The sequence below is a fragment of the Pan paniscus genome, chromosome 17 (assembly GCF_029289425.2).
Source record: "Pan paniscus chromosome 17, NHGRI_mPanPan1-v2.0_pri, whole genome shotgun sequence".
Classification (NCBI taxonomy): Eukaryota; Metazoa; Chordata; class Mammalia; order Primates; family Hominidae; genus Pan; species Pan paniscus.
In genome coordinates, this window is record NC_073266.2 from 53468957 (window position 1) to 53685078 (window position 216122).

Consider the following 216122-nt stretch of genomic DNA (forward strand, 5'->3'; position numbering starts at 1 on the left):
TGTCTCACCAGCCACCTAAAAAAAAAATACATGATTTTTTTTTTTTTTTTTTTGAAACGGAGTCTGGCTCTGTCGCCAGGCTGGAGTGTAATGGTGCAATCTTGGCTCACTGCAACCTCTACCCCCTGGGTTCCTGCAATTCTCCTGCCTCAGCCTCTCAAGTAGCTGGGATTACAGATGTGCACTGCCATGCCCAGCTAATGTTTGTATTTTTAGTAGAGATGGGGTTTCACCATGTTAGTCAGGCGGGTCTCAAACTCTTGACCTCAAGTGATCTGTCTACTTCAGCCTCTCAAAGTGCTGGGATTACAGGTGTGAGCCACCACGCCTGGCCTTCTACATGATCTTAGACCAGGAGATTTTAGGTTCTGGAGGAGATCAGATAACAACCTTAAAGGAAAGGACTTTAACAAGCACTTTTACCAGTTTAAACAACATAAATTCCAGAGTGTTCATATAATATTGATCTCGTGAGATGGAACATGTGCTATCTTAAAAAAAAATCATGCACTTACATCTCTACAGACTTCTCTGGAATATGTAATATTCCTAAAATGTTCCAGGAAATAAACAATCAAATTAGGAGATTATGTATTCTAGCTGACTCTAGCTGATACTCCCATGCATGTAAATACTGCCTCAGAGCCATTGTCATGTCAGATAAGTCAACAGCCCATCTTCCAACAAAAGGAATATGAAGTACTGACTTTAGTTGAACAAAAGATGATGTTCTCTTTACAATCTTCTAATCAATAGAATCTTGACAATGAGTCTGAATTTCACGGAATAACATATTCCTGCAGGTTGACTTGAGCTACGTCAAAAGGGAGTACTGAGAAAGTAAGAAGATAACTCTGGTTACTGACAGCTAGACTGCAATCTTGCCAATGAAACATAAACTGTTCTCACAGGATATAAACAATAATTAGGCAAGTCCATTCTATGACTGTTGTGGAGCAAGACAGAGCCAAGGCCACCCTGCAGCCATGAAAATTGCTAGTATCTCCTTCTGATAACTAACATGAATAATTACAGCTTCTTTGCCAGTGACATCTCTATCCCCATCTTAACCCTCTGATCTCCTACATAAAAATGATCAAAGATCTACCCAATCACCAAATTGCTCCTGCTCCTCACAGCACCCAATCCAGAACTGACTCTGCACCTCTAAAGTCTCTTTAGAATCACGCAACACAAGCTTAAATCTTTTTTTTTTGATCAGAATAAATTTATTGGACATTTTAAAAAAAATTTCAAAACCTAAAATAAAATAATATCCAAGTATAAATGCAATTTTCCTTTTAAAGTATATACGATGCAACAATTACATTTATGAACTAATTCTTAATACATAGGTATAAAAATGTGAATTTATTTGAAATGACCTCCAAGCTTAAATCTTAAAATAAGCCCTTCCCAATTCCTTCTTAATAACACACCCCATAGTTTCTGTGGTGTGTTCTCATTCTTGTTTGCTGCAGCAAACTAAATAAACTTTGTTTAACGTTATATGGTTCTTATGGTCTTTGGTTGGTGGGTTTGGTTTTTGTTTGTTTGGTTGGTATTTTTAAGATAGGGTCTTGCTATGTCACCCTGGCTAGAATGCAGTGGCACGATCATAGTTCACTGCAGCCTCGACCTCCTGGGCTCAAGCAATCCTCCCACCTCAGCCTCCAGAGTAGCTGGGACTACAGGCACATGCCAGTGCATCAAGCTAACTTTTAAATTTTTTGTAGAAACAGGGTCTCCCTGTGTTGCCCAGGATAGTCTCCAACTCTTGGGCTCAAGCAATCATCCAGCCTCAGCCTCCTGATGTGCTGGGGTTACAGGCGTGAGCTATGGCACCCAGCCCATGGGCTTTGATACATAACATACATCAAACTTTTAATAGTGACTAGCTCTATGGGTAAGAATACAAGCAGTTTCTTCTTCCCAATGTATATATTTCTTTTCTTTCTTTCTTTCTTTCTTTCTTTTTTTTTTTTTTTTGAAGCAGGTTCCTGTTCTGTCGCCTAGGCTGGAGAGCAGTGCCGCAATCACAGCTCACAGCAGCCTTGATCTCCTGGGCTCAAGGAATCCTCCCACTTCTCAGCCTCCCAAATATCTGGGAGCAGAGGTATGCACCACCATGCCCAGCTAATGTTTTGTATTTTTTATAGAGGTAGGGTTTCACCCTGTTGTCCAGGCTGGTCTGAAATTCGTAGGCTCAGGCAGTCAGTCCAACTCAGCTTCCCAAAGTGCTGGGATTACAGGTGTGAGCCACCACGCCTTACCTATACTTCAGTATGTTTTGAATTTTTTATTACAAGCATGTATTTGTTGTAGAATGAGAAAATAATAAATATATTTTGATTGGGGCAGAAGAAGGACCTCAACTGGCTCTGCTTTGCAAATGAGATAAAGACCATATTTTTAGTATGGCATACAAGGCTCATGTTAATCCAGTTCTACCATTTTCTGCAGCCCCATTGCCACAGCTCCCTCACTATGTTCTTGAATCTCCAGCAGGGCCAAACTTCTCTATTTCCCAAATCCATTCCTATTCCATTTTCCACTGCCTTCTATCCATTAAACAGGCAAGCATCATTCTTCCTGCAGCACTCTGACTTCACCCCACCATCAAAATAAAGAACTTTCTTGGCTGGCTCATGTGTATAATCCCAGCACTTTAGGGAGGCTGAGGCGAGTGGATCACTTAAGGCCAGGAGTTCAAGACCAGCCTGGCCAACGTGGCGAAACCCCATCTCTGTGAAAAATACAAAAATTTGCCAGGAGTGGTGGCGCATGCTTGTAATTCCAGTTACTCGGGAGGCTGAGGCAGGAGAATTGCTTGAACCCAGGAGACAGAAGTTGCAGTGAGCCAAGATCACACCACTGCACTCCAGCCTGGATGACAGAGCAAGACTCTGTCTCAAAAAATAAATAAAATAAAATTTGATTTGAACAAACGTGAATGTATAAACAAAACATGATATAATGCGCTGCTTAATGACATTTGGTCAATGACAGACACATAAGGTTATAACGAAGCTGAACACTTCCTATTGCTTGGTGATGTGTAACTGTTGTAACATTGTGCAATGCATTACTCATGTGTTATGATGCTGGTGTGAACAAACCTACTGTGCTGCCAGTTGTGTAAGTCTAGTGCATAGAATTATGTACAGTGCATAACACTTGATAGTAAACAACTTTGTTACCGGTTTGTATATTTACTATGGTTTTTATCTTTATTTTAAAGTGGACTTCTACTTCTGAAAAAGAGTTAACTGTGAAACAGCCTCAGGCAGGCTTTTCAGGATATGGAGTGAAACTAACCCAACAGCCATGGTGAGTGAGAGCAGGGCAGTCACACCCCATTTGATCCTGTAGAGGGAAACTCTCTGAGCTGAGACACTGTGGTAGGGAAAACTCCCACCAACCACTTGAAAGGGGCATCCAGCAGAGACTTCTGGTTTGGGCTTGGAAACTACCAGATTGGGACTCAACTGTTTTCAACTAATCAGGACTGAATGAGTTTGAGTTCCTCATTTGTGTATACGGACCTGATTGAGGACTGGAGCAGGACCTTTCCCTATTTAAGCCAGAACCCCTTTTTGTTCTCCAGAGCATGCTTTCTTTTTATATCAGAGGCTTCCTCTCCCTAATCTGCAGATTGCTCATTTTTAGAAAATAAAGCTCTCCTTTGTCTTTCCCCTGCAGACCTCATGGTCTTTTATAAAAAAGAAGGTGTTTCAGACGACATTGTTATAAGAGATGACAGCTTCATGCATATTACTGCCCCTGAAGATCTTCTAGTGGGATAAGATGTAGAGGTGGAAGACAGTGATATTGATAATCCTGCCCTTGTTTAGGCATAGGCTAATGTGTGTGTTTGTGTATTAGTTTTTTTTGTTTTTTGTTTATTTATTTATTTATTTTTTATTGATCATTCTTGGGTGTTTCTCACAGAGGGGGATTTGGCAGGGTCATAGGACAATAGTGGAGGGAAGGTCAGCAGATAAACAAGTGAACAAAGGTCTCTGGTTTTCCTAGGCAGAGGACCCTGCGGCCTTCCCCAGTGTTTGTGTCCCTGGGTACTTGAGATTAGGGAGTGGTGATGACTCTTAACGAGCATGCTGCCTTCAAACATCTGTTTAACAAAGCACATCTTGCACCGCCCTTAATCCATTTAACCCTGAGTGGACACAGCACATGTTTCAGAGAGCACAGGGTTGGGGGTAAGGTCACAGATCAACAGGATCCCAAGGCAGAAGAATTTTTCTTAGTACAGAACAAAATGAAAAGTTTCCCATGTCTACTTCTTTCTACACAGACACGGCAACCATCCGATTTCTCAATCTTTTCCCCACCTTTCCCCCCTTTCTATTCCACAAAACCGCCATCGTCATCATGGCCCATTCTCAATGAGCTGTTGGGTACACCTCCCAGACGGGGTGGTGGCGGCTGGGCAGAGGGGCTCCTCACTTCCCAGTAGGGGCGGCTGGGCAGAGGCACCCCTCACCTCCCGGATGGGGCGGCTGGCCGGGTGGGGGGCTGACCCCCCCACCTCCCTCCCGGACGGGGTGGCTGGCCGGGCGGGGGGCTGACCCCCCCACCTCCCTCCCGGACGGGGCGGCTGGCCGGGCGGGGGGCTGAACCCCCCACCTCCCTCCCGGACGGGGCGGCTGGCCAGGCAGAGGGGCTCCTCACTTCCCAGTAGGGGCGGCCGGGCAGAGGCGCCCCTCACCTCCTGGACGGGGCGGCTGGCCGGGTGGGGGGCTGACCCCCCACCTCCCTCCCGGACGGGGCGGCTGGCCTGGCGGGGGCTGACCCCCACCTCCCTCCTGGACGGGGTGGCTGCCGGGCGGAAACGCTCCTCACTTCCCAGATGGGGTGGTTGCCGGCCGGAGGGGCTCCTCACTTCTCAGACAGGGCGGCTGCCGGGCGGAGGGGCTCCTCACTTCTCAGATGGGGCGGTTGCCAGGTGGAGGGTCTCCTCCCTTCTCAGACGGGGCGGCCGGGCAGAGACACTCCTCACCTCCCAGATGGGGTCGCGGCTGGGCAGAGGCGCTCCTCACATCCCAGACAGGGCGGCGGGGCAGAGGCGCTCCCCACATCTCAGACGATGGGCGGCCGGGCAGAGACACTCCTCACTTCCTAGATGGGATGGCGGCCGGGAAGAGGCGCTCCTCACTTCCTAGATGGGATGGCGGCTGGGCAGAGACACTCCTCACTTTCCAGACTGGGCAGCCAGGCAGAGGGGCTCCTCATGTCCCAGACGATGGGCAGCCAGGCAGAGATGCTCCTCACTTCCCAGACGGGGTGGCAGCCAGGCAGAGGCTGCACTCTCGGCACTTTGGGAGGCCAAGGCAGGCGGCTGGGAGGTGGAGGTTGTAGCAAGCCGAGATCACGCCACTGCACTCCAGCCTGGGCACCATTGAGCACTTAGTGAACCAGACTCCGTCTGCAATCCCGGCACCTAGGGAGGCCGAGGCTGGCAGATCACTCGCGGTTAGGAGCTGGAGACCAGCCCGGCCAACACAGCGAAACCCTGTCTCCACCAAAAAAATGCGAAAACCAGTCAGGCATGGCGGCGCGCGCCTGCAATCGCAGGCACTCGGCAGGCTGAGGCAGGAGAATCAGGCAGGGAGGTTGCAGTGAGCCGAGATGGCAGCAGTACAGTCCAGCTTCGGCTCGGCATCAGAGGGAGACTGTGGAAAGAGAGGGAGAGGGAGACCGTGGGGAGAGGGAGAGGGAGACCGTGGGGAGAGGGAGAGGGAGACCGTGGGGAGAGGGAGAGGGAGAGGGAGAGTGTGTATTAGTTTTTAACAAAAAAGTTTAAAAAGTAATTTTTTGGCAAGAAGAAGTTTATAAGATTAGGATATAAAGAAAGAATTTGTGTACAGCTATACAATGTGTTTGTATTTTAAGCTAAGTGTTATTACAAAATAGAGATAAGAATTCAAGATGGCAGATTGGAGACAAGGCTGATGTACAGCTCCCACTTGGACAGACAGAACAGTGTGTGGAGACTTACACCATGGACTTTTGCTCTAGGAACCACCACAGGAATGTACCAGGAAAACCAAAAGAATTCACGGATCATTTGAAAGAAGTAGTAGGCTGCTGCAAATTCTGTGAGACAGGAGAAAAACTGTGAGTTCTCAAGGTGAGAAGGGGGAAAAGCTGCCTCTGAACACACATCCCCACTGGGGAACCCAAAAGTCCAGATTATGGGAGAAGGATTTACCCTTACTTAAACCTGAAACAGACTTAGTGTGAAATATGAAAGTAGTGACAAGAGCCTTGTAGACACTTCCATTCTCCAGCTTGAGCCCAGGGAAGCCATCCCTGACTATATCTCACAGAGGCCCTCGGGAAACGCAGCCAGTGGAATTTGGGAGGGGTCACAGGGTGAAAGTAGTTTCCAGCTAAACTTTATGATAACTTTGACTGGGCACAAACTCTCTTGAGCAGAATCCAGGGCAAATGGGAACTGCTGCAGAAAGGAGAGCAGGAGTCACAGCTGACAGTGAGGGCGGATGGGGAGGGGTATGGCTGAAAGCCATGCTTACTTTCTTAGCGGGTGAAACTTAAAGCTTGGGACTAGGTCTGAGTCCTGTGCACAGGCTGCCTGGAGATAAACTTGCACTGTTAGTTGGGTACGTTGAGAGTGAGAACAGCCTTGCCAACTGGATGGGAGCTGGGTGAGGTCTATTGCTACCAGCTTTCCCCCACTTCCCTGGTGATAGAGGCAGCCATAATCCCCTCTGGAACATAACCCCATTGGTCCAAGAACCGCCTTCCCCATCTCCCACAGTGGCTGCAGCAAATCCCACTCAAGGAGAGTCTGAGCTTAGACCCACCTAACCTTGCCCCCCCCCCACTTGATGGTATTTCTCTACCTGCCCTGGTAGCTGATCACAAAAGACAAACTCTTGGGAGTTTTATGACCCCACCCATCGCCTGAGAAACCTGAATACTTAACCTGGCCAATTTAGGACAAGCCTATATCCCCCTTCTACTATTGCAGCTGGTGGTCTCTTGAAAGCGCTACCTCCTGTCTAAAGGCCAACCAACTCAGGACGTTACAGCAACTCATGACGGAATGAACCTGCTCCAAGGAAGGAGAAAACAACAGCTAATTCCACTGCCTCCAACATCCTGGCAACCGGTGATCTTGAGTCTGTCCATGTGACAACTTCACTGCTAGCATAACCAGCTTTTGAGAAAGCCAACATACTAAACACATCTACAAGCAAGGACTCTCACAGAGTCTACTTCACTCCCCTATCACCTCCACCAGAGCAGGTGCAGGTATCTACAGCTGGGAGACCTGAAGACAGATGGCATCACAGGACTCTTCACAGGTATTCTCCAGCAACAGACCAGAGCCAGAGCCTGGTAGCTCCTCTGGGTGTCTAAACCAAGAAAAGCAATAACAATTACTTCCTGAAGTCTGGCTCACAGGAAGCCCCATCCCTAGAGGAAGGGGGGAACACCACATCAAGGGACCACCCTGTGGGACTAAAGAATCTGAAGAGCAGCCTTGAGTTCCAGATTTTTCCACTGAAATAGTCTACCCAAAATAGGAGGAATCAGAAAAATAATTCTGGTAGAACGACAAAACAAGGTTCTATAACACCCCCAAAAGACGACACTAGATCCCCAGCAATGGATCCAAACCAAGAAGAAATCTTTGAATTGCCAGGTAAAGAATTCAGAAAGTTGATTATTAAGCTACTCGAGGAGATACCAGAGAAAGGTGAAAACCAATTTAAGGAAATTTTAAAAAAATACAAGATATGGATGAAAAATGCTCCAGAGAAATAGACATTATTAAGAAAAAACAATTATAACTTCTGGAAATGAAAGACACACTTAGAGAAATACAAAATGCATTGAAAAATTTCAACAATAGAATTGAACAAGTAGAAGAAAGAACTTCAGAGCTCGAAGACAAGGTCTTTAAATTAACCCGATCAGACAGAGACAAAGAAAAAAGAATTTAAAAAAATAAACAAAACCTCCAAGAAATTTGGGATTATATTAAACAGCCAAACCTAAAAATAACTGATGTTCCTGAGAAAGAAGAGAAATCTACAAGTTTGGAAAACATATTGAGGGAATAATTGAGGAAAACTTCCCTGACCTCACAAGTGATTTGGATGTATAGACATCCAAATATAAGAAGCTCAAAGAACACCTGGGAAATTAATCACAAAAAGATCATCATGCAGGCACATAGTCATCAGGTTATCTAAAGTCAAGACAAAGGAAAGAATCTTAAGAGCTGTGAGGCAAACGTATCAGGTAACCTATAAAGGAAAACCTATGAGATTAACAGCAGATTTCTCAGCAGAAAACCTACAAGTCAGAAGGGATTGGGTCTTATCTTTAGCATTCTCAAACAAAATATCTGCCAGCCAAGAATTTTGTATCCAGCAAAACTAAGCTTTCTAAATGAAAGAGAGATAAAGTCTTTTTCAGAAAAACAAATGTAGAGAGAATTTGCCACCACCAAGCCAGCACTACAAGAAATGCTAAAATGAGTTCTAAACCTTGAAACAAAACCTTGCAAAATAGAACTGCCTCAAAGCATAAATCTCACAGGGTTTATAAAACAATAACAGATAATAATTTTAAAAAACCAAGGTATTCAGACAACGATTAGCCTGGTGGATAGAAGAGTAACTCACATCTCAATACTAATGTTGAATGTAAATGGCCGAAATGCTCCACTTAAAAGGTACAGAATGGCAGAATGGATAGAAATCCACCAACCAAGTATCTGCTATCTTCAAGAGACTCACCCAATGCATAAGAACTCACATAAACTTAAGGAAAAGGGGTGAAAAACGCTATTCCATGTAAAGGGAAACCAAAAGTGAGCAGGAATAGCTATTCTTAAATCCGACAAAACAGACTTTAAAGCAACCAATAGTTAGAAAAGATGAAGAGGGACATTATGTAATAACAAGATCAGTCCAACAGGAAAATATCACATCCTAAATATATATGCACCTAACACAGGAGCTCCCAAATTTATAAAAAAATTATTATTCAACCTAAGAAATGAGATCGATAGCAACACAGTAACAGTGGGAGACTTCAGTACTTCACTGAGAGCACTAGACAGGTCATCAAGACAGAAAGTCAACAAAGAAAAAATGGACTTAAATTATACCCTAAAACAAATGGACTTAACAGATATTTACACAACATTCTACCCAACAACTGCAGAATACACATTCTTTTCATTAGCACATGGAAAATTCTCCAAGATAGACCATTTGATAGGCCAAAAACCAAGTCTCAATACATTTATAAAAATCAGAATTATATCAAGTACCCTCTCAGACTACAGTGGAATAAAATTGGAAATTCACTGCAAAGGGAACCCTCAAAACTATGCAAATACAAGAAAATTAAATAATCTGCTCCTGAATGATCTTTGGGTCAAGAATGAAATCAAGATGGAAATCTTAAAATTCTTTGAACTGAACAATAATAGTGACACAACTTATCAAAACCTCCAAGACACAGCAAAAGTGGTGCTAAGAAGAAAGTTGATAACATTAAATGCCTACATCAAGAAGTCTGAAAGAACACAAATAGACGATCTAAGGTCACACCTCAAGGCACTAGAGAAACAAGAACAAACCAAACCCAAACCCAGCAGGAGAAAGGAAGTAACAAAGATCAGAGCAGAACAAAATACAGTTGAAAGAAACAAACAACTAAAGATAAATTAAACAAAAAGCTGATTCTTTGCAAAGATAAATAAACTTTATAGACCATTATCAAGATTAACCAAAAAAAGAAGAGACAAGATCCAAACAGGATCAATTAGTAATGAAACGCGAGATATTATTATACAACTGATACAGCAGAAATACAAAGGATCATTCAAGGCTACTGTGAACACTTTCATGCACACAAACTAGAAAATCTAGAGGAGATGGATAAATTCCTGGAAATATATAACCCTCCTAGATTAAATTAGGAAGAAATAAAAACTCTGAACTGACCAATAACAAGTAGCAAGATTGAAACAGTAATTTAAAAAATTGCCAACAACAAAAGAAGTCCAGGGCCAGATAGATTCACAGCTGAGTTCTATCAGGAATTCAAAGAAAAATTGGTACCAATTTTACTGAAACTATTCCAAAAGATAGAAAAAGAGGGAATCCTCCTTCAGTCATTCTGTGAAGCCAGTGTCACCGTAATACCCAAGGCAGGAAAGGACATAACAAAAAAAGAAAACTACAGACGAATATCCCTGATGAACATAGATGCAGAAATTGTCAAAAAATACTAGCTAACGGCCGGGCGCGGTGGCTTACCCCTGTAATCCCAGCACTTTGGGAGGCCGAGGCAGGCAGATCACAAGTTCAGGAGATTGAGACCATCCTGGCTAACATGGTGAAACCTCGTCTCTACTAAAAATACAAAAAGTTAGCCGGGCGTTGTGGCAGGCGCCTGTAGTCCCAGCTGTTCGGGAGGCTGAGGCAGGAGAATGGCGTGAACCCAGGAGGCGGAGCTTGCAGTGAGCCGAGATCGCACCACTGCACTCCAGCCTGGGTGACAGAGTGAGACTCTGTCTCAAAAAAAAAAAAAAAAAAATACTAGCTGACTGAATCCAACAGCATATTAAAAAGATAATACACCATGATCAGGTGGGTTTCATACCAGGGATGCAGGGATGGTTTAACATATGCAAGTCAATAAATGTGATACATCACATAAAGAGAATTAAAAAGAAAAATTATATGATCATCTCAATAGATGCAGGAAAAGCATTTGATAGAATCCAGCATCCCTTTATGATTAAAACCCTCAGCAAAATCGGCATAGAAGACACACACCTCAAGATAATAAAACCCATCTGTGACAAACTCACAGCCAACATTATACCAAGTGGGGAAAAGTTGAAACCATTCACCCTAAGCACTGAAGCCAGACAGGATACCCAATTTCACCACTTCTGTTCAACATAGTACTGGAAGTTCTATCTAAAGCAATCAGACAAGAGAAAGAAATAAAGGGCATCCAAATCAGTAAAGAGGAAATCAAACTGTCACTGTTTGCTGATGATGTGGTTGTATACCTAGAAAACCCTAAAGACTCATTCAAAAAGCTCCTAGATCTGATAAATGAATTCAGTAAAGTTTCAGGATACAAAATCAATATACACAAATCAGTAGCAATGCTGTACACCAGCAATAACCAAGCAGAGGACCAAATCAAGAACTCAACCCCTTGTGCAACAGCTTCAAAAAAAAAAAAAAAAGAAAGAAAGAAAGAATACTTAGGAATATATCTAACCAAGGAGGTGAAAAATCTCTACAAGGAAAACTACAAAACACTGCTGAAAGAAATCATAGATGACACAAACAAATTGAAACACATCTAATGCTCATGGATGGGTAGAATCAATATTGTGAAAATACCCATATTGCCAAAAGCAATCTACAAATTCAATGCAATTCCTATCAAAATACCATCATCATTCTTAACAGAACTAGAAAAAAATCATCCTAAAATTCATAGGGAACCAAAAAAGACCCCGCAAAGCCAAAGCAAGACTAAGCAAAAAGAACAAATCTACAGGCATCACATTACCTGTCTTCCAACTATACTACAAGGCTATAGTTACCAAAACAGCATGACACTAGTATAAAAATAGGCAAGTAGACCAATGAAACAGAATAGAGAACCCAGAAATAAAGCTAAATATTTACAGCCAACTAATCTTCAACAAAGCAAACCAAAATATAAAATGGGGAAAGGACACCTATTCAATAAATGGCGCTGGGATAATTGGGAAGCTACATGAGGAAGAACGAAGCTGGATCTTCGTCTCTCACCTTATACAAAAAAATCAACTCAAGATGGATCAAAAACTTCAATCTAAGACCTGAAATCATAAAAATTCTAGAAGATAACATCAGAAAAACTTATAGACATTTGCTTAGGCAAAGAGTTCATGACCAAGAATCCAAAAACAAATACAACAAAAACAAAGATAAATAGATGGTAATGGCAGATGCAGGCCATCTAGAGTGGCCACTGCTGTCACATGGGCTACAGAGGGGGGGCGCGGGTGGTAGCGGCAGGAGCAGCTGCAAAAGCAGCAACAGCAGCAGTGGGTCCCCTGTGCCCAGTGTTCCTGAGGCAGCCAACTGCACTGCCCCCACCCTTGCATGGCCAGGCAAGACCTATTCCAGGCCCAGAGGCTCTGCCACTCTGGACCCTGGCCCTGCGTCACTGCTCTCACCTACTGCCATTGCAGGGAAGGCCTGATGAGGTGGCAGAGCTGGGCCTGAGGCCAGCTAGAATCAGGGACCAGCAGGAGCTCCCTGGAGCCCGCCACGATAGGCTGCTATGATGGGGCTGGGTGGAGCCCCCCACTGTGGGGGAGCAGCACAGTTGGGCATGGAGGGTTGGGCAGAGAGGGGCCCAGCGAGGACCTGGAGCTGCCACCCCAGGCTGCATGGAGGCACAGCTGGGGATGCCTGCATGCTCCATGGTGCAAGCAGGAGGCCCACCCTCCCAGGAGCAGGACTCAAGCTCTCTGCACTCTGCACCCTAGATGCCATGGATGGTGGCAGGAGGGAGACAGGCTTCTGGGTGAAAAAGGGTGGATCCCTAGTGAGACCCCACCTTCAGGCCAGGGAGGGCTTGAAGGCTGGGGGCTGGGCTGTGAGTCCTGAGCACCGGAATGAAAACTTGTGGTGTCTTTTTTCTGGGCCCATCCATGGCCACCCATGGACCAATCAGCACACACTTCCTCCCCTCTGAGGCCCATAAAAGCCCCGGGGTCAGCCAGAGCTGGACAGATGACAAGACGACCAGCTGCAGAGAGGAGGTACCCTCTCTGCTGGGAGCTGAACACTTGTTGGGATGACCTGCCTGCAGAGAGGAGCTACCCTCTCTGCTAAAAGCTGAACATTTGACAGGACACCCTGGATGCAGAAAGGAGCTGCTCCCTGCGGGGCTCCTCTGAATTGTCCTATTGCTCATAAAGCTCCTTTTCATCTTGCTCACCCTTCACTTACCTGCATACCTCATTCTTCCTGGTTGCAGGACAACAACTTGGAACTTGCTGAATGGCAAGGGTAAAAAAGCTGTAACACAAACAGGACTGAAGCATGCCTCTTGCTCACCATGTTGTAGGCAAAGAGAAGGAGAGAAGAGCTGCAGCCCTTCGGGGAGCCCATACCTGGGAGCTCCCTGAGCCATGACTATGACTGCCTCTCTGGGGCTCTGTGGTTTCTGGCATCTCCAAGCTTCCGGGTATCACCACGTTCCCCACTGACAGCCATGGAAGCTGCTTGCAGTGAGCCTGGTCTGGCCACAGCCTCGCAGAGAACTGGTGCCCATGCCAGCATGTGGAGCCGCCTGCCCCGCTGTAGCAGCTGGCATGTCTGACTGTACACAGTGGCCAGACCCCATGCTTGCTCACATACCCCTCACTGTTCCATGCCTGACTCACCCTTAGCAGACATGGGATCCGGGCCTTTGGGAGGCATGTGATCCAGGCCAGCAGTGTGAGCTGAGCGCAGCCTACCAGGCTGAGTGGGCAAAATGAGCCTAGTGAGTTTGAGCAAAACTTGGGCAAAGGTGCCACCAGCCACAGAGGTTTCTAGCCAAAAAGCAACACTCCAATGATTCCATAACAATGGGACCTAATTAAACTAAAAAGCTTCTGCACAGCAAAAGAAATAATCAGCAGAAGGCTGGACACGGTGGCTCACTCCTGTAATCCCGGCACTTTGGGAGGCCAAGGTGGGTGGATCATTTGAGGTCAGGAGTTTGAGACCAGCCTGGCCAATATGATGAAGCCCCGTCTCTACTAAAACTCCAAAAATTAACAGGGTGTGATGGCTCATGCCTGTAGTCCCAGCTCCTTGGCAGGCTAAGGCATGAGAATCGCTTGACCCCAGGAGACTAAGGTTGCAGTGAGCTGAGATTGTGCCACCACTGCACTCCAGTCTGGGTGACAGAGTGAGACTGTCAAAAAAAAAAAAAAGAAGAAGAAGAAGAAAAGAAATAATCAGCAGAGTAAAAAGATAACTCACAGAGTGGGAGAGAATATTAGCAAACTATACATCCAATAAAGGACTGATATCCAGAATCTACAAGAAACTCAAACAAATCATCAAGAAAAAAAATAATAATCCCTTCAAAGAGTGGGCAAAGGACATGAACAGCCAAGTCTCAAAAGAAGATATGCAAATGGCCAACAAACATATAAAAAATGCTCAATATCACTAATTATCAGGGAAATGCAAATCAAAACCACAATGTGAAACCACCTTACTTCTGCAAGAATGACAATAATTTAAATATCCAAAAATAACAGATGGTGTCGTGGATGTGGTGAAAAGGGAACACTTTCACACTGCTTGTGGGAATGTAAACTAGTACAATCACTATGGAAAACTGTATGGAGATTCCTTGAAGAACTAAAAGTAGAACTGCTATTTGATCCAGCAATCCCACTACTGGGTACCTACCCAGAGAAAAAGAAGTCATTACGTGAAAAAGACACTTGCACAAGCATGTTTATAGCAGCACGATTTACAATTGTAAAAATATGGAATCAGCCTAAACGCCCACCAACTGAGTAGATAAAGAAAATGTGGCATTCTACTCAGCCATAAAAAGCAATGAAGTAACGGCATCTGCAGCAACCTGGATAAAGTTGGAGACCATTATTCTAAGGGAAGTAATTCAGGGTTGGAAAACCAAATATCATAGGTTTTCACTTGTAAGAGGGAGCTAAGCTATGAGGACACAAAAGCGTAAGAATGATATAATGGACTTTGGGGACTGTTGGGGGAAGGTCAGGAAGGGAGGGTGAAGGATGAAAGGCTACACATTGGGAGCTGGGCATGGTGGCTGCTTGGCACAGTGGCTAATGCCTGTAATCCCAGAACTTTGGGAGGCCAAGGCAGACAGATCACTTGAGGCCAGGAGTTCGAGACCAGCCTGGCCAACATGGTGAAACCTCATCTCTACTAAAAATACAAAAATTAGCCAGGCGTGGTGACAGGTGCCTGTAATCCCAGCTACTTGGGAGGCTGAGGCAGGAGAATCGCTTCAACCTGGGAGGCGGAGGTTGCAATAAGCCAAGATTATGCCACTGCACTCCAGCCTGGGTGACAAAGTGAGCCCTTGTCTCAAAAACAAAAACAAAAACAAAAAACCCGATGGCTACACATTGTGTACAGTGTACACTGCTTGGGTGATGGGTGCACCAAAATCTCAGAAATTACCACTAAAGAACTTTCCCATGCAACCAAACACCATCTGTTCCCCAAAAACTATTGAAAAAATTATTTAAAACACAAGAGTTAAAAAATAATTTAAACGTTTATGAAGTACAGTAAGCTAAGGTTAATATATTATTCAAGAAAAAAATCATTTTTACACATTTAATGCAGCCTAAGTGTATAGTATTTATAGTCTACAGTAATGTCCTAGGCCTTCACATTCACTCACTACTCACTTTCTGACTCACCCAGGGCAACTTCCAGTCCTGCAAGCTCCATTCGTGGTAAGTACCCTATACAGGTATACCATTTTTTAATCTTTCATACCATATTTTTACTGTACCTTCTCTACATTTAGAAAGATTTAGATACACAAATACCATGTGTTACAATTGTCTACAGTGTTCAGTACTATAACATACTATACAGATTTGTAGCCTAAAACAATAGGCTATATGATATAGCCTAGTTGTATCATCTAGATTTGTGTAAGTACACTGTATGATATTTGGACAAAGATAGAGTTGCCTAATGGTGCATTTCTTTTCTTTTTCTTTTTTATAGTTTCTTTTTTTTTTTTTCAGACAGAGTTTCACTCTGTTGCCCAGGCTGAAATGCAGTAGTGCAAATATTGGCTTATTACAACCTCTGCCTCCTAGGCTCAAGCGATCCTCCCATATCAGCCTCCCGAGTAGCTGGGGCTACAGGCAACACAACCACACCCAGCTAATTTTTGTATTTTTTGTAGAGACAGGGTTTCATCATGTTACCCAGGCTGGTCTCAAATTTCTTGGCTCAAGCCATCCTCCTGCCTCAGCCTCCTAATGTGCTGGAATTACAGACATCAGCCACCATGCCCGGCCTGGAACATTTCTTAAAAACATATTCTTGTTATTAAGCGACACATGACTGTGCATTCAATGGAAAATTATTCAGTCATTAAAAGAATGAAATTCTGGCCAAGCATGGTGGCTCATGCCTGTAATCCCAACCTTTGGGAGGACAAGTTGGGTGAATCACCTGAGAGGTCAGGAGTTTGAAACTGGCCCGGCCAACGTGGTGAAACACTGTCTCTAATAAAAATACAAAAATTAGCCAGGCATGCTGGCACGTGCCTGTAGTCCCAGCTACTCTGGAGGATGAGGCAGGAGGGAGAATTGCTTGAACCCAGGAGGCAGAGGTTGCAGTGAGCCGAGTTCATACCACTGCACTCCAGCCTGGGTGACAGAGTGAGACTCTGTCTCAAAAAAAAAAAAAAAAAAAAGAAAGAAAACACGGAAGGAATGGAATTCTGATACATGTGAAAAATTAGTGAACCTTGAAAACATTATCTAAGTGAAATAAGCCAGACACAAAAGGACAAATTTTGTGTGATTCCACTTACATGAGGTACCTCAAATAGGCAAATCCATAGAGGCAGAAGGTAGAGTAGAGCTTAAACAATGGTAGGGGGAAGAGCGGAGGAGGGAATAGAGAGTTATTGTTTAGTGGGTATAAAGTTTCTGTTTGAGATAATTAAAACATTCTGGAAGTAGATAGTGGTGATGGCTGCACAACACTGTGCATGTACTTAATGCCACTGAGTTGTATGCTTAAAAATGGTTTAACTGGTGGCAGAACATGGTGGCTCATGCCTGTAATCCCAGCACTTTGGGAGGCCAAGGCAGGCAGACCACTTGAGGTCAGGAGTTCAAGATCAGCCTGGCGAACATTTTAGTGAGACCCCTATCTCTACTAAAAATACAAAAATTAGCCAGGTGTGGTGGCATGTGCCTGTAGTCCCAGCTACTCGGGAGGCTGAGACAGAAGAATCACTTGAACCCCGGGAGGTGGAGCTTGCAGTGAGGCGAGATCACACCACTGCATTCCAGACTGGGCGACAGAGCAAGACTCCGTCTCAAAAAAACAAGCAAACAGAAAAAGGTTTAAATGATAAATTTTATGTTATGTATATTTTGCCACAATAAAAAAAAGAAAACTCAATTTGAAATTGTATTATGGAAATTTCTAAGCATATACCAAAGTTAAAAGTATAATGGACTTCCATGTATCCATCATTTGTTTCAACAATTATCAATTCCTGGGCAAATTCTGCTGTTTTACACACCACCCTCCCTACTGGATTATTTTGCAGCAATATCCAGGCATTTTATTCTCTGCAAATATTTGAGAATGTTTTTCCAAAATAAATTAAACATTTTTTTTTTTTTGAGACAGTGTCTCACTGTGTCGCCCAGGCTGGAGAACAGTACTGTGATCTCGGCTCACTGCAACCTCCGCCTCCCGGGTTCAAGCAATTCTCCTGCCTCAGCCACTGAAGTAGCTGGGATTACAGGCACGTGCCACCATGCCCGACTAATTTTTGTATTTTTAGTAGAGACAGGATTTCGACATGTTGGCGAGGCTGGTCTTGATCTTCCGGCCTCAAGTGATCCACCCGGCTTGACCTCCCAAAGTGCTGGAATTACAGGCTTGAACGATTGTGTCTGAACATAGTAAGCATTTCTTTACCAAGGATTTCCTGTTCCTCCTCAAAACCACCTCAGATATCACCTCCTCTGTAAGACCATTTGTTTCCCATTTCCCTTAGAAGCAGCATGACCCATTCCTCTCTATGAGTATTGACAACTTCTTACCTATCCCTCTGAACCATGGTTTCTCGATCTTGGCACTGCAAGTTGTTCCCCTTATCCTAAATGTGTGGGGCACAGTGGCTCAGCCTGTAATCCCAGCACTTTGGGAGGCTGAGGTAGGCTGATGACTCGAGACCAGGAGTTTGAGACCAGCCTGGCCAACATGGTAAAACCCTGCCTCTAAAAACAAACAAACAAACAAACAAAAATCCGCAAATGATTGGGACAAGAAGTATTAAAGATTTTGGATTTTTTGTGGATTTGGGAACATTTGCATATACATAATGAGATATCTTGGGGATGGGATCAAGTCTAAACACAAAATTCACTTATGTTTTATATATATGCTGAAGGTACTGTAATTTTATACAATATTTTAAATGATTTTGTGCATAAAACCAAGTTGAACCCTCAGAAAGCAAAGGTGTCATTATTTTAGTCACCCAAGTGGACAATTTGTGATTGCTTGTCATTACCATCATTCCTGGCTCTGAATTTATATGCTACCAACAAGCCATCATTTTCTTACACTTATTCACATGTAAGTGCTTAATAGTAAAACATGACATACACATCTGGCATGTGTGGAAAAGATGTATCAAAACTGAAGGGGCCTGGGAAAATCTTTTTTTCCCTTGGGGATGTTAAATAAACTGTGTGTTGTGCACCTGCATTTTGTCTGCAAACCATCATATAAAGTCAGGTATGGATTGTCCACTTGTGGCATCATGTCAGCAAAAATGTTTCCAATTTTGAAGCATTTTAGATTTTGGATTTTTGGATTAGGAATGCTTAACCTGGACTGATTTTGCCAGAGATCATTCTTTGATGTGGGAAGTGGTCCTGTGCATTAGAGGATGCTTCGCAGCAACCTGGCCTCTGTTAACTATTTGTAAGTAGCAAACTCCTCACTCCTTGTGACAAAAAAAATGTCTCCACACATCACCAAATGTCTTATATGGGCAAAATTGGCCCCAGTGGCAACTACTTCTTCAAAACTGCCCTGAAGAACTGCACTGCAGATATTTGCTTCTACATCTGTCTTCACTTCTCTTCTGTGAAATCCTAAAGGCCTGGACAACTTCTTCCTTATCTTAGGATAGCCAGTGACTGATTCTTGCTCAGATCTTCATAGGAAGCACCCTGAAAGGCCAAGGAAGCATTGGCAGATCTTCCTAGAACTTCAGGAAATCTGAGGCCATCACATCTAGCTCTAGCACTCCGTGCAGTGCCTTAATCACTTCTACAATGTCCCCTCCAGATTCTGTAAAGAATTCAAGTAATTGACACTTATCTCCCTGCAGGGGTGGGGGGCTCATTTTTAAAAAGTTTTTATGGTAAGCTGAAGCTTGCTGACTGTCTGACTTTACCCACTGTCTCAATCCTTTTTTTTTTTTTTTTTTTTTTTTGAGACATTCTTGCTCTGTCACCCAGGCTGGAGTGCCGTGGCACGATCTTGATTCACTGCAACCTTTGCCTCCTGGGTTCAAGTGATTTTCGTGCCTCAGCCTTCTGAGTAGCTGGAATTACAGGCATGCGCCACCACACCCGGCTAATTGTATTTTTAGTAGAGATGGGGTTTCACCATGTTGGCCAGGCTGGTCTAAAACTCTTGGCTTCAAGTGATCCGCCTGCTTTGGTCTCCTAAAGTGCTGGGATTACAGGCATGAGCCACCCATGCCTGGACCCATTGTTCCAGTTCTACTCTCTGAATTCTTATAAAATTAGCCTAACTTTACTTCCACATGATAGCCTTTTAGGTTTATGAAGACTACCATCATAATCATTCACTCAATCATTTAACAAATACATACTTGAAAAGGAGAAAAGCAACCACTGACATGGGCAGTTGGCCTGGCTCTATCACCTGGCCCTCTGTGGTGTTAGGAGCTCATCTGGCATCACAGACAGGTCATGGTATTCTTCTGATGAACATAAACAATTTCACAGAGCACCTACATCAGACAAGGGCACTCTATGATCTCGGTAAAGTGAGACAAAAACCAAACCAAACAAAAACAAGACCACTTCATAAATCTTATCCAAGAACAGGAAAAAATAAAGTCACTGTGTAAACCACAAAAATAGCCTCCTCTTCCTGCTAATATAACTGCTGCTTCTTTACCAATTATATCCTTAGCCTTGCTCTCTTCTTCCCCCTTCTAAAAAAAAAATTTATTAAGATACCCAATCAGATAATTATTCCTGCTTCCTGGCATCATTCAATTCAGAGCAAAACCTCACTTCCTTGAAACCTCTGCCAAATCACCTAACTTAAGCCCAAATGCTCCTTGCTAACATACCAAGCCATTCCATGGTTCCCCCTCTTGTACATTCTCTTTCATGACAACAAGCCAAAAACTCAACTTGTTCAATTACAGATATGTTCCTGGTGGTCTTTGGCTGGAAGGCATTGACATACTGAACACCTAATATAAGCCAGGCACTAGGGATAGGGCAATGAATAAAACAAACAAAAATCTGTGTCTCCGTCAGAGCTTCTGTGGAAGTGAAGAGTGAACCAGGTGAAAGCATAATATGGTGTGTTAGTTGTGCTATGTGCCATGCGGAAAAGTAATGTCGAGGAAGGAATATGGCTGTTGGGATTTTGGTTCACTAGGAAGAGGCTTACTGAGGTGCCACTCTGAGATCTGAGGGAGGGGACATGTGAGCCGTGCAGCTATTTCGGGGTGTTCAAAGAGCGAATGGCCAATACAAAGGCCCTAGGACAGGAGGGTGCCTGGGGTGGCTCAGGAGCAGCACGGAGAACTCCTGTGGCTGGAGTGGGTGATCAAAGAGGAGAGGAGTAGGAGACAGTAAGATGGGGCGTGAGGAGAGAACAATGATCAAATAGGGTCTTATAAACCACTGCCAGGATTTTGGCTTTTACTTTGCATAAGTGAGATGGGAAGTTGTTGCAAAGTGTTGAACAGAAAAATCACGTGGTTTCTTCTTCTTTCTTTCTTTTTTTCCTTTTCTTTCTTTCTGTTTTTTTTTTTTTTTTTTTTGACAGAGTCTTGCTCTGTCACCCAGGCTGGAGCGCAGTGGCATGATCTTGGCTCACTGCAGCCTCCGCCTCCCGGGTTCGAGTGACTCTCATGCCTCAGCCTCCTCAGTAGCTGGGATTACAAACACATGCCACTATGTCCACCTAATTTTTGTATTTTTAGTAGAGACAGGATTTTGTCACATTGGCCAGGCTGGTTTCAAACTCCTGACCTCAAGCGATCCTCCCACCTCAGCCTCCTAAAGTGCCGGGATTACAGGCGTGAGCCACTGTGCCCGGCCCAACATTTTTTTTTTTTTGTAAAATATCTTTCTAGCACACTACATTGTTTATCTATTTAACTTACTTCTTGCCCGCCTATTCTTTTTTTTATTTTTTTTGTAAAGACAGGGTTTTGCTATGTTGACCAGGCTGGTCTTGAACTCCTGGCCTCAAGCAATCCTCCTACCTCTGCCTCCCCAAAGTGCTGGGATTACAGGAGTGAGCTACTGACCCCAGCCTCTCTGCCTATTCTTACTAGAATAAACGTTCCATGAGAGCGAGGATTTGGGTCTATTTTTCTAATTAACAAACACTGCACAGAACAGTGTCTGGTTATAGTAGGGGCTCAGTAAGTACTTGTTGAATGAATAGTTTTTGGAACCATTGTGACTTTTGTCTCACATCCATGAGCATGCTCCTTTGGCAGTGTTTCTCTAAAATGATCAGGGGATGTTCCAGCCAAATTCTGGAATAGTAGGATGTTTCTCCTTTGTTCAAACCCTGGCATTTTATGGTGCAGCCCAGCAAGCCTAGCCTGTTTGGCAGGCATATCAGCCACTTCATGCCTCCCTATACAGAACCATGTACTTTTCCTGCGAAGAAGAAAATCTACAGTCAGTCAACCCCTCGTAGCTCAGGATATGTGCTGTATCTCTAACAGTGGAATCACACATCTCATAGGAAATGGAGAAAAAGGACATCAGACATCCGACTGCAAAATCTCTTTTAAGAAAGGATGTCCCCAATAAAAGAACAAAGAAAGGAAGGAAGGAAAGAAGGAAGGAAGGCAGGAAGGCCCAGCTTTGGCAACATAGCAAGGTCTCATCTCTACTAATATATACATAAATAAATAAAACAGGCATGGTGGCGTGCACCTGTAGTCCCAGCTACTCAGAAGGCTGATGTGGGAGGATTAATTGAGTCTAGGAGTTTGAGGTTGTAGTGAGCTATGATTGTGCCACCTGCACGCTAGCCTGGACAACAGAGTGAGACCTTGTTTAAAAAAAAGGAAAAGTAAAGATGCCAAACTTGAACTCCCAAATTTTCAACTTTGGAGACCGTAGACAGGAGTTTAAGTTTCTTCTGTGGCATCAACTAGCTCTAGGACTTTAACCAAACCAATTAACCTCTCCAAACTTCGTTTTAGTCATCTGCAATATGAAACTAATAAGGCCTATATAGTAAGGCTGTTTTGAGGATTGGGTAGAATTATGTAGAGGACTACAGTAGACCTTAGTAAATGCTATTTTTTCTTACTTCATAATCTCTTCCCATTTGCCAAATGTTTTCGGCTAAGATGAAGTGGGAGTAAAAATTAGCTGGGCGTGGTGGCGAGTGCCTGTAATCCCGGCTACTCAGGAGGCTGAGGCAGGAAAGTCACTTGAACCCGGGAGGCGGAGGTTGCAGTGAGCCGAGATCACGCCATTGCGCTCCAGCCTGGGCAACAAGAGCGAAACAGCGAAACTCCGTCTCAAAAATAAATAAATAAATAAATAAATAAATAAATAAATAAATAAATAAATAAAGGACAACTGTGATATCTATTCTTTTGTATCTGGCTTTTCCCACTTAGCATATGTTTTCAAGGTTCATCCATGTTGTAGATAATTTTTTGTCTACAACGTTTTTGGAGATAAATTTGTTTTGTCTACAATTTTTGTAGACAATTTTTAAATTGCATTTTCTTGTATGAGTGAGATTGAAATCCTGTAATATGTAAGCTTTTATATGATAAAAAGCCATTTGTGTCTTTCTCCATGACCACTTAATTCATGTTTGTAGTCCATTCCTCCTATCCAAGAATAGGAAATAACTTTACATTTACTCAAATATTTTGGCCCATCAGCAGCATTTGAATTTCTCTTCACATACTTCTTGCACAGTTATGTTAAATAAAACTAGTTCTTTAAATTTACACCAAAAAAATAGCTAGTAATTGAACACTAGTAGCATCATTTCTAAATTAGTCATCTTCTCAATTTGTAAAATTTGAAGTTGTGTTAAAATTCCACAAGGTGGCAGACTGGTTCTGCTAAGTTGGGCTTACTGCATGGGTTTAAATAACATTCTAAATGTGTTATATGCATTCAATCGAATAGTATTTAGCTTTAAAAAAGTGATATTCTGACACATGCTTCAACATAAATGAAAAAACTTTGATAAGATTATATTAAGTGAAATAAGCCAGTTACAAAAGGACACATATTGTATGTTCCACTTAAATGTGTAGTCAAAATCAGAGAGACAAAGTAGAATGGTGTTTGGCTGGGAAAAGAAGAAATGGGGAGTTATTGTTTAATGGATCCACAGTTTCACTTTCAGAAGACATAAAAATTCTGAATATGGATGGTGGTGACGACTGCACAACAATGTTAATGTACTTAATGCCACTAAATTGTACACTTAAGAATGATTAACAAGGTAAATTTTATGTTATTGTATATTTTACCACAATAAAAAAGATGGTAAAAAATAAGATTCAAGTAAAGAAATGTATAAAGAATACAAAAGTCTTCCACTGTACTGTGTATCCTTCCAAAATTTCTGTAAGTACACCCACACCCAGGTGTGGTGTGTACTCAATATTTTACACTGTATTGTTCAATCAAGAGAAATATCCACCTCATCCTTTTTTAGAAAAAACTTAGGAAAAGTTACTTTTTTCCTATGCAGTAGAATTCTGTGAGATTCAATACATATAGATTTGTGTAACCACCACCAAAATCAGGATACAGAATGATTCCATTACCATCTCTCAACCCCTGCCCCCCAAAAATCAAACTCCTATGCTAGTATTTTATAGTCACACCCTTCCCAAAATTAACCCTGGGCAACCACTGATCTTTTCTTCCTATCATATTATCTTTTGCAGAGTACCATATAAATGGAAACATGTAACATGTAACCTTTTGAGTCTGCCTTCTTTCACTTAGCAAAATCACCATGTATTCATGGAGGTTGTTGCCTGTGTCAATAGTTTATTCTCCCTACTGGGTAGTATTGCATTACACAGATATACCACAGCATTATTTATCCATTCAACTGTTGAAAGACACTTGGGTGGTTTCCAGTTTCTGGTGATTGTGAATAAAGCTGCTATACAAGTTTTTGTGCAAATGTTAAGTTTTAATTAGTCTAGGGCAAATACACAGGAGAGGGATTGTTGGGTCATAATGTACCCATAATGTAGTTGTATATTTACCTTTGTAAGAAATTACCAAATTGTTTTCCATAGAGGCTGTACCATTTTGCATACCCACTACCAATGTAGGAAAGTTTAGTTACTCCACATCCTTGCTGGATATTGATATTGTCAGAATTTTTAATTTTAGCCATTTTAGGAGGTGAATACTGACAGCTCATTATGGTGTTAATTTGCATTTCCTTAGTGATTTATGCTATTGAACTCTTTTCATGTGCCACCATGTGTTCTCTTTGGTGACATATCTACATATCTATTCAAGTTTTTCCCACATTTTAAAGAACTAGGTTGTTTGTTTTCTCACCGTTGTGTTATGAGAGTTGTTTTTATATTCTGAAAACAAGTTCTTGGTTGGATATGTGATTTACAAATATTTTTCTCCCAGTTCATAGTTTCTCTTTTCTATTCTGACAAAACAAAAATTTTCAATTTTTTTTTTTTTGGTGGAGGAGACAGGGTCTCACTCTGTTGCCCAAGCTGGAGCACAGTGGCACCAACATGGCTCACTGCAGCCTTGACCTCCTAGGCTCAAGGGATCCTCCTATCTCAGCCTCCTGAGTAGCTGGGCCCACAGGCACATGCCACCATGCTCAGCTAATTTTTTACTTTTTTATTATTTGGCAGAGATGGAGTCTCACCATGCTGCTCAATTGCTCAGGCTGGTCTTGTACTCCGGGGCACAAGCAATCCTCCTGCCTTGGCCTCCCGAAGTGCTGGGATTACAGGTGTGAGCTACTGCGCCTGTCCAAACATTTTCAATGTTGCTGAAACAAATTATCAACTTATTCTTTTATGGATTGTGCTTTTGGTTCAAGTTTGCCTAACCCCAGGTTAGGAAGATTTTTCTCCTATATTTTCTTCTAAAAGTATTATGGTTCTATATTCATATCTATGATCCATTTTGGATAAAGTTTTGTACAGGTATAAAGTTTGGATTTTCATTTTGTTTTTTTGCCCATAATGTTCAATTGTTTCAACACTATTTTTTGAAAAGACTGCTATTACACCATTGAATTGTCTTTTCACCTGTGTCAAAAATAAGTTGATTATATTTGTGTAAGTCTATTTCTAGGCTCTCTATCCTACTTCATTGATTTGTATATTTTCCCCTTGGTCAGAACAACCAAGTCATGATTATGGTAGTTTTATAGTAAGTCTGAAAGTCAGAGATTATGATTCTATCAACTTTATTGTTCTTCAGAATAGTTTTGGTTATTCTCATTCCTTTGCCTTTCTATATAAATTCAAGAATCAGCTTGTCTATACTTAAAAAGATCCTGCAATGATTTTGATTGAAATGAAAACATTTATTATGTTTTTTCCAATCTATGAATAGCATATCTCTCATTTAGCTTTTTTTTTTTTTTTCTTGAGACGGAGTCTTATTCTCTCACCCAGGCTTGAGTGCAGTGGCGCGATCTCGACTCACTGCAAGCTCTGCCTCCCGGGTTCATACCATTCTTCTGCCTCAGCCTCCCGAGTAGCTGGGACCACAGGTGCCTGCCACCACGCCTGGCTAATTTTTTGTATTTTTAGTAGAGACAGGGTTTCACCGTGTTAGCCAGGATGGTCTCGATCTCCTGACCTCATGATCCGCCCGCCTCGGCCTCCCAAAGTGCTGGGATTACAGGTGTGAGCCACCGCGCCTGGCCCCTTCTTCTTCTTTTTTTTTTTTAAAACACAGCATTTTGTAGTTTTTAGTATAAACACCCTTTACATGTTTTGTTAGAATCATACCTAAGTGTTGCAATTTGGAGGGAGCAATTTTAAATGGAATTTTATTTCTTAATTTAATTTCCAATTGTTCATTGTCAGTAAACAGAAATAAAATTGACTTTTGTGTGTTGATATTGTATCCTGTACAAAGCTCAATTCACTTATTAGTTCTAGAAGTGTAACCAAACTCAGGTCCAGCTGCTCACCACCTATCAAGCTAAAAACACAAGAAGCAATGCATGGTAAAAGAAAAGTAACCTTTATTTCAAATGCCATCAGTGAGGGAGATAGCTGAGCTCAAGTCACAAAGAGATCATCTCAAACTTTTGGGCTGACTGAGGGAGTTTCAAAAGAGAAACTTGCTGTGAGAATCATGTAGGAGTGTTGCAGGGTGCAGCTCTGCATGCCTTGTTCTGATGGCTATCTTGAATAATCATCTATTCAGAGGTCTTGTTGGTGTTATCTTGACTTCAGTCTGGTGGTGGTGAACTAATTGTTTATGGACTCCCCTAAAAAGGTGGATTTCCCAAGGGCTCCATGCCTGGTTTGTTTCAAGATTAGTCCCTGGAACTTTTAAATAAGCAGATGGTTAGATAAGTGTGTATGGTGCAAGGGAGTGTCTGGTAGAAAGGGGAGAGAAACAGAGTTTCAAAGTACATTTCAAGCCCATATTCTGAGTTTAGACAAAAAAGTTCAGAAATGCATTTTATAGCTAAGACACTCAGTTATAGAAGGGTCTATATGCATTTCTCTTACTTTATTTTACTAATGAACGTCCTTTTAAAAATTTACTTTAATTTTTACTTTTAGAGAGAGTCTTGTTCTGTTGCCTAGGCTGGAGTGCAGTGGTATGATCATGGCTTACTGCAACCTCAAACTCCTGGGTCCAAGCGCTCCTCCCACCTCAGCCTCCCAAATAGCTGGGACTACAGGCATATGCCATCATACCTGGCTCATTTTAAAATTTTGCATAGAGACAGAGTATTACTATGTTGCCCAGGCTGGTCTTGAACTCTTGGCTTCAAGCAATCCTCCTACCTTGGCCTCCCAAAGAGTTGGGATTACAGGCATGAGCCACCATGCCCAGCTGACATCCTTGTTTTATATCTGAGTTTAGATGAAAAGCATGTGTTTTTCACCAATAAGTATGATGTTAGCTATAGTTTACTGAGTTGTTTTTTCTTAATCATATATGGTTAACTCTTTTTTTAAGAGACAGGCTCTGTTGCCCAGGCTAGAGTGCAGTGGTGTGATCATAATTCACTACAGCCTTGAACTTCTGGGCTCAAGCAATCTTCCAACAAAAGCCTGCCTAGTAGCAGGTGCACACCACAATGTCTGGCTTATTTTTAAATTTCTTTGTAGAGAGGGAGTCTCACTATGTTGGCCAGGCTTGACTTGAACTCCTGGCCTCAAGTAATCCTCCTACTTTGGCCTCCCAAAGTGCTGGGATTGCAGATGTGATCCACCACACTCAGCCTATAACTGGTTAATTTTTTTTCTTTTTTTAAAATTAAGTTCCGGGGTACATGTGCAGGATGTGCAGGTTTGCTACATAGGTAAACATGCGTCATAGTGGTTTGCTGCACCTATCAACCCACTACCTAGGTATTAAGCCCAGTATGTATCAGCTCTTTTCTCTAATGATCTCCCACCCCTGCCCTCCCCAAGAAGTCCCCAGTAAATGTTGTTCCCCTCCCTGTGTCCGTGTATTTTCATTTTTCAGCTCTCACTTATAAGTGAGAACATGTGGTGTTTGGTTTTCTGTTCCTGCATTAGTTTGCTGAGGATAACGGCTTCCAGATTCATTCACGTGCCTGCAAAATACATGATCTCATTCCTTTTTATGGCTGCATAGTATTCTATGGTGTATATGTATCATATTTTCTTTATCCAGCCTATCATTGATGGGCATTTGGGTTGATTCCGTGTCTTTGCTATTGTGAGTAGTGCTTCAATGAACATACGTGTGCATGTATCTTTAAAATAGAATGATTTCTATTCCTCTGGGTATATACCCAGTAATGGAATTGCTGGATCAAATGGTATTTCTGGTTCTAAATCTCTGAGGAATCACCACACTGTCTTCCACAATGGTTGAACTAATTTACATTCCCACCAACAGTGTAAAAGTGTTCCTATTTCTCTGGAACCTCGCCACAAGGGAATCTCCTGATCCATGGATTGGAAAAAATTGTGGGAAAAGCATAGTACCCCTGGTTGGTGGCACAGTCCCTCACCACTTCCCTTGGCTAGGGGAGGGAGGTTTCCCTGGTCTGTGCACTTTCTGGGTGAAGTGACACCCCACCCTGCTTCTGCTCTCTTTCCATGGGTTGCGCCCACCATCCAGCGAGTCCCAGTGAGATGAACTGGGTACCTCAGTTGGAAATGCAGAAATCACCCACCTTCTGTGTTGGTCCAGCTTGGAGCTGCAGATGGGAGCTGCTTCTATCTGGCCATCTTGGTCCCTCCCTACCGTTAATTTTTATCAAACATTTTTTCTGTACTAATTGATAAAATCATGAGGTTTTTCTTGGTCTGTAGTTTTCTTGTACTGTCCTTGTGTTGTGGCCGTTGTAGTTCAGCAGGTGGAAGGGAATGGTGCCCAGCAGTTTTTTTTTTTCTCCCCCATTGCTCAGCGAGCAGGAAGGAGGGTTTCAGTGTTATAGGATTCCTTCAGTGCTACTTTGCCACCTGGAAATCTCTTTGGCTGCCGTGAACTCTGTCCAGGACCTCACTTGAGCCTGCTGGGCTCACTCTACAGGCTCGACCCAGCAGGCTCTGCTTGGCTTGCGCCCTGGCCTATATCCCACACAGGCTGTGGGATCCGCACTCAACCTGTGGCTGGACCAGGCATGCTGTGAATGGCTTCCACGTTAGGCACTGGCATCTAGATGAGGGGAACATGGTGGCACCTGAAAACTTGGAGACGTCAGTAACCACAGAGCCCCAAAGGGTGTTACAGCTCTTGCCTGGGGAGTCCCAAGTTCTGCCCCCAAGAAATGTTACAGCTCTCTCTCATTCCTGCTGCCCACAGCTTGACGAATGGGGTCTTGTTACAGCTTGTTCAGTCCTGCTGCTCGCAGCTTGGCAAGTTCCGGGTTCTTGTCCCGCGACCAAGAGGAATAAGGTACACGGATACCAGAGAGTGAGTAGGGCAGAGAAGAATTTTACTGAGCAACAGAAAGAAAGCTCTCAGCAGAGAGGAGGCCCAAGAGCAGGTAGTGAGGCTAAGTGGGGTTTTTATGGGCTCAGAATGGGGGAGTACATGCTGATTGGTCCATAGGTGGGCTGGAAAAAGCACCATTTGATCGGCTAAAATGTATCAAGAAAGTTCTCACTCCAGTCATGGACTCTATCCACAGCTGGCAGCTCGGTTTTCAGGCTTCAGGCTGTCTTTGGCTTGAAGGTAGGGTTTCACCAGGGACCTGTCCCTGTCTGCCTAGGAATTTGTCTGTCTCCTTTTTGCTATCACTTGTCTGGTTTTGATATCAGGGTAATGTCCTCATAAAATGGGTTAAGAAGTGTTTCCTTCTCTTCCATTTTCCAAAAGAGGTCATGTACTATTGCTATCATTTTTCTTTACATATTTGGTAGAATTCACCAATGAAACCATCTCAGCCTGGAATTTCTTCTTCAGAAGGTTTTAACTGTAAGTTCAACTTTTAATTTTTTTTCGACAGTCTTGCTCTGTCACTCAGGCTGGAGTGCAGTGGCATGATCTTAGCTAACTGCAACCTCCACCCCCCAGGTTTAAGTGATTGTCGTGCCTCAGCCCCCCAAGTTGAGTAGCTGGGACTACAGGTGTGCACCATCATGTCTAGCTAATTTTTATATTTTTAGTAGAGATGGGGTTTTGCCATGTTGGCCAGGCTGGTCTTGAACTTCTGGCCTCAAGTGATTCACCTGCCTTGGCCTCCCAAAGTGTATAAATTCAACTTCTTTAATAGTTACAGTGCTATTTAGGTTGCTTATTTGTCCTGGGTGAGTTTTGGTACTTTGTGGGTTTTGAGGAATTGGTCCATTTGATCTAAGTTTCCAAATGTATGCAAGTGTAATTTTTCAGTATTCCTTATCCTATTTTTTTAAAGTCTCATTAAGTTGCCCAGTTTGGTCTTCAATTCCTGGGCTCAAGAGATTTTCCCACCTCAGCCTCCCAGGTAGCTCTCCTTTTAGGACCCCCTCCTTTTAACTTATTTTCAAGCAGACAAAAATGAAAATGCAATATATCAAAATTTGTGGGATTGTAGGTAAAGCAGTGTCTAGAGGGAAATTTATAGTATTAAATGCTTGTATTAAAAAGTTTGCAAATCGATATTTTAAGCTTCCACTTTAATAAATTCGAAATTAAAACAAAAGTAAAACCAAAACAAATGGAAGAAAGGAAATAATGAAGATAATTGCAGAAATCAATGCAATTGAAAACAGATGAATGAGAAAATGAAACCAAAATCTTATTTGAAAAAAATCACTGAGAATGATAAACCTATAGTCAGAATGACGAGGGAAAAAAGAGAAAAGACAATTAGCAATAGTATGAATGATATCCCTACAGAAGCTACTGCTGGTAAGAAAATAGGCAAAGACTTGAATAACTCTATGGCTATAAATTTGGCAACTGAGGTAAAATGGAACAACTTCTTGAAGGACACAGGGTACTAAAACTCATTCAAGATCAAATATGTATCCTGAATGTTCCTATATCTATTAAAGAAATTGAATTCATGGATAAAAACTTTTAAATAAAACTCCATGCCCAGATTGTTTCAATGGTGAATTCTACAAAATCTCTTCCAGAACATAGAAGAGGAAAAAATACTTCTCTACTCATTTTATGTGATCAGGATTACTCTGATATAAAAAACAGACTTACATAAATATGGTGATATGGTTTGAATTTGTGTCCCTCCCAAATCTCATGTCAAATTGTAACCCCCAGTGTTGGAAGAGGGGCCTGGTGGGACTTCAATAGATATTTCTCCAAAGATATGTAAATGGCCAAAAAGCAAATGAAAAGATATTCAACATCACTAGAGAAATGCAAGTCAAAACCACAATGAGACACCACATCCATTAGGATGGTTATCATAAAAGAAAAAAAGAACCCTAAGAAACAGAAATAATATAAACATTGCTAGTGGGAATGTAAAATGGTACAACTATTGTGGAAAACTGTATGATGATACCTCAAAAAATTAAACATAGAATTACTATATGATCCAGCAGTTCCTCTTCTGAGTATATACCCAAAGGAATTGAAAGCACAGACTCAAACACTTATTTGTATACACATGTTTATAGCAGCATTATTCACAATAGCCCAAAGGTGGAAGCAACCTGAGTGTCCATCAGTGAATGAATAAACACGATGTGTTATACACTTACAATGTGTGGTGGTTAATTTTAGGTGTCAACTTGAGTAAAGAATACTCAGAAACCTGGTAATCCATTATTTTGGGGTGTGTCTGTGAGGGTGTTTCCAGAGGAGATCAGCATGTGAGTCTGAGTGGACTAGGTAGGGAAGATCTACCCTCAATGTGGGCGGGCACCGTGCGATCTGCTGGGGGCCCAGATAGAACAAAAACAGAGACAAGGTGAATATGTTGGTGTATCTGTGGGATCTGGGGTACACTCTTTCTCTTCTGTCCTTGTACAACAACTCCAGGCTTCCTGGCCTTTGGGCTTCAGGACTTACACTAGTGGCTTTCCGGGTTCTCAGGTCTTTGGTCTTGGTCTGAGAGTTACACTCTCGGCATCCCTGGGTCTGAAGCCTTCAGACATGGACTGAACCATGCTCCTGGCATTCCAGGGTCTCCAGCTTGCAGACGGCCTGTTGTGGGACTTCTCAGCCTCCATACTGTATGAGCCAATTTCCCTAATAATCCCATAATCCTCTCTTATCTGTCTATCTATCTATCTAGCTAGCTAGCTAGCTACCTACCTATCTTTCTATCTTATTGGTTCTGTGTCTCTGCAGAACTCTAATACACATTCCTTTTCAGCCTTAAAAGGAAATTAATTCTGACACATGCCATAACATGGATAGACCTTTAAGACATTATGCACAGAGAAATAAGGCAGGCAAAAAAGGAGAAATATGGCATGACCCTACTTACTTGACCTATCTGGAATGCTCCAGTACATAGAGGAGAAGAAAGTAAGCCAGTGGTTACTAGGGGTTGGGACCACTGTCTTGCTTTCTGTCAGGGAGGAATGCGGAATTATTATTTAATGGGTACAGAGTTTCAATTTGGGATGATGAAAAAGTTCTGGAGATGGATGGTAATGATTTCACAACAATGTGAATGTACTTAATGTCACTGACCTGTACACCTAAAAATTGCTAAAATGGTAAATTTTATGTGCATTTCACTGCAATTTTTAAAAAAGGAAAAAAAAATTGTAGTCATCAGTGACTCAGTGCTTATGATGATAGCTATGGAACTGCAGCAATTTGCTACCTCCTTAATTTTCATAGTATTTTATAGGTAAGCAGACAAGCTGAGAAAGTCAATCTCCATCCATGAGTTGTATTATAGTTTATCTTTCTGGTCTACCAGTAGTTCCTCCCTCTCTGCACATTATCCCTCCCCTGTGCTGCTCATTCTTAAACCCTTGACTTCACAGGCTGGGAGTATTCAGGAAAAACGCAAGTTTTTAATAGACTTTCTGAATCGTAAACATTTTTTTCTATTTGTGTATGCTGAAATGTTTTTCTTTAATCCTGAATATTTTATTAAATTTGTGATTTTTCTCTTTAATCTGTTAGCATGGTATATGATGATAATGGGTTTTCTGATTTTGAGCCATTCCTTGCATTCCTTGGGATCACCTTACCTAATCATATTATATACTGTTGAGCTTGATTTGCTATTTTATCTAGGATTCTTTTATCTATATTAATTTCTGCTTTTCCTATGAGGTTTTGTCCAGCTCTGAAATTTTGCCCACCTTACAACTACAAGTTAGCCTGTTACTGTTTCATGGATGCTGGAAGATGTGACACTCCTGGGTCACCGAGAAAGAACTTATGGCTCACAGCAATAAAGAAGTTTACATCAGTTCCCCTTGACCCCCGAATCCCACAAGAGCAAAGTGAAAAGTTCCAGACAGGGGCTGCACATGCAGTGAGTTTAGGTGGCATATAGCAGTTGAAGGACACTAGGCTTGGGGAATCTACCTCCTTTATATTATACAACACCTGCCCTTTGCCTCAGAATCTTTTTTTTTTTTTTTTTTTTTTTGAGATGTAGTCTTGCTCTGTCACCAGGCTGGAGTGCAATGGTGCCATCTCGGCTCACTGCAACTTCCAACTCCCCGGTTCAAGCGATTCTCCTGCCTCAGCCTCCCAAGTAGCTGGGATTACAGGCATGCACCATCATGCCTAGCTCATTTTTGTATTTTTAGTAGAGACGGGATTTCACCATGTTGGTCAGGATGGTATCGATCTCCTGACATCATGATCCATCCGCCTCGGCCTCCCAAAGTGCTGGGATTACAGGCGTGAGCCACCGTGCCTAGCCAGAACCTCATCCTTCAAGGTTGCTCACTGATAACTGGCCAAGGCAAAGAGTGGTCAGGGCCTTACATTCTTGACATATCCGGAAAGTGCAGGTACTCTCAGGGTCCAAGACAAATTGCCTTTCCTAACGTGGTTTTCATATCAAGGTTACACTAACCTCAATTAACATGAGCTTTCTCTTTTAAATCCCAGAAACTATTTGGATAAATGAGGGATTTATGTCTTGAAGTTTTGGTAAAACACTGTAAACTGGGCCTATGTTTGGGGCGGAGAAGGGGAGAATTTTGATGTAATAATTTTTTTTTTCTTGAGTGAACATTTTGTATTTTCCCAGAAAATTAATCCGTATCAAAAAGTTCTCAAATACATAGGCTGATTTTTTATAATTGCTTGAATCTACACTATTTATATCTCCTTTTTCATTGAAGATATTTCTATTTGTGACTTTTTTTGCCAGTCTGACAAGTTATGTTCCCTCCCAAAAATCAGCCTTTGGTCCACATTCTACAGCTTTTGCATTTTCCTCTCATCTCCATCCTCTGACACAGAGTGATGGGGACTATCTGAATCTTCCATATTCCCGTTAACAGGTTCCAGCTGGAGTGGGAACCATAGTTCCTATTTCATCCTGTTTTTGTGGGCTGGTCCAGCACACCTTCTACCTTCAGAATTTCTGTGAAAGAAGGGACAAGTCTCTGTGCTCACCACACTCCTAGAGGTGCATTTCCAGTTATTACAAGAACTTCCTCACCTTGCACTGATCTAGCAGTGGCACTATGGTAGTTCTGTGAGTTTCTGAAGCAGAGTAATCTATTCAACCAAAGGGGATGCTTAATTTCATCTGTGCAGGCACCCCCAACCAGGTAATTCTGATACCCATCCCCTTCGCTTGGTCTGAGAAACAGAAATGTTGGTGACGTGGTCCCTCAGTAAGCCCTAGATGAAGGGGGGATGGTATTGTCCACTTGTTACTGATTGTAGTGAATGCTTATAATTTTATGTGGCCTTGGCACTCATTGTGAATATAAGTTGGACTTTCCCATACAGAAGCAGAGCTCAGTCACCCTTGACACAGTTTCCAGTTCTATGTCTCCCAGTTCCTCAATGTGGTCCACCCAGATGGCTGCCTTATACAGCTGCTCACTGTCAACCACTTTGCTATGGCACAGCTAGATGCAGCTTGCCTGTCTGGCCTCGTTGACCCTCACATGGGCTGTGTGGATATGTCACAGTGACCACCTCTGAGTCACAGACTGGTCTCCTGGAACTGATGCCTGCTTGCTTTCAACCTAATTGAAACTCCTCAAGGGAAACTTGTTTGAATAATGCCCCGGACCCAATAAAGGCACTGGCCCATATGTCCCTCTCTTTCCCTGCCTGCATTCTCTGACCTCCATGTGTGTGGCCTCCAGATGTGCCATGTACTTCCCAGGACCTATAAATAAAAATACCTGGAGTCTCTCTCAAGCATTGAGTCTCATCACAAGCTCTCCATCGTAAAAATCTTGAATTAAAACACTGACTCTCTTGAGAGTGTAGAATATTAATAATGCTTCTTCTACAGCTTTAGACCCAGTTGTTAAAAAAAAAAAAAAAAAAGAGACACCCGAGAACAAACTGTGGACCAATATTTTTTGAAGTGCCCTTTGTGATAAACAATTTAAAAATTGAATAAGGCCACCCAATACAATATTATAAATGAATTGATTAGTATACTACAATCCAGATTATAATTTAAAAAATCAGATAGCTCAATTTTTTAGGAACAGAAAGTAGAATGGTGGTTACCAGGGGCTAAGGGAAAATGGGGAGTTGGCGTTGAGTGGGTATAGAGTTTCAGTGTTGCAGGATGAAGTTCTGGAGATTCATTGCACAACATGAATATACTTAAAACTACTGAACTCTACAGTTAAAAATGGTTCCAATGGTAAAAAAATTTTTTTAAAAAAAGAAAACCAGACGTCTGACATCAAGCTGATATAAGGAATTTATTGTGTAAAAAAGAAACATCTAGAGAATGCCACAGACAGGCCTAGTATGGCTACAGTACCGTATATAAAAGACAATTGCTCACAATGATAGCATTGAAGCACTGAGAGATATCAAAGTACTTTCTGAATCGAAGTCAAATGATACTTAGTGTGGTTTTAATATCCTCATATATATCGAAGTTTTACTACTCTGATAATTTTGTAAACCAGGTAACCAGAACATCCAATCATACAGCTTTTGGTGATACATAACTTGGCAATAACCTAGTCTGGTGATACATAAAACTACTCACTGTACTCATCTGGTATATACCCGCACGAACATTTTGAAATTCCAATTTCTTGGTCAAGTGATATATTGCTTGAATTCATTAAATATATTTAGATTTCTGTATTATACAAACAAAGTTAAATGTACAACTAAATTAGTATATGAAAAGTGCTCACTATGTTTTTATGGGAAATAATCCTGACAAAAATGTTTAATGAATGTACTCTATACTAATTCTGCCTTTTTATACTTAATTCTAAATTTCTCCCCTCTAATTTACAACAAATTTTGTGATTTTTATAAGAATCTATGCCTCCCCAATTCTCAGATTCTTCTCTTTTCTCCTTTATTTCTTTGCTTAAATTCAGTATAAGCTTTCTTGGTATTTTAGGCTTCATGCACATTCTTATTCCTAAACACCAGCAGTTCTTCAGAGACCTAAAATCCAGTATAGGAATAACTGTGTTAGTTCTTGAAAAAGCATTAAAGACATTTTTCCCTGAAACATACGGAACATGTCATGCCAAATCTCTTGTTTACATAATAAACTGGTAATACCGGTGAATTGCACATACAGATTTTATCTCCAAGATAGAATAACTTAAATATTAAAACGTACCTTTAATTGACATTGTAACAGACAGCAATATTCAATACAAAAATCACAAAACCCACTAACTTTAAATGCTGCATAGTACAGCATACAAACTCATCTCCCTATGACCTATTGAAACTATGACAACTTTTTAAGCTACTCTAGCATTTAAACCTTAACTAGAAATTTATACGAAACACGATTTTATGTTCAAATATGGAAATAAGTAACATAATTCCAAAACCCAAAAGCATCCCAGCATTCTGTAAAAAGAAATACCCCCAGCGGCTACATCCATGGTCACTAGCATCATTGTGCAGCATTTCAGGTACCTTAAAAAAAAAGTAAGGGAAAATGAGAGTGACATTTAAGTTTTTAGAACTACAGATTAGTTTTTAGAAAAATTTATAGGACAGTATACTAGCTTTATTTGTAGCTAGATATACTGTGAGTTAATTCCTTAAAACATGATTACATACATACTGACTCTAGCTAACAATGTCACACAGCATTTCCTAGCAGTTTAACAATGATTACTCATGATGTTCTGGGCAAGAAAAAGTTTGTATTGGTTCCAGTTTCCACTGGAAAATGAAAAGCGATATTGATTTTCCTACTTCAGTTACTGGCTGCATATCTGAACTGGATATAACATGTAGTTTGTCTTTAGTTCAGAGATAGAAAACCTTATACTATATAAGATACATATTGTCTTTGATTGCTTACAAAGTAAAAAATAAAAATAAAATAATAAATTACAATTTTAGCAGTAAGATTGGTTGGGATTGTTTCAAGGACATTAGTTACAAAAAGATATGACTCCTTTGTTGATTAATAAACTAAGCATTCTGAAGTATACAGCATGCCAACAATATGCATCTTGTCCTAGACTTCCTACAAATCTATAGAAAATTCACTGCCTGATTACTGAGATCATACCCTAAAATGATACATCAGGATGTAGATATTTTTGTGAATCCGGACACATATTAAGCAAGATAAAGGTGTGATCAACAATCCAAAAAAAAAAAAAACTCTAAAGAACCTATATTCTTATATGCCACAAATTTCTGAATATAGAATCACTTCTCATAATGACTGCATTTAAAATCTTTTTTTAAAAAAATGATTTTTTCTTTTGAGACAGAGTCTTGCTCTGTTGTCCAGGCTGGAGTGCAGTGGTACAATCTCAGCTCACTGCAACCTCCATCTCCTGGGTTCAAGTGATTCTCCTGCTTCAGCCTCCCAAGTAGCTGGGACTACAGGCGCATGCCACCACCCCTGGTTAATTTTTTTGTAGTTTTTAGTTGAGACAGGGTTTCACCGTGTTGGCCAGCCTGGTCTCGAACTCCTGACCTCACGTGATCTGCCTGGTTTGGTCTCCCAAAATATTGGACTAACAGGCATGAGCCACCGTGCCCAGCCAAAAAAAAAAAGATATTTTATTGAGCCTATAGTCCTAGCTACTCAGGAGGCTGAGATGGAAGGATCATTTGGGCTCAGGAATTTGAGACCAGCCTGGGCGACATAGCAAGATTCCACTTCCTGCTCCCCCAAAAAGAGAGAAAAAAAATGAGGCTTTACCGAATATTTTCTCTATTTTATTGTTGGTCAATAATGTAATAAGACTTCTTAAAAACTTACCATATCAACCAGAGCAACATACATGAATAAGCCAGCAGTAAGTGCAAATATCCACATAGAAACATTTTCAGCATAATGACCAATGAAAATTCCTGTTGCCATTCCAAGATACGCCAGCATGGCTGACAATGCATTATAAAGGACAGCCTGCTTAACGGTCATGCCAGCCTTTAGTAAAACAGCAAAGTCACCTTTAACAGAAAACGAAAAAGGAGGAAAAAGTCATTGAGAAATCATTTTTAAGACACATACCAAGATATTTCCCAGATTTAAGAAAATTTTCCAGTGTTTTTGAGAGGGGGAAAAGAAAACAAAATTAAGAATGACCTAGGGTTAAAGCAGTGTTAGTAAATCACCCTAACAGCTGTAGAAACTATTATTTTTCCTTTTTATTCTTCATCATTCAACTTGATGTACAAACTATTTTTTTTTTTTTTTTTTGAGACAGAATCTTGCTCTGTCACCCAGGCTGGAGTGCAGTGGCACCGATCTTGGCTCATTGCAACCTCTGCTTCCTGGGTTCAAGCCATTCCTGTGCCTCAGCCTCCTGGGTAGCTAGGACTACAAGTGCATGCCACTACACCTGGATAATTTTTTTACTTTTAGTAGAGACAGGGTTTCACCATGTTGACCAGGGTGGTTTCGAACTTCTGACCTCAGGTGATCCCCTTGCCCTGGCCTCCCGAAGTGCTGGGATTAAAGGCGTGAGCCACTGCACCTGGCCAGATATCTTATCCAAAAAAATTTTTTAAGGCTTACACTTTGTCAAAATGATAAATACTAAAAATTTAATATTGTGGTCTTGCAGTGTTTTCAAGGAGCTTGGAATTTGGCCACAAAGAAGGGAGGAATGGGTGGAGAACACACATGAGATGATCAGCAAATGATAATGGTAATGCATAAATAACAGCTGAAGAGTTCAATGCTACAATTATAAAAGGAGAAAAGAGACACATGAAGATGGAAATAAGAGAGGGGCTTCATGGGACTTGAATGTGGAACATAGATGCTGAAGATTATAAGGAATGGCTGAACATATAACAAGGAACAAAAGTGAAAATGGCATCAGCGGTATGTGTGTGAATATATCTCCAAAACAAGAAAAACAAGGACGTGAACTGGGATCCAGAACTAGGGAAGGTTTTAATGCCTAGTGACAAAGAAGAACAATATTGAAAACACAACTCATCCACTTCCCTTCAATTCCAATGAGATTCTCTTTCTCAACTTTTGTTAATGGAAGATGATTCCTTTGTATCCTGTAGTCTTATTCACCTTGTGTGTATGAAGATGATCCCTAATGTCATCAGTATGCTGGTTAGCAGACTTATGAGAAGGCATGAAATTGATGAAGAAGCTTGCTGAACTACCATTAGCAAAAGCCAGTAACACTAGAACATTTTACCCACTTGGCAAATACAATTTATGTGGTTCTCTTACCTAATTCATGAGGCAACTCATGACAGAACACAGCAACAGAAGTACTTAAACCACTTGATAAGCCTTCAGTAAAAGCAGCACCTGTGTAAAAATCAATCAGAAAAAGTTTGGCTACATTAATTTGTGTTTTTTAATCTTATCAGTATGCAAAATGAGGTAACAAGAAAATGGTATTTTGGCTGTGAATGAACAGAAGTTTCCCAAACCAACTCTGTATCTTCTTTGTAAGAAATCTTAGAGTACATTCCATGAGGTCTAAATTTCCCAAAGGAGCACATCGGGCATGAAAGAGAAGGGAAGGTTTTCTAGGCCTTAGAGTGAGCGGATAAAGTTATACAAATCTGAGGAGTAACTGCTACCATATAAAAGGCATATTCAAGAATATAAAATAAACTGTTTAAAAGGTTTAGGAAAAAACTCTCCTGTCAAGGGTATAAACATGTTTCACTTGCCTCAGAGGAATTTACTATGTAACTAGATGTTTACATTTATTCTTTCACTGTTTCAGTGAGAAAACTCTAAGACAAATAGCCGTCCCCTTTTAAAAAGCTGACATATTATACAATCAATCAATTATAAACCATGACTGTGAATATATATATTTTTTTTTTCAGAGACAGGGTTTCATTCTGTTGGCCAGGTTGGAGTAGAGTGGTGAGATCATAGCTCACTAGAACCTCAAATTCCCGGGCTCAAGCGTTCCATCTACCTCAGCCTACCAGGCAGCTGGGACTACATGTGTGTACCACCATACCTGGCTAATTTTTTTTTTTTATTTGTAGAAATAAGGTCTACTATGTTGTCTAGGCTGGTCTTGAACTCCTGGCCTTAAGCGATCCTCCTGCCTTGGCCACCCAAAGTGCTGGGATTACAGACATGAGCTACCGCACCCAGCCGACTGTGCAATTGGACATTCCTCCTTTGTCTGTTTCAGCTCTGCATAATATAGTACAAGAGGAAGAGCACTCAACTCCCAGAGAGCCAAGGCCAGGCCTAGCTATAACACAGCACAGCCTCCTTGGACAAGTGGCGTCACCTTGACAGGCCTCAGCTGCCTAATTGCATGGTTCCTTCCAGCACTAAATTATTAAAATTTGTAAGTATTCTGTTATCTCCCAAGTGTGGTATAACAATTTATTAGCAAAAGTTCTATAATTCTTCATAGGATAGAGATTGGTAACTGGACTTAGATGTATGAAGATTCCTTTAGCATAAAAGATGATGGAAAATATAATTTTACTTTTGTAAATATTATATTTTCGATAAGGGAACTTCAATGTATAGGGAGAAAAAAAAATCTCATACATGCACCATAAAAATTAAAGACTGATCTTAAGACCTTGCAATTTAAGAACAGCTTTTGACAGTTACAATTTAGGTAATGGGCTAGGTACAATTCCTAGCATTTAATCATACCTAACATTTATTGAGCACTTCATTGTCAAAGTAGTAAAAGAAAAAGTAACATTTTTATAATCTTGGAAGTCACTAATATCCTCATCTAAACTAATCTATTCTTTGTTAAAATTTGACTAGGTGTTTAATGTGACATTTTCAGAATCAATCAACAAGGAACAAATATGTAGATATATACCAATTGCTAGGCCATCGCTGAAATTGTGCAGGCCATCGCCCATTATCACCATCCAGGCCAGAGTGGCAACGCCGGCATCTTTCAGCTCCTCCCGAGAGTAGCGCTGGCTGTGACTGTGAGGATGGTGGTTTTGGTGGTGGTGATGATGGAGAATATGATGGTAGTCATGATGGTGGTGAATGAGATCGTCTGACTGGCCGAGTGTATCGTGGAAATGTGAATGGCATTTATTCTTGCACCCTCTGGGTACATATTCATTGTAGACTTCCTGTGGATGAGCATGAGCTATCATGACCTCTTCTTCTTCCAAGACTGCAGGCTGCTGAGAATCAAAGTGGGAGGGCTCTTGTGAGTCTGCTTGTAAATAGCCTTCAGTTCCTAGGAATAAACATAAAGGGCATGGGGACAGTTAGAAGGCTTTGTTAATGGACTTGGAGACATTTCAAACCTCATTGAAAAAGTCAATGAAAGATCTTAAAGCACGATAACTCCTTCACATCTGCAGAACTAAATATTAAAGTATTACTGATGAAAAACATCAATAGATTTTAATGAATTCCAGAAATGGAATGGTCTCAAATATTAAGAATGGATTTTAAATGTTAACCTTCAATAACTACCTCTCAGATGCTCCCTCAATTTCTTCTGCCTCCCTACCTTTTTAAAAATGACTTTTTTCCTCATCCTAAGAGAAGAACCTGCTTGTTTTAGAAAACATGTTATTTAAAATATTTATTTTAGAAAAATATCTTAGAGAAGTAATGAAAATTAGAAATTAAAAAACATGCATAATCCTGCCATCTGACTTCCTCTTTTTTGGAAGGCAAAATTCAAGGAAAAAACAGAGAATCCAAATTATTTCATCATCACCAAGAAGCATTTATTATCTATCTGTGCAAAGGAAAATAAATTGCCACAATAAGGTTATTTTTTTTCTCCTGTACATAGTTATCAATTTTCTTGGAACCATCCCTGACACTGCAGTCCATTTCTAGGGCAGGTATTTCCTCCCCATCATTACACATTTCACTGGAGTCCATTTAAAAAACTGAAGAGCGGGCTGGGCGTCGTGGCTCACGCCTGTAATCCCAGCACTTTGGGAGGCAGAGGTGGGCGGATCACAACGTCAGGAGATTGAGACCATTCTGGCTAACACGGTGAAACCCCGTCTCTACTAAAAATACAAAAAAAATAGCCAGGCATGGTGGCGGGTGCCTGTAGTCCCAGTTACTCGGGAGGCTGAGGCAGGAGAATGGCGTGAACCCGGGAGAAGGAGCTTGCAGTGAGCTGGGATCGCACCACTGTACTCCAGCCTGGGTGACAGAGTGAGACTCCATCTCAAAAAAAAAAAAAAAATTAAAAAAATTAAAAAAAAAAAAACCAACCATATATCAAAACAGTGTGGTCTAGGCACAGTGGCTCATGCCTGCTGTCGTTGGGTGCTGAGGGAAGGCCTCTAAAGGAGATAGCTGATTTGAGACCTGCACAACAAGAGGAGGAATGCATGTAATGGTCTCAGAGAACGGTATTCCGAGTACAAGGAATAGTGAGTGCATGGCCCAGAGACAAGCCTTATGTGCTCCCAGCGTGAAAAGAGGGCCAGTGGGGCTGGAGCACAGTGAACAATGCGGGAGAGTGGTGGGCTCAGCGGGACCTTGAACATCATGGCAAGGAGCTGGGTTGAAAATATGAATCTTAACTCAGTCTGTCCGACAAGATATGCCAAGCAAACAGCCAAGTTTCAGGAAAAACAGGAGAAACATGGTAGATACAACCTTAGGCAAGTGGTCAAAATTACCACCACCAATAAGTGACAAAGAATCATATCAGGTGGCACGACATGTGACAGAAAAGTACAAGTACCATTTTGCGGTATTCCTGCCAAAACTGATCAACCTAATTATGCAAAAATACTAAACAAACCCAAAAGTAGAGGCAACTAAATGCAATATTTGATCCTGAATTGTACTCTGGAACAATATTTTGGTGGGGGTTGGGGGAGTGTTGGGGTAAAAAGCACTATTAAGGCATTTGGAAGAATAACGTCTACAGAGAATGGCACTGTATCAGTATAAATTTCCTGATTTAATAATTAAACTCTGGTTATATGAGAGAATGTCCATTTTCCTAGGAAACATAGTATTTAGGAGTAAAGAAACATCATGTCTATAACTTACTCTCAAATGGTTTAGAAAAAAAGTGTGTGTAGCTGGCCCTTTGGTCACTAAAAAATTAAAGAAAAAGGTGTGTGTGTAGACAGAGCTAGAGAAAGACAGTGTGGTAAAATAACTGGGGAATATGAGTGAATGGGATACAGGAATTCTTTGTACGATTCTTAAACTTTTCTATGACTATGAATTTTCTTCAAAATAAAAAGTTACAGAAAAAATAAATGTAAATATACAAAAACAACGTACTCACTGGCAATATTTTAAAAAGTATGAGATACTGCAAAAACCAAAACCAAAAGGACATGGTCCCATTTCTTCCAGATAGTCAAGTTGCCTGCAAATCATACAGCAATGAACTCCCTCCAGCCCTAAAATTTATGCATAAGAACTTACGATCATCTGTATCTACTTTCTCCTCATTTGTTGAAAGTTGAGATTCATACTTGGACAACTGCTTCTTAATCTCCACATCATCATCATTTTCAGGTTTCTTCTGATTCTAAAATAGTGAGGGAAAACAATACTTTAAAACAGTAATTTGTTTGTATGTACAGCTTTCAATCAATAACCAGGTAAACAAAACACACAGAATGCCCCCACAGTCATCTACTCTAAGTATGGTCCCACACTAGCAGCACACTATCTCCTGGGATCTTGTCAGAAATGCATACTCCCGGCCAGGCGCAGCGGCTCACGCCTGTAATCGCAGCACTTTGGGAGGCCGAGGCAGGCAGATCATGAGGTCAGGAGTTCGAGACCAGCCTGGCCAATATGGTGAAACTCCATCTCTACTAAAAATACAAAAATTAGCCAGGTGTGGTGGCATGCGCCTGTATTCCCAGCTACTCGGGAAGCTGAGGCACAAGAATCGCTTGAACTCGGGAGGCGGAGGTTGCAGTGAGCCAAGATCGTGCCACTGCACTCCAGCCTGGGTGACAGAGGGAGACGCTGTCTCAAAAAACAACAAAAAAAATCCAGCTAGGGGCATTTCCTTCAGGCATCTAGTGATCTGGTAACCACCTGCCTGGCTTCCTCCATGCCTCTTCTGCACACTGAAACCCCAAACTTCCCATTCTTTTTATAACCTAAAACTACAGTTTTTTAGTTATTAAAACACTTTTCTTTAATAAAACACCATTAACATGATTTCTCTTTTAAAACAAGCCTCTATTAACCCTGAATTCATCACTGGGCTTTTTAACCATCCCAAATACCATACCAGAGATATTGTCCCTAAGTCCAAGCAGCCTTTATGTTGTGTAAAGGTCACTGTTTGAACAATGGTGTCTGTGTATCATCTACTTATACAGAACATTTAAAATAAAAGTTATCACATAAATAACAGATTTCTTATTTGCAGTACCTTTGAATATGATGATCACCACCATACCTAAGATTTCATTCAAGCTCTAATACCATATCAAGTGTATATACATTCTTAGATTTTAAGAACTTTTAAAGGCAAACACGGCCGGGCATGGTGGCGAACGCCTGTAATCCCAGCACTTTGGGAGGCCGAGGCGGGCGGATCACAAGGTCAGGAGATCGAGACCATCCTGGCTAACATGGTGAAACCCCGTCTCTACTAAAAATACAAAAAATTAGCCAGGCGTGTTGGTGGGTGCCTGTAGTCCCAGCTACCCAGGAGGCTGAGGCAGGAGAATGGCGTGAATCTGGGAGGCGGAGCTTGCAGTGAGCAGAGATCGCGCCACTGCACTCCAGCCGGGGCGACAGAGTGAGACTCCATCTCAAAAAAAAAAAAAAAAGAAAAGGCAAACACACACACAAATCTTTACACTTATCCTGAATATAATGCCTCAATCAGAGAAAGTACTTAAATATTTGTAAAAATAAATGAACTCAGGGTATCTTAAATCATTTATGCTGGTGCTTTATTTCTCATTGGGCAATTGTTCTAGAAAGTAGTTTAACCAATTCTTTCATTCCATAAGTATTAAGGGCCCACAATGTTCCCTATGCTAAATGCTGGGAGCAGAACATAAAATAAGCCCCACAGTCTCTGTTCTCATGGAGCTTACTATCCACAGGGAGAGGGTTTTACACAGGTAATGATTATATACTTCTTTGACTATAATTTTTGACACATTTTACAATAGAAAAGAACAGAGTGCTATTAAGAATGTATAATAACATGACCTCAATAATTTCCAGGTGGCCACTGAAAAAATATAACTTATACCAAGACCTAAAGATAGGTAGGAATTTGGTGGGGAAGGTTGGGGAGGCAGCATTCCAGGCAGGGAGTAGCACCAGGAAGGGGCCAGCACTGTTCTGGAACTCAAAGAAGTACAAGGTGGCCAGGGCCTACTAGGTCAGAGAGGGTGGCCAGAGATGAGGCTGAGGCAACTAAAGGAGATCAGACAATAGAACTCTGTTGAGAATAGTGGGCTTTGTCCAAAAACTAATGGAGCCACTGGAGGAAGGATTTTAAGTAGTGGTGTGCAACCTCATCATATTTTCATTTAAACAAATCACTGCCCGCTCTGTGAAATCTAGATTGGGAAAAGGAGGAAAACAAAATAACGTGGACAGGCTCCTATTAGGAGGCAGTAACTGTCACTCAGGTGGGAGATAACCATGGCCTGGACTAGAATGACAGCAAGAAAGATGGAGAGGAATGGAGAGACCATGGACATATTTATTAAAACTTGGTTGGATGTGGGGATGAGGGGGATATCAGAGATGATTCTCTAGTTTTCGGCATGAACAATAACCTTCACTAGCAGAAGGTTAACCTTAAGTAGCAGAAGGCCTATAACCTAAAAATATGATATACAGAATCTCCCAGGGATGCAGGATGGATCTCTTAAGAAAAATCCTAAGTAAAATGCCCTGTTACGAGCTTGAAGAACTCCCCATACTCACAATATAATGAGCAGTATTTTTCTTTTTGAGAGAATTAGATTAAAAATTATTAAGTAAGTAACTTTAATATCTGGATGCCTTTAACAAAAGATAAACTCAGCATATTCCAAAAAGGGAAGAGAACATGTAACATTTGCAAAACTCCTATGGGAAGTCTTCATCTAGAAATTATGCTTATTTGCTGTTTCATGCTCCTTAAACATTCAATATTTACTACCATCGATTATGTACCAGACACTATTCTACACGTTGGAGACAGAGCTGTAAACGAGACAGAGAGATCCTGGCTTTTAAGAGCTTACATTCTAGTAGATACTATTTTAAAGCAGAGTGCATCAAACTACTCTGACTATGACCCACATTAATATATGTAATGTAAAATAGTAATATATATAATATTATTGTTGCATTTAAAAATATTGGTTATGACATACAGATTGATTTTACAACTCACTAACAATCTAGAGTTATAACCTAGAGTTAAAAAAGAAAAAATTATTCTGTGTCAGATAACAGAGGGCCTATTTCTTGGAGTCCTAGGTTAAAGAGGGCTAAGTTAAAGAAAAGCTATCCTTAGCTGGGCATGGTGGCATGAGCCTGTAGTCTCAGTTACTTGGGAGGCTGAGGTGGGAGGATTGCTTAAATCCAGGAATTTGAAGCGCAATGAGCTATGATCATGCCACTGCACTCTAACCTGGGCAACAGAGGAAGATGCTGTCTCTGAAAAAAAGATCCTGTTTTCTTAAAAAAAGAAAAAAAAAAAAAGAAAAGCTGTATTTAGGTAAAATTTGGAAACGAAATTGAAATGAGAATGTTAAATAAATTATGACATTTTGACCCAGACGTACAGTTAAAAAAAGAAGAAAACAACCCATCCCCAAGTCTCCCAGAATGAAAACTGATCTTTTTCTTAAATGTAAGAAAAACTGCAGAAGACTTAAAGAAGTAGGAATAAACTAGTCCATATATGGCAGATAACCTAAAACTATGATATATGGGATCTCCCAGGGGTGCAAGATGGCTCTCTTAAGGAAAATTCTAAGTAAAAAATGCCTGAAGAGCTCCCAGTACTCACCATATAATGAGTAGCTTTTTTTTTTCTTTTTGAGATAATTAAATGAGATTAGAAACTATTCAATAACATTAAGAAACAGTCCAAGGGAAGCAATTGCGTCAATGGGAACACAGAAGATGACTTCCTTGATTAAGAATAAATAAGCTATTCTTATTTTACTTCTTCCCTCTATATTTAGGTCCACTAAAGAGAAGGTTCAAAATTTTTAATTTGAGATTTCGGTGAACGTAAAATCCCTAAGAGCAAATACTCCTAGTATGTAAACACTCCCCTGTTTACACATGCATTTGTTTCCCACAGTGAGCTCTATGCTCAGCAAGAATCAACTGTGTTAGTTTTGAAACCTCTTCACGCCAGTTATACTTATTACTGTAATTGCACAATTTAATTACACATTGCTCAAACTATGAAATGATGGTAAGGAGTTACTTCTTTTTTGGGGGGTAGAGACAGTGTCTTGCTATGTTGCCCAGGCTGCTCTCAAACTCCTGGCCTCAAGCAATCCTGCTGCTTCAGCCTCCCAAAGTGCTAGGATCATAGGCGTGAGCCACCGTGCCTGGTAGGGGATATTTAATTCTGTGAACACAAAAGCTGAATACTTGGAAGATTCAAAGGCAAGGTGCTAAAAAAAGATACCAAATTACGTAAGGCTACCACTGAATAAATTTTTTTTTTTAATTTCCAAAACCTAGATTCTACGTTCAGAATAGCTTTAAGTGTGTAATCTCTTGTTCAATTTTAGAGAAACCAAAATTGGAAATCATAGATGAAGCAGCATGGCTGATAAAGAAAAAAAGAAACGATACAGAATACGGAACTCCAACTTGAAGAAAATCCCGGTCAATATCAAGTGACCAGAATATGAGTGTACAGATGTATTAGGTTAGACTAAAATGTTGCGATATGAACACATCACTTTTCTTTTCTTTTTTTTTTTATTTTTTGAGACAGAGTCTCACTATTGCCCAGGCTGGAGTGCAGTGGTATAATCTCAGCTCACTGCAGCATCCGCCTCCCAGGTTCAAACAATTCTTGTGCCTCAGCCTCCCAAGTAGCTGAGATTACAGGCATGCGCCATCTCACCTGATTAATTTTTGTATTTGTAGTACAGATGGGGTTTCACCATGTTGGCCAGGCTGGTCTCGAACTCCTGGCCTTAAGTGATCTGCCTGCCTTGGCCTCCCAAAGTGCTGGGATTACAGGCATGAACCACCCCACCTGACCCACATCATTTTTAAGAGTCTCCTGACAGTCTTCTGAATGACTTGCCTGATCATATCAAATAAAAAGTGGCAAATTACCATAGGCGACTCAAAAGGGTTTTTTTTGGCCAGAAAGAAAGAGCCTATTGTTTGAGTTCATACCATTTCTGATCCAATTTGCAAAGGGCAAGTCTGTAAGTCACATACCCTTTAAAAGAAAACAGAACATTTAGCTACTGGGTGACTAATTGGAAATTAATGACATTAGTTAATCATAACTACTAATAAATATTGATAGTGTATCCATGTATACACGATGCTTCTGGTCTTCAAGGCCCTGCTGGTACCTTGTCTGGTCACTTATACAGATGTTCATCCTTGCTTTTCTTATCCTGTCATGAGTTTCAAAAGAATAGCAAAGATAGAAAACTTCAGAGCTATTAAGATATAGAAATGCTCCTCATAAATATCTCTGGGACCAAAAAGTACTTCAAGGGTACTGAACTCCCTCTCAAATGAAGCTCATACAACCTGGGCGTGCTATTCTAACAATCTAGTTAGAGTACTACTATAAATAAATATCTGAAGCATAGTAAGTACTCAGTATACTTTTTCTTACCTTTTTCTTCTTATCTTTAAATTGTTTGATCAATGTGAGGACATGTTCAACAAGAAACATGAAATACAGGCCTCCTAGAGCTGTTAGACCCTTCCACGTGGAATCAAAATAGGCACTTTCTTCTATGTTTTGAGAAGACAGATGACTGAAAAGTGGTCCTCTTTTCATTTCCATTGCTGGTTCTTCATGGCTATGACTATGGTGGTGACTTGCATGAGACTGAAGGCAAAATAATTTGTTATTTATAAATTCATCAGTTTCACACAACGAGTCAGAAAGTTGGCTAGGTAAGGTCAAAATTGAAATCATTCAGTTATGCAATTATTCAGATACTTCAGAGATGAGGTGAAGTTTAGGACATTAAAAATAAAATGACCAATGAGCAGCTAGCTATCTAGAACTTAATGCATGACATGTACTTCAGATACATTCCCAGTGACCCCCATAATACATAAATAGTGAGCATTTTCAATGCTTGACGAATTACCATGGCCACAAATAACAGGAATACTAGACTTAATGTGCACAGTTTCTACTGCTTATTTTCCCAACTGAAAAGCCCATACCAATGTCATCACACTAGCGTAAGAAGCCTAGTGTGTGTGTGTGTTGGGTCCTGGCATGTACCCGAGATCCAGGTGCACTGCCCTAGCAGCCTGTAGCTGAGTGGAGTAGTAACTACTGCTATTGCACATTAGGGAATCGGGTGTGGAACACACTAAGAGACTGGGGGATCACAGAGTACACCCCATACACACGCCACTTTCTATCAGTAGGTATTCCCGAATGTCTGCCATCTGGTGGTCCGAGAGCTTGTCAGAGCAACATAGTTTTCTTTAACTACTGAATGGAACATGAGATTTGTAGTGCTCTAGGTATGGTGTGATTTCCTTTTCCCACATACTTGAAAACCTTTAATGGGAATTTAAAGAATGAAACACACATATTTTTTAACTGAGCATCTATTCCAAATATCTGACGGAAAAGTAAATTCACTTTACCAAACTTGTTTTATGTGTCATGAAGTGTAAATCTTTAAATACATACATAAACATTCAACTCTGAAGAAAACCTCCAAGTTTCTTGGGTACATAAAGGGTCACATATTTTATTTCTTGGCAATTACACTAACAGATAAAGCAGATAACTTACATTGCTGCAGTCTATCACAGTACTAATAGCCAGGCAGAATTTGTCTCTTTTTATTAAGTGGGTTTCAAAAAGTTAAATTAGTCTGTGTTTTGTAAAAGGAAAGCAAAATTCACAAATGTATTAAGATCGAGCAGAAAAATACAGCTTTCACTTACCAAATATATTTTAAAATAAGCTTTTCTAAACCAAATTTCTAGCATTTTATACAAAAAATTCTAGTATAAACCAAAACATATTTTTTTCAATGTTGAATAATCAAACACTAACAGGACAAATTACTATACTTACATGTGGAAGAAGGTGTAAAAAAGCATCACCACTCAAAGTCCCAACGGCCAGTGCCACAAGGAAACTCAGGAGAAATTTGAAAAACACCCGATTCATGAGAGGCACTAAGATAACCCCCAGCAGAGACAGGAAACTGATGATGGAAATGGCTATAAAACCACCAACCCAGGCTGTCAAACAAAACAAAACAGAGCAAAGAAAAATTATACAACTAATAAACTTTACAAGAAAGACTTCTGGAGAGTAGCATAAAGCAACACGTAAAAGGAGAGAAGCTAAAAACACACAAATTCAATGCAAATAGGACCTACTGTGGCAATAGCACAATAACCAAGAAATCTGTTGTTGGCTCAAATGAACAACCTGACTGGTACTTAAGAACTCTCCAGGTAAGGAGCATAGCTCTAATGGGAAATTCTTCAGGTCGGGGTGAAAAAGGAAAAAAAAAATGGTTACCAAGGATGAACTGTAGCTCACTTAGGAACTGAGCTTTCAGACTTCCATAAGAGCTAAATGATAAAAGAATTTTTTTTTTTTTTTTTTTTTTTTTTAGAAAAAAGGAAAAGAAAGAAAAGAAGAGGAAGAAACCAGGAATTCAATAATGTCCTCAGAAAACAAAGCAGTGATTCCTTCCTCATTACTTTTGAGCAATGAGACCCTACGCTATAGCAGAGCCTATCCTAGCTTCACTTATCAATAAGAATGCATCAGTATTAGGTTTCTAAGCAGCATAAATGAACCCAAGACCTCTTCCCAAGCAGTGACATGATATAAAAATCCCAAATTTCAGGTGATCCTGACACCTTCTTGTAGGATGAACCCAGAGAAGTCATAATTGAAATTTTATTTTCTGGGTTTTTTTTTTTAAAGGGCAGGGCTAACACCCTTCCTTGCTTTCTTCACATTCAAGGCAAAGAACAACTAAGATGACATATTCAGAATTGTACTGGAAAACAAATAGGCTGATGCAAATCTAAGGAAAAGCACAATATAAATGAATCTACTGAAATTGTTTTTACACAAAAAAGGCAATTTTACCTATTTGTAATGAATAGGTCTTTGGAGGGATTTCAGCCTTCTTTTCACTTGTATGAATCAGACAAGATCTAGCATCAATTTGGTTGATGATGGCTGGACAGAGATAGTTGAACTCTGTTGCATTCAGCGGAATCTGGATGCCCATGCCATGAGATGTCAGTAGCTTTGATGCATTGAAACACTGAAAGAAACAAAGTGAAAATCACCAAAAGGCATCCCCATTAGAGTAGTCTGATGACACAATACCCTTTTTTACTAATGCTACTTCGTTTTCTCGAGTTAATGAAAATTAAAATCAACTTCTGTTTTGAGCACTTTGGAACTTGCCTCCAGCTACCTGGCGATACTATGTCACCACAGTGGTATCCCACCTCTTCTGTCTACCTCATCAGAGAAGCAGTACATCACGAGTCACCTAGGGAGAAAGCCTCAAGTGGAACAAGCATGAGGATAAATGGAGATTCACAAGCCTGTTAACTCACTGTATAAACGTATTAAGGAAATGAGCTTTAATTTCAAAATGGGGCTCATCAGAGATTGAGAAATATGTTGCTTCAGTACTAACGCTATCCTACTTGGCCTAAACAAGTCCAAGACATGCCTCTCTTCTAGTAATGACTCTACTTGCAAAAACTCAGTTCTGTCTACATACCTGGCAAAGTAATGCTCTGCAATGAGAGGATATTAAATTATGCAGATTATTCTTGTGGAGGGCAAGGCTGGTTAATAAAACAAACCTGTACCAGCAGGCAGATGTTTTCAACTATTTAATTAGATGACAAACTTAGTTTGAAGATACTCCTCTGTGCAATCTCTCCCCCAGCCAAAAAAGAAAAAAAAAAAAACCAACAAAAAAACCCCAAACTGGCTTTAGTACCAGTTTCTCATCTTCTGTAAAGACATTTTCAACTCCCACCACAATTCTCAGTTGGTACAACTCAGAGCAAACTTTATCACCAGGGCTGCTATGGCTATGGCCACTACTAGGATTAGTCCAGAATTAGTACAGTCACATGCTGGTTTGAATGAAGTACTAAAGTTTTGCTTATTAAACTGTATCAACTAATTCCTTGTTCCTTTTTTTTTTTTTTTTGACATAATTCCCTGTTCTTGACATCTCTCAGCCAAGGTGAATTACGTACAGTCTGGAAGTCTACTCTAGAAAAACCACATGAACTCAGAACCTCACTGCCCCAACTTTTCCCTTGTCCAGCATGACATTCATGGAAACTGCTCCAATTTCAATCACTCCTCAAGTCATGGTGGACCTTCTGTCAAGGAGGCAGCAGTGGTATTCTCAGTAGTTTTCAGCCCCCTCAGTCACACCTTTCCCTACAATATGGATTCTAACTCCTGCTTTCAACCCCTCATTTTCTATTTTTTATTAATAATGTTCACCTTTATAGACTTTCTCTAAAGATAGCCTTGATATCTTTCTCTACATATTTTATATTCTATATTAGAAAAAATTGTAGGAGGTAGCACTATGCTCACCAAAAGAACTGTTCCCTAAGTTCTGAATTGGGAATGTTTACAACATAGCAGGCATGCTTTGTGGCAAGTGCCTTGCTGAGAAGGTGGAAATTCCCTTTTCAATAACTTCAACATTTTACTTTTACTTTAAACTCCTCACAACTAGAGATAGAGTAGCAGAGACAGGACAGACACACAGGTATATTAAAATAATGAACAGCACTCATCTTACCTCCTGAGGATTTTCATTTGTGTTTCTGGAATACATAAAGCCTTTTCGGGGCTCACTCACAGATTCATTTGTTTTCCTACCAGCCAGCCGGCTCACCCGGCTCTTTTCTGTGACACTGGGTGGAGTGGAGCTGCTTACATCTTTGGGGAAGAGTTTTCCAGGTCTTGGAGTCTCTATTGTCTCTAGAAAGTGAGTTCCTTCAGAGACAGTGTTGTACACAGTTGAGGTCACTTCACTAGCACTAACACTGTCCTTGACATTCCTTCTACCACTGGCATGTTCTGGTCGGTGAGCTCCTTTCCCCTGGCTGTTTCTAGGATCTTTACCTGAATTATCTGAGTCATGGTCTGGGCAAAGAGCTTTTCGCTTATTTTTACCAGAAGCAGCATGATTACGGTGAGAGTGATGATCATGGTCAGAGTGATGCTCGTGGTCTGAATGATGCTCATGGTCTGAGTGATGCTCGTGGTCTGAGTGATGCTCGTGGTCCGAGTGATGGTCGTGGTCATGGTGTATATGGATTCTTTTAATCTTATCTATGCCTATATTTTGAAGTAATTTTCTGAACCCTTCAACTGACAAAGAATTATTTTCTCCATAGCGGTAGAAAAGCTGTTGTAGATGATATTGCCGTGTGGTAATTGCCAAGTCAACATTAATGCCAGATTCCCAATTTGGACTAATTTTCTCAGTGGTCTGGGGGAAAGCAGCTGCTTTTAGTTCATGAAGGGGATTTGTGACAGAGAGGGCAAAGGTCAGGATCAAGATTACAGATAACTTCCTCGCCATTGCGCCTTCCTAGAAAAGACAGGAAAAAAAAATTCTTGACTCACTTCTAAAACAAATTGAATTAAGAAACCTCATACTGAAAATTAATGTGTAATCAAATAATCAAAGTTGCCAGAGCATCATGTGGTGTGACCAGTGTGACGCTAGGTACTGTGAAGATGGAAAGAACTAGAGTCCTACGCTCTACCCTTGCATTCCTAAAACACATGAAACAACTGGAGAAGAGCTGAGTGCTAAGAGACTGCCATTAGCACTGTAAAAGCAATAGTAATTCAGAGACAAGGGAGATCCATGTGGCCACAGCCATCAACTTCTTACTGAAGTTGAGAATTTATTTGAACGATTATTTGAATCATTGAGGCCAATGATTCATAATTAAATCTAGGCTGGGTGTGGTGGCTCATGCCTATAATCCCAGCACTTTGGGAGGCTGAGGCAGGCAGATCACCTGAGGCCAGGAGTTTGTGACCAGCCTGGGCAACATTGTGAAACCCTGTCTCAAAAAAAAAAAAAAAGAACGAAATGAAATCTAGCTACCTTGATCATCACCATCATTTCATAAAATAACCTTCAAACACCAAAAAATAGAAATAATAATCTCAGAATTCACATATTAAAAAAATTTTAAACTAATACACTCTCCTTACATACAAGCCCATTTAAGACCCCTTTCCCCAATCACAATCCTCAAAGGTGCTCAATTTTGCCAGTGTATCCCTCAGGATATTTTCTATGCATACTCAAATACATGTATACTTAATTTTTTTTTTTAAGTTTTTTTTTTTTTTTTTCTAGAGACGAGGTCTCACTATGTTGTCCGGGTTGGTCTTGAACTCCTGGCCTCAAGAGATCCTCCACCTCCAATTCCCAAAGTGCTGGGATTACAGGCGTGACCACTACGCCCAGCCTCAAATAAGTGTATACTTTAAATACACATTGAATCTTTTTTCCGACTTGACAATGAATCAGACACATTATGTCCATACACAGAATTCTTAAAGTAAACTGAACTTCATGAAAAACTCACTGTAGCATCCTTGTGTTACTACAAACCAGTCAACATTTAATCACAGGCTGTTAATCATCCACAGCAGTGTTTGGAACCAAAGGCCTATGCCCCAAAGAGGAGGGAGCAATTGAAGTGGAGCTTGAAAAGCAGCATTCAGTTAAGCAGAGCCAGAATTCAGTTAATTCAGATCCAGCAGGATGTCCAGCACCAACGGTGGAGGTGATGGTGGTCAAACTCACATCTCCAGCAAAAGACGCAGAGGTCAAGTTTACAACTAAGCAAGAGCATGGGGCTATCCAGCTCTACCACAGTTAGCTGTTCTTTGCACAGGGCTCTCGCATTCATTACCTTATCTAAAATACCGGTAAAACCTATTTTGCAAGGTGAAGGAGGAAAACACATGAAGGAATGTATATTACAAGTACTCGTTAAACTCGTGTTGCACAAGTGCAGGGTATCATACAGGGAACAGTGGGAAATGGAGGTACGGCGTAGAACGAGGCTCCTGAAAGAGGAATCTTTGGGGCTTGAAGTTTCGGGAATTCTTTTACTAGGTAAAAGATAAACATTTAGAAATCATTCCCAGGAGAGAGGCGAGGAGCGGGGTGGGAGGGGACTAGCACAGGGGACAGCTCCGAGCCTTTCTCCAGGGAGGATGCTGAGCGCGGTCGTGGACCCGCTGAAGGATCTCCTTTCCTGCAAGTTGGTGTGTGCTGGAGGAAAAAGGAAAGCAGAAGGGAAGGGCCTTAGAGAAAAAGGCGAGTACAGAAAACGGAAAAGAGGGCACAAAGCTCTCTTCTAAAAGCTTTTTATTTCTAAACACGTCAGTCCCTTCTTCGAATACGGGATGAAAAGTACGGATCTTTTCCTCAAAAAATCCTCCGTTGCACCCCGAAGCCCATCTGAGCACCTTAAGAAGTCCGGTTGTCTAGGGCGAGTGGGCGCCTGCGGCGGGCTCCCCCCAGCATCCTCTTTCTGTAGCCCCCCTGCCCGGTCCGCAGGATCCGGTTCTCCGCAGAACCACCCCTCCCCCGCCACGCCTGTCTGGCCGGAGGAGCTCCCCTCCCAGCCGCCCTGCTCCCGGACCTGAAAGACTCACGTCTCCGCGGCCTCGTTGTCCCACGGCCCGGCCACGCGCGCAGGTTTGGTTCCACACGGGCGGTCCAGAGGGCTCGGAACGGGCCCACTGGTGTCTTCGAGAAATCTCTACCAGGCGCGAACACGCGGTGGTTTCATTGGGTTGGCTGCCCCTGGGTCCGGGGGAAGCGCCGCGCAGCCACCCGGCAGCCGCGCCCCTAGCCTTCGCGAAGCTGGAAGACAATCACTAATTACCGCCGCGCGCAGCGCCGCGGGCAACCACCGCCCCCTTCGCCCAGGACTGCAGGGCATGCGCAGTGCGACCCCGGAACCCGGCTCCGCAGACGGATCCGCTTTTCCGTGTGTTCGCCGACGCCGCGGGGGCGTGGCGCGGCCCTAGCGCACTGTAAGCAGTTGGGGGTCATTTCCTCGAGGCCTTACTCGCTAGCCAGCGCCCCCGGGGCCAGCCCTGGCTGCTGCTGGGAACCGGGTCGTAAGGGGCAGCGGGATGTTTCTGACGCTGCCCTGGCACATGAGCCCCGGGTCCTTCGGGAGGGTCCCGAGCCACTCGGGTCGGATTTCGCTCTTGGGACAAAGGCCTGGCTCGTTCGCGGAGCGGGGCCACGGTCCAAGAGCAGAGCTAGCAGAGCTAGCAGAGCGGCGGCCTTGCACAGGGGTTCCAGCCTGCGGTGGGAACGGAGAGTCTCAGGGGGGCGGGGCTGCCTCCGTCTGGCCCTCGGCTGCCTGCGAAACGTGGACCGGGTGATGCCTCAGGAGAAACCACCCTCGTAGTTCCGCTCCGAGGGCGGAAGTGCGCGTCTCTTGTCTGTGCGGCTGACCAGTTGGCGACATGGTGGCACCCGTGCTGGAGACTTCTCACGTGTTTTGCTGCCCAAACCGGGTGCGGGGAGTCCTGAACTGGAGCTCTGGGCCCAGAGGACTTCTGGCCTTTGGCACGTCCTGCTCCGTGGTGCTCTATGACCCCCTGGTAAGAGAGGTCGCTGGACGGCCGACCCTTGTGCTTTTCGGGTTGAACCTGTGGACGTGCTCCGGGCGCGCTGTTAGTTGCCGCCCCAGACCTAGGAGGCGAGTCGGGTCGGCTCAGGGGAGCGGGGTTTGGGCTCGGAGTCTCCAGTGGACCTGCCGGACTCGCTCCTCACCCCTCACCCTTTGCCGTCTCACGCGTGGCGTCATCCTAGGGTCATTGCTGCCCATGAGCTGCTAGTAACCTGTTAGTCCCACGCAGAAACCCGAATGATAAGCATCTTACCTGAAGCCTTCCTTGGGAACTGTAGTACCGTTAATCAATTTGGGTTTTAAAACAATTGAAATTTATATGTAGATTAAAACCATCATCCCACAGGTGCAATCTTATTTCAGTATTTCCTTCAGTTTTGGTTAATGAACTTTTGTTGTATTGAATTTCGAGGAAATGTTACCTGTGTTTTAGCTACGGGAATGGACATTTTAGAGAAAGTGTCAGTTTGGGGGAAAGGTCATAGGGGATGGGGATCCTAAGCACTGATTATAAGGCGGGACTTCCCTCGACTTCACCCAGTCAGTTGGTTATTTTCTTGGTGCTTTCCTTACCATATTTCTCAAGTGAATAGTTTTTGCATGCTCCCCGGAATTCATTATAACCCCATTCCCAATGGCTAATTTGGTCTATACAGTTAGTCTTGCATCTCAAAAGGAGGCTCAGTGTAAAAAGTAAAATGTTGAAAATTAAAATACAACGCAGGAGATGGCTATATGTATTTCTGTTCATACTGCTTTATTAATTTGATTAAAAATTTCATTATTGGCCAGGAGCGTGTCTCATGTCTGTAATCCCGGCACTTTGGGAGGCAGAGGTGGGAGCATCGCTTGAGTCCAGGAGTTGGAGACCAGTTTAGGCAACAGAGCGAGACCCCAGTCTCTACAAAAAGTTTAAAAAAAAAATAGCTGGTTGTGGTGGCGTGCGCCTGTAGTCCCAGCTACTCGGGAGGTAGAGGTGGGAGGATCGCTTGAGCTCAGGAGTTTGAGGCTGCAGTGGACGGGGGTCGCACCACTGGACTCCAGCCTGGGCAACAGAGCCAGACCCTATCTCAAAAAAACATTATTCTCACACCCTTTGGAGATTCAAATATATATATGAAATATTTGTAACCACATTACCCCATCTTGAGCTTGCTTGCTCCTTCCTGGTTTTTGTTTCTTGTTATTTGCATTCTTGAATGGCAAGAGAAAGTGCAAAAAACAAGGGTAAACTTTAAAGGGACCATGAGGCAAGGACCGACCGTAGAATGGGAGAGACCACAGCAGGCTCTCCATCATCTCCCACAGCGTCTCCTCATCCAGAGCCGTGAGCGCGGAGCCTTGCGGCATTGCGGCACCGTTCCGCCATGGCTGGGCACTGGGAGGACCCTAAGAGGGGCGGCCATAGGGGTGGAGTTGTCAGGGAAGCAGGAGCCCGGGAGAGCCAGGGTGACACCCTTTTAAAATCAACTCCGTCGTAAAATTAGCAAGGCACACTCTTTGCCAGTCAACCCACGGTCCTGAGATGTTTACGGCAGAGGAAGCAGCTTGGTAAAGTCTGCAAGGACAAACTTGCCCCTATATCACAGGACAAGATCTGCTTTTAAGATGATTATACTCATGCTTTGATGTACTTAACACACTGAAATGAAATTCTGATTCAGCTGTAGAATCCCATCTTTTTGCAGCAGTTGAATGGATTTGTTTCCATGTATTCCATCAGATTTTAAATGATAACCTGGTGGCTGAGCTAGTGAATTTTAGCATATTGACAAAGAAGTGTTGAGCCTAAAAAGTACTTTGTCCTGTTAAATATTTGCTGGTCGGGCTTTTTTTTTTTTTTTTTTTTTTGGAGTGTAGTGACAGTAACTGCTCAGTGCAACCTGCAACCTCCACCTCCCAAAATCAAGTGATTCTTGTGCCTCAGCCTCCCTTAGTAGCAGGGATTACAGGTGTGCACCCCCACACCTGGCCAATTTTTGTGTTTTTAGTAGAGACAGGTTTTACCACATTGGCCAGGCTGGTCTCGAACTCCTGGCCTCCTGAAGTGCTGGGATTAAAGGCATGAGCCACCACACCTGGCCTCGATTGGGCTTTTAAGTAAATATGGGAATAAAAGCATTTCAAATGCTAAAATAAAGTTTTGGGAATGATGCTCATTCAGCAAATCTTCCACGACCATCTGTGGGCTAGCCCTGGGCTGAGTGATGATGACACAAGGTAATGAGTGATAACACGTGGCCACCAAGGAATTCTCAGTCTAGTGGGAGAGACAGTGAAGTACAGTAAATTGTTTTCCAGCCTCAAATAACCTATATGTGAAATATATTAGTTTATGCACATTTGCCTCTTCCTTTTTCTTAGCCATGAGAATTCTAGTTGGCATATAAGCAGATACAAAGCCATTGCCGTTGACAACAGATAGAGAAAGGGGCTGTAAAGAGGAAGGTGCAGTAGTCACAGTTAAAATCTTTAATGGTGTGTGAAGTATGAGAGCTCCAAGTGTGGGGTGAGGTTGGTGAAAGCAGTCTGTTGAGGATCTGTGGAGAACCTGGCAATAGGCCCTGCAGGAATCTGATGTGTGAGGACCTTAGTAGTTGTGGCCTTGTGACATTGTGCCACTGGGTCTGAAAAACCCACCGTCTCATTGGCCATTGGCATGCAAAGTGAACTGTGCTTGTACCCATTAATCACAGATTCTTCTATTGGAGGGCTTTTTTTTTTTTTTCTTTTGGTCAGAGAAACCCTCAGATTGGTGCAAGCATAGTAGGCCTACTTCCACAAGGAAGCAGCTGCTTGTCTAGTTTGGTGTGTCAGGACAGGCTGCCTAGGTGAGAAGGATGTGGGCACTGTAGGAGAGTGAGCAGAAGCAGGTGGGTGGATGCAGACGCGAGAGCTCAGTGTAATGGGAGGACGGGATGCTGGGAATGTGGAGTCTCAAGAAAGGCAGGACTGATTTAGAGGAATGGATAACTTAAGCCATGGTTAAAAGTTTATAGATTGAAGAAGGCAAATCTGTTTGATGTAAACCTGATCTTTTTACTAGCATCGAAAACACTGAAATCTGTTTTTACTTATTTATTAATTTTTCTGTAGGATAAATTCCAGTTTACTAACTGTATTTTCTTCTCTAAAGAAAAGGGTTGTTGTTACCAACTTGAATGGTCACACCGCCCGAGTCAATTGCATACAGTGGATTTGTAAACAGGATGGCTGTAAGTATTAACCAGATTTTAAAGTTGATCTCAATTGCTTTCTGATAAAATAAGGTTAGCCATTTTTTTCTCATCACTTCTCTTAATTTAGCATTACCTTATATGATGTTATGCAATTGGAGAAACAAGAAAAATGGTATTCCCAGTGAAATATCTGAACTGTATTTTTACTTCGTAGCAGTTGAAGCTTGGATTATGCAGCAGTGCTTAGGATGAGGGTAGTGCAGCCCTAGACTTTGGCAGGATCCTGTCCCACCTCCCCAGTTGCCTATAACTTTTATTAAAAGAACTTGTAAGCAGGGCCTAGACTGAGGCTGTGTTTTAGAGACTTGGTTTCTTGGTCTGTTTCTGCCATAAACAAGCTATTGCTTTTTCTTTTTATTCTTTTTTCTTTTATTTACTTATTTAAATTTTTTTTTTTTTTTTTGCCAACTAGTTGGAGACTAGAATGTTTATTTTTTTAAGAGACAGGCTCTCTCACTTGTTGCCCAAGCTGGAATGCAGCGGCTCCATCAGAGTTCTCTGCAATAGCTGGGACAACAAGTGTGTGGCACCAAGCCTTTCTAGTTTTTTAGGGTTTGTTTTTGTTTTTTTTTTTTTTGAGACGGAGTCTCGCTTTGTCACCCAGGCTGGAGTGCAGTGGCACGATCTCGGCTCACTGCGAGCTCCGCCTCCCAGGTTCACACCATTCTCCTGCCTTGCTCTGTAGCCCAGGCTTGTCTCGTACTCCTAACCTCAAGCAGTCTTCCCTCTTTAGCCTCCCAAAGTGCTGGGATTACAGGATTAGCTACTGTACCCGGCCAGCTATTGCTTTTTTAGGCAAGACATTGCATCTCTATTGACCCTAGTTTGCACCTTAATAACATCTGAGAAGTAAGAGATTGGACTAGATCAAGGGTGTCTTAGAGGTTTGTAAGACCTATGAGATCAAATTATTTTCATAATGATATCAAGAAGTTATTCACAGTATTCATTCTCATTGTCATGAATGTACAGTGTTTTCCAGCAGCCACATGGTGTATGATACTGCAGCAGATTAAATACAGAAGCAGATATGAAAATCCAGCTATATTCTAATAAAATCATATGTTAAAGAGATTTGTAGGAATGTAAAATAGTTCCTCTCTTTCATTAAGTTTTTGTTTTGGAAACCGTTGGGGTTTTTCCCCATCAAAATGTTATATATGTTCACACATCATAGAACCCATTGTTATTTTTAAGTAAATGGTTAAACACATATTTTTCATGTTTCTCAGTTTTAATTTCTAATGTGGTTAATATTGGTACATATGGTTCATATAATCAAAAGCTTTTTGGGGTCCTCAAAAATTGTAAGACTGTAAAGGAATTCTAAGACCAAAAGTTATGAAAATTTCTGGACAAGATTATCTCCAGGTCTCTTCCATCTCTAAGATTCTGACTCCAGAATTTTCAGTTAAAATATTGGTTGCCTTTAGATGGTGCTCCCAAAATCCTATGATATTTCTTTAGTTATCTTAAATATATCTACTGTAGTTTTGATATGGGTTCTGAATTAGTTTTATTTTTCATTACACACTCATTTGAGGGCATTTTGAGCCAGGCACAAATGCAAAATTTTCTGAATTATTAAGACTTTGCTATGATTTTATAAATGATGTTTAAAAAAATTTTAATAAGCTACTTATTTGCTTCTGTAGGATTAGTCACATGTTAGGTCGATAAAAATCATTAAATGGTACAAGGGATGCCTGTTAGTATGGATAATAAAACATAATTGCAATTATATTAATTGCCACCAGATAACATCAAAGACTGACTTTCAGTATAGGAGTTTGTTATAAAATGTTAATTTAGGCTTGTATGTTTTATCTTCTGTTTAAAAGTGAGGTTACATAAAATGGATTGCTTGTGTATTACTGTAATCTATAACTATTATGATTGATTTCCTTTCATTGAACTGCCAGATAATGCAGATAGCCTTTCCAACCCTTTATCGGTGATATATAAAATTTTAATATCATTTTGTATTTTTAATATGTCTGAATTTTAACATTACTTTTATGTATAGACATTCTTAAAATCATATAGTTAAGTGGCTCAATTGCTGCGACACATGAAGTTGAAGCCCATGATCACAGTTGGCTGGCAGCAGAGTTAGGACATGAACTTGGGCCTTCTGAGTTCAAATCTAATGCTCTTTAGTCCAGCTGCTTCCCTGAAACAAATAAAAAGAAAATCCAAACCCAAATTAGGTTATTTGCCCCTTTTTTGGTACTACTTTTTCTTCTGTTATCACTGAGAAGTTGCAAGTATTTAAAAGATCTATTTTGAAGTGTGTCTCTAATTTCAACAATAAGTCATATTCTTGGTAGTAGCACCTGACTACAATGTTTCATATAATGTTCCTGCCAAGAGTGTTTAGCCTGCATCTAATCATGAGGAAACAATCAAACAGATTGAGGGACATTCTGCAGAACAACTGCTGGGTACTGTCATTGTCACAAAAATGAGGGGGACTAGAAAACTATTCTAGATTAAAGGAGACTAAAAAGATTTGATATCCAAATGTTCAGTGTATTTCCTTAGATTCTGAATCCCAAACAAAAAAAGTTTTAAAAGGCATTACTGAGAGAATTGGGACATTTTAATATGGACTGTATATTATATAATAATGCTTACCAATGTTAGAATTTTTTAATGTGATAGTTGTATTGAGGTAATATAGGAGAACGTTTTTGTCCTTAAGAGATATATGGTCTTTGAGGATCAGAGATCACAGTGTCTGCCACTTATTTTTAAGTAGTTTGCCTCCTAAAAAGTGTGTGTGTATGTATATAGAGGAAGAGTGAGATATTAAGCAAATATGGCAAAATGTTACCAGTTTGTGAATCTAGGTAGAGGGTACAGGGGTATTGTTTTTTGGTGTAGCTTGGAAATTTTTAAAAATTGCAGAAAAAATGAATAAAGATATTTACTGAGATATAATTTTTTTCAGCCCCTTCTACTGAATTAGTTTCTGGAGGATCTGATAATCAAGTGATTCACTGGGAAATAGAGGATAATCAGGTGAGTAGACATGTTTATAATCAAGAAATGACTTTTTTTGTTCGTTTGTTTTTTAAGAGATAGAGTTTCACTCTGTCACCCAGGCTGACGTGCAGTGGTGCGATTGTGGCTCACCTCAGCCTCCTAAGTAGCTGGGACTACAGGTGCCTGACACCATGCCTGGCTGATTTCTGTTTGTTTGTTTGTTTGTTTGTTTTTGTAGAGATGGGGTCTTACTTTATTGCCCAGGCTGGTCTCAGAAATGACTTTTATATATACTTTTATTTAAAATTTTTTTCTTCAACTATGTTGTTCTTTTATGAAGTTAATCTTGCTCATCAGCAACACAAATGCTGTATCTTTTATACTACACAGGCCCTGTACCCTTTGCTCTGATTTCTACTCCCATATTTGTATGCTGTTAACTGTCTCTGTGAATTTCCTGTCATTTTGGAATAATTTTCAAACTATTCTTACTTGGGCTGATCTGTTTTCAATGCTTTTGGCATACGAATATAGATTTACAAGACTCTTCTCAGTGCTACCCCACACTTCTGTCATGTTATGTTTTTAAAAATTCTCTGATTGAGCTATAACTGTGCTTAAAGATGTGAAATGAGTATTTTCAATAGATTTAGTTTTTTCAGGGGGTAATGACAGACTTGTTAAAAAAAAAAAAGGTTATAAATACAAAAAGTATAAAGAAGGAAAAACCTATGCAAAATCTGAGCAGAGTTAACTTTCTGGTGAATGTCATTCCCCGTCTCTAGTTATGTGTGTATAATTATGCATAATAGAGATTCTATTGTATCCAAGGATTTTTTAAACCTTTTTGAGGTGAGATCTGGCTGTGTTGCCCAGGCTGGGGTGCAGTGGCTGTTCATAGGTAAGATGATGCTGCACTATAGCCAAGGACTCCTGGACTCAGGTGATACTCCTACCTCAGCCTCCCAAGTAACTGGGACTGCTGGCACACACCACTGCACCTGGCTTAAGTGTTTTTTCCAAGAAGTCAAAGGCTAATGATTCTAAAGAAAGTTAGTGTACAGACCCTTATACATGAGTATCATGCGCATCTTCTTTAGTGGCAGAATTCTGTTTTAAGTATTATAATTGGAAAAACAACTGAGGAGACATTTAAGGAATACCACTGTTTCAGCAGACAGTTTATAGAAGTTACCTTTTAAAAGAAGTGGTGGAATGTCACACATTTGAAACTTAAAAAAAGATAAACCCAAAACGTCAGTAGAAGGGATGCCAGAGGGAATAATCTTGATGGCAAGCAGATAGATTTGATAAGCAAATGGGATTTCCCACTTCTCTTTGCTATTTTTCTGTTTTGCAGCCCTACTTGATTTAGGCAAGTATCATGAGTGGATGCTAAAAGTACTTAGTAAAAGTTTGATGAGGAATAGAATGTTTATTCAATCCCAAAGTATACTCATATTATCACCAAAAAAAAAAAAAAAAAAAATTAACATCACGGTGAAAAAACCTGGCAGACAATACTTCTACTAAATATGAAGTTTAGCTTCACTAAAACCTGGACAAACTGAAATGATGTGCCTCCTGATGGGATGTGCTTATGTAGTAATGCGGTCAAAATGTATATTCTGAATCTCTTCATAATGAAAATCACACTAATCCAAAAAGAGGAACATTCCACAAAGTTGACCTATATTCTTCAGAATACCTATTGTCTCCTCAGAGTAGATTCCTAGATATGAGATTGCTGTGTCACAGGGCATGCACATTTTGTGTGTTGTTAACATGGTCAGACAGACTTCTTGAAAAATTCTTTTCAACTTAGAGGACCTATTTCTGGCTCAGCCATTTTATTGGCACATTTATCCAATTAAATAAAGGTTAAAAAATCCTTTTTTTTCACAATGCTTCTGTCATTCTTTCTGATTCAGCTTTTAAAAGCAGTCCATCTTCAAGGCCATGAAGGACCTGTTTATGCGGTGCATGCTATTTACCAGAGGAGGACATCAGATCCTGCATTATGTACACTGATCGTTTCTGCAGCTGCAGATTCTGCTGTTCGACTCTGGTCTAAAAAGGGTCCAGAAGGTAGGTTTGGAGACATGATAATCCAGACAAACGAAATAATATTTAACAAATGAATGACGAGTAGAAGAGCATATATATAATTCTTTACAACTTCGGAGCAACTTTAAAAATACTATAATTCTAATCTAAATTTTTCTTTTGCACTTATTTAAAATTCTCTATACCAAGACTTTTTCATTTAAGTCATTTTGCTGTCTGTAACATCATTAAAATGTGGCCATTTAACTTCACATGGTCAGTGGGGGCTCAGGATTGACTTCTCTCATCTCCCTTCTGCTACCTGGGGCTGTGATGATGCTATCCAACCTGTCTAGTTGGATAAGCTCTGAGGTAGTTGTTCATTGTGTTTTTTATTATTTCTTAGTAATGTGCCTTCAGACTTTAAACTTTGGAAATGGATTTGCTTTGGCTCTCTGCTTGTCTTTTTTGCCAAATACTGATGGTGAGTATCCTGTTAAGTATATGTTAAAAGGGCAGTATATTTGCATACTGTCATATGATTAGAACCTAAAAGAAATGTATTGGGTCTTAATTTTGTATCTGAATGTTTCTATGAAACAAGATGTGAATAACATACTTTTCTTATAATATTCAAATGATCTGAGTATAGAACATAAAGTTAAGGGGGGCTTATTAGGATTTTGATAGCTATTGATAATTTAAATGACTTACTGTGTACCCAAGATTGATACTGTTATCAAATATACTGTGGATGTATATAGATCTAATTTGAGGAAAGAATCTAATTCTTTAGAAGGTGAAGGTCTGGGGTAAGTTGAAAAAGTGTTGAATGAAGATGGCATATGAGCATTTCTCTCAAAATGATAGCCCCTTCACATCCTGCATAATGTCATTTTGCCCAAGACCACTTAAAATCTGCAAACAGAAAAATTTCCCTTTTGCTGTGAAACCCATCTGTATTTATCTTTGAGTATCTTCTACAAAGATAATAGCCAGTGTGAGTGAGTCAGCCTCTTTGCCTCCACAGTTACCTGGAAGACTGGCCAGGTGGAAACAGGCAAGGCCTGGAAGCCACCAGCCTCTCTCACTCTCTGTAGCAGGAGCTGCGACTCTATGGTTTCATGTTATGCTTCCATTCTGTGCAAGGCTCTGTGGAAGGAGAAGCTGCACACATTCTGGCATCATAACAGAATTTCATTTCTTCCATCTGCATTCAGGCCAAGTGACTGGAGTTTTGTTTTTATTGTTTTTATTTTTCTTTTTTCTGTAGTTGATCTAACGTAAGAAAATCTTTGAAAAACACATTGGTGGCAAGGCATGTCCTTAGAAAAAGTCTCTTATCTAGCAGAGTCATCAGGGCTGCCCTTTGGTAATGCAAATTATTAATGATTTTTTATCTTATTAAAATAATTTTACAGTCACATCTTTCATAGCTTTTTAAAATTTTAAAATTTAAAATTTATTTATTTATTTTTTAGAGACAAAGTCTCATTCTGTCACTCAGGCTGGAGCGCAGTGGTGATCATAGCTCACTGCAGCCTCAAACTCCTGGGCTCAGGTGATTTTCCCACCTCAGCCAAGTGGCTAGGACTACAAGCATGCTCCACCACGCCCAGCTAATTGTTTTATTCTTGTAGAGACAAGGTCTGTTTATGTTGCCCAGGCTGGTCTTGGACTCCTGGCTTCAAGTGGTTCTCCTGTCTCAGCCTCCCAAAGTGCTGGGATCACAGATGTGAGCCACTGCGTCTGGATCCCCTTGCGTAGCTTTGTAAATTTTTTATTTTATTTTTTTGACACAGGGTCTCATTCTGTTGCCCAGGCTGGAGTGCAGTGGCACCATCACAGTTCACCTCAGCCTCCTGAGTAGCTGGGACTCCAAGCACATGCCACCATGCCTGGCTAATTGCCTTGTATAGCTTTTTAGCCACATGCTTAATTATATGCTCTTTTATTTATTTTTATTTTTATTTTGGGGGTTGGAGTCTCGCTCCGTCGCCCAGGCTGGAGTGCAGTGGTGCAATCTCAGCTCACTACAATCTCTGCCTCCTGGGTTTAAGTGATTTTCCTGCTTCAGCCTCCTGAGTAACTGGGATTACAGGTATATGCCACCACGCCCAGATAATTTTTGTATTTTTAGTAGAGACAGGGTTTTGTCATGTTGGCGAGGCTGGTCTCAAATTCCTGACCTCAGGTGATCTGCCCACCTCAGCCTCCCAAAGGATAACGCCCTAGGATTACAGGCATGAGCCACCACACCCAGCCTTTTATTTTGTTTTAAACAAAATAAAACATAAGGTTTTCAAACAAAACATAAAGTCCTCAAATTAACAAACATACCCTTAAATCTGTGTGCATTAGCCATGTTGGTAGGGCTCATAGTAGCTGTTCATTATTTAGTTGTCTTAACAACTTTTCATCTTGGTCTTTGGGCTGACATGGTGAAAATGCTCTCTAGTTGCTCTTGAGCTTATTTTTCACTTCTATCATAAATGTCATAGAATGGAGAGAAGGACTGGATTCTTATTTAATAGTCATTATATTTACCAAGTAACCACTGAATAGAACGTTTTAGAGTGTTCATTGTATTCCTGCAGACATTTATTGAGCATTTTCAATTATTCGTGTAGTGGTGTGGGAAATTGAAGTCAGGATTCTTTACTTAGAGCTTACAATCCAGTACAGTTGATAATCATAACGTGGTGGAATAGAGAACTCACAGTGAAGCCTGTTTTTTCTTCCCCCCAGTACCAATATTAGCATGTGGTGATGATGATTGCAGAATTCACATATTTGCTCAACAAAATGATCAGGTAATAATGTTTATATTAAGAGGCTGGAATTATATTCTGCTTAGTTATATCTCAATATAGACTATATCCAGATTATAGAATTTTAGGGAATGTTCTAATCTAAACCAAAATAATCCAATAGAATCTTTTTTTGACAGTCCTCTGTTAAGATGGTTGTCTACTCTGAACACCAAGTAACCGCTGCCTTGACCATCAGGCTCAGAGTTGTTAGGGGGAAACAGGTCATTAGGTGGGGGAGGAGAGATGGAAGATGCTGTGGTAGTTGTTTTTCTCTTAAAGATTTAAACGAGATATAACATACCTACAGTGAAGCATTCCTAGTAGTGTTTATTTGCCCTTCTGAGCTTTACTTAGATTTTGAGTGGTTAAACTAAAGGAGAGAAATTTAGAAAGGGGTTGGTTAACTCTAAACTCATTTATTTAATAGGATACTCATTTCTTTGCATTCTATAAGAAGGTTAAAAATGGTTGTGAAAGTCCAGCTATTCAACTTTTTTTTTTTTTTTTTTTTTGAGACAGAGTCTTGTTCTGTCTCCTAGGCTGGTGCAGTGGTGAGAACATGCGTCACTGTAGTCTTGACTTCCTGGGGTCAAGCAATCCTCCTGCCTCAGCCTCCTGTGTAGTTGAGACCACAGGCGTGTATCACCATGCCTGGCTACTTTTTAAATTTTTTGTAGACACAGGGTCTCACTTTATTGCCCAGGCTGGTCTCAGTCTCCTGGCCTCAAGTGATAGTCCCACCTCCTCAGCCTCGCAAGGTATTAGGATTATAGGTGTGAGCCACTGCCCAACCCACCTTTTTTTCTATATTATATCTATAGTATGTATCATTTTATATCTTAAACATTTAAAATATTTGAGATTACAAATATTATATTATCTACTCAGAGGTGCTCCAGTTAGTGATTTAGATATTACGTGATGGGTTTTTCATTCCCAAAGGAATGCTTTTTCTTGTCTAATCAAATAGTGTTCTCAGTAAAAGAGCAATGCAGTAGGACTGTCTGAGACCAAATGATGTCACTGGTATACATGAAGATGTTAAATTCTTACATCAAGCCCAATGATTTTTATCTTACTAGTTTCAGAAAGTGCTTTCTCTCTGTGGACATGAGGATTGGATTAGAGGAGTGGAATGGGCAGCCTTTGGTCAGTATGAAATTTTGCTAATGCACATACAATGGGAACAAATATGTGTTACTTCCAAGAAAGCAGCCTTTTTTGTTTTAATTTTTAAGTTTTCTTTGCATGTTATGTTTTTCTGTTGTCCCAGTTAGAAAGGAGGATGCTTATCTCTTCTGTTAGTTGGGTGGTAGATGATTAAATAAATAGGTATTTATCAGATGACATTAGCTGTCTTGTTCACATGCAGACCTTCTTGAAAAGTTCTTTGTAGAACTTAGTAGACTATATACTACATGTTGTAAACATGTATTAGCATTGTATGCATATTTGTCAATGTTATTAAAAATGAATATAGATCAAATGAATTGGAGGGTAAGGAAACAAAGTATTGTTTTTTTCTGGAAAATCTGGAAATATATATATTATAGACAAAAAAGTCTTATACATAAACTTCACAATATAATGTTTTAAAATTAATACAACTTATTTTTTAATTAGGTAGAGATCTTTTCCTAGCAAGCTGTTCACAAGATTGCCTGATAAGAATATGGAAGCTGTATATAAAGTCAACATCTTTAGAAACTCAGGATGACGATAACATAAGACTGAAAGAAAATACTTTTACCATAGAAAATGAAAGTGAGTAATAATGAAAATATCCAATATAACGATACTTAGGTCTCCTAGTTGGTTGATTTTTTTTTCACCACCCACCTATGTGAAGGATAGTTTTTCACAAGTGTCAGATTCCTACCTGAAATTTCTTTTTTCTTTCTTTTTTTTTTGAGACAGAGTTTTGCTTCTTCACCTCGGCTGGAGTGCAGTGGCGTGAGCTTGGCTCACTGCAACCTCCGTCTCCCAGGTTCAAGTGATTCTCCTGCCTCAGCCTTCCAAGTAGCTGGGATTACAGGCACGCACCACCACGCCTGGCTAATTTTTTTGTATTTTTAGTAGAAATGGGGTTTCACCATGTTAGCCAGGCTGGTCTCAAACTCCTGACCTCAGGTGATCTGCCCGCCTCGGCCTCCCAAAGTGCTGGGATTACAGGTGTGAGCCACCGTGCCTGGCCTTTTTTTTTTTTTTTTTTTTTTTTTTTGAGACTTCTTACCCAGGTTGGAGTGCAGTGGCATAATCACAGCTCACTGCAGCCTTGAACTCCTTGGCTCAAGTGGCTTAGCTTCCTGAGTAGCTAGGAGTACGCCATCACACCCAGCTAATTTTTAAAATTTTTTGTAAAGATAGGGTCTTGCTATGTTGTCCAGGCTGTTTTTCAACTACTGGCCTCAAATGATCCTTCCACCTTGGTATCCTAAAGTGTTGGGATTACAGGTGTGGGCCACCATGCTTGGCCTGATACTTTGTATTTTCCTATTTTTATGTGAGAATGAGTCATTTTTCATATGTGAAATATTTTTCTTCTAAACCATATTAGTAAGATTTTTAAAATTGCTGAGAATAATGTTTAGTGCTTCTCATTAAAGTAATTTGTAAAATATTACTAAATTTGCAGTTTTAGCATAGGAAGACCTAAAGGAATAATGTGAATTACTTACACATTTTATTGGCCTATGATAAAAGACAAGCTAAATCTCACCATTTGAGTAGTATATTTAATTCTGATTTTCCTATTGTCTAGCCTTAGAACAGTATCCCTGGATGGTAGATCCTGTTGGGATGTTGTATTTGAAAGAGATATTTTTGGATGTGACAGTTATAAAGGTAGTTCAGTGAACATTGTTCACCTAGGTGTATTCTGTTTTTTGTTACTATTCTTGGTGGTGAAGTCCATCAGAGTTGAGATTTTGGTAACAGTTTTATGGGGAGAACGAAAAAATGATATAACCAGCATATTAGGAGTAGCTATACCCAAATATGAATTTTTTTCTATTTTCATTATGTTATTTGAAAGGTCAAAATACTGATTTCATTATCTTTATTTCTGCATTTATCCTTTTAAAAAATGGGATTTGTATTTGTCCATTCTTACGCTTCTATAAAGAACTTCCCAAGACTGGGTAATTTGTAAGAGAAAGAGGTTTAGTTGACTCACAGTTCTGCAAAGCTGAGGAGGCCTCAGGAAACTTAAATTAATAGCAGAAGGGGAAGCAGACACCTTCTTCACAGGGCATCTCCCATCAGATCCTTCCCTTGACAGGTGGGACTTAGGGGAATTACAATTCAAGATGAGATTTAGGTGAGGACACAGAGCCAAACCATATCAGTATTTTAGGCTATTATATTCTTATAATGAGTGAGGATAATAAAGAGGCTGGCATGACTGTTTTTCCTTCCTCATTGTAGTTTAACAGTAGCTGTCTCAGAAAATTGTAAAAATATAAGATATTCCTTCATATTTATTTATGACCAGCTAGAACAGAATATAAGGAAAAATTTATAACTTTTTCTCCTATAATTTTGAACAGCAGTTGAGGTTAAAGAAATTTAGAATTCATGTTCTTTTTTTGAATCCCAACTATCATATTTTGTCCTAATTTTTTTTTTTTTTACATAATTGCCCAACTGTCTTGGTTATGGAAATATTCTTTTTAGAAGAGCTTTGAGGAAATAATACCTTCATTGCTTTTGTTATAGGTGTTAAAATAGCATTTGCTGTTACTCTGGAGACAGTGCTAGCCGGTCATGAAAACTGGGTAAATGCAGTTCACTGGCAACCTGTGTTTTACAAAGGTAGGAAGAAAACCATACACATATCCCTTACTCCAGTTAAATCTTATGGCACAGTAAGCTGACCAAATCAAGTGGAGAATTTTTTTACTGTGATTAGAAATCTCAAATACATGACATTTTCAAGTTGACAAAGTATAATACTACATTCCTGGTCTGCTGGACACTCAATTCCATTGAACATTGAACTCCTAAGTGGGAAAAGTGTTAATTCCTGCCATGATGCTGAAACTACCACACCCCCAGTAACTTTTTATCTTAAAAGTTTCCACTTGATTATTATGGGATTGAAGAAAAACTGACTTTCAAGCCAACTTCACTGGATCCTTTACCCTCAGTAATAACAAAGTTGGTACCACTGAAATACATTATTTATGAGAAAGTAAGACTGTTACTCCTTCTTTCTTTTGCCATTTATCTCCATTTATAGAGTGACAGTTCTGTGCATGTTCAGGCTGGTGCTGGGTGTATAGCTAGGTAAGGCATAGCCTCACATTCTTCCCTGGCCTCTTCCCCAAGGCAATAACAGTAATAATTAATTCTTAGGCAAACTACCATTCACCTCTTCCTTACATTATGCTATGTTTGCTGTAATTTAAAAAACAAAAAAAATTGGAATTATAGATATTACAGCTTGCCTTTTTAGCTTACCGTGTTTTGGAGCTGTATCCACATTGATTTGTGAAGCTCTAGTTATTTGTTTTTATTGCACGGTAGTAGTCTATTGTCTGAATATACCACAACCCATTTATCTCTTCTTCTAATGGTAGACATTTGTGGTGTTTGCAATTTTTTGCTATTACAAATAATGTGCAGTGAACATCCTTGCAGTACCCATGTTGTTTGTTGTTTTTTTCTGGTAATCTACAAACATGATGATTGTTGATCACCTAAAGGGATTAGGTTTTATTTTTTAGATGGTGTCCTACAGCAGCCAATGAGATTATTATCTGCTTCCATGGATAAAACCATGATTCTCTGGGCTCCAGATGAAGAGTCAGGAGTTTGGCTAGAACAGGTAAAAATGTTGGATATTTAAGGAACAGAAAATTAAGTTTTGAACTCTGTATTTAAATCCCAAGTGTATATTGATAGACCTGCAAATTTTCACTGTGTACATTAAAATAGTGGGAATTTAACAGTCTCTGGAATCAGCGATTTCTGTTGTGAGAAATATAGACTATTGATTAAGAATTGTTTTCTGTCTGTTATTGTACAGGTTCGAGTAGGTGAAGTAGGTGGGAATACTTTGGGATTTTATGATTGCCAGTTCAATGAAGATGGCTCCATGATCATTGCTCATGCTTTCCACGGAGCGTTGCACCTTTGGAAACAGAATACAGTTAACCCAGTAAGAAAAGAGTGTTTAAATAAAGCATTTCTAATCAAATAGAGTACATTCTAGGTAAATAGTATTTTGCTTATAACACTCTACAGAAACATAGTAGAGGCACTTGAAGTTCAAGTGACATAACTTTTTTCTGTAGACATTGTTAAGGTATTGAAATTTGCATGTAGGTAAATTTGCTACATAAGTGCACTGTATTCCTTTAAGCTATAGAATTTTTTAATGATAATTTTTCTGAAATGTGTAGCTTTCCTGTCTTCTTAAAAAGTTAACATAATTGGATATCTTGTTGGACTGCTAGATCCCTATTATTGAATGAATGTCAGTCATTTATTGTGACTGACGTTCAACACCTGGGCATGGTGGCTCGTCTCAGCAACTTGAAAGGCTGAGATGGAGGATTGCTTGAAGCTAGGAGTTTGAGAACAGCCTTGGTGAAAGAATAAGACCCTGTCTCCAAAAAAAAAAAGAGGTAGTCTTCTCCCTTTAGTCATGTAACTGTCTCTCTACAGCATTCCTTCTCTTACTTTGTAATCTGATTTGCTTCTAATCTGCTTCTAGCTTGGGAAAATTAGATAGCAAGAACGGAGTGGCCAAGAGCACAGGCCCTTGGAGCTAGACAGCCTGGGTTCACTTACTAGCTATGTGTCCTTGAGGACATTAGTTAATCCCTGTCTCAGGTTCCTCATTTGTAAAACATGGGTAGTTTTTTGGTTTTTTTTTTTTTTCTTTTAACAGGATCTCACTCTGTCATCCAGGTGTGATCATAGCTCACTGCAACCTCATTCTCCTGGGGTTAAGCCATCCTCACGCTTCAACTTCCTGAGTAGCTGGGACTACAGGTGCACATCACCACACCCAGCTAATATCTAAAATTTTTTTTATAGACACAGGGTCTTGCTTTGTTCAGCCCTGCCTAGTCCTGAACTCCTGGCTTCAAGTGATCCTCCCGCCTCAGTCTCCCAAAGTGCTGGGATTACAGGTGTGAGCCACTGCATTTGGCATGTGGATTGTTAATATTACCTACTGACAGTTTTGTTTGTTTGTTTGTTTGTTTTGAGACCGAGTTTTGCTCTTTTGGCCCAGGTTGGAGTGCAGTGGTGTGATCTCGGCTCACTGCAACCTCCACCTTCCGGGTTCAAGTGATTCTTCTGCCTCAGCCTCCTGAGTAGCTGGGATTACAGGTGCCTACCACCATGTCTGGCTAATTTTGTATTTTTAGTAGAGACGGGGTTTCACCATGTTGGCCAGCCTGGTTTCGAACTCCTGACCTCAGGTGATCCCCCCCCCCCCCCCACCCCGCCTCAGCCTCCCAAAGTGCTGGGATTACAGGCGTGAGCCACCGCACCTGGTCTACTGGCAGGGTTTTTATGAGGCTTAAATGAGTTAACATTTATATGATATGCAAAACAAGGCCTGGCACATACTGGATGCTATGTAAGTGTATTTTATTTTATTATTATTGTTGTGTTTTTTATTAACACTTACTGTTTTTTTATAAAGTATATTGCAAAGGAAACAGAAGCAGAGACGTGTAGGGTGAGGTATGGGAGAAGGGGTGCCAAGCTTCCATGCCCTCCCTGGCTGTGCCGCCCTCCAGGAACCTCCATGTGCTTAGCTATTCGGAAGCTCCGAAGCTCCCTGAACTGTGTCCTCTTTGGTTTTTATGGCAGCTTCATGATGTCAGCATTTTTTCCCCCAGGGTGGAACCCTCTCATGGTCGGGTTTTTTTTTTTTTTTTTTTGAGATGGAGTCTCACTCTGTCACCCAGGCTGGAGTGCAGTGGCGCTATCTCGGCTCACTGCAAGCTCCGCCTCCCGAGTTCACACCATTCTCCTGCCTCAGCCTCCTGAGTAGCTGGGACTACAGGTGCCTGCCACCACACCTGGCTAATTTTTTGTATTTTTAGTAGAGACGGGGCTTCATGGTTTTAGCACCTCGTGATCCGCCCACCTCGGCCTCCCAGAGTGCTGGGATTACAGGTGTGACCCACTGCGCCCAGCTGGTTGGGTTTAAGACACACAGTCAAACAGGTGGGGAAGATTAGAGGCCTGACCCTGAAGCCTGATATACCCAATTTTGTAGGTGAAGACTGTAACAAGGGCTATGGGAGTTTTGAGCCAGGAACTTTTGTCAGAGAAAACCAGTGTACTTAACACCTCAGGCCATGGATCCCTCAGGCCAGGGATCCTTTACATCAAAAAATATAGGCTGGGTGTGATGGCTCATGCTGGTAATCCCAGCACTTTGGGAGGCCAAGGCGGGAGGATTATTTGAGCCCAGGAGCTTGAGGCCAGCCTGGGCAACATAGGGAGACCCTGTCTATACCAATAATTTTAAAAATTAGCCATGGGCTTACAGCCCTGGGTATCGTTGCAGGCGCCTGTGGTCGCAGCTACTTGGGAGGCTGACGCAGGAGGATTGTGTGAGCCTGGGAAGTTGAGGCTGCAGTGAGCCATGGTTACGCCACTGCATTCCAGCCTGGGTGATAGACCAAGACCCTGTCTCAAAAAAAAAATGTGTATGCACACACAGTCAATAATTAGTCCAGTCCATCATACTGTATGAATGTCTCCCAGGCTGAGGCCACTCAGGTTTGCAGATTTCCTTCAATCTTGTCAGGTTTCAGAAGGAGTAGCCTCAGTCAATATTATATACAACTTCACTTTTTCAGGCATCTGGGATAATTAAGCTAAGAGACAATGTCATCTCTTGCTCTTGAGACTCTTATGAGTTGTTAATGTGATATTGAATTTTCCTCAATGACCCATTTATTCATTTCTTTACTCTCAGCTGCTATTTCTCCTTCTCTCCATTAATACCCAAAGCTTTTCATCTTTGAAAGGCACATTAGAATTGCCATTGTGTTGATCTAGATTGCTGGCAGTAATACAAGTCAAGCAAGTAGCTCCTCAGTCTACTACGTTCAGACAGGATAAGGTTAGGTAGGTGCAGAACTAGTGAGCTATTTTTACCACCAGGCAATGTAGCTGTTTTCACCATTAGCCCTAATTTTGCTAGATGGGGTGAAGGTACAACCGTACAACCTATTCCCGTCATGCCTTAGGAATTTTGATACAAGACTTAGAAACATAGTTGCAGGGTTTTTTGTTTTTTGTTTTTTGTTTTTTTTTGGCTTAGAAATCATCCCTGCTGTTCCAGTACTTGTTGTTGCAGGCCTGGTCCTGGACCACTGCATCAGGTAGAGGAGAAAAAATAAATTAAAAAAAAATTTTTTTTGAGGTGATTTGGGGAAGAAAGAAAAAAAATATAATCATTTTACCAGTGTATTCCTCCCTTGGTAAGAACCGCATAGTCATACCAGCATCCTCCCCAACCCCCTTCCCCATATCAACAAGAAAAACAAAAAATCTAGCAGGGACACTCAAGTTCCACTCATGTTGAGTGTGAGTACACACTCATGAAGGTGTGTAAGCCAGCCCTTCATGCTTTTATTTCCCCTTATTTTAGACAACCGATGTTTCAATCGTCCATTTCTACTTCTCTGTCAAACTGTGACTCTAAGGAGGAGATATCTCTGCCCATTGTTGGACATTATGAGCTGTACAGTGTATCTTTGGTCTGAAGAAATGATGGTCGGCCATCCAGATCTATTTAATATCTTCTGTTCTGGTTTTTTTATGGCATGTTGAGCATTTTCATCTTTCATTTGATAAGCAAAACCTACTACACAGTCAGTTTCAGTTCCTGTCAAGACCCATTTATAGCTCCCCAGGGCTACTAGCATCAGTCTTACTTGCCAGCCATGTTCAGGGCCTTCCCACCAGAGTCTGTGCCCTGTAGCCATCAGCAGTCTCTGTTGCTGACAAACAGAGCAGTTCTTTCTGGCATTATGTGCCTTGGAATTGCCATCTACTAACCAAGCAGCTCTTGAGAGCTGTTCATCTGACACCGCAGAATCCAGCAGTTTTTCACACAGTTCCAGTGTCAGTTCTAGGGGAAAAGAAACTCCTTGCTCAAGGGTATCTCCTCCTTCCATTCTCCAGGTAGTATAAAGCATTTCCGTTTTATTATGGAACTCTTCTGGACACTGCCATCCCCATTAGAATGTTTCTCTGACATCACTGGAGACAGTATGGGTGTTTCAGGTGTCATAGGGATAGCTTCAGCTAATGTTTCATAGCAAGACAGTAAATGCCGCTCAAGTGGAAATACTCTAGTCCAAACCCCAGTAGTTGTTGCTGGGAGCTACTCAGAGGCTTTAGCCATAAGCTCGAGGAGCTGTTTCACAGAGGGTGATGAAATGGAGAATTTATCCTTCCCAGCACTCTAGCTTCTACCCTGCATTGTGTGGTTCAGGCAATTCTGCTGGTTCCCATTTAGCATATCCAGTTAATATTGCTTGAAGGTCAGATTTACATACTTTCTGTTTTACAGTACCAGGTAGGGGAAACATTCCCCAATCAGACACAATGTTCAGCCCCATGATACAATCAGGTAAAAGAGATGCAACCACTTCATATGAAGTGTGTTCAAATATACCAACTTTCATAATCCTATTAACCCTTAGATTTTTATGTTCTGTTTTCAGGAACTTCACCCCCAGACCATTTTACCCTTTCTTGTACAAAAAGCTTTGGGTCCCTTGCTGCCAAGGGTTGAGCCAAAGGACTCCAGCCCTTTTGTCAGTAGTTTCCCCCCCTATTGCCCCAGGCCAGATCAGATTTTTCACTGTAGTCTCTGCCTTCCAGCTTTTTTTTTTTTTTTTCTCTTTTTTTGAGACAGTGTCTCACTCTGTTGCTCAGGCTGGGGTACAGTTGTGCAGTCATGGCTGACTGCAGTCTTGACCTCCTGGGCTCAATCGATCCTCCCACCTCCACCTCCCAAGTAGCTGAGACTACAGGCAGGCACCGCCATGCCCGGCTAATTTTTGTATTTTTTGTAGAGACGGGGTTTCACCATGTTGCCCAGGCTGGTCTCAGACACCTGGGCTCAAGCAGTCTAGCCACTTCTGCCTCCCAAAGTGCTGAGATTATAGGCGTGAGCCACCCTGACCTGCCCTGCCTTCCAGCTTTTACCATTTCTCCAAACTGGGAGAAGTGCAGTAAACTGGTTTGGCATCCTTTAATGTTGGGAGACCAGGAGGGACTCCCTTTGGTCCACCCAGCCTTTGATAGTGTTGTATTACTACTTTGTTTTAGGCCAGGCATGGCGGCTCACACCTGGAATCCTAACACTTAGGAAAGCTGAGGTGGATGGATGGATCTCTTGAGCCCAGGAGTTTGAGACAAGCCTGGGCAACATGGCAAAACCCCATCTCTACAAAAAAGACAAAAATTAGCCAGGCATGGTTAATTCTTTGGGCTGAAGAAATGATGGTTGGGCATCCAGATCCATTTAGTATCTTCTGTTCTGGTTTTTTTTTTTTTTTTTTTTTGAGGTGGAGTTTCGCTCTTGTTGCCCAGGCTGGAGTGCAATGGCGTGATCTTGGCTCACTGCACTCTCACCTCCCTGGTTCAATTGATTCTCCTGTCTCAGCCTCCTGAGTAGCTGGGATTACATGCACCCACCACCATGCCCGGCTAATTTTTTTTTTTTGTATTTTTAGGAGAGACGGAGTTTCACCATGTTGGCTAGGCTGGTCTCAAACTCCTGACCGCAAGTGACCCACCTTCCTCAGCCTCCCAAAGTGCTGGGATTACAGGCCTGAGCCACCATGCCCAGCCAGTTCTGGTTTTTTAATGGTTTTTTTTCAGCTACTCAGAGGCTGAGGTGGGAAGATCACTTGGGCCTGGGAGGGAGGGTGAGGCTGCAGTTAGCCGTGATTGCATCACTGCACTCTAACCTGGGTGACAGAGTGAGACCCTATCTCAAAAAAAAAAAAACAAAGATCTTTGTTTTAACACCATCAGTTTCCATTTTATTCTTTGTTTCTTAATAACCATCTAAAGATTTCCACCCTGCCTTTGAATCTCTCCCTTTTACCTTTCCTGTTTTCTTGTCAACCTAATGTTTTTATTAGCATCTGTAAGACTCATGAGAAGCTGAGACAGCAAGTTTAATAAGGCTTCTTGAACGGTTTATTGATTCTGCAGGAGTACCATCACATGGGGTGCCCATGTAGAAGGAACCCCCTTAACCATAGCATTTACTGTGATCTGGGTAACAGGCATATTCAGCAGGTGAATATCCCTGTCATCACATAGCCAGTCTCACAAGGCTTGCATACAAAGCATATTAGCTGCCCCATCTGGGGTGTTACACTTGGCATTTATAGATGATGTTAGGCAGTCCCCATTTTTGGGGGTAAACAGACCTTACAGTGGTATTTATCCAGTCCACCTGGCTGGCCGTTCCCTCAGGAATAATCTTCCATGTGTCTGGATTATATATCCCCATCCACGATTGTTCACTAGTGAGCTGTGGGTCCTGCGTCAACCCAAACATGCTCTTCCACTCTGTAGCATTTAAAACCAAAGATACTGCCCCTAAATTAATCACTTTCATAGTCCACTTTAGCAAAGGTTCCCCAGGAAACTGATGATACCAGTCTATAAGATGGAACAATTCCTTCACACTACACCCTTTGGTTTCAGTAGTTACTTGGTTTTGCCCTTCCCCCACATTGACTACCTTCTTGGTAACCACAGGACTTAGAAATATTTTCTGTTGTCCCTGCATAATTCTCTGCTTTGTGGGTGACTTTGAGGCTGGTGGCCTGAGCTCGCACTCACATTTTGAGCTGGGTCCAGCCTCAAGTCCTTATCCAGCACCCTCTTGTACTTTCATTTTAGCCATTATAGATAACAGTGACCAAGGGATTGAATTTTGGATTGAATATTTCACTTTTTTCTTTTTAGTTTGCATTTCCTTATGTATCCAATGAACCAACTCTTGGAGTTGGATCTATCCGTAAATTCCACTGGTAACTTTAACCTTTAGTAACTGATCTCAACACAGCTGCAGCTTCATACCATTGGTGAGCACATGCTCAAAGATTTCTCATTCCCCACCCTTTTATCCTTTTTCTTCCCAAACCACACGATTCTGTGAGTCAGGGCCTTTCCAGCAAATCCTGCTTCACTAACATTAAGTATGTAGGGAAAACTCTCTCTCTTACACCACAGCAATCATTAACTTCTGTGAGCAAATGTGTGGGGGTTTCTTCCCCGACACCAAGCAGCAGACACCAGCTGGGTGTTCTCTAATTCAGTTCCAACACTCTCTACCCAGAGATAGTGTCAGATCCCAGAGGTTGAGGGCTCAGTCCCCAAGACTGCCCCTACCCCAGCAGTCACAGTCCAGGCCTCAGGAACTTCTGACTGACCAGCTTCAAGTTAGGATTCCCTCGACCCCCTCTTTAGGTTCAGTTAATTTGGGGTGACTCACAGAACTCAGGGAAACACTTAACATTTATTGGTTTATGGTATTGAAAGTGACTTGTTTTTTATATAGACTTTTTTTTTTTTTATAGAGCAGTTAGGTTAACAGCAAAATTGATCTGAAGGTACAGAGTTTCCACGTCCCTCTACCCCCACACATCAACTTGTAGCCTCCCCCACTACATTGTTACAGTCAAGGACGATTTTTTAAAAGCCAAACACTGCCCTTCAGGACTGTTACTGTGGGAAACTGTTGTTAGTCCAAAAGTGCTGTCCATTGCTCAAAACTTTTTGTAAACTCCCATTAGTGCTAACTTTAGGATCAGTTTTTGTTCACAGAGGGAGTAACATTTTTTGTCACAGGCTTTTTTTTTTTTTTTTTGACCAGACATAATATAGTTTAGTCACAGACTTATCCATCAGACTAGGTTTTGAATGACCTATTAGCTATTTATACACATTTAATTTTCCTCTAAAGGTTAAGTTTTAGTCCCACTTGAGGTTGTTCAAAAAGGTGCTCTGTGGACCAGGCATATGACATTTTCTATATTTTGTTGTCATTATTTGTTTATATGGTTGTTGTTGCAGGCTTCTTAGTAGGTGAACCAACTAGGTTTGATTCAGTTGTCTGTCCTCTACATCTGTAACTCTTTTTACTTAATAAAGCCATCAGGTCCACATGCAGAACCCACTGACTCGTTTTACACAATATTTTTACATTTTATACAATTTTTATTTAGTTTAATAAATACATAGAACCTAGTGTATACTAGAATTGTCCTGTGTACTTTACAAAAGTAACTCATTTAATCCTCATAATAACCCTAGAAGGTAGGTGCTGTTATAACTGTTTTATTCTATAATTGAGACACAGAAAGGTTAAGTAGTATCTGGCTGCTCAATAAATGATGAATGGAGGGAAATTTCCCACAGTTACTGATTTAAAGGATACGACACATATTTGAATGCTTAAGCTCTTATATGATTGATTGGAAAATGGATCCTATTATTCTGTGATCCGATCTTGTATACTTAGCTTTTCACCTTGCCAGAGGGCTTTAGTCTTCTCTGTTATCAGACGTGAGTGCTTTACTTTGGTGGTAGTCTTTGAGTATTTTGATATGTGATATGAGCACTTCCATTGCAGAGAGAGTGGACTCCAGAGATTGTCATTTCAGGACACTTTGATGGTGTCCAAGACCTAGTCTGGGATCCAGAAGGAGAATTTATTATCACTGTTGGTACTGATCAGACAACTAGACTTTTTGCTCCATGGAAGAGAAAAGACCAATCACAGGTAAAATGTCTTATTTATTTATTTATTTTTTCTTGGGACAGAGTTTCACATCACCCAGGCTGAAGTGCAATGGCACGATCTCAGCTCACTGCAGCCTCCGCCACCCAGGTTCAAGCGATTCTCCTGTCTCAGCCTCCCGAGTAGCTGGGATTATAGGTGCCCACCACCACACCCATCTTCTTTTTGTATTTTTAGTAGAGATGGGGTTTCACCATGTTGGCCAGACTGGTCTCGAACTCCTGACCTCAGGTGATGCACCGCCCCCCCCCCCCCCGCCTCCCAAAGTGTGCTGGGTTATAGGCATGAGCCACTGCAGCCGGCCTCTTCTTGTTTTACTAATGTGTTTAAAAGAAAACATCCATGAACACAAGAAAAGTAGGGCAGCCACGCTAGCCATTAGGAAAATGCAAATTAGAACCATGATGAGATACCACCACACACCCTCTTGAATAGCTAAAGTAAAAAATATATTAACAAGTGCTAGTAAGGATGCAGAGCAACTGGAACTTTCATACATTGCTATTGGGGATGCAGAATGATACAGCCACTCTGGAAAACAGTTGGACATTTTATTTTTTGTTTTTTGTAGAGACAGGATCTTGCTATGTTGCTCAGGCTGGCCTTGAACTCCTGGCCTCAAGTGATCCTCCTGCCTCAGGCTCCCAAGTAACTAAGACTACAGGTGTGAGCCACCATGCCCAGCTAATTTTTAGATTTTTTGTAGAGACAGGGTCTTGCTCTGTTGCCTAGTTTCGTTATGTCTTGTAATTTTAGGTTTAATTCATTAGGAAGCATTATCAAGTGTACAATAAAAGCCTGAAGTCATATAGTATTAGATAATAGTAGTGAGGGCAGTTTTTGTTTAAGGAAATTTTCACTGTGTTAGGCACCTAGAATAAAATAAAATGTAAAAGATAGATCCTGTTTTCAAGGAGTTTACCATCTAGCTGTAGGGTAGGGCTATAGGTAGGGGGCAGTGGAACTAATGTTTCTGTAATTATTAGATAAGACCAGTTAATTGCTAAGTGTTGGCCCTGAGCTCAAACAGTTGTAAAACTTCACTACTGGTAAACTTTGAACTGCTATGTGGTAGAGAAAATCAGGATCCTCTGCTTCAGTTTCTGATAGAAATTCACGGAACTGACTGTGGGTCAGTCCGTAAGAGCTAGTAAAGTTTGCCACTAACACTACTGCTTGAGTAACACGTGGTAGATTCAAATAAATAGAGTTGAGAACATTGGGAACAGCATCTATAGTCAACTGAAAAACAAGTCAAATGATTTTGAGTGATTTTTCTGTGGCTCTTGGTAATTTTTACCAATACTGCCCAGTTGTGGTTTATTCATGGATGAATATTTGCCCCATGGTTATATTTCCATTGTATAGTAAATAATTTTCATCTAATAATTTGCTTATTGAAAATTCAGCTTTTGAATGATCATTTTTGTTTATCCCGTTTTACCCAGGTGACTTGGCATGAAATTGCAAGGCCTCAGATACATGGGTATGACCTGAAATGTTTGGCAATGATTAATCGGTTTCAGTTTGTATCTGGAGCAGATGAAAAAGTTCTTCGGGTTTTTTCTGCACCTCGGAATTTTGTGGAAAATTTTTGTGCCATTACAGGACAATCACTGAATCATGTGCTCTGTAATGTGAGTATTTCTCTAAATATTTTACCTAAATCTAGTCACTTCATTTTAAATTTAAAAAGATTTTTGCCTCAGGCTTTAAATGGAATATATGGGTAGAAAGAAAGTAATATTGTTTCTTAATGTAAGATGTGACAAAGTTTTTGTGCACTGTGGGGTGTAATGATTTAAATACTAAAACTAGAAATTTTGTGTAGCAAATGAGCTCAAAATACTACAAAGCTGCATTAGTGTTCAATTGAGACATGAATACGATGTTTTATCACTGTGTTAGGTACCTAGAATAGAACAAAATAAAAGATGGATACTATTTTCAAGGAGATTACCATCTAGCTGTATGGTAGGGGTAGAGGTAGGGGGCAATGGAACTAATGTATCTGCAGTTATTAGATGAGACCAGTTAATTGCTAAATCTTCTGGTACTAAAGTAAATTTCATAGAAGGAAGAGGTCATTGTATTGGAATAACGAGAACATGTTTAATGGGACTTGATTTGGGTTTTGTAAGGGTAACTTTCTTTTTTATGTTTATACGCCCTTCTAAGAAAGATTTGAGCTACTTATAAAAGTACATGGATTATAAAAATTATGAAGTAATTTTGAAAGAAGGAAAATTAAGTAGGAAGATAGGTTACACAGAAGTGCATATTATACAGTCCTTCACTTAGAGTTGAGTCACGAATTTGGTTCTGAGCTCAAAAAGGATAAGTACTCTTTTGATAGGCAAAAAGAAGGGGAGAGAGAGGGAGAGAGCAAAGGGAAGAGAGAGAGATCAAAGGGGAGGCCAGAGCTATTGTGGTACCTGTTGGACTGAAGACTGGATAGAAGTGGGGAGAATGGGGAAAGTCCATGGTGGAAGACTTGGGAGGCAGGCACAGTCTGACTGTGGGGTGCTGTTGGAGGCTCCTACACAAAGAGTGATGAAAAGCATTTTGGAAGAGAGTTATCTGGAAGCCAAGAGACTCTGAAAGCAGTGAAACTAGCACCAGTCTGAGTAAGACTGGAGAAGAAAATGGAATTCATTAGAAATGAAGTAGCCAACTAAATTTCCTGGAATGTATACTCAGCACCTCATGCTACAGGCTTTCTTGATTATGTGAAGAGGATTTAAGATTCTGTTATGCTTGTTTCTAATAATAATGGACAATAGGAACAAGATCAAAAGGGAAGCCTTAATTGTGGTTATTATGTAGAGCTAAGCGTATGGAGGTGGAGGGACAGCTAGTTTCAGGATCTCTTCAGTTCTAGGAATTGAAATGGGGTTTTAGGATTCCATGAGAGGCTTAGTCCCAGTTGTACACTTAGTTCTGTGTCCTAAGATACAGGGATCCTGTAGAGTAGCGAGCTGCTTGCTCTCGTTTGGGTTTTGCTCCCATACTAAGTGTTGGGATAGGTATGTAGGAATGCCTCTTACTGTTCTTTTCCATGTTAGTTTTTCTTGGTTTCTGAGATAAAGCATACTGTTTCTTGTGTCCCAGGTAGCCATTTTTGATGGTTTTAAATTCTTACTATTCATGTTTGTGTCTAGTTTCAGCTTCTGTGTTAAAGTCTAAGTTGTACAGAACACTCTTAGCAAATGAGCATGTGCCAGTTTTGATGGTTAGCATATATTTTCACATGTAATAATTTGATTGATATAAATTGCAAAATCTAAGCAGATATTGCCTTTTCAAATGACACTCATACGAAGTTTTAAAATAGTTAGTTAGGTATGTTTAATGAAAATACTATGACTAATGCTGTAACTGTTCCCTTCTGGGAAGCATCTGTGTTTATATGAGCATCATCAGGGGATGTGCCTGTGAGATTATCTTGGAAGTAGAGCTTTGGGCCTTCCATTTTCAGCTCACTGCATTTCCTGTCAGACCCTGAAACCCATTGAAATGTTATGGTTCGATGAGGTCCCTTTATGGATGAGAGGATGCCCGACTTTATGGATTGCATGGGAGTTGGAGGCCTGGTAGGGCTTGTCTGTTGGAGAGTGATTGCTTAGCATTGCATTGTTGGTTCAGGAAGTGAAAGTACGGGTAGACATCCACACAAGATGGTCTTTAAACTGTTTCTCAGCATTTATGAGCGTCACTTTTTTGTAGTGCCTGAAGTAACAGTAACTTTTAGTTTTAAAATTAGCAAATAAAACTTTAGCATTTAAAACTTAGATATTATATTTTCTATTCTAGCAAGATAGTGATCTTCCAGAAGGAGCCACTGTCCCTGCGTTGGGATTATCAAATAAAGCTGTCTTTCAGGGTAAGGCTTTTGTCTTCAAAATTATTAAACCCATAGTGGTACTTAAACCCCAGTCATACACTTGTGTAATGTCTACCTAATGTTTGTTACAGCTGATTTTTTTTTTTAAATCACAGTATATGTATCTATCTTTTCTATCACCTATTTTGTGATAAGTACTCTTTGTACACACTCAGACCACTGAAGTAGATGCAGTTTTCACAAAGCATGTTTTTTCCCTTTTTTTTTTTTTTTTTTTTTGTGACAGAGTCTTGCTCTGTCACCCAGGCTGGAGTGCAGTGGCACGATCTCAGCTCACTGCAACCTCCGCCTCCTGGCTTCAAGCAATTCTCCTGCCTCAGCCTCCCAAATAGCTGGGACTACAGGCACGTGCTACCATGCCCAGCTAATTTTTGTATTTTTAGTAGAGACAGGGTTTCACCATGTTGGCCAGACTGGTCTGGAACTCCTGACCTCAGGTGATCCACCTGCCTTGGCCTCCCAAACTGCTGTTATTACAGGTGTGAGCCACCATGCCCTGCCACAAAGTATGTGTTTTGGTATTAGAACTACAGATGAGAATGTGGGTAACCTGAAGAGTTGGTTGTGTAGTTTTAAAAGTTTGGAGACTGTTAGATCAAAGAAAATGGAAAGAACCTTTATGGAGTTGATTAATGCTGCCAGGAGCATGTTTGGAAAATACTGGAGTAATGGAAATACTCTTGCCTTTGGAATCACATGGACACAGCTGTAAATTGCACCACTTTGAATTACCACTGCTTTCTATGTGGTGGCCTTAATATTGAGACAAGTGAAGGAGATATAAAAATAGTGACTATATTCTTGATGTGTTTCTTCAAACTAGGAGATATAGCTTCTCAGCCTTCTGATGAAGAGGAGCTGTTAACTAGTACTGGTTTTGAGTATCAGCAGGTGGCCTTTCAGCCCTCCATACTTACTGGTAAGATGTGACAAAGACAATTTAATAAATTGCTAGAACACACAGTATGTTATCTATTGCTGCTGACCTAAATAAGTGCTATAGAATTCACTTTTACATAGAAAAAAATAGCTTCAATTTATTCTAGAGCCTCCCACTGAGGATCATCTTCTGCAGAATACTTTGTGGCCTGAAGTTCAAAAACTGTAAGTTAAACTGTATTTAGCTCTTTGGTCTGATTCTGTCATAACTTCTGACTTTTCCTCCCCACCCCACAATTTGATGTCTCCTTTTTCTTCCTTCTACCTACCTTTTTCCTCCTCTTCTATATGTCTCTTAGTGGCTCTTCATAAGGAATGAGAATTAAACCTTAATGTTTATTTTTATATTACTCTTTATTATGTTCATTAGTTTTGTTTATTCATCTTATTTTTAAAGTAGAGAAGCATAACAATATATATTTTTTCTTTATTAAAAAGACTTGGCTGGGTACAGTGGCTCACACCTGTAATCATAGCACTTTGGGAGGCCGTAGCAGGAGGATCACTTGAGGCCAGGAGTTTGAGACCAGCCTTGACAACATAGCGAGACCCCATCTCTACAAAAAATTTTAAAAAATTAGCCAGGCATGATGATGCATGCCTGTAGTCCCAAGCTACTTGAGAGACTGAGGCTGGAGGATTGCTTCTGCCCAGGAATTGGAGGCTGCAGTGAGCCATGATTGCACCACTGCACCCCAGCCTGGGTGACAGAGTGAGACCTTGCCTTGAAAAAAAAAAAAAAAAGACTTAAGTTTTGTTGTTAGTCATGGTCTTTTTGTCTTTGATGGTTCCTGATGAAGACTTTTCCATGGTTTATTGTTTAGATACTGGCTGGTTGAAAGTAGGAGGTGAAAACTTGTATGTTAATTGTTTGAATGAGTTATATTACTTATAGGAAGCTGACATTTTTCTCCCATCTCCCTGTCTTTCTCTCAAATGTTTGCCTAGACAAACATATAATGTTCCTTAAAAGAATTGTATATTAGCTAGAGAGGTTGATGTTATTCTTTTTACTTTCAAAAATTGTGTGGCATGAGAATAGATTCATTTGCTAATAGTACTTTTTTTCTTTTTAAATTTTAGATATGGGCATGGTTATGAAATATTTTGTGTTACTTGTAACAGTTCAAAGACTCTGCTTGCCTCAGCTTGTAAGGTAGGGAAGTTTACTTTTGATTCTGCTTGGTCACAGATTATTTGGGTCATCAGGCTCCTGCAAGTTTGGTAATGATTTAGGCAGAACTCTACGTGAAAGGCCACTAGAGCTTGGTTTTTTGAATCTTACTTTCTCAATTTCTCTTACCCGTCTGTCTCTTCAAAAGCTTATGGTTTCATTTTAAGTCTGTTTCAGCTGCACATTTTGAGCTTATCTGTGCCTCCCTGCTAAAAGTGATTTAATCAGGTATCTCAAAATGACACCTGCAATCCTGGCTACTCAGGAGGCTGAGACATGAGAATCACTTGAACCCCAGAGGTGGAAGTTGCAGTGAGTCAAGATCGCGCCACTGCACTCCAGCCTGGGTGACAGAGTGAGACTCTGTATATAAAACAACGATATCTCAAAATGACACCTAAAAATTTGATGAATTTTAAATAATTGGAGTCATAGAGACACAGGGAAATGAGAAGAGGAAACCTGGAGTGAAGTCCATCAGACTGTTTTTTGAGGACACTCTTGGCACTGACCTAAGGTAGATGACTTTTGCATTTACCTGGAAGGATGGTCTTGAATTCATCATTCAGTATTTATCCATATCCTGTGGAATGATATAGCAATTGTGGAGGATTATCCGAAGGGTCTGAAACCCACACATTCCTCTTAAATTTTCTGAAATTTATTTACTTGTTTTAAATATGATGATAAGAGCTGCCCACCTGCATGGGCTTGTGTCCCTGCTTTTACTGTGGATTTATGCCACTGATCTGCATTTTGGACATCATAAGAAATACTGCTGTGCCCTACACCCACCCCTACCCCACTTGTTTATTCTTTGAAATGGTACTGAGAGGACTTCCTTCTCTTATAGGAGCCTTTGGGAAAAATGGAGTTCAGTAGTTCAAATGTCTGGGCTTCTACTGAGCAGATAATTTGTTTCTAACTTAGGGCACTGTCAATCCTGTAATTGATTTTTTTTCCCCCTTTTTAAGTTGATTCACAACAATATGTGTATCCTCTAAACATTTTTTAACAGCTGTATTTAGGGTTATTAACATACTATAAATGGTATGTTTAATGTGAACAATTTGATAAGTTTTGACATGTTTATCCCTGTATAAATCATCACTGCAATCAAGATACTGTGTATATCCATCAACCCCCAACATTGTCTGTGCTCTTTGGCAATTCCTCTTTTCTACCTCTCCCTTTCCCCTCCTGCCTCCATCCCTAGGAAACCACTTGTCTGCTTTTTGTCATGATAGAGTAGTTTACATTTTCTAAAATTGTATATAAATAGGATCATGTAAGTATGTACTTTTTTGGTTTTGCTTCTTTCTTTCATCATAATTGTTTGAGATTTATCCATGTTTTTGCATGCATCAGTAGTTCATGCCTTCTTAATGCTGAGTAGTTTTACTTTGTACAGATGTACCACCATTTGTTGATCCATTCACTTATTAATGGACATTTGGGTTGTTTTCCAGTTTTGGGCTTTTACTCATGGTACAGTTATGAAAATTTATGTACAAATCTTTGCATGGATATATGCTTTCATTCTCTTGAGTACATATCTGTGAGTGGAATTGCTGGATGGTATGGTAGATATATATTTAAAATTTTAAGACAATTGACATGCTGTGTTCCGCAGTGGTTATACATTTTTGAAGCAGTGTATTAGATTTCCAGTTGCTGTGCACCCTCACCAGCACTTAGTATCAGTCTTTTTAACTTTAACCGTTCTAGTAAGTGTGTAGCAGCTCATTATGGCTGTGATTTATATTTCTCTAATGATATTAAGCATCTTTTCATGTGCTAATTTTTATCCATATGAAAATATGGTGAAACTATTCAAATCTTTTGCCCATTTATTTATTAGATTGTTTTCTTACTGAGTTTTGAAAAGTTTTTAAAGTTTTTTTTATAGATTTAGGGGTACAAGTGCAACTGTGTTACATGGATATATTGTGTCTTGTTGAACTCTGGATTTTAGCATACCCATCACCTGAATAGTATACCTTGTACCTTGAGTATTTCATTCCTCAACCCCTCCCACCTTTTTGATTCTCCAGTGTCTACTATTATTTCATGCCATATGTCCATGTATACCCATTGTTTAGCTCCTGCTTGTAAGCAAAGATGTCTGGTTTTTGGCTTTTTGCTTCTGAGTCATTTCCCACTTAGGAGAATGGCTTCTAATTCAATCCATTTTGCTGCAGAAGACATGATTTCATTGTTTTTTATGGCCGAGTAGTAGTTCATGGGGTGTGTGTGTGTGTGTGTGTGTATACACACCACATTTTAAAAATCCAATTATCCATTCATGGACACTGAACAGTTTTTTATATACCCTGGATACAACTTTATCACATGTGCTTATGTAGATATTTTTTCTCAGTGGCTTGTCATTCTCCTAACAGTGTCTTTCAACTAGCAGATGTTTTATGTTTTGGTGAAGTCCAGTTTATCAATTTTTTTTTTTTTAATTAGGCTGTGTCTTTCTTATATCTAGTGTTTGATTCAAGGTCACAAGGATTTTTCTGCTGTGTTTTGTTCTAGGAGTTTTATGGATTTTTAGCTTTTGCCTTTAGACCTATGATACTTTCAAATTAACTCTTGTATTTGTCATGGAGTGTAGATTAAAACTGATTTTCTTTTATTGTAGATACCAGTTTCAGCATCATTTTTTTAAAAGACTATCCCCTTCATCACTGTGCTTTGTCCCTTTGTCTAAAGTCGGTTGTTCATATATGTGGGTCTGTTCCATAGACTTTATTCAGTTCTATTGATCTTTTTTGATATGATGCCAGTACCATACTCTGTTAGTAACGATAGTGTTTTAATAATACATCTTGAAATTAGGAAGTATAGAGTTATTTTGCCTGTAGTAGATCCTTTATTTTGCATTTTAGAATCAGCTTAAGAGTTTCTGCAAAAATACCTGCAGGAATTTTAATGGAGATTGCATTGATTCTCTAGATCAATTTGGGGAGAATTTTAACAATATTGAGTATTTTGACATATGAATGCAATATGCCTGTCATTCATTCAGGTCTTTAATTTCTCTCAGGATTGATCTTTTTAAAAGTAAACCCTTTATTTTGGGATAATTTTCATTTTTTTCCCCCTTCATGTCACAGTTTTTCATTTTATTTTTCCCCTTCCATGTCACAGTTTTGATCATGGAATAATTTTTCAAGATCTGAGAGCTACAGTGAAAAGGAAAAAAAGAAAGAAAGAAAACATGATACTATAGTCCCTGATGATTCATTTTTTCTAATCCCAATCATCTGTAATTCTTCCCAGAGATAAGAAATGGTTGTAGTATGTTATCTCCTAGGAATTTTTTTTGGAATTCAAACAGATAAATAAAATATACTCATAGAAACAATGTGTTGTTTTTAAAATGTTTTCTCTTCAGTTTATTTTTACTTACTAGCTTCATTGTTTCATCTCTGTCCTATAGGCAGCTAAGAAAGAGCATGCAGCTATCATTCTTTGGAACACTACATCTTGGAAACAGGTGCAGAATTTAGTTTTCCACAGTTTGACAGTCACGCAGATGGCCTTCTCACCTAATGAGAAGTTCTTACTAGCTGTTTCCAGAGATCGAACCTGGTCATTGTGGAAAAAGCAGGATACAATCTCACCTGAGTTCGGTAAAACAGCTTCTGATTGGGAAAGTTATTAGTGAAACAGTTATGTCCATTTTATCTACATTAAGCAGCTTTAGTTAAGAGAAAGATAACAGAGTGAAGGGTAGAGCCTCATGTCTTTGAAGCCTTTCAAAGTTCTTGGATAACTGAGGAAGACTTGACCTTCCTTGTAAGATTTAAATGGAGATGATCTTTATTTGGGTTGACCTACTTGTGATTATGTAGTCAAGATGGCATGCGTTCAGATATCTCAGTTCAAGAAACATAAACATCTGTATGTAGGAAGTTAGGTTTTGCAAATCGTGATAGAATGCTACCACAAAACCTAATGGATAACTTATCCTAAGCTAGGATTTTATGGGACAGGAATAATGAAGATACAACTAAGAAAACTCATGGTTGAGTGGTTTCTTCTCTCTGAACTATTTTATTAATATAGTACTATTTTAAATTATGAAATGTAGAGGAAACCATTATCCTTAGCTTTTTCCTACCCTCTCCAGTCACCTCCTTCATTGAGAAGGGCATATTAGGCATCCGTCTGGATAACATGACCCCTGAGCAAGGTGTTAGCCCACCTACCCACATTCTACTCTGAACCTGGCATAAACTGAAAAAAAAAAAGAGGACTAAAAACCTTTGTGTAGTTGGGTCAGTGGCCTATTCCTGTTCCCCCAGATTCTTTTGGTGGATAAGTTCTAGAGAGTGTTTAAAGTATATTTGCATTGTTTAATCCTGTTTTTAATTTTTCCATTGATAAGGCTCGCATACAGTTTGGTTTTGTGATATTTCTGGTCTCTTTGTTTCTTGTGTTTTAGAGAACACCCAGGGACTTTAAAGTATACTCAGCAATATGTTTTAGAACAGACTGTTTTCTTTTGCATCACTAATCTTTTCCTAACATGCAGCATTTACTGTTTAAAAAGCTAAAGTCCACCAGGCACAGTGGCTCATGCGTGTGATCCCAGCACTTTGGGAGGCCGAGGTGGGCGGATCACCTGAGGTCAGGAGTTCAACACTAGCCTGGCCAACATGGTGAAACCCCATCTCTACTAAAAATACAAAAATTGGCCGGGCGTGGTGGTGCACGCCTGTAATCCCAGCTACTTAGGAGGCTGAGGCAGGAGAATCATTTCAACCCTGGAGGCAGAGGTTGCAGTGAGCCAAGATGATGCCATTGCACTCCAGCCTAGGCGACAGAGCAAGACTCCATCTCAACAAAATAAAAAATAAGTTAAAGTTGGACGGGTGCAGTGGCTCACACCTGTAATCCTACCACTTTGGGAGGCTGAGGCAGGTGGATCATTTGAAGTCAGAAGTTTGAGACCAGCCTGGCCAATATGGTGAAACCCCATCTCTACTAAAAAAAAAATGTAAAAATTAGCCAGGCATGGTGGTGCATGCCTGTAATCCCCGCTACTCAGGAGGCTGAGACAGGAGGATTGCATGAACCCAGGAGATAAAGGTTGCAGTGAGTGGAGATCCCACCACGGCACTCCAGCCAGGGCATTAGAGTGAGACTTCGTCCCCCTGCAAAAAAAAAAATTGTATTAATAATATATTTATTAATTTGTTATATATTTATGGATTATGGAGTAATAATAGATACGCTCTTATTCCCTCCTCATAAACAGTTATGTGGTTTTTGTTTTTTAGGGTTTTTTTTTTTTTTTTTTTTTTTGAGACGGAGTTTCCCTCTTGTTCCCCAGGCTGGAGTGCAGTGGTACGATCTCAGCTCACTGCAGCCTCCGCCTCCTGGGTTCAAGTGATTCTCCTGCCTCAGCCTCCTGAGTAGCTGGGATTAAAGGCACCTGCTACCACACCTGGCTAATTTTTTGTATTTTTAGTAGAGACGGGGTTTCATCATGTTGGGCAGGCTGGTCTTGAACTCCTGACCTCAGGTAATCCACCCGCCTCTGCCTCCCAAAAGTGCAGGGATTACAGGCGTGAGCCACCATGCCTGGCCAACAGTTAGGTGTGTTAGGTTTAGTCCATATAAGGGCTAGAAGTTGCCTTACACTTAAATCTTAAAAGGAAAATATTTTCTTAAGATTTCTTTTTTTAAACATTAAGTGGTGCATTAATCTTTTTTCTATAGCCTAATATGCAAATCTGCCTACTTTGAGTAAGGCTAAATAGCTTCAGGCTTCTTCTATAGGCGTGAGTTGAACTTCAGTTGAATGTTTGGAAGATGTTTGTCATCAGTCACTAGAGAGTGACCAGTCAGTACAAAAGCATTCCCTACTAGAAAAATAGCTATGTCCACAGCCTTCTGGTGAGGGGTTGGTTGCCTGGCTTCAGTCTATTTCAAAAGTCAGTGCATATAAATTGAATATTAAGTCATATGGTGTATATGGCACTTAAACATCACTTCCTAACAGGTAAAAACCCAGCTTTCTCTGCTTTGTGAATAGTGTATACATATTTCTTTCAGAGCCGGTTTTTAGTCTTTTTGCCTTCACCAACAAAATTACTTCTGTGCACAGTAGAATTATTTGGTCTTGTGATTGGAGTCCTGACAGCAAGTATTTCTTCACTGGGAGTCGAGACAAAAAGGTAATTATTTAAAAACTTAATATTTTTTCAAATGTAAAAATAATATTTTTATAGGTATGTTTGAATAAAAAATGCATAATCCTGCCTTTCTGTTACAGCTTTTAAAAATCAGCTATGTATTCCTTTCTGTTTTTCATATATGTACATATAAAAAAAGACTTTTCTTGTTAAATTCTATAAGTAAATTTCTCTGAAATGTCAAAAATATGAGGAGAAGACCTTTCAGACATATGACCTTCATCAAATGGTCCCAGTGGAAGAAGAGTAATAAATGAAATTAATCAAGACCAAGAAACCAGGAGGGCAGCGGGAGGTAGGGGAATAAGGGAAAAACTATTTTCTAGTTTTCTTACTTTTATGAATTTAACATTTTTCTATAATAAATGATTGTTACCTTTTCATTTGGTGCTAGAAGTGTGTGGAGTATGACTGACCCAAGCTTTAAAAAAAGTCAAAACAAAGTAGCTAGGAATTTTTTTTTTTTTTTGAGACAGGGTCTCGGGTGCAGTGGTACAGTCATGGCTCACTGCAGCCTGGACCTCCTGGGCCCAGGCAATTTTCCCACCTCAGCCTTGGCCTCCCAAGTAGGTGGGACTACAGGTGCTCACCACCACGCCCAGCCAATGTTTTTACTGTGTAGAGATGGGGTCTTGCCATGTTGCCAGGCTGGTCCCAAACTCCTGGGCGCAAGCAGTCCTCCCACTTTGGCCTCCCAAAGTGTTGGAATTACAGGCATGAGCCACCACACCCAGCCTCAGAGTATGTTCTCCAACATGACCTTCACCTTTGTTTTCTGGGAAATGTCCACCTCACCTCTGGTCTTTCCTTTGTTTTCATACTCTTTAAAATATCCTTTTGTTCCTACAGACTAGAGGTGGTGAAGCAGTTTAGTGTTGGCCATTCCTCTCCCTGCCTTCTTTAGTCACAGACAAGGTACAGATCACTGAAGTGGAGTGCTAGCACAGGCAGGGTGTCACTCAGGCTAACCACTTACATGTCAACCTCTATGGCAGACTTTATGTCTCAGACCCTCCCTTCTGTTCATTTGCCTGTTCTTTCTTTCTTGGCATTGGTGTGCCTGTGCTGTGCTCCATGCTGAGGAAGAAGGACTGCTTTTGTCCCCCACAGTCATACTGTATTAATCTGTTTTCATGCGGCTGTGAGGAACTGCCTGAGACTGGGTAATTTATAAAGGAAAGAGGTTTAATTGACTCACAGTTCCTCAGGGCTGGGGAGGCCTCAGGAAACTCAGTCATGGCAGAAGGTGAAGCAAACACATCCTTCTTCACGTGGTGGCAGGAGAAGTGCTGAGCAAAAGGGGGAAGCCTCTTATAAAACCATCAGATCTCGTGAGAACTCACTCACTATCATGAGAAGAGCATGGAGGTAACCGCCCCCATGATCCTATTACCTCCTACTGTGTCCCTCCCACAGCATACAGGGATTATGGGAACTACAATTCAAGATGAGATTTGGGTGGGGACACAGCCAAACCATATCACATGCCTATAGAACATGGTCCAGCTGCTACTTTCAGGGATAGGTCAGGGATCCAGCAGACAAAGCAGCATTCGCTGGACATTCTCTGAAATGTACTTCTGCTTGCTTGGACAAAGACTTCTGCTCAGTATCTTGCTTTGGTTCTGCATTTTGTTACTGTTGTCCACTTCACTTCTCTCTCCATTTCTTTTTTTTTTTTTTTTTTTTGAGATGGAGTTTCGCTCTTGTTGCCTAGGCTGGAGTGCAGTGGCGTGATCTTGGCTCACTGCAACCCCCGCCTCCCAGGTTCAGGCGATTCTCCTGCCTCAGCCTCCTGAGTAGCTGGGATTACAGGCACCCACCACCATGCCCGGCTAATTTTTTGTATTTTTAGTAGAAACGGGGTTTCACCATGTGGGCCAGGCTGGTTTTGAACTCCTGGCCTCAAGCAGTCCACCCATCTCGACCTCCCAAACTGCTAGGATTATAGGTGTGAGCCACCACGCCCAGCCCGCTCTCCATTTCTTTGTGACCATTCACACATCCTTGAGGCATGAGCTTCCACGGAAGCCTCATTTCATGAGGGGTATCATCTAGGTCAGGTTTTCCTCGTAGCTGAGTAGATTCCCTGAGCAATGGACAGTGTATAGGAAGAGCTAGAAAGCTGATAAGTTCTTTTTTTTTTTTTTGAGACGGATTTTCACTCTTGTTGCCCAGGCTGGAGTGCAGTGGCACGATCTCGGCTCACTGCAACCTCTGCCTGCTAGGTTCAAGCGATTCTCCTGCCTTAGCCTCCCTAGCAGCTGGGATTACAGGCACCCGCCACCACGCCCAGCTTATTTTTTATATTTTTAGTAGAGACGGGGTTTCACTATGTTGGCCAGGCTGGTCTTGAACTCCTGACCTCAGGTGATCCACCCACCTCGGCCTTCCAGAATGCTGGGATTACAGGCATGAGCCACCGCGCCAAGCCCGAAAGCTGATTAGTTCTTAAGCATTTTGTGGTAGCTTCTTGGGGAAGTGCATGAGCCTACTGATGGGACTCCACTGGATCAGAACCAATTTGTGAGTATAGAAGGCATGTTAGACACCTCTCTGTGGTCTCTGGGCAGGAACGCTTTGTCTTTGGACCAAGGTGAGCTCTCGGAGACGCATGTCTGCTGTACTGTGCCTTCTTTCTGATGCTTGAAATGTTCTCAAGTCCTGGCACACCATACACGAATGTAATGATGCATTTTTTAAAATACCAGAGCAAATACTTTATCTTTGCCGATGAAACTGTAGTACATGGCTAGAAACCTTGCAAAGAGAAGGCTTTACAGTGTGTGATCTGTCTGTATTAGGTGGTTGTCTGGGGTGAGTGCGACTCCACTGATGACTGTATTGAGCACAACATTGGCCCCTGCTCCTCAGTCCTGGACGTGGGTGGGGCTGTGACAGCTGTCAGCATCTGCCCAGTGCTCCACCCTTCTCAACGGTCAGTCTCTGTGTGGGGCTTAGTTTTAAGAGGACCACTTGGTTTCTTAATATGTAGCCCTCATGTCATTTCATTTGTGAATTCTCCTAGCTTCTGAGTTACTGTCTTTTTTTTTCTTTTTTTTTTTTTTTTGTTTTGAGATGGAGTCTCACTCTGTCGCCCAGGCTGGAATGCAGTGGCGTGATCTCTGCTCACTGCAACCTCTGCCTTCTGAGTTTAAGCGATTCTCCTGCCTCAGCCTCCCAAGTAGGTGGGATTACAGGCATGCGCCGTCACGCCTGGCTCCTTTTCTTATATTTTTAATAGAGATGGGGTTTCACCATGTTGGTCAGGCAGGTCTTAATCTCCTGACCTCAAGTGAGCCATCTGCCTCGGCCTCCCAAAGTGCTGGGATTACAGGCGTATGCCACCGTGCCTGGCCTGAGTTACTGTCTTTTGCAAAATGCTTATGTTTCTCATAATAATTTTTAAATTGATAGAACCTAATGATTCAGAATGTAAAATACAGGTTAGGAATGGAGCTCAAAGATTCTTACTTCACCAAATCTAGGACTATAATACTTTCTCTGTAACAAGCATCTTCAGTGGAACAAGGGTCCCTGCAGCCAGCTGGGGAAACACTGGCTCGTGGGCCTTGCCAGCAGAGGACACAGATAAATCTGTGTGCAGCCCCTGTAAAGAGGAGGCTCCTTGAGGACACAGCAGAGCAGTGCAGCATGTCCTGGGCTGATGCCTGCAGAGTCTTTTGTAAGGCAGGGCAGTTGGGACACTGTGAAGAACTACTTTAGAGCAATGACGGAGATAACAATTTCATGCTAAGTTAATCACTGTTGTCCCCCTCCCTTAAAAACAGATATGTGGTTGCAGTAGGATTGGAATGTGGAAAGATTTGCTTATATACCTGGAAAAAGACTGATCAAGTTCCAGAAATAAATGACTGGACCCACTGTGTAGAAACAAGTCAAAGGTATTTCTTTCCTATTTTTGTTTCCATCAGATTAACTAGAAATTGTGGGGTCTTTCATGGCAAATTTTATGCCACATTTTCATGGAGAGGGACATATATCTGTATTCGTCGTGTCTACCACTTTGTTTTGTGGTAATCTGAAATTGATACATGTGGTAATCTGAAATTGATATATTGCACTTGATTTTTAAAAGTTTGCTTGACCAAATTGCTTGCATGCATAATATTATTTTTATAAACAACCATTTGAGATGAAAGTGATTTCCATAATGGTGTGTTGTAGAATTTGACTACAGTAGATTCTTAATTTGATTCAAAATGTTTGTGATTTTTAAAAATATTCTGGATTGTACTTTGGTAGTCGTATCCTTATGATTGAGCCCTTTACCTCAAAAGATCCTATAGTGGAGCTTTCAGGCATAGCAAGGCTCATGCCCTGGGCCTCATGCATTTGCCACCTGAGCTGGCATAGAGCACCTGCTGTTTACAACCTCCTCCCCATCCCACCCACCTAGACAGTAGGGATCACTTTTAATCTACCCTTTTACAGGTTTTATTCTTTTTGTGTGTGTGTGAGACAGGGTCTCACTCTGTCACCTAGGCTAGAGTGCAGTGGCAAGATCCCAGCTCACTGCAACCTCCGCCTCCCAGGCTCAATCAGTCTTCCTACCTCAGCCTCCCAAATAGCTGGGACTACAGACACGCACCACCATGCCAGGCTAATTTTTTTTGTATTTTTAGTAGAGACGGGGTTTCATTGTGTTGGCCAGGCTGGTCTCCATATCCTGGGCTCAAGCAATCCTCCTGTCTTGGCCTCCCAAAGTGCTAGAGTTACAGGCATGGGCCACTGTGCCTGGCCCACATTTTATTCTTTAAAAATGCCTAAATGTGGCTGGGTGTGTTGGCTCATGGTCTCTACCAGTGAGACCCCTGGTCTCTACCAAAAATAAAAGAAATTAGCCAGGTGTGATGGTGGATGACTGTGGGTCCCAGCTACTTGGGAGGGTGAAGTGGGAGGATCACTTGAGCCCAGGAGGTTGAGGCTGCAGCAAGCCATAATCACACCATTGCACTCCAGCCTGGGTGAGTGAGAGCCTGTCCCCCCCAAAAAAGTATAAACGTTCAGAAAGCTACTAATATCATTCTGTGTTATATTTTCTTAGGCTTTTTCAACCTTCGTATATCTGTACTGTTGAAAATACAATTTCAAATAGCAATTTCAAATGACAATATGATGAGGGTGAGTGCTTAATGGAGAGAGATTTGTGAGCAATGTCTTAAGATATTTCATCCAGCAGATCTTGTCTCCATGTCAGTCAAGCATGTTAGTGCTCATTATAATTATATTTATTAAAATGAGATATTGCCATGCCCCCATGGCTTCTCTCCTGCCTCTCTGGGCTGGGTTTAGCAGTTGAACTAGTTTGTGCTGTTGGCTTGCTGAAGAGGGAAGAAGTCTGTTGAAATTCCATGCTTCAGGCATTTGAAATTTTCTCTCTTCCTGGGCACCCTTTCCTTCCACTTTGCCTGCCCACAGTGCTCCCTTCACCTCTAACCTGGTGTGAAGACCTCTTCAGTGGCCCCCATGTGGGACACTGGTGGGAAGCCCCTTAGAAAGTGCAGGAAGGGAACACGTATAGAATTTGAGTTTTTTGTCTGAAGGGGTTGTTTTTTTCTTTGGTCATTATGGTGACTTAGGATTTGCAAGATGGAACTAATGCGTGACTTAACATATATTATTTGGATTGCTAATATTTCAGTTACCAAGTTCCAAGTACCTTTCAAATGAAAGCTTTTGCTAGTAATAAGATTTACAAAGGTAATATAAGCAAACACTACCCTTTAGGTTGGTTTGCCAAACTCCCTATCTTCTTAAATATGACATGTTAATATTCTGGATTTAAAGGACATTACCAAAAAAAGAAACCCACTATCTCAAAGCTTACATAGCCAAACAAGTATGTTCCTCAAAGTAGCTCCCTTGGAAAGAATTATACCACATATGTTTATTTCCGTGATTTCACTACTTCAAATCATTCTTTTAATGAAATGAGATAACTCTAATCCATAATAGTTGAGATTCCAGTGATGTTGCTATCACTTAAAATGTTCTTGCAACTTCTCTGTAGGAAGTGTGTTCAGAACTAGCTTACTAGTGATGCAAGAAAACAAATTATAATGCCTTTTATAATACTACTTATTTCAATCATTTTCTCTTTTTAAAGCTTGCCATTCATATCTATTAAGCTTGCCATTTATATTTATTATAAAGCTTACTTCCGGGTGCTTTCAACAGTCAGATTCATCCTCAAAGGAATATGGGCTATCACTGAGAGTACTCAAATCATAGTCTGCATAATATGGAAGCATTTTCTCTAGAATAATTTCAGAAAACAGTTGAGGCACAGCAGTCAGAGTGACTATTTATAAGGTCACGCAGTCATCTTGTTGCATAGGTTCAGGAGGACTGATCTTTAAAATGGGTTTCGTGACTTCATTCTTCCCTTTTAATCATGAGAATGCATCTGGTGACAGGGACTGTCAGCAAATGAAAGTGTAATGTGTGTGCTCTGGTATTGTTTTCAGTGTTTATTGCCCTAAAACCTACTTCGGTTTTTCACTTTATTCCTTTTTGGTTTGGGAAGCTAATTTGCAGGTTAAATTTATAGAAGATGTTGCATTTTCATAGAGATTTGTTCCTAACATACGTTGGTAACATTCTGGGTCTGCCTTTTTAAAGGGCTGGGGAGGTAGGGGGTAGGGAGCATTAATACGATGGTCTTGCCCAAGGTCACGCAGTTAGAGGTCACACTGGAGACCAAGACTCTTTCATTGTGCAGTACATTAAATCTGTCATTGTCTTTCTTTACCCAGTAGTAAAAATGCAATTCCATCCACCTCACAGGGATGTCAAAATAATAAAATAATCTAGAATATATTGTAGAGTTAAAATTGTTATAAATTTAGTAATGTTATCTAAAAGACTAACTTGAATATCCATTTCATGAAATTCCATTGATCATTAAAACAACATTCATTTAAAAAATTTTTATTTTTTGTTCTTTTTTAAACAACATTTGCCAGAGATTCATTGTCTGTGTCTTGCTCATTTTGGTGATGTTATTGCCAGTGAGTAAGATTAAAATTTAGTCTTGCAGTTTTAAGTAAATGTAGTAAAATATTTTCCAGGTTAAAATAAAATGGCTAAAATGTTAGTGATGCGATTTAAAAACCTGTACATTTCAATTTTCAGGTTTTAACTTCCATTCATGTTTCCACCATTAATTGGAAAAACAATTTCATGATTTCTCTATCTTTGTTTTAGCCAAAGTCATACACTGGCTATCAGAAAATTATGCTGGAAGAATTGCAGTGGAAAAACTGAACAGAAGGAAGCAGAAGGTGCTGAGTGGTTACACTTTGCAAGCTGTGGTGAAGATCACACTGTGAAGATACACAGAGTCAATAAATGTGCACTGTAATGGACTTAATAACTACATGCTTGCAGTCACTGGTATCTTAAAATATTATCATGTAAACAGGTCATCTTTACCTTCATAGCTGAACTGAGTTTCTGGGTTTTTTTTTTTTTTTTGAGATGGAGTCTTGCTTTGTCACAACCTCCACCTCCCAGGTTCAAGCGATTCTCTTTTTTCAGCCTCCTGAGTAGCTGGGACTAGAGGCACACCACCATGCCCGGCTAATTTTTGTATTTTTAGTAGAGACTGGGTTTCACCGTTGGCCAGGCTGGTCTCAAACTCCTCGTCTCAGGTGATCTGCTTGCCTAGGCCTCCCAAAGTGCTGGGATTACAGGCGTGAGCCACTGTGCCCAGCCTGAGTTTCATTTTTTAAGTCACATAGCAGTAGTCCTTATTTCAGTGCTAGACCCTTTGAAATGCGATGAAAGCTATGGACCCTTCGCTTTGTTATATAACATACGCACACACACCCAGAACTTTGCACATATGTTCAGAGATTCCTAGACCTGCAGACCTGCCTCTGTGTGTCCCAATTTAAGAACCTCTGTTCTTTCTTCATGACTGGATTTGCCCAATTTTGTGTTATTTTGGGACTTCATTTGTCCCTCTTTGGGACATTTCCTTATTTATTGCCCTCTTCAGAGAGTAGATGTAGAAAATAAAGAGAGGAAACCTAGATTACTTAATTTTTATTTTAACATTTTCTATAGATAGCATACCACGCCAAGTGTGCTCTGTCTTGATCCCCTTCTTTCTAGCATCTGCCAGACATTGTAGAGTTTCGCAAGCAGTTGTAGGTTTGAGCTGCAGCCAGTCATTTCTTTTATTCTTTAAAAGTACATAGATTCGTCTTTTTAGGGCTTTACTGAAAGTAAAATATCCTGACATTTAAACTGACAGATGTAGGAGGTAAAAAATAGAGTTCTGAAACATTTGAATTTATGTGACAGCTGAAGTCACGAGATGAGGGATGTATGTCCCGCAGGGAGGATGCAGAAAGAAGAAAAGGGTACTGGAAACAGCATGTCAGTGGTGCCAGCTGAGGGCTGGAGGCAGCCAGGAGAGTTGGGAGCCTGGGTGCTGGGTGGAGAGAGGTTAACAGGGAAGACATGGGAAGTACTGTGAAGGCTGGTATCAGCAGGGGACTACTCCAGCCCTGTTGGAACATAGAGCCATTTGGCAGATTGACAATGCAGTGACAGCTGTATATAATAAATGTGTTGAAAGGAGGAAGGTGAGGATTTTCTTGGTGGGAGTTTATGCTGTTATTTAGCATATTTTGCTTCCAAAGGGGTTAAGATGTTTTACCTAAATGGAGGTTTCTAGGTCAGTGCTATACAATATTTCTAATCTGTGTTTTATAGTGTGAGCTACATATGTAATTTTAAAATTTTCAAGTAGCCACATAATAAAGGAAACAGGTGAAATTTAGTGACATATTTCCTTTAATACGGTATATCCAAAATATTATTATGTCAACCTATAATCAGTATAAAAACCTGTTACTGAAATATTTTATAGGGCCCATCTCAGTTCAGACTAGCCACATTTAAGTGCTTCATAGCCACATGTGGCTCATGGCCATCCATATTTGGACAATGTACTTTAGACTATTGCATCTGTATACTCTTGTGCCATCAGCTGGGGGATGGGGTGTGTGTGCGTGTATACCAAGGCAGTGAGCATCTGAGCTTTGAACCTCAAAGACCAAAATGCCCTGCTCATTTTCCTGCTTATCAGCTGAGGAATCTTTACCCACATTGACACATGGGCTTGTTCTGACCCAAGTGCATGCAGGCTTCCAGAGCAGATTCAGAGGCCTAACTTAGTCCTTTAGCTTTCCTCCCAGCACAGAACTCCCAAGGTTATCTGAAAGTAGGCCTTGCCTAGAGAGACTGAGTTTTCAAGTTGTCAGTTTTCCCAAATTGTCCTCAAGCATCTTCCTCCGGAATCACCTTACTGTTTAGTAAACATTCAGAGGACTTGCTACACATCTGGGCAGTCTGCATTGTAATTCATATGTGTTTACACATTTGTGTCTTCATCTGCTAAAGCACCTTTGAACCATATTGTAATTCATAATATCTGAAGCAATTATCATGAATTGTAGTAATTCATAATATTGAAGCGATTCATAATATCTGAAGCAACCCCCAGATACGGGTTAGGCATGGCCCTGCTCTGAGCAGGATGGCAAAAGTGGCAGTCCGTGACGCAGCCCTTGTTACCCCAGGCTATTACTAAATGGTGGTGGTGGTTTTATCTTAATTAAAATGACATCACCAACAATGGGCCCTTTCCTGTCTGCCAGGAAAAGTTTTCTGTAGTGACGCGCGTGTTGTGTGTGTATGTGTGTGTTTGAGGCTATATTACTCATTGCTACAGCAGTTCAAAATGACTTGGAAAAAAACAATGAATGCTGGTCATTGATATGTATACTGACATGTTTAAGGGAAGTTACTGTGGTCTGTAACTTATGAAATACATAAAAAATATGATGGGTGGAGTGACGGACACATGGACAGATATGAAGCAAGCACTGTAAAATATTAGTGGTAGTTTTGTATGACCATACTCACGGCACCATTATTCACAGTAGCTAAGAGATGGAAGCAATACGTGCCCATCAGTGGGTGAATGATCAACAAAATGTGGTATATTCATACAGTGGAATATTATTCAGCCTCTAAAAGGAAGATATGCTGACACGTGCTGCAACATGGATGAATCTTGAGGACATGATGCTAAGTGAAGTAAGCCAGTCACTGGAAGACAAATACTCTATGCTTCCATTTATATGAAGTATCTAGAGCAGTCAAATGCATAGAAATAAGTAGAATGGTAGTTGCCAAGGACTAGGGGAGGAGGAAATGAGGAGTTGTTTAATGGGTATAGTGTTTCAGTTTTGCAAGATAAAAAGTCCTGGGGATTGGTTGCACAGTTAAGTTATGTGAATGCTGTATGCCGACTCAACTGTACACTCTAAAATGGTTAAGATGGTAAATCTTATCTTTATTTTACCACAGTTTTTTTTAAAGCATGGTAAACACCATTTCCCAGGATGTAAATCGGTACTAAAAAAAAAAAGTGCTCCAAAGTAAGATATATTTGGGAAACACAGGGATAACTAAGGTTAGATAGGTGTTCTTTATTGCAGGAATTCTAAGAGCATTTAACAAATTAATTTACACTGGGAATTTTCAGTGTGGAGGGTCTGGCTCATAGCATTTCACAAATATTACACTTCAGAGTCCCAAAGCCTTTAAATAAAATGTTAATGGTAGAAACTCCTTAAGGGGTGTTCACTGTACAATTCTTTCAACTTTTCTGCATGCTGGGAGTTTTTTTGGTAACAACATGTTGGGGAAAATGGCCTTGGAATATTTCATTCAAATTGGAGCCAAGCTATCACAAAGCTGTTGCTGCTAGTGGGAACAGCCCTAATGTCCATGTAACAAGCTGCCCTCCCCAACTCCCTCCCTCCTGTTTCTCCCTCCTCGGCACCCACTTCTAGGATTAACAGGCAGGGAGACGGGAGAGCCCAGTTCCGGGTACAGTTGGGCCACAGCAGAAGGAGGGCCAGGGTAGAGGTTTGGGCCTTGGCTCTGATGCTTGAACATAAACACACCTAGTCAGAAGTACATCAGTACAAAGTGGGCCCTACAAAATTATAGGGTCAGAAAACAGGTAAGTGGTTACCAGGGGCTGGGAATGGGGAGAGGAGTGACTGCAGAGGGACCTAGATTCTTCAACAAATACATTACAAGAGGAAAAGGGAAGGGAAGCCTGGAGATTGAAAGACACTTGAGACATGTGAATCCAGTGCAATGTGTGAACCTTGTTTGCCTCTTGATCTGAACTAGCCAATCAATCTTGTAAAAATGTGCTTAAGAGACAAAGCAAATTTGAACTCTGGCTGGATATTTGATGATATTAAGGAAACAACATTTAAACATATGACAGTGGGGCTATGGTTATGATTGGTTTTGTTTTTTTTTTTCTCTAGAGACTGGGTTTTGCAGTGTTGCCTAAGCTGGTCTTGAACTCCTGGGCTCAAGCAGTTCTCCCACCTCAGCCTTGGTTTAAGAAAAAAAAAAGTTCTCTTGAATCATAATTTCAGTATTTATGGATGAAATCAATTTATGTCTTGGGTTGTTTCATAATGATTGTGTGTGTGTCAAGGACTAGATGGGTTTTAGATGTGTGGATTATTAATGAAGCTGGGCAGTGTTGGGGTGGTTATACTATTCTAATTTTTTAATATACTTAAAATTTCCTTATAAGAATTGTTTAAAAAGAATGAGCATATCCGTAAGTTAAATACAAAAATTGTTACATTGTGAGGAGTTTTTCCCCTTCTAGCATGTAGTGGATGGTCCAGTATTAAGGCTCTGCCACGCTTAAACTAGATACTGGCACTCCAAGGACAATGAGGCTGAGGCCAGAAGAGAGACAGCGTGTTGGATGGCTGCATGTGGTTGGTGGATAGAGGACTCTGAGCCCCACTCTGGTGGACTCAGAGATCTGGGACCTGGGCCGGGCGTGGTGGCTCATGCCTGTAATACCAGCAATTTGGGAGGCTGAGGCGGGTGGATCACTTGAGGTCAGGAGTTCGAGACCAGCCTGGCCAACATGGTGAAACCCCATCTCTACTAAAAATACAAAAAAAAAACAAAAACAAAAAACAAAAAAACATTAGTCGGGCATGGTGGTGGGCGCCTGTAATCCCAGATGTTCCAGAGGCTGAGGCAGGAGAACCGCTTGAACCCAGGAGGAGGAGGTTGCAGTGGGCCGAGATCGAGCCACTGCACTCCAGCCTGGGCAACAGAGTGAGACTCCATCTCAAAAAAAAAAAAAAAAAAAAAATCTGGGACCCAGTACTGAGTGAAGACACCAGAGCGAAGGAGAGAGGCCATGCTGTGTCCGAGAAGCTCCTCCTGGGGTGGAAGGGACAGCTCCACAAAGGCTGCTCTTGCAGGGGCTCTCCTGCAGCAAGGTGCCTGCTGACTGTCCCCAGACTGTCCCCCGACACAGAGGGATGCAAAGGCAGCCTCTTCCTGCTCAGTGGAATAGGGAAATTATATCACCTTTCACTTCCCACTCTCACTTCTGCCCCTGCTACCCTTAGTCTTTTGCTGACATTTTCCCCTCTTATCTTTTCTCCTGACCAAGTTCTAGGTATTTCATAGGGCAGTCTAGGTGAGGGTTGGAACCCCAATGAGTTGGGTAACAGAAACCCAGCTCACACTGGCTGTCACCGTGGGCAAGCTGTTCCCCTCATCTCTAAAAGTGGAGATGAAATTAGCGTATGAGTCTGGCTTCCATTCAACTGTGTGTGAAAAAAATTGTAAAATTTTCTTTCTGGTTTACACAAGTTAAAAGTTTATTTCTCTTATATGAAAGGAGTCAAGGCAGACAGACCAGGATGGGGAGGGAGATGTCTACAGGGTCAAGGACCCAGGCTCTTATTTCGCTGTCTGACGTCCTTAGTATGAGGCTTTCACCTTCCAGGATGGCTGCTTGGCCTCCTGCCATGGTCTTTGCATTCCAGCCAGCAAAGAGGAAGAAGGCATGAAGAAAGGCCTGCCCCTGACTTTAAAAACATTTCTTGGAAGTCCCATACTATTTTGCTTAATCTCCTCGGGCAGAATTTAGTGTTGTGGCCATACCGAGCTTCAGGAGAAGCTGGGAAATTAAATCTTTATTGCAGATGCCCATGTGCTCAGCAGAGAACTGGGGTGCTTCATTCTGGAAGAAAGGGAGAACAACAGTAACCAGTGTGTAGGATTGTTCTGAGAATTAAATGAGCCAATATATGAAAAACACTAGTTTGGTTCCTGGGATATAAATAAGACAGCAGTAATTTGTATCTGGTACTATTATGATTAAATAAAGCTCTGCTCGTTGTCAACTCCATAGAGCCTTTGGTAAACCCCTCAAGTATTCTTTTTTGTTTTTCCTCTGAATTCCGGAGTATTTTATTCCAATTTTCTTTTATGGCACTTGTCACCTTATATCTTCTATTTTTGTGTATGTTTTATGCTGTGTCAGGTAGATGCCTTCTATTGTAAGGAAGTTCATCTCAAACACAAAGGAATTACTGGCTCATATGACTGAGAAAAATTCAGTGGTGGGATAGGCTTCAGGTGCAGTTTGATATGGGCTCTGCCTTCCTTTCTCTAGTTTGCTTAGCTCTGCCCTTTCCATGGCAGCCTTCTTCTTTTGTTATTATTATTATTTGAGACTGAGTTTCACTCTTGTTGCCCAGGCTGGAGTGCAGTGGCGTGATCTCGGCTCACTGCAACCTCCACCTCCTGGGTTCAAGCGATTCTCCTGCCTCAGCCCCCTGAATAGCTGGGATTACAGGCACACGCCAACACTTCTGGCTAATTTTTGTATTTTTAGTAGAGACGGGGTTTCACCATGTTGGCCAGGCTAGTCCTGAACTCCTGACCTCAGGTGATCCACCCACCTCAGCTTCCCAAAGTGCTGGGATTACAGGCATGAGCCACTGGGCCTGGCCCATTATTATTTTTAATAGAGACAGGGCCTTACTATATTGCCCAAGCTGGTCTCAAACTCCTGGGCTCAAGCCATCCTCCTGTCTTGGCCTCCCGAAGTGCTGGGATTATAGGGGTGAGCCACCATGCCTGGCCACATGGCAGCTTTCCCCTGAGGCCGTTCTCCCTCATTGCCGTAAGAGGAATGCAAACAGCCCCTACATTACTTTTTTCCTTGTTAGTATCAAAGGAAATAACTCTTAGCATTAAGTCTCTAACTTTACTCTGACTGGACCATTCCTCAGCTAATCACAGTGGGCAGGGGAAAGCCGCATGTTAAGTGGCTTGGGCCTGCCCATCTGATGTAACAAGCCGTGAGATCACCTGTGCTGGCCTAGAGGCAGAGTAGGTCCCAGTGAGATCACATAGCTGCTCTAACGTGGGGTGGTTCTCCAAAGCAAAATCAGAGGGGCCAATGGATACAGGATGGGCAACCAATGCAAGCCCCCTATACGAGCCTGCTAAAGCCTAAACACCTGCGCATCAGATGGTTTTCCTGTTGTCCACAGCATCCCTGAATTCAGCAAATATGTATTGTCACATATTTGCTGAATTCAGGGATGAATGAGTTTGATAATGCTGATGGCTGGTGGAGGAATTATTCTCAAATGTAATCTGCCAGTCAGTAAATAGAATATCTGAGATTCCTGTCTTGGTGGTTAAAGGGGTAGGGGGCAAAGAGTAGGAGGGAGGTGCTAGCACAGAAGGGACCAAGAAGGGGCTGGCCTGGCCCAGTGGACCTGCTCATGAATGAACATGGGAGAAGCCGAGCCCCCAGGAAGACAGCGCCAGGAAGATTGCTGCTCTGGGCCCTTTGCCCTCTCAGTCCTGTGGTCTGCCTAGTATTGGTGGGTCTGGTTGTTTCAAACATTAGATATAATGGAGCCTTGTTCCCAATCATTTCATGATGTTGAACTGCCCTTTTCGTTTCTATTCACAGGAAAGGTCTTGTGTCACTCTAGGGGAGGGAGCTTCCTGGGGTTTCTGATCTTTCTTTCCACTGCTCTCAGTTTCTACCAGGGCACTCTGCCAGTCTTTGGAGATAAACTTGCTCCAATGCTATGTCTGTCTCACTGCTTCCTGTGCCAGCCCTCTTCTGACTTCCTAGGTACCAGGATATCCAGGTCTGTGAGCTCTCATTGTTGGAAAAGTGTGCATTTCACTCTAGTAGGAAACACTTAAGTTAATTTCATTATCCAAACCAAATTCAGCCTTCTTGGACATACCTATCCCTATCCTGATATTTGTTGGGAAATTTGATCCCTCGTAATTGCAGCCCCCAACTGTAGGTTGGTGCAAAAGTAATTGCAGTTTTTGCCATTTTTGATGCAAAAGCCGCAATTACTTTTGCAGCAACCTAATATCTTCCAGACTAGGAGGCCAAGGTTTTCAGGGGGCTCGCCAGTGGGAAAACTCTACCCTTACTCACCATTTAGGACTTGACCACTATAGTGGAGCTGCCATCCCCACCTGGATAATAGAGCTGTTCTTGCTTAGGCCACTGCATACCACCTACCCAACAAGTTTAACAATCTGTCCTAATTGTTTAACCCTTGTCCTAATAGGCCTTATGGCCTTAGATATTGCCAAGGGGCTCTCTTCTGGCTCTGTCCCCACTTCTCTAACTGAACTTTCCCACCTGTGGCATGAGACAGAGACCCTTTAAGTGCCACTGTCCCCAGGGTTCTGGCCTCTTTCACTAAACACTTCAGAGCTCCTGAGATGACCTGTCCACAAGCCCCTCACATGACTCAAGTCTCCAACCCCAGACACTCTGTCCCCTTTGAGCCCTGAATCTCCACCGAGATGTCCTGACCGAGTTCCATATTGTCTCCCTATGCCTGAGACTCCCTGTGTCCACTCAGTCTCCCAATCTGACAGCACCAAGTCACCTTGGGCCAGTCCTTCGTCCCATTCATCCCTGAATTTCATCACTTCTGCATGATCTGGGCCTCAGACCAGGCCCTCACTGCTCTTCGCCAGGACTTTTGCCCAGCCTCTGACAGCAGGGCTGCCTGCAACCTCCCCACTCCCACCTCCCCCACTGCTGCCTGGGGTCTAAGCACACCCCGATCCAGCCACTCTCAGGAGGAGACTCTAGGGTGTTCATGTCCCTTTTAGACCAAGGCCAGCTTTCTCCTCTGTACCAGAAAGTCTGACCCCTCTTACTTCTCTCACTCCCCATCGCACTTATCCCCACAGAGCTGCAGTCTGTGCTCCAGCGTCATTAAAAGTCCTGCATCTGGAATTCTCTGAGCCTTTTTGCAGCTCTAGACCTTTGAGTATGGAATGCTGCCTTCCTTCCCCCACCTCCTCCTCCAGGACCCTCTGGGCAGGTCTCCCAGCAGCCCCAGGTCTGGGAGGCTCTTTACCCCGAGCCTGGACCTTTGTGGGAAGGACTTTTCTCTAGCGCTCTGCAGCCTGGAGGGGTGACCTGACTATGAACCTATCTCCTTCCTCATCCCAGGAGCCTCTCAGGCACAGAGACTGCCTTGCTGACTGTTGTCTTCTCAGTGCCTACCATGTTTGCAGCAGGGCACAGCTGCCCAGTGAACACTGAATAAATGCCCCTGCCAAAAGCACTAGTAATTTTCAAGTGAATATTCTAGTGTTTGAAGCCTGGACAGTTGCAAGAGGTTATAGCTGGTTTTCCTGCTCCCAATTCTCACAGGCTCATCCAGTCTGGTCATGGCCATTGGATAGTTCTACCTAAATCACTCATAGGGCACTTTCTAGTTCCAAAGCCTGCCTTTCCTTGTTTGTCCACCACCAACTCCAAGCCTAACTCTGACAAGCACTCATTCATCTTCTGCTGAGTGAGTGAATGAATGAATGAATGAATACATGAATGAATGCTTTGTATATAGTAGAGATTCTTGCAAATGGAGCCCATTGCTAGGAGACACTGGGGGTGGGAGTTGTTAACCTGGGAGCAAGGGGATTTCGGGAAGCATCATCAGGAGGTAAGGAATCAGGCTCAGTGAGGTGCACCAGGGACTAAGATTCACACGGGGAGAGATTTAAAGTACAAAATTGAGGGCATCTCACCTGTCTGCCCAACTGGCTCATAGACACATAATTTTTCAAGTTCTTAGGTGAGAAAGGGTTGCAAGTGGGAGTTGGAAGAGCTGTTTTCCTACCTAGCTGTAAACTTTAGGTGCAGAAGCTGGCCTCCGGGGAACTCAGCATGGACCAGCTCAGGTTGCTTGGAAGCTCCAAGGCCAGCAGCTGGACCAGGTGAGAGGTGGCCATGGCAGCCTATAGCACAGGGCCCAGGAGATCACTCCTCCTCCCAGGTCAGACATTCCTTGGTGGGGATAGAGGTTCTGCTTAAGGCAGGGTGAGAGCAAGCAATCTGACTTCTGATAGTCTCTTTCTGGTAGGAGCGGCCCAGGGAATCTTGGTGAAATGCACCTAAGGGTGCCAATTAGAGGCCAAGACTCCCAGTGTTTCTCACATTCCCTACTCCTCCTCCCATCTTGACTGGCTCACTGCTATGGCCCACTTCAAAGGCGTCCTCCTTTGGGCTACCTTCCCTGGATATCTTGCTAGGAAGTAGCCGCTTCCTCTCTTTCAATCCTATACCTGCATCCTGAACCAGTGCTGCCTGGGCACTCAGCCCACATTGCCTTGTGGCTAGTGTAGGTTCATTTTCCTACTCAGCTGTAGGTGCTATCTTCACATCCACCCTCCCAAGCACACAGTGCCCTAGATGGGCATAGCCAACTGCTTTAAAGTATTTCTGGATTAATGGTAGATCTGTGATTTTTAATAACCTTCAGGAGTTCTGCACTGACTTGGCCTATTCCAGTCCATCACTAGGCGAGCTTGTCTGAAGCAGCACCCCTGTGGACTGGTGGTTTGTTAGTTGGCTGTAGAACTCCTTGAGGAGAGGTTCTCCTTACATTCCCAGGGAAATGACCTAGGCCCTCCCTCCTCAGAGTGCCATTTGTGAATGGGGCATCAGCATCACCTGGGCTACTTAGAAACACAGAACCTCAAAGAGTCAGAACCTGCCTTTGAATAGGCTCTCTAGGGGATTCATGCAAATGAATGCCTGGAAACCCTGGCCTAGGGAAGACTCTCACCAGGAAGCAGGGCTTTAAAAGGATGGGTGAGGAGTGACACACTGAACAGCTGCTGGGAGGACCAACTCCACCCCTCTCAGATGGGGAAACTGAGGCCCTGGGAACCACGGTGGCTCACACCAGAGAGTTAGCAAAACACACTTCCCTGCCTGGGCTCTGGAGACTGACTTCCCAGGTGCTAGCTTGTCTTCTAGCTGCATGCCCTTGTGCAAGTTATTCTGCCTCTCTCTGCCTCAGCTTCCCCATCTGTAAGAGCCACCTCCTAGATCTGCATATTTAATCATTGAACGACCAGGACAGGTAAGAGTGTACACAGTGCAGTGCCTGGCACACAGTGAGGCCCTGTAACTAGCTCTTGTTATTAGTGCTGCCCAAAGCCACATTCACAGAAGACAGTCCAGTATCCAAAGTGCCTGCTTGAAGCATGGCCAGAAGGCAAGCAGATGGTGGGGTGGGCAGTGATATCAATGAGCAAATGCCTGCATCCATCCATCAGTACATTAACTCCTCCTCGAACAACTATGGGTGTTTGTCGAGTAAGGTCCTGGACATTCAGCAGTGAGGGAGAGAGCTGGGGTGGTCGGTGGGCAGAGGCCACTGAGGAATATGGGTACCTGGGCATGGACTCTAGCGCTGCAGTCCACAGACCCCTGGGTCTCCGGCCAGGGGGAAATGAGCTCTTAGTGGCGGGTCTTTCTCTGGCCTGGTATCAGGGGCCTGGGCGGGAGAGCCAGGGCTGCGTGCTGCCTTCCCATGGCTCTCACGCTGGGCACCGGTATGCATCATGCATCAGCAAGGATCCTAGGGCATCTGCGGCCCATACCCTGGGTGGCAGCTGGCCTGGATGCAGCACAGGTTGAGCTCTTGGGGCATAGGCCTCCTTCCCACCTCGTCCCCCCGCTGTATGCCTCCAGGGCCTGTGGGCCGCCTGCACCTGGTCACCCGCCTTCGGTTCTCCACCGAGCCTGCCTCTGAGTTATCTCCCCTGAGCCCCAGCACCTGCCGCCCATCCGCACTGTCCACCATCCCTGACATTCGATTCCCCCACGAGGCACCTCGCCTGTGCGTGCAGTACCTGTTTTGCTTCCACCCCATTCCCAGCAGCGGGTTCCGCACCTGGGATCGCACGTGAGATTTCCCCCCACCCCCTAACCGCATGCCTGGGCTCTACTACCTGCACCTGCCGCCCCACCCCTGCATCCCGCTCCGCACTTCCCGCGCATAGGTTTGGCCAGGCCCTCCCTATTGAGGCACCTGTTCTCCAAGACAGAGCCGCTGTGTCCCAGGTGCTCTGGGTGCAGGTGCGAGTGGGGATTGAAGGAGGCGCTCTTATTCCACTCTGTCCGGGACAGGGGCGGCTTTGTCCTAGGGGCACTCTTGCTTTAATAGAGAGGGCCCGGCCACACCCACGTGCGGGAAGTGCGGGGCGGGATGCAGGGTTGGGGAGGCAAGGGCAGGAAGTAGGGCCCAGTACGCGGTTGGGAGGGCGGGGAAGCTCAGCTCACTTGGATCCCAGCTGCAGGGCCCGCTCCGGGGGAAGTCCCCGAGCTTCCCGGTTCCGACAGTGTGCAGCCACTGAGAATTTATTAGCCTCGTGGATCCCTAATCTTTCCCCTTTTCTACCCTTTGCTCAGCCGCATTCTAACAAACGGCAAGCACACGCCCCGCTGGGTAGCAGCAACCCGAGAACGCCCCCACCCCCCGCCCCCGCCAGACGCCGGTTCCCGCTTGAGAGGGTGAGGGTCCCGAGACCCCTGCGAGGAGGAGGGTCGCGGGGTTCCAGGATGCCGATGCCAAGCAGGAAAGATCACCTCGTTGCTTCTTCCACCGGCCTCTCCGCGAGACATAGCTAAACTTGAACTTGGCATTCCAAGGGTCTGGAAACATCTTCGTGGGACCCATCGAGAGGTTGTTTAAAGACTGGCACCCGCTCCCGCGCCCAGGTGGGGAAAGGGCTGGCCGGAAGTGAAAGTCCGGTCGGGGCGCCACACCTAGGCTGCGGATTCCGAGAGACTGGAGGCTGGAGGCCTGGGAGGCGCGGCGGGGGCGGAGTCGCCGGGGGCCGGCTTCGCGCACTTCCCGGGCCCGGCCAGCCTGGATGGACTAGCCGGGGCCATGGCCGGCGCGGCGGCGGAGTCAGGGCGGGAGCTGTTCCCGGGTTCCCGGGACCCGAGCGCACCGCGGCTAGCCTACGGCTACGGCCAGGGCAGCCTGCGCGAGCTGCGGGCGCGCGAGTTCAGCCGCCTGGCAGGTGAGGCGGGCGGGCAGGCTTGGGGGACACGAGGTTTCTGGAACCGACGTGGACGGATCTTTTGCTCCTAGTGAGAGCGGCGCTACCTCATTCGGGGCGCATTTTGAATCGAAACTCCGGGAGGGACGTGTCCACGCGTCCTCCTAGTAGACACGGCTCCCTGAGGTCCCACCTGCAGCCCCAAGGCTTCTTGCTGCTCTTACTCTTCCGACTTTCCGGTGGGCAGGACCAACCTAGCGGTCTTCCCCTTTTCCCGCCCTCCGCGAGCGGGGCTTAGGATGGTTCTTGCCTCTCTTGCGGGAGACCCCTCACTGTAAAGGGCCTGCTGGGGCCGGGGTTGCAAAAGACAGCATGTCCAGCGGCCGTGACCCTTCGGATGTCCGCCCGAGGTAAGAGCGGTGCGTGGACCGCCAGCGCCCGGGCTGGGACAGCACCTCTGCCGGCGCGCCAGGTTGGGACCGGGAGGCCAAGGCCTCTTGGCCGGGGCCTCCCGAGGCTGCGCTCTGCAGACTCCTCTGGGATAGCCTGTATTCAGCTTTGATTTTCGAAACCTCATTTTCCTTACTCTTGCAGCGTCAGAACAATCCCTCTGAGCTCCAGTTCTCTGGGGGACTAGAAGAATTAGCAAACAGTGCAATTTCACCTTTAAGAACAGGGCGAGCCTGTGAATTAGACAACACCAAGATCACATCGTGCCTTTCCTCAGAGCGGAACAGGCTGATGAAATTGCAAATCAAGCTCCATCTGGCCTTGGCCGACCCAGCCCTCTGCTGCCAGGGCCCCAGTTCGTGACTCATCCCTCTGCCAGGGACTTTGGGTGCAGGGCTTCATCAAGCCCCAGGGCCGCGTGCCAGATGGTCAAGGAGGGTCCGCAGGTGAAGTGGGCACGTCTTGGCACAGGGCACCGGGGTTTGAGTGTATCTGCTCTGTCGCGATGAACAACTGGTGACTGCTCCCCTTCTGGGGGCAGAACAGCAACCATGACTTGGGTTTCACTACTCGGGTAGCTGATTTCAGCGCTTTGGGTCACTTCCTGGTGTTGTGGAGGGTAACTGTTTTCCCTTTGGGGGCTGTGAGAACTGTGGCCTCCTCCTGTGTGTCTCCTCTGGCTTCCTAAGTAGGGAGAGTCAGGAGGGAGACGGGGGTGCCTTCTGCCAACCTCTCTATTCACTCCTCATCCTTCCCTCTCGCAGGGTCACCTGCTGGAGACAGCTCCTCACCCTTCTTTCGTATTCTCTCTCTCAACTATTAATTATGGAAATTTCCTACCACTCAGAAATAGACGGGTACTATGAATGCCTACAGGTGCTGGGGAGGGAGGCTCTCCATTCTTTGAAGCAACTCTTCAAGGCTACCTGAGTAATTATATCAGCACCGCACCTCCTTAATCCCCTAAATCTCCTCCAGCTGTGATCTCTCACGCCCACTATTGGCCAACCTCTCCCCTCAATGCTACCCTGGGAAAGTAGAGCTATGTTCTGGTCCCCTCCTGGTTTCACTCTTGTCCCTCAGAGAACAGTACTTTTCCCCTCAAATGCAAAATTGGGATGTGTCAGCCAGGCTGGCCCTCAGAACTCGCTACCACTTACTGTATGTCTGGTAGTGTTGTGGGCATCTTTTATTTAATGCAAGTTCCTTGTATTTCCTCTACATTATGGTTAAAGCAGACATTTGTGCACTAATCTGACGCCCCTCCCACTGCTGGGAGTCTTGGAACATGTCCACTTGTTTTTCTCCTAGAAACAAGCCAGAGAGAGGGCAGGAAAAAACAAACCAAAATAATATCACCTCTTCCTCGTTCCTCCTCTCCCCTCATGAAGTTTTTCTGCCAATTTGAGAATTACTCTGGTTAAGTGGTGGCTCAATAATTAAATGCTTAAGATTTAAGTGCTGAAATGTGTTACCTAAAGATTTGGATGGGAACTTCCTTGCCTTTGTGAAGGGAGAGTATTGAATATACGGATGTGTGTCAAGGGTCTCTGGAAGCCTTCGTGCTGAATCATGACCACTCACCATGCTGGAAAGAGAACTGGAGGGGGATGACCTAGAGCTGACCCTGGAATTCTCTTTCCTGAAGAAGGTCTGATGCCATTTAACTTTGGGGTAATTCACCTGTTTCTAATAACAGCTACACCTGTGTCCCGAGCATTGGACTGGATGCTGCCATATAGCAACTCATTTAACCTTTGTCCTATCTGCAGATGAAAGAACAGGGGCCCAGAATGGCTACTGGTGGAGCCAGGATTCAAGTCTGGGTTGATTGACTTGGATTTTGTACTGTTAACCCCTATGCTGCCTGACTTTCTCCTAACATCACATCTATGGGTGATTTAACACAGCTTTCCCACCCTTTTGTTTTTCCTGCAAAATTAACCATTGGACCAAAAGCCAAAGCATCTTCTTCTCCAATAGCTACTTGGCCCTCCAGAAGACTGTGGCACAGTGTGAGATGCTCCCCAGCAGCTTCCAGGTCTCACCTGTGGCCTTGATGCCTGGGTGAACAAAAGCCTTTCTTTTGGTTTGGTACCTTTGTATTTCTGAATCTTTAGTAAAAGCGAACATTGTTTTAAAAGTATCTTTTTGGACTAGCTCATACATTTGATATGGTTTGGCTCTGTGTCCCCACCTAAATCTCGTGTTGAATTGTAATTCCCAATGTTGGGGGAGGGACCTGGTAGGAGGTGATTGGATCAAGGGGGTGGATTTCCCCCTTGCAGTTCTCGTGAGGGTGTGTTCTCACAAGATCCGGTTGTTTAAAGTGTGTAGCACAAACTGGGTATGGTGGCTCAAGCCTGTAATCCTAGCACTTGGGAGGCTGAGGTGGGCAGATCACTTGAGCCCAGGAGTTCAAGACCAGCCTGGGCAACATGGTGAAACCCTGTTTCTACAAAACATACAAAAATTAGGCAGGCATGGTAGCTCATGCCTAAAGTCCCAGCTACTGTGGAGGCTGAGGTGGGAGAATTGCTTGAGCCTGGAAAGTCAGAGCTGCAGTGAGCTGAGATTGCACCACTTCACTCCAGTCTGGGCAACAGAGTGAGACCCTGTCTCAAAAAAAACAAAAAACAAAAACAAAAAAAAAACTTTCTTTGGTCAGGTGCAGTGGCTCATACCTATAATCCCAGCACTTTGGGAGGCCAGCCTGGCCAACATGGCAAAACCCAGTCTCTACTAAAAATATAAAAAAATTAGCCCGGTGTGGTGGCACATGCCTGTAATCCCAGCTATTTGGGAAGCTGAACCCAGGAGGTGGAGGTTGCAGTGAGCCAAGATTGAGCCCCTGCACTCTAGCCTGGGTGGCAGAGCAAGACCCTATCTCTCAAAAAAAAAAAAAAAGAAAAAATTGTGTAGCACCTGCCCCTTCACAAGCGCTTTCTCTCTCTCTGTCTCTCTCTGTCTCTCTCTCTGTCTCTCTCTCTGTCTCTCTCTCTGTCTCTCTCTCTGTCTCTCTCTCTGTCTCTCTCTGTCTCTCTCTGTCTCTCTCTGTCTCTGTCTCTCTCTGTCTCTCCTGTCACCATATGAAGATGTGCTTGCTTCGCTTTCCATCAAGATTGTAAAGTTTCCTGAGGCCTCCCCAGCCATGACTCCTATACAGCCTGTGCAACTGTGAGTCAATTAAACCTCTTTTCTTTATAAACTACCCAGTCTCAGGTAGTTCTTTATAGCAATGTGAGAATGGACTGATACAACATTTAGTGGTATCAGATTCAAAAGTTGCCAAAGGAGGGTGAAGAATCGCCAGGGAGCCTCCCTCTCACGCCAGCTGCAGCCACTGTGTCTACCTCAGAGTCAATTGCTGTCACTTATGTCTTGTGTATCTTTCCAGTGGTTGTCCATATTTATGTGTGCATGTGCACACTTTTTGAGACGGGGACTTGCTCTGTCACCCAGGCTGGAATGCAGTGGCATGATCATAGCTCACTGCCGCCTTGACCTCTTGGGCTTAAGCTATCCTCTTGCCTCAGCCTCCCAAGTAGCTGGGACTACAGTTGTGCACCACCATGCCTGGCTATTTATTTCTATAGAGATGAGGTCTCACTATGTTGCTTATGCTGGTCTCAAATTCCTGGCCTCAAGCAATCCTGCCTTGGCCTCCCAAAATCCTGGGATTATAGATATGAGTCACTGTGTCCAGTACACTTAAAACACGTGCGCACACACACACACACACACGTGAGCCATATGTCTCACCACTTGTCATAGTTTGTGTTTAAGGTCTTTCTCTGCCATTATCATGCTATCTTCTATTTTGTTCATTGCTGTGTCTCCAGCACTTAGAACAATGCCTGACACATAGTAGGTGCTCAATAAATATTTCTTGAATGCAAATACACTCAATAAACTAGGAATGAAGGAAAAGTTAACCAACTGATAAAGGTCATCTGCAAAACCCCCCACAGCTAACATCATACTTAGTGGTGAAAGACTGAAAACTTTCATCCTGAGTTTGAAACAAGACAAAAGTGCCTGTTCTCACCATTTCTATTCAACGTTGTACTGAAGGCTCTAGCCAGGGCAATTAGGCAAGAAAACAAAATAGAAGGGATCCAGATTGGAAAGAAGTAAAACTATCTCTACTTGCCAATAATGTAATTTTGTGTATAAAAAATTTCAAGGAATCCACACACAAAACTATTGGAATTTAAAAACAAATTTAGCCAAGTGGTAGGATACAAGATCAATATGCAAACATCAGTTCAATTTCTATACATTGGCAATAGATACTATGAAAATGAAATTAGAAAAACAATTCCTAAGGCATCAAAAATAATAAAATACACAGAAAAAAATTTATCAAAAGAAGTATCACATACACTGAAAATTGTAAAACATCATTGAAAGAAATTAAAGAAGACCTAAATAAATGGAAAGATATCCTGTACTGATGGGTTGGAAGACTTAATATTGTTAACATGGCAATAATCCCCAAATTAATATACAGATTCAATGAAATGCCTATCAAAATCCCAGCTGCCTTTTTGCAGAAGTTGACAAGCTGATTCTAAAATTTATATAGAAATGCAAGTGACTCAGAATAGCCAAAGCAATCGTTTTATCTTATTTTATTTTTTGAGTCAGAGTCTCACTCTGTCACAAAGACTGGAGTACAGTGGCGCAATCTCAGCTTACTGCAATCTCCACCTCCCAGGCTCAAGTGATTATCCTGCCTCAGCCTCCCAAGTAGCTGGGATTACAGGCGCACGCCATTACCGCCTGGCTAATTTTTGTATTTGTAGTAGAGATGGGGTTTCACCATGTTGGCCAGGCTGGTCTTGAACTCCTGACCTCAAATGATCCACTCACCTCAGCTTCCCCAAGTGCTGAGATTACAGTGTGTGCCACCACACCTGACCTCAAAGCAATCTTGAAAAAGAAGATCAAAGTTAGAGGAATCACACTTTCCAGTTTCAAAACTTACTACAAAGTTACAGAATGAAGACAGTGTGATATTGGCATAAGTATACACATATAGACAAATGAAATATAATTTTAATTTAATAAATCCATATGTCTATGGTCAATTGATTTTCAACAGATACCAAGACTATTCAACGAGGGAAATAACTTCTTCAATAAGTGATATTGGGACAACTGGATATCAACATGCAAAGGAACGAACTTGGACCCCTACTTCATTCTGCATTCAAAAGTTAACTCAATGGATCAAATACCTAAATATGAAACAGCTAAAAGTATAATATTCTTAGAGTAATACATAAGCATAAATCACCAGGACCTTGTTGAATTAGACAATAATTTCTTGTGACACCAAAAATGCAACAACAAAAATAGACAAATTGGATTTTATCAAACTTAAAGAGAACTTGTATGTTTCAATGAACACCATCAAGAAGGTGAAAGGACAACCCACCAAATGAGAGAAAACACATCCACACAAAAACTTGTACACCAGTATTCATACCAGCAATCATTTATAATACACAAAAGTGGAAACAATCCAAATATTCCTCAGTAGATGAATGGATAAAATGTGGTATATTCATACGATGTAATACTATTCTGCCGTAACAGGAATGAAGTTCTGATACATGCTAAAATGTGGACGTACCTTGAAAACATTATGCTAAATTAAAGAAGTCAGACACTAAAGGCCACATATTGTATGGTTCCTTTTACATGAAATGTTCAGAACAGGCAAATCTAGAGAAGCAGAAAGTAGATTAGTGGTTATCAAGGGCTGGGGTTGGAGGCATTGGGGAGTGATTGGTAATGATATGGGATTTCTTTTGGGGATGAATGAAAATATTCTAAAATTGGTGGTATTTATGTAATTTTATGAATATGTTAAAAACCACTGAATTGTATACTTTAAGAGAGTGAATTTTATGTTATATCTCAATAAAGCTGTGATAAAACAACCCATTCTACACAAAACAAAATATTTGATAAGTGAATGAATGGATCTCTTCACATTATATGTACTTGAAAGTGTATCTCAGAGTTTGTTTCATGTCAGTACTTATTATTAGTGTACAATGTTTATTTTAAAAGCGCATTGATGGATATTTAAGTTGTTTCCAATCTTTTGCTATTGCAGGCAATAGTTCCTCGAATAGCCTTATATTCAGGTCATTCCACATAAGTGTGGGTATTTGTAAGATGAATTCCTGCAAGTGGAATTGCTAGGTCAAAGGGTGTGTACATTTTAAAGCATGAACTGATGTTGCCAAATTGCTGAGCATAAAGGTGTACCTGTGTACCCTCCTACCAGCCGTGTACCAGTGAGCTTGTTTCGCCACAGCTTCATTCACACAGTGAGGAATCCAACCACTGATCTCTGCCAATCTGATCAGTAAACCGCGGTATCTCATTTTCATCTAAATTTGCATTTCTCTCAGAGAGAGGCTGGATGGATCATTTGCATTCCTTGTATTCTTGGAAGCTCTGCAGCTGCATTAGTGTTGAGGGGTGCAGAGCAGTGTGGGAAAGTAGGATCAGGGCTCTCCCCTCAGGGACTCCTCCCAGAACCTCCAGAATAGGTTGTGAGTGACAATGTGAAACAGCTTTGCCATCATTCATCACGAATGTCTGCTGGGCGTCTTCTCTGTGTGGGATGCTGTTCCAGGTTCACAAAAGAGTGAAGAGAGCTGATTAATCAGGAGGGCTCTCTCAGGGCTTTAAAAGTCCTTCAGCATTAGAAGTGCAGTCCTTCCACTGCTCATGCCTACACTTGGATTAAGAGGCACATATCAAGAGGCACAAGTCAGTGGCCTGATGTTACGTCTGCATGCATTAGATGACATTGGTTGGGCTTACACAAACCAGATTCAGGTAAAATTTTAGTATTTATTTTGTGTTTTCTTTCAGGAACTGTCTATCTTGACCATGCAGGTGCCACCTTGTTCTCCCAGAGCCAGCTCGAAAGCTTCACTAGTGATCTCATGGAAAACACTTATGGTAAAGAAAAACACCTGAAACAGGTTTTAATCAACTACATGCAGCTGATATACCTGTGCATATTAAACGTTGGATTAATAGGCCAGGAATATTCTGACCACAAAAAGCTGAATAAGCCCCATGTAAGATAGGGGCCAGGCAAGCACCCTGGGTCATTCTGTACTGTAAACATGTGGCCGGGATGGAGGGAGCTGGCTCAGGGACAGACACACAGGTTACTACCAGAAGAAGAGGCCAGTGTTAGGAAGGGCACAGAGATTCAAAGGTGCTGTATTTGGTGGTGGTGAGTGACCCTGTATAGTGCAGAGAGTGGGGCAGCAGGAGGGATGTTAATTCAGTCATTCACTCTATAACTGTTCATTGAGCCACTATGATGTGTGGGGGACAGTGCTATAATGGGAACAAAATAAACATATCCCTTTCTTCTTGGACACTGTGATCTAGTCCTGGAAGACAAGACCTTAAGTGAACTCCAAATAGATGTGATTACCAACTGTGTGAAAGACTATGGACAAAAGGTGCCTGGTTCCAGGCCAGCCTGTATCTGCAGTGACAGTGGGGTTGGCTTGTGCATGTCAGGGAAAGCTTCCTTTGGAGTGGAGTGGATGCTGGAGGATGAGCCAGAATTCACTCAGACAAGAGGGGGAGAAGTGCGAGCAGGCAGGGTAACAGCCTGAGCCAAGATCCCATAGTGGTTTCAGGAACCAGTCCAGGAACACTGAAGGGAGAAGAGTGGGAGAGGTCTGAATGGGGAGGGAGGGAGAAGAAGCCAGTGTGGGACATTGTAGATGCTTGATCTTTGTTCTAGGAGCAATGGTATTGTCATCAGTGGCATTTATTTGCAGCACAACATGATCTCACATACTTTGGAAAGGGAATTTGAAATCACAGTGGCAGTAGCAATTGTAATATTTGTGATGAGAATAACGATAAGTAACATTTATCAGGTACTCGCTATGAGCTTTCTCTCTTCAGCCTCACAACAACCCAAGAGGCATAGGTTCTGGTATCACTCCTGTTTTATAGGTGAAGAAATGGGGCCCCAGAGAGGGCAAGTAACTAGCCTGAGGCTGCACAGGAAGGACTGGAGCTTGGGGGAGCTAGAAGCTGTGTTTGCAGGCAGTTTAGCTCCAGAGCCCAAGCCCTTAGCCTCCACCAGAGTGCCTCGATTCAGGATACTTCTGTTATGCCACATTAAGGGGTTTGGATTTTGGCTCTGGGCAGCCAGCAGATATTTAAATCTGGGGAACAGTCTTCTGGGAAGGTGCCAAGGAGGGATTTATCCTGATTTTAATCTGCACTTTGCAAAGGTTCTTGTAATTCTCCTTCTTTGACCTTTGCCAGAGCCATAACCGTGGGAAAGCCTGAGAGATGGCAGAGTTGAGATTGCAGGTGGTGCTAATGATGCAGCGCTGAAGCCAAGCAGAGGAAAGGCAATGAGGATAATTACCAGGTCCCACAGGTTACTAGCAATGTGGAAACAGAACATGTGGTAGCTGCAGTGGCCAGAAATCCAGTGCAATCTTTCAGTGTATTTTGGAGGAAAAAAAAAATCTAAAACTAAAGGGCAAATTCTGCGTTAATGAGCACATGTAGCTCCTAAGAAATGCTGGTGCCTGGTCTTATAGGTCAGGCCCTACCAAAGCCTGTCTGGGGGTTAAGTTTGAGGGAGGTCATGATACTCTGGGACACATTTGGTGAGGACACCGGGAAGGGAGTAAAACTAGAAGTTAAGAGGAAGAGTGACATTGGGAGGAGGGCCTTCCTCCTTGAAAGTGGTTGGCTAAGGGCAGCACAGTGGCCCCCTTCACATATTTGGAGGCCGGGATCAATTATTTCTGCAGGAAAGGCATCAGCAGTGGTGGTGGGATCTGCAGGGCAATACGTGGGGACTTAGATTAAGTGGCGTTCATGGCTCTGCTTCATGCTTGGAGAAAAGGGCATCCTCCTGAGGCTGTATACTGTATTCTCTGGAGTTAAACAGAGCCACAGCCACCCGTCCGAAACATGTAGAACAGACTCTTGCACTGGCCTGCTTCTGAGCTGACTTCCAGCTCTAAAATACTTTTCCCGATCACATTTGGTTTTACTAATGAGGAGAGATTTTTTTTTTTTAACTATATCATAAAATTTACCAGCTGGGTACAGTGTCTCAGGCCTATAATCCCAGTGCTTTGGGAGGCCAAGGTAGGAGGATTGCTTGAGCCCAGGAGTTCAAGACAAGCCTGGGCAACATAGCAAGAGCCTATCTTTACAAAAAACAAAAATTTAAAAAAATCAGCCAGGTGTGGTGGCACATGCCCGTTGTGCTAGCTATTCAGGAGGCTGAGGCAGGAGGAGCCCTTGAGCCCAGGAATTCAAGGTTATAGTGAGCTATGATCAGCCACTGTACTCCAGCCTTGGTGATAGAGTAAGATTGTGTCTCTCTTATAAAAAAAGTCTATTTCAGGTGTCCAATGATGATTTTTTAGTGATTGACCTAGTGATGCAATCATCACTATGAATCAATTAGATGTTTTCATTCCCCCTGAAAAGATCCTTCATGCCCATTACAGCTAATCCTTGTTGCTGACCTTAGCCCCAAGCAATTGCTAATCTACTACTTTCTGTATCTCTACAGTTCTTTTGCTGGACATTTAATGTAAATTGATTCATGCGTTATGTATATTCTTGTGTCTGGAGTATTTCGTTTATCATGCTTTTGAAGTTCTTTCATGACATAGCCAGTAGTTTGTTCCTTTTTATTGGCAAATAACTTCCCTGGCTGGGCACAGTGGCTTATGCCTGCAATCCTAGCACTTGGGGAGGCTGAGGCAGGAAGATTGCTTGAACCCAAGAGTTCAAGACCAGCCTGGGCAGCACAGTGAGACCTCATCTCTACAAAAAGTAATTTTAAAAAGTTAGCCAGGTGTAGTGGTGCACGCCTGTAGTCACAGTTAGGAGGCTGAGATGGGAGGATCGCTTGAGCCCAGGAGTTTGAGGCTGCAGTGACCTACGATCATGCCACTGCCCTCCATCCTGGGTGACGGAGCAACACAGAACAAAAAACCAAATCACTTTATTTTATGGATGTAGCATATTCTGTTTATCTGTTCACCCATTGATGGACATTTATATTGTTTCCAGAATTTGACTTTCTGAATAAAGCTACGAACATTCACATGCAAGTCTGTACGGACATAAGTTTTCATTTTTGAGGGATAGAAATCTAGGAGTGGAATTGTTAGGTGATATGGTAGTTTTATGTTGAGCTTTTTGAGAAACTGAGGGAGTGGATTCAGAAGGAACACAAAAAGAAGAGACCCTAAGTAGTGACTTGGTGGCCTTGTCTTTGTAACCTGCCAGGTAATCCTCACAGCCAGAACATCAGCAGCAAGCTCACCCATGACACTGTGGAGCAGGTGCGCTACAGGTAAGCATCAGGGACACCTGCCTGACTGGGCATACCTAGGCAGACAGACTTCCTTCCTAGGACTTGCCTGCATCCTACAAAAGTTCTGAGTTGGTTTCAGGAGGATCACAGTTGGCTAAAAGGCAATGCATGTATGTTGAGAAACATCAGAGTCAGAGCTCAGAAAGGCAGCGGTGAGTAGATGCAGTGTGGGGCAGATGAGACACACAGGTAGGTGGCTCTGAGGTGCACACAGCTGTTCTGTGTGGCTCCAGAGACTCTGCAGTGCCAAAGTGACAGGAAGTGACCCAGGATCCTAGGTCTTGTTTTCAGAAAGAAGAAAAGTACTATTTCTCTGGTTTTCCTTTTCATAAGAAGTTTTATTAGGCATCTTGTTTTCTTCCTGTCTTTTTTTCCCTTTTTCCCCCTTTTTTACTAGTATTTGTATGTTAAACAGCTCTCTATACTTTCTAAACATAACAGTATCTGGCAAATAATTTCCAGGTGGTACTTAAAATTATTAACACAATTTCCAATCACACAATTTCAAGTTATTTCAAATTTGAAAGTGATACTGTTTTGCTATTAGAGTTGCCAAAATTAAAAGCAATGTAAACAGGTTGATTACTACTTAAACCTTGTTATGTTAGAGCTGAGCAGAAAGCACCAAGGAGAGAAAGTAGTGTCAACTCTGATTAAGTTTATTGTGGATTTTTGTCATACATATCCAATTGGAGATATCCAGTGATATTTGGGAGGTAAGAGGATTTCGCCAACTGGAACTCGTTCCCACGGCTTCCATTGCCCTTGCCCTAATTTCACAGCTGTGGCAAACCTATCTATCCATTAAGGTAGAGATGTCATAGTTAATAGAAATAAAACAGCCTGCAAACATTCAGTGCTGGGCCTGAGATCCGCGGGTTGCGGGGATGCTGTGCTTCTTCCAGAATCCTGGCGCACTTCCACACCACCGCAGAAGACTACACTGTGATCTTCACTGCCGGGAGCACGGCTGCTCTCAAACTGGTGGCAGAGGCCTTTCCATGGGTGTCCCAGGGCCCAGAGAGCAGTGGGAGTCGCTTCTGTTACCTCACCGACAGCCACACCTCCGTAGTGGGTATGAGGAACGTGACCATGGCTATAAATGTCATATCCACCCCAGTCAGGCCAGAGGACCTGTGGTCTGCAGAGGAACGTGGTGCTTCAGCCAGCAACCCAGACTGCCAGCTGCCGCATCTCTTCTGCTACCCAGCTCAGAGTAACTTTTCTGGAGTCAGATACCCCCTGTCCTGGATAGAAGAGGTCAAGTCTGGGCGGTTGCGCCCTGTGAGCACGCCTGGGAAGTGGTTTGTGCTGCTGGATGCAGCCTCCTATGTGAGCACCTCGCCTTTGGACCTGTCAGCTCACCAGGCCGACTTTGTCCCCATCTCCTTCTATAAGATCTTCGGGTTTCCTACAGGCCTGGGCGCTCTGCTGGTCCATAATCGTGCGGCTCCTCTACTGAGGAAGACCTACTTTGGAGGAGGGACAGCCTCTGCGTACCTAGCAGGAGAAGACTTCTACATCCCGAGGCAGTCGGTAGCTCAGAGGTAACCTTGCCACAGGGGAGGGGTCAGAGGAGTTCAGCAAGGTGGGGTCTGGCCTGTTTCTCCTGGAGGATTATGCAAGAGGTGGGTCTGGCTTTGAGGGTCAGCAGAATTCAGGTTGCTGGCAGGGACAGGCTGATGGCAGGGCTCAGATCTGGGAGGCAGAGGTTGACTGGAGGTGACACAGGTGGTTCAGTGAACTCTACCCCCATTTGAGAGGCTTCTCCAGAGCTGTGAGAGGACTGGGGCCTGCAGATAAGAACTGCACACAGGAGAGATAAAAGGCCCTCATGGGGTAAGGAGGGTGAGCTACCAGGCCTCTGCCCTCAGCACTGACAAGAGGTTGCAACAGTTGAAACAGTGGCCTTAAAAGGTGGCACCATTTGGAAAAAGTCTGCCCACACATTGACAGCATAGCTGGTTCTCCAGGAGCTAGGATCAGCTCAGCCTGGCACCTAGTTAGCAGGAGGAATCAGTTAAAGCGGAGGCCCCCAGACTTGTGAGGCAGTGTTAGCGGCAACCTCTATGAGCCCCACTGTGAGTGAGTTACAGAGGGAGTCTGGGTGCAGGTTGTCACTTGCCCTCAAATGCCAGAGGCCTCTGCCTGGGTTGTTGGCATATGCCTCATCCCCAGGCTGCAAGGGCAGGTGGTGTGGGTTATGCTCAGGAATCTTTCAAATGGTAACAGCTGGGACCTGTAAGGTCGAGTGTGTCAAGGCTGAAAATGGTGGCTGATCCAGGGTTCTGCTGGGTCAACAGTGGGGACACAGGGTTGGGTAGGCAACTAATCACCTACAGGGTCCGGAGAAGGCCTGGGGCATAGACGGGAAGGGCTTTAGATCCCCAACAGACCCCACACAGATGCAAGGGTCCTGCACGTAGGGCCATGGCCTTGACGATAGAGTCACTGTTAGCTGTGTAGGCCTCAGGCTGGACCACTGGGGAATGAGTCCCCGCTCCACTGCACACCAGCGAGGGGACATGTGACTTGTTCTCTGCACCTCATGTTTTTTCTGTAAAGTAGAAATGATAATATTGGGTCGGGTGTGGTGGCTCACGCCTGTAATCCCAGCACTTTGGGAGGCCAAGGTGGGTGGATCATGAGGTCAGGAGTTCGAGACCAGCCTGCCCAACATGGTGAAACTCCGTCTCTACTAAAAACACAAAAATTAGCTGAGCGTGGTGGTGGGTGCTTGTAATCTCAGCTGCTCAAGAGATTGAGGTAGGAGAATTGCTTGAGCCCAGGAGGCAGACGTTGCAGTGAGTCAAGATCATACCCACTGCACTCTAGCCCTGGTGACAGAGCAAGACTCCATCTCCAAAAAAAAAAAAAAAAAAAAAAGAGAAATGATAATATTGTCCTTTTAGAGCTAACATGGGTGAAGTATCAGAATGGTAGGGATCAATGTTAGGAGGCTATTTGATGTCTCTTTTATTTAGGACTTGTCCATAGTTGGGGGGCTTCTAAAACAGGAATGCTCATGTAAAACCTCTTGACTCCAAGTGTGATAATTTACCATGTAACAGAATCAAATGAGAAAAGAATGACAGGCATAACATAATGTAAGTTACAGGCAGAACAAAGCGACACCTCAAATTTAATTTGGCCAATAAGGGCACCTGAAGGCCAGGAGAAGTGGGGCAGCTCACTGGGGGCCAGGGCATGAATGGGCTGGGGGGGATCAGACCTCTTTCCTTTGATTCAGGTAGATGACTTTACAACAGATGACAGGCCAACATTCCCAGAAAGCTGAATTTATTTATTTACCATTATAAGCCAATTTTTTTTCTTGTGAACTTAGGACTAGAACTCAAGAGATTTAATACTCAACCTAAAGGTTTATTGAATAAGTACCTTGACTATGTTCTCAACTTTATGTATTTTATAACTCAGTGAAGTACATCCCTTGACAGAAACAAAAAACTCCTTTTATTTTAAGAAATCTATTAAGTATTTGATCAATAAATAATTGTCAATCAATTAATAACTGGCTAGTTTAACAAATTTTTTTGTAGAGATGGGGTCTTGCTATCTAGAGATGGGGTCTTGCTTTTTGTAGAGATGGGGTGTTGCACAGGCAGGTAGTTTCAAACTCTTGGCCTCAAGTGATCCTCCCACCTGGGCCTCCCAAAGTGTTGAGATAACAGGCATGAGCCACTGCACCTGGCCACCCTAGGAAATTTAGAGCTGCCCAAGAAAACTGCAGAGTGGGTCAGGGCCAGAGGCAGCTGTACAGGTCTTGGTGTACAAAGTGCCCCCATCCTGAAGGGGAGAGCAATGTTTTATAAGACAGCAGAGGGAAGGTATTAATAGATTACAGCGGTATTAGTCCAATTTCACACTGTTATAAAGATACTACCCAAGACTGGGTAATTTATAAACAAAGGAGGTTTAATTGGCTCACAGTTCTGCATTGCTGGAGAGGCCTCAGGAAACTTACAATCATGGCGGAAGGGGAAGCAGGCACTTTCTTCACAAGGCAGCAGGAGAGACAGAGAAGAGCCCAGCGGAACTGCCATTTATAAAACCATCTGATCTCGTGAGAACTCCCTCACTATCACGAAATGAGAACAGCAAGGGGGAAACCACCCCCATAATCCAATCACCTCCTACCAGGTCCATCCCTCAACACCTGGGGATTACAATTAGAGATGAGATTTAGGTGGCGACATAAAGCCAAACCACATCAACAGCTAAGCCTAAAATCTAAAGCTCATTATATACCACGAAATGCACATGGATTGTTTTGACCACAGCTTGACCTGTTCTCCTCACCCCGTGGTTATAGGTTTGAAGATGGCACCATCTCATTCCTTGATGTTATCGCGCTAAAACATGGATTTGACACCCTAGAGCGCCTCACAGGTCAGTGGACATTTCTATCCCTGTGGAATTTGCTCCTGTTGTGTCCTTGAGGGAACTCTGGCACAGGTGTGATTCAGGTAAAGGAGACAGAGTCTGTGGAAGTGACTGGCACTCCATGTAGTTAAATTTGATTCCTAGTAACTTCAAAACCACTTCAGAGAGCAAGAGAATGAGGTGGGGTTTTTGGATTGTTTTTTGTTTTTTCAGCTAAAATAACATTTTAACAGGTAGAAGACATTCCAAATCAGGAGATTGCTAGCTTCACAGAATGAGAGGAGCATCCCTGGGTCCTGGGAATGGTTACAGATCCTGAGGCCTTTACCTGCTCTTGCCTCTCTGGGTCCTCCCCACTGCCGCACGGGGGAGCTCTGCCTATGAATGAGCTGACGCTCAGAGAGGTTAAACGCCTTCCAGGCCAGGGAGCTGGAAACCAGGAGGGCAAGGATTTAACCCAAGTCATACTGATGCCTAACCATGAGCACCCAACCACTGTGTCTGCCAATGGTCTTCTCATGAGGCATGATTTCTTTCCTGGCCATTGCTCTTTTGTCACAGTAATGGGACCCTTCAGTGCCTTAACCTTAGCCTTAGCCCAACATAGGGGCAGACAGGATTCACGGGAAGAGAGGGTCGCCCTGATGGCAATGCAGGGAGGTGAGTGGGCATGATCTGGGACAAAGGGAGGAGTTAATAAATACAGGCAGTGAGTAGTGAGTACTTTCCAAGGAAAGATATTAACAGGGCCCCCAAACTGCAGGTGACAGGGTCTAACAGGGCCAGGTAGCTCGGAATGCAAAGGTTGACTGTACCAGTCCACAATATGGCAAACCCTGATTTTTTTCCTATGTCATTGTTCCTTTTTTAAAAAATAAAAATTGTGGTAAAATATACGTAACATAAAACTTACCATTTTAACTATTTTTAAGTGTACAACTCAGTCGTAGTAAATACATTCACAATGTCGTGCCACCATCACCACTATCTATTTCCAGAACTTTACCATAACAAACAGAAACTCTGTACCCATTAAACAATAACTCTCTATTTCCTCCTCCCCTTCCAACCCTTGGAACTACTTTTTTTCTCTGTGGATTTGCCTATTCTTGGTAACTCATCTAAGTAGAATCATACGACATTTGTCCTTTTGTGTCTGGCTTCACTTAGCACGTTTCCAAGATTCATTCATGTTGAAGCATGTATTCTTCATTGCTTTGTGTAGTGTTAAAATGATTTAAACATTAATAATAAAAACAAACAGCAAAAATATGTTTAGAGGAAAAAACATACATTTTGTGATCTGTTACCAAGGGGTCTAAATATCTAAATGTTTAAGTAACATTATGTATAAAAAAGAGGATGACAGGAATGCGTATGGAAAAATTCTGTTGTTCAGTACTGAAGACCTAAACATTTGTCACAAGGGCAGTACATCCACTATTTACACACATTTAAAATTATTAATGTGAGGTCCGGGTTTGCCAGTTATAACAAACTTGTTTTCTTAAAAGTGAGTTAGTGGTGCCAGGCGTGGTGGCTCATGCCTGTAATCCCAGCACTTTGGGAGGCTGAGGCAGGTGGATCACTTGAGCCCAGGAGCTCAAGACCAGCCTGGGCAACACGGTGAAACTCCGTCTCTGCAAAAAATACAAAAATTAGGCATGGTGGTGAATGCCTGTCCTCCCAGCTACTTGGGAGGCTGAGGTGAGAGGATCACCTGAGCCCAGGAGGTTGAGGCTGCAGTGAGCTGTGATCATACCACTGCACTCCAGCCTGGGTGACAGAGTGAGACCCTGTCTCAAAAAAAAAAAAAAAAAAAAAAAAAGAGTGAATTGAGAATTTACATAAAGCTCATGATTCTCTTGTGTTTCATGATTGATTTGAGGTGGAATGGAGAATATAAAGCAGCACACCTTCACCTTGGCTCAGTATACCTACGTGGCCCTGTCCTCTCTCCAGTACCCCAATGGAGCCCCTGTGGTGCGGATTTACAGCGATTCTGAGTTCAGCAGCCCTGAGGTTCAGGGACCGATCATCAATTTTAATGTGCTGGATGACAAAGGGAACATCATTGGTTACTCCCAGGTGGGTTTTCTTTCCATCCTGCTGACCTTATTACAACTCATCCTAGTTCCAGACGAGAGCAATGCAGTGTGACAAAGTCCATGCACTGTTGAAGAGGCCACCAGGCCCTCAGCCACATGCCTTTCCACCTTCATTCACCCTCGTTTTTCAGTCCTCTTTACTCAGCCAAAAGTGGTAACTTTCAAATGGGAAGAAAGAGGCCAGTTCTTCTGATGGCAGGTGGGAAACTGTTGGGTCTTTGCCATAGTATAATAAGCTGTTCACTTCACTTCCTGGTCCACTAAAATGTCCAGAGTTGCACTGAGCACTCAGGCATGGTGGTAGGTGGTTATCAGACGGGGTGTCACAGATGGACAACAGGAACCAAATGTTACTCCCAGAGCAGCACTGTGGGGAATGGATTCAATCGTTGGGTGTTTGGAAGACGGTGCTGGTTTTTCCTTGAAAGCACATCTTCATCCACATTTTTATTTATTTTTTTGAGGTGGGGTCTCGCTCTTTCACCCAGGCTGGCATGCAATGGCATGATCTTGGCTCACTGCAACCTCCACCTCTTGGGTTCAAGCAATTCTCATGCCTCAGCCTTCCGAGTAGCTGGGATTACAGGCCCGCACCACCACACCTGGCTAATTTTTGTATTTTTAGTAGACACGGGGTTTCGCCATTTTGGCTAGGCTGGTCTCAAACTCCTGACCTCAAGTGATCCACCTGTGTTGGCCTCCCAAAGTGCTGGGATTATAGGTGTGAGCCACTGTGCCTGGCCCACATTTTGTTTTTAACAAAGAATAAAAGTTTTATTTGGCTCATGGTTCTGTTGACTGGAAGATTGGGCATTGGTGAACACCTTAGGTTGCTTCCACCTGTGGAGGAAGGCAAATGTGAACTGGTATGTGCAGCCAGAGAGGAAGCAAGAGAGAGGGCGAGGGAGGTACCTGGCACTTTATTTTTATTTTATTTTTTCTTCCAACTTTTTTTTTTTTTTGAGATGGAGTCTTGCTGTGTCACCCAGGCTGGAGTGCAGTGGCGTGATCTCAGCTCACTGCAACCTCCACCTCTTGGGTTCAAGTGATTCTGTCACCTCAGTCTCCCGAACAGCTGGGACTACAGGCATGTGCCACCATGCCTGGCTAATTTTTATATTTTAGTAGAGATGGGGTTTCACCATGTTGGTCAGGCTGGTCTTGAACTCCTGACCTCAGGTGATCTGCCCGCCTCAGCCTCCCAAAGTGCCGGGATTACAGATGTGAGCCACTGTGCCCGGCGTTCTTCCAACTTTTATTTTAGGTTCAGGGGATACATGTGCAGGCCTGTTACATGGGTACCTGAAAGGTAGTTTCTCAATCTTCCCCTCCCCCCACCTTCTACCCTCAAGTAGGCCCCGGTGGCCGTGGTTTTCTTCTTTGTGTCCGTGTGTACTCAATGTTTAGCTCCTAATTATAAGTGGGAACATGCAGTATTTAGGTTTCTGTTTCTGTGTTAATTCACTTAGGATAATGGCCTCCAGCTGCATCATGTTGCTGCAAAGGACTGGTTTCATTTTTTTGTGGCTGTGTAGTGTCCCAGGGTGTAAATGTACCACATTTTCTTTAACCAGTCTACCACTGATGGGCATATAGGTTGATTCCATGTCCTTGCTGTTGAGAAAAGTGCTGCAATGAAGATATGCATGCATTTGCCTTTATGGTAGGATGATTTATATTCCTTTGGGTATACACCAGTAATTTAATTAAGGAATTGGGATGGCTGGATTCAATGGTAGTTCTGTTTGTTTGTTTGAGACAGTCTCACTTTGTTGCCCAAGCTGGAGTGCAGTGGAGCAATCTCGGTTCACTGCAAACTCCGACTCCTGGGTTCAATTGATTCTCCTGCCTCAGCCTCTCAAGTAGTTGGAATTACAGATGTGCACCACTACGCCTGGTTAATTTTTGTATTTTTAGTAGAGACAGGGTTTAACCATGTTGGTCAGGCTGGTCTCAAACTCCTGGCCTCATGCGATCCACCTGCCTCAGCCTCCCAAAGTGCTGGGATTACAGGCATAAGTCACCATGCTTGGCCAGTGGTAGTTCTGTTTTAAATTCTTTTAGAAATCTCCAAACTGTTTTCCACAGTGGCTAAGCTAATTTACATTCCCACTAGCAGTGTATAAGTGTTTTTTTTTATCCACATCCTCAGCAGCATATGTTAATTTTTGACCTTTTAATAGCCATTCCAACTGGTGTGAGATGGTATCTCATTGTGGTTTTAATTTGCATTTCTCTCATGATTAATGATGTTGAACATTTTTTTCATATGCTATTGGCTGCATGTATGTCATCTTTTGATAAGGGTCTGTTCATGTTCTTTGCCCATTTTTAATGGGGTTCTTTGTGTTTTGCTTGTTGATTTAAGTTCCTTATAGCTTCCAGATATCAGACCTTTATTAGATGCATAGTTTGCAAATATTTTCTCTCATTCTATAGGTTATCTGTTTACTCTGTTGATAGTTTCTTTTGCTGTGCCGATGTTCATTAGTTTAGTTAGGCTTCATTTGTCAATTTTTCCTTTGGTTGCAATTGCTTTTGGAGTCTTCAACATGAAGTCTTTGTCAAGGCCTATGTCCAGAATGACATTTCCTACATTTTCTTCTAGGATTTTTATAGTTTCAGGTTTTACATTTAAGCCTTTAATCTGTCTTGAGTTTATTTTTTTATGTGGTGATAGGAAAGGGTCCCGTTTCAATCTTCTGCATATCTATAGCCAGTTATCCCAGCACCATTTATTGAATAGGGAGTCTTTTCCCCATTGCTTGTTATTGTCTACTTTGTCAAAGATCTGATGGTTGTAGGTGTGTGGCTTTATTTCTGGGTTCTCTAACCTTTTCCGTTGAATTTATGTGTCTGTTTTTGTACTAGAACCATGCTGTTTTGATTACTGTAGCCTTGTAGTATAGTTTGATGTCATGTAGTGTGATGCCTTCAGCTTTATTCTTTTTGCTTAGGATTGCTTTGGCTATTTGGGCTCTTTTTTGGTTCCATATGAATTTTAGAATAGTTTTTTTCTAATTCCATGAAAAATGACATTGGTAGTTTGATAGGAATAACATTGACTCTGTAAATTGCTTTGGGCAGTGTGAACATCTTAACAATACTGATTGTTCCTATCCATGAGTATGGAATGTTTTTCCATTTGTTTGTGTGGTGTCTGATTTCTTTTAGCAGTATTCTGTAATTCTCATTGTAGATAATCCCCCCTGGTAAGGTCGATTCCTAGGTATTTTATTATTTTTGTGGCTATTGTAAATGGGATTGCATTCTTGATTTGGCTTTCAGCTTGGTCATTATTAGTGTATAAAAATGCTACTGATTTTCATGCATTGATTTTGTATCCTGAAACTTTACTGAAGTTGTTTATTAGTTCTAGGAGCCTTTGGGCAGAGATTATGGGATTTTCCGGGTATAGAATCATGTTATCAGTGAAGAGAAATAGGTTGACTTCTTCTCTTCCTATTTGGATGTCTTTTATTTGTTTCTCTTGCCTAATTGCTGTGGCTAGGACTTCCAGTATTATGTTGAAAAGGAGTGGTGAGAGAGGTCATCCTTATCTTGTGCCAGTTTTCAAGGGAAGGGCTTGCAGCTTTTGCCCATTCAGTATGATGTTGGGTGTAGTTTTGTCATAGATGGGTCTTGTTATTTTGATGTATGTTCCTTGGATTCCTAGTTTGTTGGGAGTTTTTAACAGAAGGGATGCTGAATTTTGTTATAAGCCTTTTCTGTGTCTATTGAGATGATCATGTGGTTTTTATTTTTAGTTCTGTTTATGTAATAAATCACATATATTGATTTGTGTACGTTGAACCAGCTTTGCATCCCAGGAATAAAGCCTACTTGATTATGGTGGATTAGCTTTCTCTTCTTCTTCTTTTTTTTTTCTTTCTTGGAGACAAGGTTTCACTCTGTTGCCCAGACTGGAGTTCAGTGGCACGATCTTGGTTCACTGCAGCCTTGACCTCCCTGGCTTAAGTGATCCTCCCACCTCAGCTTCCCGAGTAGCTGGGACTACAGGAACATGCCACCATGCCCAGCTAATTTATTTTAATAGTTTTTTATTGTACAGGTGGTTTTTGGTTACATGGATAAGTTCTTTGGTGATGGTTTCTGAGATTTTGGTGCACCTGTCACTTAAGCAGTGTACACATTGTACCCAATATGTAGCCTTTTATCCCTCCCCAATGCCACCCTTCCCCCCTGAGTCCCCAAAGTCCATTATATCATTCTCATGCCTTTGCATCCTCATACTTTAGCTCCCACTTATAAGTGAGAACATATGATATTTGATTTTCCATTCCTGAGTTATTTCACTTAGAATAATGGCCTCCAGCTCCATTCAAGTTGCTGCAAAGGCCATTGTTTTGTTTCGTTTTATGGCTGAGTAGTAGTCCATGTTGTGTATATACCACATTTTCTTTATCCACTCGTTGGTTGATGGGCATTGAGGTTGTTTCCATATTTTTGTAATTGTGAATTGTGCTGCTATAAACATGTGTGCATGTGTCTTTTCCACATAATGACGTTTTCTTTGGGTAGATATCCAGTAGTGACACCTGGCTAATTTTTTGGCATTTTTTGTAGAGACAGGGTTTTGTCATGTTGCCCAGGCTGGTCTTGAACACCTGAGCTCAATTAATCTGCCCACCTTGGCCTCCCAAGGTGCTGTGATTACAGGTGTGCACCACTGTACCCGGCTGGATTAGCTCTTTAATGTGCTGCTGGATTCTATTTATTAGTATTTTGTTGAGGACTTTTGTGTCTATGTTCATCATAGGTATTGGCCTGAAGTTTTCTTTCTTCATTGTATCTCTGCCATGTTTTGGTATTAAAATGATGCTGTCCTTATAGAATGAGTTAGGGAGTCAATCCACATTTGTTAAACCCTAGATTTCCCAAACAAAATTCATTTCCCAAGGAATCTTTTTCCCCACTTTTCTGAGTAGCCATAAACTTTCTAAAGAATACTATTGGGCAATATTCTTCTGGGGGAGATGTTGGTCCTCACTGGTGTTCAGGGCAGACACTGTACAGCCACAGGTGGTCTCTCAAGCATGGCAGCTGTGCAGACCCCTTGCCCCCACTGCCCTCAGCTGTCAGTACTAGCAGAACCAGCCCTGACACTACTAAGAAGCACAATATTTTAAATGCTTTTGGAGGGGACAAGGTGGAAAATGCATCAGAGGCAAAAGGTTTGCCTTCTTAAATATGTTATTCTAGGTCATTGGTAACATAAGTTTTATTCTTGAATCAAAAGTAAATGTGCCTGGGTGCGGTGGCTCACACCTGTAATCCTAGCACTTTGGGAGGCCGAGGTTGGTGGACCACCTGAGGTCAGGAGTTGGAGACTAGCATGGCCAACATGGCGAAACCCTGTCTCTACTAAAAATACAAAAATTAGCTGGGCGTGGTGGCACACACCTGTAACCCCAGCTACTCAGAAGGCTGAGGCAGGAGAATCACTTGAACCCGAGAGGTGGAGGTTGCCATGAGCTGAGATTGTACCACTGCACTCCAGCCTGGGTGACAGAGCAAGACTCTGTCTCAAAAAAAAAAAAAAAAAAAAAAAGTAACTGTGTGTGCTGTGGCAGCGGCATGGGATTGGTGGTGGAGAAGAAGCCTCCAAGAAGAGGAATCACCAGGGTGTGAGGCTGCCTGTGTGGGTGTCTGGGGACTCTCATTCCCCAGGGCTAGACACAGGATGAGTTTCTCCCTCTGTGCCTTGGTAGAGGAAGCTCATTGTGTGAATGGATTCTGTGGCTAAGGCATGACTAACTGCCAGTTCAAGAAAGCGCAGTTACGGTTTTTTCAGGTTCAGGGAACTTCACGATATGGGAATTTCCACAGGGATTTTGGTGGCCTTTGGAAACATCAGCTGGGTTTGGCTGTCTCTTTTTCGTCAGGGGATGTGTAAAGAATTTAGCTTCCTATGAGAAGGCTTTGTCTTCTTGTTTTGGTATATCCAGGCTTCTAATTTTATTCTCCCACTGTTGGAAGTCACTCTGCATGGTGATTAAGAGCAGGGACTCAGAGTCTGTCTGCCTCTTGCCAGCTCTGTGAACTTGGGCAAGTTAAGTTCTCCAAGACTCTGTGAAATGGGGATAACAATATACCCTGATTATAGTGTTGATATGAGGATTAAATGAGACACAATATATACATCCCTTAGCACAGAAGAAAGTAAGTGCTCAATAAATGTTGGGCACAAAGGCTCCCGAGCTGGGAGCCTCCAGGGCATTGTGGCTGGGCCTGTTTCTCAGTCCTCCCTGAATGCTGTGCTCATCCTGCCATAGAAAACAACCTCCTTCACCTGGCTGGGCACAGTCTGGGCCTGTGTGGGATTCCCCAGGGCTGAGGGCAAGAAGAGACTGATGCATAAAAGGGAAATTAGGACAAAGGGTAGGTGTGGCTGCAACAGCGTCTTCTGCTTACATCCTCTCCTGCCATGAGACTTTGACACTCCTCCATGGAGGGCTGGTGATCTGTGGGTCTTCCCCTAGAATCTGGGCTGATCTGTGACTCGCTCATAGCTAACAGAGTGCCAGGAGGATGACACTGCATGGCTTCTAAGGCTAGATCAGAAGAGATGATGCCCTATTGGCTTTGTTCCCTGGGACACTAGCTTTGGAGCCTGGAGTTACCCTGTCAGCTACTGTCTTGCGCCCTGAGGCTGCTGTGTGTGCTGCAAGGATGCCAAGCCACATGGAGAAGCCAAGTTCAGGACTGTGGCTGGCGGTCCTAATTCTGAAGCCCTTCCAGCCTGTGGACCAGAAAGACCCAGGAGTAAAGGAGTCTCCAGATGATCCCAACCCCCAGATGCCAAACTACTCCCAGCCTTTGAGTCTTCCTAGCTGAGACTCCAGACATTTTGAGACAGAGGAGACATCTCCTCCATGCCCTGTTTGAATTCTTCCCACACTGTAGCCATGAGCTGCATAAAATGGTTGTTGTTTTATTCTCCCTAGTTTGGGTGGCCTACTTCACAGCAAAAGTAACTGGAATGGTGAATATGGGGGAGTGGGTGAGGGGCAGCCACGGGGACTCTAATTCAGCCTGGTGGGAGCTGGATGGGGGGTCGGGGGTCTCCCTAGTAGTTGCCTTGTGAAGGGAAACCTGACCTGGAGATGGAGTTGGCCAGGCCCAGTAGAGCTGCCAGGACTCACCTTAGAGCTGGGAAACTCCTGAATTCACTAGCAGGTCTGCATGCCAGTGGGCCATTAGCCAAGGGTGAAGGAACAGAATTGTTCATCTGAAGCCCCTCAGTGCAACCCAGAGAATGGCTTCTTCTCACACACCAGAGGAGATGGCCAAAGTGAAGACTGCCGTGGTCTTGATAAGGGTCTGTGGGAGGCATCGTTGCCCAGCCAAGATCCCTGGCTGACCACACGGTGACCTCTGGCCACCCCACATGTGACTTCCCAGGGAGAAAAATTCAAAGGCTCACCCAGCTGAGCAAGATGTGTTTATTTTCCTGAATGCAGTTCAGTGACTCCTCCTCCTGAATTCAGCCTGAGCCCCCAGGGCGAGGACTCTTACTGGGCCCCCAGGCCCTTGGGGAATGGAGTACTTGACTCACAGCCTGGAGGAACTGGAGCAAACATCCCCGGGGCTCATGTGAATGCGAACCACCTCCCAGAGCCTTCAGAGGGCAGGAAAGAGCTTTGGGAACTTCTGGACTGAAAAGCAATTCTGTGATTAAACCGAAAGTTGGAGAAAGTAGGAAAAGCAAATCAATTATACTCAGCATGGACACAGTAACACTTGGAGTCCAGGCTGCGAGCTGAGGCGGGGCTGCTCGGAATAGCACTTCGTGGGGCCTGCTCTGTGGTCCAACCCTGTGCAGCTGATGCCAAGAAGCCACTGTCTCCAGCCCCACTGAAACATTTTATACAACGTTTAACCTGTGATAGATCATTTTAGAGGACAATTCCAGGCTTGTATCATCATTTTATTATTAGGAAAGAGAGGTCCAAATCCTGATCTGAATCTCTCAGAGTAAAACTGCACGTTGGTAATGGCTCATTCCATGTTACATTAAATCCGCAGGTGGACAAAATGGCCAGTCTTTACAACATCCACCTACGAACTGGCTGCTTCTGTAACACTGGGGCCTGCCAGAGGCACCTGGGCATAAGCAATGAGATGGTCAGGAAGCATTTTCAGGTTGGTACAGGGCTCTGCGATCCAGACGCTGGTCAGCGCGACCCAGCAACACCTGTTGCTGCCTGCGTGTCTGGGGTGGGGGCTGCTGCTGCATACTCATTTCTCCACGCCTACTCTGTGCATGTACAAAGGAAAAGAAACACAAATGGAAAATGCTTCAAGAAGGCCGGGTGCGGTGGCTCACGCCTGTAATCCCAGCACTTTGGGAGGCCGAGGCAGGTGGATCACCTGAGGTCAGGAGTTCGAGACAAGCCTGGCCAACATGGTGAAACCCTGTCTCTACTAAAGATGCAAAAATTAGCCAGGCATGATGGCATGCGCCTGTAATCCTAGCTACTTGGGAGGCTGAGGCAGGAGAATCGTTTGAGCCCAGGAGGCAGAGGTTGCGGTGAGCCGAGATCGCACCATTGCACTCCAGCGCCTGGGTGACAGAGCAAGACTCCATCCCCTTCCAACCAAAAAAAAAAAAAAAAAAGAAGAAGCCGGGCACGGTGGCTCATGCCTATAATCACAGCACTTTGGGAGGCCGAGGTGGGTGAGTCACCTGAGGTCAGGAGTTCATGACCAGCCTGACCAACATGGAGAAACCCTCCCTCTACTGAAAATATAAAATTATCCAGGTGTGGTGGTGCATGCCTGTAATCCTAGCTAGTCAGGAGGCTAAGGCAGGAGAACTGCTTGAACCCGGGAGGTGGAGGTTGTGGTGGTGAGCTGAGATTCTGCCATTGCACTCCAGCCTGGGCAAAAAGAGCAAAACTCAGTCTCAAAAAAAAAAAAAAAGAAAAGAAAAAAAGAAAAGAAAATGCTTCAAGATATTATCTCTATAGCAGACTTTCGGATTCATTTTTTACTTTGAGGCCAACAATTTAAAGGCAAGGGAGGGGTGTTAACAAGGGATGTGTGAGGATGTGCCCTTACCTGGTTCAGCCCTCCTGAGGTACAGCCTCCAAGCTAGAGTTAGCTGACATCTGGGTTGGGTGTGGCATGGAACTCTTCTAGGGCTCCAGGGATTCTACGTCTCCCAGAATCCCCACCCTCCCTGTCTCTTCCCTGGGCTGAGGTTTTTCACTTCAGGGTATAGCCTGTTTTGAACCATTTCATTAGGAATAATTTGAGTGGCAAAGAGTGTTTATTGATTTGAGTTTCTAATTTGATTTTCCTTTGGTTGCTGTGAAATATTGTATATACTAGATCTGAACTAACCATGAACTGAGTTTTGTTTAAAAAGAAAGAGGGATAGGACAGAAGGAGAGGGAGGAGATAGGAGAGAGGGAGGAGAAGAAATAGAGAGGGAGAGGGAGGCTCAGAACACAAACACAGCTCCAGATAGAATATTTGGTCCTATGGAACGCTGTGGCTCCATTTCTTCGGGTGTCTGACCCGGATCCAGCACCAAGGTTTGTCCAGGACTGCTCCATGCACTGTGCTGACCTGTGACCAACACCAGGCAGCCAGGCTCGGAGACTGAGATTCTCCTGCCTTTCTTCCCCATCTCCCTGCAGGGGCACTCAAGCTGACCTTGGCCTTCACAGTGGCCCGGGGCTGGTCATTTGCAGGGGCAGCATCTCTGCCTTTCCCTGTTGTCAAGGGGCAGCTCTCAGGGATGCAGGCCTCCCCTCAGTACCGAGAGGCTAACGAGAGTGACCAGTGATGTTTCTCCCATCTCAGCCCCGGGTAGACCTTGAGGTTGACCCCTTGGCGCTTCTGAAACCTTAGTCTGTGTTTTGACGCCTCTGTGAGCCAGCCCTGTGCCTGCCTCTAGGTAAATGCTTTCCATGAAGTATTTCTATTAAACTTTTTAATGGCCCCTTGAGATTGATATTGGTCCCAATTTACAGTTGAGCAAAATGAGATCCAGAAAGTGGTCCCCTGCAGGTAGAGAGCTGAACTATGTCCCAGACGCACAGCACATATTAATGTTGCAGTTCTGTTTTCCTGGGTTAATTTTAAAATTAACAAAATTTATTTTGCCGAACTGTTTCCAATGTCTCTATGAGAAAGGGGTCACTCTGGCTGATGCACTTCCCTCTTATCCTAGGCTGGTCATGTCTGTGGGGACAATATGGACCTCATAGATGGGCAGCCCACAGGATCTGTGAGGATTTCATTTGGATACATGTCGACGCTGGATGATGCCCAGGCCTTTCTTAGGTTCATCATAGACACTCGCCTGCACTCATCAGGGGACTGGCCTGTCCCTCAGGCCCATGCTGACACCGGGGAGACTGGAGCCCCATCAGCAGACAGCCAGGCTGATGTTACACCTGCTGTCATGGGCAGACATAGCCTCTCGCCTCAGGAAGATGCCCTCACAGGCTCCAGGGTTTGGAACAACTCGTCTACTGTGAATGCTGTGCCTGTGGCCCCACCTGTGTGTGATGTCGCCAGAACCCAGCCGACTCCTTCAGAGAAAGCTGCAGGAGTCCTGGAGGGGGCCCTTGGGCCACATGTTGTCACTAACCTTTATCTCTATCCAATCAAATCCTGTGCTGCATTTGAGGTAAGGACTTTCACAGCAGCACAGAAAGTCTTCTCTTTGTTTACTCTCTCTATTTTTTGATAAAGTGAAGAAAAGCATGAAAAAAAAATCAAAATCATTCATCAGAGTGTTGTGGTGAGAAAAGCCATTCTCACTCTCCCTTTCTTGGTCTGTGCTGACTTTTGAACATGACTGCTCACGGGGACTCCTGAGAGGACCCTGTTTCTGAGTGGTGAATGTGTCATTACTCTTATTAATTATAGCTGTAACTTTCACTGAATGTGTGTGCTGGCTGTGTGCTGAAGCATTGTATGTGTTTATTTGTTTCATTTGATCCTTAAAATGGTGAAATATGAGGTGGATAGTAATATTATCCCTATTTTATAGATATGGAGCCTGAGGGTTTTGAGGTTAAGCACTTTGCCCAGGTGACCTGAAGATATGTCAAAAGGACACAAGAGCCAGCTTGAAGGAGCTCCCGTTGGCCAAGTCTTTGGCAATATGTACATCAAAATAAGTACTGATAGTGATAAGTGGTGAGCATTTGAGAAACACAGGAATCCATGAGTCCAGTAGAAAGTAAAAATGAATTAGCGAATAAATAGAGAAGAAGCTCAACCCTACTATAGAATACCAACTAATAAATCAATGATAGAATTTTAAAAACTACCACTTTGCAACCATCATGCCAATAATTGATTTAGGCAATAGTCATCAATAGATGCTAAATCTAATGAATGAAAATTTGATAAGTAACAGGATATCTGCATATTCTGAAAATATCTCTCCATAAAATACTTATTAATTAGTAAGTACCGCCTACTTATTGATGAATTTTACAATGGAGAAACCTAATAGACCCCATGTTAACCAAGTGGCAAAAGTTGACATCACCAACATTGGGACAAATGAATGGGGTGTGTCTCCTGGGATGTACAGAGAAGAACATAGCGTTGGTCCTGAGGCATTCCTACCAAAAATGCAGAAATAATAAGCTCAGATAATCCCACCTTAAGAGACATTTAGCAAGGTAGCTGGACTGTACTTCTCAAAAATATCATGGTTGTGAAAGACAAGAGGAGACTGAAGGAGACTAGAGAGACGCGACAAATGTATGCAACGTGATATTCGATGCAGACAGCAGAGGTGGAATCTGAATGGAGTCTATTGATTAGTTGTAATATCAGGTCAATGGTAATTCCTAATTTTGATGGTTGTACTGGGGTTATGTCAGAGAGTGTCCTTATACTTAGAATATGTACAGTAGAGTATTATGGGGATGATGAGACATTATTTTGCAACTTATTCTCAAATGATTTAGAAAAGTCAACAATCAGAATTGGAGTGAAACGTTTATGGGAGCTCTGTGAACTGTAACTACATTTATTTAAGCTTAAAGTATATTAAAAATATTAAATTTTAATTTTTCTAAATTGTGGCATCAGTAAATAATGTTACTTTTTTTTGCACCTTTACTACTGAGGGTAGCTGGGCTCCCTTATGTGTGCACTGCAGGGACATCTATGACTAGTTCTGTGGTTGGAACTCTGAACCTTTGCCTTTGTCCATACCCTTCTTCAGCAGACAGCTGGCTCAGGAAAAGCCCTCATTGAAGGGACATTGCACCCATGCTATCACTTGCTGGTGCTGTTAAAACCTAACCTGTGGACAACCGCTCCTGCAAAGGGCAGGAACAGGAAGCCAGCAGAGACGAAATTGGACTAATTCTCTCTGTACTCAGAGAAAGCACATCCTTGCTAAAATAAAGGTTCAAAGAAGAAACGAGATGAAAACTGAATTGGTCTTGTAGCTTAGGAAATAAGTGGAGGGGATGTATGAAACTTACAGAATGTAACCCACAGCGGTTTATTCCCAACTAAACCCCCAGATGGCTTAGGGAACCACCATGACATCTTGTGAGGATGCTGCAGCCTTTCCTCAATGTGGGCCTCTGTTTCTGAACTTGGGCTCTTCTCACAATTACATGAAGCTGCTTCTATTGCTCCACAGCTGAACTTCTATACCAGAACAGTCAACCCAAAGAACATCATCTCCATTAGTTTAGGATCTCACCATCTTGCAAAAGCAGGATGGGGCGACAAGGCTTGGCATCTGTGGTAGGTGAACCCAGAGATATGGTGGAAGGAGCGGCAGGAGGGAGCTGCTGGTGGGACGGCTACACCTCTTATACAGGTCAGCTGTAGGCTGGGAAACTGCACTTCAGAGACCCTGATGGAAGGAAAACAAGCAAAGTTAGAAATAATCAATGCCTCTTGTTATTCTTTGATGTCAGCTTTTGATACCTATACCCACCTAACTGGTGGTTTTAATTTTTTCCATCAGCAGACTCTGTCAAATTTAATTTTACCTTTTATGGCTTTTTTTTTTTCTTTTAGAGAAACACACCACCAGGAAGAACATTTGTACCTTATCTTCCGGGTCTTCGAAAAAGCCAGCATCTTTTTGGGGAAACAGTTTAAAACTAGTTTCTCAGGGAGCTTTCTTCTGTGCTGAAAGACTTCTTACTTGCTACTCACTTTATCCATTTATTCATTTGCTTATTATTATTTTTTCGAGATGGGATCTCACTCTGTCTCCCAGGCTGGAATACAGTGCTGCCATCAAAGCTCACTGCAGTTTTGAACTCCTGGTCTCAAGCTATCCTCCCGCCTCTGCCTCTTGAGTAGCTGAGACTACAGGCATACACCACCATGCCCGGCTACTTTTTAATTTTCATTTTTTTTAGAGACAGGGTCTTGCTATGTTGATCAGGCTGGTCTTGAACTCCTGGCCTCAAGTGATCCCCCTGCCTCAACCTCCCAAAGTGCTGGCATTACAGACATAAGCCACTGCGCCCAGCTCTACTCACTTTATTTTATTTTATTTTGTTTTATTTTATTTATTTATTTATTTATTTATTTATTTATTTATTTATTTATTTATTTTTGAGATGAAGTCTCGCTCTGTCGCCCAGACTGGAGTGCAATGGTGCGATCTTGGCTCACTGCAAGCTCCGCCTCCTGGGTTCAATTGATTCTCCTGCCTCAGCCTCCAGAGCAGCTAGGACTACAGGCGCCTGCCATCAAGCCCGGCTAATTTTTGTATTTTTAGTAGAGATGGGGTTTCACCATGTCGGCCAGGATGGTCTTGAACTCCTGACCTCGTGATCTGCCCGCCTCAGTCTCCCAAAGTGCTGGGATTATAGGAATGAGCCACCATGCCTGGCTATTTATTATTATTATTATTATTATTTTTTTTTTTTTTGACACAGAGTCTCACTCTTGTCGCCCAGGCTGGAGTGCAATGACATGATCTCGGCTCACTGCAACCTCCGTTTCCTAGGTTCAAGCAATTCTGTCAGCTGATTTTTTGTATTTTTAGTAGAAAAATATGTCTATACTATTATGAAATACCTGGACAGGCACCACTGCTAAGGAAGGATATACAAGAGCAAAGGGGTGGGCGTGGTGGCTCATGCCTGTAATCCCAGAACTTTGGGAGGCAAAGGCAGGTGGATCACTTGAGGTCAGGAGTTTGAGACCAGCCTGGCTAACATGGTGAAACCCTGTCTTTACTAAAAATACAAAACTTAGCCGGGCATGGTGGCAGGTGCCTGTAATCCCAGCTACTCAGGAGGCCGAGGCAGGAGAATAGCTTAAACCCAGGAGGCAGAGGTTGCAATGGGCTGAGATTGCACCACTACACTCCAGCCTGGGCAACAGAGCAAGACTCCATCTTAAAAACAAACAAACAAATAAAAAAACAGCAAAAAAAGAGCAATGGCTGGAGCCAGCTGGGAAAGGAGGCTTGCTTTTCACTGTAGACTCTTGTACTCTCTGAATGTCAGGCATTACCTACTTAAAACATGGCTCGAAGTGGAGAAGGGTGGAGTGTGGACCTGGAGGCTTAATGGAAGATATCCAGCTCCTACATCATCTTCTTTGCACTGTCCTCTCTGTTTTAGTTTCTTCTCTTCCTCCCTTTCTTCCTTCCAGTGTAGGTGCTGAATTCATGAAGTCTATCTGTGTTTGTGTAGCCACTGTACAAATAGGTGAAGACCAACTTTGGGGAGCCCTGGCCTAAGACATGTCTACCTTTTTGTTTAGGTGACCAGGTGGCCTGTAGGAAACCAAGGGCTGCTATATGACCGGAGCTGGATGGTTGTGAATCACAATGGTGTTTGCCTGAGTCAGAAGCAGGAACCCCGGCTCTGCCTGATCCAGCCCTTCATCGACTTGCGGCAAAGGATCATGGTCATCAAAGCCAAAGGTGGGAAAACTGCTTCATTTTCACAGAGCAGCTCCCAACAGCAGCTTTTATATTCATATGAAATACTCTACCAAGTGTTAGAATAACCCATCAGCCTGGGCAATACAGTGAGACCTCATCTCTACAAAAAAATAAAAAACTATCCTGGGTGTGGTAGCACGTGCCTGTAATCTCAGCTACTCAGGAGGCTGAGGCACAAGAATCACTTGAACCCTGGAGGTGGAGGTTGCAGTGAATCGAGATCATGCCATTGCATTCCGGCCTGGGCAACAGAGCAAGACCTTGTCTCAAGGGAAAAAATGGGTAAAATAACCTGAAAGTAAGGGAAATAGTGTCTAGGAAACACAACAAAGAGTTTGTTCCCCTTGATTTTGGGAAATTTCGGGAGACAGAAAGATCTGACAGTTCAATCAGACAGTAAAGAGGGGCCAGGTGCGGTGGCTCACGCTTGTAATCCCAGCATTGCGGAGGTGGGCAGATCACTTGAGGTCAAAAGTTCGAGACCAGACTGGCCAACATGACGAAACCCCTTCTCTACTAAAAATACAAAAAGAAGCTGGGCATGGTGGCACGTGCCTGTGATCCCAGCTGCTTGGGTACTTGGGAGGCTGAGGCAGGAGTATCACTTGATCCCCAGAGGTGGAGGCTGCAGTGAGCCCAGATCGCACCACTGCACTCCAGCTTGGGCAACAGAGGGTGATGATGTCTCAAAAGAAAAAAAAAAAAAAGAGGTATACACTTTATATTAATTAGATGATGTCCTATGAAGTTTCTTTTATTTTCTTCACTCATCATCATGTATACTGCAGGCTTTAATTCGTCCTTGTTGATTTTGTTATGAGTGATATGAATGATCAAACCTATAGAAAAGCATAGGCCCACTCTGTTTAGTAGAACTTTCTGTGGTGATGAAAATGTTCAAACTATACCTTGTCCAGTTTAGTGGCCACCAGTCACTTGTGACTATTGAAATGTGGCTAGTGGGACACTAGAACTGAATTTTAAATTTAACTTAATTTTAATTAATTTAAATAGCTACGTGTAGCTATGCTACAGTGTTGGACAGCACGGGTATAAAGAATAATACACAATTAGAGCATTCAATTTTAGCAAATCTTAACATTTGGCCACATTTCCTTTAGGTCCTCCTCCTCCTCTTCCTTTTTCTTTTTTAGCATACATACATACATACATACATAAAACATTACATAGCAGTTGTGGTGCTGGGTTAAAAAAAGGTAAAAGACATTACAGATACAGCAGAAATTTCCTGTGGACCTCTCCTGAGTCTTACTCCTTCTCCTTTCCCATCCCACTTACCATTTTTAGAACATTCCCATTTCCTCCCTAACTTGCAGTTGTACTTTTGTGATATATAACATTTCCATATATTCACGATTGTGTTTCTTGGCTGTAAGTGTTCTGTTCTGTTCTGTTCCCGTGGTTTATTTTTCCTTGAACCAAGAGGCCAGTGTTATTACTAGAGTTATAGAATAAGTCTTGATATCCCTTTTTTTTTTTTTTTTTTGAGACAGAGTTTCACTCTTGTTGCCCAGGCTGGAGTGCAATGGCGTGATCTCGGCTCACTGCAACCTCTGCCTCCTGGGTTCAAGCGATTCTTGTGCCTCAGCCTCCCGAGTAGCTGGGATTACAGGCATGCAGCACCATGCCTGGCTGATTTTGTGTTTTTAGTAGAGACAGAGTTTCTCCGTGTTGGTAAGGCTGGTCTTGAACTCCCAACCTCAGGTGATCTGCCCACCTTGGCATCCCAAAGTGCTGGGATTACAGGCATAAGCCACTGCGCTGGCCCTAATATCCCATTTGTTTAAATTGTCTGTTGTCACATATTGCAGAATCTCTTTTAAGATTGAGTAGTATTCCATTAAATGAGTATACCATATTTACTTTATGCATCTCTTAATGGACATTTAGATTGTATCCATATCTTGGCTGTTGGAAATAGAGCTGCAATGAACATTGGGAGTGCTAATATCTCTTCAGTATCCTGGTTGAAATTATTTTGGATAAGTACCCAGAAGTGGGATCACTGGATCATTTGGTAGTTTTATCTTTAATTTTCTAAGAAATCTCAATATTGTTTTTCATATTAACTGAAAAATTTTACATACCCACCAGTGGTTGCAAGGGCTCAAGTTTTTCCACATTCTCGCCAACACTTACTTACTGTCTTTTGTTTGTTTTCTTTTGACAATAGCCATCCTGACAGGGGTAGAGTGATATCTCATTTTGATTTTAATTTGCATTTCCTTCATTATTAGCGATGTTAAACATTTTCCATATACCCATTGACCGTTAGTACATCTTCTTTGGAGAAATACCTAGAAATACCTATTCAGGTCTTGAACCCATTTTTTTTTTAAATTTTTTAATTTTTCTTTTTTTAGAGACAGAGCCTCGCTCTGTCGCCCAGGCTGGAGTACAGTGGCGCGATCTCGGCTCACTGCAAGCTCTGCCTTCCAGGTTCACGCCATTCTCCTGCCTCAGCCTTCCCAGTAGCTGGGACTACAGGCACCCGCCACTACGCCTGGCTAATTTTTGTATTTTTAGTAAAGACGGGGTTTCACCGTGTTAGCCAGGATGGTCTCGATCTCCTGACCTTGTGATCTGCCTGCCTCGGCCTCCCAGAGTGCTGGGATTACAGGCGTGAGCCATCGCGCCCAGCCACTAACCCATTTTTAAATTAGGTTATTTGGTTTTCTTTTTGTTTGTTTACTGCTGAGTTGTAGGAGTTCCTTATATATCTTTGAGGTTAACTACTTTTTCAGATAAATGGTTTGAAAATATTTTCTCCCATTCCACAGGTTGCCTTTTCACTTTTTTAATTGTTCCCTTTGCTGTGCAGAAGCTTTTTAGTTGGATATAGTCCCATTTGTGTATTTTTGTTTTTGTTACTTGTGCTTTGGGTGTCATATTCACAAAGTTATTGCCAAGACCAATGTCATGAAGTTTTTCCCCTATGTTTTCTTCCAGGAGCTTTACATTTTGGGATCTTGTGCTTAAATCTCTAATCCATTTGAGTTGAAGTTTTTGTATGATGTAAGATAAGGGTCCAATTTTATTCTTTTACATGTGGATATCCAGTTTTCCCAACACCATTTGTTGAAAAGACTATCTTTTCTCCATTGTGTTTTTTTGACACCCTTTCCAAAGATCATGTAACCATATATGCATGGATTTATATCTGGACTCTCTAGCCTGTTTCATTAGTCTGTGTATCTGTCTTTGTGCCAGTACCATACTGCTTTGATTACTATAGCTATAGTGATATATTTTAAAATCAGGAACTGTGACAACTCCAGCTTTGTTCTTCTTTCTCAAGATTAATTAGTTTATTTGTCATCTTTTGTGGGTCTATATGAATTTTAGGATCGTTCTATTTCTGTAAAAAAATGCCATTGCGATTTTGATAGGGATTGCATTGAATCTGCGGATTGCTTTGGGCTCTATAGACATTTTAACAATATTAATTCTTCTAATCCATGAACATGGAATGCCTTTCCATTTGTTTAATTTCTTGTTTGTGTCTTATTTCTTTCACCAATGTTTTGTAGTTTTCAGAATGTGAGTATTTCACCTCCTTAGATAAGTTTCTTTTGTTCTTTTAAAAGAGATTTAGGGTCTCACTGTGTTGCCCAAACTGGAATAGAGTGGCATGATCACAACTCACTGCAGCCTTGAACTCCTGGGCTCAAGCAATCCTCCTGCTTCAGCCTCCTGAGTAGCTGGGACAACAGGCATGTGCCACCATGCCTGGTCTAGATGAGTTTATTTCTAGGTATTGTACTCTTTTTTGTGTGCTATTATAAGTGGGATTGGTCTTCTTATTTCCTTTTCAGAGAGTTTGTTTTTAGTGTATAGAAATGCAATAGATTTTTGTATGTTGATGTGTATCCTGTATCCTGCAACTTTACTGAATTCATTTATTAGTTTAACAGTTTTTTAAAATGGAGTATTTAGAATTTTTTGAATATATAAGATCATGTTTTTTGATCAAACAAGGACAATTTTTCTTCCCTTTTCCAATTTGAATGTCTTTTATTTCTTTTTCTTGCCTAATTGCTCTGACTAGAACTTCCAGTCCTATGTCAAATAGTGGAGGTAAGAATGGGCTTCTTTGCCTTGTTCCTGATCTTAAGAGAAAAAGTTTTCAGTTTTTCATCATGGAGTATAATGTTAGTTGTAGGCTTTTCATATGGCATTTATTATCTTGAGGTAACATGTTCTATTCCTAGGTTATTAAGTTTTTATTATGAGAGGGTGCTGAACTTTGTCAAATGCTTTTTCTGTGTCCATTGAGATGAATATGTAATTTTCTCCTCTATTCTGTTAATGTAGTATGTCACGTTAATTGATTTTCATATGTTGAATCATCCTTACATCCCAGGACTAAAGCTCACTTTCTCATGGTGTATGATCCTTTTAATGTACTGTTAGATTAAGTTTTGTTGAGGATGTTTGTGTTTATATTCATCAGGGATATTGGCCTGCAGTTGTCTTTGCCTGCCTTTAGTATCAAGATAATGCTGGCCTCATAAAATGAGTTTGGGAATGTTCCCTCCTCTTAGTTTTTAAGTAGAGTTTGAGAAGATTTAGTATTAATTCTTCTTTAAATATTTGATAGCATTCAGCAGTGAAGCCATTTGGATGTAGGCTTTTCTTTGTTGAGAGGTTTTTGATTACTGATTCAATCTTCATACTAGTTGTAGGTTTGCTCAGGCTTTATTTTGTTCATGTTTAGTTTCGATAGATGGTATGTTTCTAGGAATTTATTCATTTCTTCTAGGTTATCCAGTTTGTTGGCATATAGTTGTTTGTAGTAATTTCTTAGAATATTTTATTTTTGTGGCATTATTTATAGTGTCTCATTTCATTTCAGATTTTGAGTTTTCAATTTTTCTTTTCTTTTTTTTTTTTGTTTTGTTTGTTTGTTTTTGAGATGGAGTCTCATTCTGTCGCCAGGCTAGAGTGCAGTGGCACGATCTCGGCTCACTGCAACCTCCGCCTCCTGGGTTCAAGTGATTCTCCTGCCTCAGCCTCCCGAGTAGCTGGGACTACAGGTGTGCACCACCATGCCCAGCTAATTTTTGTACTTTTTGTAGAGAGAGGGTTTCACCATGTTGGCCAGGATGGTCTCGATCTCTTGACCTCGTGATCTGCCTGCCTTGGCCTCCCAAAGTGCTGGGATTACAAGCGTGAGCCACCGTGCCCGGCAAGTTTTCTATTTTTCTTAGTCTAGATAAAAGCTTGTCAGTTCTGTTTTTCAAAAATCCAACTTAGTTTTGTTAATGTTTTCCATTTTTCAATTTTATTTATTTCCATTGCAAACTTTGTTGTTTCATTCCTTGTGCTAAATTTGGGTTTACTTTGTTCTGCTTTTTCTAGTTCCTTGTGGTGTAAAATTAGGTTGTTTGAGATCTTTCTTCTTTTTTACTGTAGACACTTACTGCCATGAGCTTACTATTTAGTACTGCTTTTGCCATATCCCATAAATTTTGATATTTTATGTTTTCATTTGTCTTTGGTATTTTATAATTTTTAAAATTTTCTTCTTTGATCAAATGGTCATTTAAGAGTGTGTTGTTTCATTTCCACATATTTGTGAATTTTTCCATTTTCTTGCTGCTACTATTTCTAGTTTCATTTCATTGTGGTCGGAAACTTGATATGATTTCAGTCTTTTTAAATTCATTGTCTTTTTTTTTTTTTTTTAAGTCTTGTTTTAAGACCTAACGTGATCTATCCTGGAGAAAGATCCGTGTGTGCCTTAGAAGAATGTGTATTCTTCTGCTGTTGGGTGAAACGTTTTATGTATGTTTGTTAGGTCCATTTGGTCTACAGTATGATTCAAGTCCTCCTTTTCCTTACTGATCTTCAGTTTGCATGTTCTGTCCATTATTGAATTTATTTTTGTTTTGCTGTCTATTTCTCCTTTCAGTTCTGTCAATGTTTGCTTTATGTATTTAGGTGCTCTGATGTTGGGTGCATATATATTTATAATTGTTATATACTCCTGGTGGATTGATCGTTTTATCATCATAAAATGTCCTTCTTTATCTCTTGTGACAGTTTTTGACTTAAAGTCCATTTTAATGGATATAATTATAGCCACTCCTACTCTCTTTTGGTTACCATTTGCATGGAATATCTTTTTCCATCTGTTTACTTTCAGTCTGCGTATATCCTTAAACCTAAAGTCAGTTTCTTTTAAACAGCATACAGTTGGGTTTTTTTTTATGTCTTTTTATGCTTCTTTTTTTATTCAGCCACTCTAAGTCTTTTGATTGGAGAGTTTAATCAAATACATTTAGAGTAATTATTGATAAGGATTTAATATTGCCATTTGGCTAGTTGTTTTCTGTTAGTCTTATAGTTCTTTTGTCTGTCTTTTCACCTCTTGCTGTCTTTGTGTTTTGTTGATATTTTATATTGATGGGCTTTAATTCCTTTGTCTTTTCCTTTTTGTGTAACTTCTATAGGTTTTTTCTTTCTTTTTTTTTTTGGTGTGTAGTTATTTCGAGGCTTACATAAAATATCTTAGAGTTATAACGGCCTATTTTAAGCTGACAGCAAGTTTAATCACATACATAATTCTACACTTTAAGCTTTGCTCCCCATACTTTACGTATGGTTGTCAGGATTTACATCTATTCATAATGTGTATCTTTTTTTTTTTTTTTTTTTGAGACAGGGTCTTGCTCTGTTGCCCAGGCTGGAGTACAGTGGTGTGATCTTGACTCACTGCAAACTCTGCCACCTAGGCTCAAGCAATCATCCCACCTAAGCCTCCTGAGTAGTCCTAAGCTAAGTCCTAAGCTAAGTCCTAAGCAGACACATGCCACCATGCCTGGCTAATTTTTGCTTTTTTTTTTTTTAGAGACAGGGTTTCACCATGTTGCTCAGGTTGGTCTTGAACTCCTGAACTTAAGCAATCCATCCTCCTTGGCCTCCCAAAGTGTTGGAATTATGGGCATGAGCCACCACCCCTGGCCCATATTTGTATCTTTTAACACATATGTATATATTTTAAGAGATGTGGTCTCACTCTGTTGCCCAGGCTGGAGTGCAGTGACATGATCATAGCTCATTACAGTTTTGAACTCCTGGGTTCAAGTGATCCTCCTGCCTTACCCTACCGAGTAGCTGGGACTACTGATATGTGCTGCCATGCCCAGCTAAATTTTTTTTTTTTTTTTGAGATGGAGTCTCGCTCTGTCACCCAGGCTGGAGTGCAGTGGCATGATCCCAGCTCACTGCAACCTCTGCCTCCTGGGTTCAAGAGATTCTTCTCCCTCAGCTTTCCGGGTAGCTGGGATAACAAGTGCATGGCATCACACCCAGCTAATTTTTGTATTTTTAGTAGAGATGGGGTTTCACCATGTTGGCCAGGCTGGTCCTGAACTCCTAACCTCAGGTGATCTGCCTGTCTCGGCCTCCCAAAGTATGGGGATTATAGGTGTGAGCCACTGTGCCTGGCCCATGCCCAACTAAATTTTTAAAACTTTTAAAAAGATGAGTTCTCTCCAATCTAGGCAATACCATTCAGGACATAAGCAAGGGCAAAGGTTTCATAATGAAGACAGCAAAAGCAATTGCAACAAAAGCAAAAATTGACAAATGGGATATAATTAAACTAGAGAGCTTCTGCACAGCGAAAGAAATGATCAACAGAGTAAACAGACAGCCTATAGAATGGGAGAAAATTTTTGCAAACTGTGCATCTGACAAAGGTCTAATATCCAGCATCTATAAGGAACTTAAACAATTTTACAAGAAACAACCCCATAAAAAGTAGGCAAAGAACATGAGCAAACACTTTTCAAAAGAAGACATATATGCAGCCAGCAATCATATGAAAAAAAGCTCAACATCACTGATCATTAGAGAAATGCAAATCAAAACCACAATGAGATATCATCTAACACCAGTCAGAATGAGTATTATTAAAAAGTAAAAAAATAACAGTTGCTGATGAGGTTGTAGAGAAAAAGGAATGCTTATACACCGTTGGTGGGACTGTAAATTAGTTTAGCCATTGTGGAAGATAGTCTGGTGATTCCTCAAACACCTAAAGACAGAAATACCATTTGACCCAGTAATCCCATTACTGGGTATATACCCAAAGAAATATAAATTATTCTGTTATAAAAACACATGCATGCATATGTACATTTGTGACACAATTCACAATAGCAAGGACATGGAATCAACTTAAATGCCCATCAATAATAGACTGGATAAAGAAAATGTGGTACATATACACCATGGAATACTATGCAGTCATAAAAAAAATGAGATCATGTCTTTTTCAGGGACATAGATGAAGCTGGAGGCCATTAGCCTTAGCAAACCAACACAGGAACAGAAAACCAAATACCACATGTTCTCACTTATAAATGGGAGCTAAATAATGAGAACACATGAACACATAGAGGGGAACAATAGACACTGAGACCTACAGGAGGGTGGAGGGTGGGAGGATGGGGAGGATCAGGAAAAATAACTAATGAGTATTAGGCTTAATACCTGGGTGATGAAATAATCTGTATAACAAACCCCCATAACGCAAGTTTACCTATGTAATAAACCTGCACTTGTACCTTGGAACTTAAAAGTTGAAAAAGAAAAAAAAAAGATGAGATCTCGCCATGTTTCCCAAGCTGGTTTCAAACTCCTGGCCTCAAGAAATCCTTCTGCCCCAGCCCCCTAGTAGCTGGAATTACAAGCATTAGCCATTGTGGACTGCATATATTTTAACCTATTTTTGTAGTTATTCTTTAATACTTTTGTCTTTTGACTTATTTTTGACATATTTTTGTAGCTATTTTAAATATTTTTGTCTTTTGACCTTTATGCTAGGATTAAAAATGAGTTACCCACTACCAATAGTAACATAATATTATTTATTTGTCTACATATTTACTTTATAGCAAATTTCATGCTTTCTTATGCTATTGTGTTGTTGTTTAGTGTCCTATAGTTTCCGCTTGAGGAATTTTCTTTTGCATTTTTTATAAATCAGGTCTAGTAGTGATAAATTTTCTCAGCTTTTGCTTGGTATGGTATTCTTGTTGGCAGGTTTGTTTCTTTTAATAGTTTGAATATATCATTCTACTTTGTCTGGCCTACAAAATTTCTGCTGAAAAAATCCACTGATTGTATTATGAGGGTTCCCTTGTGTATGACAAGTCAGTTTTCCCTTGCCTTTTTCCTTCCTTTTGACTTTTGGCAATCTGATTATATGTGTCTTGGCATGGATTTTTTCAGATTTATGTTATTTGGTATCTGTTGGGCTTTTTGAATTTGGATGTCCATTTCCTTCCTGGATTTGGGAAGTTTTCAGCCATTCTTTCTTTGAATAAGCTTTCTTTTCTTTTCTCACTCTTTTCAAAGTTTTAGACTCCCATAATGTATATATTGGTCCACTTGATGATGTCTCATAATTCCCCTAGGCTTACTTCACCATTTTAAATTTTTACTTCTTTCTGCTCCTCTGACTGAATTATTTCCAGTGACCTGTCTTCAAGTTTACTTATCTTTTCTTTTGCTGATCTAGTCTGCTGTTGAACCTCTCTTATAATAAATTTTTTAGTTCAGTTACTGTGTCCTTCACCTCCATGATTTCTATCTGGTACTTTTAACATTTTCTATTTCCTTGTCGAACTATTCATTTTGTTCATGCACTGTTCTCTTGACTTTGGTGACTGTCTTTATAGAGTTATTTTAAGCTCTCTGTCAGGTAAACCATATTACTCTGTTTCATTAGGGTCAGTTGCTGGAAATTTATCTTGTTCTTTTGTTTGGAACATCTTTGCCTGATTCTTCATTTTCCTCAAGTGTCTGTGTTGGTGTCTGTGCATTACTTGTTTGTCTCTTTGTTTCAAGACATCTTGCTCTGTCACCCAGGCTGGAGTACAGTGGCACGATCTCGGCTTGCTGCAACCTTTGCCCCCAGGTTTCAAGCGATTCTCATGCCTCAGCCTCCCGAGTAGCTGGGTTTACAGCTGGTGTGCACCACTACACCAGGCTAATTTTTTTGTATTTTTAGAGATGGGATTTCACCATGTTGGCCAGGCTGGTCTCGAACTCCTGACCTCAGGTGATCCACCCACCTTGGTCTCCCAAAGTGCTGGGATTACAGACATGAGCCACTGTGCCCAGCCTGTGTCTATGCATTAGACAAAGCAAGCAACTCTCCTAGTCTTCACCGACTGGCCTCATAAAAGAAGACCCCTACCAATCAGATTGGCCAGAGATTCAGGGGGTCACTACCAACTCTTTCCTCCCTTAGGATAATCAGGCAACTATGTTTTCTATCTGCTTATGGTGTGATGAGCACTGGGGAGCTCAAGATGCTACCTCCATTCTCTTGCGAGTGGCTTCACTGTGCCAGGCCCATCAGAACTCTAAGACTGAGAAGACAGAAGCCAGTCCTCTAGGGAGCTCTCTTGGAAAGGTTGGGGTGCTAGACACACAAACCAGCCCCTTCTCTTCCCTGAGTGAAGCTGAGAGTGAGGGGCTCTCTTCCTGATTGTATGGCACTGCACTGTGGGCCAGGTGTCTGTGGAGATGGTGCTGGAAATCTCCCTACCAGTTTCAGTGAGTCTGGTTTCATGTTCTGGGGTTCAGGAGCCTTTCAATTAGGTTCTGATTTCCATGTCATCTTCTAATAATGATAGTTTTGTACCTTTCTTTTTCATTTTTATTTCTGTTAATTTTTGTCTTACTGCATTTGTTAATCTTTCCTATATAATGAGGAATGGAGCACTGATGGGAGACATTCTTCTTTATTACCAACTTGAGTGGAATGCTTCTGAAGTTTCAAAAATAAGAATGATGTTTATTGTAGGTTTTTGATTGATTTATTTTATCAGGCTAAAGTAGTTCTTTTCCTATTTTGCCAAAATTTTTATCATGACTAAATTTATTTCTTACTGAACGCTTTTTCTGTATTTGTTTATCATATTTTTTCCCATAAGCTATTAATGTGATGTATTACATTACTAGATTGTCTATAACTGAGCTATATATTTGGTATCTTAAGGAAAAAGTACACTTGGCAATGACTTTCTAATACATTGCTGGGTTTGGTTTGCTAATATTTTAGTGATGTTTGTGTCTGTTTTTATCAGTGAGAGTGATTATAGCCCATTGTTATTAAATTATTCTTGTTCAAGTTCAAGTACCCAGGATATTAACATACATTAATTATTGTTATTTTGAACTGTTACCTATGCATGTTATGCATTCCTTTATATATATGATGTGTATAACATAGAAAAAAGAATAGCTTTCCAACTCTACTGACATAGTAAGTTTTTTGTTTGTTTGTTTTGTTTGTTTGTTTGTTTTTTAGCAATAACGATGATTGATGCAGGAATCCAGTTTGATGCTAACTCCTAGAGGCTAATGAGATTTGACACTCTATGCTGATATCTTTATAGAATGAGCCTTCATGCTTGTCTGTCTATTTCTAAAGGATTGAAGGTAGCTTAGAGAACAATGACCCACGATGTGGATGATCCAGAAGTACAGAAATCTTTCAAAATAATTTACAGAGTGTCCCTGGGGCCTTGGATGTGATCGCCCCCATTCAGGCTCTTCCATAAAAATCTTGCTCAGTGCACATACTATTGGTGGCACTGATAATGATGAAGAAAGTCTTCATGTTATAAAAAGATTTCTAAGATCCAGGCACTTCCTTGATCCAACCAAATTCTAGTGTCATTAAAATTCTTTTTTTTGTTGTTTTGGTTTTTTTGAGACACGTTCTCACTGTGTCACCCAGGCTGGAGTGCAGTGACACAATCTCAGCTCACTGCAACCTCCATCTCCTGGGCTCAAGCCTCAAGCGATCCTGTTACCTCAGCCTCCCGAGTAGCTGGGCCCACAGGCATTTGCCACCACATCCAGCTAATTTTTGATATTTTCAGTAGAGATGGGGTTTTGCCATGTTGCCCAGGCTGGTCTGAAACTCCTGAGCTCAAGCGATCCACCTGCCTCGGCCTCTGAAATTGCTGAGATTCCAGGTATGAGCCACCATGCCTGACCTTAAAATTATTGTATATTTCATAATAATGAGCTTTGATTTACAGTTATTCCTTTTTAATTTTGAACAGATACAGTAATTGTACATATTTATGGTGTACAATGTGATACTTTGATACATGCACACAATATGTAATAATAAAATCAGTGTAATGATCAAATCAGTGTAATTATATAGCATATTCATCACCTCAAATATTTATCATTTCTTTGTGTTGAGGATGTTTAAAATCCTCTTTTCTAGCTATTTTGACATATTTAATAAATTATTGTTAACCATAGTCACCCTATTGTGCTACAGAATACTAGACCTTATTCCTCCTATATACCTGTAATTTTGTACCCATTAACCAACCTCTCCCTATCCCCTTCTTTATCCTACCTGTCCCTGCTTTTGGTAACCACTATTCTACTCTTTACTTCTATGAGATCAACTTAAAAAATTCCCACATATGAGTGAGAACATGCAGTATTTGTCTTTTTATGCCTGGCTTATTTTACTTAACATAATGTCCTTCAGGCTCATCCATGTTGCTGCAAATAACATAATTTCCTTGTTTTTTATGGCTGAATAATATTCCATTACACACACACACACACACACACACACACACACACCCCATTTTCTTTATCCATTCATTCATTGATGAACACTTAAGTTGATTCCATAACTTGGCTACTGTGAATAGTGCTGCAATAAAAATGGGAATGCAGATATATCTTAAACATACTGATTTTCCTCTCCTTCATTATTATTATTATTATCACTTCAATAGTTTTTGGGAAACAGGTGGTGTTTAGGTACATGGGTAAGTTCTTTAGGTGTGATTTCTGAGATTTTGGTGTACTCATCACCCGAGCAGTGTACACTGCACCCAGTTGGTAGTCTTTTATCTCTCAACTCCCCTCCACCCTTTTCTGCAAGTCTCCAGAGTCCATTATGTCATTCTTATGTCTTTATATCCCCATAGCTTAGTTTCCACTTATAAGAGAGAACATACAATGTTTCTTTTCCATTCCTGAATTACTTCCCTAAAAATAATGGCCTCCAACTCTATCCAGGTTGTTGCAAATGCCATTATTTAGTTCCTTTTAATGGCTGAGTAGTATTCCATGGTGTTTGTGTCTTTGTATACCCACATCATATTTTCCTTATCCATGCATTGGCTGATGAGCATTTAGGCTGGTTCCATATTTTTGCAATTGTGAATTGTGCTGCTATAAACATATGTGCACAAGTGTCTTTTTTATATAATGACTTCTTTTCCTCTGGGTAAATACCCAGTAGTAGGGTTGCTGGATCAAATTGTAGTTCTACTTTTAGTTCTTTAAGGAAACTCCATATTGTTTTCCATAGTGGTTTTACTAGTTTACATTCCCACCAGCAGTGTAAAGTGTTCCCTTTTCACCACATCTATGCCAGCATCGATTATTTTTCAATTTTTAAATTACGGTCATTCTTGCAGGAGTAAGGTGGTATTACACTGTGGTTTTGATTTGCATTTCCCTGATAATTAGTAATGATGAGCATTTTCTCATGTTTGTTGGCCATTTGTATATCTTCTTTTGAAAAATTTCCATTCATGTCCTTAGCCCACTTTTTGATGAGATTATTTGGTTTTTGTTGCTGATTTGTTTGAGTTCCTTGTAGATTCTGGATATTAGTCCTTCGTCAGATGCGTGGTTTGCAAATATTCTCTCTCACTTTGTGGATTGTCTCTTTACTTTTCTGGGTATTTCTTTTGCTGTGCAGAAGCTTTTTAAATTAGGTCCCATCTATTTATCTTTGTTTTAGTTGCATTTACTTTTGGGTTCTTGGTCATGAATTCTTTGCTTACCGCAATATCTAGAAGGGGTTTTCCAATGTTACCTTCTAGGATTTTTATGGTTTCATGTCTTAGATTTAAGTCTTTGATCCATCTTCAGTTGATTTTTGTATAAGGTGAGAGATAAGGATCCATTTTCATGTTTTTACATGTGGCTGGCCAGTTATCCCAGCACCATTTGTTGAATAGGGTGTCCTTTCCCCACTTTGTTTTTGTTTGCTTTGTCGAAGATCAGTTGGCTGTAAGTATTTGGCTTTATTTCTGGGTTCTTTATTCTGTTCCATTGGTCTGTGTGCCTGCTTTTTAATACCAGTGCCATGCTGTTTTGGTAACAGTAGCCTTGTATTATAGTTTGAAGTTGGGTAATGTGATGCCTTCAGATTTTTCTTTTTGCTTAGTCTTGCTTTGGCTAAGTGGGCTGTTTTTTTGTTTCCATATGAATTTTAGGATCATTTTTTCCTAGTTCTGTGAATAATGATGACGGCATTTTGATGGGAATTGCACTGAATTTGTGTATTTCTTTTAACAGCATGGTCATTTTCACAATATTGATTCTAGCCATCCATGAGCATTAGTCCATTTGTATTGTTGTATTAGCCTGTTTTCACACTGCTATAAAGAAATACCTGAGACTGGGTAATTTATAAAGGAAAGAGGTTCAATTGACTCACAGTTTTAAATGGCTGGGGAAGCCTCAGGAAACTTACAATTATGGTGGAAGGCAAAGGGAAATGAGGACCTTCTTCACATGGTGGCAAGAGAGAGAAGGGCAAAGGAGGAATTTCCAAACATTTATAAAACCATCAGATCTCATAAGAACTTACTCGCTATCATGCGAACAGCATGGGGGAAACTGTCCCCATGATCCAATCACCTCCCTCCCTTGATACCTAGGGATCACAACTTGAGATGAGATTTGGATGGGGATACAGAGCCACACCATATTATTCTGCCCCTGGCCCCTCCCAAATCTCATGTCTTTTAACATTTCAAAACCAATCATGCCTTCTCAACAGTACCCCAAAATCAATTTTTTTAAATTTTTTTATTATTATACTTTAAGTTTTAGGGTACATGTGCACATTGTGCAGGTTAGTTACATACGTATACATGTGCCATGCTGGTGTGCTGCACCCACTAACTCGTCATCTAGCATTAGGTATATCTCCCAATGCTATCCCTCCCCCCTCCCCCCACCCCACAACCGTCCCCAGAGTGTGATGTTCCCCTTCCTGTGTCCATGTGATCTCATTGTTCAATTCCCACCTATGAGTGAGAATATGCGGTGTTTGGTTTTTTGTTCTTGTGATAGTTTACTGAGAATGATGATTTCCAATTTCATCCATGTCCCTACAAAGGACATGAACTCATCATTTTTTATGGCTGCATAGTATTCCATGGTGTATATGTGCCACATTTTCTTAATCCAGTCTATCATTGTTGGACATTTGGGTTGGTTCCAAGTCTTTGCTATTGTGAATAATGCCGCAATAAACATACGTTTGCATGTGTCTTTATAGCAGCATGATTTATAGTCCTTTGGTATATACCCAGTAATGGGATGGCTGGGTCAAATGGTATTTCTAGTTCTAGATGCTGAGGAATCGCCACACTGACTTCCACAATGGTTGAACTAGTTTACAGTCCCACCAACAGTGTCAAAGTGTTCCTATTTCTCCACATCCTCTCCAGCACCTGTTGTTTCCTGACTTTTTAATGATTGCCATTCTAACTGGTGTGAGATGGTATCTCATTGTGGTTTTGATTTGCATTTCTCTGATGGCCAGTGATGGTGAGCATTTTTTCATGTGTTTTTTGCCTGCATAAATGTCTTCTTTTGAGACGTGTCTGTTCATGTCCTTCGCCCACTTTTTGATGGGGTTGTTTGTTTTTTTCTTGTAAATTTGTTTGAGTTCATTGTAGATTCTGGATATTAGCCCTTTGTCAGATGAGTAGGTTGCAAAAATTTTCTCCCATTTTGTAGGTTGCCTGTTCACTCTGATGGTAGTTTCTTTTGCTGTGCAGAAGCTCTTTAGTTTAATTAGATCCCATTTGTCAATTTTGGCTTTTGTTGCCATTGCTTTTGGTGTTTTCGACATGAAGTCCTTGCCCATGCCTATGTCCTGAATGGTAATGCCTAGGTTTTCTTCTAGGGTTTTTATGGTTTTAGGTCTAATGTTTAAGTCTTTAATCCACCTTGAATTGATTTTTGTGTAAGGTGTAAGGAAGGGATCCAGTTTCAGCTTTCTACATATGGCTAGCCAGTTTTCCCAGCACCATTTATTAAATAGAGAATCCTTTCCCCATTGCTTGTTTTTGTCAGGTTTGTCAAAGATCAGATAGTTGTAGATATGTGGCGTTATTTCTGAGGGCTCTGTTCTGTTCCATTGATCTATATCTCTGTTTTGGTACCAGTACCATGCTGTTTTGGTTACTGTAGCCTTGTAGTATAGTTTGAAGTCAGGTAGTGTGATGCCTCCAGCTTTGTTCTTTTGGCTTAGGATTGACTTGGCAATGCGGGCTCTTTTTTGGTTCCATATGAACTTTAAAGTAGTTTTTTCCAATTCTGTGAAGAAAGTCATTGGTAGCTTGATGGGGATGGCATTGAATCTGTAAATTACCTTGGGCAGTATGGCCATTTTCACGATATTGATTCTTCCTACCCATGAGCATGGCATGTTCTTCCATTTGTTTGTATCCTCTTTTATTTCCTTGAGCAGTGGTTTGTAGTTCTCCTTGAAGAGGTCCTTCACATCCCTTGTAAGTTGGATTCCTAGGTATTTTATTCTCTTTGAAGCAATTGTGAATGGGAGTTCACTCATGATTTGGCTCTCTGTTTGTCTGTTGTTGGTGTATAGGAATGCTTGTGATTTTTGCACATTGATTTTGTATCCTGAGACTTTGCTGAAGTTGCTTATGAGCTTAAGGAGATTTTGGGCTGAGACAATGGGGTTTTCTAGATATACAATCATGTCATCTGCAAACAGGGACAATTTGACTTCCTCTTTTCCTAATTGAATACCCTTTATTTCCTTCTCCTGCCTAATTGCCCTGGCCAGAACTTCCAACACTATGTTGAATAGGAGTAGTGAGAGAGGGCATCCCTGTCTTGTGCCAGTTTTCAAAGGGAATGCTTCCAGTTTTTGCCCATTCAGTATGATATTGGCTGTGGGTTTGTCATAGATAGCTCTTATTATTTTGAAATATGTCCCATCAATACCTAATTTATTGAGAGTTTTTAGCATGAAGGTTGTTGAATTTTGTCAAAGGCCTTTTCTGTATCTGTTGAGATAACCATGTGGCTTTTGTCTTTGGCTCTGTTTATATGCTGGATTACATTTATTGATTTGCATACATTGAACCAGCCTTGCATCCCAGGGATGAAGCCCACTTGATCATGGTGGATAAGCTTTTTGATGTCCTGCTGGATTCGGTTTGCCAGTATTTTATTGAGGATTTTTGCATCAATGTTCATCAAGGATATTGGTCTGAAATTCTCTTCTTTGGTTGTGTCTCTGCCCGGCTTTGGTATCAGAATGATGCTGGCCTCATAAAATGAGTTAGGGAGGATTCCCTCTTTTTCTGTTGATTGGAATAGTTTCAGAAGTAATGGTACCAGTTCCTCCTTGTACCTCTGGTAGAATTTGGCTGTGAATCCATCTGGTCTTGGACTCTTTTTGGTTGGTAAGCTATTGATTATTGCCACAATTTCAATAGCCTGTTATTGGTCTATTCAGAGATTCAACTTCTTCCTGGTTTAGTCTTGGGAGAGTGTATGTGTCAAGGAATTTATCCATTTCTTCTGGATTTTCTAGTTTATTTGTGTAGAGGTGTTTGTAGTATTCTCTGATGGTAGTTTGTATTTCTGTGGGATCAGTGGTGATATCCCCTTTTATCATTTTTTATTGCGTCTATTTGAGTCTTCTCTCTTTTCTTCTTTATTAGTCTTGCTAGTGGTCTATCAATTTTGTTGATCCTTTCAAAAAACCAGCTCCTGGATTCATTAATTTTTTGAAGGGTTTTTTGTGTCTCTATTTCCTTCAGTTCTGCTCTGATTTTAGTTATTTCTTGCCTTCTGCTAGCTTTTGAATGTGTTTGCTCTCACTTTTCTAGTTCTTTTAATTGTGATGTTAGGGTGTCAATTTTGGATCTTTCCTGCTTTCTCTTGTGGGCATTTAGTGCTATAAATTTCCCTCTACACACTGCTTTGAATGCAACATACCAGAGATGCTGGTATGTTGTGTCTTTGTTCTTGTTGGGTTCAAAGAACATCTTTATTTCTGCCTTCATTTTGTTATGTACCCAGTAGTCATTCAGGAGCAGGTTGTTCAGTTTCCATGTAGTTGAGCGGTTTTGAGTGAGATTCTTAATCCTGAGTTCTAGTTTGATTGCACTGTGGTCTGAGAGATAGTTTGTTATAATTTCTGTTCTTTTACATTTGCTGAGGAGAGCTTTACTTCCAACTATGTGGTCAATTTTGAAATAGGTGTGGTGTGGTGCTGAAAAAAATGTATATTCTGTTGACTTGGGGTGGAGAGTTCTGTAGATGTCTATTAGGTCCACTTGGTGCAGAGCTGAGTTCAATTCCTGGGTATCCTTGTTGACTTTCTGTCTTGTTGATCTGTCTAATGTTGACAGTGGGGTGTTAAAGTCTCCCATTATTAATGTGTGGGAGTCTAAGTCTCTTTGTAGGTCACTCAGGACTTGCTTTATGAATCTGGGTGCTCCTGTATTGGGTGCATATATATTTAGGATAGTTAGCTCTTCTTGTTGAATTGATCCCTTTACCATTATGTAATGGCCATCTTTGTCTCTTTTGATCTTTCTTGGTTTAAAGTCTGTTTTATCAGAGACTAGGATTGCAACCCCTGCCTTTTTTTGTTTTCCGTTTGCTTGGTAGATCTTCCTCCATCCTTTTATTTTGAGCCTATGTGTGTCTCTGCACATGAGATGGGTTTCCTGAATACAGCACACTGATGGGTCTTGACTCTTTATCCAATTTGCCAGTCTGTGTCTTTTAATTGGAGCATTTAGTCCATTTACATTTAAAGTTAATAGTATTATGTGTGAATTTGATCCTGTCATTATGATGTTAGCTGGTTATTTTGCTCATTAGTTGATGCAGTTTCTTCCTAGTCTTGATGGTCGTTACATTTTGGCATGATTTTGCAGCAGCTGGTACCAGTTGTTCCTTTCCATGTTTAGTGCTTCCTTCAGGAGCTCTTTTAGGGCAGGCCTGGTGGTGACAAAATCTCTCAGCATTTGCTTGTCTGTAAAGTATTTTATTTCTCCTTCACTTATGAAGCTTAGTTTGGCTGGATATGAAATTCTGGGTTGAAAATTCTTTTCTTTAAGAATGTTGAATATTGGCCCCCACTCTCTTCTGGCTTGTAGGGTTTCTGCCAAGAGATCTGCTGTTAGTCTGATGGGCTTCCCTTTGAGGGTAACCCAACCTTTCTCTGTGGCTGCCCTTAACATTTTTTCCTTCATTTCAACTTTGGTGAATCTGACAATTATGTGTCTTGGAGTTGCTCTTCTCGAGGAATATCTTTGTGGCGTTCTCTGTATTTCCTGAATCTGAATGTTGGCCTGCCTTGCTAGATTGGGGAAGTTCTCCTGGATAATATCCTGCAGAGTGTTTTCCAACTTGGTTCCATTCTCCCCATCACTTTCAGGTACACCAATCAGACGTAGATTTGGTCTTTTCACATAGTCCCATATTTCTTGGAGGCTTTGCTCGTTTCTTTTTATTCTTTTTTCTCTAAATTTTCCTTCTTGCTTCATTTCATTCATTTCATCTTCCATTGCTGATACTCTTTCTTCCAGTTGATCACATCGGCTCCTGAGGCTTCTGCATTCTTCACGTAGTTCTTGAGCCTTGGTTTTCAGCTCCATCAGCTCCTTTAAGCACTTCTCTGTATTGGTTATTCTAGTTATACATTCTTCTAAATTTTTTTCAAAGTTTTCAACTTCTTTGCCTTTGGTTTGAATGTCCTCCCGTAGCTCAGAGTAATTTGATCGTCTGAAGCCTTCTTCTCTCAGCTCGTCAAAGTCATTCTCCGTCCAGCTTTGTTCCGTTGCTGGTGAGGAGCTGCGTTCCTTTGGAGGAGGAGAGGTGCTCTGATTTTTAGAGTTTCCAGTTTTTCTGTTCTGTTTTTTCCCCATCTTTGTGGTTTTATCTACTTTTGGTCTTTGATGATGGTGATGTACAGATGGGTTTTTGGTGTGGATGTCCTTTCTGTTTGTTAGTTTTCCTTCTAACAGACAGGACCCTCAGCTGCAGGTCTGTTGGAGTACCCTGCAGTGTGAGGTGTCAGTGTGCGCCTGCTGGAGGGTGCCTCCCAGTTAGGCTGCTCGGGGGTCAGGGGTCAGGGACCCACTTGAGGAGGCAATCTGCCCGTTCTCAGATCTCCAGCTGTGTACTGGGAGAACCACTGCTCTCTTCAAAGCTGTCAGACAGGGACATTTAAGTCTGCAGAGGTTACTGCTGTCTTTTTGTTTGTCTGTGCCCTGCCCCCAGAGGTGGAGCCTACAGAGGCAGGCAGGCATCCTTGAGCTGTGGTGGGCTCCACCCAGTTCGAGCTTCCAGGCTGCTTTGTTTACCTAAGCAAGCCTGGGCAATGGTGGGCGCCCCTCCCCCAGCCTCGCTGCCGCCTTGCAGTTTGATCTCAGACTGCTGTGCTAGCAATCAGCGAGACTCCGTGGGGTAGGACCCTCTGAGCCAGGTGCGGGATATAATCTCGTGGTGCGCCGTTTTTTAAGCCCATCGGAAAAGCGCAGTATTCGGGTGGGAATGACCCAATTCTCCAGGTGCCGCCTGTCACCCCTTTCTTTGATTAGGAAAGGGAACTCCCTGATCCCTTGTGCTTCCCGAGTGAGGCAATGCCTCGCCCTGCTTCGGCTCGCTCACGGTGTGCGCACCCACTGACCTGCACCCACTGTCTGGCATTCCCTAGTGAGATGAACCCGGTACCTCAGATGAAAATGCAGAAATCACCCGTCTTCTGCGTCGCTCAGGCTGGGAGCTGTAGACCGGAGCTGTTCCTATTCGGCCATCTTGGCTCCTCCCAACAAAGTCCCCAGAATCTTAACTCATTTCAGCATTAACTCAAAAGTCCACAGTCCAAAGTCTCATCTGAGACAAGTCAAGTCCCTTCCACCTAGGAGCCTGTCAAAAAAAAAACAAGTTAGTTCCTTCCAAGATATAATGGGGTACAAGAATTGGGTAAATATACCCATTTTAAATGGGAGAAATTGGCCAAAACAAACGTTCTGCAGTCTCCTTGTAAGTCTGAAATCCAGCAGGGCAGGCATTAAATCTTAAAGGTTCAAAATGATCTTCTTTGACTCCATGTCTCACATCCAGATCACGCTGATGCAAGAGGTGGGCTCCCATGGCCTTGGGCAGCTTCTTCATGGGCTGAAGTTGAGTGATGGGGCTTTTCCAGGTGCAAAGTGTAAGCTGTTGGTGGATCTATCATTCTGGGTTCTGGAGGACAGTGGCCCTCTTCTCACAGCTCCACTAGGCAATGCCCCTGTGGGGACTCTGTGGAATCTCCAATTTCACATTACCCATCTGTGCTGCTCTAGCAGAGGTTCTCCATGAAGGATCCACCCCTGTGCAGACTTCTGTCTGGATATCCAGGCATTTTCTTACATCCTCTGAAATCTAGGTGGAGGTTACCAAATCTCAGTTCTTGACTTTTGTGTACCCACAGGCCCAATACCACATGGAAGCCACCAAGGCTTGGGGCTTGCACCCTCTGAAGCAATAGCCCAAGTTGTACCTTGGCCCTTTTAGCCACAGCTGGATTGCGAGTGGCCAGAATGCAGGGCACCAAATCCTGAGGCTACACACAGCAGTGGGGCCCTGGGCCTGACCCGCGAAGCCATTTTTTTCCTCCTAGGCCTCCCGGCCGTGATGAGAAGGGCTGCTACCAGGATCTCTGACATGCCCTGGAGACAATTTTCCCCATTGCTTTGGCAATTAACATTTGGCTCCTGGTTACTTATGCAAATTTCTACAGCAGCGTTGAATTTCTTTTCTATAGCACAGACTGTGAATTTTCCAAACTCTTATGCTCTGCTACCCTCCCCTTTTAAATATAAGTTCCAATTTCAGATCATCTCTCTCAAGTTGAAAGTTCCACAGATCTCTAGGGCAGGGGCAAAATGCTACCAGTCTCTTTGCTAAAGCATAGCAAGGTGACCTTTGATCCACTTCCCCACAAGTTCCTCATCTCCATCTGAGACTACCTTAGCCTGGACTTCACTGTCCACATCACTATCGGCATTTTGGTCAAAACCATTCAACAAGTCTCTAGGAAGTTCCAAACTTTCTGACATCTTCCTGTCTTCTTAGCCCTCCAAACTGTTCTAACCTCTCCCCATTACCTAGTTCCAAAGTCTCTTCCACATTTTCAAGTATCTTTGTAGCCATGCCCCAAACTCCTGGTACCAATTTACTGTATTAGTCCATTGTCACACTGCTATAAAGAAATATCTGAGACTGGGTAATTTATAAAGGAAGCAGTTTAATTGACTCACAGTTCCACATGGCTGGAGAGGCCTCAAGAAACTTACAATCATGGTGGAAGGTGAAGGGGAAGCAAGGACATTTTTCACATGGTGGCAGGAGAGAGAAGGGGGTAGGAGGAACTTCCAAACACTTATAAAACCATCAGATCTCATGAGGACTCACTGTCATGAGAATATCAGAGGGAAAACTGCCCCTGTGATCCAATCACCTTCCTCCCTTTATGCGTGGGGATTACAATTCAAGATGAGATTTGGATGGGGACATAGAGCCAAACCATATCAGATTTGTTTCCATTTGTTTGTGTCATCTATGATTTCTTTCAGCAGTGTTTTGTTGTTTTCCTTGTAGGTATCTTTTCCTCCTTGGTTAGGTATATTGCTAAGTATTTTAATTTTTTTTTGCAGCTGTGGTAAAAGGGAACGAGTTCTTGATTTGATTCTCAGCTTGGTCACTGTTGGTGTGTAGCAGTGCTACTGATTTGTGTACATTGATTTTGTATCCTGAAACTTTACTAACTTCATTTATCAGATCTGGGAGCTTTTTGGATGAGTCTTTAAGGTTTTTTAGGTATACAGTTATATCATTGGCAAACAGGGACAGTTTGACATCCTCTTTACCGATTTGGATGCCCTTTATTTCTTTCTCTTGTCTGATTGCTCTGGCTACAACTTTGCTGAGGGTTTTAATCATAAAGCGTTGCTGGATTTTGTTAAATGTTTTTTCTGCATCTATTGAGATAATCACATGATTTTTGTTTTTACTCCTGTTTATGTGGCATATCACATTTATTGACTTGTGTAAGTTAAACCAACTCTGCATCACTGGTATGAAACCCAGTTGATCATGGTGTCTTATCTTTATGATATGCTGTTGAATTTAGTTAGCTAGGATTTTGTTGAGGATTTTTGTATCTATATTCATCAGGGATATTTGTCTGTAGTTTTCTTTTTTTTTTTTTGTTATGTCCTTTCCTGGTTTTGGTATTAGGGTGATACTGGCTTTATAGAATGATTTAGGGAGGATTCCCTCTGTCTCTGCCTTTTGAAATAGTTTCAGTAGGATTGGTACCAGTTCTTCTTTGAATGTCTGACAGAATTCAGCTGTGAATCCATCTGGTCCTGGACTTTTTTTATGTTGGCAGTTTTTTTATTACCATTTCAGTCTCGCTACTTGTTATTGGTCTGTTCATAGTTTCTATTTCTTCCTGGTTTAATCTAGGAGGGTTGTATATTTCCAGGAATTTATCCATCTTCTCTAGGTTTTCTAGTTTGTGTGCATAAAGGTGTTCATAGTTGCCTTGAATGATCTTTTGTATTTCTGTGATTTCAATTGTAATATTGCCCATTTCATTTCTAATTGATCTTATTTGAATCTTCTCTCTTCTTTTCTTGGTTAATCACACTAATGATCTATTGATTTTGTTTATTTTTTCAAAGAACCAGCTTTTTGTTCTATTTATCTTTTGTGTTGTTTTTTGTTTGTTTCAATTTCATTTAGTGTTACTCTGATCTTTGTTATTTCTTTTTTTTCTGTTTGGTTTGGGTTTGATTTGTTCTTTATTCTCTAGTTTTTTGAGGTGTGACCTTAGATTATTTATTTGTGCTCTTTCAGACTTTTTGATGTAGGCATTTACTGCTATGAACTTTCCTTTTAGCAGTACTTTTGCTGTATCCCACAGGTTGTGATTGGTTGTGTCACTGTTATCGTTCAGTTCAAAGAATTTTTTAAATTCCATCTTGATTTCATTGTTGACCCAAGGATCAGTCAGGAGCAGATTATTTAATTTCCATGTCTTTGTATAGTTTCGAGAGTTCTTTTTGGAGTTAATTTCCAATTTTGTTCCACTGTGGTCTGAAAGGGTACTTGATCTAATTTCAATTTTCTTAAATGTATTGAGACTTGTTTTATGGTCATGATATGGTTCATCTTGGAGAATATTACATGTGCCAGTTAAAAGAATGTATATTCTGCAGTTGTTGGGTAGAATTTTCATAAATATCTGTTAAGTCCATTTGTTTTAGGGTATAGTTTAAGTCCATTGTTTCTTTGTTGACCTGTCTTGATGACCTGTCTAATGCTGTCAGTGGAGTATTGAAGTCCCCCACTATTATTGTGTTGTCATGTATCTCATTTCTTAGGTCTAGTAGCAATTGTTTTATAAATTTGAGAACTCCAATTCCGGTGTTAGGTGTATATAGATTTAGAATTGGGACACTTTCCTGTTGGACTGTTCTTTTTATTATTATATAATATTCCTCTTTGTCTTTTTAAACTGTTGTTGCTTTAAAGTTTGTTTTGTCTGCTATAAGAATAGCTACTCCTGCTCACTTTTGGTTTCCATTTTCATGGAATATCTTTTTCCACCCCTTTCATCAAGTTTATATGAGTCCTTGTGTGTTAGGTGAGTCTCTTGAAGACAGTAGATACTTGGTTGGTGGATTTTTATCCATTCTGCCATTCTTCCTCTTTTAAGTGGAACATTTAGGCCATTTACATTCAAACATTACTATTGAGATATGAGGTACTGTTCTATTCATCATGCTAGTTGTTGCTTGAATACCTTTTTTTATTGTGTTATTGTTTTATAAGCTGTGTGAGCTTTATGCTTTAAGGAAGTTCTATTTTTGGTGTATTTCAAAGTTTTGTTTTAAGATTTAGGACTTATTTTACCATTTTTTTTGTAGTGCTGGATTGTAGTCACAAATTTTGTCAGCATTTCTTTTTCTAAAAAAGACTTTATCTTTCCTTCATTTATGAAGCTTTGTTTCACTGGATGCAAAATTCTTGGCTGATAATTATTTTGTTTAAGGAGGCTGAAGTTAGGACCCCAATCCCTTCTGACTTGCAAGGTTTCTGCTGAGAAATCTGCTGTTAATCTGTTAGGTTTTCCTTTTGGGTTACTGATGCTTTTGCCTCACAGCTCTTTAGATTCTTTCCTTCATCTTGACTTTAGCTAACCTGATGACTATGTGCCTAGGTGATAATCCTTTTGCTATGAATTTCCCAGGTGTTCTTTAAGCTTTTTATATGTGGATGTCTAGATCTCTAGTGAGATCAGAGAAGTTTTCCTTGATTATTCCCTCAAATAAGTTTTCCAAAGTTTTAGATTTCTCTTCTTCCTCAGGAACACCAATTATTCTTATGTTTGGTCATTTAAAATAATCCGAAATTTCATGGAGACTTTGTTCATTTTTTAAAATTCTTTTTTATTTGTCTTTTGGATTGGGTTAATTTGAAAGCATTGTCTTTGGGCTCTGAAGTTCTTTCTTCTACTTTTTCAATACTACTGCTAAAACTTTCCTGTGTATTTTGCATTTCTCTAAGTGTGTCTTTCATTTCCAGAAGTTGTGATCATCTTTTCTTTATGATATCTATTTCTCTGGAGACTTTTTCATCCATATCCTGTATTTTTTAAAATTTCTTTAAATTAGTTTTCACTTTTCTCTGGTGCCTCCTTAAGTAGCTTAATAGTCAACCTTCTGAATTCTTTTTCTGGCAATTCAGAGATTTCCTCTTGGTTTAGATCCATTGCTGGAGAGCTAGAGTGATCTTTTGATGGTGTTATAGAACCTTGTTTTATCATATTACCAGAATGACATTTCTGGTTACTTCTCGTTTGGGTAGACTGTTTCTGTGGGAAGATATGGGACTCAAGGGCTGCTATTCACATTCTTTTGTCCCAGGGGTGCTCCCTTGATGTGGTGCTCTCCCCCTTCCTCTAAGGATACGGCTTCTAAAAAGCCAGACTGCAGTGATTGTTATTGCCTTTCTGGTTCTAGCCATTTAGCAGGATTCTGGGGCTCCAGGGTGGTGCTAAGAACTGTCTGCAAAGAGTCCTGTGATGTGATTCATCTTCACGTCTTCCAGCTATGGATACCAGCACCTGCTCTAGTGAAGGTGGCGGGGAGTAAAGTGGACTCTGTTGGGAGTCCTTGGTTGTAGTTTTGTTTTAGTGTGCTGGTTTTAGTCCTTGGTTGTAGTTTTGTTTAGTGCGGTGGTTTTCTCAAATGCTGGTTATGCTAGCAGTGAAGTTGTCACGTGGACAGACTCAGGACCTCTGGTTAACCAGGGTGTTGCAGGTGGTGAAATTAGCTGTTGTTTTCTCCTTCTTTGGAGCAGAGTTGTTCTCTTATGAGTTGCTGTAATGGCTTGAGTTGATTGGCCTCCAGCCAGAAGGTGCTGCTTTCAAGAGAGCACCAGCTGCAGCAGTAGAAGGGGGATATAATTTTGCCCTGCCTTGGCTAGGATAGGTACTTGGGTTCCTCAGGTAATGAACAGGGCCATAGAGCTCCCAAGAGATCATGTCATTTGTCTTTGGCTATCAGGGCAAGTAGAGAGAAACCATCAGGTGGGGGCAGGTTAGGTGGGTCTGAGATCATACTCTCCTTGGGCAGGACTTGCTGTGGCCACTCTGGGGGTGGGGGGCTGGTTCTTGGGCAAATGGAGTTATGTTCCCAGGGGAATTATGGCTGTTTCTGCTGTGTCAAATAGGTCTCCAGAGACATGGGGGAAAGCTGGCATTGAAAGACCTCACCCAGCTCCCACACAGCCAGCAAGGCCAGTCTCACTCCCACTGTGCCTCCCCAGCAGCACTGAGGTTTCTGTACAGGCATCTGGTAAGCAGGGCTGAGATCTTGCCCCAGGTTACAAGCCTCCTGCTGAGAAAGCAAGCAGGGCTCTCAGGCCTTGCTCCTCCCTGCCTGCCAGGACAGTTGGCTGCAGCTTCTACGCTTGTATCTTTACTTCCCATTTGTCTCCTCTTCTGCATTCTACTTAGGAAAGTTTGTGCTCAGTTAAAATCATTACAAAGTCAAGCTAGGAGCTTCCTTCACCCTGTGGCCCCTCTCCAATTCCACTGGCTGCCTTCCCTTCCCCAAGAACCCCTGTGAGATAAGTCCAGGAATGGCTTTCCTGGGGTTCAAGCTGGAGACCAGGAGTCCCTACAGGGCTCTTCCTGCTGCTGCTTCTACTTTTATATTTTGCTTGGCTGCCTAAATCCATTTCAGCTCTAGGTAAGGGTAAATCCTTCCCTTGTCATCTGGATTTTCAGGTTCCCCAATGGGGATGTGTGTTCGGAGACCAACTTCTCACCTTCTCACACTTTGGGAACTCAAATTTTTGGCCATCTTGTGTTTGCAGCAGCAAGCTGCTTCTTTCAAAGTGTCTGTGAATTCTATCAGTTTTCCTGATATGTTCCTGCAGTGGTTCATGCAGCAAAAGTTCACAGTGTGAGTCTCTACATGCTGTTCTGTCTGTCTAACTGGGAGCTGTACATTAGTCCTGTCTCCTATCCACTGTTCTTTTTTTCCTCTGATTTTCCTTTCCTTTGGATAAATACCCAGAAGTGGGATTGCTGGATCATACGGTATTTTTATTTTTAGTTTTCTGAAGAACCTCAGTAGTGTTTTCCATGATGGCTGTACTAATTCACATTCCCACCAACAGTGTGTCAGAGTTCCCCTTTCTCTGCATCCTCACCAGCATTTGTTATTTTTTGTCATTCTGGTAATAGCCATTCTAACTGGGGTAAGATCTCACTGTGGTTTTGGTTTGCGTTCCCCTGATGATTAGTGATGTTGAACATTAAAAAAAAATTGATTAGCCATTTGCATGTCTTCTTTCAAGAAATATCTATTCAGATTATTTGCTCATTTAAAAAAATTGAATTACTTGTTTTTTTTCACTGTTGAGTTGTTGATTTCCTATTTGGTTATTAATCCCTTGCTGGATGGATGCTTTGCAAACATTTCCTCTCATTCTGTTGGTTGTCTCTTCATTCTGTTGTTTCCCTTGTTGTGCAGAAGCTTTTTAGTTTGCTGTAATTCTGTTTCTCTATTTTGGCTTTTGAGGCTGATGCTTTTGAGGTCTCATCCAAAAATTGTTTGCCCAGACCAATGTCTTGAAGCAGTTCCCCAATGTTTTCTTCTAGTAGTTTAATAATTTGGGGTCTTAGATTTAAATCTCTAATCCATTTTGAGTTGATTTGTGTATATGGTGAAAGATAGGGGTCTAGTTTTCTTCTTCTGCATATGGTTATCTAGTTTTCCCAGCATCATTTATTGAAGAGAACTCTTCCTGCTCCAATGTTTGTTCTTGACACCTTTGTCAGAAATCAGCTGACTGTAAATGTGTGGATTTATATTTTGGTTCTGTATCCTGTCACATTGGTCTATGTGTCTATTTTTATGTCAGTACCATGCTGTTTTGGTTACTATAGCTTTGTAGTATATTTTGAAGTCAAGTAGCTGTTGTTTTTACATAACGATAAATTTGTTTTTAACCTTTGTTCATTAGGGATGGAGCCTATAGAGGTGCCTCTTGAGGAAAATAGTGAACGGACTCAGATTCGCCAAAGCAGGGTCTGTGCTGACAGGTGAGACTCTGAAGCAGGTGAAAATCTCAGCTTTATTGACAGGCTGGCACAGAGGGGGAAGAGGGTAATGCCCTATGCAGTCTATCCTTTGCTACCCTTCAGTCCAGTTGCTGCCCATTTCTCCCTTGCATGCTTCTCTCTAACCACACTCTTGGCTCTTTGGTCTTCAAACCTCCCAAGCATGCTCCCTTCTCAGGTCTTTGCACTTGCTGTTCCCTCTGCCTGGTGCTCTTCCCCTAGTTATACCTCCACAGGGCTGTTCCCTCACCTCTGTCAGTTTCATCTCCAACAGGTCTCTGTTCAAAAGCCCCCTTCTCAGAGGGCCACATGACTACCCACAGAAAACAACCTCTCCCTCTTCATTTCCCCTTTTGTATTCATCTCCTTTGCCTTTGTTGTTTCCAAGTTAATATATATCTGTTTATTGATCTTTAGTCCCTCCCACTAGAATGCCCATGTTGTTCCCTTCAGAGCCTGGGACAGTGTCAAGAGGACAGTGTGGGGTGGGAAGAAAAGGTGACACAGAAGGAACAGTCTGGAGGGCACTGCAACACTCCAGAGGAGGCCTCATAGGGAGGGAAAAGACCTGATTTGCATGTTGAGAAGACCAGCTGGTGCCTGTGGAGTGGTTGGAAGGGGGAAGGGGTGCAAGCAGGAAGGCCACATAAGCACCTGTGTTAGCAACACAGGTGAGACAAGATGGAGGCTTGGACCAGGGTCAGAGAGAAAGTCAGGAAGCTGCAGGTATGTATTCTGGAAATAGAATAACCTGAACTAGCTGATGATTGGTTAAGGAGGCTGAGGGTGAGGGGGGTTATCAAGCAAGACATCTCTCAGGTTTCTAAAGCCTAGCTTTCAGGTGATAACTCATAGATTATATACCCATATTATGGGTTATTATCTAATCTGGTTTGCTGATGATAAATCATCTACTGAATTCTAGGAAATGTAAAGTGGGATTGAATGTAATAGCATTGCTATTTTGTTTATTGATTGTACATGTTTCTAAGTCTTTTTATTGAATAAATCAAATGTCTGCATCCCTTGTTATCTAATCTTATCTGTACCTGAATACATGTGGAATAGCAAATTTTCCAATCTTGGGAAATTTATCCTATCTTAAGCCCCAACCAATTCCCCTTTCACCCCCGCCCATATACTAAAACAGTTAACTATATAACACTTCACTAAAGATTTATGTATAATAAAAAACTTTCAAAGTGCTGATTGCCTACCAGTTAACACAATGCACTCATTAGTGGGTAGGTCTGTGCTCAGTAGATGGTGATACTGCATGGTATCAAACCATATTGCACGTCTTTGTGCACTGCCCTGAACATATGCTATCATGCAAGGCAGGAAATGGTATGTTAAATGCTAAAGCTACATCCAAGTTGGACCCCAGTCATTAGTGCTCTGGGTGATAGGCAGAGGATCACTCTGGGAGTGTGAAGGGCTATACCCCCAGGAAAGCACAAAGGTGATGATGTGATGATTGTGCTTGACACAGTAGAGCATCCTGGGCACTGGTCCCAGGATGCCTTGGAGGCTAAAGAGTGAAGCACACTCTACATCTTCTTACCAGTACTTGCACCAATGTCACCAACTTACACATTCATTTAGCACATTTTCAGTCAGAACAATACATTTTGGATAAACAAAATTCTAGAGGATTCTTGAGTTTTCAAACACCAGATTGATAAATGCAGTACTTATATCTGTAACTCACAGGCACAGTGTTCATTTTACAAACCAAACACGTCAGTCCATGTGAGAGAAGATATTTCAATCAGGCCCATAGTGAAAAAATAGGACACATTTCTGGATTCAAGGGCTTCTGAAAGCAACATATCACTCTGGAAGTTCTCAAATTCTAAGCTTTGTGGTTCTCTGTGTCAATAATTAATAGTAAAAAGGTCTTTCCAGGAGAAATGTTGAAGATTTTTATTTGGTCTGAAAGCTTCACATAAGCCCCAGATGGCAGGTCTTCCTGCCTTGGAAATCTCCTTGCAGCATCTGTCACTTCAGGCTGCCTTCAGGGCTCATGCAATGTTTTGTTTTATTTTATTTTGTAATCAAACTTTTTGCAATTCAGATTATTATTTAAATAAATACTATGTAACAGTTCACTCTTTCTCTCTCTCTTTTGCCAGAGTAAGTACTTACGATTGTGGAGAAAAAATTTCAAGCTGGTTGTCAACATTTTTTGGCCGTCCTTGTCATTTGATCAAACAAAGTTCAAACTCTCAAAGGAATGCAAAGAAGAAACATGGAAAAGGTATTACATTTTGAATTGGTTCGTAGAGAACAGGAACCCTAGCTTACCCTTGCACACATCAAAACAGCCCATGAACTGCACTTACGGGTGACTTGCTCATGTATGGAAAGCAGGGGTCATCAGCCTTTAGCAGAAACCTACTGCAGTAGCCCCAGGTCAGCAGGAGAAATGGGCTCCAGGATCCTCTTAAGGAGGCTGAGGAGGACATAAAGCCAGCTGTCCAGCCTCTGCCCAAACATTCAGCCTTAGTCCTGCATGTTCAAAAGCATAATTAATCCAATTGTATTAAATAAAAACCCTAATAGCTTGCTATGTCCTTAGATTGGATCTGGAAGCAAGGAAACCTGGCTTGCTAGTTTTTAGCTCTATCACCAATCAATGGCGTGACCTTGGTGAATCCTTGAACCCCATGGTGCCTCAACTTCTATAGACCTCCGCTCCTCAGACTTTCAAAAGTTTCCACAATTTTCCCACCTTAAGCCATTGTTAGGATGAAGTGAGGCAGTAGAGATGAAAGTACTTTGAAAGTTAACAGTCCCAGGTGTGCAGAAAAGATCATTTTCATGTGTCTGCTCAAATGTCACCTCCTTAGGGAAGCCTGGCTGACTACCCTCTTCAGAACAGCACCCTGTACCTGAATCTGCAGCAACGTAGCAACCTTCCCTGTCTCATTTTTCTCAGTGGCACTTTTTTTTCACATTCTTCTTGCTATATATTTTGCTCATTTATTTTGTTCTGTTTTCCTTTTAGTAGATGTAAGCAATCTCTATGAGGATAGGGATTGTTGCTTGTTTTCTTCAGTGCTGTCTCCCCATACTTAAAATAGCACCTGGCACATAATTGCTCAATACATGGCTAGATGAATGAATGAATGATTACCAGTTTGTTCAGATATTACCTGGCCTAGTGATCAGCTCCCAGAGGAACTAGTTTGTAATCCAAATAGCATTTAGAGTTTGGGCATGGTAGCTCACACCTGTAATCCCAGCACTTTGGGAGGCTGAGGAGGGAGGATTTGTTAAGCCCAGGAGTTCAAGACCAGCCTGGGCAACATGGCAAGACACTATATCTGCAAAATAAGATACAAAAATTATGAAACCGCATCTCTTCAAAAAATACAAAAATGAGCCAAGTATGCTGGTGCATGCCTATAGTCCCAGCTACTTGGGAGGCTGAGGTGGGAGGATCACTTGAGCCTGGGAGGTGGAGGTTGCAGTGAGTTGAGATCACACCACTGTACTCCAGCCTGGGTGACAAAGCGAGACTGTGTCTCAAAAAAAAATTTAAAAAATTGCTAGGTGTGGTGGCATGCACCCGTAGTCCCAGCTGCTTGGGAGACTGAGATGGGAGGATCTTTTGAACCCAGGAGTTCGAGGCTGCAGTGAGTTATCATTCACACCACTGCACTCCAGCCTGGCCGACAGCAATATTTTATGTTTCATGTTTCTAAAACATAAATAAACCAAATAGCATTTGACCATATATGGACTGAAAACTGGGTCTAAGGCCCTGCATAGTTTAACCTACAAATCCCTGGAAGTGCATGCTATAGAGAGGAGTCAAAGGATGTAATGTACTTAGAGTTTTTAAAGTTCTGATGATTTTCATGCCATAAGCTGTTAAGAATTTGAGTTGCTGTGTGATAAAAAGGGGAATAGATTTATACTCATTTTATTGAAGTTAAATGGTGGTGGTTGGGGTATGGATAAGCTTAGAGACATGATTAAAGGGGAGAGAGAAATAGGCATTTCCAGGGGTAGAGGCATGAAAGGAGTAGGATTTGTCAGGACCTGTGTACCACCCTTGTAAATTATCTGGAGAAGTGAGCAGCAGTGAAATCTCTAAGTGCCAATTATTCATAGCACCCTTTGCCTACCTGGGGTTTGCTGGGTTTTCAGGAGGCTGGCTGAGATAATTAAGCCTTAGTCCTGGTCCTTTGGAGTCTCAGTTGGTGAGATCAATTGCCAGCAGATAGCAATGCTGCAACGTAAGAGATGTAATAAAGGTCTATGCAAAGGGCAGAATCCTCTACACCTGGAATGAGTCACAAAGGGCTTCAGGGAGGAGGTGAGTTTGGAGCTGCATCTTAAAAGGATAGTAGGAGGCCGGGCACGGTGGCTCACGCCTGTAGTCCCAGGACTTTGGGAGGCCGAGGCGGGCGGATCACGAGGTCAGGAGTTCAAGACCAGCCTGGCCAACATGGTGAAACCCCATCTCTACTAAAAATACAAAAATTAGCTGGGCATGGTGGCACGTGCCTGTAATCCCAGCTACTTGGGAGCCTGAGGCAGGAGAATCGCTTGAACCCAGGAGGTGGAGGTTGCAGTGAGCCAAGACCGCGCCACTGCACTCCAGCCTGGTGATAGAGCAAGACTCTGTCTCAAAAAAAAAAAAAAAGGGAGAGTAGGAATTTTTCAGGCAGTCACAGGCGGGATGGTTACCGGGAAGCAGCATGGCAGGGCTTGGCATTCATGGGCTCAGAGAAGGGTTTAGAGGGTCAGATGTGAGCAGGGGAGTGACAGGGGATAGATGGGGAGAAGGGCTGAGTGTGCCACTGAGGAGTCAGTAGTACTTTACCTGTGGCTGCGGAACTCACTGGAGGATTCTAAGCCGAGAAGCTTCATAACACTGCTTATGTTAGAAAGTCAGCCCTGACTTGGCGAGGGGGCTGCATCGAGTGGGAAACTCAGGCAGTAAAGGCACAGGTGGGAGGCAGCTGGGACTGTCCTGGTGGGAGATGGGGCCTTGGTGGAACAAAGGTGGTAGGTGCAGAGGAAAGAAGAAAGCCTGTCTTCCTGCTCCCTGCACAATGCAGAATCAGGGAGTGTCAGCTTGTGACTGCTTACACTTAGAGGGCACCCCTTAGGGTCTCATGTTCTCTGGCAGTCTAAGCCATTGGTCTTGAAACAGTTTTTTTGAGTTGGTATACCTTAGAAGGATTTTTTAAAACTATATTCCTCACTCATACTAAAATTTTTACGTTGTCATCTAAATTTTAAAAATAGTTTAAACAGCTACAAAGGATGTGATTTCTAGTATATTGTAAACATTGTCATTTTAAATTTAAACTTGTACATTGTTCTTTTCAACAAAGCCAGTAGAATCTCAATACTGCAGCATTTTTTTAAACCACAACAATTTGAATCTCTTGAGTATTCATTACAAAATACATTATCTCTGTGTGTGTGTGTGTGTGTGTGTGTGTGTGTGTGTGTAGAGAGACAGCGAGAGGGAGAGAGAGAGAACAAACTGTCCTTTAATAGTCAGTTTCATTTCTTTCCTTTTCATATATATGTGTGTGTGTGTGTGTGTGTGTGTATATATATATATATACACACACATATATATATGTGAACGAAGTGTCTTTTAGTGGTCAGTCTTTTATTTCTTTCCTTTTCCTTCTGCAACTTGTATTTCCTTTCCATGTCCTCAACAGAATTTTATCTTAGTGTTATATATTCTGTGCTTGGAAATCTTTCATTGACTACTACCCTATCATACTTCTGTGAAATTAAAATGTGTATATAAATTGACATGGATAAACATTTTTTAAAGTTTATTGTGATTGTAAGAGTTTAAGTGCTAGGAAATTTCTTCTGCATTGAGTTCTTATTTTTTATTTTTTATTTTTAATAGAGATGGGGTTTCGCCATGTTACCCAGGCTGGTCTCCAACTTTTGAGTTCAAGCAGTCCTCCCACCTTGGCCTCCCAAAGTGCTGGGACTACAGGCATGAGCCTTTGCACCCAGCCCATAATTTTTAGTAGTACACAGTTGATCAAAGCAACATAAGTATATTATAAATTTTGAAAAATAATTATTAAACGTAAGAAAAAATTAGCGAAAATGAGCCTCTTAATGCGGTGGCTGGGCACCCTGCCATTGGTTCCTATTCCCATGAATGACTGTCACTCATGGCCAGAATAGCTGGTGCTCAGCCTCGGGTCTCTTCTGAGACGCTTAAATAAAGGGCTAGGGAAAGGAGTTTCGTTAGTGCAGTGTCACTCAAACTTTTCTTCTGAAGTATGTGACCGAAGCACTGGGCTCTAAGATTGAAATGCCTTTCATCATCTGTCTCTTGACAACTTAATTAGGTCCTGCAGTTTTGTGGACAGCAAATAATTGGAATCCATCTGACCTACAGGAGGATCATTCGCCCAAGCTTTAGAGACTTTTATTTTCTCAGCTCGGACTCCAGGGTTTTGAATGGGGCTTTTGTCTTCCACTCTGGAGACTGTTGGTCCCTGAGGGAGTGTGCTTTAGGAGACCTTGGCCTTTCCTCTGTGAAAGAGGAAGGGTCTTTGTGGACAGGGCTGGGATTGCACCTCCCTTCTTTGGCAGAGCCATTTTAGCAAAGAGGATATATGCAAGTGGCAGATCTGGAGGGCAATTCTCTCAAAAGTATCCGTTTGCGTCTACTCTGGGGTCCACACACCTGATTTGGAAACAGCTCAGTAGGTCCTGGTCCAGGCAAAACTTTTCATCAATATCTTGGATAACGATAGTGATGCCGGGCCTGCCAAAGGGAGATGGGAACCGGGTGATAGGGTGCCAGCTATTCTGAATACACTTAATATTTTCTTTCAATAGTTTCGTTCCCCTTTTAGTAGTTTTTTGTTTTGTTTGTTTTTTTTTTTTTTTAGACAGAGTTTCGCAGTTTCACTCTTATTGCTCAGGCTGGAGTGCAATAGTGTGATCTTGGCTCACTGCAACCTTCATCTCCTGAGTTCAAGAGATCCTCCTGCCTCAGCCTCCTGAGTAGCTAAGATTAAAGGCATGTGGCACCGCACCCAGCTAATTTTGTATTTTTACTAGAGATGGGGTTTCTCCATGTTGGTCAGGCTGGTCTCGAACTCCCGACCTCAGGTGATCCTCCTGCCTCGGCCTCCCAAAGTGCTGGGATTCCAGGAGTGAGCCACCGCGCCTAGCCCTCCCTTTTAGTAGTTTTTAAACATCTACTATCTATTTCTAAACTCAATATCTGGCACTTGCCCAAGGGCAAACAGCTTTTCCCTGATTAGATTCAGAAGCTCTCCCTGTGCCTTTTGCCCTCACCAGGGCTCTCTGCCTTGCTCCGTCCTATCCAGGGGAAGGATGCGCCTGCTGTCATCCCTCCTCCTTGAAGTCTTGCCTCCAAGTCTAATTTGCTGGAACAATTTCATCTCAGCATTTTTCATTTTATTTTTTTAATTTTCTAAATTTTTTTGAGACAGAGTGTTGCTGTGTCACCCAGGCTAGAGTGCAGTGGTGTGATCTCGGCTCACTGCAACCTCCGCCTCACGGGTTCAAGTGATTCTCCTGCCTCAGCCTCCTGGGTAGCAGGGATTACAGGTGTGTACTACCACACCTGGCTAATTTTTGTATTTTTAGTAGAGACTGGGTTTCACCATGTTGGTCAGGCTGGTGTCGAACTCCTGGCTTCATGTAACCCTCCCACCTCAGCCTCCCAAAGTGCTGAGCCACTGTGCCCAGCCCTTATTGTTATTTTCTCCAGGTTATTTTAAACAGAGTATTCTAGGATCTCCTTTTCCCTCTTTATTGAGAGATATGCACCACGCTTAGGACATTTTTATTATTGCCAGGACGTCACTTTTTTTCCCTTGTAGACATAGTCTCTACCTTTTAAAAAAATACAAGTCTATGGAAACATGATTCACTGGCATGCTGAGAAAGCAACTCTTCTTTTAAATGCTCCATGATTTTCAGATCAACTTCCTGGTACAATGGCCACCCTTTCTCTGGTGAATGAGGCACAGTATCTGCTGATCAACACATCCAGTATTTTGGAACTTCACCGGCAACTAAACACCAGGTAAGACCTCATACCTCGGGACTAGCAGACAAGCATAACCATTTGCCACTGGGAGCAGGGCCTGGCACCTGCCTGGAGAGGAGAGGTCTGAGAGTCATGAAGTTCAGCCCTGCTTCATGTACAGATGAGAAACTGAGGCCCTGAGAAGTCAGCAGGCTCTTTCGTCCAGCTTCTGTTCATCTTTATAGAGGGTTATCTTTTATCTTACAAAGATCCTTTTTGATATCCTCAAGATGGTTAATGGAGAACCCCTAGCTCTCACTTTTTAATCATTCAATTTCTTAATGTTTGTTTTAATTGAATTGCCACCAACTTGACTAACTTTTATTGCCCACCCTCCCACTATCCCCTGTCCCCGAGGATCTCTGCCCTACTTCACACAGTCATTTTAAAGGCTAAAAAAGAGTGGTTATGAAAGCTTTTAAAGTTGTAACTGCAGGCACACTTTATTTGAAAGATGCACCACAGATGGAATTAGCACCCCTCCCTGCCCACTCCCACCCAGTGCTCTCCCAAGGACCCTAACAGCATTGGGAGGTCAGCTCCAGAAAGGGTCATGGTTGGGCCAACCCTCTCGTTGTTCTTTAGAGCAAACTGAAGTCCCAAGGTAGCCAGGCAATGAGGAAAAATCACCCAGCCCTCATGCCACAGGGTGACTGGGACGGGCTCCTCATTCCTGGTCCACAGGCCAGAGATGAGTGTTGTTAGTGGCTCACCCCTAACAGCACTGTGAACTGGGGGTCCTGTGACTGTCATGCACCACGTGGTCAAGTACACACACATACATATTTGCAAAGACATACAAATACAGTTTAATAAAGCTGACTAAGCCACGTCGTCCGCCTCTGCAGGGATGGGCTATTTGTAGTCACTCTTGTTTCTATCCATTGTTGAAAACATACAACATCATTCTCATACTGTGGCCCAGCTCGCTATCTTTGAGAGCAAAAGTGTGATGCAGCCACATGTTCTCTGGGTATTCACTGAGTTCTCCTGGCACTGAGGGACCCTTCTCCTCAGGCATCCAGAGTCCTGGAAAAAGTGGGTATGCAGTTTTTTGGGGTTCTTGGTGTGGAAAGATAGGAGGTGGGGAGAGGCTTTCTGTAACCCCAGTTCCTACCAGGAGGGGCCACGTTCCCCACCATCTGGTTTATAGCAGGGTGGACCCGCTGGGCAGCTGATCCAAGAGCAGAGCTAGGGTCCCCTGCTAGGTATTTCTCTGTGCTTTATTTGCAAATTTGAGGGACTCTATCATGCACATGTTAACCATGATAGCTTTTGGACATAAAACATGCCCTTTTACGAAGCCCAAAGTGAGGGTTTATAACCTAGAGAGTTGATCCAGAATCAAAGGATTTCAGGATTGGAAAAGTGCTAATCCTCTTGTTGCAGATGAGGAAACTGTGGTCCTCATAGGTTGTGGGAGTTGCCCTTAGTAAGTGGCAAAACCAGACTCAGGTATCCCGGTCTCTGACTTTTCATACGTTGTTTGCCATTCAAAGGAGATTGGGACTCCTCCTTCCCAACCCCATAGTCTTTCAACCCTGTCTCTGGGGCATACTCTAACCATGCCTGAGGATTTATCTCACACCAACTTAAGCAATTAAAAATTGACTGAAGCACAAAAAGTGCAAAAGTCATCAGTACACAGTTAAATAAAGTTTTACAGATGTATACGCCTATGCTCCATCATTTTCAGATCAATCTCCTGGTACAACAGCCACCCTTTCTCTGGTGAATGAGGCAAAGTATCTGCTGATAAACACGTTAAGTGTTTTGGGACGTCAGCAACTACCACTACCTAGATCAAGCTAAGAATGTACTCCAGAAACCTCCCTTGTATCCCATCCCAGTCAACCTCACTGAAGGTCACCACTATTCTGACTTCTTTCACCATAGCTAGTTTCACCCATTCTTCAACTTAATATGGTGGGATCATACAGGATGTGTTCTTTTGTCGGAGAAGTTTTAAGATGTATTTTCAGTGCGTTCTTCTGGGTGGGGGTGGGGGGTGCAGAGGGCCATTTTTTTTTTTGGAACCTCATGGCAATAAATAAAAATTACAAAAATAAGAGTTACAAAAATAGGCTAGGCATGGTGGCTCACACCTGTAATCCCGGCACTTTGAGAGGCTGAGGTGGGAGGATCACTTGAGCCCAGGAGTTCAAACCCAGCCTGGGCAATATAGTGAGACCCCATCTCTAAAAAAAGTAAAAATAAGTTAGCTGGGCATGGTGGCACATGCTTGTAGTCCCACCTACTTGGGAGGCTGAGGCAGGAGAATTACTTGAGCCTGGGATCCTGGTCAAGGCTGCAATGAGCTGAGATTGTGCCACTGCACTCCAGCCTGGGTGACAGAGCAAGACCTTGTCTCAAAAAAAAGGAATTAGAAAAATAGCAGATGTTAAACTGCAAATAGAATGGAAATTAGGAAATACTATCTTCTTTATTTATAATGTTTTAATACCCCCCCAAAAAAAGAGTGAGATCTCAACACCTGTGAAAAGAAGGGGGGAAAAAGGGAATGAGATCTCAGTGCTTCTTAGGTCTTTGATCATTAAGCCTGTTGACAGGTTTTTAAATGCCTTATGCCGCCCCATGTTATAGAACTGGTGTGTTCTCAGAAGTTCCTTTTTCACTGGAGTTCTGTTCTTCTGATTTCCAAAGTCCTTCATCTCTTCAGCTAAGATCTGCTCGCCCTTTGCCTGGCTCTTGTGGGCCTCTCACTGGAGATGGGACCGTATCCCAGGGGAGGCCCTGATGCCTGTTTAGCAGATGGGTGTCTCTTGGCCTTGCACTCATGGTAAAAGTCTGTTTTGATTATCCAGGGCACAGGCTACAGTAGAGCTGATGAAGTTAGGTGTTACATGGCAGGCATGATGAATTATTATAGTGGTACAATTATCTGCCATCCTCCCCCCACTTACTCTTTTTGGTTGCTTTAAACAGTGATGAGAATGGAAAGGATGAATTATTCTCAGTGAAGGATCTCAGCTTGCGTTTTCGTGCCAATATTATTATCAATGGAAAACGGGCTTTTGAAGAAGAGAAATGGGATGAGATTTCAATTGGCTCTTTGCGTTTCCAGGTAAGTTTGGGGAAGTTCTATTATCCTTCCTCCAGGGTTGTCAATGAAGATTGACCTCAATCCCAGACCTGGATAGCTGCAGGTGGGTCTCCCTCCCTGTCCTTGTCTCTTAACTACAAAATCTTGGTGGGAAGTTATGTAAGCTCAGCCTTCTAAGACACCCCATGGAATAATCCATCCTTTATTCCCCAAGAGGATGGTAGCAGTCAGTTTCGCACAAGCCACAGAAGGTGTGCCCCATCAGAGGGCTCGGCACTGCCTCTGTGCTGTCGTTATGTCTAGGCTTAAACTCTGGTTTTTTGGAATGCTTGTGTCATGAGACTGTCATCCTCCTGAAACTTGTTGGACTTTGTGGCAGTCTGGAGCTTGTGGAGGGAGGCCCAGAAGCCTGGCGGTGCCTCTGTGCCCATGGCCACCCACTCCTCTACATGCTTCACCTTTTCTGCCTTTGCTGGTGGCTGGGAAGGAGATTGTCAGAGGCAAAGCCACCACGATGTCCTCTCTCCCTGGCTTTGGACTCCCAAAACCTTTGGCTATGAGCTTCAAAGATATGAGAAAGAGGCGAAAGGTCTTACGCTAAAATCTGTGCTCCTCACATGGTTGACAAGGCCCTACGAGATCCCACGCTGCCACTGTCTCTGAGCTCATCACCCCTTCCCTCTCTGCCTCTGTCACAGTGACCTTCTCTCTGTTCCCTAAACAGCCACCCTTCCTGCCTTAGCCCTTGCCATCCCTTCTGCTTGGCATGTTGTCCAAGGGTCTCAGCTCAGATGTCACCTTCTTGGAAAGGATGCCCCTGACCTGCCGCAGGGTCACGTTCTGCTTATTCCTGCAGTGTGTAGGAGGGTGAGACCAAGTCTGTTTTGTTCCCTGCTGTACCTCTATGGCCTTGAACGACACTGGCCCAGAGTCAGTGCTCAATAAGTAATTGTTGAGGGAAGAAATGGACAGGAGAGATAAGGAATATCTAATGCCAGAGAATGTGCTCTGTTCTTTAGTGGGGGCTGAAATTATTTTTATAATACAGGCTGGACATCCTTAATCCAAAAATCTGAAATCTGAAATGCTCTAAAATATAAAACTTTTTGAGCACTGACATGACATTCAAAGGATATGAACACTGGAGCATTTTGGATTTCAGATTTTCGAATTAGGAATGCTCAACTGGTTAAGTATACCAGAGATATATAATGTAAACATTCCAAAATTTAAAAAAATCTCAAAATGCTTCTGGTTCCAAGAATATTGGATAAGGAATACTCAACCTGTGGTAGTGTAATTAGCCACTGGTATAAACTGACTATAACGAGTTACCTTGTATTCAGGCTCTGCACTCAGAAGGAACACCACTCTAACGTCTAGGAAAGCAGTAAACAGTCATTTGAATCTTTATTAAAGAATTTTAGAGATGTGGGGTATAGGAAATAAATTGCATGGCACAATAAAATGTCCCAATGATGTTTTTGATGTTTTTAACTCCCTAGGCTTCCTCTTACCCTGGCAGTGGCTCCCCCTTGACAAGCAATCTATATTATCTCCTACATTCTCTCCCATAAGCCCATCTCGGGCACTAGCCCTCCTGCCGTTTCCCTCATCCCTCCATCCTTACTTACTCTTCCTTATTTTCTATCCCTGTGTCTCTGCCATGTTTTAAAAAAATGCCTACTGTTACACATCCTGCTTGGAACAAAATAGACACTAAATATACATTATCAGATAGATGGAGAGTGAGAGGGAGGAAGAAAGGAAGAAAAAAAAGGGAAGAGAACTAGAACTAGACTGAGATTACTCTCAGAAACTTACCTGGCAACAGTAGCACCTGTGCCTCTCCAGGTATCTCGAGACATAAATATAAGGAAGACTCTTTAAGGAACCTTTCTGAGATGACTTAGCAGGCTTTGCTTTCTTTAGGTCACCATTCTTAATAGACCGCAACTAGTAAAAATCAAAATATGCATGCCCTTTGACTCAATAATTTCACTTGTAGAAGTCTATCCCATAGAAACGCTAATACAAGTATTAAAATAAGTATAAAATTACTTTTACCAGCCTGGGCAGCATAGCAAGACTTCGTCTCTCTCTCTACACACACACACACACACACACACACACACACACACACACACACGAAAAATTAGCCAGGCACGGTGGTGTGCACCTGTAGTCTCAGCTCCTTGAGGTGGGAGGATTGCTTGAGCCCAGGAGCTCAAGCCTGTAGTGAATCAAGATTGCCCCACTGTGCTCTAGCCTGGGTCTCAGAGCAAGATCCTGTCAGTCAATCAGTCAATCAATAATAGCTATATGCATTAGTCCAGCGCGAGCATTAAAGAGCATAAGATATGGTTAATACTGCACCTTTCTTTTCTTGAGACAGGGTCTTATTCTGTTGTCCAGGCTAGAGTACAGTGGTGCAATCTTGGCTCATTGCAACCTCTGCCCCTCGGGTTCAAGCAATCCTCCTGCCTCAGCCTCCTGAGTAGCTGTGACTACAGGTGTGCACCACCATACCTGGCTAAATTTTTTATTTTTGGTAGAGATGGGATTTCACCATGTTGGCCAGACTGGTTTCAACCTCCTGGGCTCAAGTGATGTGCTGGCCTCAGCCTCCCAGTGTTGGGATTATAGGCATAGGCCACCACGCTTGGCAATACTGTGCCTTTCAAGAAAGTCAATGCTTGGCTGGGCACAGTGGCTCATGCCTGAAATCCCAATGCTTTAGGAGGCCAAGGAAGGAGGATCACTTGAGCTCATGAGTTTGAGACCAGCCTAGGCAAAATAGCCTCATCTCTACTGAATATTAAAAAATTAGCTGGGCATGGTGGTACATCCCTGTGGTCTCAGCTACTCAGGAGGCTGAGGTGGGAGGATTGCTTGAGCCTGGGAAATGAAGGCTGCAGTGAGCTATGATGAAGCCACTGCCCTCCAGCCTGGGTGACAGAGCAAGACCCTGTCTCAAAAAAAAGCAAATGCTCAAAAGATGTTTGTTGATGATAATACTCAGTGCTGAAGCAATTACTGTGAAACTAGCACATCTCTTTTGGAAAACAATTTTTTACTGGATGTTATCAAGTCATAAATATTTTTTATTCCTGTTGACCTTATAATTTCATTTTGGGAGACTGATACTACAAAAAAAAATGAAAAGGAAAGAGAGTTATGTGAATTAGGCCTTTATTGCAAAATTACTGATCACAGGAAAGCATTAGAAACTATTCACATGGCTTCAAAGGAGAAGAACTAAGTGTTTCAACCCATGGAATGCCAGGCCATCCATTGTGAAAATTGCAAAATGCAAGGATGAGGTGGCTTTCTATGTCCTGACTGGAAGGATGTCCTTTCATATTGCAGAGTAATTGCAAAAGAAACCCAAGTGAGCTCTGAGATCCCAGCAAGTGTGTTTACACAGGTGCACATACACAGTTGTGTGCAGTTACATGCCACAGTCTGGGATGGTCTGGGATGGTTTGGATGTCCTAGGATGGCCGGGGACAATCTGGGGTGTCCTGGGATGGTCTGCAGCCCATGAGCAGCACCTGTCTCTGTGGATGGGGAGAGGGGGACCACTGCTGCTGAGTACTTTCTCTTTTAATTCTTCAAGCTTCTGTATTGTTTGACTTGTTTTTTAATGAATATATATGCTAGTAAACACGTTTTTAAAATACTAGTTGCTAAGAATACCAGAAAAGAAGCTTTAAAATGAAGATGTTTTAAGAAAATTATTTTCTTTGTATTGGTGTTTGGGGCTGGGTGTGGTGGCTCATGCCTATAATCCCAGCACTTTGGGAGACTGAGGTGCTCGGATCATCTGAGGTCAGGAGTTTGACACCAGCCTGACCAACATGCGGAACCCGTCTCTACTAAAAATATGAAAATTAGGTGGGCGTGGTGGCTGGTGCCTGTAATCCCAGTTACTCAGGAGGCTGAGGAGGGAGAATTGCTTGAACACAGGAGGTGGAGGTTGCAGACAGCTGCCTGGGTGACAAGAGTGAAACTCCAGTCTGGGTAATAAGAGTGAAACTTCACCTCACAAAGAAAAAAAAAGGTAAAAGAAAATAGTGTCCGGAAAATGCCCCTTTCTTCTGCTACTTTGAGAAACTGTTCTAAGAGGGCCTTTCATTGAAGTGACAGGATTTTTACAGAAGTTGTTGCCTGTTGGGTGGCTGCTAGAGGCTGGGGCTGGTGTGAGCTGCAGGGCCCTGGCATCCTTTCTGCAGGAGCTGGCCCCATGCATCAGCTGTTTTCTAGGCAAAGAGGTAAGAGGGTGCAGGAAACTGAGAGCCACACTGCCTCCTCGAGGGCACAGCTTTGTGGCGTTACAAAAGCCTCGTTCCACTGCAGGGATCCTCGTGTATAATAGTGATAGTTTCCACTCTCGAGCACGGTCAAGTGCCAGGCCTGGGCTTGAGTCCCTGTATCCCTGATATAGTTCTCACCAAATACAGCCAAGAATCTAGACAAGGAAACGATATCTGGAGAGGTCACAGGTTTGCCAAGTCCTTGGTAGAGCTCCTTTCCAGCAAGTTCTGGATGCTTACGTGGCCTGGGAATCTTGACTTTGGTACCACGGGGAGCATATATTTCCACTGATTTAGTACCCAATGCAGAATGTGAGCGTCAACCTGAAAAAAAAATTAGAGCTTTGTACAGTGCCAGTATCAGAGCCAATGAGGTTTATCTGAGGTGTGATTATTGCTAATTGAAAACTTTTCCCAATTAAAAACAAAAACAAAATAAAATTTAAAAAACACACCAGAGAAAATGATCTCCTAATGTGACGAATTTATTCAGGAGTAAGCAAAAAGGATTATAAACTAGGATGCATAGCTATGGCAAGCCACAGGTGCACCTGAAGAGGAGAGAGTAAGGGAAAGCTTTTATTGGCAAAAATAAATTCATACAAGCTGCTTGAAAACAGAATTTATTGGTTCCTGGGGCTCACAGCCAGAATTGGCATCAGTTCATTGGTGGAGACGCTGTTACTGGGCAAATGTTCCTTTAAGAGCATCTTATCTGAACTGCTGCAGTCCTAAAGAATGTCTAGTGATTAACCCGGTCTAGAAATATGTGCATACATGCAAGACATGGATCATGAAAAGCATGAGATGCATGAAGGACATGGAGGAATTTCTTGTGGGATTATTTTAGAAAGTCCTTGAGACAGTCGTTATCTCAGAAATGCAAGCATGGACTCCCTGCCTTCATGCCATCCTGGCTCCAATTTCTTCGGGTCTAATCAGTGATTTCATCCTGGTATCTGCAACTTTCACACCAGTAACAGGAACAGGCCAAGACACATCCAGATTAGGTGAGTGTTTCTAATTTCAGTGCATAATTTGTATTTGCCCATGAGTGAGCTGAGGAGAAAATGGTTATGAGAAAATAGTTTTAAGAAAATCAAGTACCTTTGCACTTTTTACATGTGCAATAAAAGAAGCGTCTCGTTATTGCTGAGCTGCATGCTTTCTTTTTGATGTTTATATTATGGGGGATTTTAAACTCCACCAGACAGTATGACCTGTGTTAAGAAACTGTAACAATGCGTTTTAAGTATTGTGTATGTGTGGCATGTAGGCGTGGGTACGTATGGATATATATATATGCATACAGATATGTATATTAAAAATAATTTTGTTTCCTACTTATTACAGTTATAAAAACAATTCCCCATTTTATTTAAAGGTTTTTATAGATTCCTTTTAATACCTGCATGATATAATTTTAATGCCTGAACCATATACATCATATATATGTAGCATGGTTTACTTAACCATTTCTCTCCACTATATGACGTTAATGATGTTAACAAGTTTTTCCTATTATGAACAATGTGAGGATAAATCTTTGTCCATGACTGTGGTTGGGCTTCTGGTTCCTTTCTTAGGTTGGATTTTTAGATGTGAAGTTGCTGGGTCAGCGGGCATTGACACATGAAAGTTCTCTCTGATGACCTTCTCACAGGGGCCAGCGCTGGCTCTGCGACCTCCTCCTCCTTTTTCTTCTTTCTTGCTCTGTTGCCCAGGCTGCAGTGCAGTGGTGCGTTCTTGGCTTACTGCCACCTCCGCCTCCCGGGTTCAAGTGATTCTTCTTCCTCAGCCTCCTGGGTAGATGGGATTACAGGCATGCATCACCATGCCTGGGTAATTTTTGTATTTTTAGTAGAGACAGGGTTTTATCATGATGTCCAGGCTGGTCCTGAACTCCTGGCCTCAAGTGAACGGTCCGCCTCTGGCTCCCAAAGTGTTGGGATTACAGGTGTGAGCCACCGTGCTGGCTTTCTGCGACCTTTCTCTTTTTCCAATTTGTCTTCCCAGTCACTGAGTGCTTTCCTTCCTCAAATCCATTCTCCAACATTTCCTGAGAACCGTCAAGATCTCAGTCCCTCTTTTCTTTGTCTGCAAAGCCCTTAAGCAGTGGTCTTTTAGCTGACAAACAAATGCAGATGATTCCCCAGCAGAGATGGTGAACAGGTGCCACGTTCTGGCTCTCCATAGTTAGGGGACTGGGCATTTCTGTGTGATTCCTCCCTCTGAGGTGCAAGGCTCTGGTCACTTTTGTGGCAACGCTGTGTTTTCCTTCTCACCTGCCAGGTTTTGGGGCCTTGTCACAGATGCCAGATGATTTGCATCGACCAGCAAACTGGGCAACGAAACCAGCATGTTTTCCAAAAACTTTCTGAGAGTCGTGAAACAAAGGTAAGCGTGATTGCAAAATACGACACCTGGTTTCCAATCCTGGTGTTATCAATACCAGAACTATGTTCATAATAGTGCAGAGTTATTTTTTTAAATGGGGGATTTGCTGCCCATCCAAAGCTGTTGGGCTACCATTAACCTATCCTTGTTTGTAGTTTCATTTTATTTTTCCTTTCCATCCAAGTTCTCACTTTTTTTTGTTTTACTACATGTATTTTTATGCTTTCCAATCTTGTTGAAGAGATATGGAGTACAAAAAAAAACAAGTAATTCTATTGTCTTGATCATTATTTTCTTTAACACAGAGAGCTCATGAAGAGTAAAGTGCCTTAATGTGAATAGAGTAGCTGCATAGAAAGAGTCAGTACGTTTCATTAAACTGGAAATACATTCATTAAGCCTGGAAATTCGTTTTCTTGAGGGTTAAAACAACAAAGTGTTGTTATGAATTCCAGATTATAGAAACTGAACTTCCAATGTGTTGATTCTTTAGAAAGATTTATTTTCAGGCTTATACTTTCTGTTAGGACTTTTTGTTTTCAAAGAATTCCAGGAAGCCAAGAAAAGCAGTCAGGCTACATAGAACAATTCTTGAAAATTAACAGAAATAATGCAAACACTGTATCTACTTCCAGTAATAAGCTGGCAAGTTAATTCATGGTAAAATGTGCTACATTGTTTCCTGTGTTTCTTCAAAGCCAGGGTTTTGTTTCACAGTATAGACATTTGATTTATGTAAGTTTTCTTACCAATATGGGATAGAAATGGCCTGCAGAGTAGTGCATTTGACTGTTACAGCAGCATGTCTGTCAATGCAGGCTGTGTTGTCTGGGGTGTGGGGACCTTGAGCCTGCACCATGCAGGTTGCCAGGAGAAGAAAGATGAAGGCACAAATACAATACTAAGATCCATGAAAATAGTGTTTCTCAGCATCACTGCAATTTTCATGTGCATGATGAACCTTTTATTTTTAAATTTTGGAATAATTTTAGATTTACGGAACAGTTGCAGTGAGAGTGCAGAGGCTGCACTTTTCACCCACATTTGTACAAATCATGAGGAATTGGCCCTATCCCCTAGCCTGGGGCCTGGAACATGAGGGTGTCCAACAGATGTTATCACAGGAACTAACAGATCGGAGAGCACGTCAAGTCCTCCAAAGGGTCCTGAGTGGCTCACTTGCATTGATGGTTAACATTGAGCAGACTTACCTACTCTTCATTTTGGACCTTCCATCCTTATTCAGGAGAATTTGACAAAATTAACTTGCATCATTCTTTCTCAAGGAAAATGCAGAGTTCTGCCACTGTCTTCCCCAAAAGGCTTTTACATCAGGCAGCAAACAGGAAATGGGCCTGATGGTGGTCACAAGCTGAGAGTAGGAAGAAGCTCCTTCTGCAGGAAGTTCAGGGCATGTGGGACAGAGATGTGCCCAGCAAGAAAGAGGTGTGGGGTGACCACAGGGAAAGGATGCCTTAGGATGAGAATCTTTGGGGTCTAAAGTTAGGATTCTCTTAATGTTCCAGTGCATTCTACTGTGTAACAGATAGGAGATATCAAGTCTCAGTATATGTCTTTAAAAATCTGACTTGATTTTAGTTAAACATTAATATTTACAAAGTTATTTTAATTGCTAAAATAATCTAGCCTTTTTTGTTGTTGTTGCTGTTTTGTTCACAGGTGAACTTTGGCATGTACCTGATGCATACATCATTGGATTTATCCTCCCCATGTTTCCTGTCTGTAGGATCTCAGGTGCTCCCTGTGTTGAAAGAGAATGTGGAAGGTCATGATTTACCTGCATCTGAGAAACACCAGGATGTTACCTCCTAAAAAAAATTTTTAGCATACATTAAAGTTTCTCTTTTACAGTGATCTTTATTATTGTTAAGATCTGAAACTTAGTTCAGTAGAACTTGATGTTTTGAATAAGGAGAGCTCTTTTTCTTTAGAGGCAGGGAATGCTCTCACCTGCTTCCTTCTGCCTTTGACTTCTCACCCTGCAAATTTGCACTGGCTGTGCTCAGGAGAGCAGTTCTGAGGCCTCAGGAACGAATGCTGCACCCACATCCAGTGAGGCTCCCGTAGGTATTTGAAGTATAATCACTTGTAATCAGATGAAATTTTTAATGAGGTTCACTGGGAAGATTGAACTTACTCCAGGTCCCTATTTTGCCATTTTCTCACATTGTTACTTTGTTTTTAGAGAGCATCTTTGGATCTCTCCAACCCCTTTGTAGTGAGGAAGGGAGTCTATGCCCAGTGATCCTGGGTATGAGAAGGTGCTCCTCTCCTCCCATGTACATGATGATGTGGGTTTATGCTCAGGGGCCCAGAGGGTAACTTGTGACCACATTCCTTGAGGGGAGTTTCTACCAGAATATTTATATTCTGAGCAAAGGCACAGGCCAGCAATTCCTTTCCTGTTGCTTCCCATCCCTGGCCTCCATCCTCGTCCCCCACTGAGTTGATGCACTGAGGATGGCTCACGAGCCTGAAGTTACACTCAGTGATGGCTGTGCTTATGCAGGTGGTCGTCCTCCCCTCCACAAGCCCACAGGATGGTGTTGGTCCAGCACCCGAGAGCCTCCAAATCCTATCGAGGGAGGAACTTTGGCATTCAGGGATCCTGTCTGTATCATCTTTGACCACTGCTCCTGCAGCCTCCAGATGAAAATGTCCAGTGAGGAAATCTCATTCTCTAATGAAGTTACCCATCCCGCTGAGTTTCTAAGAAGTTTCTCCCTGTGCTGAGCTTGCGTGTGCCTTATCTGCTTCTCCATGACTTCCAGCCTGGGGTCTTACCCTGTCCTCTGGAGCAATGCAGAGTGAGTACATCCACTCCACATTCATTCCGCTGGCGTCCTTCTGAAGCCTGCTGTCCATGTGTGAACCCAGTCCCTTCATCATCTTCCCCCTGGATGGTTGTATTTTTCCAGTCACTTCTCCGCCAAATGTCTGCCCGCTGCGGCCCACTGCATCTTTTGAAAGCCTGTGCCACCCCATCTCTCCTGCTGCTCAGTTGGAGAGCAGGCTCCAGGCTCAGGCTTCCCTAACTTATCTGTTCAGAGCCTGTGGGATTCAGGGTCAGTTTGTTTCATTATCACATTTGTAGGACTTTGTGTTTTTCCCAGCACTAGGTGAGATTTGAAAGATGAGGTGTGCTCTGTTCTCAAGGATTGTTGAGATGGAGCCTAATGATTGCACACTCACGTGCTGTGAAGAGTTAAGGGTAAAAAGTACAACTCTGACTCAGTGGTTCCTGAGATCAGCGAAAGAAGAGGCAAATGAAGTTAGTTGGGGTGGGGTGGGATTTATTGTTTTGAACTGTTTATTAAAAACGCAACCTCTTCAAAGACTCAGCACTGCCACATCATATGAGTGGACTTGTCCTCATCAGCTAACTGATAGGAGAACAATGCCCTAAAGTAATGGATTTATCCACCTGCTCAGGCCAGTTTCATGCAGGAGGGAACTTCCCAGATGGCACATTGCCCCATTTCCAAGACCTTCCGCTGACAAATCCATCATATTAATTATGATGGAAAACAAGTAAGAAGGCATGTTCTACAAAAATTAGGTCACTTGCCCAGGTGCGGTGGCTCACACCTGTAATCCCAGCACTTTGGTAGGCTGAGGTGGGCAGATCATGAGGTCAGGAGATCGAGACCATCCTGGCTAACACAGTGAAACCCCGTCTCTACTAAAATACAAAAAAATTGGCCGGGCATGGTGGCATGCGCCTGTAGTCCCAGCTACTTGGGAGGCTGAGGCAGGGGAATCACTTGAACCCAGGAGGTGGAGGTTGCAGTGAGCCAAGATCATGCCACTGCACACCAGCCTGGTGACAGAGCAAGACTCCATCTCAAAAAAAGAAAAAAATTAGGTCACTTTTGTCATCAAGAATATGTTTTTCTTATCCATGTCTATGTCACCTTTTGCAGTAGATACTTTCATGACTGATTTCAGGCTTTTTGTTTTTTTGAGACAGGGTCTCACTCTGTCACCCAGGCTGGAGTGCAGTGGCATGATCACAGATCATTGCAGCCTTGACCTCTTGGGCTCAAGCGATTACCCTGCCTCAGCCTCCCAAGTAGCTGGGACTACAGGCACACATCACCACATCCAGCTAATTTTTTTTTCTTTTTTTCTTTTTGGTAGAGATGGCATCTCACTTTGTTGCCCAGGCTAGTTTTGAATTCCTGGGCTCAAGCCATCCTCCCGCCACAGCCTCCCAAAGTTCTGGGATTACAAGTGTGAGCCACTGTGCCCAGCTTTTGATTTCAGACATTTTAATGCAGATCCTCTCCTTTACAGCACTATTATTTGGTTATCTACTTATAATTACTGATTTAACATTGATCTGTTTTCACTAGATTGTAAGCTCCATGAGGACAAGTCCTGTGCCAGTATATCTCTAGTGTCAGCAGACAATACTCAAAATTTGTTGACAGACTGACTATTTAAAGCTGGCCCTATTTTTATCATTAATTGATTGAATATTAATTAAATATATTTTATTAATTTAAAATGAATTTTAAATGCATTTTTTCTTTAGTGTCTACTTTCAATATTTCTTGTATGAAGTTTCAGCTAAAAATGTACTTTGTGTATCTGTAGAGTGGCTTCATATTCAGAGTTTATGGACATTTATGATTTTATGTCCCCTCCTTGGTTCTTATCTCCTGGAGTTCAGCCTTATGTGCTTCTCAAAGTGTATAACAAAATCAAAGACAATGTCATGTCCCTTGAATTTAATTCTAACACCAAACCTTGGTGTTAGAGTCACAAAAAGTCCTTTTTTTAAAGAACTTGGTGAGAACAGACAACAACTTGTCTTTCTGGGCATTCGTGTCATGGTCCTTTTAGCCAGAAGAGAGGTTTTATTTTGCATAGTTGGTGAGCATCAGGTATCCTTTAAGGAGGGTGGTGGTGCTGACTTCTCCCCATTGAGAGTCAGCCTCATCCCCTCCTCAGCCTTGTGGATGGAAAAGAACAGGCAGTGATATACATTTTCTGCTGTTGAAAGATGTCCGCTTATCCTTCTCTTTCAGTGAAAAGTTGCTTTTTTATTCAATATGTACCGAACAGGTTCTAGAGTTTTAGAAACAAAAGAAACAGAACCAACATTTATAGATCTCACTATAGAGGCATCACTAATTGGGGAAAGACAGACTAGGTAATAGTCAGATGTGATATAGTATGTTTAAGCTATAGGATGTTAGGTGCATGAGTGTTGGTTGTATTATTCTTTATTTTTTTGTATGACTTATGATATTCATGATAATTAAAACATTTTGGAACAATTCATCTCAATTTTCTTTGCTTTGTTTAAAAAGCAAACATTGGCCAGGTGTGGTGGCTCATGCCTGTAATCCCAGCACTTTGGGAGGCCAAGGTGGGTGGATCACTTGAGGTCAGGAGTTCGAGACCAGCCTTGCCAACATGGTGAAACCCCATCTCTACTAAAAATATAAAAATTAGCCAGGCATGGTCGTGTGTACTAGTAATCCCAGCTACTCGGGAGGCTGAGGCAGGAGAATTGCTTGAACCTGGGAGGCGGAGGTTGAAGTCAGCGGAAATCCTGCCACTGCACAGCAGCCTGGGCGACAGAGTGAGACTCCGTCTCAAAAAAATAAAAATTTTTAAAAAATGAAATAAAAATTAAAAGCAAACATTGAGCAAGAAAAGGTGCCAGCCTGCTGAGGTACCATCTGTGTCATTGTAACTACGCCAAAGGCAGATGGATGAGAGAAGGGACCTGCACTTAGGCTGAAAGATTTGTTATGTTGGTAGCTGGTGGTGTTGTCTGGAACTTATGAATTGTATTTTCCTTGTAGCTTTTTCAGAAAGCAAGCTATTTTTTTCTCTTATTACAGCTACTAAATTTTGAGTTATTCTCACCTTTATTCATTTTTTAAAATGTGGGCCTGCAAAAGTATATCTACTACTATAACAATATCTTTTTTCCTCTAAATTTTTATTTTTTAATTTTTGTGGGTACATAGTAGGTTTATATATTTATTGGGAGTATAACAACACCTTAATAGGGAGAAGCAACATTTGAGAGGAGGGAAAATATGTATACAATAAACAGAGTGGGGTCACGTGATAACATTCTAGGCATTTTGTCAGAGGTGGACCTAACATTTGAATCTGAGCATGCTGGTATCTTCAAAAGGGGGAAACATGGGAGGCCGAGGCGGGCGGATCACGAGGTCAGGAGATCGAGATCATCCTGGCTAACACGGTGAAACCCCGTCTCTACTAAAAAATACAAAAAATTAGCCGGGCATGGTGGCGGGCGCCTGTAGTCCCAGCTACTCGGGAGGCTGAGGCAGGAGAATGGCGTGAACCTGGGAGGCGGAGCTTGCAGTGAGCGGAGATCGCGCCACTGCACTCCAGCCTGGGCGATAGAGTGAGACTCCATCTCAAAAAACAAAAACAAAAACAAAACAAAACAAAAAAAACGGGAGGTGGGGGCGGGGCGGTAAACATACAGTCAACAAATTCACAATTTCCAGAAGATAAAAACAAACATGTTTGTTCAGGGCAAATGGTGCTCAGGCTTGAGAGAAAGTTGTCTTCATAAAGACAATACTATAAAACTTCCATTCCTGGGGCGGCCTTAGCACCAGCCTGGTGGGACCGGACCAGCCAGCCAGCCTCCCCAGGCAGCTCGCTGAGAATGGGAGGGCCAGCCCAGTGGCGCCATGATCCTCCTACCCTGTAACTCCCACAGTAACTAGCTGCTCTACACCGGCTTCAGCCAGGACCACGGATGCCTTGCTTGTTGGATGGAAAACGGATTCTGAGTCTATAACACCAATCCATTAAAATAAAAAGAGAAACAAAAATTTCTAGGAGGAAGAGTTGGTCATTATGAAATGTTATTTTGCTGCAACTATTTAGCTTTAGTTGTTGGTGGAAAAAAGCCAAAATACCTTCCCAACAAAGTGATGATCTGAGATGATGGAAAAAGAAGACTGTTAATGAAATAGAATTTGCTACAGAAGTCAAGGCAGTCAAATTGCAGCGAGATAGAATTGTGGTTGTTTTGGACTCCATGATTAAGGTGTTTGCACTCACACAGAACCCCCATCAGTTGTACATCTTTGAAACCTCCTAAAACCCTAAAGGCCTCTGTCCTCTGTCCCAATAGCAACAACTCTCTTCTGGCCTTGCCGGGCACGCACACGGGCCATGTTCAGCTCGTGGACTGGGCCAGCACAGAGAAGCCACCTGTGGACATTCCCGCCCTGAGGGCATCCTGAGCTGCATCATACTCATCCTGCAGGGAACAAGAATTGCAACCACACTCGCAAAAGGGACCCTTTTAAGAATATTTGATACCTCATCAGGACATTTAATCCAGGAACTATGAAGAGGATCTCAAGCAGCTAATGTTTTCTGCATTAACTTCAATCAAGATGAGTCCTTCATCTGCATATCCAGTGACCACAGCACAGTGCACATTTTTGCAGCTGAAGACCCAGGAAGGAATAAACAGTCCAATTTGGTGTCAGCTAGTTTCCTTCCAAAATCCTTTAGTTGCAAAGGGGTTTCTCCAAGTTTCAGGTTCCCTTGGGCTCTCCATGCATTTGAAACAGAGCCAAATGCGGTCACTGCAATTTGTGCAGATGTCGGCTACTACAAATTCCTATTCAACCCCAGAAGGGAATGCATCCCAGACATCTATGCACAGTTTCTAGAAATGATCTACGACAAGCTGTGATTCCTCAACCATGAGTGCAACAGCACCCAGCACTCATTATCCCTGAAACTCCTGGGGTTGGTGCCAGTGCCCCATGGGACTCTTGGATCACGGGCTGGCGGGTCTGCCCAGGGACCTTGGTCTGAAACCATACATAGTTGTCTGATTTCCTAAGAGGGACTCCCATTTTGGTATTAAAGACAGAATCCTCATCAAGGTACTACAGACACTCAGTGGCTCTAAGTAGGCCATGCTGACTGCCTGGCTGTCCCCGTTAGTTCTGCTGGGACTGACAGGGTCTGCAAACAAACCTGGGGACTGGATCGAGAGGATGGGCAAATTCAAGTTTGTTTTTGCAACAGACTCCATCATTTTTACTGAATCTACAGTGGGGAAATGAACAAGTGTGTAAATGTTAGTTCTTGCATTATAAGCAGATCACTTGAGGTCAGGAGTTTGAGACCAGCCTGGCCAACACGGTGAAACCCTGTTTCTACTAAAATACATAAATTAGCCAGGTGTGGTGGTGGGCACCTGTAATCCCAGCTACTCAGGAGGCTGATGCAGGAGAATCGCTTGAATCCGGGAGGCAGAGGTTGCAGTGAGCGGAGATCATGCCACTGCACTCCAGCCTGGGCGACAGTGAGACTCCGTCTCAAAAAAACAAACAAACATAAATATTGAAATGAAGAAATTAAATAAGTAATTAAAGACATAAGAAAAGAACATGATATTAGGCAAGTTTGAAAAAGTATCAAAGCTAACATGAAATAAAACATTAATGATTGAATTTCAACACTCAGGGACTGGGAGCTTCAGTTGAGACACATCTGAAGAGGGATCTGGAAAACAGATCTAAAGAGGATGTCCAGAAGGCATGGAGGAGACAAAGAAAGGGAATGAAGAGAGGGAGACTTGACCAGGACTAACTGTTGAAATCAGTCCCAGAGGGAGAAAGTAGAGAAAACAGGGCAAAGATAACATATGAATTTTTAAGAATTAAGGAAAATCATGAATTCTCAACTTTAGGAAGCACAGTCCTGAGCATGATACATAAAAACAAATCCATGATAGGCACAGTGTAATGCAACCATAGAAACCCAAAAGACAAAGATAGAATCTTAAGTTGCAGCCACTGCAAAGAGATAAATTCCTACAAAGCAACAATAGACCAGAAGACAGAATGTTGACTCTGTCCAAAGTGCTGAGAGAAAAATCGCAGTCCTTCTAGGGTCTTCTGCTCAGTGAAGCTAAGCTATCAATCAGTCAAGAACAAAGAGGAAAATACATATTTTCTTTTTCTTTCTTTCCTTCTTTTTTTTTTTTTTTTTTTTGAGAGAGAGTGTTTCTCACTCTGTCACCCAGGCTGGAATGAAGTGGTGTGATCTCAGCTCACTGCAACCTCCGCCTCCAGGGTTCAAATGATTCTTCCACCTCAGCCTCCCAAGTAGCTGGGATTACAGGCATGCACCAAGACTCCTGCCTAATTTTTATATTTTTTGGTAAAGACAGGGTTTCACCATGTTGGCCAGGCCGGTCTTGAACTCCTGACCTCAAGTGATGTGCCTGCCTCTGCCTCTCAAAGTGCTGGGATTATAGGCATGAGCCACTGAACCCGGCCAAGTCTCAAAAACTCAGATAGTTTACCCAAAGTAGATCTCCTCTGAAAGAACTTCTAAAGTTTGTAATTCAGGGAGAATGAAGTTGAACTTAGAATCAAGGACTGATAAGGAAAGAGAAATAATGAGTAAAGAAATAGATAAAAGAGTAATTATAAAAATACAGAATGAAACAATAATAGTAACACTAATGACTAATTAAAGAGTAAAGAAAAAGAATCAAATTATCAAAAAGTAACGTTTTGTCATTGGTCATGCTAAAGAATTCTAAAGTTCTTGTATTAGAAGGAGAGTGAGAGTAACATAGCAGCAATAACAATAACTACAGTTAATTTAAAAGCCTGCTCTACACATGGCATGGTCTTAAGCCTTTTTAGGTAATTAACTTATTCCCCAGAACAGCCCTGTGAGTTTGATATTATTATCATCACTATTTTGCCCAAGGGGAAAACTGGCCCTCAGGAGGCCAAAAGTGACTTCCCAAGGGACACAATGGGGTGTGGCTGAGTTGTGATTCAATCTGGCAGTCAGGTTCTGAGCAGGTCTTCCTAACCATGGCAATGTTACATTGATACTTTGTTAAGAAGTGTGTCAGCATTTTAGGAGAAGAATTAAAAGAACAGAAACAGAGTTGACAGCTTCTAAATCAATTGAGCAAAAATGGAATTAAAAATACTTGATCATGTCAAAAGAAGACAGGAAGAGAAAAAATCATAGAAAAAGCACAATAAATGAAAAATCATATGGAAGATATAAATCCAAGTATATTAGTAATATCAATAAATGTAAGGAACTAATGGTATGTTTTGAGGGGAGTAAAGCAGAATGGTTAAATTGAATATAAAAAAATCCATATGCTGCAGAAAGGAGACAAACCAAGGAAACAAAAAAGATGAAAGTAAAAGAATGGGAAAAGATGTTCCAGGCAAATACTAGCCAAAAGAAAGCTGGTATAGATACATTAGAAGCGATGATATTTTAATTATCACCGGTTTATTATTTGGTTTTAAGGCAAAAATCGTGTTTAGGGATAAAGTCACCACATAATGATAAAGGGTTAAATTCTCCAGGAACATACAACAGTTTAAACCGATAGCAACACAATACTAGAGTCTTAAGGCCCATGCAACAATGAAACAAAACATGACTGAATTATAAGAAGAAATTGAGAAATCCACAGTTATGATGGGAAAGTTCTCTCAGTGAACAATAAATAAAGCAAACAAAATTTAGTAAGGCCATGATACAGGTGAAGAACACAAATGATAAAGGAACCTTCATGTAGTGAATATATGTAGAATCCTTAACCAGACAATGAGCAAATACATATTTTTACAAGGAATATTTGTGAAAATTGACCGTGCGTTACCTAGACCTAGGGCAAATTTCAAAGAATAGGTATACAGACCACATTTTCTGACTACAACAAAATCAAATTATAAATCAAAAACAAAAATAACTAGGATATATACATAATATTTTAAAAACACTTTTGAATAGCTCATAAGTAAAAGAAAATCATAATAGGAGTTAGAAAACATTTAGGACATACCAATATTAAAATATCATACATAAAAATTTGCAAATTAAGGTAAAATAATACAAAGAACAAGTGTTATATCCTAAAATGCTTATATAAGGAGAAACCTAAAAACTTCATCTTAAAGAGTTAGAGAAATTATAGCAAAATAAATTCTGAGAAAATGGAAGAAGAAACTAACAGAAAACAAATTAATGAAACACAGAACAAAAGGGCAACAAACATAATTTAAAAACCTAAAAAATACTACAAACCTCTGGCAAGAAAAAAAAGCACAAACATTATTAGGACTAAAAAAGGAAACATATAACAAATTCAGCCTAAATTTTTAAAAATTGTAAGAAAGACTTCTAAATTTTTATGTTCCTCAAAACAAACTCTCAAGAGATATAAAGCAAAATGGGAAGAACATTCTAATCCAACTAGAAACTAAGGTTAAAAAATAATAGGAAGAACTTAGAAGAGAAATAAAGAATTCTATAATCACAAGAGGGAAATTTGAATACATCCTTTTCAGTTATTGACAGAAATAGCCTTCAAAAAATTAGTAAAACTATAAAAGATTTGAACAATGTGATTTACAAATGTGGCTTAATAAACATACACAGAACGCTGAAGTATGGGATTGTTGTTACCATTCTGATAAAAATGTTTTCTAATGTTTCATTAGAATATTTCTAATATTTCATTGTGATTTTGTCTTTTATACACAGATTATTTAGAAGGGAAGATTAGAAAGGAAGAAATAAAACCATTTTCATTCACAAATAACATGATTGTCTATGTAGAATATCCAAATACCTTTTTAAAAGAAAAGGGAAAAACTCCTAGAACTAATATAAGTGAGGTTAGTAAAGTCACAGGATGTAAGATCAGCACTGCTGAGCTTAATATTTTGCTGTTGCCATCTTGAAATTCTGAATAATTTTTGAACAAAGGGCTTCACATTTTTATTTCGCACTGAGTTCCACAAATTATGTAGCTAGTCCTACCTAAGATGTCACAGTAGCTGTGGTCCTTATTCAGAGTTATCTAACTGCAATGTCCACATTAGCTTTATTTCCAACCATAGTCATTGGAAAAATTTGCTCAGTGCTTTACTCTGAGCATTTGTCATTGATTTTATTTATATGTCATTCTCAAAAAGATGGTTCTTCAAAACCACCTCCATGAGAGACAAAGAAGGCCAATGGGAAACCTGCTTTGCTCCTCATACGCTATTCTTTCATGACTCCAAACTCTTCTTATCCCAGTATATCCAAGCTGCTCTTGATGGATCACACATTGCTGCACTGCTAGCAATTACACATGGCTGTATGTACAAATCTTCAATGGTTGGATCACACTTTAGGATGAAATAGGACTGAATGAAGAGGACAGCAAATGCTGACTTGCCCCTGACACCTCTTTCAATCTCTTGTCCATATCCTTGGAATGTTGCTAAGCCCACACTAGCCCACAAAACCCCAATCCCTAGGTCCAGCTCCAGATGTCTGCCTGGCAGGCTGATAGAGAGTAATCAGGTGAGCCTCCAAAAGGGCGAGTTCACTTAGGGGTACCACTGCACCAGAGGCTGGTCAGGGTTCTTTGAGGGATAGAGATGTGTGGTATCTGGCTGGAACATATGGTGGTAGCTAGTGAGGGGCTCTCTCCTCAGCACCTGCTCCCTCTTAATATCTTTGGATTTAATTTACTGTTGTTTTTGTTGTTGTGGTTTTACTAACTTATTGGAATGAATGCTTAATTAATTTGTTCTCCTTTTTTCCTAATATATTCTTACAAGCCTATAGATTTTCTTTTAAGTACTATTTTGGCTTCATCTCAGATTTTGATACATGGTATTGTTGTTACCATTCTGATAAAAATGTTTTCCAATATTTCATTGTGATTTTGTTTTTTATACACAGGTTATTTAAAAGTGTGTTTTTATTCATTTCCAAACATATGGGGTTTCTCTAGGTTGTTTTTGGTTGATTTCTAGCTCAGTGGCATTATAGTCAGAATACACACTTTGTATGACTTCAATCGTTGAAATTTGTTGAAACTTGCTTTATGGCCCTGTCCAAAAAAAAAATGGTTCATGGTTTACAGTCATCATAAAAATGGTCAATTTTTATAGATACTCTATGTGCTTGAAAAGCATGTGTATTGTGTAGATATCTTTGCTTTCTTCCTGATTTTAGGAATAAGCCTTTCAATCTTTCACCATTTTGTATAATTTAGCTATAAGGTTTTTGTAGGTGCATTTTATGAGGTTGAGAAAGTTGCTTTTTTATTCCTAGGCTGCTGATAACTTTTATTATGGGTGCATTTGAATTTTGTTAAATGGTTTTACTGTATCAATTGATATGATCATGTGATTTTTCTTCTGTGGTTATTATTGGTGGACTGTATTGATTGGTTTCCAAATATTGAAATAGTCTTGCTATTCCTGGATAAACTCCATTGATCCTGATATTTTATTTTTTTCATATATTCCTGGGTTTGATTGCTAATATTTTGTTGAGGATCTAAGCTCATGAGGGATACTGGTCTGTAATTTTCTTTTCTTGCACTGTCTTTGTCTGGTTGCCAGAATCTCTGAATACAATGTGTATTTGTCTTATTAATATTTTTCTTTCTGCTGCATCAGTTTTTGCTTCATGTATTTTGGAGCTATGTTATTTGGTGCATTTACCCCTAAGATTGCTATGCCTTCTTGATGGACTTATTCCTTTATTGATGTGTAATATTCTTTGTCCTTAGAAATTTTCTTTGCTCTGCAGTCCAATTTATCTAATATTCATATAGCTATTTCTGAGGATTATAAGCTCCTATCACGTATGAACATAAATTCAGAAATTCTTTAAAAAGTAGCAAACTTTGTTCAGTAATATCTGCAAAGATGATATATTATGACCATGTTGTATTAATTTCAAGGATGCCGAGGTTTACTTTTAGAAAATAAGAGATTAAAGGAGCAAGTCAAATTGTCTCAGTAAATGAAGAGAACAATTTTGATAGAAATTCCACATTCACTTGTAATTAAACACACCTTTTAGCAAGCAGAATAAATATTAGTGTAAATAATACTAACTGCTCTAACAAGCAAAGCAAAAATCTCCATGGCTTACTGGTGGTAGTGATGGAGGCAGTGAGCATGGCGGTACGATCTGTGGTGCGATGCCTGGCAGAGCCTTTAGTGGTGTCTACCTTAGAGTAGCTATGCAATCTCCAAAACTGATTCTTTGGCTCTCTGGGGAGTCTGCGAGCTACACAATATCCTTTATTACACTTATTTTCTGCTTAGTCTTGTGAGAATTAGTTTCTATTGTTTCCAACTAAGAATTCTGACTGATAGAAAATGTGGTGCCTGATGTGTACCACATCAGTGAATAGTAAGGACTCAAATATTTCAAATTGGAAGGTTGATAACCTTTATTATATTGCGGCAAAATATTTATCAATCTGTTGCCTGTTGTCTTTTGAGACATTGACCATATGCCAACCATATGGCATATGTTAGAAGACATACGGAAAAAAATCACATTGATGGGGCTCCTTTTTGCAGAGTTCAGCAAAGTTCTAAGGAAGATAAATAAACTCAGGCTAGGAGAGGACCACATCAAGGTCATGGCCATCACATAATTAGCTAAGAACTCTGAAATAATTAAGGTACACTTTTGGGTTTCTAGAAAGTTTTAAATGTGTAGTACCATAAAAGCCTGATGTGCCCAATTCTTGTCAATATTTCCTCATCAGAATTGTTGTGTGATTTTTAATACATAGAGTTGACCAAAATAAAAACCTTCCATTTAGTTTTGAAAGATCTGTATTAGCAAAAGCGCCACCACTCTGGACTAAAAGGGACTGACTATTCAAGATATAAAAAAAAACTTCTAAGCTTCTGACTTCATATGGAAAGAAAGAAAAAAGATAAGGCTATTCAGCCACCAAAAAGTGCACATTCTCCAAAGTGCCCTTTTCAGATGGGCACTTCAGAAGGACATAACCCAAGGAGTGTTATGGAGAAGAAAAGACCTTTCAGAGGATGGATCCAAGAGTCAAAGAGTCACCGAGAGCAACGAACTGATGCAGAAATGTAAGCTTATTGTGGGAAAAGGAGAAATAGAGATGAGCAAAAAGAAATACCCTCTCATCCTACCACCCTATCAGAGACACAATTAACCTTGAATGATTTGGTGTATAGGTTTCCAGACTTTCCCCTGTGCCACCAATAACTCGTGCCCTTCTGTGTAGCTTCTCTTAGTGCTCTTGTGACTCTGTTCTTTGCATTGATGGAAAAGCCATATGTGGTGGCTCCCCAGGATTCTTGAAAAAAGCTCAGCCCTGGCCTTTCCAGACAGCTCGTTGGGAGTTTAGAACACCCTTTTGTCATCCCTTTGAGATCTTGGCTGGATGCCACCCTGGGCTCCTCTCTGGCTCACTACCCTCCTCTCCTGGCCTTCTTCACCAGCTTTGGTTAATGAAACTTGATGGATCATAGTGCCGAGCACTGTGCTTGGTGCTGGGGGCACAAAGATGCGTTTTACATAGTCCCTGCTCTTAAGGATCTGACTGAGGATCTAGTGGGTGGAACCAATGTATAAGCAGAAACCATTAAAATAATCTAGTCACTAATTTCAACAGTTCCCATGAGGGAAGCATTTAAAAATGATTTCACACACAGAGTTTGGTCCCCAATTTTAGAAAAAACTTATAAATCCTGTTAAAACATGGCTTCAGCTAAGAAGTCCCAATGAATTTTAAATGTTTATTTAACATTTAAAGCAGCAGATTTATGAGAAATCTATTCAAAATGTTGAATTTATAGTAGTTGTACCCTTTCCACATGTTTTGCTTATAGCTCAAATTAGCCTTTTTAAAAAACACAGTTGCTTAATGATGCTGAATTAATCATTCACTCAGCAATAATTAATTCTTACCAGTGGAAGCACGATGACTTTTCTCATAAAACATGGAGAAAAACAACTCATTTAGTGACTTAGTGGCAAAGTAGTATGTTGGAATTTTGATTGCAGTAACTGAAGATGAGTAGGGTTATTGAGATCATACTTTTTTGCACATTAAAAACTATTTCTTATTAAAGAAATTTGTTAATAAAACTAACATTTGTTTTCTACTTGTGAATGTATATAGAGTCATGCACTTTTATTTTATTTAATTCTCACAAAAACCCTAAGGGTAGGTATTTATACCTACATTTTCCAAATGAGGAAACTGAGGCTTAGAGGGATTAATTGACCCAATCAAGATCAGAGGACTTATACAGAGCAAGGATAAGATTTGAACCTAGGTCTGCCTTTTCACCATTGTGATAAACTGCTGAATAATGATCATTGTGGGCACCATTGTAAGCACTTCACAAGTATTAAATTACTTAATCCTCTTTAACAAGTTTATGAGAAATCTATGACTATTACCATCTCCATTTTAGAAATGAGGGAAGAGAGGCACGGAGAGAGTAAGTCACTTGCCCTAGGACCCTAAGCTAGTAAGTAGTGGGGCTAGGTTTTGAACCCAGGCCTCTAACTTAGGCATCCATTTTTTGCTCACCTCACTCAAGGAAAGCCATTATTGTTTATTAAACAAATTGCTTTTTGATACACATAAAATATTATAAAAATAAGCATTAGCAAGTGATTTGTTCATGAGCTGTGATGGCCACTGTGTGCCTCCCATTGCACTGGATGGTGATTGTGAGAAAAGAAAAGACCACAGTTCTTTTTTACAGAACAGCATCTCACTCTGTCACCCAGGCTGGAGTGCAGTGGCATGATCATAGCTCACTGTAACCTCAAACCCCTTGCTCAAGTCATCCTCCTGCCCCAGCCTCCCAAAACACTGGGATTACAGGCTTAAGCCATGGGCACGGTCCCCCAGTTCTCGTGTTCAGTGAGCTAGATGGCTCTTATCAGATGATCACAAGGACAATGGCGCTTTCAGGGAGGTTCAGGAGCCAGGTGTACATCTAGCAGGGACCAGGTTGGCCTGTGAGATTGAAAGGGAAGTCACAGATGGTCAGAGTGCCATCTCCTTGGGATGACAGAAAGCTGTCCATGAACTGGGTTCAGTGGCTCATGCCTGTAATCCCCACACTTTGGGAGCCCAAGGTGGGTGGATCATGAGGTCAGAAGATTGAGACCATCCTGGCCAACATGGTGAGACCCTGTCTCTACTAAAAATACAAAAAAATTAGCTGGGCATGGTGGCGGGCACCTGTAATCTCAGCTACTCAGGAGGCTGAGGCAGGAGAATCACTTGAACCCGGGAGGCGGAGTTTGCAGTGAGCTGAGATCATGCCACTGCACTCTAGCCTGGGTGACAGCACGAGACTCCATCTCAAAAAAAAAAAAAAAATGCTGTCCATACAGAAGCTGCCATGTCCGTTTCCACCAACAACTACCTCTGGCCTCCAGGGCCTTCAGCAAGGGAAGAGAGGAAAAGGCATTTGGAGTGTGCCACAACCTTTCAACTGTGATGAGAGATGCTAGGCACTGGAAGACTGGCTCCAGTGATGGCATTTGTTCTTTGGAGTGACCCTCTGATCAGAAGAAGCCATCTGGACCAACTGTGTCCCATCCTTCTCAGCTCTCCTTTATCCGAGAGGGAGGGGTAAGCTGCTGAGGACAGCACAGTCTACAGGGATCCAGCGGATCCAGAGATCCACTGCTAGAACCGAACGCTGGCTAGTGCTTGAAGAGGGTGCTGATACAAAGAGCCATCCAAGGACACCGAAAGCAGCAGAAACCTTCACTGGGCAGGCAGTGTTCCCAGCACCTCGGATCTCCAAGAAAGGCTGAGGCTCTTCTTGCCAAGGGAAGAGTTCAGGACGTCCTTGGAAGCAGAAGGAAAGCTAGGATCCATCCACCTGGCAGGCACTTTCAGCCTGTCTTTCCTTTTTGTTTTTAGTCTTTTCCCTATTCTCCTGTTTGTGCAGACAGAATTAACTTCTATATAACTCACTTTGCAAATCTCCAAATAAAAATCATGGAAAACATCATACTATATGAGCAAGTGATTGAACATCTCTAAGTCTTACTATGTCTCATCTGAAAAGCGAGGAAAACCACAGGATCTATCTTATAAAATCGAGATCAAATGAGCCAGTTTGTATTTTAGCTCAGTGCCTCAAAATAATTATGCCTGAGTAATCCAAGTCTACCACCTGCTGGCAGCATTAGGTAAGTGCAGAATTTGTTTCTTCAAGAGGCTAAAAACTGGTGCAAATTGGGTCAGCAAATCCTAAAGAGAAGAATGGCAAACATGATCACACCTCTGACCCTCTGCCTGGGTTACTGAATGGACCAGATTTCAGATGATTTTCAATATTGATGTTGGTGTCCTTTAAAAGTTAGCTTCTGAATTATTTCTTGATCAGATTACTTAAACCTACTTTACATCGACCATTCTTTTGGGGTTCCCTATTTTTCTTAGAATTCTTTAAGGATGCTGCTTTGCATTGGTGATTTCATTAGGTAGAGTCTCTCTCTCTCTCTTTCTGAGTGGGTGTGTGACTGTATACAAAAATATATAAATATATGTACATATAGAAAACGTTTTAATATGTATAGAGATGTGTATATGTATACATAGAGAGAGTATTTTAATGCATCTATGTAGAGTGTGTGTGTACATTGAGAGAGCTTTAATATATAGTGCCCATTCTCAGCAGCAGATCTAGGTTTTGTGAGCCTAAAATGCATGCAATTTTAAAGTCATCTTTAAGGAAAAGAATACAAAATCAGGCCAGGTGCAGTGGCTCATACCTGTAATCCCAGAACTTTAGGAGGCTGAGGCAGGAGCATCACTTGAGGCCAGGAGTTTGAGACCAGCCTGGGCAATATAGTGAGACTTCATTTCTATAAAATATTAAAAATTATCTGAGTGTGACTGCATGCACCTGTGGTTTCAGCTACTCTGGAGGCTGAGGTGAGAGGACTGCTTGAGCCAGGGAGGTGGAGGTTGTAGTGAGCCAGCCTGAGTGACACAGCAAGACCCCGTCTCGAAAAAAAAAGAAAAATAAAAAGAAACCCTGCAAAACAAAAAACAAACCAAAACCCAATAAAAACCCAACCCCAAACAGAAACAAACAAAGAATATAAAACCATGAATTAAAAATTAGATACAAAAAGATTGACTTGCATGAGAAGAGAAGGGGCTTTGGAATAAGTCTGCACAGTAACAGCCCTGAGCTGAAACCTTGTTACCTTTGTAATAGATCTGCCTCTGCCTGGTTTCTCACTGCCTCCTTTTCTCATCCATCTAAGTGCCGCCCAACCTCTCCAGGGTTACTTTTACAGTGCTTTTTGCAGTTTACAGAGTGAAGCACTTTTTGTTAACTTTCTAAACGGTCCCATGAAGACCTGTCCTGGTCTTTCCTCTTCAACTTATGGGTGGAAACAAATTGTTTTGACATCACTCGGAGACACTACTTGCTGCAGTCAGGACAGAGTCCTCCATTCATTGAGACCTGGGGATTTCCTTTCCACCTGGGTGCTGAAGCTCTCTGTTGCAGGAAGCATGTCTGGTTATCAAAAATTATTATCCTCCGCCAGGCACAGTGGCTCACACCTGTAATCCCAGCACTTTGGGAGGCCAAGGCGGGTGGTTCACCTGAGGTCGAGAGTTCAAGACCAGCCTGAGCAACATGGTGAAATCCTGTCTCTACTAAAAATACAAAAATTAGCTGAGCATGGTGGTGGGTGCCTGTAATCCCAGCTACTCGGGAGGCTCAGGCAGGAGAATTGCTTGAACCTGGGAGGTGGAGGTTGCAGTGAGCCGAGATCACGCCACTGCACTCCAGCCTGGGTGACAAGAGCAAAACTCCTCAAAGAAAAAAAAAATATTATTCTCTCATTTCCTCCTGGGGCACAGCAAATATTATGTCACATTTATCCACAGTTTGGTAAAATAGCCTTACTTTTTTTTTTTTTTTAGCTAAATAGATAACTAGCTAAAACTTTTTAACCAGAAAAGGTGAAGTTACCTTAGAAAAAATAATCAAAAATTGGACACTCAAGACCCTTCTACCCCCATACAATTGCTTTCCAGTGGCTAAAGTCAATGTACACTATTTGTATTCTGTTTTACTCTAAAGATTTTGTGTATTTCAACATGGTCTTCATAAGTACATTTAAATAATGCATGGTTGTATTCATGTATTATAAGTAATACAAATATACCTCATATTGATAGACATATAAATTTCCAGTTTTAAATTTTATAATTAATACTGCAATAAACCTTGTTTTTGAACATGGCTATTTATTTATTCATTTTTTTTTTGCTCCTGCTAAATTATTTTCTAAGAATATGAATGGAATTCCAGGATAATATTTATGAAAATATTGCCAGGTACAGTCATAGTATTTTCCACTAGAAATGTGCAATATAAAGCGTGCAGTGTTTCACTAGCATGCAGATCCATGTGTTCAGGTTCCCTGCAGTTGGGCTTTCAAGTGTATCATAAGGAACATACACTCCAGTTCTTCCCTGGTGTAGCTTGTTGTGTTCGTGGCACCTTCATAGGACCAAGGAGGCAGCATATACAGCCTCTAGGGAGAATGAACCAGAGTGGCTTCAGGATTTAGAGAAGGTAGAAGTGTGCCTGATGACAAGAATGCCGGGTGAGTAACGGGAACTGAGGAGTGGACAGAGTGACCCTGCATCTTTCCCCACCCAGTTCTAGTGAGGCTGGGAGGCTGAAAGATGCAGGCTCACTCCCAGCATCAGTGGGGCCCAGGACAAAAGTTCAAATGGATACCCATATGTCATATGTCTAAATATTTAACATAAATTAAACATAAGAAATATTAAGTAAAATATGTGCTAGCCTCCTACTCTGACAAAATCCTTGGCACTCTGCATAGGAGCACGATGGCATGGGAAGAGCTGGTCCAGCTCCTGGTTGCCAGCCATAGCCTACAGCCATTTTCTTCTCACCCTTGAGCCGTGAACCCCAGATGTGTAGACACTGGAGACTATACATTCAAACTCTGTCCATACCTTCCCCTGCAATCAGCTGCCATTTAGCCCCTTTTCAGGCTTAGGGGTGCACCCCTACGGATGCTCTGAAAACGACACACACATACAGGCCTTGGGGACATGTTCAGAGCCATGTGGGCATCTGAGGTCCTGGTGCCTGGAGAATAGTCTAGAGAGCAGCTTGGGTTCCAGGTGGGCATAACATCTTGGTCCTGTGGACTTGCCCTATAGGGAAGGATGGCAGGAGCAGGGCCAGGGTGAGGCCCTCTAAAGCATGGAGCCCAAGGCAGGGGCCTCTCTTGTTCTGGGCAAAGGGCAGTATTGTTAAAATTTTTCTGGAGAAAGTAAACTACCCCAGAGGAAAGACCTAAAGATAGTCAAGAAATAAGCCATTTGTCCACTGGTTTGGTCTGCAATGAACTCCATCAGGCAAAGTGCCTCTATTATACCCTAGAGCTTCCAATCAGCTTTCTTTCTTTTCTTTTTTCTTTTTCTTTCTTTCTTTTTTTTTTTTTTTGAGGCAGAGTCTCGCTCTGTTGCCCAGGCTGGAGTGCAGTGGTGCAATCCTGGCTCACTGCAACCTCTGCCTCCCAGGTTCAAGCGATTTTCCTGCCCCAGCCTCCCAAGTAGCTGGGATTACAGGCGCCTGCCACCACACCCAGCTATTTTTCGTAGTTTTAGTAGAGACAGGGTTTCACCACGTTGGTCAGGCTGGCCTCAAACTCCTGACCTCAAGTGATCCGCCTGCCTCGGCCTCCCAAAGTGCTGGGATTACAGACGTGGGCCACATTGCCCAGCCTCCCAATTGGCTTTCAATGTGATGAACAGCCAAGGATCATGCCATTTGAGGAAAGTGTCTACTATAAAAGAAAAAAACTGAAAGAAAAAGAAGAAAGGAAGAGCCCAAAGTGTACAGAAACAGTGCAGCAAAAAGAAGAAAACTTTAAAGAAAATGTGGTTAATAATATCAGGGAAATCCTGGAAATAAGAACAAGATATTTTAAAAAGAAAAATCACAGAACAAGACAGAATTCTTGAAAAGTAAAAACATGAATGCTGCAATACAACATTCAGTAGAAGGAAAGGAAATACAGTTTAGGAAATTTCCCAAAAAGTAGAAGAAAATAATCAGAGAGACGAACAGGGCAGAAAAGTTAAGAAAATTAGAGAACCTGCTTAGTGATCCAACATCTGAATAATAGGAGTTCTAGGAAGAGCAAGCAGAGAACACTGTGGAGAGGAAATGATCAAAAACAGGATATAAGAACATTTCTGCATCAAAGAGCAGGATCTCTGGATTAAATAATATCCACAAAATGACAACAGGATGAATGAAAAAGAATCCCCACCAGGGCACCTCATCATGGAATTTCAGTATATTGGGAATAATGAGAAGGTTCAAAAAGCTTCCAAAGAGAGAGGGGAAAAAAGGTTACCTATACAATGTAGAGTTACCTATACAGTTGCCCCTTGATAGTCATGGTTGTTTGGTTCCAGGACCTCCATTGGATACCAAAATCCATGGGTGCTCAAGTCCTTCACGTAAAATGGTGTAGTACTTAACATAACCTATGCACATCCTCCTGTATACTTTAAATCATCTGTAGATTACTTATAATATCTAATACCATGTAAATGTTATGTAAATAGCTGTTGTGTTGTTTAGGAAATAATGACACAAAAAAAGTCTGTACATGTTTAGTAAAGATGCAAGCATTCATTCTTTTTTT

The 216122-nt window shown here is 41.9% G+C and overlaps 3 protein-coding genes, 1 long non-coding RNA gene and 2 pseudogenes across 12 annotated transcripts; 4 read left to right on the top strand and 2 right to left on the bottom strand.

Annotated features, from left to right (window-relative positions):
• Positions 1-35573: 35573 nt before the first annotated feature.
• Positions 35574-56469, bottom strand: SLC39A6 (solute carrier family 39 member 6). 2 transcript variants are annotated; one of them, XM_003830227.5, is made up of 10 exons: positions 56173-56469; positions 53276-54073; positions 51571-51751; positions 50533-50702; positions 49093-49311; positions 43704-43809; positions 41140-41517; positions 39546-39626; positions 38106-38296; positions 35574-36793 (listed from the first exon to the last, which is right to left on the bottom strand). In XM_003830227.5, exons 2-10 carry the CDS (start codon positions 54062-54064, stop codon positions 36641-36643), a joined length of 2268 nt encoding a protein of 755 aa, XP_003830275.1. In that variant the 5' UTR covers positions 54065-54073; positions 56173-56469; the 3' UTR covers positions 35574-36640. The 2 variants fall into 2 exon arrangements, with proteins under 2 accessions (XP_003830275.1, XP_008953917.1); XM_008955669.6 differs by having other exon boundaries at positions 56160-56453.
• ELP2 (elongator acetyltransferase complex subunit 2) lies at positions 56400-104977 on the top strand. Of its 5 annotated transcripts, XM_034943476.3 has the most exons (23): positions 57001-57138; positions 60304-60382; positions 63360-63430; positions 65326-65482; positions 65847-65924; positions 66471-66665; positions 68189-68253; positions 69336-69402; positions 69877-70017; positions 71971-72066; positions 72981-73081; positions 73283-73414; positions 81902-82051; positions 83518-83706; positions 85883-85952; positions 86797-86892; positions 87020-87077; positions 87996-88068; positions 91535-91727; positions 94159-94280; positions 97103-97236; positions 98090-98203; positions 101529-104977. In XM_034943476.3, the coding sequence occupies exons 1-23, from the start codon at positions 57001-57003 to the stop codon at positions 101683-101685; spliced, it is 2676 nt and encodes an 891-aa protein (XP_034799367.1). In that variant the 3' UTR covers positions 101686-104977. The 5 variants fall into 5 exon arrangements, 4 of the variants coding, with proteins under 4 accessions (XP_003830268.1, XP_063453318.1, XP_063453319.1 ...); XM_003830220.7 differs by lacking the exon at positions 66471-66665 and having other exon boundaries at positions 56400-57138; XR_609164.6 differs by lacking the exons at positions 66471-66665; positions 97103-97236 and having other exon boundaries at positions 56522-57138; positions 101529-101563.
• Positions 104978-107040: 2063 nt separating this feature from the next.
• Positions 107041-114271, bottom strand: LOC130540982 (uncharacterized). The gene is made up of 2 exons (XR_008955019.1): positions 114142-114271; positions 107041-107430 (listed from the first exon to the last, which is right to left on the bottom strand). It is a non-coding gene; the product is annotated as an uncharacterized LOC130540982 (long non-coding RNA).
• Positions 114272-114400: 129 nt separating this feature from the next.
• Positions 114401-198842, top strand: MOCOS (molybdenum cofactor sulfurase). Of its 4 annotated transcripts, none has more exons than XM_003830219.6 (15): positions 114401-114581; positions 121911-122000; positions 125346-125412; positions 126339-126980; positions 129767-129843; positions 131726-131925; positions 139995-140111; positions 142150-142611; positions 146697-146859; positions 175585-175663; positions 177817-177941; positions 183647-183752; positions 186702-186840; positions 193428-193532; positions 195213-198842. In XM_003830219.6, exons 1-15 carry the CDS (start codon positions 114446-114448, stop codon positions 195363-195365), a joined length of 2661 nt encoding a protein of 886 aa, XP_003830267.2. In that variant the 5' UTR covers positions 114401-114445; the 3' UTR covers positions 195366-198842. The 4 variants fall into 4 exon arrangements, with proteins under 4 accessions (XP_003830267.2, XP_008953913.2, XP_008953914.2 ...); XM_008955666.4 differs by having other exon boundaries at positions 114431-114970; XM_008955665.4 differs by lacking the exon at positions 139995-140111.
• LOC112437836 (U4 spliceosomal RNA) lies at positions 191476-191596 on the top strand (annotated as a pseudogene).
• Positions 198843-200047: 1205 nt separating the features above from the next.
• Positions 200048-213090, top strand: LOC129394603 (WD repeat domain phosphoinositide-interacting protein 3-like; annotated as a pseudogene).
• Positions 213091-216122: the final 3032 nt, after the last annotated feature.

What these genes read in the sequence shown, in the direction of transcription:
- MOCOS (XM_003830219.6), top strand. Translation starts at nt 114,446, where the DNA reads ATGGCCGGCGCGGCGGCGGAGTCAGGGCGGGAGCTGTTCCCGGGTTCC. An exon ending in GTGGAGCAGGTGCGCTACAG is followed by an intron (nt 125,413 to 126,338) that starts GTAAGCATCAGG and finishes TGCTTCTTCCAG; the next exon opens with AATCCTGGCGCACTTCCACA. An exon ending in AATCCTGTGCTGCATTTGAG is followed by an intron (nt 142,612 to 146,696) that starts GTAAGGACTTTC and finishes CTTTTTGTTTAG; the next exon opens with GTGACCAGGTGGCCTGTAGG.
- SLC39A6 (XM_003830227.5), bottom strand. Translation starts at nt 54,064, where the DNA reads ATGGCGAGGAAGTTATCTGTAATCTTGATCCTGACCTTTGCCCTCTCT. An exon ending in TTAAAGATAAGAAGAAAAAG is followed by an intron (nt 43,810 to 49,092) that starts GTAAGAAAAAGT and finishes TCACTATTTTAG; the next exon opens with AATCAGAAGAAACCTGAAAA. An exon ending in GAAAGTAGATACAGATGATC is followed by an intron (nt 41,518 to 43,703) that starts GTAAGTTCTTAT and finishes GTTTATTCCTAG; the next exon opens with GAACTGAAGGCTATTTACAA.
- ELP2 (XM_034943476.3), top strand. Translation starts at nt 57,001, where the DNA reads ATGGTGGCACCCGTGCTGGAGACTTCTCACGTGTTTTGCTGCCCAAAC. An exon ending in TTGCTCAACAAAATGATCAG is followed by an intron (nt 68,254 to 69,335) that starts GTAATAATGTTT and finishes TTATCTTACTAG; the next exon opens with TTTCAGAAAGTGCTTTCTCT. An exon ending in TTTTACCATAGAAAATGAAA is followed by an intron (nt 70,018 to 71,970) that starts GTGAGTAATAAT and finishes CTTTTGTTATAG; the next exon opens with GTGTTAAAATAGCATTTGCT.